A 288,358-nucleotide genomic window follows, 5' to 3' on the forward strand; every position below is an offset into this window, starting at 1 on the left:
TCACCTCTGTAGGGATCGACGTGTTCGGACCATGGACAGTCATCTCCCGCCGCACCAGAGGAGGGCTCGCGAACAGCAAACGTTGGGCAGTGCTGTTCACCTGTATGAGTACACGAGCAGTGCACATCGAAGTCATCGAGTCCATAGACTCTTCGAGCTTTATAAATGCACTCCGGAGATTCTGCGCCATCAGAGGGCCAGCCAAGCAACTCCGTTCTGATTGTGGAACCAATTTCATAGCAGCATGTAAAGAGCTTAAGATCAATACGGAGAATGTCGAAGATGAATCTGTCAGGAAATACCTTAGTGATCAAGGCTGCACATGGATCTTCAATCCTCCCCACTCTTCGCATATGGGTGGAGCCTGGGAACGCATGATCGGGATTGCTCGACGCATTCTCGACTCCATGCTATGTGATGTCGGGTCCACACGGCTCTCTCACGAGGTCTTGACCACTCTCATGGCCGAGGTCTCAGCCATAATTAACTCAAGACCCCTGATCCCTGTCTCAACCGACCCGGAGTCACCATTCATCTTGACTCCTGCTACACTTCTTACCCAGAAGACAGATGTGCTCACAGCACCTCCCGAGGAGGCCAGCACTGCAGACCTCTACAGACGTCAATGGAGACAAGTGCAGAGCTTCGCGAACACGTTCTGGCGTCGCTGGAAAAACGAGTACCTTACGACACTCCAAGTGCGCAACAAGTGGCAGTCTAACATACCAGACATCCAAGAAGGTGACCTCGTCCTACTGAAGGACAACCAAGCCAAACGGAATGAGTGGCCAATGGGCCGCATCCTCATGTCGATTCCAAGTGCCGATGGAAAAGTTTGAAAGGTCGAGGTTATGATTGCGAAGCAAGTTGTCGCAAGAACTTTCATCAGGCCCATAGTCGAGATAGTACTACTTCTCTCTCGCAAAAATATGGACAAATAAGTCGACCCGTTGAAGTTGTTATACACTTGTTTAAGAGATAGGAAATAAATGGTGGTATCTCCAAGATACCAGACGGGGAGTGTCTCGCCTCACGGCAGATGTGGAGCGTACGTTCACAGGAAGTTCCTGTTTTTTTATGCTAATTTTGATCACGTGACCAGGAAGTTACGATTTTAGATTTCCACTGTACCACGCGGGCGTCGGCCATTACACAGATAAGTCAAGATGGCGGCACGCATCGCATCTCAGTGAGACCACAGCCGCACTTGTCCATTGTGGGAGCTTAAGAAGCATTGTCTGTAAGTTGTTTATATTCCTATAATATTGACAATGCTGTTGTAATGTTGGAATGCCCGTTATAGTGATGTAAATGCCTTTATGGTGCCGTTAAGTTGTTGTAGTAAATACGAGGCCTAGTTAGTAACGATGCCTGCGACTTTCCTTATTGTGGATGTTACTTGTGATTTAGTAGGTCGAGTCAGACTTGTGCCTATGTTGCGATCCTGAGAGTAAAGATGACGAAGTATCTCATCCACAGTTTAGTGTTATGTGTAATACTGTACTTTTGGGGTACAGTGGGATGAATACACGATGTGCCTGTATGCAACGCACCAGCTTGTGCTTTTGTCTAGTTGTTCAGTGGTAATGTAGGGGCCTGGTCCGTCCATGATCTATTGTTATATAAGACAATGTTCTGATGCTGTGGTGTTTATTGTGTTGGTGTTTCCGGATTATAACAGATGCTGTATCTGTGTTTTCTCACCAGTTTTACCTTGTTACAATCAATAAATGACGATTGGAGTTGGACGTTCATCCTGGCTCCGAGGGTTTATTGAACACAAGGTTATCTACTCTACTAGCAGTGCAACGCAGCGCACAGCGAGGCCGAGATACAATATGTCCAAAATAGCGCACGGAGCGTTGCAAGAGGTGGCACTTTTTGGGTTTGAACTTGAGATTCGCTGAACGCATTCTGGCGAACACAGCCCGCAATCTCTGAAAGTGTTCCTCGAACGTACGACTGAACACAATGACGTCGTCTAAGTATATCAGGCACGCGTCCCATTGTAACCCGGTCAACACCAGTTCCATTAACCGCTGGAACGTGGCGGGAGCGGCATTCAGTCCCATGGGAAGACAGTTAAATTGGAACAGCCCCTGAGGCGTACGAAACGCCGTCTTTTCCCTCGACGACTCGAACCACGCTGCTGCTGGACAAACTTTCGATGAGTATCAGACGGAGGCTCATACACTTCAGCCATTTCGGCAAATGCCTCCCGTAGCGTCGCCTTCTTCTCAGCAAGAATGGAGCGGAACACCGCGAGAGAAACATCGTCAAGGAACGTAGGCAAGGCCTCTACCGCCTCCCCCTCCGTCCTCTGAATGGAGCAAAAAGCGGACTCAAAGCGCCACGCGAAAACTCTCCAGTCCCCTCCTGCGCTGAATTTTTTCAAGTTCGGAAGACGATGGCTGCACCCCGCGCCGCTGCCCCCATCAGGTCCAACCCCCCGCACTGGCGTTTCACGCGGTGCCATCAAAATGGCGGCTTCCCGCCGCGCACCCGCAGACCCGCCCAAGATGGCGTCGTCCTGCCGCATGGCCGCAATGGCGGGCAGCCCAGCAGAGGCCGCAATGGCGGCAGATTCCTGCCCGAGTGAATCTTCCCCACTCGGCAGCGCGCCATGCGGACGTCCCGGTGCTGTCGTTGGCGCGATGAGCGTCACCAAGTTGAGCAGTACGGCACGCAGCGAGTCGATTTGCTCCGCCACGTGCCGCCAGCCATCGTCAGCACCCGGGGAAGAAGTCGGCCCGGCCCCGGCGACCACCTCTTGCACCTTAGCAGAGCCGCCCGTAGCCGCCCCGTTCGGGCCCCCCGCTCCCGGGACCGCCAGGTCCTGCGTGAGCTCGTCGTCGTCGGAAGACGGCGTAGGCGGAATTTTTTTCTTGAGATGCTTGGACATCTCCACTTCTGACCCCAATTGTAATAATACGGGTCGACGACAAGCGACTGTGTTCCATCTCTTTTATTCTTCGTTATGGACAGCTCGCGTCCCGCTCTCCCGGTCACTCTGCGGCACGTGGCAGAACTGACGTCCCGCTCCTGCGCCGCTCTCACGCTTTCCTCCGCTCCCGCGCACCGCTGGCAGACGGCGTGCTGGGAGTCATCTCCGTGCCGCCATGTGGCCGATGGCTCGCGGAGACTCCCGACGTGGCCCAGCTTCCAGCTGCCACCAACTGACCCCGAGCCCCTTCCGGCTCCCCCTTATATCCCCTTTCCACATCACCCAGACTCCGCCCTTCGCCACACCCCTTAAGAACCTTCCAGATAATACCCCTCCCTTAACGCCCCAGGCTCCGCCCTTAGACCCTGCCCCCGATACTTCGTGGCACCTGATTGGCTTAGGGGCTGGGGCGGCGAACCCCCACATACGCTCACATTACACATGGAAAACACTACATCATGCTAGTTACATGGAACAATACGTGACATCCATAATAGAGGTTTTTGGGTTAGATCACGTAAATATATAAATGTGTCGTTAAAACCCGCCACCACCTGACACAGCCAACTAGTCAGGGTTGTCACGTAAACAGAACATGCCAATCCTTCACTAGTACAGCACACCGGTGTGTTGGAGAGCCAAGCCACAACATTTAAAAACTGAGTACGACCTTTCGCCAGTAATTAAAACTAGCTTCATCAGGCGCCAGATTTTTGGAGAAATCTTACACCCAGGAATGTCCTTAACGCTCGTGACGTCACTCAACATCGAACAGCCCCCCTCATTAATAATCATGAGCAGGTGACGTCCTACAAATGGACACCCCCCTTCATTATTATTATCCACTATAATGAGCCAAGAATGTCTGTGTGCACCGCTCGTGACGTCACTCCCCGTCGACAAGTCCCCCTCATTAATAATCATGAGCAGGGGACATAACTCCTTATCGAACAGCCCCCCTCATTAATAATCATTATAAGGTGACGTCCTCGAAATGGACACCCTCCCCATTCCTAATAATTAGCGGCTGACGTCACTCCACATGGGGGGCCGAAGCGCCTCCTGCCCTCTCCTCAGCGTCAACTTACAACCATCACGACAAAGGCAGAACCCTCACGACAAGCGATCACCGCAAAGCTATTTAGAGATATACAGTGAGGGAAAAAAGTATTTGATCCCCTGCTGATTTTGTACATTTGCCCACTGACAAAGAAATGATCAGTTTATAATTTTAATGGTAGGTTTATTTGAACAGTGAGAGACAGAATAACAACAACATCCAGAAAAACGCATGTCAAAAATGTTATAAATTTGTAATGCGGGCGTAAACGACCTTCCGGAAGTGACGTCATGGGGGGAGGAGTTACGTCACGTGGGGGAGAGGGTTCAGGTCTATAAGGGGAGAAACCGGAAGAGGAAAGGGAGGGATTGGAGACTGGGAAAGAGTGAGGCCACGCAGGGCGGAGAGTGAGTGAGTGGCGAGATCGCCACATACACAGAGAACGAGGTTCGGCACCGTCGGCCAACGGTGACCGACCCCGGAGCAGCAGGAGCAGCGAGGAGGCTGCAGGTAGCAGCGGGTCTGCAAGGGGAGTTCGGCAGCGGGAGTCTGCACGAAGAGTTCAGCAGCGGGTCTGCAAGGAGAGGAAGGAGGCTACGAGAGCGACAGCAGCCTGGGGCTGCAAGCAGAGGGTCTCTAGGGGAGTGCCGTGAGGGAAAAGAATAAGAACCCAAATAAGGGACACGGAGTCAGAGAGAAGCGTCCGAGTTCTTTATTACACTGGTGTCAGAAGTGTAATGGCATGGCAAAACAACTGAGAAAAAAGAATATTCCGTCTCCAGCATCTGCTTCATCTTCCGACGACGACGACCTTCCTCCAGCGGTGGACCTGACTCCGATGGAGGAGGAGATGCGTGCTGGGACAAGTGCGGGTCCGGGGGTCCAAGATGTCGCCGCGTCGGCGGACCCTTCTGCACCGAAGGACGCGGATTTAAGATGGAGTCAGATGGCGGAGCAACTTGAGGCACTGAAAAACGTACTGGCGCAGTTGTGCGAGCTCGTCACGCCGAAGACGGCGTCGGGAGGAGACGTTGGTGGGCTGCAGGACTCCGCTTTGCCTTCGCTGTCAATGCCATCAGCCACGCGGCACGAAGACGCCATCTTGGGCGTGGCAGGCGAAGAAAGGCGGGAAGCCGCCATTTTGCGCCCTCCGCGGCGAAACGCCGCCATCTTGTCTACACCACGTTGCGACGCCATGTTGAACATGCCATCAGAAGAGTCATCGGCTGGAGAGGGCGCGCCAAGAAGTCGCAGTCGTCACTTAACAACTGTTAAAGAATTCTCCATCGGGGGCGATTGGAGTGCGTTCGCCTGCAGATTTTTGGCGGCGGTGCGCTCGGCGAGGTGGACTGACGCGGATGCATTAGAAGTTCTGCCGACTCTTCTCGATGACGAGTCGGTTAGATTCTTTCGCTCTATAAAGGCTGCGAAGAAGAAAACATTGCGAGGTGTGTTCGACGAAATGGCAGACGCTTACGAGCCACCGGATGATGCCCATCGCCGGTTTGTTCAACGACAACGAGCACCCGAGGAGTCACCGGTGGCATATAGGGGCGCGGTACTGGAGCTGGCTATGGCCGCATACCCGGAGACGGAGCCTGACCTGCTGGAACCTCTCATCCTGGGGAAGATGCTGGAGTTGTCCCGGGATCTCGGCATTCCTACGCCGGTGTGTGGTCATGAGAAGCTCACATCCCGGGCTGCGGCTAAATGTCTGGACGCTCAGTTTAACCTTCGCCGTTGGAAACAAGTTACGGCGTGGATGGGTGGGCCCATTGTCGAAGGGGGAGCCTTAGGTTGGGACCCCAAGAAGGCAATGTACGTGCCTGACGAGAGGAGCCCGCAGGAGCTGTCAGCCGCCTCTGCTCCGTGGCCGGCCCGCGGTGGGCCGGGGCCACGGGCTGCGCCGCCGATACGGCCGCGTCGGGACGGGGTGCCCGCCGCGCGCCGCAACGACATCGACTGTTTCCGCTGTGGGCATAAGGGCCATTACGCCAGGGACTGCTGGGCCCGCGTCCCTGGTCCGCCCCAGCAGGAGGCCTCGACAGCGGATGCTCCAAGGAAGGATTCTCCAGCACAGGCAAGTCGGTGCGCACCAGACACCCGGCAAGGCATGACACCTCACTCATCACCGTTGTCATGCGATCCGGGTGTTGTTAATAACGGGAGGCTATTGACTGCGCCTTGTCGCTCGGTAACGCAGTGGCGTAAGTTGGCTCGGCGGGTTGTCGCGGCCGCTACCGGTTCGTCCACTGTACCTGGGTCAATACAAGGGGTGGACGTACGTATTTTGGTGGATTCCGGTGCGTCCGCGACCATTATTTCGGATGTAATATTCCATCTCTTGAACATCCCACCAGGGGCCGTGAGTCCGGCTTACGCTTCCTGCGTCGCTGCGAACGGGGGTAGCATGGGCATTGTGGGCCAGGTGGACGCTAACATATCTATCGGGGGAGTGTCGGCCTCGGGAATTGTGTTAATTTCGAGGTCCCTTGCGGTTCCTTGTTTGTTGGGAACTGATTTTCTGGCCAAAATGCCCATTCTAATTAGAATTAATGAAAACTGCATTGAATTACCGGAGGGCCGTAAAATTGCATTTCTACCGTCGCCCTGGGGGCGACCTGCTCCTGTCGCCCAGGTGCAGGCGCTGTCCGAAGTATCTGTTGATATTCCACCTGGCTCACAGATGCTCATTCCCTTACGATATCGGAAGCCTGTGCCTGGTCGCCGTCCGCCACTATCACGGGCGGATCGGCGCTAGTTGGGGCGCAAACTATTGTCCGGCCAGATCAGCAGCCGTTTTTGCAGGTGCTTAACGCGAGTACTGAAAGCGTGTGTGTGCCGGCCGGTACCGTTGTGGCACATGCCACTACTGCGTTTACAGCTCATGATGATCTGTCCAGCCGGGGTGTTGTTGGAGGTGTTTCAGACCCTGGAGCTGCAGATAATCGCTGGATCGCTGAATTGTGTGGGGAGAATTTTGCCCTTTCCGGCGAACAACGTTGTGCGATTCGTAAATTATTATTGAGTTATTCTGATGTGTTTAGCTCCGACGATTTGGACTTGGGACGCACCTCGTTGCTTTATCATCATATTGACACAGGGGACGCTGCCCCTATTCGGTTAAACTCGCATTGGATGAGTCCGGCTGAGCGAGAGCATGTTCGAGGGGCAGTGGATGACATGTTGGCTGCGGACATAATATCTTCGTCTAACAGCCCATGGTGCGCGCCTGTTGTTTTGGTTAAGAAGAAAGACGGCAATTTGCGATTTTGTGTAGATTTTCGTAAATTAAATAAAGTGTCGGTGGCAGATGCGTACCCCCTGCCGCGTATGGACGATTCTCTCGATGCCTTGTCGGGGGCGAAGTTCTTTTCAATGCTAGATCTCTCTTCGGGCTTTTGGCAGCTTCCCCTTTACGAGTCCTCACAGGAGAAGACTGCTTTCCGTACGCCGCAGGGGTTATTCCAATTTAACTGTCTTCCGATGGGGTTGAATGCGGCCCCTGCCACTTTTCAGAGGTTGATGGAGTTGGTATTAACGGGGTTGCAGTGGGAGACATGTCTGATATATTTAGACGATATTATCGTCTTCAGCCGCACATTTGACGAGCATTTACTGTGGTTAGAGGCTGTATTCACCAGGATGCGTTCTGCTAATTTGAAATTTAAGCCAAAAAAATGTCACCTACTGCAACACTCCATACGTTACTTGGGGCACATCGTTAGTGCGGACGGGGTGGCCACGGATCCGGACGAAACAGCGTGCGTCCGTGACTGGCCAACCCCGGCCACGGTGGGGGATGTGCGTCGGTTTTTGGGGTTCGCCTCATATTATCGGAGGTTTGTTCCAAATTTTGCTACGATCGCGAGGCCTTTGCATCTCCTTACGGGAAAAGGACACAAATTTGCTTGGGGACCGCCAGAGGAGGCGGCGTTTCGAAGCCTGCGCGATCTATTGGCTACGGCGCCGACGTTGGATTATCCGGATTTTGAACATCCCTTCATTCTGGATACGGATGCGAGTGACACGGGCATTGGGGCGGTGTTGTCTCAGTCAAAAGGTGGTGTGGAACGCGTGGTGGCGCATGGTAGTCGGGTTTTGTCTCCCGCTGAAACCCGCTACTGCGTCACTCGCAGGGAACTTTTGGCTATTGTTTTTTTTCTCCGCCAATTTCGACCGTATCTGTACGGTCGTTCGTTTATTGTTCGCACGGATCATGCGGCCTTGCAGTATGGTCTTAAGATGGACCAACCATCCGGCCAGTTGGCGCGGTGGTTGGACACGCTGCAAGAATTTTCCTTCCAAATTCACCATCGGAAGGGTGTGCGTCACGCTAATGCAGACGCGCTTTCCAGGTTGCCGCAGCGATCCCCTTGCGCGTGTGCGTCGGGGACGCATAGGTGTGGACCGATTCAGCACCCCCCTCAGCCTGTCGCGCTGGCAGTCGAAGTGCCTGAAGCTCCGCTTGAGCCGGGGCCGGCTGATGGGGGACCGGCTGATGGGATTTTGCATCTCCCGAGGTCTGTGTGGATTCGGGAACAAATGTTGGACGATTATTTGGTAACGTTACGTAAGCGACCTGTGCAGGAAAGTGGGGGACTCGGTGCGGGGGGTGTGCCGGAAACCGCTCTCCGTGATGGATTGCTGATGTGGAGGGAAGGGATACAGGAACGCTGGTGTCTTGTTGTACCGGCATCATTGCGGTACGAATTGATTAGGACTCTGCATTGCGACACGCTTTTACATCTGGGGGTGCAGAAGACCCTATTGATGCTGCAGCGAGATTACTATTGGCACGGCATGACGACAGATGTCGTCGGTCACGTTCACGCGTGTCCCGATTGTGCCCGCCGGAAGCCACCTAAACATCCATATGTGCCGCCGATACAATCTATTCAGGTATCTCGAGTTAATGAATTGGTGGCGTTAGATATTTTGGGACCCTTTCCGCCATCTGCTAGGGGAAATAAGTATTTGCTAGTAGGCGTGGAGTACCTCTCCTGCTGGCCGATGGCGTGGCCCTTGCCCGACCAGTCAGCGGCGTCCATTACAGACGCCTTTCTATTTGGGTACGTTATGGACAAGGGGGCGCCGGAGAGGCTCCTCACGGATCAGGGCCGAAATTTTTCTTCGAAATTGCTGGGGGAAGTGTGTGCGGCTCTCGGAACTAAGAAGATACGGACATCTCCCTACCACCCACAAACGGATGGTATGGTTGAACGGCTAAATCGGACCCTGTCCGCCATGCTGTGTCACACGGTCAGTGAAAAACAATCAGATTGGGATTTGCATATCCCTGGGGTGCTTTCGGCGTACCGGATGACGCCGCATGCGGCTACTGGATATTCGCCGTTTTTTCTTATGTACGGTCGTGAAAACGTGCCGCCAATGAATGTGCAGTTGGGAACCGGAGCGAGGGGACCTGCTAAGCCTCTTCCTGATTATATTCAGGACACCGTTCGCGGTGTCACTGAGGCGCGGGAAGGGGCCCGCATGGCTACAGCCAAAGCCCAGGCCCGGAACGAGCGGTGTGCTCGACGTTCAAAGGGGGAGTGCCCCTGGAAAACGGGGAACCTGGCCTGGCTCCATTGCCCACAGGTGCGGCCAGGTACCTCTCCTAAATTACATAAACCATGGCAAGGGCCGGTTCGCCTCATCGAGGTTCCCAACCCACAGTCGGCGCGTGTTCGGTTTGGATCTCGGCGTTGGTTCGTCCACACATCTCGGTTGAAACCATACGTGGCCCCTCGACCTGATGCGTCATCTCCTGATGTTGCCTTGCCGGGGTCTGTTGCTGCCGACTCGCCCTTGCCTGTGCCAGCTGACCTTGCAAGAGCGCCTGTCGTACCTTTTACAGACAAGCCGGCCGTGACGCCGCAGGAGGGAGGAGGCTCCGCTCGGGGGGTGCCTACCACGGCTGCGGAAACTTTGAGACCCGCAGCCCTTCCTACCCCTCCGCGGACGCGATTGCGGGACACCTCTGACGCTGGGCCTTCAGGAATACGGGACCGGGACGTTGGCAGGCCTCCAATAGCGACAGACGAACTCTATCCTGTCGCTCTTAAAACCCTGCCACGTTCTCGCTCGGCGGGAGGGCCGCCGACCGTCCGGGGCGGCCCGGCGACCCGCACTCGCTCGAAATCCCTCACATTTCGTTAACTTTTGTGTTGTGTTTTGTTTTCTGTATTATTGTTGTATGCTTCGTGTCCTTTTACGTACTTGTTGGAGTTGTTGTTCAGCCGAGGTCGGCTGGATTTTCTCTACGGGGGAGGGTGGTGTAATGCGGGCGTAAACGACCTTCCGGAAGTGACGTCATGGGGGGAGGAGTTACGTCACGTGGGGGAGAGGGTTCAGGTCTATAAGGGGAGAAACCGGAAGAGGAAAGGGAGGGATTGGAGACTGGGAAAGAGTGAGGCCACGCAGGGCGGAGAGTGAGTGAGTGGCGAGATCGCCACATACACAGAGAACGAGGTTCGGCACCGTCGGCCAACGGTGACCGACCCCGGAGCAGCAGGAGCAGCGAGGAGGCTGCAGGGAGCAGCGGGTCTGCAAGGGGAGTTCGGCAGCGGGAGTCTGCACGAAGAGTTCAGCAGCGGGTCTGCAAGGAGAGGAAGGAGGCTACGAGAGCGACAGCAGCCTGGGGCTGCAAGCAGAGGGTCTCTAGGGGAGTGCCGTGAGGGAAAAGCATAAGAACCCATATAAAGGACACGGAGTCAGAGAGAAGCGTCCGAGTTCTTTATTACAAATTGATTTGCATTTTAATGAGGGAAATAAGTATTTGACCCCTCTGCAAAACATGACTTAGTACTTGGTGGCAAAACCCTTGTTGGCAATAACAGAGGTCAGACGTTTCTTGTAGTTGGCCACCAGGTTTGCACACATCTCAGGAGGGATTTTGTCCCACTCCTCTTTGCAGATCTTCTCCAAGTCATTAAGGTTTCGAGGCTGACGTTTGGCAACTCGAACGTTCAGGTCTCTCCACAGATTTTCTATGGGATTAAGGTCTGGAGACTGGCTAGGCCACTCCAGGACCTTAATGTGCTTCTTCTTGAACCACTCCTTTGTTGCCTTGGCCGTGTTTTTTGGGTCATTGTCATGCTGGAATACCCATCCACGACCCATTTTCAATGCCCTGGCTGAGGGAAGGAGGTTCTCACCCAAGATTTCATGGTACATGGCCCCGTCCACCGTCCCTTTGATGCGGTGAAGTTGTCCCGTCCCCTTAGCAGAAAACCACCCTCAAAGCATAATGTTTCCACCTCCATGCTTGACGGTGGGGATGGTGTTCTTGGGGTCATAGGCAGCATTCCTCCTCCTCCAAACACGGCGAGTTGAGTTGATGCCAAAGAGCTTCATTTTGGTCTCATCTGACCACAACACTTTCACCCAGTTGTCCTCTGAATCATTCAGATGTTCATTGGCAAACTTCAGACGGGCATGTATATGTGCTTTCTTGAGCAGGGGGTCTTGCGGGCGCTGCAGGATTTCAGTCCTTCACGGCGTAGTGTGTTACCAATTGTTTTCTTGTAACAATGGTCCCAGCTGCCTTGAGATCATTGACAAGATCCTCCCATGTAGTTCTGGGCTGATTCCTCACCGTTCTCATGATCATTGCAACTCCACGAGGTGAGATTTTGCATGGAGCCCCAGGCCGAGGGAGATTGACAGTTCTTTTGTGTTGCTTCCCTTTGCAAATAATCGCACCAACTCTTGTCACCTTCTCATCAAGCTGCTTGGCGGTGGTCTTGTAGCCCATTCCAGCATTCTGTAGGTCTACAATCTTGTCCCTGACATCCTTGGAGAGCTCTTTGGTCTTGGCCATGTTGGAGAGTTTGGAATCTGATTGATTGATTGCTTCTGTGAACAGGTGTCTTTTATACAGGTGTAGTGGTGATACGCGCTGGGGTAGCGATCAGGTGCCAGCGCGTTGTGATTGGATGTGTGTGTGGTGACGCGCGCTGACGGTGAGGGATCAGGGGTCAGCGCGGGATTGTGAGTTGTGTGGTACTGATTGGCTGGGTGCCGGTGACGTGCTGGTGTGGGAGTGAGCGGGTGGCAGCGCGGCGTGATTGGTTGGTGAGTGGAAACACGCGTTGGGGAAAGAGGATCGTAGAGGTAGCGCGTTGTGATTGGTTCACTAACAAGCGATGCTCGCATCGAGGTCCGCATCCGCTCCGTCTCCCGGGAGGATGGACTATATAAGGGAATTTGCACAGGCGCACGGGGAGAGTGTAACCAGCGAAGACTGAAGACGGGAGGAAGAGAAGGTAGGGCCCTGCGGTACCTAGTCCCGCTGTCCTGTGAGGACCGGGACTCTGTGTAACCCAGAGGCGGAGTGTAGGGTGAGCATGCAGTGTCAGCATGCAGAGTGTGTAGCCGGGGCCTAGAGTCTACACGAGACGAGTGATGCGGGTGTAGCCAGAGGCGTAGGGTCTACACGAGACGAGTGATGTGTGTGTAGCCAGAGGTATAGGGTCTACACGAGAAGAGCCTACACGAGACGAGTCTACACGAGAAGAGTCTACACGAGACGAGTGATGTGTGTGTAGCCAGAGGTATAGGGTCTACACGAGAAGAGTCTACACTAGACGAGTCTACATGAGAAGAGTGATGTGTGTGTAGCCAGAGGCATAGGGTCTACACGAGGCGAGTCTACAAGAGACGAGCGAGGTGTGTGTAGCCAGAGGCCTGGAGCTTACACGAGTCCAGCACAGTGTGCTATAAGAAGAATAGAGGTTACGAGTTGTACTGGTGTCTGGTGACCGTACTCGGAAGAATAGAGACCACACGTTGTATCGAGATAACCGAAGATTTAATAAAAGAAGTGTGTTACCCGTCAAGGAGTTTCCTGCCGTCATTTCCAATACTTCACAGGTAACAAGCTGAGATTAGGAGCACTCCCTTTAGGAGTGTGCTCCTAATCTCAGCTCGTTAACTGTATAAAAGACACCTGGGAGCCAGATATCTTTCTGATTGAGAGGGGGTCAAATACTTATTTCCCTCATTAAAATGCAAATCCATTTATAACATTTTTACATGCATTTTTCTGGATATTGTTGTTATTCTGTCTCTCACTGTTCAAATAAACCTACCATTAAAATTATAGACTGATCATTTCTTTGTCAGTGGGCAAACGTACAAAATCAGCAGGGGATAAAATACTTTCTTCCCTCACTGTAGAAGTAAAAAATACGTCCTGATGAACACGGGATTATAACCTTAATATGAAATAGGTCTGTGTCACCGCGCTCTTACAAATTGTACACGAATGGATGCAATGAATATCATGTCACGGTCTGCTTTTCACTTGCAAGTTTCAGATTTACTGCAATACACTCGTCCTTGGACGGGAAAAAGGCTAGTTATAACAAATATATGGAACACAATACGTTACTTTATAATAGCTACCTGGAACACGATACGTTACATTATAATAATTATATTAAAACACAATACGCTACATTATAATAGTGTAGAGGAGTAAAATGGGGATGTGACATCATGTGTGCCATCCAGTGTGATGACGTCACGGAACGTGACATCATGCGGGCTGGGCGAGGCGATGACGTCATGTCTCCTCTAGTATTTATGGGGGACCCCGTGACGAAAGCGGGTTCACTGTGGGAACGCGTAAGAGTAGAAGGGTGAAGAGGGAACCAGGGGTAGGGAACCAGGGGGATCGAGGAGTGAGTCTGGAGAGAAGCCGGTGGTAGCCGTTAGAGGTGGTTCTCTCTCCGGTCGGTGGAGTTGGCAGAGTCCCCGATCCGACATGTGAGAGCGAGACCAGAGCTAGCCAGGCTGGGACCAGATAGAGTAGGGTCGTGTGGCAGGACCTAAACTAGGACCCCTAACCCCTGGGAGTTGTTACACCCTTGTGTCAATTGGATATATTTAATAAACCTTACGGCGAAAGCCCTTAACCTTCAAGCCGTCTCTGAGTCGTCGTCGACTAGGCCTCAACAACTGGTGTCAGAGAGCCTGCGCTGCCGCCACCATGTCACCATCGGGAGCGGTGCACAAGAACCCACCGACGGGACGAGGATGAAGACGGTGGGGAGGAGGCTTCGGCAGTGACCCCGGAGTCTGGGGCCCCGGTGACGGCCCCTGAGAAGAAGAATGGGACAGAGCGGGAGGAGAAGGCGTTTGGGGTTGCCAGCGCGCCGCCGCCAGGCGCGGGGAGCGCCTTCGCGGGGCAGCTGGAGCTGCTCACACGGGCGATGGCGCAGCTCTGCGCCAAACTCAACGAGGTGGAAGCGAGAATGCATGCACCCGGCACATATTTTGAGTACGAGCGGCGGATCCCCGCCACTTTCAAAATTGGCGCCATCTTCCCAGCAGTGGAACTGCTGAACCAGCGAGAGAGCTGTTACAACAAGATTATATATGTGGCGATGGGCAAGCAAGCGGGTCTGAGCTTGGAAAGGAATTCCATCCCCGGACGCAAGCACGTCAGTTGTGTTAATGGCGGAGTTTAGGGAGAGAGATTAGCATTAAATGAGCTTCATGTCGCATAAGAGTATGATTCCCGCATATGCGTACAACAGCAGTGTTAATGGGAGATTAGCACGATGTTGATAGGAGAGATTAGGCAGGGAGATTAGGGGGATTAGTAAGTTAATGTCATGTCTATGTGTAACACAAGTTGCGGCGCTGCCAACTGCGCTGTGAGGCAAGTGCGTCTACGCAAGAGAACCACCGCAACGGTGATCGCGCCAGTGAGACACAAAGCCCATCACACAGCAAGAACCATCGATACATCAAGGCTAAGGGAGCAGAGGTGGCCATGTTAGTGAGACCCCAGCCCGTTACTGCAGAGGCGCCTAACAGGGCAATGCAATTCATATTATAGGTTTTTGGGTCAGATCGCGTTATTTATAAATGTGTCATAACCCTCCACCACCCGACACGGCCAAACAGTAAAAAATGTGTCACGTTTTTCAAAGGACGAAATAATTCACTTCTTTAGCCCACCGGTGTGCTGAAGAGAGAATCAACAGCATTTAAAAATTTTAGTACGACATTTCGCTGATAATTACAATCAGCTTCATCGGGCAAGAATGGTGAAGCTCTCCTGTTCCGGTCTTAAATAGAGCAGCATCAGGGTGACGTCATCATTCAATTCAATCTGGTGCAGTGATTCGAGGCAAAGAGGGGGAGGGTATTGTAATTATATAGATTGGTAATCATTCAATTGTTATTCATTGGTATTTGTTTCCCTTATAAGGAATTGTAATTGTATTTATTTAATAATACGCTTCCAGGCCGCACTAAGCCTGTAGCTGTCAGAGCGATTGAAGTTATTTCTTTTTCTCTAAATTTCAATGGATTCTCTAATTAGTCTTGGCCAGTAATAATTCGTTTTACACAACACTTCAACGTTATCAAAATCAATTGAGTGTCCTTGTTGACAAGCATGCTCTGCCACTGCCGACAGTTGTGTTTGACATAATTTAATGTTTCTTTGGTGTTCTTTTAATCTTACGCTGATGTTACGTCCCGTCTGTCTAATATAGCATCTGCCACATTAACAATTAATCTGATGATAATTTAGGCAATTCGTCTTTAGTGCCAGATACCAGTTTTTGAATTTTGTGCATTGTACCAAATCTTACTTTAATGTTTTGCTTTTGCAAAACCCGGGCTAATTTGTCAGTTACTCCTGAGATGTATGGTATTTTGATTGTTTGAACATTCTTATCGCTTTCGGCAGTGTTGCTTTGCGTTCGTGATTTGGCCTTCAGTGCTCTTTTAATTTGAGCATTATTGTAGCCATTGTGTCTTGGTGCTTCTTTAACATGTTTCATCTCTCTCACTAGACTCTCACCATCTGACACTGTTTTAGTCCGATGTATGAGTGTTTTGATAAGAGACGATTTCTGAGCTGGGTGATGATGTGAATCTGCATTCAGATAGGCATCAGTGTGCGTTTGGTTTCGGTAAACGCTGTGTGTTATTTTGCCATTAAGACCATGCCCCAGAAAAATATCTAGGAACGGGAGTCTGTTATTTACCTCCATTTCCATGATGAACTTGATAATCAGGTTTTGTGCATTGAGATGATTTAGAAAATCATTAAGTACATTTAAACCATCCTTTTGGTTTAGATATGTTGATTGTCTGGCCACATGGTAAAGATGCACTTAATGATTTTCTAAATCATCTCAATGCACAAAACCCGGCTATCCAGTTCACCATGGAAATGGAGGTAAATAACAGACTCCCGTTCCTAGATATTTTGCTGGGACATGGTCTTAATGGCAAAATAACACGCAGCATTTACCGAAAGCAAACGCACACTGATGCCTATCTGAATGCAGATTCACATCATCACCCAGCTCAGAAATTGTCTCTTATCAAAACACTCATACATCGGGCTAAAACAGTGTCAGATGGTGAGAGTCTAGTGAGAGAGATGAAACATGTTAAAGAAGCACTAAGACAGAATGGCTACAATAATGCTCAAATTAAAAGAGCACTGAAGGCCAAATCATGAACGCTAAGCAACACTGCCGAATGCGATAAGAACGTTCAAACAATCAAAATACCATACATCTCAGGAGTAACTGACAAATTAGCCCGGGTTTTGCAAAAGCAAAACATTACAGTAAGATTTGGTAAGTGCACAAAATTCAAAAACTGGTATCTGGCACTAAAGACGAATTGCCTAAATTATCAACAGAAGGTGTATATCGGATTAATTATTTGTGGCAGATGCTATATTGGACAGACGGGGCATAACATAAGCGTAAGATTAAAAGAACACCAAAGAAACATTAAATTATCTCAAACACAACTGTCGGCAGTGGCAGAGCATGCTTGCCAACAAGCACACTCAATTGATTTTGATAACGTTGAAGTGTTGTGTAAAACTAATTATTACTGGCCAAGACTAATTAGAGAATCCATTGAAATTGAGAGAAACAGAAATAACTTCAATCACTCTGACAGCTACAAGCTTAGTGCGGCCTGGAAGCGTTTTATTAAATAAATATAATTACAATTCCTTATAAGGGAAACAAATACCAATGAATAACAATTGAATGATTACCAATCTATATAATTACAATACCCTCCCCCTCGTTGCCTCGAATCACTGCACCAGATTGAATTGAATTAAATGATAACGTCACCCTGATGCTGCTCTATTTAAGACCGGAAGCAACAGGAGAGCTTCACCATTCTTGCCCGATGAAGCTGATTGTAATTATCAGCGAAACGTCGTACTCAAATTTTAAAATGCTGTTGATTCTCTCTTCAGTACACTGGTGGGCTAAAGAAGTGAATTATTTTGTCCTTTGAAAAACGTGACACATTTTTTACTGTTTGGCCGTGTCGGGTGGTGGAGGGTTACGACACATTTATAAATAACGCGATCTGACCCAAAAACCTATAATATGAATAATACTGGTCGCGAAAGCCTACGTGTTAAAAAGGGCAATGCAACTCAGAGAGTCGGAGATAACATCCAATCGGCAGGGAAGAATGGAAGCACTAGAGCAAGTTACGACATTGCTTGGTTAATTACGTCCTTCCAATGATTGCTCAGCTTAAACCCATCATCTTGGTTGAAATTGTCTCCGTGTTAATAATCTCGATGGCTTCATGGACAAATTTTTTATGGTAGCCCGAAGGTTTGCAGAGTACCTTGGTCTGAGGAAAAACAATATCTGTGCGAGCCCACTGCGTTATAACAATGATCAGCCACGGCTGAGGTATTGGTTCTGCCGTGTTTCAAATCTGCCTTGCGTTAGCGAACACGGTCCGAGACATGTCGTTTCTTTTCCCCAATGTAACTGCTACCCCTAACACAACTTAGTTTGTAGACACCAGGATATTGCATGTCAGGAATGACATCCTTCACAGATTAGATCAAATCACGGATTTTGTGTACTGTATTAAATCAGACCTGGATCTTGTATTTGTTTAAGATTTTGAAAATATTTTTGGTAACACCTGCTATGTATGGCAAGGTGATTGTTTTGATTGGGTCCTCAGATGGTTATCTCCCCATGGTTGGGGCTACAGCTTTGCGGATTGTGCGGTCTGAGTATCCATTCATCTTGTGGGCTTGGTGTATGTGCTCCAGTTTCACTGGCTAGGTGGCGCTAGTCGGAGATGCAGCGGGCCCTATGGTTTAGTGGTTTGATGATAGAGTTCTTCTCGGACGGATGGTGGTGGGAGTCAGGCTCTAGTTAGGAATCTGTGTGGGTGGCTTTCCTGTAGAAGGAATGTCCCAACGAGCATCAGGCCTCTTCTCGATCAAAACATCCAGGAATGGTAGCTTGCCATCATTTTCCACTTCCATGGTGAATTTGATGGATTGGTGTATGGAATTGATGTGGTTGAAAAACTGGTTCAGTGCTGGCTGGCCATGTGGCCAGATGACGACAGCGTAATCTTCGTATGGCATCTGTTTTAAATTTCTCCATGAAAACATTAGCTACCTATGGTGATAAAGAGAACCCATAGGACATTCCGTCTACAGGAAAGCCACCCACACGCATTCCTATCTGAAGCCTGACTCCCACCACCGTCCGGCCAAGAAGAACTCCATCATCAATACACTACACCACAGGGCTAGCTGCATCTCCGACCAGCACCACCTAGCCAGTGAACTGGAGCACGTGGCCTTTTACCAGATACAGCCTAGGGTAGTGACCACCCAGCTAACTACACTATACACAGGAGTTACAGCTACGATGAACCGGACCCTCACTCGGATCCCGGCCACGTGTTGGTGCCTCTTCAGACGTAGACGTGGAGCTTCCAGCTTGTAGAACGAAGCGACCCTGGTCCCTCTCAGGGACCCACCTTATATCCTTCCGGGTCGGGGCCGGCTCCGCCCTCGGCCCCACCCACCTTCGCGAGCGTTCTTGCTCCCTCTCGAGAGCTCTCCCCAGACACGTGATCACCCCCTAGACCCCCCACCTGGGGGCCTCTCTGTGGACACTCCGGATCACGTGCATACGGGGTCAACCAGAATACCATGGCCCGGGGCAACCCTGTCCCTGGGCTGACACTCTCCCACTCACCAAGCCCCGCTAGGGTGTACGCGATGACAGTGCATCACACGCCGTGCTCTGCTAGAGCCGACCTCACTCAGCAACACACATGGTGCTGTCCGCGACGTAAGTACATCGCACGCCACGGCCCTCCCGGGCTGGCACCACACAGTGACATCCCTGATGTCACTACATATGTATGTTGAATTTCCTTCGCACCGTACGTAGCCAAATGTGCTAATCGGAGGTACGGTGAATGTAAGTTGAACTTCGCGCCGTACGTAGCCAACCATGCTCATCGGAGGTGCAGTGAAGGCCGGCACGGAACACCTGAGTCCGGCCGCCTTTGTCTTCCCAATGCGGATGGTTTTACACACCGCACTAAGTACTAATTTAAGGCCGAATCAAAACATACATACACACTCACACGTACATCCACTCATGTACACATTGGGGCAAGTACTGTTAGTGAACACCTATCAAGGGCACTATTTAAAATTGTTTTAAACTACTATTTATTTTACCAGGTAAAGGCCACTGAGCTAGATAGCTTTTTTTCAGAAGCGACGTGGCTTATCACATGAAAATATATTGCAGCTAAATTATCTAAACGCATGATTCTAAATGTGGAGGGAAAAAACGGAGCGTCCGAAGAAAACTTCATACGGACAACAGGGAGAGGGACATGCAAACGCCAAATATACAGCAGGCTTCAGGGTCGAGATTGAACCCATGACCTCATGTATACCAGGAGATGTAATTAACATCTCGCCACCGCGGCGCACATACCGACGCGCACACAGTACGATCACGGGCACTCTCACCCAGACACACCGAGATACTGACATGCTCACACACACCCACATGCGCTCACAAGGAGACAGCGATCTTTGAAACCCACATTCCCACACCCTCTCTCTCCCTCTCACTCACACTTGCAGATAGCTCTCGAGTGGATGGGTAGGAGTGATCCCTACTCCCAAACAAAGACAAAGATCCCCCTATAGCCTGAACAGACTTTTGGGGCAAGTTCTGTTTGGAAGCGCCAATGAAGGCCAGCAACGGCACACGAGGGGGTGGGTGGCCAGCACCACACCTGGCCACCTTTCTCTTCCAAGTGACGATTCTGACACACCGCACCAGGTACTAATTTGAGGCCGAGTCGAGTTAGGAGAGGCCTAGGACCGGTTCAGGTAAACGTCACTGGTATTAGCCTTTTGCGAAAAAGTGAACTCTGGTTGCCGAAGAGCTACAGTGAGGGAAAAAAGTATTTGATCCCCTGCTGATTTTGTACGTTTCCCACTGACAAAGAAATGATCAGTCTATAATTTTAATGGTAGGTTTATTTGAACAGTGAGAGACAGAATAACAACAACAAAATCCAGAAAAACGCATGTCAAAAATGTTATAAATTGATTTGCATGTTAATGAGGGAAATAACTATTTGACCCCCTCTCAATCAGAACGATTTCTGGCTCCCAGGTGTCTTTTATACAGGTAACCAGCTGAGATTAGGAGCACACTCTTAAAGGGAGTGCTCCTAATCTCAGCTTGTAACATGTTAAAAAAACAACCGTTCACAGAATCAATCAATCAATCAGATTCCAAACTCTTCAACCATGGCCAAGACCAAAGAGCTCTCCAAGGATGTCAGGGACAAGATTTTAGATCTACACAAGGCTGGAATGGGCTACAAGACCATCGCCAAGCAGCTTAGTGAGAAGGTGACAACAGTTGGTGCGATTATTCGCAAATGGAAGAAACACAAAAGAACTGTCAATCTCCCTCGGCCTGGGGCTACATGCAAGATCTCACCTCGTGGAGTTGCAATGATCATGAGAACGGTGAGGAATCAGCCCAGAACTACACGGGAGGATCTTGTCAATGATCTCAAGGCAGCTGGGACCATAGTTACCAAGAAAACAGTTGGTAACACACTACGCCGTGAAGGACTGAAATCCTGCAGCGCCCGCAAGGTCCCCCTGCTCAAGAAAGCACATATACATGTCCGTCTGAAGTTTGCCAATGAACATCTGAATGATTCAGAGGACAACTGGGTGAAAGTGTTGTGGTCAGATGAGACCAAAATGGAGCTCTTTGGCATGAACTCAACAAGTTGTGTTTGGAGGAGGAGGAATGCTGCCTATGACCCCAAGAACGCCATCCCCACCGTCAAACATGGAGTTGGAAACATTATGCTTTGGGGATGTTTTTCTGCTAAGGGGACAGGACAACTTCACCGCATCAAAGGGACGATGGACGGGGCCATGTACCGTCAAATCTTGGATGAGAACCTCCTTCCCTCAGAACCTCCTTCCCTCAACCAGGGCATTAAAAATGGGTCGTGGATGGGTATTCCAGCAACAAAGGAGAGGCTCAAGAAGAAGCACATTAAGATCCTGGAGTGGCCTAGCCAGTCTCCAGACCTTAATCCCATAGAAAATCTGTGGAGGGAGCTGAAGGTTCGATTTGCCAAACGTCAGCCTCGAAACCTTAATGACTTGGAGAAGATCTGCAAAGAGGAGTGGGACAAAATCCCTCCTGAGATGTGTGCAAACCTGGTGGCCAACTACAAGAAACGTCTGACCTCTGTGATTGCCAACAAGGGTTTTGCCACCAAGTACTAAGCCATGTTTTGCAGAGGGGTCAAATACTTATTTCCCTCATTAAAATGCAAATCAATTTATAACATTTTTGACATGCGTTTTTTTGGATTTTGTTGTTCTCTCACATTCAAATAAACCTACCATTAAATTTATAGACTGATCATTTCTTTGTCAGTGGGCAAACGTACATAATCAGCAGGGGATCAAACACTTTTTTCCCTCACTGTATATAGCTCAGTGGGCCTTATCTGGTACAATAAAAAATAGTTTAGTAGTTTAGTAGCGCAGCACGCTGACCCCTGCGCCACCGCTCCCCCCACACACACGCGCGCACACGCGCGCGCGCACACACACGCGCACACATCTACGATCGGCTCTCCACAGTCAATTGCTTACAGCTGATCTGCCTAAGGGGCCATCCATTTATTACGTACGCAAAAATCTGTCGAAACTTAACCCCTCCCCCCTCCCTGTACGCACGCGTACTTTTTACACCCCCCCACCTCCGTGCGTACGCTTGACGCACCCCCCGGAATCCTATAGAACGGCCGATATTTAATCCACGCAGAAACGATCAAGGATTAGTAATATTAACGTGTTTAAGCAAACAGATAGTCCACCGCCGGACTATCTAACTCATTTGAAGGCCAATGCAGACAAATTATTATCGAGGCTTCACCCCCCTCCCACCGTTTCCTATGCGTGCATACATTGTCAGTAGACCCCCCATATGCAAGCGTACGCATTTGGATTAACCTTCCCCCTACATGTCGCATGTTACAGGTCTAAGCAATCAATTAGTACAAATGGAACGTTGCCTAGTCAATTCAAGTCGGGAGTTATAATATAGTTAACGATTTCCATTTATAATAATCGTGGCATAATCCGCGAGGTTTTTTTTGTTGTTGTAAAGGAAGCATGGATAAGAAGTGATCGCGCGGGTCAGAGGGTCATGGAATCAGATTCAGAATGTTTATTTGTACTGGAAGAATTCGATGAGCTATAAAGCTCCTTTGTCACAAATTTCAAGTGGACACTGATCTGGCAACCGTTGCTGAGTCCGAGACCTCTTATTTTGTTCTTGTGTTTGTTGCTGTAACTTTGCCGACCCGCTCCTGCTGGACATCAGTGACAAAGAGCTTCACGGCACCTTCATCCAACAGTCAATGGTCTCAGTCGGTCAACGTTGGCTGCACACAACCACCTCCCGATGAGGAGCACGCTTGGCTACATACGGTGCGAAAGAAGTTCCACGTACATAGAGCACTTTCACACCTCACTCAGAAAGATACACTCATACGCGTGATGCCAACACAAAGGCAAGCGCAAAGATCCCCCGGTATAGCCTCGAACAACCTGGTGGGACAAGTGTTGTTCGCGATATTAAGTGCTGCGGCCATCATAAACGATTCTCTTGAAGCGCGGAACAGTGCGCAGCGCAGCTCCCGAAAAAAAGCTGCCTGCAACTTCTAACGTCGCAGGCGTGGAGTTTTTTTTCTTCAAGAATTTTTTACCGGTATGGCTCATGCAAGACAACGACGCATACGTTTGCAGACAGTTACCATGTGTGTCAGATGATGCATGGAGCGTTCTTCACCTTGGGAGCGCGAGCGAGCAGCAGAGATATATTTTTGGGGAGGGAGAGGAGAGGGGAGGGAGTTGGGTTACAGTGAGCTCTGAAATTTGTGCTGAAACACTTAAGGTTCGGCAAAAATAGTGCGCACACACACCGAGCAAAAAAAACATCAACGTGATGCCTGGGGAATAGAGGAATGTGTGGCTTTCGCGAATCTGGTGTTGGCACAAAGGGCGACTGTTAATGAGAAAGCGCCGCGTGGTGTGCGCCAGAGAGAGGTAGGGGAGGGCGGTGAGATCCTGGCTACTACGCGAGGCTGCAGCTCCCACTTTGTCTCTGATGGCTGCTAATCGAGGAATAGATCACCAAGATGGGAATAGGTCACCAAAGATGGGCCGCCACGATCAATGTTTCTTGTTGCCGAGTTGCAGGCGTGCGGTTGGCTAGCGAATCCGACTCTAACTCAACTATTTTCATTTTACCAGGTGAGACCCACTGAGCTATGTAGCTCTTTTTCAGAAGCGACCTGACCACAAAGGATAGCTCAAAGAAGTGGATTTTCATGTGGAATTGTATAGCTGCCAAATCCTCTAAACGCATGTCGATTCTAAATTAGGGATAAACCGGAAGTTCCGGAGAAAAATCCACGCGACCACGGAGAGAGAGAGGGAGATGCATCCTCCAATTATTCGGCAGGCATCAGGGTCGGAATCGAACCCACGATCTCTTGTATACTTGGCGAGGCAGATAACATCTCACAACCGGGGCGCACCCTTAAGCCCTCGCCTTACGCTATCCCCTCTCATTCCCGTAGTCCAGACAGAACATTTCACTCAGAGGAGGAGGCGTAATTGGCAGGAAAGGCGCTGATGGCTTCCAGCCGAGTCGTCGTCAGCGTTGTTGAGCACGGCGCGGGCCAAGGTGTTGGGTTACCCCCCGGGCGCGCGCGCGTAGGAGCGGAACTCCACTCCTCTCGGTCCCATTGCTAAAGGTCAGAGTTCATTGCGGATCCAGGTCGCGCTTCTCGGCAAGGAACGGTTTCCTTCATTGAAACGGACGAACTTCATCCCTCCTATTTAACACGTAGGAGGAGGAGGCTTTCGCGACGAATGTTATTCATAATAAAGGTTTTTGTTGGGTTTAAATCGAGTAGATATGAATGTGTCGTTAACCCGACACCACCCGACACAGCCAATGAGTAAGGGTTGTCACCTAAATAAAACTGTGCCAATTAGTTACTAGTTCAGCACTAACCGGTGTGTTGGAGAGTAAACCCAGACACCATTTACCATTTGAGTACTGTGACGTTTCGCTGGTGATTACAACAACCAGCTTCATCAGGCGATGTGGCAGAATTGTGGAGAAGTCTCCAAGTTTCGCTCCTTCTATTTTGGGCCACAGTGGAACTCTTAATGTCAGTTATTAAATCCGTGCTCCGTCTTCCACGGGTGCATTTTTTTTCCCGGAGCTGGAATTCTCTTCTCGGTTTTCGTTGCACTACGGGGTCGTTTCACTGTACACCGCGACGCGTTCCGGTCGGCGTTGCCGCGGGTAGCGGCAAGGGTGGGGGGGGGAGGAATGAGGATTGAGAGTGCCTTGAGTTGTCACGACTTGGCTTGAGCCAGGCGCACGGGCGGAAATAAATCATTATATATATTAATCATCGACGGTAGATTCAACCCAACGATGTTGGGCGAGGTTATGTGAACGCAAGAGCAAAATACAATGGCCACGTGCCAGTGACCGAATGTAGAAGTGAGACAAAGGTTGCACGGAGAAAAAGACGCTGATGATCGAACAGTAATGAGAAGGAAAATTTGCACTATTTGGACACATGTAGGATGGACAACAACAATAACAGAAAAAATATAAGTGTACTCTTTGGTTCTTTCGGTAAAGTCACGTAGGTATAAAATAAAATAAGGAAGTAATAAAATAATAAAAATAAAACATAATAAAATAATTCTCACGAAGTTTCGGCCACAACGCCAGCAGCCGTCCTCAGGTGAAGAACAGGTCTGTCGAGAAGACAGAGTCTGAATGACAACCCCAGGCTTGGAGCGTCTTTTTAAGCTGGGTTGGAGGGGGGGAAGAGCGTCTTGACAAAATAATTTGCATATAAAGAGGAATTTAGCATATATATAAGCTGGGTTGGAGGTGGAAGAAGAGCGCCTTGACAAAAGAATTTGCATATCAAGAGGAATTTAGCATATTTGTAATGCGGGCGTAAATGACCTTCCGGATGTGACGTCACGGGGGGAGGAGTTACGTCACGTGGGTTCAAGTCTTAAAGGGGAGAAACCGGAAGAGAAGGGGAAGTTGTTGGAGACTGGGATAGAGTAAGGCCACGCAGGGCGGAGGTTGGAGGGGTGGCGAGATCGCCACACACACGGAGTAAGGCTCGGCACCGTCGGCCAGTGGTGACCGACCCCGGAGAAGCGGGGAGCAGCGGTGAGGCTGCAGTGAGGGCAGCCGGGGGTCTGCACGAGGATATCAGCAGCGGGACTGCTACGGAACAGAGAGAGGCTACGGGAGCGACGGCAGCCTAGGGCTGCCAAGCGGAGAGTCACTGGAGGAGAGCCGTGTGGGAAAAGTATACGAACCCGAATAAAGGACACCAAGACAGACACAGTGGTTGAGTCCTTTATTACATATTTATGGGAAATGCGTTGGACGTGGGCTGGGGGGTTTCAAAGTCATATTATGCCCATGCATTATGCAAGATTAGCAGCATCAAAGGGAGGGGGTAGGGGTAGCATTAACAAAGGGAGGGAATGTTAATAGTATGTAGAAGCAGGAGACCCGCAGCGGAGCAAATAATGCATTCCCTGTGGAGAACACAAGATACACAGTCAATGCCAGTGAGTGGACTGCGGTCTGAAAGTCACCGTAAACGTGAACAACAATCAGTTAAGATCCGAAATGGTTTATTACGTCCTTCCAATGATTGCTGAGCCAGAATCCATCTTCTCGGTTGAAATTGTCTCTGTGTTTGTATATGTGGATCGCCTCATGAACGAATCTCTCATGGTAGCCAGATGGCTTGCTCGTGTAGCATCTATTCCTCCGGCTACACACACTTCACTTGACTCGTGTAGCATCTATTCCTCCAGCTACACACACTGCACTTGACTCGTGTAGCTTCTATTCATCCGGCTACACACACTGCACTTGACTCGTGTAGCTTCTATTCCTCCGGCTACACACACTGCACTTGACTCGTGTAGCTTCTATTCCTCCGGCTACACACACTGCACTTGACTCGTGTAGCTTCTATTCCTCCGGCTACACACACTGCACTTGACTCCGTAACGTACGTGAAGCCTACAGGCCCACCCCGGCTTGGGCGTGGGCCACAACCTCCGAGTCCCACGAGCCGGCTCTCTCATGGACGTTCGGCCCCGGGTCCCAGGGTTCCGCCTCTTCCTCCGTCTTCCGTCTTCGCTGATACTCTCTCCCCGTGCGCCTGTGCGCATCCCCTTATATAGTCCCCGCTCACGGGAGACGGAGTGTATGAGGACCTCGACGTGAGCATCGCTCCTTAGTTGACCAATCACGCCGCGCTGTTCCTACGATCCGTTTTCCCCAGCGCGTGTTACCACTACACAACCAATCACGCCGCGCTGCCACACGATCACTCCCTCTCAAGCGCGTCACCGGCACACACAGCCAATCACTACGCGCTGACACACGATCCCTACCTCAGCGCGTATCACCACTACATCACCCCCTCCCACATAGCTCGCAGCCGACCCGGCTGCTAAACAACAACACAACACAACGTCAACACAAGAAAAACCCCACCCCCCAGTGTGCCCCGTAACGCAACAACAACAACACAACAACAACAACAACTTATGTACAAATCGACAACCAACGCAATAAAAGTCAACAACAACACGCACAACACCTAGATAAGAAGCTATGTAAAGCCCGACGAACAACACAATAAAAGCGAATTCCAGAAAATGAACGCGTCCAGTGTCTCTGCGACTACATGCAGTGACGAGGCGCTCCGGCCGCCTCGACTCCTCAATCGGTAGATCATAACAAGTAGCGCGACCTAGCGCGAGTCCGCCTGGCCGGTCCGTCGTATGGGACGGGACGCTGACGACCGTCCGGTGGCTCCGGCTGCTCTGGACGGCGCGGATCGGGCCTGGAAGGACCGGTCGCGCCGCGAAGATCCGGCCGCCGGTGGTCGGCAGCTGTCAGTTCCGAGACACCTGGGAGCGGATCAGGGGGAGACACGTGAGGATCAGGCAGAGACATTTCCCCCCTTGGGTCGTCGGTCACGTCACATGCTCGGCCCTCACGACACAAAGGGAGGCCATATGGAGGCGAGAACGGTTTCAGTCGGGAGGGGTGGACGTACCAACGACGCTTTCCCCATTTTATTTGAACGCACTGGGGGCGTGCAACCCGCACGACCTCCACGGGTCCCCGCCATGGCTTCAACAATTTAGGCGACGTAGCCAAAGGTGCCTGAGGGCAATGCAGCCAGGCCCTATCATCAGGTTTCAAGTCATGCACGGACACCTTCCGTGCACGAAACCGCTCATTTGCAATTTGGCGAGCCCGCGAATTAAGCCGTGCGGCCTCCCTTGCCTCTGTCAGCTTATGGATATTAAATTGAATATGTTCTGCCAATTTCGAATTTGTTCGTGGTGCGAACAGGCCCAGCTGCGTTTCCATGGGCGGGTCGGCTTCCCGACCGTACATCAGATAGAATGGGGAAAATCCCGTTGCTGAATGGGGGGCCATTCTATACGCGGCGAGGACCCCCGGGACCTGCAGGTCCCAATCAACATGTGCCTCACACACCTGCTGGCACAGCATAGAAGTCAAAGTCCTGTGGAGTCTCTCCACCATCCCGTCCGTCTGTGGGTGGTACGGGGAGGTACGCACCTTCTTAGTACCCAATAGGTCGCACACCTCTTGCAGCAATTTACTTGAAAATTTTTTCCCTTGGTCGGTCAGCAAGCGTTCGGGAGCCCCCTTGTCCAGGACGTAGCCCTGGACAAAGGCGTCCATCACAGCCGCCGCCGACTGGTTGGCGAGTGGCCACGCCATAGGCCACCGGGTAAAATATTCGACACCCACCAACAGGTATCTATTACCCCTAGGCGTGACTGGAAAAGGCCCCAAAATATTGAACGCAACGAGCTCGTTAGTGCGCGAGACCTGAATAGATTGCAGCGGTGGATTAGATGCCACGGGCGGTGGTTTCCGTCTGGCGCAATCAACACATCCCTTTAGAATATTTACCACGTCACTCCCCATCCCCGGCCAATAATAGTCACGCTGAAGCAGAGCAAGCGTTTTGTTTACTCCCAAATGCAAGAGGCGTTCATGTGCGGCCAGGACAACTTTCCCCCTCACAGCGGAAGGCACCACAAGTGCGTGCCACCGGGACAAACTATCCCATCTCATTAATAGGCCTTGCTTAAGTACCCAGGAGCCAGTTCGCTCCCGGCCCTCCTCGGGACCCCCCACCCTGCGGCGCAATGCTAGCAGGGAGCTGTCTTCCATTTGGAGACGGCCCCACTCAATCAGCGACAGTGAGAGTAGCGAGTCCTCTCCCTCAGGGGTAGCGGGAACATCCCCGATTGGTGCACCCGCGGTCGCAGCCAACGCCCCCATACCTTCCCCAACTGTCGGTTTACAGCGCGCCAATCCCGATAAGCACGCACATTTGTGACAAGGCGACAATCGCGACAGGGCATCGGCGTTTGTGTGGCGCAACCCCTTACGGTATGTAGTCGTGAACTGATAGTCCTGGAGGACTTCCAACCACCGTGACAATTGGCCCGAGGGTTGGGCGACCCTCAATGAATACTGAAGCGCCGCGTGGTCCGTCCGGACCGTAAAGTGACGGCCATAGAGATACGGTCTAAACTGTTGTACAAAAAGAACAATAGCAAGCAGCTCGCGACGGGTGACGCAGTAGCGCTGCTCCGCCGGTGACAATACCCTGCTACCATAGGCGACCACCCTTTTGACTCCTCCAATGACTTGCGAGAGCACCCCCCCAATGCCCGTGTTGCTAGCATCCGTGTCTAGCAAGAAGGGACTCGCAAAGTCAGGATAACGCAAGGGTGGGGCACCCACCAAGGCATCCCGGAAGGAGCAGAACGCAGCCTCCTCCTCCGGTCCCCATCGGAACTTGATTCCTTTTGCCGTTAGAGCGTGCAAGGGTTTTGCAATGGTGGCGAAATGCTCAACGAATCGGCGGTAATAAGAAGCAAACCCGATGAAACTGCGCACGTCCGAAACTGACGTGGGCGTCGGCCATGAACTGACACAGTCCGTCTTCGCGGGATCGGTAGAGATCCCCGAAGAGTCGACAATGTGGCCCAAGTATCTAACGGATTTACGAAGAAGGTGGCATTTGGCCGGTTTAAACTTTAAATTAGCCGATCGCATTCTCAAGAACACCCCACTCAATCGCTGGAGGTGTTCCTCAAACGTCTTACTGAAAACAATGACATCGTCAAGGTAAATCAAGCACGTATCCCATTGCAAGCCCGACAAAACCAACTCCATAAGGCGCTGAAACATCGCGGGAGCGGAATGAAGTCCCATGGGTAACCGGTTAAACTGGAACAGGCCCCCTGGAGTCCGAAACGCTGTCTTAGGTTTAGACTCGTCGTCGAGTGGCAACTGCCAGAATCCCGATAATAAATCAAGAGTCGAAAAATATCGCGCACCAGACAATGCATCAAGGGACTCGTCCATTCTGGGGAGCGGATACGCGTCAGCCACAGAGATTTTATTCAGGCGACGGAAATCTACGCAAAATCGCAAGGACCCGTCCTGCTTTTTAACCAGCACAATAGGTGCTCCCCAAGGACTGGAAGAAGGCGAAATAATGTCGGCTTCCAGCATATCGTTGACGGCCGACTGAACGTGTTCCTTCTCAGTAGGACTCAGTCGGAAGGGATTTTGCCTGACCGGTGCCGCATCGCCCGTTTCAATATGGTGGCGTAACAGGTTCGTGCACCCAATGTCATACTTATGCTTACTAAACACATCAGCAATGCCCGCAGCGCACCCAACTGTACCGTTGACAAATCGTTCGAGTCCGCGCACAGCGAATCGACCCATACAAGGTCCTCCCTCGCTGTAATGTTCCGCGTGGGGCTCGGATCAACCTGCGCAACCAGCCGCTCTTCCGCAGGGATCCGTGCCACGTGAGCTAGCACGGTGCCCTGCTGAATAACGGCCGGCCGCGACCCAGCGTTTAAAACCATCACAAACGGGTCCTTGTCAGCCCGAACCAAAGTGTGAGCCACCGACAAATCGAGACCTCTGACAGCCCTATTTGAAGGACCCAACAGCATGCCTTGTTCCGAGGTCTCCCCCACCCACGGTTTCCGCAACCGGAGGGGAATTAACATCTGTGAACCCGGGGGCACGTGCACGGTCTGTGTCGCTAATGCTTGTATCGTAGCACACGCCGTCCGAATTTCAGTAGGGTTCGTCAAAAATGAAATACGGCGACCCGATGGTAGTTCAATTCAACGCTGATCGATGAGAATTTTAATGGGCATTTTAGCCAAAAAATCTGTGCCCAATAGACAAGGAACCGCCAAGGAAGAAGAAACGAAAACGGGTCCCGACAATTTTATATCTCCAATGCAAATGGACGCCCTAATCTGACCGATAATGCCCAACGATCCCCCATTAGCGGCGTGAAATGGCACGTCCACTGAGAGCAGCGGTCGACATTGGACGGGGAGAATGTTGTAAATGAGGTCCGATATAATAGTCGCCGACGCCCCCGTGTCCACTAACACCCTGACCTCGACCCCATCAATGAATCCCGTAACGACGGATGATCCCGCCGAGGCAGCCACTATTCTGTGCCCCAACTCCGACCATTTAATGTCCCCCCGGTCCCGGCCGAACCCCCCTCGCCGAACCGAATTCCCGAACCCTAACCGGCTCTCCTCCGCCGCAACGCGACGGCCCATGTGTGTCGTGCACGTAGGCCGAGCATGTGAGGTACCGCGACTTGCCGGGGTTAGTAGGGACGACTTGGGGCCTTGGTCGTCGTCCAGCCGAGGTCCCATGGCGCGCTGACGTGGAGCGCGGCAACCGGACGCCACGTGGCCCCGGAGGCCGCAGTTATAACACGTGATGAGGGTCGTCGGAGATCTCGGTTGCTCCAGCTTGCGGGCCGATCGCAGAGGCGAACGACCCCCCGACCTCCAGTCCCCCGGTCGTCCCGTGGTGAACGCCTCCTCTCGTGGGCTGACAACTTGGGGTTCGGTGACCACCGGGCCCGGAGCTGAGGCCACGGCAGCGTTGCAGACGACCCCCTGTTTACGTTGAAGGACCTCGTGCGCCTGTATACTTGTTGCGACCCGCAAAGAAGAAATATCGATCTCGTCGGCCGTGTTGATGGGGACCCCCAGGTCCTGCGCCAACTTGAGCAGTTGCTCCAAGACCATCGCGTCCTGGCCCTCCTCGTCCATACGAGGGAACGCGGCGTCGGCGAGAGCCAGCAACGCCGTCCGGTAGGCGAGCACGGTCTCCGTGTCCGCCTTCCGCCTTGCGTAAAAATGATGGCGACACGCCGAGGGAGGTCCGTAGACCTTGGCCATGAGACCCAACGCGGCCTTAAGCGTGGAGCGGTCCGACCTCCGTGCTGACGTGAAGGCCGCGAGCGCGTTGTCGTCCAACATGGCAGGCAGTGCCCGCAGCGCCGTAGCGTCGGACCAGGCGGACATTTCCTGATGCGCCAGAAATCTGCGCTGGAATTGGGCCCAGTCCCCGCCATCCGCCTTGAAGGCTGACAATGTTGGAAGGCGCTGTTGAAAGATGAAGGCGTCCTCTGCCTCGTGGTTCCTCTCTGCCGCTCCGTCAGTGTGCGAGATGGCGGCCCCAATGGCGGGTGTCTGATGGCGGTCCGCAGCGCGCGTTGATGACGTAAGCGGGCGCGCTTGGAGAACCGCCGCCACGTGGTGCTCGCCGTTCCCGCCAAAAGATGGCCGCGCAGTAGAAAGGGCGGGAATCCCCCAGTCATTTTGGTGGGAATCCGCGGGGCGACCCTGTTGAATGTCCGCCGACGTCCCCGCTCCTCCCGACGTGCTGATCTCCGCCAGGATGGACGCGGCGGCGAGCAGCAGCTCCGCCAGACGGGAGTGCGCCTCGTGGAGCACGGCTTCGGTCCCCAATCGCTCGTCCGGCGCCCTCGGCGGATCCTGCAGCGTCGGCATTTCTTCTTCCTCACCCCCCGATGCCAGCTGGCCCGAGTCGTCAAGGTTATCCTCGCAGTCAATCTCGTGAGTCCGACGGGTCTTCCTTGTATCCATGCTTGGAAGACTGTTTCACTTCTGACGCCAGTTGAAGTATTTGAATGACGGCAGGAAACTCCTTGACGGGTAACACACTTTTTATTAAATCTTGACTTGTCACTATACAACGAGTGGTCTCTATTCCTCGGACTACACACACTTCACTTGACTCGTGTAGCATCTATTCCTCCGGCTACACACTTCACTTGACTCGTGTAGCATCTATTCCTCCAGCTACACACACTGCACTTGACTCGTGTAGCTTCTATTCCTCCGGCTACACACACTGCACTTGACTCGTGTAGCTTCTATTCTTCCGGCTACACACACTGCACTTGACTCCGTAACGTCCGTGAAGCCTACAGGCCCACCCCGGCTTGGGCGTGGGCCACAACCTCCGAGTCCCACGAGCCGGCTCTCTCACGGACGTTCGGCCCCGGGTCCCAGGGTTCCGCCTCTTCCTCCGTCTTCCGTCTTCGCTGGTACTCTCTCCCCGTGCGCCTGTGCGCATCCCCTTATATAGTCCCCGCTCACGGGAGACGGAGTGTATGCGGACCTCGACGTGAGCATCGCTCCTTAGTTGACCAATCACGCCGCGCTGTTCCTACGATCCGTTTTCCCCAGCGCGTGTTACCACTACACAACCAATCACGCCGCGCTGCCACACGATCACTCCCTCTCAAGCGCGTCACCGGCACACACAGCCAATCACTACGCGCTGACACACGATCCCTACCCCAGCGCGTATCACCACTACACCTACGTGACTTTACTGAAAGAACCAAAGAGTATGGATTCCTGCAGTCGCGAAAGCTTAAAATCAAAATACTGTATAAGTGTGTTGTTGTTGTTGTTGTTCGAAAAAAAATGGAAGGAACCGGAAAGAGAGAAAGACCTAACCAGAGGCGTAGCTAGGATATTTTGCGCCCTGGGACGAACTATAAAATTGACGCCCCCCCCCCCTCCCCCCCGTTTAATCACATTTTCCTATTACGTTGTATATAAAGAAGCAAATATATAGAAATTATATTACATGGCTCACTCAGCCACTGTCGTAGACTGGTTGACATAGTCTACAAAAGATTTATTTTTCTTGATTTCACTGTCGCAAACTAGTCAATCACGTAATCAAAATCTGTTTTTTTCCAATGTTTCTCTTTCAACGCTAAGAAGAGCAAGATCACTGAGACGATCTTGTCCCATTGAAGCACGCAAATACGACAAAATAAGTTTCAATTTGCTGAACGACCGCTCACAGCTTGCAATTGAAACTGCTATTGTTAATCAAATTTGCAGTGAAATTCGCAAATTCAGATATATGTCGTCTCCATAAAACACAATAAAACCAAGAAGATCCAAAGGAGTTTCTGGTAGAACTTAATTCCGGTTATTGAGCAGCACTTTGCAACCTCCAATTTCTGTGAAAAGTTCGTGGCCATTGATGTCTGTGTCATAGAAATTTCCAAAATCTGTGCAATTTCGACGAATTGCATCGACATCTGTGTCGGATAGAAGAGTTTTGACGTCCAGCAGAAATCCAAATTTTGAGTTCAGGTCTTTTAGTCGTAAAAACCGTGTTGACATCTCCTGTTGAAGTCGATAAAATACGCTCTTCATAACGCGCACAATTTCTTCTTCTGCTGAAAGTTCTGCATCTCTTGCCAGTTCTCCTGGAATCTAATTCTTATGTGCACATCGATCCCCCAGGCTGTGCATCTTGTTTTGGCGTTTTCTACAGCAACTTGGCTCAAATCATCACGAAGCTTGACAAATTCATGCTCCAAAGATTCAAGATCAGTTGCTGCTTCCTTGAATTTTCATAGTAGGATCCTGTAAGCGCTTCTGAACACGATCAATTTTTCCAAGAATGACATTCCAGAAATGTATTAAAACTATGAAGTAAAAATGTAATACGCATGCCTGTAACTGTTCTGCATCGCTTCTGGTTTCAGGCGTCATAGTTACGTCCTCCGATAATTTGTCTAGCAGCCCTACTAGTTCATCCAGTCCTTCATAGATAGCTTTAACAGCTTCTGATCGTGCACTCCAGCGTGTTTCAGACTCCCGCTTTACTGTGATGGGCACAGCTTTTTTTAACTCTTCGCAACGAATTGTTGAACGAGAGAAAAACAAATATATACTCTGCGGTGGCTAGGATTGTTTTCATGAGAATTTGGTTTTTCTGGCTTTCTCCACTTGTTGAAACCGTTTGTTAACTCAAACGAAGCTCGTGAGTTTGAACTCGATGATGTAAATAATAGACAACAGAAACAGTAAGCAGCTTTATTGATTGATGAATATAATAGCCACGAACGATTCACTTCCTTTTCATTCGCTAGTCGGCGTTCATACCATGCGGATGTAATTGAACGTTCTCTGGATACTGATGATAGATTGTCTCTGTGCTGAAAAGGCAAGGATCCGAGAGTAAACATTTCATTGCGAAGAGGCTGTGATATTTTCGATAACTTTGTCGTTTTATCATATTCTAAGTAGCCAACATCGTGAAACCTTAGTACAGCAGGAACAGCATCATAATGAGTATTTTCAGCTTCTCTATCAGAAGATTCTTCTATCTCATCTTCCCCGTTACTGTCAACAAGTTCATCATCATGTCGTAGTTTCCACCACCAAAAAACAGGCCAGTGACTAAGGCTGAAAGACTGCGCCTGTCTGTTGTTTGGGACGTTCTTCCATGTAAGTTCTTAATAGGTGCGCGTACCAACATGTAATTACATGACATGTAGGCTGTGTGTGGCGGGATATTTAACTTTTAGGTTGAGGTGTAGATTTGTGCAGTAGTTTCAGGCTGCCGCGCCCGCCGCAATAAGTTATAATGTAACGTTGTAAGCCTCATTTTGGCGCCCCTTTACCTTGGCGCCCGGGGACATATGTACCCCCCTGCCCCCCCCCCCCTAGCTACGCCTCTGGACCTAACAGTGAATGGCTTGACGATGACATAAGAGAGTCCGGTGCCAGAAAAATGTGGCCACTACTTCTGTGTGTTGAACTTCTTTCGCACCGTACGTAGCCAATCATGCTAATTTGAGGTGCGTTGTATGTATGTTGAATTTCTTTCGCACCGTACGTAGCCAACCGTGCTAATTGGAGGTGCGGTGTATGTGTGTATGTTAAACTTCTTTCGCACCGTACGTAGTCAACCGTACCAATCGGAGGTGCGACATTCTGCACCCCGCTGTGGACTTCACATCGTGGCATTTCCTCCACACGCTGCCGTACGGCAGAATAGGGGGCAGGGGTGGAGGGGGGCGGGGGGTGGGGGGGGGATATTTGTCCATGCATCGTTTCTCAGTGAGACGTCTATGGCTCAATAAGTTCGCGCTGAGAAACCGCCCGCGGTCATTCGCCGCGCGTCTTTGAGTGGCAGTTTGTCACATAAAAGCCACTCGTAAACCCACAACCTCCATCCAAACGTACACGCGTTAGATTCTAAGTCCATTATTCTTCGCCAATTTTGCAGAGGGGGTGGTGGTGGGGGTTGGGTTTGTGACAGCAGCAGCCGTGCAAATCGTAGGAACAGGAGCTACAAACTAAACTATAAACTTTTTTTTTTACCAGGTAAGGCCCACTGAGCTGCTATATATGTGTTTTTTCAGAAGCGCCCTGGATATCACAAATGATAGCTCAACGAATTGACTTATCGTATGGAAATGTATAGCAGTCAAATACTCTAAACGCACGTGAATTATAATGTGGAGGGAAAACCCAGAGGAACCGGGGGAAACCCTAACGTAACTCCAAATATACAACAGGTGTCGAGATCGAACTCACAACGTGATCACGAGACAGTGGGCCCGGAGAACAGAGGTGGGCGAGGAGGAATAGGTGGGGGAGGAGGGGGAGGAGCGGAAAGAGGAGGGGTAGGAGGAAGAGCAAAAGGAGGTGGGGGAGGAGGAGGAGCGGGAGGAGGAAGATGAAGGGGACGAGGAAGAGGAGAAGATATTGGCGAGTGCTCCCCGCCACCTCCTCGCCCTGAGCCATCGTTGCTGCACTAAGCGCCAGAAGTGGCGAAGTCATGGGCCGCCTCAGGTGATGGTGCGGGACGCTTCACTGGCGAGGGGTCTTTCCCAACCGAGAGTTGTGGCGGTTATCGTTTAAAATTCGGGGGTGAAAAGTCTCCGAGCCACCACCAATAGCAGCAACAGCTGCGTGCCATCCCCACCAATGTTTTAACGATGAACGTCAAAGCGAGAGAACACGAGAGACCCTCGCTTGCCTCGTCCCGACGGGGAGAAGAGCCGAACACTGAAATGCGAAGAAGCAAATTGTCTGAATTCTCAACACACTTACCAAGAATCCAAGCACGCGATGACGGTTTCTCTTTGAGCTATGATCGGTGGGTATTTTGGTGTATCGTGGGTTGTGTTCGAGTGTACTAAAGCGGATGCAAAAGAGGCCCGTTGTTGTGTTTTGTTTCTCCGAGTGAATCTGAGAAGTAATTGTGATGGAAATGCACGTGCCAGACTCGAGTTGCCAAAGTAACGATGCATATGTAGTGACATCGCGGATGTCACGGTGTGGTGCCGGCCCTAGAGAGACACGACGTGCGATGTACTCACATCGCAGACATCACATATGTAGCGACATCATGAACGTCGCTGAGTAATACCGGCTCTAGCGAGGGACGGCGTGCGATGCATTGTCATTGCGGACACCCCGTAGATGGGTGTAGTACCAGCCCTAGAGGGGGCTCGGTGAGCGCTGGGATAGCGCTCAGTGGCACCACGTGTGGCGTGCAGTGCTGACTAATACAGGAGGGAGTGTGAGAGTGACAGCCATGGGAGGAGGTTACCCTCGGCCATGTCACTCTGGTTGACCCTGGGAGGCGCGTGACAAGTAAGATCTACACAGGGGCCCCAGGGGGCTAGGTGGTGGTCACGTGTTAGGATGAGATCCTACAGGAAGGGTCGAGAAACGACAAGAGGTTTCTGGATGGTGGCCGTGGCCAAGGGCAGGGCCAGCCACGACCCAGGAGCATATAAACCGGGTCCCCACAGGGACCGGGGTTCAGCGTTGCTGTTGTGTGAAGATCTACGATCTACATTCTACGTCCAAGAAGAAGAATAAGTCAATAACACGTGGACAAGGACCCAAGCCAGGGTCCTATCCGTTATAGCTACTCCCAGTAACTAGCGTAGTTAGCCTGGTGGTCAACCACCATAAGTTATCTGGTAAAGGGGCAGTAACCCCTTTGTGTTAATGTGGTGGTATTAATAAATATGTGATGCCTCCAAAGAGTATGTCTGTGATACAGTTGAATCCACTACAACTGGTGTCGGAAGTGGTCAAACGCTATTTTACTTAGCTAAGCTGTTAGACTTTGGCTATGCGCCGCAGACTACGTACCAGGACGTTGGACGATGAAGACGAAGATCTCATCCCGCAAACAGCCCCGGAGGATGGAGGTTAAGCGGTGCCGGCAGAGCAGAACACTGACCGGGCACGCGACTGCCCAACGTCGACGAGGAGGGTGTTCCAAACTGCAGACGGCTGCCTCGCAAAACTCCTCCGCGACGTGGCGCCCATCCTCATGGAGCTCCACATCGCGGAGCCAGCAGTGGAAGTGGGAGCAACGGAGCCATGTGGGAACGAAGTTCCCGCCACCATTTCCTGCCAAGCAGGAACCTCCATGGCGCAGCCCGCGCTTGCAAACGCTCTCTTCTCCAAAGAGCGGAGCGCGTGGAAACGAAACGACATATCTCGGACTGTGTTCGCGAGCACAAGTCAGATCTGAAACATGGCAGAACTAATACCTCCACCGTGGCTGACCATTGCTATAAGGCTGTGGGCTCTCATGATATTGTTTTTTTCTGAGACCAAGGTACTCTGCAAACTTCAACCGAGAAGATGGATACAAATTGAGCAATCATTAGAAGGATGTTATTAACCAGGTAAAACCTTAACTGCTTTATGGTGTTGCCTTCATATCCGCATCTCCAGTTTCTTCAGCCTCCCACTCTTAGCCCCGCTCACTTCCCCCCCCCCACCCTCCGGCATTTTGCCTTTTCTCTCCTTGCTTGCCCTACCCCACACCCCCCTCTCTATCTCTCCTCCCTGGCTCCTCCCCCCTCTAACTGGCAGCCTCGCACTCCCAGCCCCGCTCACCTCTCTCCTTGCTCGCTCTTCTCCACACCCCCCTCTCTATCTCTCCTCCCTAGCTCCTCCCCCCTCTCTTACCTATATAGCCTCTTGTCACAGCAGCCCATTTGCCCACTTCAGCAATTGTTTCTTGCTGTGGTTGTCCCACCTGATGACGGACGCTTGTGATTTAATTTATTTTATACCTGACACCTTTTTTGACTACTGCTATGCATGCTTTTTTGACTACTTGTGTTGTGGTTATTGCAAACATGATGCCTTGAATAAAGGTGTCAGTTTTGTACCAGTTTAAAAGGGTAAAAACCTACTACTATATTTTGCCACTGGTAAAAGAGATCTCATAGTGTTTGGTCGTACATGTTATGTATATCGTTTATTGTTAAATTTGAATCACAGTTCCTATGATCACTGTTACATTGTTTTTAAAGCTTTATTTTGTTGATTTCGAAAAAGTATGGTTTAGCCATGTTTGTTTGTTGAAGTACAGAGTTAGCCTGATATCTTTAATCGTAATTGTCTTATAGTTGTTATTGTTTGACTTGCATCCCACTGGGATTTTTGCACACAGCGTTGACAAACGGTGTTTTTTTCTGGAAGACTTTGCTCTTTTTTCCTGAATTTTTCTGTTGCACGTAGTCACTTTAAGATGTTCTATGTTCATGTTTTTGTTTGTTGCGATTGCACCTGAGTCAAGAGCCGCATGGCTCACAGGGCGATACCTAATACATGAAACTGAAACGTCGTGGGCTGCTTTTCATTTGCAAGTCTCACTTTAATACACGCGTCCTTGGACGGGCAAAAGGCTAGTTGTATACATAATAAGACAAATGAGCACCCAGTGTATTGTTATTGTCCAGAAACACAGTCATTTCCGTCCTGCTATGCATGCAAAAACCTCGTGTATTATCCATCAAGTAAACATTACAAATTTCAAGGCAGACTGATTGAATTCACTCAATTGTTGAATGTATCTGCTGGAACCCCGTGATTACATCATGTCCTTCCCCGATAATGGTGGGTGTGGGTCTCCCTGGAGCGAAGCGGATCACATTGTCGAGCGGCAGGTTCGCAGTGGTAAGACTCGTGCAACAAGGGTTCAAGCTTTCCGCGTGGAGTGTGTATGTGTTTCCCCGTGTTCTGCTGCGCGAGTGGACATCTGTGAAAAAGAGCTTCATAGGTCATCGGATTTCTCCTGTTTAAATACATATTCTGAGTTTGAATGAGAGAGAGTAAGTGTGTGTGTGGAGTTTGTTCTCGCCCTGTTCTGCATTCGTTTCCTGCGGAATTTCCAGTTTCCTCCCGTAGCTACAAAACACACAATGCAAATGGTATTGGTCACGCATCCCTTTGCAGAAAATGTACAGTACTTACAGATCACTCAATTAGCACTTTTGGCACTACCGATTAGCACGGTTGGCTACGTACGGTGTGAAAATGTTCAACATACAGGACATACACCGCACCTCCGATTAATTATCACGGTTGGCTACGTATGGTGCGAAGTTCAACATAGGCACATTTCATACATGCACAAGAACATAATTAATTTAACTTGTGTTGTTTGCTCTGGAGAGCGGAGCATCGTTGATCGGATGTTCATCCGCCACTTTTGATGGTGTTCGTCGTGATTCCTCACTCACTCAGCAGAGAAGGCCGCGTGAATCCTCCTGCTTCTGCTGCTGTCCATCTTCCACTCCACAAATTAAACTAACACAGAACGAACGCGTTTTAGGATTGTTTTTAAATGTCCCCTTACACAACATTGACCCACGAAGCCTCCCAAGTCACGCGGGGGCACTCTCCAGGGGGAGGGGAGGGGGCTCTGAGCCTGAAGTGGCCGATGGCCACAATCAGTGCACCCACACAAGTCTCCCAGACTGGGTGGGGAGAAATCCCCACTGGTCGCTGTGACAGAAGGCCCGGCTTGCCCTCAACGGGCAACGAGTACCCAACACACACCACTCGCTTGCTGCCCCCCCCCACCCATCAATCACAACCAAGGCTCTCGCTCTGTCTTTTGGTGGGGGCAAAACATTCGCCCTCGCTTCATTGTTACCGAATAGCATTTTTATTTATTTTCCAAACAACAAGACGCCTGGTCACAACTTTATTTATTACGCTTTTGATTACCCCCAGGAAAACCAACGGCGAGTCTCAACTCTTTTTTGTTTGTCTCTCACGAAGGTCCTGCCAAGGTTTTTTTCTCCGCAGTAAAGGGGAGGGGGCGATGTTTGTTTTTGCTCCTGCTGCTGTTTCTGCTTCGTGTGTGTGTGATATAATTTGTATGTGTGCGTGTATTGAACTTTTTTCGCACCGTGCATAGCCAACCGTGCTATGGCTAGTCCAAAGTTTGGGTTGCATGGCCACAATCGCATTGTGGCTTGTCTTTAATGTGTCTTTAGGTATTTCTGTGTTTCCATAAATCTCTGGGTTTACTGTGTGGTCCGTAGTTTTTGTTCCATGGCAACAATCGCACTGTGGTTTGTGTCTCTATGTTTGTTTTTTTATACGGGCCCATAGGTTTGGGATTCGTGGCCACATTTATGAAGGAGTAAAACGAGTCGTAGTTTTTTTGTTGCACGGAGATCGCTTCATTTTGTCTGACATTGCTGACTCCCTAACGCCGTTTTCAACAAAACACAGGCGAAACAAACCACGCACGCGCCCCTCTGTGACGAAGCAACCACTGGCTATCTGAGGCTCTCGGGGAAACGGAAGAACGAAACAGGAAAACAATCAGAGCGCACTTCACCCGTTACAACACGCACGTGCATGGGAAATTACAATGACACGGACAACTTTTTGCCATTTGCTTTGCAGCAACGTTGCCGGCCAGTTTAAATTGTTTCCATTGTTGTTGTTGCGTTATAGCGGCGGGTTTAGTTTGTCCTCCCTACTCCTACACGGGCCAAGAGGGAGCCGGGGGTGAGAGCTGCACTTCGATGGGAGGGTATATTCAGCTCATTACTCTTGCGCGCATGGCATTTTAATAGCGGTCCCTGTCTGAATCTCAATCTCTAACAGATGTGTGGTTAGCTTCAAAGTCGGCCTCACAATTGCACCGTAACACCCAGCGCAGGCCTCGGCTGCAAACTGTAATTGCGGAATTTCCTCCCCGGCAGATTCTCCTTGCCGTGCCGCTCTCCATGCACACACACTAAAAAAGACAAAGATCCCCCGTATAGCCTGTAACAGACTGTTGGGGAAAGTGCTGTTAGCGAGCACCTATGAGGTCCGGAAGGGTACACGAGTGGGTCTGGGTGGCCAGCACCACTCCCAGTCGCCTTTGTCTCCCTAAGTGACAATGTTTTTACACATCGCACTAGGTACTCATTTAAGGCTGGGACGACCTAGGCGAGGCCCATGCCCGGTTCATATTATCGTCAAATGTGTTGGTGGCCGTGAGCGGGAATCTAACTCTGGTCGCCGGGGTTCGTAGAGCAGCACGCTAAGCGTCTGCGCCACCACTCCCCCACACATCACACACAACACACATCACACACGCAACGAGACTCCGGGCGACGGTACCAGCGGAGTCGCTTTGCACTCATGGTAGAGCGTGGCTTGTAGCGAGGGGCGGCTCTCGTGTTCATTTCATCTGGAAACCTTTAAAAAATCTTGCATGACAAATATGCCAATTACTTTCTCGGGGCATGCTTTTGCAGCTCTGTAATGTAATATCTGTGTCTCCTGCGGCTGATGTACCCCTAAGTTTTAATTTGGCGTTGCACAACTGGCAGTTCTTGGAAGCAATGTAGTGGGGGAGGAAAACATAACACAAGGATACAAAAGCAAAATGACACAACTAGTGTTTCTGCTGCTGGATTAGTTACCCAAATTACTATTTTTCAGTCAACAGAACAAACCGCAGAGACATTGGAGCCAGTCTGTCAAGAAGCTGAACGCACCTACGATACGTTTGGGTATTGCGTTAATTCGCGAAAATTTTATTTCATATTATTGCTGTATGTCTGCACCGTGTGTTGAACTTCTTTCGCATCGTACGTAGTCAACCCGTGCTATTCGGAGGTGCGGGGGTAAGGATAACTCAACACAACAATCTTGACTTAAAGCTTTCGTGACTGCAGGAATTCATATTCTTTGGGTCTTTCGGTAAAGCCACGTAGATAGAAAAATATTAAAATATCACGACGTTTCGATCGCAACACAAGCAATCTTCATCAGGTGAAAAAATAGCAGGCGAGCTGCTGAGGCAGGATGTTATAAAGCTTTGAGATGGGTGTAGCCCAACGGTCATAAGCGAGGTGGGTGGGGCTAGTGATGCAATTTGCATGTAAATGTAAGTTCGGAGAGAGCTACCTCCAGGACGACGAGGCTGCGAAGGTGGCCATTGTATTGTGAGAGATTAGCATGTCAATGTAAGATCGCAAAGCCACCACCGCAATGAGGACGAATGCTTGAGTTGCGATCAAAACGTCGTGATATTTTATTACTTTTCTATCTACGTGGCTTTACCAAAAGACCCAAAGAATATAAACACAACAAGCAGTTCTAAAAAATATATTTTCAATCTGGATTATTAAAAAAATATGAGCCTCCCCTAGGTCGACTCATCCATAGCTAATTGCCTGGCACGGTGTGTAAACATCAACACTGGGGAGACAAAGGCTGCCGGACATGTATCATGCCAGCCATCATAGGTGCTGCTACTTGCTACCAGTCCTTGCCCCTACAATCTGTTTATGTATGTGTGTATGTTGAACTTCTTTCGTACCGTACGTAGTCAACCGTACTCATCAGAGGCGCGAGGGGAAGGACTACAAACTAAACACAAGTAGTTCTAAGGAAACGAATTTGTCAATCGAGATGATTTCAAAGTTTATAGCTCCAATGGGCTTCCTAAATGTCGGCAGGAAAGAGCTGTTCCAGACGGCCGCAGCAGCGCAATCTGAGAGCGCCGCGCAATGATGCGGTGACACCGTTTGCCAGCGCTCACGGCTCCACTCGAGCGCGCGTTTGCACGAACCTTTCCATATGGATTTTTGGTTCATGCGACTCGCAACGCTGGCTTTCTACGCTGCCTTTGCGATCGCTTGTGAAACGACGAAAAGCAGACCACACACACTTCCTCTTGTGGTGAGAGAAAACGTGGGGGTTGGAGGGAGTGCCCCCTTCCAACTCTTGGGCAGGCGGGGATGGTAAGAGATATGCCATGCCCTCTTGGAGGGGCTTCTTGATAGCTCTTGCGTGGGCCCTCCAAGCTTCAAATCGCTGCATCACCATCCTAACGCATCCACCACTGGCACCTCCGATTAGCGGGGTTGGCTATGTACTGTGCGACAGAAGTTCAACGTATGTACAACACGAAACACGCTACCACCACCACATGTTCCATAACCATTTCACTATCATAACTTGCCAACAAGACAAAAGACAATGATTCACCCGTGGTATAGTCTTAACAGGCTGTTGGGGAAAGTGTTGTTAGCAAGCACCTATGAAGGCTGGCACGGCAAACGATGGGGTGTGCGTGGCCAGCACCACGCCCAACAGTCTTTGAGTCGAATTAGTGGAGGCCCAGGACCGGTTCAGATAATCGTCACTGGTGTTGGTGGCCGTGAACGGGAATCGAACTCTGCCGGGGATCGTGGCGTGGACCAACCTTCACGCGATGCCCACCCTTTTCTTAATGTATGGAGCACAAACCTCTTGCTCGCGGATTGAATTTCGGGCTGCGGGTGTCAAGGGGGTGGGGGAGGGGGTCAGCGTCGAAATTATGCCCAGGGGCGGCCTGTCTCAGGAAAAGGGGTCACTTTGGCAGTGAGGTCACGGTGGCTAAATGTCGCTCCAAATAGCCCTGCGCGGGTGTGTTCACGGCCGCCCAGCAATGAAGGACAAAGTTTATCTGGCTAATCGACTGAAGGCTGCTTGCTCATTGTAACCAGGGGCTGCAGCTCCCTATTTCAACAGGGATGCAGGGGGGGGGGGGGCTATACAAGATATGACTGTGGGCCCCCCTCCGTTCTCTCGACTCACTTTGACTGAAATAGATACGGATGTGTTTTAACCCCTGTAGGCTATAACTCTATATTATTTTAGTTGTAACCGTGTATTGAGTTTAGAGGAAGACAGTCTCACAGTGACAGTATTAATACAAAAAAATATTGAAAGATACAATACGACTCGCAATTAAGTTATCGTGCGTCTTGCTTTCATGACGGCCCCACCGGTCTGGGATTTTCTCAAAGTAGGGTGGATAGCTCAACTGACTGGTGCTCTATTGATACGATAGCCAGATGCGATCATCGGGCTTGGTCCATGGTAAACCCGCAGGTATTTTTTTTATTACACAGTCTTTTTTCACGGGATTATCCGTCAATATTCCACGTAGCAATGTTTTTTACGTTTAATGTTTCGCTGTGGATAACCTTCAGCCAGGGATATCTTGAGCCGAGTCATCACTGGCACAGTAGCCAGCATCCATGAGTGACGCCCGGAGGGTATGTACGGAACAGAACTGAATAGTCCAGTAACGATTCTCCTAACCTCGTGATTTCTTGGATTGTCACGATTTAAGGTTGCATTCCAGTTGAAGAAATGAAGCTCCTTATTTTATGTCGTGCATTGTGGCTACAAGGATCACGTGAACTAATTACATACTCAACAAAACTATTTTACATTTTTACCAGGTAAGGCCCACTGAGATTTAGAGGTATTTTTCATAAGCGACCTGGCCACAAATGATATCACAATGAAGTGGCCTATCATATGGAAATTTATAGCAGCCAAAGACAAAACTCCAAATGCATGTGTATTCTGAATGTGGAGGGAAAAACCGGTAAACCCAGATAAAAACCCACGAGAACATGCAAACTCCAAATATACAGCAGGCCTCAGGGTCGGGATCGAACCCAGGCGAGGAACAGTGAGGGAAAAAAGTATTTGATCCCCTGCTTATTTTGTACGTTTGCCCACTGACAAAGAAATGATCATTGGTTTTTTACCCTTCTATCTGGCAACAAAACTGACACCTTTTTACAAGGAGTCATGTTTGCATAGACCGCAATACCTGCAGTCATAATACAAACAAAAGACATAACTCTGATAATGTGCACTGTCGTTGAAGTTGATTGGTCCACACCCGAGACAGCTTTCCTTAGAGCCTAGTCTCACATGGGTTGGACCGGATGACACCAAAAGGCGCACAACTCAAAGAAAATGCACCATCAGAGTATGAGAGCTCGGGGCAAGCATCTACACTATGGGAACCTCATTTGCCAGTAAAAATATGATAATTGTTTTTTTACCCTTCTATCTGGCAACAAAACTGACACCTTTTTACAAGGAGTCCTTGTAAAAAGGTGTCAGTTTTGTTGCCAGTAAAAATATGATAATTGGTTTTTTACCCTTCTATCTGGCAACAAAACTGACACCTTTTTACAAGGAGTCATGTTTGCATAGACCGCAATAGCTGCAGTCATAATACAAACAAAAGACATAACTCTGATAATGTGCACTGTCCTTGAAGTTGATTGGTCCACACCCGAGACAGCTTTCCTTAGAGCCTAGTCTCACATGGGTTGGACCAGATGACGCCAAAAGGCGCACAACTCAAAGACAATGTACCATCAGAGTATGAGAGCTCGGGGCAAGCATCTACACTATGGGAACCTCATTTGCCAGTAAAAATATGATAATTGGTTTTTTACCCTTCTATCTGGCAACAAAACTGACACCTTTTTACAAGGAGTCCTTGTAAAAAGGTGTCAGTTTTGTTGCCAGTAAAAATATGATGATTGTTTTTTTTCCCTTCTATCTGTAAAAAGGTGTCAGTTTTGTTGCCAGATAGAAGGATAAAAAACAATTATCATATTCTTACTGGCAAATGAGGTTCCCATAGTAAAGAAATGATCAGTCTATAATTTTAATGGTAGGTTTATTTGAACAGTGAGAGACAGAATAACAACAAAAAAATCCAGAAAAACGCATGTCAAAATTTTTATAAATTGATTTGCATTTTAATGAGGGAAATAAGTATTTGACCTCTCTGCAAAACATGACTTAGTACTGGTGGCAAAACTCTTGTTGGCAATCACAGAGGTCAGACGTTTCTTGTAGTTGGCCACCAGGTTTGCACACATCTCAGGAGGGATTTTGTCCCACTCCTCTTTGCAGATCTTCTCCAAGTCATTAAGGTTTCGAGGCTGACGTTTGGCAAATCGAACCTTCAGCTCCCTCCACAGATTTTCTATGGGATTAAGGTCTGGAGACTGGCTAGGCCACTCCAGGACCTTAATATGCTTCTTCTTGAGCCACTCCTTTGTTGCCTTGGCCGTGTGTTTTGGGTCATTGTCATGCTGGGATACCCATCCACGACCCATTTTTAATGCCCTGGCTGAGAGAAGGAGGTTCTCACCCAAGATTTGACGGTACATGGCCCCGTCCATCGTCCCTTTGATGCGGTGAACTTGTCCTGTCCCCTTAGCAGAAAAACACCCCCAAAGCATGTTTCCACCTCCATGTTTGACGGTGGGGATGGTGTTCTTGGGGTCATAGGCAGCATTCCTCCCCGCCAAACACGGCGAGTTGAGTTGATGCCAAAGAGCTCCATTTTGCTCTCATCTGACCACAACACTTTCACCCAGTTTTCCTCTGAATCATTCAGATGTTCATTGGCAAACTTCAGACGGGCATGTATATGTGCTTTCTTGAGCAGGAGGACCTTGCGGGTGCTGCAGGATTTCAATCCTTCACGGCTTAGTATGTTACCAACTGTTTTCTTGGTGACTATGGTCCCAGCTGCCTTGAGATTATTGACAAGATCCTCCCGTGTAGTTTTGGGCTGATTCCTCACCGTTCTCATGATCATTGCAACTCCACAAGGTGAGATCTTGCATGGAGCCCCAGGCCGAGGGAGATTGACAGTTATTTTGTGTTTCTTCCATTTGCGAATAATCGCACCAACTCTTGTCACCTTCTCACCAAGCTGCTTGGCGATGGTCTTGTAGCCCATTCCAGCCTTGTGTAGGTCTAAAATCTTGTCCCTGACATCCTTGGAGATCTCTTTGGTCTTGGCCATGGTTGAAGAGTTTGGAATCTGATTGATTGATTGATTCTGTGAACAGGTGTCTTTTATACAGGTAACAAACTGAGATTAGGAGCACTCCCTTTAAGAGTGTGCTCCTAATCTCAGCTCGTTACCTGTATAAAAGACACTTTGGGAGCCAGAAATATTTCTGATTGAGAGGGGGTCAAATACTTATTTCCCTCATTAAAATGCAAATAAATTTATAACATTTTTGACATGCGTTTTTCTGGATTTTGTTGTTGTTATTCTGCCTCTCACTGTTCAAATATACCTACCATTAAAATTATAAACTGATAATTTCTTTGTCAGTGGGCAAACGTACAAAATCAGCAGGGGATCAAATACTTTTTTCCCTCACTGTAGATAACATCTCACCATGGCACCCCAATACACATTAAGGTGCTATCGGCCAATCATTATTTACATGTGGGAAGAAACCAGAGCACCTGGAAAAATCCCACGTGCGAAAGGAGTCGAAACTTTATCCCATACAGATGGAACAGGTGGAGTCCACAGTTGCTATACCACTTTCTCTAAGCAAGCCAGGGTATGGCACCTTGCAGGGAGATCCAATACATGCGTGTGATCCACTAACCCTCGCCTCCAACATAATTACAGACATGCATAGCGACGACCCCACCATTCGACTATACTAAGTAAAGCAGAGCTGCCAGTCTGCATTCGTTTCGTAAGTCAATTGGTTTGCGCCACGGTGACGAGATGTTAACTACCTCGCCTGGTATACAGGAGGTTGTGGGTTCAATCCCAAATGCTGTATATTTCTAGTTTGCGTGTCTCTCTCTCCCCATGTTCTTGTGGATTTCTCTCCAGCTCCTTCGGTTTTTCCATCCACATTTAGAAACACGCGTTTAGAGTATTTGGCTGCTATACATTTCCACGTGATATTGCCCACTTCGTTGAGCTATCATTTGTGGTCAGATCGCTTCTGACAAAGAGCTATGTAGCTCAGTGGGGCCTTACTATAGAAAAAAAAATAGCTTATAGTTTTAAATAGTTTAGTTTAAGTCAAGCTGTGATGCAACTGAAAATATTCCAGAATCTAGTAAGACTCCCTCGCCCAAATAAACAACGACGGATAATTACCAATGTGTGTTTATGTATTAAACATTAAAATGTACAACAATAAACACTTAAACATTATGACAACAACAAACATGTCGTTAAATATGTAATTTTTAAAGTAAAAAAAACGATGGCAGTCTCCAAATAACAATTGAGTTGTGACGACCGTAACAGATGGACCACATCTCAAAGAGTTCAACGAGTAGAAGTGTACACTGAAGAACGCATTATAACCTACACTCTGCCCTTAGTCTGGGACCAGTGAATCAGAGTGGAGGTTGAGGGGCCCGGCTCTACGATGTAGTAAGGAAGAGATCCTCTCAGCCAGGTATTCTAATACTGCTCAACTGGAGTGAATCGTCTGGTTGTGACGAGCCATTAATCTTTTATTTTATTCCCATTGGGTTGCACGGTCCGATACGTTTATATTTACCGACAGTGTGCTTCATTACTACTGCGCTTGTTTTACCCAGAAATAAAATTCAACGAGTCTCGCGACACTTTTTTAGCAGGGTCCTGCCAATTTTTCATTGTGATGGTTGCTACGTACCATTCCAACCGGGTACGATGCAATAGAATATTTTTTTTATTTGAACTACGATGCCCGCACACGATAGCCTACTCTGGCGACACACTCTGCAGGATATATTTAAAGTCGACCGTGAAGAAGATGGCTTGCAAATTTGAATGTTAATACACCTACAGTATTAACCAGGGCGGCCCTGGAAATCGAACTGCAAACCTCTGCAACAAGCGGCAAACACGCTATCAAGTGGCTGGATGCGTCACGTGATGCCATTACATATAGCACGACACAGGCGCCTGATTTGGCGCATGGTGTCGCGAGTTTGGGGGCGCTGCGGTGATGATATGTTAACTACCTTGTCTTGTCTGGTATGCAGGAGGTCATGAGTTCTGATTCCGACCCTGACGCCTGCTGTATATTGGAAGTTTTTGTGTCTCTCTCCCCGTGGTTGTGTGGATTTTTCTCCAAGTCCTGCGTTTTTTCCCCTCCACATTTAAAAACATATATTTAGAATATTTGGCTATGATACATTTACATATAATTATCCCACTTCATTGGGCTATCATTTGTGGCCAGGTCGCTTCCATAAAAAGAACTATATACCTCAGTGGGCCTCACCTGGTAAAATAAAAAAAAGTTTTATTTTGAGGTGGAGCGGCGTGTTTCACACGCTTCTCCATTAGTCCAGCGACCTGGGTCTCACTCCCGCCCATGGATAATGTCAGCATCGTGCGCTAACGTGTACCAGTCCTGGGTTCCTAGCTGCACTGACCAGCGTGGTGAACAATGGCCATGACTGACATGGCATGTGGGGTGGGTGGGTGGGAGAGCCTTTTTCCAGTGGTGGATTGACAACGGTTTTAAACCGACCGCAATGATTCTCGTGAGCTTGAGAATATGATACGAATTGAATAGTGAATAGTGAGGAGTGTTAAAGGAGGAGATCACTCCTCAATTGTCCTGTAAATCATCTCCGGCACGAAGGAAGTGCAGAAGTGCAGGATGTCCTGGTGGCAATTGCTGAGGTGTATGTCGCGCTGCTCGTAGCCCGCGTGCAAGGAAAGGTCCGAAGGGAACACCGTGGGAGGCACTATCTGTAGGGCGGAAGTCCCTGCAACAACACAAAGGGCGTCTCTTAACACGACTGGGACACGGACCCAGTAACGGAGACTTTGCGTTCGCAGTGGTGCGCAGGGCACGACTCGCAAACACTCGCCGCATTGAGAAAAAAGTTTCCAGTGTGTTTGAAATCGGACCCTTAAAAATAATCTTTCTATGGCGTAACATACACTTGGCGTGCTTTCACACACGAGAGTTGCGGCGCATGGTAATCGTCGGTGTACAACTTGTTAGGTTAGAGAAATAAAAAAAAAATTCTACAATATTTTCTGAGTACGGCACGTACAACCCAAAGCAGCCAGTTATAATGTTATATTTATTATTTAATTAGTGTTGCTGTTGCGTGGGTGAGAGTGCTCTCTCCTGTCATTAAAGTAAAAAAAATATATGGCAGCAAATTGGCATGATTGCCAGCAGAGTTAAAGCGAGAATGGGGGTTCCCGCTGGAAGAAAGGCTGCGGTGGCGGTTGTTTGGGGGAACGTCCATAGTGGCGGGTTTGCTCAAGGAGCCGCCGAGAGGGCCGGTGGCAAAGTGCTCCTTGCACGCACGAGTGAAAATCATAATAATATTTCTTTAATAAGACTGGAAGAATCCAATGAGCTATAAAAGCTCTTTTTCACAGGTGTCCAGTATGGGCGGGTCTGCAAGTTACAACAACAAACAATACAAAAAACAGAATAGGAGTGCAAAATAGACAAAAAAAGCCACCAAATAGGAATTAATAATAAATAGATTAAATAGGTCCGATTTATCAATCTTGGGCAAGGCAGCAAAAACAACAAAACATTCCCAGACCACACCAAGATAACACCACACAGCAGTAGTCCCTCAATAACATGCCACATTAATATTTAAACTATCAATACATAGGTAATGATCATGAATGCTTGCTCTTACAGTGGAACCTCGGTATACAACCGCTTTGGAATACGTCGAATTTGGTATACGTCGTGTTTTTTCGAGAGAAAAAATGTCTTGGGATACGACGCGTTTGCTAGAACTTGTATGGGTCGGGATGAGTCACCGCGTACAGTACCCGCGTATACCCAGTTCACGACTGAGACAAAGCGAGAGGGGCGGGGTGGCGTGGGAGAGAGGGGTGGAGGGCGTGGGGGAGAGGGGCGGGGGACGTGGGGGGCTGCCCCCATGGAGGGTGGAGCCTCGGGTCGAGGCGCGCGCGACGTGCGTGGTTGAGGCACGCCACGTGACTAGCGCAGCTGGCAGCAGCTGGCAGCAACGTGGTCACGTGGCTTCTGTATGAATTTTAATAATTAGTGTCTAAATTATTTTATACAACCCCATTAATGTATAATATGCCACATAAAATATCATTTACTTTCCTCTGGAACGGATTATTTCCTCTCCCTTTATTTCTTATGGGAAAAATTCGTTTGGTATATGTCATTTTCGGTATAAGTCCTACCTTTTGGATCAAATAAACAACGTATACCGAGGTTCCACTGTATTATGATTATGATATGGACGTGCAATATTTTATTTTCTGCAGAACCTGAACGTCAAATCTGCCTGCGTCTTGTTTTTTTTGTTCAGCAAGGCCAAACGCAGCAGCAGCACCTGGTCACTTTACGCTGCGAGTGTCGAATTTGGATTGGAGACGACAGTGTGAACCCGCCACGAGACAGTTTCACCTTTAAACTAAATGATTAACTATTTTTATTTTAGCAGGTATAGCCCACTGAGCTGCAATATAGCTCTTTTTCAGAGTGACCTGGCTATCACAAATTATAGCCGAACAAAGTGGCTTATCACGTGGAAATTTATAGCAGCCAAGAACTCTAAACGAATGTTTATTTTAAATGTGGAGGGAAAAACCGGAGGAACCGGAGAAAAATCCACACAACCATGTGGAGAGAGACACGCAAACTCCAAATATACAGCAGGCGCCAGGGTTGGGATCGAATCCACAACTTCGTGTATACCAGGCGAGGAAGTTAACATCTCACCCCCGCGTCACCCATTTGTTTGGAAAAGTTCGGCAAATCCACGCCGACTGACGGTAGCAAAAGGGCTGGCTCACGTTACCGACGGGGCGCATTACCAAAGACGTGAGCGCAAAACGCGGGAGAGCCCCATTTACCGTGCCGCGAGGTGATGGAGATTTCGTAGAGCGCGATGGCGATCACCGCGTCCGCCTCCAAAGCCACACTCCGCAGACTCAGCCTGGCGTGCGCCCGCGCCACCGACATGCTGGAAAGAGAGAGGTGGTGGGGGGCATCGCGAAACGAATATTTTACGCCGCCTGATATCTACGGTAATGTGTGAAAAGAACAAAAAATAAACAAACGTGCGCTCGCGCGCTAAATGAGAAAAACCCGCTGGACCCACGAGGAACAAATTAAGCCTCACTCTCCTGAACAAAATGTGAGGGCCAAAGCACACACCTCCACTCGGGCTGGGTGCAGGGCATCGCAACCCACTCACCACTGTGTGGAAAACGAGCAATCGTCCAATTAGTTGCGCTAAATAGCACCGTTAGTGTCTAGTCGGGAATAACACAACCTGCCTGCCCTGTCTACATCTCTGGCAGGAAAAAGCCACTTTCAATTCATTCATCTATGCCTGCGCACAACTTGTAAATGTCAGTGTGGGATCTGTTTACTTGTGCACACTGTATACACAACATATGCTCATTGTTACACTTTTTCCATTTGCAGAGGGTGCCGTTTACGCAATTCTAACCATAAAAACGAAATGCAGAGTTCTCAAGGAAAGTAATCATTTAAGCACCGCTCAGTAAGCCGAGAACATTTTCCAGTAAGAGCGCAGTATTGGTTTAAAATTGCTTTCATTTCTAATTTATAAATAAATAATGCACGTTCCACTAAACTTGTCACCGTTTAAAATGTATTCCATTACACCTTGCAATGGTAACCTGCACCGTGTATTTTTATTATTGATTTTACACCCTTCTTTAATTAAGTGCAACTGAGATATAACATACTCTATGAGTCTTTCGGTAAAGCCACGTAGATAGAAAAATAAAAAAAATAAAAAAAAATACAAATAAAAAATATCACGACGTTTCGATTGCAACACAAGCAATCGTCATCAGGTGAAAAAATACAGCAGAACTGCTGAGGCAAGAAAAACATAGCAGGAGAGCTGCTGAAGCAAGCAGTTATATAGGTTTGAGATGGGTGCAACCCAAGGGTAAGTGGGCGGGGCTAGAGATTGAATTTGCATGTAAATATAAGATCGGAGAGCTGATATACCCCACGACTATGAAGGTGCGGAGGCAGCCATTGTATTGCGAGAGATTAGCATGACAATCTGTTAATGTGAGATTAGCATGTCAATGTAAGAAAACTTGGCGCCACCGAAGCTGTGGGGGTGTCCATTGTATTGTGAGAGATTATCATGCTAATGTAAGAAGGCCACCGCAGTGGCGGCTGTGTTAATGAGAAGACAAGCATGTCAATGTAAGAAAACCACCGTAACGGTGGCTGTGTTACTGAGACATTTAGTCTGTTAAAAAAAAAATGAGAGCTACCGCCACATCGAGGAAAAGGAGCAGCGGTGACTATGTTAGTGAGACATTTAGCCTGTTAATGTGAAGACATTTAGCATGGTAATGTAACTCAGAGAGTCGGAAATATCTGCTAACATCGGCAGGTAGGATGGAAACATCACAGCCAGTTATGACTGAAACTGTTTAGTAACGTCTGATCCCATCTGTGAAGGATGTGATCCCTGACATGCAATACCCCGGTGTCTACAAACTAAGCTGTGGCTGCGGCAGTAGTTACATTGTGGAAACCAAGCACCGTGTCTCTGACCATGTTCGTGAACAGAAGGCAGATCTGAAACATGGTAGGACCAATACCTCGGCCATGGCTGATCATTGTTTAAACGCTGTGGGCACACACGAAATAGATTTTTCCAAGATGAAGGTACTCTGCAAACCTACTGTCTATCAACAAAGATTCGTTCATGAAGCCATCCAGATATATAAACACTGACACAATTTCAATCGAGAAGATGGGTACAAACTGAGCAATCATTGGAAGGACGTTATTAATCAGTTTCAGTCATAACTGGCTGTGATGTTTCCATCCTACCTGCCGATGTTAGCAGATGTTTCCGACCCTCTGAGTTACATTACCATGTTAAATGTCTTTACATTAACAGGCTAAATGTCTCAATAACATAGTCACCACTGCTCCTTTTCCTCGATGTGGCGGTAGCTCTCGTTTGTTTTAACAGACTAAATTTATCAGTAACACAGCCACCGTTACTGTTGGTTTTCTTACATTGACATGCTAATCTTCTCATTAACACAGCCGCCGCTGCAGTTGCCTTCTTACATTGGCTGCTAATCTCACAATAACAGATTGACATGCTAATCTCTCGCAATACAATGGCCAACTCCGCAGCTTCGTAGTCGAGGGGTATATCAGCTCTCCGATCTCACATTTACATGCAAATTCAATCTCTAGCCCCGCCCACTTACTCTTGGGTTGCACCCATCTCAAACCTATATAACTGCTTGCTTCAGCAGCTCTCATGCTATATTTTTCCCACCTCAGCAGTTCTCCTGCTGTATTGTTTCACCTGATGACGATGGCTTTACCGAAAGACCCAAAGAGTATAAATTACTGCAGTCACAAAAGCTTTAAGTTGAGATATACCAATTTAAATTAATATTTAAAAAAATCACGTAACATTACAGTGAGAACATTTTCTCTGAAAAAATGTACGCTGGCCAACGATCATCCCTGTTTGAACGGCCTTTAGCAATTGCCCTAAATTCCACATTCCTATGGCAGAGGATAGTCACTCCATATAGTGACTCCCTATGGGATGGCTACAAGTGATGACAGTGATTTTAATGCTGACATACTTGTTGATCCTTGCTGTTGTGGTTGGAGCTTTGCGGACTGCAGGTGTAGTGGTGATACGTGCTGGGGTAGCGATCAGGTGCCAGCGCGTTGTGATTGGATGTGTGTGTGGTGACGCGCGCTGACGGTGAGGGATCAGGGGTCAGCGCGGGATCGTGGGTTGTGTGGTGCTGATTGGCTGGGTGCCGGTGACGTGCTGGTGTGGGAGTGATCGGGTGGCAGCGCGGCGTGATTGGTTGGTGAGTGGAAACACGCGTTGGGGAAAAGAGGATCGTAGAGATAGCGCGTTGTGATTGGTTCACTAACAAGCGATGCTCGCATCGAGGTCCGCATCCGCTCCGTCTCCCGGGAGGAGGGACTATATAAGGTGATGCGCACAGGCGCACAGGGAGAGTGTAACCAGCGAAGACTGAAGACGGGAGGAAGAGATAGGGCCCTGCGGTACCTAGTCCCGCTGTCCTGTGAGGACCGGGACTCTGTGTAACCCAGAGGCGGAGTGTAGGGTGAGCATGCAGTGTCAGCATGCAGAGTGTGTAGCCGGGGCCTAGAGTCTACACGAGACGAGTGATGTGGGTGTAGCCAGAGGCGTAGGGTCTACACGAGACGAGTCTACACGAGAAGAGTCCACACGAGACGAGTGATGTGTGTGTAGCCAGAGGCATAGGGTCTACACGAGAAGAGTCTACACGAGACGAGTGATGTGTGTGTAGCCAGAGGCATAGGGTCTACACGAGACGAGTCTACACGAGAAGAGTCCACACGAGACGAGTGATGTGTGTGTAGCCAGAGGCATAGGGTCTACACGAGGCGAGTCTACACGAGACGAGTGAGGTGTGTGTAGCCAGAGGCCTGGAGTCTACACAAGTCCAGTACAGTGTGTTATAAGAAGAATAGAGGTTACGAGTTGTACCGGTGTCTGGTGACCGTACTCGGAAGAATAGAGACCACACGTTGTATCGAGATAAGCGAAGATTTAATAAAAGAAGTGTGTTACCCGTCAAGGAGTTTCCTGCCGTCATTTCCAATACTTCAACTGGCGTCAGAAGTGAAACTGTCTTCCAAGCATGGATACGAGGAAGACCATTCGGACCCACGGGAGTGACCGCGAGGACAACCTTGACGACCCGGGCCAGCTGCTGTCGGGGGGTGAGGACGAAGAATGGCCCACGCTGCAGGATCCGCCGGCGGCGCCGGAGGAGCGGCGGGGGACCGAGGCCGTGCTCCGGGAGGCGCACTCTCATCTGGCGGAGCTGCTGCTCGCCGCCGCGTCCATCCTGGCGGAGATCAGCTCGTCGGCTGGAGCGGAGACGGCAGCGGACATTCTACAGGGTCGCCCCGCAGATTCCCGCCAAAATGACTTGGCGATTCCCGCCATTTCATCGGCGTCGACTTTTGGCGGGAACGGCGACCGCCACGTGGCGGCAGTTCTCCAAGCGCGCCATCTTACGTCATCGACGCGCGCTGCGGACCGCCATCAGTCGTCCGCCATTGGGGCCGCCATCTTACACACCGACGGGGCGGCGGGAAGGAACCACGACGCGGAGGACGACTTCATTTTTCAACAGCGCCTCCCCGCATTGTCAGCCTTCAAGGCGGAAGGCGGGGACTGGGGCCAGTTTCAGCGCAGGTTTTTGGCGCATCAGGAGATGTCTGCCTGGTCCGATGCTACGGCGCTGCGGGCACTGCCTGCCATGTTGGACGACAACGCGCTCGCGGCCTTCATGTCAGCTCGGAGGTCGGACGATCCACGCTTAAGGCAGCGCTGGGTCTCATGGTCAGGGTCTACGGACCTCCCTCGGCGTGCCGCCATCATTTTTATGCGAGGCGGAAGGCGGACACGGAGACCGCGCTCGCCTATCGCACGGCGTTGCTGGCTCTCGCCGATGCTGCATTCCCTCGGATGGACGAGGAGGGCCAGGATGCGATGGTTTTGGAGCAGCTGCTTAAGTTGGCGCAGGACCTGGGGGTCCCCATCAACACGGCCGACGAGATCGACATTTCTTCCTTACGGGTCGCTACGAGTATACAAGCGCACGAGGCCCTTCAACGCAAACAGGGGGTCGTCTGCAACGCTGCTGTGGCCTCAGCTCCGGGTCCGGTGATCACCGAACCCCAAGTCGTCAGTCCGCGAGAGGAGGCGTTCACCGCGGGACGACCGGGGGATTGGAGGTCGGGGGGTCGGTCGCCTCTGCGATCGGCCCGCAAGCTGGAGCAACCGAGATCACCGACGACCCTCATCACGTGCTACAACTGCGGCCTCCGGGGCCACGTGGCGTCCGGTTGCCGCGCTCCCCGTCAGCGCGCCATGGGATCTCGGCTGGACGACGACCAAGGCCCCAAGGCATCCCTACAAACCCCGGCAAGTCGCGGCACCTCACATGCTCGGCCCACACACTCGACACGCATGGGCCTTCGCGGAGCGACAGAAGAGGGCCGGTTAGGGTTCGGGGATTCGGTTCGGTGAGGGGGTTTCGGCCGGGACCGGAGAGACATTGAGTGGTCGGAGTTGGGGCATAGAATTGTGGCTGCTTCAGCGGGTTCATCCGTCGTTGCGGGTTCTATTGATGGGGTAGAGGTCAGGGTATTGGTGGACACGGGGGCGTCGGCGACTATTATATCTGACCTCATTTATAACATTCTCCCCGTCCAGTGCCGTCCGCTGCTCCCAGTGGATGTGCCGTTTTTCGCCGCAAATGGGGGATCGTTGGGCATTATCGGTCAGATTAGGGCGTCCATTTGCATTGGAGATATCAAATTGTCGGGACCCGTTTTCGTTTCGTCTTCTTTGGCGGTTCCTTGTCTATTGGGCACTGATTTTTTGGCTAAGATGCCCATTAAAATTCTAATCGATCAGCGTTGCATTGAACTACCTTCGGGTCGCCGTATTTCATTTTTGACGAGCCCTACTGAGATTCGGACGGCGTGCGCCACGATACAAGCATTGGCGACGCAGACCGTGCACGTGCCCTCGGGTTCACAGATGTTAATTCCCCTCCGGTTGCGGAAACCATGGGTGGAGGGGACTTCGGAACAAGGCATGCTTTTGGGTCCTTCTAACAGGGCTGTCGGAGGGGTCGATTTGTCGGTGGCTCACACTTTGGTTCGGGCGGACAAGGATCCGTTTGTGATGGTTTTAAACGCTGGATCGCGGCCAGCCGTCATTCAGCAGGGTACCGTGCTGGCTCACGCGGCGCGGGTTCCTGCGGAGGAGCGGCTGGTTGCGCACGTTGATCCGAGCCCCACGCAGAACATTGAACCGAGGGAGGACCTTGAATGGGTCCATTCGCTGTGCGCGGGCTCGGACGATTTGTCAGGGGTGCAGTTGGGTGCGCTGCGCGAGTTACTAATGGAATTTTCTGATGTGTTCAGTAAACATAAATATGACATTGGGTGTACGGATTTGGTACGCCACCACATTGACACGGGCGATGCGGCACCGGTCAGGTTAAATCCCTTCCGGCTGAGTCCTGCTGAAAAGGAACATGTTCAGTCGGCCGTTAACGATATGCTTGAAGCCGACATTATTTCGCCTTCCTCCAGTCCGTGGGGAGCACCTATTGTGCTGGTTAAGAAGCAAGACGGGTCCTTGCGATTTTGCGTAGATTTCCGTCGCCTGAATAAGATCTCTGTGGCTGACGCGTATCCGCTCCCCAGGATGGACGAGTCCCTCGATGCATTGTCTGGTGCGCGATATTTTTCGACTCTTGATTTGTTATCGGGATTCTGGCAGTTGCCACTCGACGAAGAGTCTAAACCTAAGACAGCATTCCGGACTCCAGGGGGCCTGTTCCAGTTTAACCGGTTACCCATGGGACTTCACTCCTCTCCAGCGACGTTTCAGCGCCTTATGGAGTTGGTTTTGTCGGGCTTGCAATGGGAGACGTGCTTGATTTACCTTGACGATGTCATTGTTTTCAGTAAAACATTTGAGGAACACCTCCAGCGATTGAGAGGGGTGTTCTTGCGAATGCGATCGGCTAAATTGAAATTTAAACCGGCCAAATGCCACCTTTTTCGTAAGTCCGTTAGATACTTGGGTCACATTGTCGACTCTTCGGGGATCTCTACCGATCCCGCAAAGACGGACTGTGTCAGTTCATGGCCGACACCCACGTCAGTTGCAGACGTGCGCAGTTTCATCGGGTTTGCTTCGTATTATCGCCGATTCGTTGAGCACTTCGCCACTATTGCAAAACCCTTGCACGCTCTTACGGCGAAGGGTGTGAAGTTCAAATGGGGACCGGAAGAGGAGGCCGCGTTCTGCGCCCTCCGGGACGCCTTGGTGGGTGCCCCACCCTTGCGTTATCCGGATTTTGCGAGTCCCTTCTTGCTAGACACGGATGCTAGCAACACGGGCATTGGGGGGGTACTGTCCCAGGTTGTTGGGGGAGTCGAAAGGGTGGTCGCTTATGGTAGCAGGGTGTTGTCTCCGGCGGAGCAGCGCTACTGCGTCACCCGTCGTGAACTGCTCGCCATTGTTTTTTTTGTACAACAGTTCAGACCGTATCTCTATGGGCGTCACTTTACGGTCCGGACGGACCACGCGGCGCTACAGTATTCATTGAGGGTCGCCCAACCCTCGGGCCAATTGTCACGGTGGTTGGAAGTCCTCCAAGACTATCAGTTCACGACCACATACCGTAAGGGGTTGCGACACACAAATGCCGATGCCCTGTCGCGATTGTTGCCGTGTCAGAAATGTGCGTGTCTATCGGGATCGGCGCGCTGTAAACCGCCGGTTGTGGAAGATAAGGGGGCATTGGCTGCGACTGCGGGCGCGCCAATCGGGGATGTCCCCGCTACCTCTCAGGATCGGGACTCGCTGCTCTCACTGTCGCTGGGGGAGTGGGGCCGCCTCCAAATGGCGGACAGCTCCTTGCTAGCATTGCGCCGCAGGGTTGGTGGTCCTAAAGAGGACCAGGAGCGAACTGGCTCCTATGTACTTAAACAGGGCATGTTGATGAGATGGGACAGTTTGTCCCGGCGGCATGCGCTGGTGGTGCCTTCTGCTGTAAGGGGGGAAGTTGTTTTGGCCGCACACGAACGCCTCTTGCATTTGGGAGTAAACAAAACGCTTGCCCTGCTTCAGCGGGACTATTATTGGCCAGGAATGGGGACTGACGTGGTAAATATTTTGAAGGGGTGCGTTGAGTGCGCCAGACGGAAACCACCGCCCGTGCCAGCTAATCCACCGCTGCAATCTATTCAGGTCTCGCGCACTAACGAGCTCGTTGCTCTCGATATTCCGGGGCCTTTTCCAGTCACGCCTAGAGGGAATAAATACCTGTTGGTGGGGGTCGAATATTTCACCCGGTGGCCTATGGCGTGGCCTCTCGCCAACCAGTCGGCAGCGGCTGTGACGGACGCCTTTGTCCAGGGCTATGTCCTGGACAAGGGGGCTCCCGAACGCTTGCTGACCGACCAAGGTAAACATTTTTCGAGTAAATTGTTGCAAGAGGTGTGCGATCTGTTGGGTACTAAAAAGGTGCGTACCTCCCCGTACCACCCGCAGACAGACGGGATGGTGGAAAGACTTCACAGGACTTTGACTTCTATGCTGTGCCAGCAGGTGTGTGAGGCACATGTAGATTGGGACCTGCAGGTCCCGGGGGTCCTTGCCGCGTACAGAATGGCCCCCCATGCAGCGACGGGGTTTTCACCATTATATTTGATGTACGGTCTGGAAGCCGACCCGCCCATGGAAACGCAGCTTGGCCTGTCCGCTCCACGAACCAATTCTAAATTGGCGGAACACATTAAATTCAATATTCACAAGCTAACAGAAGCAAGGGAGGCCGCACGGCTTAATTCGCGGGCTCGCCAAATTGCTAATGAACGGTTGCGGGCACGGAAGGTGTCCGTGCACGAATGGAAACCTGGTGACAGGGCCTGGCTGCATTGCCCTCAGGCGCCCTTGGCTACGTCGCCTAAATTGTTGAGGCCATGGCGGGGGCCCGTGGAGATCGTGCGCGTTGCACGGCCCCAGTGCGTTCAGATAAAATGGGGAAAACGACGGTGGTACGTCCACCCCTCCCGACTGAAACCGTTCTCGCCTCCATATGGCCTCCCATTGTGTCGTGAGGGCCGAGCATGTGACGTGACCGACGACCCTAAGGGGGAAATGTCTCTGCCTGATCCTCACATGTCTCCGCCTGATCTGCTCCCAGGTGTCTCGGAACTGACAGCTGCCGACCACCGGCGGCCGGATCTTCGCGGCGGGCCGGCCCTTTCAGGCCCGTTCCACGCCGTCTAGAGCAGCCGGAGCCGCCGGACGGTCGTCAATGTCCCGTCCCATATGACGGACCGGCCAGACGGACTCGCGCCAGGTCGCGCTACTTTGTTTGACCTGCCACGTGAGGAGTCGAGGCAGTGGGAGCGCCTCGTCACTTTGTTTAGTTGCAGAGACGCGGGGCGCGTTCATTTTCTAGAAATCGCTTTTATTATGTTGTTCGTCGGGCTGTATATAGTTTTTTTATAAGGTGTTGTGTGTGGTATTGTTAACTTTTCTTGTGTTAATTGTCAAATTGTACATAGGTTGCTGTTGTGTTGTTGTTGTTGTGTTACGGGGCACACTGGGGGGGGGGGTTTGTTGTGTTAACGATGTGGGAGGTTGTTGGTTAGCAGCCGGGACGGCTGCGAGCTATGTGGGGGGGGGATGATGTAGTGGTGATACGCGCTGGGGTAGCGATCAGGTGCCAGCGCGTTGTGATTGGATGTGTGTGTGGTGACGCGCGCTGACGGTGAGGGATCAGGGGTCAGCGCGGGATCGTGGGTTGTGTGGTGCTGATTGGCTGGGTGCCGGTGACGTGCTGGTGTGGGAGTGATCGGGTGGCAGCGCGGCGTGATTGGTTGGTGAGTGGAAACACGCGTTGGGGAAAAGAGGATCGTAGAGATAGCGCGTTGTGATTGGTTCACTAACAAGCGATGCTCGCATCGAGGTCCGCATCCGCTCCGTCTCCCGGGAGGAGGGACTATATAAGGTGATGCGCACAGGCGCACAGGGAGAGTGTAACCAGCGAAGACTGAAGACGGGAGGAAGAGATAGGGCCCTGCGGTACCTAGTCCCGCTGTCCTGTGAGGACCGGGACTCTGTGTAACCCAGAGGCGGAGTGTAGGGTGAGCATGCAGTGTCAGCATGCAGAGTGTGTAGCCGGGGCCTAGAGTCTACACGAGACGAGTGATGTGGGTGTAGCCAGAGGCGTAGGGTCTACACGAGACGAGTCTACACGAGAAGAGTCCACACGAGACGAGTGATGTGTGTATAGCCAGAGGCATAGGGTCTACACGAGAAGAGTCTACACGAGACGAGTGATGTGTGTGTAGCCAGAGGCATAGGGTCTACACGAGACGAGTCTACACGAGAAGAGTCCACACGAGACGAGTGATGTGTGTGTAGCCAGAGGCATAGGGTCTACACGAGGCGAGTCTACACGAGACGAGTGAGGTGTGTGTAGCCAGAGGCCTGGAGTCTACACGAGTCCAGTACAGTGTGTTATAAGAAGAATAGAGGTTACGAGTTGTACCGGTGTCTGGTGACCGTACTCGGAAGAATAGAGACCACACGTTCTATCGAGATAAGCGAAGATTTAATAAAAGAAGTGTGTTACCCGTCAAGGAGTTTCCTGCCGTCATTTCCAATACTTCACAGGTACCAATTTGGGTAACCAAAGCTATTGTGACTGATGGTCTTAGCCCTTTACAGAAACCCCTATGCGAAACGGGTATTTGCACTTTTCCCGGTGATACCCGGGAGCCTGAGCGTCTATGTCTGAGACAGCGGGGGACACAAAAAACAACACCACCAAAGAGAATGCCTTCTTGTCTCACAGGGTGCGGAGTGCGGTGGAGGGGAAGTTGGAGCCATGCGTGGAGGAGGCGCGCAGCCTCCGGCTGGACAGGTAGTATCCTTGAATGAGCTGCTCGGCGCTGGGGCACAGCTCACACGGCTGTGCTCTGGCAAACTCCACCAGCTGCAACAGAGATAGTATACACGGACACACACGGACCTTGACCCACATTTAATGCATATCAACTCTGCAGGAACTCATGCACATCTCCTGCATCTGCCATTCATCACATTCTGATTTGACGATTGCAACTCTCTCGTCTTCAAATGCCATATTATCCAAAACAGTGCTCTCAGACTTCTCACCTGTATGTGTAAACTAGAACACATCACCCCAATACTCCAATACTTCCACTAACTCACAATACAATCCCAAATAAATTTCAAGATCACATGAACAGTCTTCAAGACCCTCATTGAACTCACCCCTGCCTTCCTCTCCCCTCTCATCTCCCTAAAAACAAAGATAAAGATCCTCCGTATAGGCTTAACATACTTTTGGAGCAAGTGCTGTTAGTGAGCACCTATGAAAGCCGGCAGGGCACACGAGGGGGTGGGTGGCCAACACCACGTCCGGCCGCCTTTGTCTCCCCAGAGTGGTGATGTTTACACACCACACCAGATACTCATTTGAGACTGAGTCGATCTAGAGGAGGCTCGGGACCGGTTCAGATAATCGTCACTGGTGTTGGCCGTGAGCAGGAATGGAACTTGGATTGCCAAGTTCGTAGTCCAGCGTGCTAACCACTACACTACCGCATCTTTCTCTGCTCCCCTTCACACATGCTCCTACATCTCCACACTTATCTCCCACTGCTCCCGTCCACGCACGCTCCTACGTCTCCACACTTATCTCACTATGCTCCCCTCTGCACACTCTTCTACCTATTCCCTCTGCTCTCAATGAACTCCTCTCCATGCATTCTCTGTTTCAACTATGAAAGGTTCCCATCACAGCCTTCACTCAATGAGTGGGAGATCGCTTATTCACTTGTAGAACGCCATTCCTCCAGCCATCTGTGCTGTTGACGCCCCGCCTCTGTTCAAGTCCAGCCAGCCAATACAAGCGTATTATTTGATAACTCCACTCACTTGCTGAGGTTATCACGTAATTCACCGTTTATGGCCACACAAATTTTTTTTAACCGTTACTGTTATGCCACGTCAGGTGGTACCGACAAGAGAAATATCTGCTCTGGGCTCATGGACTACACAATGTCTTGAGATGCCGTCACAATTATAGACCATTTAAATCCAAACTGTACTGTTGTGAGTACCTATTAATGGCTGCAATAGTTCAACAGCAGTGGTGTGACCAGCGTGTACCCAAGATGCCTTTGCCGCTGCAGGGCTGGTGTTTTTGACCGCAATGTACGGAGGTATTATTTTTATGCTGTGTTAAATTGGAAAAAGCCAGAGCCAGATTCAAAACTCAATTGTTACCGCTGTGCCGTGCCAAAATTTGAACTCGGGTCGTGGGAATGAAGCGTTGCGCTCTAACGGCTAATGTACATGCATGGGTTGATACTGATATGAACGAGCAAGCATTAACTTACATATATACATTGACAAACAAAGACAAAGATCCCCCGAATTACCTAAACAGACTGTTGGGGCAAGTGCTATTAGCGAGCACTTATGAAAACCAGTATGGCACATGAGGGAATGGGTGCCCACCACCACGCCTGGCCACCTTTGTCTCCCTAATGGCAATGTTTACACACACCAGACCAGGTACTAATTTCAGGCTAAGTCGACCTAGGGCAGGTCCAGGACTGGTTCAGATAATCATCACTGGTGTTGGCCATGAATGGGAATCGAACTTGGGTCACCGGGTTCGTAGCGCAACATGCTAACCACTACACTACCGCTACTTTATACATACGCACACACATACATATCTATAAGCATGCAGAAACGTTTTAATACGAGCACACACATGTTACACATCCACAGCCTTCCGCATGCGTTGAGACCCATCTCTCTATAATATATGTATGTTGAACTTCTTTCGCATCGTACATAGCCAACCATGCTAATCAGAAGTGCGGTGTATGTATGTATATTGAACTTCTTTCGCACCGTACATAGCCAAGGACAACAAACTAAACATCAAAAAGCAGTTCCAAAGAAATTAGTTTTAAATTCAGGAAATTAGTTTTCAATTTACGTGTCACACGGGCGCGTACACGCACACACACACACCGCGTCACTCTCGCGTACGTGCAGCACGCACCTCTTCAAAATGCCGAGTCATGATCTGCTCCGGGATGGTATAAATGGGCTCGTTGGCAAGCATCGCCTTATTCAGCACGTGCTCGGCCAACAGCCTGCAAGCTCCGTTGCCGCTCGACTCATTGCCCTCGCAGAAGACGATGAGGCCAAAGGAGTCAGCAAGCGGCAGCGGGATGAGACCCAGCTCCTAGTTCGATGAGAAAACGAAAGGAGGCAAAACCAGTCAAGGACGGGCCATCAACTCGGTTGCATAAGTGCCGCAATGGCAACAATTGTGCCTCACAGCAAAATCCATTGCTTACTATGCTACAAAATATGCACACCTTGCAATCTGCACTAACCAGCGTGGTGAAGTATGACCAGATAAGTAAGTAACCTATGTGGCGCGGGGAGGCCCTTCATGCAGCAATCGACCAGAGGGCTGTATATGAATATATACATGTTGATTCATACTTAAGTTAGGCAATGTAATCAATGACCAAACCTATATCATTAAGAACCCTCCACCACCCGACACAGCCAAACAAAAGTAAATGTTTTGTTCCTATTGACACAAATCCGGTCAAATCATCATGTGGCGTCACCCAAAAAAACAATTACGAATCATTATATCGGCTGTGAACACCTACATATTAAATGTATGCATGTCATATATGCAATGGGTTCCTATGAACGATGCAGCCACTAGTGGCCGCTACAATGTAAAAAAAGTATAAAATCAACGTAAACTGAATCGTGATGATTAATCACATTACAAGAGGGTGGGAGTGGCAATACCCTGGTGCCCAGAGGGGCATCTTCCCACAGACCCCCCACCGTCTTCTTCAGCAGCGCTGCAGAATCTCCCCCCAGGGCCCACACGCTGCAGCTCATGGGCAGCTGAACCTCCTGGGCCACTTCTTCACCAAACTTCTTCTTGGGAATGGGAACGGACACCAGGCGGCTCTCCAGCGCTGAGTGGTGGCAAGGAGGCGCAGTCACGTCACATAAGACACATCCCGCACCATGGCGCCAAACAAGCAGGGCCATTACAGGCAGTTTGACTTATGAACACCCACACTTACGAACACCCACACTTACGAACCAGCTTCCATGATTTTTTTTTTACATTGACTTAAAACGCGTACTCTCACTTGCGAATGGAACCGGGGCACTATTTTGTTCAGCTGAGCGATCCTCTGTGAGATGTCATGAGTCAGCTTTGTGCTGGGAGTGAGTATTTGTGTGTCTTGACATTTGAATACAGTAGATTTCTGTGTTCCGACTTAGGAAACCGTTCGACTTATGAACAGGTCTCGGGAACTACAGTAGAACCTCGGAGATCAACGCCCCAGAACTCGAACAATTCGGTGATCGAACAAAATTTTCGACCATTTTTTGCCCCGGACATCGAATAAAAATTCGGAGGTCGAACAACTGGAAAGAACCTGTTTGGGCCGAGACACGTAGCCAGGGCGACCGAGACAAAGGCGAATGACCCAGTTTACGCGTAGCACTCGCCCAGTGCAGACCCGCAAAACATCGTTCCGTTAACTTTTTCGTTTATTTCATTTATTTTAGTGTTATTTTTTGTGTTTATCCATACACAATGGCTCCTAAAAAGGTTAGTAGCAGCGATAAGCCAAAAAGGAAGGTTTCGAGAACCTTCCACTCAAGCGATCCACTCTCCTTACTACAGGTAAAGTGAAGTTCAATGTTCATTTATTATTTTAATTATAACTGTGTTTCTTGTTTTTTGTATGCTTTTATGTACTGTACTGTATTTTAATATTGTAAACTTCGTGTAAAAATGGCCCATAATAGGAGCATCCTTGGGTGGGGAACCAATTCATGCTATTTCCATTCGTTCTTACGGGGAAAATTGATTCGGTGTTCGAACAAATCGGTGTTCGAACACGGTTTCGATCTCCGAGGTACCAGTGTAATTGTGTCCATAAGTCAAGGACTGTCCGTCTACCTATGAGACCTTTTCTTTTGCTAGTATTAAAATGAGGGTGGGGGGGGGGAATAAGAAAAGGCTTTATTACCCCTTCCGGAAATAACACAGGAGCTGTGTTAAAATGTTACATCTCACGCCAGATTGTAATCTAAGTCATATAGGATGTATTTGTCATAACTATGAGAGTGAGCATCATCTTTAATATCAACTATTCTCTGTCCCTTGCTGGATGATAACTACGATTCAGTTCTAGCATGAAATTCTGTCCGTGTGTAATCTATAAAAATTATCTTAGTTAAATTCAGTTCACAGATTGAACATCACATTATCCAGATATTTTTTCTGCTTCCAAAATAAGTTATTACCTGAGGATGAATTGTATTTTAAACAACATTCCATGAATACATTCACCCAGTAACATCACACATTTGAGCAGTTTTGAAAAAGTAGGTTATTCTTCATCAGTGACACTCTTCTAAACTGAAAATTTATTGCAACTAAATAACAAAAGAAAACCGATCAAATGTTCCTCCTTGAGCAGTTTTGCAGATCTCCCTTGGAAAGTGAACAATGTAAATAAAACCACCCTGACCTGCCTCATTAAGCAGGCAACATGCTTGTAATGGTTCCTTGAATGAAAATGGCTCTAACGCTCTCAAAATACACATCTAATTGTGCGCATGAAAATGGAGTATTTCATATTTGCACAAATTAATTTCACATGTTAAAAAGTAGACAAATAGATCAAATGAGACAGACGACCCAAACGGGACACTAAGAAATATATTATTGAACCAGGTCAGCACCCTGAATGGTGGAAATTCATCGTGGCCTGTAACTGCAAGTGCAGTCGAACAGCGAGTGCAGTGGAATAGCGGGTGCAGAGGAATGGCGAGCTACGACTGCTGACCATTCTGAAGCGCCTGCAGCTTCTCCTTCTTGTAAGAGGATGTCTCGCCGATGCAGCAGATGCCGCCCTTGGCCAGGAGAACATGTCCGGCATGGATGCTTGCCGTGGCCGTGCCATGCTCATCCCTCGACACAGAGGCCAGGAGCTCCCCGCTGGGCGGGCATTGGACGCCTCTCTCCACCAGCCCAGCCGCATAGCTCAGGAGCCTGCAACAAAAAAAGCGTCCGCTCCGATCGTGGTGGTGAGCCACCACTGCCAAAGACCAATGCGAATCTCATGGGTAAATACGTTACATGAGTTATTATGATACAACCGTTGGCAGAGGTGGCCAGGTGGCGCAGAGGGCTAATACCAGAACACAGTTATAACTCGGCACTGCTGGGATCTAGGGTTTGAATCTGGGTTAAACCCACTTGTGGTTAATCTTTAGTTCATGAGGGTAGCAAGTTTATGTGTGTATTTTTTACTTATTACGCACTGTACACAACCAACCATGCTAATTGATGGCCACAGCACAATTATCAATAGCTGTACAATAAAGGTAGCAGTGAGACAAATGCATAATTGTGTCACCCTCATAAGTACAGTAATCAATGTTAATGGGTCACCATAGTGTAAAGGCTAGCCCTCTTAATATATGAGGTTCTCAGAGGCAGATGGCAGCAGTGAACAACGATGACTATACTGCACTGATGAGTCCTAATAATGCAAAAACAGGTCCACAGTTGTGTCTTTGTCTCCACATTTTCTCAATTTATTTATAGTGGTTTAAGACAAAATGGCCACAATGCAGTTCTTCTGAACTGGTGGTTTAGCATAATAGTATATGCAATGCACATCTTCAGAATCATCTTTATTTTTCCTGGAGAAATCCAATTGGCTATGAATAAATTTTTTCACAGATGTCCAGTAGGGGCGGATCAAAAATATATATACACAGGCCTGCACTAATTTTCAAGTTGTGATGGGTTTTCCCGTCATTTACATATTTGAAGCATCTCTAGTGGCTGCGGGGGGGGGGGGGTCATGCAAACCAATTACATTCCAATAGGAGAGTAGCTGAATCTCCTGGGCATGTATGTGAGCATAATGACAGATTAGAATCAATGTATCCTTGCATGCCCACTAATCCCCACTGACCACCGCACTGTTGCTATCCCTTCTCACTCGCACTCATAATTAGTGCGCAAGTATTATAGATGGTTACCGCATCAAGTGCCTTGAGATGCGCTTCTGTGAACTTCTAGATTACTCCTCCTTCCGATATTAGGAAGCCATTAGAGCTGTGCACTTTTAAATCATCCAGATTGAAATCTATTTTCTTTAGAACTGGCTTTTTGTGTTTAGTTTCTTGTCCTTCACTCCGCACCTCCAATTATCACGGTTGGCTACGTATGGAGCGAAATAAGTTTCAACATACACACGGATATAAAAGTGGCCTTACCTGCCGATCACCAGGGTTTCTCTGCCAATAACCAGCAGGTCCAGGAAGTCCTTGCTTGTGCTTCCGTCCGCGCTTGTGTGCAGGAGGCTGAGCAGTAGCACCAGCTTCAGGGCGCTGTAGGTGCCGGGTGGCGTCGCTTCGGCGGCGAAAGCGTGAGCGAGGCACGCGGCAAACGCCCAGGGTGATACGCACATCCTGGCATGCAGGTTCTTCATCTCTGCTGGCAAGTCGCGTGGTCCTAGCACACAGAGGTGTACACAGTGAAACTCTCCCGCACCATGAACTCACATGGGGGGAGAGGTGGGTGGGGGGGCGCTCTTGGCAGATCCTATTATCCATGAAAATAACTCATGGATATCGTGGAAAATAGGATGAATTGCCTGCGAAACACCCATTAGCTATAGGATGGATTTAGTGCCCACACCAACCACTATTGGTTGTGCATATATATGCTCTATACTTATCTCCTGAAAAAATGTGCATTTTATATTCTGCCAAAACTATATTGCTCAGGAGAGATGTCACCGGCTTTTAATTTGTTCCAGTTGCAAAAAAAATCTCCAATTTGGCATCTTACTCTGGTGAGTGATGATGAGTCATGTGGCTATGCCATGAAAATATTCACTTTGTTAGTGAATTGTCACAGTTCGGGGTAGTGAATTCTTTACTGGCCTCATTATTACTGCCTCTTTGTGTTGTAACATGTTCTGTTTGTGAATTTCTGTTAACTTCAACAATCTAAACCACAAAATTATAATTTACTGTGCATTACATTTCACGTGCATGATTCAATGCAAGTGTCGCGAGCATAATAATATATTTTGTTAGGCGAATCGATGCATCGTTGCATTCCCGAGTAGGCCCAGCGCTGGTTGCATTTTCATACAGTGTCTCTTATGTGACACTGTAGGGGGGGTCCGGCCATCTCAAACTGGAGCGTGTAGCCACGGTCAGCCCACTACACTTACCTGCCGTGACGTGCATTTCCACATTACTCGCTTCCATGCAGAACATCGTATCTGTTCCCGTGCCGACATTCGCTGGAATGCCGCATATGATGTACCTGCCACCCATTTCTGCTTTGTTGGTCAGTTCATCTGTTGAAACAGAAACACAAAGTTGTCGCCATGTGCCACACAAACCAGAGACCAGCCTGTCGCATCTCCAATGCTGGAGGGTCAAAGCTTACGGAGCAGTGGCAAATTGGTTAGCGCACTGTGCCATGCACTCGGAGACCTGTGAGCAGGGCTATCATCAGTGGTGAATGATATGTGAACCAGTCCTGGCCCCCACCTTTCACCAACCTGCACTGACCAGTGTGGTGAAGTATGATCAAACCACCCTATGACTGACATAGCGTTTAGAGGCCTTCATCCAGCAGTGGTTGGAAAAGGGCTGTACATTATTACCATATTGTTATTAAAGCTTGCTCTCATATAAATGCATGTAACAAACAACAATGTCCCTTACCGCCGGAAGCCTGATTGAGTCTCAATACTATTTCTAAAAGTATCCTGCACTGGAATGTTTGGCCAAATTCCATAAATTAGTGTTTGGATTGTAGGAGCAAACCACAGTGCCCAGAGAAAATCCACACATACAAGTGGAATAAACATCACACTCTAAGCTCTGCGAAGATACTTTTAATGAATTTCTGTACCTCTGTAATAAAGGACACTGTGACAGGTTGTCACTCTCCGTTGTCCTTTATTGGGTTCTCTCTCACACCCGCTGGGCCTCGCTCCGACCTTCGCCGCGCGCCCCACGCACGCTCCGTGTGGCACCCTCTCCGTCCTTCTCCGTGCGCCCCGCGCACGCTCCGTGTGGCCCTCGCCGTGCCGTCACCTCCGGCCCCTCCTTGTGCTCTCTCCTCACCCTGCTCTTGCCACACCGTCCTTCGGGTCCCCCACACCCGCTCCGGCCCTCTTCTCCCTTCCGTGCCCCTCGCACGCTCCTATGCAACTTAGGGGAGGTCCCCACCGGAACCTGCGGGCAGTGCAGCCAGGCCATGTCCCCCACCCGCCAGGGGGACTCACCATGCGACCGTGGTGCACAACGTTCGTTCCGGGCCTGGGTCTTGGCAGTAGCCAATCGGGCCCCCTCCCGCGCCTCCGTCACGCGACGGACGGTGTCTCGAATATAATCGGGAAGAGGCCTAACAGGACCCTTCACCCCCGAGCCCAGCTGCACGTACACCGGTGGCACGTTCTCGCGGCCGTACATCAAAAAGAAAGGCGAGTACCCCGTCGACACATGCGGCATCATCCGGTACGTGGAGAGAACCCCAGGGATATGCAAATCCCAATCAGCCTGCTTTTCGCTAACCATATGACAGAGCATCGCCGACAGGGTCCGATTAAGACGTTCAACCATCCCATCCGTCTGCGGATGGTAGGGAGACGTCCGTACCTTCTTGGTCCCCAGTGCAGCACACACCTCAGCCAATAATTTAAAAGAAAAATTTCGACCTTGGTCCGTAAGCAAACTTTCCGGTGCCCCTTTGTCCATCACATATCCAAACAGGAATGCCTCCGTGATAGACGCCGCTGACTGATCGGGTAAGGGCCAGGCCATCGGCCAGTGGAAAAGATATTCCACTCTGACCAATAAAAATTTGTTACCCCGAGCGGATGGTGGAAAGGGCCCCAAAATATCCAACGCCACTAATTCATTAATCCGTGACACCTGTATGGACTGCACTGGCGGAACATATGGGTGTTTAGGCGGCTTCCGCCGGGCACAGTCGGAACACGCCCGAATGTGCCCGATGACATCAGTCGTCATGCCGTGCCAAAAGTAATCCCGCTGTAATGTCAACAATGTTTTCTGCACTCCGAGATGTAACAACTTCTCGGAATACAGAATCCGAATCAATTCATGTCGCAGCGACACTGGCACAACAAGCCGCCAGCGATCGTGCAAGCCTTCCCTCCACATGAGCAAGCCATCCCGGAGAGCAGCTCCCGGCGCCCCATCGGACAGCGGGCCACCCCTTACCTTCGCGGCCCGACTCTGCAAAGCCTCCAGCGAGTCGTCAAGCAATTGTTCGCGAACCCATACAGAACGTGACAAATTAAAAACCCCATCAGCCAGCTCTGGACACGCGGGAGCCTCAGGCACCTCCACCGCGGACATAACCGCCCGAGGTTCCCGCGGAACCCGCGTGCACCTATTCGTGCCCGAAGTACAAGCGCATGGGGGCCCCTGCGGCAATCTAGAAAGCGCGTACGCGTTCGCGTGATGCGATCCCTTCCGGTACTGAATTTTGAATGAAAACTCCTGCAAGGTTTCCAACCATCGTGCCAATTGGCCAGACGGTTGATCAACCCTCAGGGCATATTGCAGACCAGCATGATCCGTGCGCACAATAAACGTACGGCCGTATAGATACGGCCAGTATTGACGAAGAAAATGTACTATGGCCAAGAGTTCCCGACGAATAACGCAATAGCGGGTCTCCGCCGGAGACAGCACGCGGCTTCCATAAGCCACTACGCGTTCGACACCGTCCCTAGATTGGGACAGGACGGCCCCAATCCCCGTGTAACTCGCGTCGGTATCCAGGATAAATGGCCGAGTAAAATCCAGATAGTCCAGCGTCAGTGCCGATGCCAACCGATCACGCAGGCTCTGAAATGCCGCCTCCTCCTCCGGTCCCCAACTGAACCTCCGGCCCTTCGTCGTAAGGAGGTATAAGGGCCTCGCGATCGTGGCAAAGTCCGGCACGAACCTGCGGTAATAAAAAGCGAACCCAACGAACCGACGCACGTCCCCCACTGAGGCCGGAGTCGGCCAGTTCCGGACGCACGCCGTCTTCTCCGGGTCAGTGGCCACCCCGTCCGAGCTGACTATGTGGCCCAAATAGCATACGGATCGCTGCAGCAGGTGACACTTTTTAGGCTTAAATTTTAAATTAGCAGAACGCATCCTCGCGAACACCGCGTCCAATCTCCGCAAGATGTTCGTCAAACGTGCGGTTGAAGACGATAACATCGTCCAAATATATCAGACACGTTTCCCACTGCAGACCGGTCAACACGAGTTCCATCAATCGCTGGAACGTCGCCGGGGCGGCGTTCAAGCCCATGGGGAGATAATTAAATTGAAACAAGCCCTGCGGCGTACGGAAAGCCGTCTTTTCCCTCGAGGACTCGTCCAGGGGAAGTTGCCAAAATCCCGATGAAAGATCGAGAGTAGAAAAAAATTTGCCCCGGACAAGGCATAGAGGGAATCATCCATACGCGGCAGGGGGTACGCATCCGCAACCGAGACTTTATTCAACCTTCGAAAATCGACACAAAACCGCAATTTCCCATCCTTTTTCGTCACTAGTACCACCGGCGCGCCCCACGGACTGTTGGATGGGGAAATAATATCGGCGGCCAGCATATCCTCCACCGCGCCCCGTATATGATCCCGCTCCGATGGACTCAACCGATGCGGGTTCATCCGAATCGGAGCGGCATCCCCCGTATCAATATGGTGGGAGAGCAGAGAAGTGCGTCCCAAATCGAAATCGTCCGAACTAAAAACGTCGGAATACTTTCCCAACAGTGCGCGAAGCGCGGACCGTTGGTCGCCAGTTAAGGACGCATTTTCCCGGCACAATTCCGCAATCCAGCGGTCGTCCTGTGCCGTGGAGGTCGAGACCCCCCCTACGAGGCCCCGGGGGCCCCCCTCGACATGGGCCGTGAAGGCAGTCGTAGCATGAGCTAAAACCGTTCCGGCCGGCACACAAACATTATCTGCGGTCCCATTCAACACTTGTAAAATCGGGGGTTGACCCGGCCGAACAATCGTCTGCGCCCCGACCAGCGTCAAACCCCCCCATATAGCATTGGACGGCGACAACAACACACCTTCCGCCCCCTTGATTCCCAGCACCGGTTTCCGATAACGCAGCGGAATAAGCATTTGCGATCCAGGTGGAACATCAACCGATACGTCGGAGAGCGCCTGCACCTAGCGGTCAGGAACGGACTGGCCCCAAGGTGATGGCAAGAAGGCAATTTGGCGGCCCCCCGGTAATTGGATGCAATTCTGATCAACCCTAATCTGAATGGGCATTTTCGCCAGGAAATCCGTTCCCAACAAGCAGGGCACAGCGAGGGACCTAGAAATCAACACCGTCCCAGAGACCGACACACCCCCAACCGTAATGCTGGCGTCCACCTGACCCACAATGCCCATACTTCCCCCATTCGCCGCTACGCACAAGTCGTAAACCGGTCGCACCCGCTCTGGAGGAATGGACAGGAGGTGAAATATAACGTCCGAGATAATGGTCGCGGACACACCCGAGTCCACCAAAATACGCACGTCCACACCTTGGATGGAACCCGGCACAGTGGATGACCCGGTAGCGGCCGCAACCACCCTCCGTGCCAATTTACGCCACTGTGTCAACGAGCGACGCGGCCCTTCTAGCGTTCCCCCATTAGCAACATTATCCATACCCCACGGCGAAAGTGATGCATGAGGTGATAGGCCTTGCCGGGTGTCTGATGCGTACCGACTTGCCTGTCGTGGTTGTTCTTGACGCGGCGCCTCCTTGGCAGGGGCCTCCTGCTGGAGCGGCGGATGAGGGCGAGCCCAACATTCTCTGGCGAAGTGCCCCCGACGACCACAGCGGAAGCACAACAGGTCGGGCCGTCGTCCGGCGCCCCCCCCTGTCTTGTCCTGGCGATCTCGCAACGGTGGCCCCGGCCCCAACTCCGCACCCCCGCGAGTAGGCGTCTGGGTCGTGGCTGCCGTCAACTCCGCAGGCCACCTCTCGTCCGGCACGTACACGGCCTTGGACAGGTCCCATCCCGTGGCACCGCCCTCGATCTTGGGGCTCCCCATCCAGGCTGTGACTTGCTTCCACCGACGCAGGTTAAATTGCGCGTCCAGGCACTTCACCGCAATCCGGGAGGTCAGTTGTTCGTGGCCGCACACAGGCATGGGAATGCCCAAATCCCTGGACAACTCCAACATTTTTCCTAAAATCAAAGGCTCTAGCAAGTCAGGCTCCGTGTCCGGGTATCCGGCCATAGCCAATTCCAAGACGGCACCACGGTAAGCCATGGGAGATTCCTCCGGAGCCCGCTGCTGTTGAATAAACCTGCGATGAGCATCGTCGGGGGCTCATAAGCTTCCGGTCCCATTCAACACTTGTAAAATCGGGGGTTGACCCGGCCGAACAATCGTCTGCGCCCCGACCAGCGTCAAACCCCCCCATATAGCATTGGACGGCGACAACAACACACCTTCCGCCCCCTTGATTCCCAGCACCGGTTTCCGATAACGCAGCGGAATAAGCATTTGCGATCCAGGTGGAACATCAACCGATACGTCGGAGAGCGCCTGCACCTAGCGGTCAGGAACGGACTGGCCCCAAGGTGATGGCAAGAAGGCAATTTGGCGGCCCCCCGGTAATTGGATGCAATTCTGATCAACCCTAATCTGAATGGGCATTTTCGCCAGGAAATCCGTTCCCAACAAGCAGGGCACAGCGAGGGACCTAGAAATCAACACCGTCCCAGAGACCGACACACCCCCAACCGTAATGCTGGCGTCCACCTGACCCACAATGCCCATACTTCCCCCATTCGCCGCTACGCACGAGTCGTAAACCGGTCGCACCCGCTCTGGAGGAATGGACAGGAGGTGAAATATAACGTCCGAGATAATGGTCGCGGACACACCCGAGTCCACCAAAATACGCACGTCCACACCTTGGATGGAACCCGGCACAGTGGATGACCCGGTAGCGGCCGCAACCACCCTCCGTGCCAATTTACGCCACTGTGTCAACGAGCGACGCGGCCCTTCTAGCGTTCCCCCATTAGCAACATTATCCATACCCCACGGCGAAAGTGATGCATGAGGTGATAGGCCTTGCCGGGTGTCTGATGCGTACCGACTTGCCTGTCGTGGTTGTTCTTGACGCGGCGCCTCCTTGGCAGGGGCCTCCTGCTGGAGCGGCGGATGAGGGCGAGCCCAACATTCTCTGGCGAAGTGCCCCCGACGACCACAGCGGAAGCACAACAGGTCGGGCCGTCGTCCGGCGCCCCCCCCTGTCTTGTCCTGGCGATCTCGCAACGGTGGCCCCGGCCCCAACTCCGCACCCCCGCGAGTAGGCGTCTGGGTCGTGGCTGCCGTCAACTCCGCAGGCCACCTCTCGTCCGGCACGTACACGGCCTTGGACAGGTCCCATCCCGTGGCACCGCCCTCGATCTTGGGGCTCCCCATCCAGGCTGTGACTTGCTTCCACCGACGCAGGTTAAATTGCGCGTCCAGGCACTTCACCGCAATCCGGGAGGTCAGTTGTTCGTGGCCGCACACAGGCATGGGAATGCCCAAATCCCTGGACAACTCCAACATTTTTCCTAAAATCAAAGGCTCTAGCAAGTCAGGCTCCGTGTCCGGGTATCCGGCCATAGCCAATTCCAAGACGGCACCACGGTAAGCCATGGGAGATTCCTCCGGAGCCCGCTGCTGTTGAATAAACCTGCGATGAGCATCGTCGGGGGCTCATAAGCTTCCGCCATTTCTTCAAATACATCCTTCAGCGTATTCTTTCTTGCGGCTTTAATGGAACGGAAAAACCTGACCGATTCGTCATCCAGAAGCGTCGGAAGAACTTCTAGAGCCTCCGCATCCGTCCATTTTGCCGAGCGGACTGCGGCCTCAAAGCGGCAGGCGAACGCACTCCAGTCGCCGCCAATTGAAAATTCCTTGAGCGTCGTCAGCCGATGGCTGCGGGTCCCCGAGTCGCCATAATCCGCCGACGGTGTTTGACGCGGTGGCGACACGATAGCATCTTCCCGCATAGCCAAGATGGCGGCCTCCCGTGGAGACAAGATGGCGGCTTCCCGCGGTGACAAGATGGCGGCTTCCCGCGCTTCGGCCCCGGCCCCGCCCAAGATGGCGGCGTCCTGCCGCGTGGCGGAGAGGGCGGGAAGCGTCGCGTGGGCCCCAATGGCAGACTGCTCTCCGCTCGGGCGATGCGGCCTCACCGCCGTCGTCACCAGGGCGCACAGTTGTGTCAGCGTGGCCCGCAGCAACTCGAGTTGAGCCGTCACGTGCCGCCAACCTTCCTCAGCGCCCGCTGAAACAGACCCCGCCACGCCGATGATTTCTTGCACCCCCGGCGTGTCGCCCGTCCGTACTTCGCCCCCTCCTTCCATCGTCGGGAACGCCGCCTCAATCGGACGCTCGTCTTCGTCGTCCGAGGATGGTGCAGGTACGTTCTTCTTCTTAAGATGCTTAGACATCTTGGTTCACTTCTGACACCAGTGTAATAAAGGACACTGTGACAGCTTGTCGCTCTCCGTTGTCCGTTATTGGGTTCTCTCTCGCACCCGCTGGTCCTCGCTCCGACCTTCGCCGCGCGCCCCGCGCACGCTCCGTGTAGCACCCTCTCCGTCTTTCTCCGTGCGCACCGCGCACGCTCCGTGTGGCCCTCGCCGTGCCGTCACCTCCGGCCCCTCCTTGTGCTCTCTCCTCACCCTGCTCTTGCCACACCGTCCTTCGGGTCCCCCACACCCGCTCCGGCCCTCTTCTCCCTTCCGTGCCCCTCGCACGCTCCGTGCCTGCGCACGCTAGACTCCAGGGCCCCTCGGCCCCGACCACGTGGCAATGGCGCCACTTCTCCTGTTCCCACCAGCGTGGCTCCCCTCTGTGGTTCACTCTCTTCTCCCCCAGCTCCTCCTCCATCACTCTCTTATATCCCCCCCTCTCACGTGACCCAACTCCACCTCCTCCTCCTGCCCCTGTCTCCGCCCCCACTCACCCCGACGACCAGGCTCCGCCTCTCTAATACACCAGCCCGTGTGAGTGGTGCGGAGGCAGCGCCCACCCTGTCCTTGCTCGCATTACACCTCTATATCCTGAACATGGCGTGGCCCAAGCCTCCAACACCTAGTATTCATAGGCAGTCTCCCATAAAACCAGTCTCAACTTTGCATAGCTTCTAAAATGTAATAAGATCGGGTGCATTCAGGGTGATTGAGTCATAGGCGATATCACTGGGGCATTGTGACAAAACTAGGGAAACCACATAAATAAACGTGGCTACAGCCTATTTTCTAATTTTGGCGATGATATCATGACACAGTGATCTACTCTTGTGCGTTATGCACAGTGTTGTTTGTGTTATTTGTAAGCCCTCAGCATGTCGAGATGTATAGTCTCAAAAGAAATATTCTTGTTTCCACTATTCTAAGTTTCCAACAACAGGCAAACATGTGTAAAGGCACACACCCTTTGTGCATATTCAGCAACCATAAGTCATGCAAAGACCATCAGCAATAATGCTGATCTGGACTAACTTCATACCACCCATCCTTTCTCCCTCTCTCTGCCTGTGCCCATTACAGAAGCCCTCTCAAGTCTGCAGGGTCATGTTTTTGTGAAACCAACTAATCAGATGTTATTTGATCAGCTGGTGAAACACATCATTATAGTTGCTGAAGGTTTTTTGCATTGCTGATGCTTTTTTTTGCATAATGCACAAAAGGCTGAGCTTTTTACACAATGTGGGTGTGTGTGTTACTGTTGTTTTAAACGTAGGGTTTTCAGGCCTGCACTATTATTCTGTTTCAATGTGGGGTTTTTTTCCTCAGCACTTGCAGGTTTGATTAATATAAATGCAACCACTGTCTAACCATGCTCTTGAATGCCAACTTGGCTCTTGAACGATCATGAATTGTGCAAGCCTGGACAATGGCTCTATTGTCCACAAGAACTGAATATTTCCTCGGCGCGGCGCAGCTTGGATTCTGTTACATTATACCTGAGGGCGAAATGAAGTGGCGTGTGTGTATGCGTGCACGTGATTGTGATTTGGCTCGGCTGCAGAGCACCCCTGCCTCACCGCGCAGGAAGACGGTGAACGCTTGGTGTCGGACAGCACGGGCGCCTCGGGGAGCCCCGCGCAGCGTCGCCAGGGCTGCGGGATCTACCACCTCTACAAGCTGTTTGTCTGCCGGTTGACAAATCATGATCCACGATTCACTCGGACGCTGCCAACCGTTCTCCACATCACCGTGAAACGTCGTACTCAGTTTATAAATGTTCTGGCTTGGCTCTCCAACACACCAGTGTGCTGTACACTAGTGACGAATTGGCATGTTCTGTTTACGTGACAACCCTTACGAGTTGTCTGTGTTGGGTGGTGGCGGGATTTAACGACGCATTTATAAATTTACGCAATCTAACCCAAAAACCTCTATTATGGATGATATTGGTCGCGAAAGCCTACGTGTTAAACACATTTTTTTCCATATCATTTTTTCTCAACACTGAATTTGGCGAAATTACAGTTCTGAAAATTAAATATTTCGGTGCGATTGTCACACAACAGACGTGTCTCAAAGTAAGGTAAGCGAGAAGGTGTGCGTTGTCTAAAAATAATTTGAAGGGAGCTCAAAAATAGCGTCGTAAAAATCATGTTTCTGCAGGGCACACGGGTCTGCGTGGGCAGGACCGCCCAGAGGTTTCTGGATGCCCACGGCCTCTTTACTCATATGAGACAGCAGATAGTTGTGGGGTCATCTTTTGTGTGAAGTCTTTGGGCATATTGCCTCTTTTGCCCGCTGTCTGGGCAGTTCTTATTTGCAAAAGCTCTCAGCGGATTTCTTCACCTTGTGACGTAACACAAGGTGATAAAAATCCGAAATAATGGAACTCGATAAAAGGATAGCAACAGCACAGACCTCCTATGGTCCTGCACTTGACATCTTCGTCCATGCTGGCACCACACAGGGAGCACGTGAAGTTGCTTCGCATGGTTGAGGCTTCGTTGGCGCCATGGGAGTGGATGCGGATGTGACGATAGCCTTTGACAATTGGGTACAAGATAACTTTAACACCGTTTAATTACAGTAGCTTAGCAGAGGGCCTTAAGACCACAGTACTGAGCAGCCAGCAGCAAAAAGAGCTAAAGTATAACAGGTACGAGTTTATAATCTTATAGAATCAAGTAATTATATATCCGATTAGCACGTTTGGCTGCGTACAGTGCGAAAGAGGTTCAACATACATACATATAATGACATTAAACTGCATACATCGATGGTGTAATTGAGGTTCCCCTCTATGACTCTTGTTCTTTGGGTTCAAGAATAATAATAATAAAACGCACTTGAGGAAGCAAAGGGAGGGAACCTTAACCATCCTCCGCTCAGGGCTCATGAACCCAGCATTGAGTGTGGAGTAATAAGGTGAAGACGGGCTGAGATTGGATGGGATAAAGCTTAAACCATGAACCTGCTCTTGGGCAGGAAATTTGAGAAATTTAAGTTTTGATAACAGCAGTCAGAGTCAATATTTTAAAATATATCAGTTATTATTTATACTGACCACTGTAGTTAAACACCCCCTATGACTCACCTGGTATGGTTAGGCCTTCATCTAGCAGTAGATTGAAAAAAGGGCTTTGAACTATTATCGAACTCTAAAGGTTTGTTTCAGGAGGGCCTCATCTTGGATGCCTGCTTGAATCTCATTGTGCGAACGAGCCTCGGGCTGTTTGGGATTAACCATGATCTCCACTGAGCCACCCAACCTTGTACAGCCCTTCTGTCAGTCCACTGATGGATAAAGTTCCCCACACCACGCCATGCGGGGCATAGGGGGACATCTGACCATACAGAAACTATACTTGCCAGTGTGTGCTGGTGAAGGTGGGGAGCATAGACGTGTGTAGTTTGACCTTCCACCACCCGACATAGCCAAATAAATAAAATTGCCGTGTACAGTAAAAGTGTTTAACGGGCCAATTATTATTGGTTCCAATTCACCAGTAAGTTGAAATATTATTTTCAAAAACAAATTTAGCAATTTCTAGCCCAAACATCAACTATGAATCATAACATTAGCTGCAAATGGCTGCATGTTATTACAGCGCAATTTTACCCTTGCTACCAACAATGTAGCCCCACATCAGCATTTAACACCTGTATTCTGCATGGCCATCGGCCCTACAAGCACTATTCGGGCTCAAAACCTGCTTAGCTTCTCAGATCTGGCAAGACGGGGCAGTCTGGCTTGTTTGGTCATAGACCACCAGTAATGAGAGACTGCAAATGCGAGCGCAAGACGCCATCACCTGAGGCTGCTGGGCACATCCTCTCGGAGCACAGGAAGCGTGCACTCTGAGTGTACTGCGTGACGGTCGTGACGGAGACCACCACTCCCTCCACGGAGAAGAAGCGCGGAGGCAGGAGACCGCGGGGGAAAGTGGCGGCGCTGAGAGTGTATGCCGGCAGCTGGGGCACGTGGCTGAGCCTCTGCACAATCAGGATCTTCCACCAAGAAAAATGAGGCGAGACAAAGGGTTGAACAAACCCAGGCTCCACTCGGTGCTTGCCAAACGTCGGCAGCCTGACAGAAAAGCGTGGAACACGATTGGACTAGGAATGTCACTCACTGCTACCATACAACACGATAACCCAGTGTTAGCTGCGGTGGTGGAAGCATTGGTTCTGAGTAGGGGAGTTTAACAACTGGCTTTGTGGGGTGACAAAAGCATCGGTATCAACCCCCAACCCGCCGAGCCACCTTTCATCGCCTCTTGATAACATAAAGTAGGTGGCGGACAGGAATGTTTGCTCAAGCCATTTCAAAAATAACTCTACATCAATGGGCCTTGCATTAACTGTATTTCAAGTGGTTGTAATTATTCAAAAGTGCTTTTAAAAAGATCACATGAGGGAAACGCAGTTCATTCTTAACTTTTGTGAAAATGCAATGGGTGCCAGGCCGGTGAAATGATTGGCGGTGCAGTCCCACGTGTGAAGGAGGGCCACAATATTCTATAAAATCCCTACGAAATAGAAAGCTGTCTTGAGAACACATGTGCAGGTTCCACAAAGACTGCTCCCAGCTGCATACATAAGGGCAATGAGCTGTAAATAATTATATTTTGTTTTAAGAAGTCACATGCTACCATGCCTTCTTTATTTATCCCATGTTGACATTGCATTGCATCATTTCACATTGCAGCAAAAGTTATTTTAAACATGAGAAACCGTGACAGATATGAGTTTTGTGCTAAAACACGTGGAAGATATTAAGATCTAAGCATTGCTTTATGAAAAAAGTCTTAGGCATAACAATTGTATAAATCTTCAAAAAATGAATGTTATTACAAACCTGGCTTTCACATTCTATGGATTCCATCAAAGAGAGGGCTTTTATGGCTAAAAAGACGACCTGTGAGCACATGGAAAACATACGTAAAACCACGCATTACAGAAGTATGCTAAAACATTTCCGTCGTTTTCAGTCCCCCATGTGAATTTCTCTTGACTGGTACCCAAACAACATACAAAAGCAATATACCATAAAGAAACATACGTAAAGCAATACAAATGTTCCCAAAGCAGAAACATTATAATCATTCATACTCTTAGGTTTTTTTCGGTAAAGTCACGTAGGTAAAAAAATAATACAATTAAAATTAATAAAAGTTATAATAAAAATTACATAATACGGCGTGATTTATTATGTTATTTTTATTATTACTTTTATTAATTTTAATTTTATAAAAAAATTTACCTACGTGACTTTACCGGAAAAAAACCTAAGAGTATGAATCCTTGCAGTCACGAAAGCTTCAAATCTAGAATTATAATCATTGTTATTACCTGCAATATATATGAATCAGAAACATGGATATTGATTAAATAAAATGAAATATTTAACACTGAAAAGTGCCCAAACCATTGGAGAGACACATGCTTGGAATGACACTGAGAGAGGCAGAAAGAGGAACACACGGATTAGAGAACTACACAAGTTAGAGGCATCACATTGACTGGTAACAAGAGTAAACAGGACAGGTCGCTCAATGGAATGATGGCCGGTGATCGGGAACAATGATGTTGTGGCAGCCACAGAAATGGAGCGGTGAAATATACTCGTGTGCAGTTGCTAAATGCAATGTTGCATCGGTGGAACGTGAGACATGGCGACGGATTGGGGAGGCCTTCATCCAACAGTGGATTGATAATGGCTGATGATGATGGTGCCCACCTTCCGAAAAAGGTACATTGCTTGTATTGGCCGATTCAACACCATATTCCCAAGCCTTGCATCAAACTCTGTCAGGTGGCACGGGTTAATCTTCAAGACGAAGCGAAAGACTGCAGCAGACTGCACCGTCTCTGTTGTGCAAATGCAATGGAACACGCAGCGGCTACTTTAGACAGGATACAGAAGAGACAAGGAGCACACGCTGTCTACTTTCAACATTCATACAATCACTGTAGAGATGATCCCTTGACTACAACGTTGATAACATATGTGCAACATTGAAGAGTGAAACACTTCTGGAATGTATATTAGAACATGATTTTGTGTGCTAAAATGGTCTTCACCTGCCCTTGATTGTACTTCATACTTGAAAAACTTTGGACCCACATAGTGTAGGTATATCTCAGTTGCTGGAAAGACAGCGTTTGAGCTGTATTATCTTTGCCATTTCTAAGACACAGAATTCAAAACGTGGAATTTCCCATTGGAAACATGCAATTAGTTAAAATTTGAACAAAATTGTACTTAAGAAAGTGCATACAACTTGTAACTATGTGCATTTATTTTGAGCGGGTGTCATGTATTTAGAAGTCTAGTCATGTATTACAAATGTATACGTTTAGTGTTGAAGAAAATGTACATGTAACTTTTTTGCACCGTGAAATATATTTATCCATTTAATTTAGTCCCTAATACTGGTAGGAACGAAGTGGACCAGCCTACAATAGATTATTTCGTCCGTCCGTCCAATGTCCGATTACGTGTAGCAACATCGCCCCCTACTGAAAACACTTGGTATGACCCTACAAAAACCTTTAGACTCTGAGGCTTTCCTGGCTAAACAAGTGTAACATTCCCTTATAATTCCCTCAGATAGCTTTTAATTAAAACATTTAAATTAATGACGCTTTCCTGGCTAAACACGTGTAACATTCCCTTATAATTTCCTGAGATATCTTTTCATTAAAACTTTGAAATAAAATAAAAAACTCACAGCGCCCTAAAGCCTACAGCTAGGCCTAAAGCCTAGAACTAGGCCTCAAAGTCTCCCTTCGTATCGTACCCCCGCGTGTGTGAAAGGGAGTTAATGTTTAACAATGTTACATTCCCTGATGTTTTAAAATAGAAACATTTACATTTAAAGCTTTTACATTAATAATTAAAACATTTAAATTATACATTAATTAAAACATTGAAATTAAAAATTAACTCACAGCGCCCTAAAGCCTACAGCTAGGCCTAAAACCTAGAACTAGGCCTCAAAATCTCCCTTCGGATCGTCCGATTAGGTGTAGCAACATCGCCCCCTACTGCAAACACTTGGCAGGACCCTACAAAAACCTTTTACTCAGTGGGGCTTTCCTGGCTAAACAAGTGTAATAATACATTATGTTTATATTCTTTGGTTATTCGTTCCTACCAGCCCACCCCGCAGGGTCCTGTTATAACTTTAGTCGTTTAACTGTAAACATTTAATTTTAATAAGGTTGCTGAATAATTTGTAATCATATCTTATTTGGTCCTTGCAAATTTACTTTTTCACCATGTACACGTGTGTATGCTGCTTCCACCTCTGGAGTTAAATTATGCTGCACTATAAAACACAAAAATCTCACTGCCTCTTGGGAGTCTTTTAGGAGGGTCCTGTGTTGGGGTGTTTGGTCAATTCCATATTTATTGATTGGCACTCCTTAAATTATATAAACATTTTCCAGATCAGTGAAACTGAAATGAGACGTAACTTATGACTTGGAGACGGTATTGTGCACTCAGTGGACACAATCATTCCGTTTATAAGAGTGGCGCACTGAACCCCTTTCCAGCAGTGCCACCTATTGGTGAATTAACGACTGGCCCATGCATGAACAATGAGCCACACTATAGTTTATAGCATGCACACCCCCAAATATATAAACGAAAACGCCAATTGCCCGCACTTTTGTAACAACTAAGAGGAGTCACGCTGCAAATTAATCGGACATCTAATTGTCCGTGTTTATCTGCGGGTTTATCTGCGGGTTTGTTGCGTACAAAGTCGTGTTCTGGAAAAAGTGCTGAATATATTTTAAATGCGAGAATGTTTTCCCCTTGTTTCTGGCAACAAAACAGGTGTTAAGATGTTAAAATACCAAACTTAAACCTTTTAGAAGGAATCATGTCTGCATTAACCACAATACTTGTAAGTCAGAATGCAAACAAAAAACGTACTCTGATAATATATGCATTGTCTTTGAAACTGATTGGTCTACACCAGCTTTCTTTTGAGCCTAGTCTCAAAACGGTGTTAGACCAGAGGACGCTAGACCAGAGGACCTTTTGGCGTCCTCTGGTCTAGCATCGTTTTGATACTAGGCTCAAAAGAAAGCTGTCTCTGGTGTGGACCAATCAGTATCAAATACAATGCATATATTTTCAGAGTATGTTTTTTGTTTGCATTCTGACCACAGGTATTGTGGTTAATGCAGACATAAATCCTTGTAAAAGGTTTCAGTTTGGAGTTTTAACAACTTAACACCTGTTTTTTTGCCAGAAAAAAGGGGAAAACCTATTCTCATATTTTGGTACTGGCAAAGGTCCCATATTTTAAATGCTTATATTACCCAGATAAGAGGACTCACTCGGAACATTCCTTCATCCATGCTTAGCCACATTTCACAGATTAAGGTATTTTGTACCCCGCACCTCCGATTAGCACGGTTGGCTACGTGCGGTGCAAAATAAGTTAAAGATACATTGTACTAAGGTGAGTATAACATGACCTGCCAAGTGCCCCCCCCCAGTGGTAGAAATTCTACACTCCCATGGTTGGGACGTGCGCCACGGTGGCAAAATGTTAACTTCCTCGCCCGAGTGAGTCCGATCCCGACCATGACACCCTCCACGTTTAGAATCAACATGCATTCAGAGTAATTGGCTGCAATAAATTTCTACATAAACCAACTTCATTGGGCTCTAATTTGTGGCCAGGTAACTTAAGAAAAATAGCTATACAAGTATAGCACAGTGGGCCTTACCTGGTAAAAAAATAAAGTTAATATAAGGACAACAGCTTGACTGCCCATCAAGTGGTGCAGCCTCACCAGGCGCTACTCATTTCACCATCCATAGAGGGACCCTAGTGAACGAAGATTGTGGGGCTAAGCTAATCCTAGCCACGATTATAACACCGAGTGTGGTGGCGAACGCCTCAAAGCCCAGCAGCGCTTGGTTATAAGAGATCTGTGGACATTCCCACAGCAATTGGACTGTGCTATGTATAGCAGATGAAATACTGCTCAGCAAATGGGTTGTGAACGCAACCGTCGGACCTTTGAGTGTTACCTCAGGGTACAAATGTGCCCAATTGGCATTACACAAAGCAGGAGCAGTCATCGCCCCCTTTCTGCCAGACCAATGACCCAAGTTGCTCTTGCAAATTAGCTGAATCCAGGTCTCTTGAGCCCTCGCATGCGTGGAGAGCTGTCTCCAGGTACGGCTGCTTTGCTTACACATAACCCCTCATTCATGGGATTTGGCCAAACAACCTATTGCAGCAACCTTCCATTGCGGGATCCATTGAGCCTTGAGACTCAATGAGGGTTTTGCAGATTAATAAATGGCGTTAATCCATTGCAGCCATTGGGGTACTAAACATCAATAGCGTGATGAATATACATCGTAAGGCATGTTCGGTGTGCTACATTTACTAGACCGTTGATACATGGATTTCTTCGGTTAAACCAGGGGTCGGCAACCTACGGCTCCGGAGCCGCATGCGGCTCTTTACGGGCTGCTTCTTGACAATATGTACATGAGTACAGTATGTACTCCGATGCATTGCGGCTCTTGAAATACTGAATTTTGTACCGAATTGGAAAGAAATGGCTCTTCTTGTTATTTTGGTTGCCGACCCCTGGGTTAAACCATGAATCCATTAGAATCGCCTCGGCAACATTGCCACTGCTCAACACGCGCCTTCCTACATTCACTCTTGCAGCAATTCTCCTGAGGGATCCATGCAAACATCCAATGAACAATTCCCATTCCGGTAGAGTGTTAATCACGCAAGCTCCATGGCCACATTTGGTCAACCCACTGCACAGTGCGAGGTGGAGCGGGTGACTTGACCATACTTCACCACGCTGGTCAGTCCGGGGTTGGTGAATGTTGGGGAGCGGTAGTCGCTCGCTGCCCTGCAAACCTGGCGACCCGAGTTTGATTCCCGCTCACGGCCTACACCGGTGACGATTATCTGAATCGGTCCTGGACCTCCCCTAGGTCGACTCGGCCTCAAACAAGTACCTGGTGCGGTGTAAACATCGCCAATAGGGTGCTGGTCACCCACCAACCCCCCTCGTGTGTTGTGCCGGCCTTCACAGGTGCTGCTCGCTAACACCACTTGCCCCAACAGTCTGTGGAGGCTACACGGGGGATCTTTGGTGAATGCTGGGAGCCAACAGCAATGCAAGTGGTCACAGCACTGCCCCCCTCCCCTCTGCCGGTATTCACAGCGCGATGGCTGTGAATGGCTGTGAATGCCGCTTCGCGGTGCGGTGCGGGGCGATGCGGCAGCACCGCGGCGAGCGCGGCGGGAAGCGGCGATGAGGGACGCGAGGCCGCCGCCGCGGTCCAGGAATCCGAGCGCCGCCTCCCGCAGGGACCACTGCAGCTCCGCCTCCCCTGCCGCCATGGGAGCCGTGGTGACGTCACCGCGGCGTGCGCGATGACGTATTTCAAAACACTGGCTGTATCTACCAATGGGAAGCCGGCATCTTCCACCACTCGGCGCTCCACCAATGGGAGGCTTCCTGCATTTTACAAACGCCCACATGTGACCGTCACCGCGTATTGGTGAGTATAAGGGTTGTTATTCTTGTTTTTTTCGGTAAAGTCACGTAGAAGGGAAGTAATAAAACAATACAAATATAACAATACAATTCTCACGACGTTTCGATTGCAACACAAGCAATCACCATCAATCGAAACGTGAGAATTGTATTGTTTTATTTTATGATTTCCCTTCTACGTGACTTTACCGAAATAAACAATAATATGAATCCCTGCAGTCACGAAAGCTTTAAATCGAAATTTATTTGGGTTGTGTTGAGAGTGGCCAACAGAGTCGGGTCAGAGCCCACGCTGGAGAAACCAGGAAAGAGATAATAGTTTAGAGAAAGGGACTGAGCCAATGGGGAAGATTATCTCATCTGGAGGAAGAGCTGCCCTCTAAATTGTATATCCAGGTTTTCCTTGCTTTATGTGGATTCGGATTGTGCGACTTCACGTATATTCAGCAAATCTATTTCTATGCAAAATTCGAATTGAATTCACTCATGTGGCTATGTGGTCGGACGTGTGTCAACATTGTGTGTACTTTATGTGCTGCTAGACTGTCTCGTGCGGTGTCTTGTGCGGTGCAATATGGGTTGGGTGACTGCGGTCTATGCTGCATGATTCGCTTTGTGTGCCCTTTTTTAGAATGCATCTACTACCGTATAAAGCAAGGGAAACATGTATATACAGGGTGGCCAAAAAGTCAGGACAGAGGGTTATTATACAGTGGCCCAAACGTCAGGACACAAGGTTATTATAAAGAGTGGCGCAAAATATTTGATATTTTAGGCAATATTTTATCTATTATCACTTGACCTCTTGACCCAAGTAATCAGCACCCGACTGCTCTCCTAAGTCCATGTTTTCCTCTTCTGCCCCATACGAGATGCATCAGCCGTGTTTTATGGACGGCCGCTACATCTGCACCAGTCTTGCTACTACGTTGTCATCCTTGTGTAATAAACGACTGGACCACGATGTCTGGCTCAGTGTCCTTTATTATTCGGTTCGTGCTGTACACCCACACGGCTGTCTTTACTCTGTAGCTTCTCCACGGTGCTGACTCCAATGTCGGCCCGATCCACAACAGCAGCTCCGCTGCTGTTTCTCTCACACAGCCCCCCTTGGCTGTACTCTCTGCTGCTCTTCTCCCTCCGCAGCTCTCACAGCTTCTTGCTCTCTCTCTCTCTCTCCGCAGCTCCTCCTGGCAGCCACACCGCTGCCTCTAACAAGCAGCCCCCTCTCTCTCTCTCTCCGCAGCTCCTCCTGGCAGCCACACCGCTGCCTCTAACACGCAGCCCTCCTGGCTGTCTCCTCCCCAGCTGCACACCACTCCGCAGCTTCCTCTTATCTTCGGGGTTGGCTCCCGATGGCCGTCGGCGCCCCCCCTCTCCACACTTGCCCGCGTGGCCTCACTCTTTTCCGCTCACACCCCGACTGCCTTCCCCTTCCGGTTTACCCGCTTAAAGCCCCGAACCTTCCCCCCACGTCACATGACTCCACCCCCCGTGACGTCACCTCCGGAAGGTCGCTTACGCCCGCATTACACCACCCTCCCCCGTAGAAAAATCCCAGCCGACCTCGGCTGACTAATAGCAAATCGTAATGCGGCGAACCGAGCTTCCCCCCCTAAAGGACACTAAGCATATAATGTAACAACAAGAACAACAACAACGCAATTAACATCAACGAACGTACAAAAGCATGCAATAAATACAACTGTAAGAAAAAAATAACAAGACAGCAACAATCAACGAAACGTAAGCGATTTGGAACGTGTGCGGGTCGCCGGCCCGTCCCGGACGGTCGGCGGCCCACTCGCAGAACGGGAACGCGATGAAAGTCGAGGAATGACAGGGGGTAATCCCCCTGTCGTAGCCGGAAGTCCACCGACGTCCCGTGTCCCTAAAGAGTTAGTCTTGGGCTTGTCCTGTGACCGTGCCCGCAGCTGGGTCGGAAGAGCTGCAGGGCTCGAAGGTCCCGCAGACCTGGCAGGCGTCCTCCGAGCAGGGCCCCTCGTCCCCCGCAATGTCACGGCCGGCCTGTCTGGAACAGGTACGACAGGCGCTCTAGCGAGATCAATGGACGCAGGCAGGGGAGAGTCAGCAGCAACAGACCCCGGCAAGGCAACATTGGGGGATGACGCATCATGTAAGGGAGCAACATATGGTTTCAAGCGCGACGTATGCACAACCCAGCGACGAGACCCAATCTGGACGCGTGCTGACTGTGGGTTGGGAACCGCAATGAGGCGTACGGGACCATGCCAGGGTTTGTGCAATTTCGGCGAGGTCCCCGGACGTACCTGTGGACAATGAAGCCAGGCTAGGTCCCCAACCTTCCAAGGGCACTCCCCCTCAGACCGTCGCGCATATCGCTCGTTCCGGGCCTGGGCTTTGGCCGTAGCCACGCGGGCATTCTCCCGCGCCTCCGTGACTCGGCGAACCGTGTCCTGAATGTATTCAGGAAGTGGTTTACGAGGTCCCTTCACCCCAGTTCCCAATTGCACATCCACCGGCGGCACGTTTTCCCGACCATACATAAGGTAAAACGGCGAATATCCTGTAGCCGCATGAGGCGTCATCCTGTACGCCGAAAGCACCCCGGGGATGTGCAGATCCCAATCTGATTGTTGTTCACTCACGGTATGGCAAAGCATGGCAGACAACGTCCTGTTCAGCCGTTCAACCATACCATCCGTCTGCGGATGGTATGGGGATGTCCGTACTTTCTTAGTCCCAAGGCCCGCGCACACTTCCGCCAATAATTTAGAAGAGAAATTCCTGCCCTGGTCCGTGAGGAGTCTCTCAGGCGCCCCCTTATCCATAATATACCCAAACAAAAAGGCGTCGGTAATGGCCGCGGCCGACTGATCGGGCAACGGCCAGGCCATCGGCCAACGGGAGAGGTACTCAACCCCTACCAGCAAATATTTATTACCCCTCGCCGATGGTGGAAAAGGTCCCAATATGTCCAGCGCCACCAATTCATTGACTCGAGACACCTGAATCGACTGGAGAGGCGGCACGTAAGGATGTTTCGGCGGCTTACGTTGTGCACACGCAGGGCACGCGCGCACGTGCCCTACGACATCTGTCGCCATGCCGTGCCAAAAATAATGACGTTGCAACGTCAACAAGGTCTTCTGCACCCCTAAATGTAAGAGAGTGTCACAATGGAGGGTTCTAATCAACTCGAACCGCAAGGACGTTGGTACCACCAGGCGCCAACGTTCCTGGAACCCCTCCCGCTCATCCGATGCGAATTTAATCGAATAGGGGCAGCATCGCCCGTCTCAATGTGATGGTAAAGCAAGGAAGTGCGGCCCAAATCCAAATCATCGGAGCTGAACACATCGGAATATGTCAACAACAATTTACGCAGCGCACCACGTTGCTCGATGGACAGGGAAGAATTTTCGTCACATAAATGAGCAACCCAACGATCATCCGAACTCCTTGGCTCGGAAACCCCAGCAACAACTCCCCGGCTATGTGGACAATCATGGGTCGCAAACGCCGTAGTGGCATGTGCCACAACCGTACCGGCCGGGACACGGACGTTTTCTCCCCCCGCATTAAGCACCTGTAAAAACGGTAATTGATCCGGCCGGACGATGGTCTGTGCCCCCACTAACGCCAACCCGGTTGATATCGTGGCGGACGGTGACAACAAGACCCCTACTGCTCCTAGCCGATCAGGCAGGGGCTTCCGATACCGCAAGGGTATAAGCATCTGTGTACCAGGTGGGATGTCCACAGATGCGACGGACAGCGCCTGCACTTGTACGGCCGAAGCAGGTCGCCCCCAGGGCGACGGCAGGAACGAGATTTGACGGCCCCCCGGCAGTTCAATACAATTCTCATTGATTTTGATCAAAATGGGCATCTTAGCCAAAAAATCGGTGCCTAACAAACAAGGAACCGCCAAAGATCTCGATATCAACACAACACCCGAGGCCGACACATCCCCAATAGATATCTTAGCATCCACCTGACCCACGATACCCATGCTACCCCCGTTCGCAGCGACGCACGACCCATAAACCGGACGCACAGCCCCCGACGGAATGCCCAACAGATGGAAAATGACATCCGATATAATAGTCGCAGACGCCCCCGAGTCAACCAAAATGCGCACGTCCACACCTTGTATGGACCCCGGTACAGTGGACGAACCCGTAGCGGCCGCGACAACTCTCCGTGCCAATTTGCGCCACTGCGTAACTGAATGAAAAGGCCCCGTCGATGGCCTTTCTTTAACAACAACAATAGGATCGCGCAACACAGGTGGTGGGTGAGGTGGAAAGCCTTGCCGAGTGTCTGGTGCGTGCCGACATGCCTGTTTCGGAGGATCTTTAGCCGACTTGACCGGTGCCGAGGCCTCCTGCTGCGGCGGAGCCGGGAAGCGGGCCCAGCAGTCTCTGGCGTAGTGGCCCCTACGCCCGCAGCGGAAACATTCGGCCTCGTTGCGCCGAAGCGCAGGCCTCGCCTCCTGACGGCCCCGTTCTGGTAGCACCGCGCGCGGTCTCGGCCCGCCGCGTCCCGTCCATGGAGCGGAGGCGGCCGTCAGTTGTTGAGGGCCCCGGTCATCCGGAACATAGACGGCCTGCGCAGGGTTCCACCCCAACGCCTCCCCTTCTTTGACGGGCCCCCCCGTCCACGCCGTCACTTGTTTCCAGCGACGGAGGTTGAATTGCGCATCGAGACACTTAGCAGCCATCCGGGAAGTTAGCTTCTCATGCCCACACACAGGCATGGGGATCCCTAGATCCCGAGACAGCTCCAACATTTTCCCTAATATGAGAGGCTCAAGCAGGTCCTGTGGCGTCTCAGGATAAGCTGCCATGGCCAGCTCCAGCACCGCACCCCTGAACGCCACGGGCGACTCCTCTGGTGCTCGTTGTCGTTGAGCGAATCGCCGATGCGCATCATCTGGTGGCTCATAAGCATCGGCCATTTCTTGAAAAACACCACATAAAGTTGCCTTCTTATCGGTCGCTATGGAACGGAAGAATCGGACAGATTCGTCGTCCAGGAGAGTCGGCAACACCTCCAAAGCCTCCACATCGGTCCATCTTGCTGTGCGTACCGCCGCCAAGAAGCGGCAGGCGAACGCGCTCCAGTCCCCACCGACGGAAAATTCTTTAACTGTTGTAAGGTGGCGACTCCGACTCCTCTTCCCGCCGTCTTCCAATGGTGGTGGTTGTGATGGCAAATTCAAAATGGCGTCGGCCCGCGGCGTGGCCAAGATGGCGGTTTGGCGCCACGGAGCGCGCAAAATGGCGGCCTCTTGCCGCGTGGGCAATGGCGGCGGCAGGACAGGCAACGTGGCGGCCCGCGGAGCACCACTTGCATCATCCATCGTCCCTGGCGCGACGAGATGGCATAGATGCGCCAGGACGTCCTGAAGTGCCTCCAGTTGTACCGCCATCGCTTGCCATCGTTGATCCGCGTCTGATGATGTCGACGGACCCGCCACCGCGCCAACATCCTCCACTCCCGTTCCCGTGGTCGCCTCAGCCGGGCTCTCCTCCACCACCCCAACAGGATCCGCGGTTGGAGGGAGTTCGTCGTCGTCGGACGAAGAAGCCGATGCAGGCGCCGGATTAACTTTCTTCCTCACTTGTTTCGACATGCCGTTGCACTTCCGACACCAGTGTAATAAACGACTGGACCACGATGTCTGGCTCAGTGTCCTTTATTATTCGGTTCGTGCTGTACACCCACACGGCTGTCTTTACTCTGTAGCTTCTCCACGGTGCTGACTCCAATGTCGGCCCGATCCACAACAGCAGCTCCGCTGCTGTTTCTCTCACACAGCCCCCCTTGGCTGTACTCTCTGCTGCTCTTCTCCCTCCGCAGCTCTCACAGCTTCTTGCTCTCTCTCTCTCTCTCCGCAGCTCCTCCTGGCAGCCACACCGCTGCCTCTAACAAGCAGCCCCCTCTCTCTCTCTCTCCGCAGCTCCTCCTGGCAGCCACACCGCTGCCTCTAACACGCAGCCCTCCTGGCTGTCTCCTCCCCAGCTGCACACCACTCCGCAGCTTCCTCTTATCTTCGGGGTTGGCTCCCGATGGCCGTCGGCGCCCCCCCTCTCCACACTTGCCCGCGTGGCCTCACTCTTTTCCGCTCACACCCCGACTGCCTTCCCCTTCCGGTTTACCCGCTTAAAGCCCCGAACCTTCCCCCCACGTCACATGACTCCACCCCCCGTGACGTCACCTCCGGAAGGTCGCTTACGCCCGCATTACACCTGTACTGAAGCTGTGCAACGACCTCCAGCTGGATGTGGCCAAATCCCACCGGGTAATGTCCTTTTTAGGACATTTACATGGACGATAATGACATCAGAAAGCGACAGCTTTACACGCTAAAGCTCTCTTGCCTCATTTTCAGAGGTTAGTCATTTGCACACTTATTCAATCACTCATTCACTCACCTCTCATTGCTCCCTCACACTCTCTTACTTGCGTATTAACTTGCTTGATCACCCCCACGTGCATTATTATGTTCTCTCAAGCCCATTTACTTTATAAAGTCAACTTATCTCTAACTTGTGTTCATTCATGTGCTCCTATGTCTGCCCCACCATATCACTAGTCAGTTGCTTAACTTCTCCCAAATTAAATAATTTATTCATTTCTCTTTTAATCAGTCACTAATTCCACTCTTAAATCATTTCTCATTCTCACCCATCTTGTCATCCCTACCTCATGTCTCTCAATCTTTTGATTCACTCATTGTTTTTTTTCCTTCTATTTTTGGGTTCCGCTTCAATTTCCTGAAGTTACTCTCAGTTCTTTGGCTCTTTCGGTAAATTCACGTAGATAGGTTCAAAGACAATAACAAAAAACTTCAACGTTTTGATCACAACTCAAGCGATCGTCATCGGGAGGAAATAAACTCCTTAAAAAAAGTTGTTTTAAAAACAACGGTTTTATTCACAACTTTGTTTAACTCACCCTCGAGAAGTACGTCAATGATCCGGCGCCTGCTCCCACATCAACGCCTACTTGAATAAATTGATTACTTCCGTAACTCGTTCACACGGAGCAGGCATGCCTGAGACACGCGGCGCCTGCTTTTTGTGCGAGACGATTCGACAGTTTAGGGACCGCGGCGTTTTTGACCTACACAAAAATATAGAATTAATAAGGTGTCTATACTAAAATTGTAATTGCTTGAAATGAGCCAATTCATTGATAAATTCATGCCAATTCTGAGTACGTTTGCAAAATTTGAAATTGATTGGACAACAGGAAGTAGACAAACTTTTGATTACAATATTTGACCACGACAAACAGGAGTGAAGTTAAATAAAACTGTTGAAGATAAATTGCTTAAAGAAAGTTTTTTTTTTAAAACAACGGTTTTATTTTAAAGTGCACTAGAAAGTAAATAACTCAATTGGACAACGGGAAGTGAACGAGATCTTGATTACAAGAATTGACCACGACATACAAACAGAGTAATTAAGTTTAATAAGTCGATTGGACAACGGGAACTGGACGACATTTTGATTACAAGATTTTACCACGACATACAGAGGAATGAAGTTTAATAACTTTTTTTCACAACGTCGTTTAACTCGCTGTCGAGAAGTACGTCAATGATGCGGCATTTTTACCTACCCAAATACATATTTAATTAATAAGCCGCCCATAAATGGTTAATTGCTTTAAAAGAGCCAATTAATTGATAAATTGATGCCGATTTTGATACAGGCCTGCATTGTCACCGGATCTGAGTACTTGTGCAAAATTTGAAATTCATTGGACAACAGGAAGTAGACAAAAAATTGATTACAAGATTTGACCACGACAAACATGAATCAAGTTAAGTAAAACCGTTGAAAAGATGACGATCGATTGAGTTTTGATGGAAACGTCATAGTTTTTTGTTATTTACTGTTATTTTCTTTGAACCTATCTACGTGACTTTACCGAAAGACCCAAAGAATACGAATTCCTGCAGTCATGAAAGCTGTAAGTCAACATTTACTCTCAGTTTTTTGGGTTTCCCTAAATCTGAGGTAACCCTGTCAGTTTATTGCATTGTGTACATGTGTAGTGAGTTCAACTGAGTCACAGACGTACTCTTGGAGGCAACACATTTATTTAACACCAACACACGGAGTAACTGCCCCTTAGTGTAGTTACCACCTATGGTGGTAACTACACTAATTACAACGTAACTAGCTACAACAGACCAGACCACGTGTCGTGCCGACTCAGCTCATCCAGCAGTGGAGGGGCCTGCAGCTGCCGCTGAGCGAGAGAAACAGAGAGCCGTGTGTATGACACGCCCACACTCAAACACCCACAACTCATCGCCCAGCAGGGAACCAAGGCATAATCGGTACAAGAAACGCACCACCTCAGCGTCTGCTTAACACAAAGAGTTGAGCAAGGAGACAATCCACCCGCACACACATTACGCACATGTCGGGACTAATAAGAGTACTCCAAAATTTATCCTTGTGTTTTGAACGGGGCCATCCTGAGGTGGTGCGCGAAATCTTAGTTGATCGTGAAAAGCATTGCTACGCATTGAGTTACGTGGATATGGTCTTTAGAAGTATTTTAGTCATTCTTTTTAATTGCATAACTGTACCAATAAATTCATTGATGAAACTAAACATTTAGAAACATCAATTTTACGATTATACACATTCACAGGGAGACTATTGTGTTGAAATCTTTCTTTGATCATAGAATCTTGCCCGCGAATTTATTAAAGCCTTAGCCAATTGATAAGCATTCGCTAGACAAGCAGGCGCACTGCCACACACCATTTTTCCAAGACATTTAGTTAATTGTATAATCTTACCAATGAATTCATTGAGGTATACTTTTGCTTTCGGCACATGTTTCTTTATTACTGTTCGTATAAATATTCTTCTTGGTTCTTTCGGTAAAGTCACGAAGAAGGAAAATAATAAAATAAAATAAAAAACAATAAAATAATTCTCACGTTTCGGCCACAACGCAAGCAGCCGTCTTCAGGTGGAGAACAGGTCTGTCGAGAAGGTAGAGTCTGAATGGCACGCCCAAGGCTTGGAGCAACTATTTATGCTGGGATGGAGGGGCGAAGAGCGTCTTGACAAAATAATTTGCATATCGAGGAATTTAGCATATTTATGGGAAATGCAAATATGCGATTAGTACTACTTGTGAAATGCGTAGGAGGTTTGGCGAGAGGTTTAATGTCATTATGCCCATGCGATATGCAGGATTAGCAGTATCAAAGGGAGGGAGTAAGGTTAGAATTAATAAAGGGAAGGAATGTTAATAATATGGCGCCGCAGCAACTAATATGCTTATAGACTATACATTGTAATATTACACTATGTATTATTCTACCCAACCAACTGTATACCACACTGCTATATATTCACTAAAATTACGATACTATATATTTTCTTATACATTGTATTAAACATTACACTTTAATACTATTTATTATTATACAATATGCTATACACTATACCATTGACCGTCGCGTGAAAGGTACTAAGAGGAAGCAACGAAATATGTCAAGAAGGATCCTTTGAGGAGCCTTTCAAGACCATCACCTTAACCTACATTGCTGGGGTCACAAAAAAGATCTCCGAAATCCTGATAAAACACAAGATCCAGGTCCGATTCAACACAGTACATAAAATCCGTGATCTGGTCCCGTCTGTAAAATATGTGGTTCCAGACATACAGTACCCTGGCGTCTACAAACTAAGTTGCCTCTGTGGTAGCAGTTACATTGGAGAAACCAAACGACATGTCTCGGACCGCATCCGTGAACATAAAGCAGACTTGAAACACGGTAGGACAAACACATCAGCCGTGGCAGATCACTGTTACAATTCAGTGGGCTCACATGATATTGACTTCTCCAATACAGAGGTTCTCTGCAAGCCATCTGGCTACCATAAGTGATTCGTTCATGAGGCGATCCACATATACAAACACAGAGACAATTTCAACCGAGAAGATGGATTCTGGCTTAGCAATCATTGGAAGGACGTAATAAACCATTTCGGATCTTAACTGATTGTGTTCACGTTTACGGTGACTTTCAGACCGCGTTCCTCTCACTGGCATTGTATTCTTTTCAGGGAATGGATTCTTTGCTCCGCTGCAAGTTTCCAATCACTACTCTCCCATTGACATATTTCGTTGCTTCCTCTTAGTATCTTTCACACGACGGTCAATGGTACAGTGAATAATAACAAATAGTATAAAATGTATATGCTTAATACAATGTACAAAGTAATATATAGTATCGTAATTGTATAGTGCACATACAGCAGTGTGATATACATTAGGGTGGGTAGAATAATACATAGTGTAATATTACAATGTATAAGGTTTAGGGTGGTTTATAGCAATACAGTATATAATTTAATGTTGGGTTTGTCTATGGCAGTATATAGTACGGTGTAGACTCGTGTGATGTTAGAGAATGAAGTTTAGATGGAAGCATATAATATTTTTTTACGACGTAGAATTGTAATGTATTACTTACTGTTAGTAACTCAGCTTATTGTAGAGTATATTTAGTATACTGATGATACTATGTAGTTTTTACTTTAGTTGTTTACGTGGTGGTTTTAGTTACTGCAGCTACATACTATTAACACTCCTTCCCTTTATTAATGCTACCCCTATCCCCTCCCTTTGATGCTGCTAATCTTGCATAATGCACGGGCATAAGTAGTACTAATCACATACCTGCATTTCCCATATCCCCTCCCTTTGATGCTGCTAATCCTGCGTAATGCACGGGCATAAGTAGTACTAATCACATACCTGCATTTCCAATATCCCCTCCCTTTGATGCTGATAATCCTGCATAATGCACGGGCATAAGTAGTACTAATCACATACCTGCATTTCCCATAAATATTCTAAATTCCTCTTGATATGCAAATTCCTTTGTCAAGGCGCTCTTCCCCCTCCAACCCAGCTTAAATATACGCTGCCAAGCCTGGTGGTGTTCATTCAGACGCTGTCTTTCTGACAGACCTGTTCTTCACCTGGGGACGGCTGCTTGCGTTGTGGCCAAAACGTCGTGAGAATAATTTATGATTTTTATTATTTTATTATTTCCATTCTACGTGACTTTACCGAAAGAACCAAGAAGATGAATCCCTCCAGTCACGAAAGCTTTAAATCGAGACCCTGTCCGTGTTGCACCGACGACGTCGACCGAGACTACTGTCCAACCACGCGATGATTGGGTGAAGGCAGCGACGACAACAGCAACGACGAGACGAGTCCACTCCCAGAACCGGCAGCCCGGAGCTCTCGTTCTCCACTGCTTATATTCCACTCAGTGCGGCTTGGCTCGGTCCTAGCCACGCCTCCCTTCTTGAACCCACCAGAGGGTTCCAGTGGCTTCCCCACGAGGTCTACCATGACCTTTGCCCCAGTTCCTCCGCCCTGCCGGCACACCCGTGTATTTGCCCAACAGCGCGTGCGCTAAGTGTCCACCTGCAGTTGCAGATGCTGTACAACAGTCAGCGCTATGTCACTATACATGCAACACTCAAAACAAAAAGTGGCGGAGACTCGGCTGACACTCATAACTTGCTAAACTTTCAGTGGAAACCCGAACTCTCGCTGTCCCACGAGCTTCTCATTTGCGGCCTGCCTTCTGGCTGAATTCCCTTTTGGCGCTTCCCACGCTTAAACGTAACCTGCATGGGTGTGGGCATGCTGGCCTTCCTTTTGCTTGAGGCCATACCCAATTGAGCTTCCACAGGGTGTTCGTTCTCTCTCCCGTACATAAAATAAAATGGGGAGAATCCCGTCGAGGCATGTGGAGCTATCCTGTATGCGACCAGGACTCCGGAGATGCGTAAATCCCAGTCTGACTGCGTGTCGTTGACCACCTGGCACAGCATTGATGTTAGGGTCCTGTGCAGGCGTTCTACCATCCCGTCTTTCTGAGGATGATAGGGCGATGTCCTAATTTTCTTTGTGCCCCGGGAGTTGTACACCTCCCGTAATAAATTAGATGAAAAATTTCGCCCCTGATCTGTGAGAAGTTGTCCAGGAGCTCCCTTTATCCATCACATAACCATGCAAAAATGCATATGAAATGGATGCGGCTGACTGGTCCGGTAGAGGCCATGCCATTAGCCACTGGGAAAAATATTCCACTCCGACCAAGATACATTTATTTCCCCTCTGGGTGACCTGAAACGGCCCCAGAATGTCAAGCGCGACTAGCTCGTTAACACGAGACACCGTGATGGATTGTAACGCAGGCTAAGACTTCCTCGACGGTGATTTGCGGTGTGCACAGTCAGTACAACCTTTGACGAGGTGGTACACATCAAAGGTTTGTACACGAAGCCATCCAGATATACAAACACAGACATAACTTCAACCGTGATGATGGGTACAAACTGAGTAATCATTGCAAAGATGTTATTAACCATGTTAACAAGATTTAACTACACATATTTGTACCATCTTATTTGACAGATACTATTCTACTTTACCGAGTGTTGACATCCCCAGCGTTTAACAGTACTGCTTTCTTTTATGCTTGTTATCAGCTAACACCCACCACAACCCTGGGTCGATGTGCACCATTGTTCTCTTTTAGCCCCCCCCCCCCCACCGTGCCATTCCCTGGCTACCACATTCAGATAAGCCCCTTCCCCTTAACTTGTATTTAAGAGCTTGTCTCTTGGATTTTTCCTCACTTGATACAGTAAATTTAGCTGTGACGGTCCCACCTGATGACAGAGACTTGTGTTGCCTCCGAAACGTCGTGATTTATTATTTGATTTCTATTATTTCAAATTTTTATTTATTTAAATTTTTACCTACGTGACTTTACCGAAAAAACCTAAGAGTATGAATCCTTGCAGTCACGAAAGCTTCAAATCTAGAATTAAAGTGGTACACATCATCCGTCATACTTAGCCAATAGAAATCCCGCTTCAATGTTAACAACGTTTTGCGGACTCGGAGGTGCATTCGTTTTTCGTGCACCACCCATATGACTTTTCCCCGTAGGGCAGTGGGCACCACCATACAATAGCGCTGCAGCTCCTCATTCGAACCTCATTAAAAGACCTTCATTAAGAACTATAAGGGACACGCCCGCTGGGACAGTCTTGCTGCCTCTAGTCCCAACGCGGTGCCACAAATTTAATCATAAGACTTCCTCTGTCTGCAGCCGTCCCCACTCAGCATGTGTGAGGCCCAACGTACCGCCCCTATGTGCAGCCACCTGACTGGTGCTGTGTCGCCTGACCCCGCCACCACCTGTGGTGATCCAGCCACAGATGGCTTACACCTGCCAGCACCCTTTGAACACGCACACAGCTCGCTCGGTGGCAGGCGGGACAGCGCATCTGCGGTGCAGTGCCTCAAACCCTTCCTGTAGGTTACTGTAAAGGAATCCTCCTGCAGTATTTCCAGCCAGTGAGAAAGCTGGCCGGATGGCTGGTCAACATTCAAGGAGTATTGGAGGGCCACGTGGTCTGTGGGGGCAACAAAGTCACTCCCATAAAGATATGGCCTATACAGTTGGATAAAATGAACCATGGCCAACAGTTCTCTGCGTGTCACACAGTAGCGCTGTTCCGCGGGGGATAACATGTGGCTACCATTCGCAATAACTCTTTCCACGCCATGCACGACCTGGGACAGCACAGCTCCTATACCTATGTCGCTGGCATCCGTGTCCAGGATGAACTGTAGAGAGAAATCTGGGTAGCTGAGAGGAGGTGCATTAGCGAGGACGTCCAGCAATGCGACAAATGCAGCCTCCTCCCCTCACCGGCCTTTAGTGGTCAGCGCATGGAGTGGCTTGGCGATCGTGGCAACCCTCGGGACAAACCGGTAATAGTACGACGCGAACCCGACAAAGCTGCACACCTCACCCACTGACTTTAGGGTTGGCCATTTGCGCACACACGCCATTTTGTCAAGGTCTGTGGCTATCCCGGATGCACAAACAACATGGCCCAAATACAGCACAAATGTTTGCAAGAGGAGGCACTTTTGCGGTTTGAATTTAAGATTGGCTGCCCGCACTCTGACAAACGCTGACCATAATCTCAGCAAGTGCTCTTTGAAGGTGAGTCTGAACATAATAACATCGTCCAGATAAATGAGTCACGAATCTCATTTCAGACCTGCAAAGACCAATTCCATCACCTGTTGAAACGTGACTGGAGCTGAATACAGCCCCATAGGAAGACAGTTAAATTGGGGAAAAAAACCCTTGGGACGTCCAGAACGCAGTTTTAGGTTTTGATTCCTCGTCCAGGGGCAGCTGCCAGAACCCTAAGAAATCGAGGGTCGAGAAGAACTGGACACCAGACAGTGCATCCAGGGAGTGGATACAGTGAGGGGAAAAAAGTATTTGATCCCCTGCTGATTTTGTAGGTTTACCCACTGACAAAAAAATGATCAGTCTATAATTTTAATGGTAGGTTTATTTGAACAGTGAGAGACAGAATAACAACAACAAAATCCAGAAAAACGCATGTTAAAAATGTTATAAATTGATTTGCATTTTAATGAGGGAAATAAATATTTGACCCTTCTGCACAATATGACTTAGTACTTGGTGGCAAACCCTTTTTGGCAATCACAGAGGTCAGACGTTTCTTGTAGTTGGCCACCAGGTTTGCACACATCTCAGGGATTTTGTCCCACTCCTCTTTGCAGACCTTCTCCAAGTCATTAAGGTTTCGAGGCTGACGTTTGGCAACTCAAACCTTCAGCTCCCTCCACAGATTTTCTATGGGATGAAAGTCTGGATACTGGCTAGGCCACTCCAGGACCTTAATGTGCTTCTTCTTGAGCCACTCCTTTGTTGCCTTGGCCGTGTGTTTTGGGTCATTGTCATGCTGGAATACCCATCTACGACCCATTTTCAATGCCTTGGCTGAGGGAAGGAGGTTCTCACCCAAGATTTGACGGTACATGGCCCCGTCCATCGTCCCTTTGATGCGGTGAAGTTGTCCTGTCCCCTTAGCAGAAAACCACCCTCAAAGCATAATGTTTCCACCTCCATGTTTGACGGTGGGGATGGTGTTCTTGGGGTCATAGGCAGCATTCCTCCTCCTCCAAACACGGCGAGTTGAGTTGATGCCAAAGAGCTCCATTTTGGGCTCATCTGACCACAACACTTTCACCCAGTTATCCTCTGAATCATTCAGATGTTCATTGGCAAACTTCAGACGGGCATGTATATGTGCTTTCTTGAGCAGGGGGACCTTGCGGGCGCTGCAGGATTTCAGTCCTTCACGGCGTAGTGTGTTACCAACTGTTTTCTTGATGACTATGGTCCCAGCTGCCTTGAGATCATTGACAAGATCCTCCCGTGTAGTTCTGGGCTGATTCCTCACCGTTCTCATGATCATTGCAACTCCACGAGGTGAGATCTTGCATGGAGCCCCAGGCCGAGGGAGATTGACAGTTCTTTTGTGTTTCTTCCATTTGCGAATAATCGCACCAACTGTTGTCACCTTCTCATCAAGCTCCTTGGCGATGGTCTTGTAGCCAATTCCAGCCTTGTGTAGATCTACAATCTTGTCCCTGACATCCTTGGAGAGCTCTTTGGTCTTGGCCATGGTGGAAAGTTTGGAATCTGATTGATCGATTGCTTCTGTGAACAGGTGTCTTTTATACAGGTAACAAGCTGAGATTAGGAGCACTCCCTTTAAGAGTGTGCTCCTAATCTCAGCTCGTTACCTGTATAAAAGACACCTGGGAGCCAGAAATATTTCTGATTGAGAGGGGGTCAAATACTTATTTCCCTCATTAAAATGCAAATCAATTTATAAAATTTTTTACATGCGTTTTTCTGGATTGTGTTGTTGTTATTCTGTCTCTCACTGTTCAAATAAACCTACCATTAAAATTATAGACTAATAATTTCTTTGTCAGTGGGCAAACGTACAAAATCAGCAGGGGATCAAATACTTTTTTTCCCTTACTGTATGCGTCTTCCATGGAAATTGTATTCAATTTCCGAACATCTATGCAAAAGTGCAGGCTCCCGTCCCGTTTTTTAACCAATATAATGGGAGCCCCCCACGGACTGGTAGAGGGAGAGATAATGTCCACGGCCAACATCTCGTCAATTGCCTGCCGGACATTGTCCTTCTTGGGGCTCATCCTATGCGAATACTGTCTTATCGAGGCTGCGTCTCCTGTGTCAATGCAGTGCTGTAGTAATGAAGTGCAGCCAATGTCAAATTTTTCCTGACTAAAAACATCCGCAAACACCCGCAATAGGGCACACAACTCTTCCCGTTGTTCTTGGGTCAAATTTGAATTTTTGGAGCACAATTTGTGAATTCATGTCTCGTCCGACTCGCCTCCCCCTTCCACCGTGCCAATGACCTCCGCTGCAGCTATGTCGGTCTCCTCGCAACGTGCAACAGTTGCATGGGCCAAAACTGTGCCGGCCTGGGCCACAGCTGCCCCCAGTCCAACATTTAGCACCTGTAAAAAGGGCCTTTACTCTGCTTTGACGATAGTCTGAGGGCCCACCTTCATCAAGCTACAGCCAGATAACGTGGCCAGTCAAAATTAAGTGGCCAAAAAAATGTGGCCAAGAAAAAATGTGACCCATCAAAATTACGTGGCCAGTGAAAACAAAGTAGCCAATTAAGAAAAAAGTGGCCACTAAAAAACAGTGGCCTATTAAAATGTAAAGTGGCCAGTCAAGAAAATCTGATCGGGAAAAAATATATAAAGTGGCCTGTCACGCGGCCTGTTAAAATATGCACGTTCACTGCTGAATATGTTTCTGATGCGCTGATGGTGATAATGGATCCCAACATGGAGGATTGCCGACCTGGAGGACAACATCTACAACTGTCTGTGAGACAAGGTATATTATCTGTCTCACGTGACTTTACCGAAAGAACCAAAGAGTATGGATTCCTGCAGTCCCGAAAACTTCAAATCAAGATTGAACATACATACTCAGGTGAGCATAACATGACCTGCCAATAGTACCCCCAGTGGTAAAAATCCATCACTCCCATGGTTGGGACTGGGACGCTCACTAGCAACGTGAGTGGCTCACTGGAGGAATCCGATGAGCTATAAAGCTCTGTGTCCAGTAAAGTGTGAGGCTGCCAGGTCGGCCAGCTCGACTCAGAAGGTAGCGCCCCCCATCCCCCCCCCCCCCCCGCCTGTGATTGTGCCACCGCAGCGTCACCTAATCAAGTTTAATCTTGTTGGTATGATGTTGACGACAACAGTGGTGGTGGTGGTGGTATTGTCGCCAACACATCCACCCCACACACGGATATTTCCCTAACCTTGGGCAACATTGTGCAACTGCGGGACTGCGACAGAATGACGAATCATGCAAATATTAGCCAAGCAATAAAATTGTAATGGTAGGTTTTTACCCTTTTAACTGGTACAAAAGTTTTGTACCAGTTAGGGTAAAAACCTACCATTATATTTTGCCACTGGTAAAAGAGATCTCATAGTGTAAATGTTCACCCCGAACTCTCAATACTCTGATATTGCACTGTTTTTGAGTTGTACGCCTTCTGGTGTCATCTGGCCCTACACCAATGGGGACTAGGCTCTAAAGAAAGCCGTCTCGGGTGTGGGCCAATCAACTTCAAGGACAGTGCATATTATTATCCTTATCAGAGTTGCTTCTTTTTGTTTGCTTTATTGACTACTTGTGTTGTGGTCATTGCAAACATGATGCCTTGAATAAAGGTGTCAGTTTTGTACCAGTTAAAAGGGTAAAAACCTACCATTATATTTTGCCACTGGTAAAAGAGATCTCATAGAATAAAATTGTAGGCAGTTTACATGATGATATCACAGGATGTAGGTAGGTTCAGATAAAAACAGATGAGACATTACCGAAAGAACCAAAGAGTATGGATTCCTGCAGTCCCGAAAGCTTCAAATCAAGATTAAAAACAGACATTTAAAAATGGAAGTCGGATGGACTTTGAACATAATCAATATAATACAGGTTTCGCAAGACCATACATGGGCAGAGACACCTATTTCCTTCCATATGTGGCTTATCGATGATTTTGTTGGCTGTCCGATTTTATTGTAATGCAGCGCACAGTATTAGAGTGAAGTGCTTCAGTTGGTGGCTACGATAGATGATGCATGTAGTCCAGCACTGTGGAGGCAGCAGCTAGGATTGGTGAACACCAGTAGGGAGATATTAACTACCTCACCTGGTATGCAGGAGGTCATGGGTTCGATCCCGACCCCGATGCTTGCTGTATATTTGGAGTTTTCATGTCTCTCCCCTTGGTTGCGTGGATTTTTCTCCGGGGTTTCCCTCCACATTTATAATCAACGTGCTTTCAGAGTATTTTGGCTGCAATCAATTTCCACATGATACGCCACTAAGTTGAGCTATCATGTGTGGCCAGGTCGCTTCTGAAAAATATCGATATAGCTCACTTGGGCTAAACTAGTAAAATACGTGTGTAGAGGGTTTTATGGAAGGAAGGAGACAAATCTTCGGAGGCAACACTTTATTCCAATAAACGCTACAGTACAGCCACAGTTTTTCTCAAGGGCAACGACCCTTTATGACTACCGCCTGGGGAGTCACTGCCTCCGGGCTAGTGTCCCCTATCACGGGGCTACAGGCCCTGGGTCCTCCGGCTACGAGTGCCCTCGGGGAGCCTGCACTGACCCAACCCAACCAAGGTACGGGTCCCGACCACTGACCCACTCGGAACCGGCCCTTACAAGGACATCGGGCCGGGGGTTCCCAGGGTCTCACCACTGGCCCACAGTCCCGGCCCTTACAAGGGCAGCGGGGCTAAGGGTCCCAGGTACTAGCTAGCTGGTCTTCTAGCTTCTGTCTTGGACTGGCCCCGGACCCTTCCAGAGGTCCGGCTTTTATACATCGCCCCGGTGTCTCAGCCCCTGGCCCTGCCTACCTTCCAGAAAGTTCAAGGGGGGGGGTTTGGTGGATCCCAGGACGGACACCCCGCAGTCCCCTCCTGCTTTGGGGCTGGGAATATGGGCGACTGCACCTGCTGGACCGTGTCTGCCCCTGCAGATAAGTGTACACAGCCCATTTACAGCACTACACGTGTTTGGTTTCGTTTGTTGTCCTTACCCCGCACCTCCAATTAGCACGGTTGGCTATGTACGGTGCGAAAGAAGTTCAACATAAATCAGGTTAGGATGCCTTCTAATCGGGAGAGTAGGTTTCCAAGAAAAACAACACTGGTTGAAGACCAAGTTCAGTAAAGAGCCATGAGGTTCCCCCATTATACTGCACATTTTAGGATCCAAACTAACCTCCAATCAATGAGGAGGAAAGGTAGGATCCCAGGAGAATCAATTAAATGGGTGGACGAGTTCAGGGAGGGGCAATATGAGAAGCGCTCGTTAACAAACAACTGAAGAAGCTGGCCAATACATCGAGAGAGAAAGAAAGAGGAGAGAGACCACAGGCGGTCTCTGTTGGCGCCCTCTTAGAGCCGGCGACAGTCAGCAGAGAGAGAGAGAGCACGCAAGCGACAAGCGAGCAAGACTGCTGGAAGTGGCCATCCACAGCTCGCAGGTGCCCCGTAGAGTGGTGGTGGTTTGCGATGGGGGGGGGGGGCAAAATTGCCAAGGAGCCTTGGGTACAAATGGCGGAGTAGGCGTGAACACAATGGGGTCATAGCAATCGCGAGTTTACCAGATTTAAAAGGCGACACTGATATTGCAGTGTTTTGGTGAATTTAGGATGAGGTCGTGCCGGCCCGACTTGTTCTACAACTGCGTTGTCAATGTGGATAGTTTATAGTGTATTGTTTGCTATTCTTCCTCACGTGGGTTTGGTAAATATGTTTTTAATTCATATAGTGAGAAAAGCCGTATAGAGATTGTGGGCCCTGGATTATAATCACCATGCAGAATGCACGCTTAGTCAGTTAACTACAAAGAACTGATGTGCAGATCCAACCTGAAAAGGAGGATGCAACGCCTACACTAAGCCTGGTGATTACGAGTTGAACGCAAGCCGCGAGTCCAGCTAATGATTAACACTCCGCGATTATAAATTGCCATCGGCGAGGTTGGACCTTGGCCAATGTGGCTTAGGGCCAGATAAATGAATACTGTATACAATTATATATTGCATCGTCAATGCAAATGAATGACGATGACCATCTATGGAATTCTACCTATGACTGGTAGCTAAACACCTCCTTGGCCACCCATAACCTTAATGGGTTGCCACGGTGGCGTCATGTTATCTACCTTGCCCGGTATAGAGGAGGTTGTGAGTTTGATCCCGACCCTGAGGTCTGCTGTATATTTGGAGTTAGTTTGTCTTTTTCTCCCCGTGGTTGTGTGGATTTTTCCCCGTCCTCCGATTGTTCACTCTATATTTAGAATCAACATCACTCGTTTAGAGTATTTTGGCTGCTTTAAATTTCCACAGGATAAGCCATTTCGTTGAGCTTGTTGCATATATTGTGATAAAAATGAAGTCCATGAAATATGATGCAATAAAAAAAATTGGTGTTGTAAAATATGTTAATATATGTGTAGTGGTTTAACACGTGCCAAGGGGGGAAATTGCACACACGTTCGTGTGGGGTACAGTGGGGGTATATCGGGACACGCGGCTGTTACCAGGGGCCAAAGGGTGAGTCGAAGACGGGCCGCTGGGTAATTAGGGATGCGGGGCTGTAATTGGCTGGTTGTTGTTGTGTGTGGAATGGCGCCTTCAAGTCTGGGAAAGGAGACAGGTGGCAGCGGGGGCTGGGGGCGAGGGGCGTCGGGGGGAAGCCAACTAATTAATTGGGAATTCATAAGGGCGGGAATAAATAGAAGGGAGTTTTGGAGTTGTGGGGAGTTGGAGTGGAGTCAGGCCTGGGAGCGGATGCAGAGGGTCGGAGCTGAAGACAAGGAGTAACAGAAGAAGTTTAGAGTAGCAGTGGAGCAACAGAAGAAGTCTAGAGTAGCAGTGGAATAACAGAAGTATAGAGTAGCAGTGGAGTAACAGAAGAAGTATAGAGCAGTAGTGGAGTAACAGAAGAAGTATAGAGTAGCAGTGGAGTGAAGGAAGAAGTATTGTGTAGCGGCTAGAGTGAGGCGGAGAAGCCGCGAGAGAGAGCAGCTGGAGTGAGACGGAGAAGCCAAGAGAGCGGCTGGAGTGAGGCAGAGAGACCGCGAGAGAGCGGCGAGAGTGAGGCAGAGAGACCGCGAGAGAGCGGCGAGAGTGAGGCGGTGAGACCGCGAGAGAGCGGCGAGAGTGAGATGGTGAGACTGCGAGAGAGCGGCGAGAGTGAGGCAGAGAGACCGCGAGAGAGCGGCGAGAGTGAGACGGTGAGACCGCGAAAGAGCGGCGAGAGTGAGACGGTGAGACCGCGAGAGAGCGGCTGGAGTGAGGCAGAGAGACCGCGAGAGAGCAGCGAGAGTGAGGCAGAGAGACCGCGAGAGAGCGACGAGAGTGAGATGGAGAGACCGAAAGAGAGCGGCGAGAGTGAGACGGTGAGACTGCGAGAGAGCGGCGAGAGTGAGGTGGTGAGACCGCGAGAGAGCGGCGAGAGTGAGACGGTGAGACTGCGAGAGAGCGGCGAGAGTGAGGCGGTGAGACCGCGAGAGAGCGGCTGGAGTGAGGCAGAGAGACCGCGAGAGAGCGGCGAGAGTGAGGCAGAGAGACCGCGAGAGAGCGACGAGAGTGAGATGGAGAGACCGAAAGAGAGCGGCGAGAGTGAGACGGTGAGACTGCGAGAGAGCGGCGAGAGTGAGGTGGTGAGACCGCGAGAGAGCGGCGAGAGTGAGACGGTGAGACTGCGAGAGAGCGGCGAGAGTGAGGCGGTGAGACCGCGAGAGAGCGGCGAGAGTGAGACGGTGAGACCGCGATAGAGCGGCGAGAGTGAGGGTGTGGGGGGGGGGCAGAATGTTCTAAGGCCGACTGGGCGCTTCGACCGGGTAAGTGGCCGGAGTTGGCCCATAAAGTTGTTGCCGCAGCTGCAGGATCCTCTGTCATTATTGGATCCATCGAGGGCGTCGCTTTTTTAATGCTGGCCGACACAGGGGCATCTGCAACCATCATTTCGGAATGGTGTTTTGGCGGGAACCACGTCCTGACCGGCCGCCAAAATGGTGGCCCCGCACACAAAAAGCGTGCGGACACCAGCGGCGGCGTCCTCTCCCTGCAGCTCCGGCACTCTCTCTCTCGACAGCGGCGAAGCAACGGCGTGATGTTCGTCCCGCCACCCCGTCTGCAGCGCCACCTCTCTCCTCCACTGGGACTGCAGTCCCCGGGGCTGTCTGGAAGATGATTTTCCCACCGTCCCCATCATATGAAGGCATCCAGGTGAGTCATTGTCTTCGTGCGCACATTGTACTATACTAGGATAACACCGAGCAATTAATTTCCGCAACTTCTGACACCAAATGTAGTGGGTTCAATTCAGGCGCACACTGGAACCTTGGGAGGCAACACTATTTATTATTAACACAATGGGTAACTATTAGCATAGGTTGGTGACCACCGACATATCCTCGCTAACACTGATGCTCTGATACGACTAGCGTGGCCAAGCCAGGAGGGCTACTGGTTGGCCACGCTGACTTGAGGCTTGACTCTTCTTCTTCACGAGGCGTCTTCACGAGGCATCTTCATCCCGGACCCGAGCAGCCCCGCACCAGGTGCGGAGCCCGCTCATATCTGCTTCGGCATGCCCGGGCCATGCCCAGGCCACGCCCACCTTCTCGAATCCTCGAGAATGCTCAGCCCCTGGCCACGTGACCCCCAAGGTCCCCCTGGGGACCCCGGCCTCCACCTTTATCCGGTCACATGTCCGGCCGGGTTCAGACAGAGTGCCATGGACTGACACAACCCCCGTGGCACTGACGACAGCCTCCCGGCTCCCCGACCCGGCCATGACGTCATTCCAATATACCCCACGTAGTGACGTCATGTGTGTACAGGCTCACACAGTAGTGATGCTACGAGTCACTACATGCAGACTCTGGTATCTGGTGACAGGGATCCCTTCATCCAAATCTTGAATGCCGGGTTGTGAATGACCATCATACCGCAAGGAACCGTGCTGGTTCACGCAATGCCAGCACTTCGGTCACTCAGACCTCGATGAACGATGGTTGAACTCACTTTGCTCGGCAGCTGGCAACCTGTCTGATTCCCAGAGGGCTAAATTGCGTGCGCTATTATGGGAATTTTCTGATGTTTTTAGTAAAACAAAATTTGACATTGGATGTACTCAATTGCTGAACCATCATATTGACACGGGTGATGCCGCTCCCATCCAGCAGAACCCATTCCGCTTGAGCCCAGCTGAAAAAGAGCGTATCAGGTTGGCCGTCAATGACATGTTAGCTATGGACATCATTTCCCCATCCACCAGCCCTTGGGGGGTTCCAATTGTTCTCGTTAAAAAGCATGATGGCAGCTTAAGGTTTTGTGTCGACTTCCGTAAGCTCAATCAATTTTGGTGGCCGACGTGTATGCACTTCCTCGTATGGACAAGTCTCTGGATGCTTTAGCAGGGGCACGTTACTTTTCGACACTGGACCTTTTGTCCGGTTTTTGGCAGTTGCCCCTCGACGAGGCATCAATACCAAAGACCGCTTTCCGTACACCGCAGGGCCTTTTTTAATTTAACCGGCTGCCCATGGGTCTCCACTCGGCCCCATCGACATTCCAGCGGTTGATGAAACTGGTTCTTGCTGGGCTCCAGTGGGACTCATGCCTGATATATTTAGATGACGTTATTTTCTTCGAGGAACACTTGAAACGCTTGAGGGCCGTTTTTGTTAAAATGCAAGCAGCAAACCTTAAATTCAAACCACAAAAATGCCACCTCCTACGGGAATTGGTGCGTTACCTTAGGCACATTGTCAGCCAGTCGGGTATTGCCACTGACCTGGAGAAGACAAATTGTGTTACCACGTGGCCAACCCCCACATCAGTGGGGGAAGTGCGGCGTTTTATCGGATTCGCGTCTTACTATCGACGCTTTGTGGAGGGTTTTGCATCCATTGCCAAGCCCTTTCATGCGCTGACGGCCAAAGGGATGAAGTTCTATTGGGGAAAGGAGGAGGCTGCATTTAACTCGCTGCGCGACGCCTTGATGAATGCCCCTCTACTATGTTACCCCAACTTTTCCATGCCATTCATTCTCGACATGGATGCCAGCAACAATGGCATTATCGGGGTGTTATCACAGGTCATCAACGGGGTCGAATGCGTGATTGCATATGGCAGCAGGGTGTTGTCTCCGGCGGAGCAACGCTACTTCGTTACTCGCCGTGAGCTGTTGTCCATCGTCTTCTTTAACCAACAGTAACGGCCTTATCTGTATGGCAGGCATTTCCCCATACGCTCGAACCACACGGCACTGCAATAGGCGTTACGAGTTGACCAGCCATCCGGTGATCTCTTGGAGGTCCTCCAGGACTATGCATTTACGGTTACTTACCGTAAGGGCACTGAACACTCTAATGCCGATGCCTTGTCGCCTCTGCCAACAGGCGGAAAATGTGCATGTTTGCTTGGCTTGGGGCACTGCAGGCAGCCGGTTGATAGCTTGCCCCCGCCCCTTGCTGCAGCAGCCGAGGTGGTTCCCTCAGGGGTGAGTCCCTCAGGGGAACCTGACGGGACGGTCGCATGGGATGTGGTGCTCGGTGCTTGGCCTGAACTTCGATGATTGGGGATGCCTCCAAATGGAGGATGTTTCCTTTCTTAAGTTACGCCGTCGCACCGGACAGTTCGAGGGGGTTAAGAGTCGCGAAGGCTTCACGTCTTTCATCCTGCACGACGGCCTCTTAATGATGTGGGACGGCAGCTTGCACCGATACAAAATTGTTGTGCCCACTGCCCTGTGGGGCAAGGCTGTTTGGACTGCCCACAAGTGCCTCTTACACTTAGGGGTGCATAAAACCCTTGCTATGCTCCAGCTAGACTTCTTCTGGTCGGGCATGGTGAGGGATGTGGCTGACTTGCTGCAGGGCTGCACCCAATGCACACGGCGAAAGCCGCCAGCTAGGCCGTCGTGCCCACTCTTGCAGCCCATTCAAGTGTCCCGCATGAATGAGCTTGTAACGCTGGACATCCTAGGGCCCTTTTCTGTCACTCCGCGGGGTAACATGTACCTGCTGGCTGGGGTGCAGTATTTTACACGCTGGCCAATGGCCTGGCCGCTCCTCAACCAATCAGCGGCAACCATCGCTGAGGCCTTTCTCAAGGGCTATGTCCTGGACAAGGGTGCTCCCGAATGGCTGCTGACCGACCAGGATAAAAATGTTTCATCCACCTTGCAGCGGGACGTGTACAATATGCTGGGCATGCAGAAAATTAATACCTCACCATATCACCTGAAGACGGACGGTATGGTTGAGCGCCTGCATATAATGCTCACGTCCATGCTTTGCCATCAGGTGAGCGAATCGCAGCTTGATCCCCAGGGTCCTGGCCGCATACAGGATGGCACCTCATGCAGCAACCGGCTATTCGCCGTTTTACTTGATGTATGGCAGCGACGTTAACCCCCCCGTGGAGGTGCAGCTGTGCATCAAACCAGCCGCTTCGAAGTCTAAATAACAGACCACATGCGATTTAATATTCAGATGTTGACTGAAGCGCGGGAAGCCGCGAGGGAAAACTCTGGGTCACGGTAACTGGCCAACGAGCGGTTGCGGGGCCTTCGTGCGTCCGGACATGCATGGGTCAAAGGGGACAGGGCCTGGCTCCATTGTCCCCAGGTGCCTTTGGCGACGTTGCCAAAGCTGCTCAGGCCCTGGAGAGGCCCTGTCGAGGTGGTCTAGTATACTGTGCGAAACGCATGCGATCTTTCCCAATGATGTCGGGAACAAAACGAAAGTTCCGTTAAACTTATCCCCAAACGGCGCTGCAGGGAATTTTTCACACAATGAGGTGCGATGTTGCTACAAAAAGCTAACAACTTATTTATTCACCATGACAGCTTTTGTCTTTAGTCCTATTTTTACCCCAAGGTCATCACTTGTTTACTCAGGAAAGTCTCGCTGAGTCTGAAGACTGTTGTTTAGGAGAGGGTGTTTTGTTGCTACTGCTGTGTAATCCCAGTTCACTAATTTGCCAGATAAGCTTCCAGAACTGGGATGTTTAGCCAATAGCAGGAACATTGTATGTGGTTGGATGTTTTAGTCATGGGAGGAAACTGAAGAACTCGGAGGAAACCCGCGCAGAACACGGGGAGAGGGAACATACAAACTCCACGCAGACATGCTGAGTTCAGTTCATTTATTAGGTGTTGCACTGTGAGCCATGCGGCTCTTGACTCGGGTGCAACCGCAGCAAACAAAAACATGAACAAGAAACATCTGAAAGTGACGACACGCAACAAAAAAATCCAGGAATAAACAGCAAAGTCTTCCAGAAAAAGCACCGTATATCAATGCTGTGTGCAAAAATCCCAGTGGGATGCAAGTCAAACAATAACAACCATAAGACAATTTAGATTAAAGTTATCAGTCTAACTCTGTACTACAACAAACAAATTTGGCTAAACCAAAACGTTTTCGAAATCACCAAACTAAAGCTAAAAAAACAATGTAACAGTGATCATAGGAACTGTGATTAAAATTTTACAATAAACGATATACATAACACGAACGACCAAACTTGCAGCCATAGCTGGCAGCATGACACTCCCAGTGTATGATGTGTGAGTGAGTCAGTAGTAGTGTGAGTGAGTGTATGATGTGTAAGTCAGTCAGTGTATGATGTGAGTGTATGATGAGTGAATTTGTTATGATGAGTGAATGGGTCAGTGGTTGTGTGAGTGAGTGTATGATGTGTGAGTGAGTAAGCGGATGATGAGTGTCAGTGTATGATGTGTGAGTGAGTCAGTGTATGATGTGTAAGTCATAGGACTCGAGGACCTTGGCTGGTTCTAAGGGTCCTCCTAGCCGGAGGACCCTTAGTGGACAGCTCTCCCAGTGTGTAGGGCACGCTAGTGTGGAGGACATACCTCCCTAGGATATCGGGTGGAAGGGGCCGTAACCCCTTTGTGTTAAGCTGTAACTTTATTAAACGTGTTGCCTCCAGAGAAGTCTCCCTCCGTTTATACCCACTACAATTGTTAAATACAATCGTAATATCTTTTATTTAAAAAAAAATTGTAGCCACTATCAGTCAGCAAAAAAGCAGAATAAATGTCAATGCTAATTCAATGGTGAGATTGGGAGGCAATTTCCCCTACACCCCCAGAACCTTGCATCTGCAACAACCCTTGATCCTGTTTGTGGAGTGTGTTTGCTTTGTAGGCAAGTGCATAAACTGACGTTATTGGTCGTGGGCACGTATTGACTATTGACTCACCGTATTTTTTGTGGCCAGGGGTCTTTAAAACTTGCCCGTCAAGTTTCGACGCGTTACTCAATACGTGTGTGCGCTCGCTATAATTCAGCTCCTCTAGCCAACTGTCACTCGCTAAACGAAATGCGCGCGTGCATGTTCAATCCGCGTGCCTTCTGGACACCAAACTCGCAAGGTACGGTAGAAACTCATAGACCTCGTATCTAACCAGTACTTTGCTTTGTAAACCTGTAACAACCTCGCCTCGGTTATAAGAGAGAGAATAGGTTCTGCTGCTACCTAAAACAAATCCCATGTGGCCCTGGGTTTGGCCCATGGTGGGGCCGCTGAGCAGGAATCACGTTTGGGAGCCTCCTTTTCATGTCATACATTCCCAAGTGAGATTGCAGAAGATACGTTTAACACGTAGGCTTTTGCGACCAATATTATCCATAATAGAGGTTTTTTGGGGTTCGATTGGTGTGCTGAACTAGTAACGAATTGACAAACCTTCCTTACTGTCGGGTGGTGGCAGGTTTAACGACACATTTATGTTTACGTGATCTGACCCAAAAAAAACCTCTATTATGGACAGAAGATAAGTGGACGAGAGCTATAGATCTAGTGAGATGCATTCTAATTGTGAAATCGTTCACAGCGAGTGTTATACATTGCAGCATCTAAATCGTGAAATCGGAATTTTTAAAAAAAATTTGATGCTTTCTTTGAATGATGAAAATGCTTTATACTTTCTGGCGGATATACAGATGTTGAGATATTCAAGCATCGAATAGACACCACTATTTGTTTGCACAACTCAACAAATAGGCTTTGATAATACAGCAGACTCTCGATTATCCAAGCAAATGACAGGGAGGACGGTAATGGATAATTAAAAATTGAGAATGATCCAAAAATATACATTTCCGGCAGATTTCTATGCCAAAAACAATCATATAGGTATAACTTATTTTTAAGTTTCTCTGCCGTTGCACAGTTTCGCCAATTAAAACTCACTAAATAAATTATTGGATAAATGACTCAAAACGAAGCACAACTGATGATTTTGATTGCAATTCTTTCGATTTTGAACGAATACTAACGATCGATCGATGATGCGTGTGCTCAGTGATAACACTTTCCTGCTCCCGCACAAAATATTCGGCCCACGAAGTGGATGATAGCAGAGCCATGCCAATTAACATCAAACTCCACTCTCTGTTGTAAAGATATGTAACTACTGTACTTGGATTCGAATTAACCAGATCTCGGCTTTACCGAAGCACATATTTGTTTAATTCTCGCACGTAATTTGTAATACCTCTTCCAAGAATAATAATGTTTTACTGTTTCGAGATTACTAAATTGGATTTCAGGGAAAATCCACGAGTTATTAATTTACATCAAAATCTCAGGTGTGCAGTTAATCTGCAAATCGGATAAACCGCACGGATATAATCGAGAGTCTTCTGTATATGCACTGTCATCCTTGAAAGGCCGCCCAAAAGGCGCGCAGTACAAGGGAAATTGAAACGCCCAAGCACGTTTTATCCTTTCTGGCATACGTAGAAGGCTGTCTATGGTGCAAGCCAATCAGCTTCAAAGATGATAGTAGCATTTATTACCAAAGCATATTTTAGTGGGGTTTTTTTACACATGTACGGTTCTGTAGACATGATACCTTGCAATTGGTGTATATTTGGTGTTTGAACATCTAAACAACTGTATTTACTGGCAAAAAGGGTCCCATAGACATAACTGCTTAACTTGAGCAATGTTTTGCTTCGATGTTTGCATTGTCCTCGTTACTGTTCGTCTTACAGTAAGACGCAAGAGAGCCTACCTCTGGTGCAGGCTATTCAATCAGTTCAAGGCTGTGCATACATTATAAATATTATTGATAATATAAGCGCACAACTTTATCTATCTGTGATGAACTCTGTACTTTCCGTCGTTTACATGCAGGGGGTGCTGCAAACCTACGCGCCCCCTGCATGAACGACGGAGGCTTAGCGACAGATATTCGAGTACGTTGGAATTGATCTGCAGACGGCGGTCTTCTCACACGGCCAGCAGCTCTATGTCGCCTTATCTCGATCCCGCAATCCCAAACAGGTGAAAGTCCGCATCGAACCGAACCCCCAGCAAGGCCATCTACTTAATGACGAGAGAAAATTCACACGAAATGTCGTTTTCAATTAAGTCTTCTAGATGTAAAATTATATAAGCTATTAATGAAGAAATACAATTATCTAATTCAAAACATAATACAATTCAAAGATGTTTCATTTTTTTAAACTTAAAAGCGGAGCATCGGGTGCTTGCGTGAATGCGTCGTTCGTGTGAAATATTTTTTCGTGACTTTCCTGGCCGAAGGCCATAAATGGTTGTGAGGGGCGCCACAGGCACCCCCGAACAACCCCTAGTTATTGATAATTATCAAAGCGCATTTGCCTTTTTTACCACAAAGTGTGTGGTTGCGCGCAGACGCCCTGCAATTGATTTCTAACAACCTGTAGTTACGCTAGAAAGGGTTAAAGGCCTTTTAGTTGTTGTTATCATTCACCAATAGTGATACTGGCAAAATGGTCCAACAGTTACGTTCTCTCATTTTTGAAACCGAATTCGTTGCACAACGGCATTATAAAAAATTACATTATGCACGGGAATATGAATAAAATGTTTGCTCTCCATTTCCCTGTCACACTCGCTTGGCCTCACTGCTGTCACGCAGAGCCGTGGATGATTTATTATCCTGTAGGAGTGCAGCACTGCAGTGCGGATTGCGATCGTGCAACACAAACTGAGGATACGGTGAACATGTAAATTGTGTCCATGTCATTAAATCGCCGCAGCATCGCAGTGATAGAGCGTGAGATCTCTCCTGTAGCAGCATATATATTAGAATTATAATCGTTATTTAGCTTGGAGGAAATCCGATGACCTCTGAATCTCTTTTTCACAGATATCCAGTATGCAATATCATATTGGACATATTGGTATAAATTGAATTTCCACGTGCTCAGGATTGTTTTTATATACCGTGTGTTTGGTATGCTAGGTTAGTAAATGCCTGAACTGCAAGTGGGATTCGAATATGCAGTATCTCAATATATTTACATTGCTGAGATCACACAGTGCCCTCCATAATAAAGGTTTTTTTGGGATAGATCGCGTAAATATTAATGTATCGTTAAACCCGCTACCACCCGACACAGCCAATGAGTAAGATTTACCATGGAAATAAACATGGCAATTTGTTGTGTGTTGGAGAATATATTTACACTATCTAACCCAAAAATACCTCTATGATGGATAATATTGGTTCGCGAAAGCCTAAGTTTCGTTTCTGATCTTTAGAGATGCACCCAGGAGATGCATCAAGATGCGTCCCGATCCGAGATGCGTCATCGCTTTAGGATGTTTCCTGCTAAGAAACTAGCTCCTGGAGAAAAACCATAATGTTGGGGAAGTGTACTTGGGAGTAAGTTTTTGTTGGAACCTTTCAGGGATAATGTCGCCGCGAGATATATACGTCATTCCGCACTTGTGCTGCTGACTTTTATTTGAGGAACCCGACGCAAAATGTCCACCAGGACGTACGTCGTTACGACGCCATTTTCGACTCAATTCAGAAAAAGTGTAGAAAACGCACTGCAACTCGTGGTAAACGGCCCCCAGCATCCTGACTGCTGCTGTTGCTGCTTCTCATTCCCATCGTGCTCTATAAATCCACTCAAGGTCAGATCATGAAAATGATAGGTGCATTTAAAATCCTTTTATAAATGCTGGTTAAGATTTTGTGCTTTTATTCTTTTTTTTTACACTAGAGTTTTTGTTCTATTTTTAGTCAGTGCTTAAAATGTCCCACATCATTTTTCTATTAAAACAAGGAACACATTTAAAGTGTACAGGGCTCTTGACTTAAAGCTTTCGTGACTGCAGGAATTCATTTTCTTTGGGTCTTTCGGTAAAGTCATGTAGATAGGTTCAAAGAAAATAACAAAAAAAAGTACGACGTTTCGATCACAACACAAGCAATCGTCATCAGGAGGAAAAAAGGAGGGGGAAAGCTACTGAGGCAGACTGTTTAAAAGGTTTAAAATGAGTGTAGCCCAAGGGTCATAAACGAAGTGAGAAATTAGCATGTTAATATAAGATCAGAGAGCCGTCTCCACGACAAAGGAGGTGGGGAGGTGGCTATGTTAATGTGAAAGATTAGCATGTTAATAGAAGATCGCAGAGCAGCAACGTCTAGCTCGGCGAGCGATGTGGCTGTGTTAGTGTGGGAAATTTAACCTGTTCATGTAAAATCAGAGAGCCGAAAATAACAACTAACATCGGAAGGTGGTAGGATGGGAACATCACAGCCAGTTATGACTTAAACTGGTTGATAACGTCCTTCCAATGATTGCTCAGTTTATTCCCATCTTCTCGATTGAAGTTGTGTCTGTGTCTATATATGTGGATGGCTTCATGAACGAATCTTTGTTGATAGCCAGTGGGTTTGCAAAGTACTTTCGTCTTAAAGAAATATATTTCATGTGAGCCCACCACATTAAAACAATGATCAGCTACGGCCGACGTATTGGTCCTACCGTGTTTCAGATCTGCCTTATGTTCACGAACACGGTTTGAGACATGTCGCTTAGTTTCTCCAATGTAACTACTGCCGCAAACACAGCTTAGTTTGTAGACGCCGGGGTATTGCATGTCAGGGATCACATCCTACACAGATGGGATCAGATCACGAATTTTACGTACTGTGTTATATCGAAACTAGATCTTGGGTTTGCTCATCATTTTGGAGATCTTTTTGGTGACCCCTGCTATGTATGGCAAGGTGATGGTTTTGATTGGGTCCTCAGATGGTTCTTTCTTAACGGTTGGGTGATAGCTTTACGGATTGTGTAGTCTAAATATCCATTCATCTTGAGAGCTTGGTGTACGTGTTTCAGTTAACTGGCTAGGTGATGATGGTCATAAAAACATCGAGCTCTATGTGTAGAGTTTTGATGAGGGAATTCTTCTGGGAAGGATGGTGGTGGGAGTCAGGTTTTAGATATGCATCTGTATGGGTGGCTTTCCTGTGTCCCATTGAGCCATCTGGTCTCCTTTCGATTAAAACATACAATAATGGTAGCTTTCCATCCTTTTCCACCTCCATGGTGAATTTGATGGCTGGGTGTATGGAATTGATGTGGATGAGGAATTGGTTAAGAGCTGGTCGGCCAGATGACGAACGTGTCATTTCTGTACTTCTTCCACCAGGACGGACATAGAGTGGATGCCTGGATGGCATCTGTCTCAACATTTTCCATGAAAACATTGCCTAAAACTGGAGATAAGGGAGAACCCATTGGGATACCTAAACTTGTTTGTAGAAAGTTCGATTCCAGGTGAAGTAAGTGTTGGTGAGGCAGTGTTTCACTAGGGCCGGTACATCAGCATTCAGTTCTTGTTGGACCAAGTCTTCAATGATTGCACTGGAATCAGGCACAGGAACTTTGGTAAACAAAGAGACTACATCGAAACTAACAAGCAAATCATCTGGAGATAGTGAGATGTCCCTAATTAACGATACCAAGTGAGCTGAGTTAAGTACAGCTGAGGTGGTCTTTCCAGTGAATGGTTGTAAAGTCTCAGACAGAAATCGGGCCAGTTTGTAGGTAGGTGAGTCAATGGTGGAGACAATAGGACGAAGGGGTTTACCCTCTTTATGGATTTTGGTAAACCATACAATCTGGGTGGTCTAGCAGCAGAGGGTTTTGAGGAAAACTGCTTGGTTGGCTCGATTAACGATGTCGAATCGGTGATGATATTGTTGGTTTTTGTAACGAGGCTGTTGGTGGGATCTCTTTAATTTTTTGTATAGCTACCATCATTAAGTAGTTCCTGAAGTTTATTATTGTACGTGGTTTTGTCCATAATGACTGTGGCATTGCGCTTATTGGCTGAGAGAATGACGATGTCATCTCTCTTTTTTAATTGGGAAAGCTCAAAGTGCTTATCCTTAGGGCCAAGTCTTCAATGATGTCAATGGTGTCCGGAAAGTTACCATTCTTGGATGTTTTAATCGAAAAGAGACCACATGGCTCAATGAAAGCCACCCATACGGATGCATATCTAAAACCTGACTCCCACCACCATCCATCCCAGAAGAATTCCCTCATCAAACTCTACACCATAGAGCTCGATGTATTTCCGACCATAATCACCTAGTCAGTGAACTGGAACATGTACACCAAGCTCTCAAGATGAATGGATATTCAGACTACACAATCCGTAAAACTATCACCCCAACCGTTAAGAAAGAAACATCTGAGGACCCAATCAAAACCATCACCTTGCCATACATAGCAGGGGTCACCAAAAAGATCTTCACAATCATGAGCAATCACAAGATCCAGGTTCGATTTAACACAGTACAAAAAAATTCGATTCCATCTGTGAAGGATGTGATCCCTGACATGCAGTACCCCGGCATCTACAAACTAAGCTGTGTCTGCAGCAGTAGTTACATTGGGGAAACTAAGCGACATGTCTCGGACCGTGTTCTTGAACATGAGACAGATCTGAAACACGGTAGGACCAATACCTCAGCCGTGGCTGATTAAGTTTTAATGCGGTGGGCTCACACAAAATACATTTTCTAAGACGAAGGTACTTTGCAAACCCACTGGCGATCAACAAAGATTTCTTCATGAAGCCATCCACATATACAGACACAGACACAATCATTGGAAGGACGTTATCAACCAGTTTAAGTAATAACTGGCTGTGCTGTTCCCATCATACCACCTTCCGATGTTAATTGTTATTTTCGGCTCTCTGATTTTACATGAACAGGTTAACATTTGAAGTACTGCAAATGTAGTTTACTCAGTAAATATAAACATATATCTGAAAGTGACCTTAGCAAAAAAACTAATACAAAAGCAGTAAGGTAGTAGCAATACACCACACTTTTATAAACATAAACTTCAGTGCAAGCTACACGCGAAGTCAGGATACCGCCGTATGTGTGAATTGAATGTATGTTGAACTTCTTTCGCACCGTAGGTAGCCAACCGTGCTAATAGGTGCGGAAGGACAATAAACTAAACACAGAAAGCAGTTCTAAAAAATATTAGAAATTATTTTCGTAGCACACACACACACGTGTGTAATCACGCGCACACACGTGTGTAGTCACGTGCACACACGTGTGTACGGAGGGGGGCATGAAAGCAGGGAGGGGGGTCTTTATAGTGACTACGTGGGTCACAGAGCGCTCAGGGTACAAAGGTCGGGGCTGCTTTACTGACCACCCCACCGCTGTGTCCCCCCCGTGTTGCAGGTCGCGTCCGTCGTCGCGACGTGTGCACAAGGCATCTCTCGCGAGCAACCTCGTCCCACAAGCGTGCGCGTCCCTCCCCAGCCAGGGTGGCTTCAAGATGGCCGGGAGAAGCCGCAGATCCATGTACCTGCGCCAAGTCGAAATCCCGCGCGCAGAGATTGAGATCGATATCGATGGGGCGGCAATTGGCCAGGGAGGGTTCGGCATAGTGTTGCTCGGGCAGTACAAGGGCGCCAAGGTGGCCGTCAAACAAGTGTCAGCGGGCTCCATGGACCTCTCTTTGTGAGTGCTTCCCTAGAACGAGGTCGTTGATTTATGGAACAGGGCTAACGTCCGAAACGTCATCGCACTGTTGTATACAGATAGTCCCCGAGTAATGATGGTCCGACTTACGATATTTTGATCTTACGATGGCAATAGCGATACGACAAAATTGTAAAATATTTAAAATTTCGCGCGGCAGGCAAACGCAGCAGCGTATGAGGTACGAATCTTGGTTAGTACAGTACAATATGTACGTTACGATACGTTCAATGCATGTATGATACGTAGCTTTAGCGATTTCATGTTAGGGTTACGATACGTTATAGCAGATAGGATTGTTTCCTGAAAAAACTTTCTATTAAATTGCAGTTCATATAGGTAGGCTAAGAATTTACCTTTTTTATTTTACATTTTGCTGTACAGTATTGTAATTAATACATACATACAGTATATAGTTTATACAGTACGGTACTGTAAATTGCTCTGTTTTGCTAAATTATCACCATTCTTTAAGACTTCTGGGTAGGCTAGGCCATCTTCGACTTACGATATTTTTGACTTACGATGGGGTCGTCGTAACGCATCTCCATCGTAAGTAGAGGACTACCTGTATATTTTGATACAAATATATGTTTAATGAAATATTAAAAAAATAATGTAAAAATAATGAAATTAATTGATTGCAAACAAATGTTAACATCGAATTAAGTATAATTAACCAAAGTGTGTGTTTAGTGTAATTAAGGGTGTGTGTGTTAAAAATGTTAATTAATGTGACAGACACACATATTCACAAATTTCCCTTTAATATATATAGATGTCAGTTCTCGGGATTCAGGTCTCACCGCAGGATACAGTTCTCGTAATTAAAACAATGATGCACGAGTTTTGGAAAGCAATCGGAAACCTGTTTTTAATCTAAGCAACTTTAATATCGACCTACTCTAATATCCAGAACTCTCATCAGCAGAAAATAATAACAACGACAGTACCCATGCCAATATACGTACTCATCGATCTATATTGAATGACAACAACACAAAAGTATTGGCTCATATTCACGATAATGTGATGGAAAAAAACCAATCGGCAAAACCTAAAAATATCAATATTCGTACGGAATGCGTGCCCATAAAATGCGTATCAAATGGTAGCATCAACGATCGGAACTCACGATCACGTGATCAAAGAATACTCACAAGAATACTCACAAGCTAACCCTTAACAGTATCAATGTCAGCATACGTGTTCAAAAATAATCCTTATCAAATGTTTAGCTAGCATCAGTGATCAGATTTGCCACAGTATGCGATTAAAATAAAATATACAGCTAATATCAAAAGTTATAGTGTTCATGCAGGCATATGGGTTCATAAAATAAATGCTTATCAAATGGTTAGAAGAACATCAACGATCGAATTAGCAAGATCATGCGATTTAAAGAAAAACAGCTCATATCTCAATGAGGGTGGCAATCATGATACATGGTCCATCAGTTATGATGTATAGTGCGATGTGAGTTCGTTCACGTGCGATCCTTGTGTAGGGGTGTCAGGGGAAGGATTCCCACCAATAGGAGGGTTAGTGGGAGGGGTAATCGAGGAGATATAAGGGGAGAACGAGCGGGAAGAAGGGATCTTTGGCGGGAACAAGATTGGGACGGCTGGGGACAGGTGTGGATGGGAGAAAATGATTAAAAGACGAACCCCCTGCAATCTTGTGTCAGCTCTCCTTTACATCTGGTGGCAGCGGTGGGATCTACAATGGCTACGAAGAAGAATCTCCGCGGAAAAAAGCCAAGGGAAGAGGAAGCAGGGGCCGGGGATCCTTCCCATCCCAGGCAACAAGGGGGCCTGCTACCAGAAGCAGCAGCAGGGGGCCCGGATCGCCTGGAGGACCCCATGGAGGACCGCATGGCCCGCGTGGAGAAGGCACTCCAGGAGCTACTGCAGAGGCTCCCTATGGGGGGCCCGCCAGCACTGGGACCCCCACCCCCACGCGTATCACGGGAGGAGAGGCCACGGGACCCGGAGGCCGACCAGCCTGCCGGGCAGGAGCCGCAACCAACCTCGTCACGCGAGCCGCCGCCGCTCCCGCCAAAACCCCCAGGGCTAAACACCCAACACGGAGAGCAGGAGGCAGGACGGGCGCGTCAGCTGGGGCCCGTCGACAAGTTCGTGGCCGAGGGAGGCTATTGGGAGGCATTTGTCCGCCGATTCGAGGCTGCCTTCCACGCTCTCGAGTGGTCAGATGAAGAGGCACTACAAGCTTTGCCATCCGTTCTGGACGACGATGCGCTCTCCTCTTACACCTCCCTTCCCTCGCACAGCAAGACCACGCTACAGGCGGCCTACGAGGCTTTGGGGGAGATCTACTGCCCAGCTGAAGGAGCCTTTAAACGGTTCCAGGACCGCCAGCGAGGGGCTAGAGAATCCCCTTTAACCTACAGGGGTGCACTGCTCGTGTTGGCGAGGAGGGCTTTCCCTCGCCTGGCTGAAAAAGCGCTCGAGGACCTCGTGGTCGAGCACCTCATTGCCTACGCTTGCCGCGCTGGCGTTGTAATTTCCGTGGTAACGCCGGGGGAACGCACCTCGCTGTGGGCTGCCCGGACCATCCAAGCCCATGAACAGGTCATGGGCCGGGCGCCACCCGTGGGCCAGGTGGCTGGCACGGCGGGGGGGAACAGCCGAGCCGTTGCCGCGGCGCTACTGGGTCCAGCGACACCAACCGCCGAACCTGCACCATCTCCGCAGGCTGCCTGTGGGGCAGCTGGGAACGGACCCCCGACGTCTGAGCCAGAGCCATCGCTGCGGGAGGTGTATGCGGCGATCTGGGGGCTGGCGGAGCAGAGGGACCAGGGGTGCGACCAGCCGCCGCATCGCTGGTAGCCGCCTCTACAACACCGCGCCGAGCCACCCCGACAGAACGCCCCGTGGGTCTGCCACCATTGTGGTCGAGAGGGGCATGTGGTGAGGGGGTGCCGCACGGAGCCGGAGGCCGCTAACGCCACCTGAAACCCGCCGACAGGATCCAGGCGAGTGACGCCGTCCCGCCCGGCCTTTCCGTCGGGCTAAAAAATGACACCCCCGACGCCGCGACCTCACCAGGAGCCTCCTCGGGGTGGGCGCCGTCGGTGTCGGGCCCCGGTCCCCACTGTCCTGGTCGGGGGAAGGGGATCGCGCCGGGGCCGGGGATCACGTCGGGGGTCGCGCCGGGCCCGGGGATCGCGCCGGGGACCGTGCCGGGGACCGCGCCGGGGGTCGCCACTTCCGGTCGCGACGCAATCGCAGTCCGGAAGTGACGTCGCGGCCGGAAGTGGTGTCGCGGACCGTGCCGGGAATCGTGCCGGAGCCGGGAACCACACCGAGAATCACGCCGAGGATCGCGCTGAGGTCGGGGACCGCGCCGGGGCCGGAAGTGACGTCGCGGCCGGACGTCCCGTTGTGGCCGGACGGAAGTGGCGTCGCGGACAGGTGTGATTTCGCTGGCGGACGTGACGTCGCGACTGGAAGTGAGGTCACTAGTTACCTGCGACGCCGGCGAGTTGTCAGGGGCAATGCCCCCTGGGTTGAGACAGCATACACAATTGCCGTAGCGCCCTGGAGCAGTTCCACGCCCCGCCTCACCATTGCTTTACGGCGGAGCGAGACAGGACCAGGGGGACCACACCATGAAGGGGGCCCACGCCCCCGTGACAAAGGAAGGGGAGGGAAGAAGTGATAGGCGGGAAGGCCCACCCCCAATCCCCACCGGAACGAAATTGGGACGGCTGGGGACAGGTGTGGATGGGAGAAAAGGATTAAAAGACGAACTCCTGCAATCTTGTGTCGGCTCTGCTTTACACTTGCATGAGGTGGTCACGTGATGGGTGCGTGTAGGAGCCCGTCTTCTCTGTATCCGAAATTACCTGAAGTCCCACCAGGGAGTGTTGATTAGTAGGCTCAATCCGCTGCTGCAATGTGCTGTCCACTCAGAGCTGTCCACCCTTCAGGCTTGGTGCACAACTGCAGTGTGCTCGCGACTGTCGAGCAGCACGCTCGAGTGCCGACGTGTGCAGCCGGATTCACTGAGTAACTGGAACGTGCTGACAGTCGCCTCTCACGTCGAGATCCACAGAAAATTCAACAACAACCGCCATTTGCCACTAAGTGGCGGTGACGTCACCACGACGCTTGTGCCAGGCTATGTGCACCTTGAGGCCACGTGAAGTGTCGAACGCCCGCTGGCAGGAGGTCACGGGGCAGACCCAGGTGTCACGGGTCGACTGACTGAGATGACTGGCTGATGCACCACCTGTGCCCCCTACTGTGCCAACTTGCTGTGCTTTAGCCACCCGGTGCTCCGCTCGTTGTGAGCATCGCTCCTCCGCCCTTCGTTGTTGTTGGAGGGCGACTGCCTCCAACTGCCCAGCAGCGTCTTTCACGAGCCTCCTCTACAGAGGCCGATCTTGACACTGCTGGTACCTGTCATCGGCAAGTCCACTCAGCTCCACATCCTCTTGTACCACATCACTCCATCTCTTATCTAGCCCGTGCTGCGCCCATTTAGCCCCCTCTATCTGGCCGAACAAAAGCTGTTTAGGCATGCGGTGACTGGGCAGCCTTGCCTGCCAGAGGAGCTCACTGATGGGACTTTGCCCAGATCTTTAAAGGATTTGTGAGCTCACACAATCCAGCCTGGTTAAACCCAGGATGGATCGTAGGCCGGCCAGCCTTAATGTTTCAACCGGCGAAGATGCTCCATTAAGGTGGTCCACGTTTCGCAAGCGTAGAGAAGGGAGGGAATGACTGTGGCCGAGAAGACCTGAAGCTTCGTGCGGAGCGACAGACCAGGTAACTTCCAAACAGCGTTACGCAACCGATGAAAAGATTATTCCGATCGACTGATTCTGAGTGACACCTCTGCTATCAAACCAGAGCCGGTCATGAGCACACTGCCCAGGTATCGAAACTCTCCACTCTCTCCACAACTGCCCAATCACCGATTGGGAGTTGTGGGGGTGGAGTGCCCGATGGTACAAAATACCCAGGCAGGTGCTTAGTTTTGGTGGGGCTGATGGTAAGGCCCCACCTCTTTGTGGCATGCTCCAGGTTCAGCAGCAGCACCTCCAACTCCTCCTCAGCATACATAACGTGGTTGACCAATAGGGAACCATCCCTTGACCGCACCCGGGCATCGACCAGCCTCCCATTGCATCTGTACCAGATGAAAATTTCTCTGGTACAGCCATCAAAGCTTCACGAATTGAAGAAGATGTTAAATAATGTGGGAGCCAGAGGACATCCCTGCCGCACCCCAAGGTGAACAGGGAATGGCTTCGACTCCCGGCCACGTAGCTTTACACGGGCCCACTCACCATCATGAAGGTCCTTAATGATCGTGAGCAGAGGGTCAGGGACTCGGAAAGCACAAAGAACAACCCAGAGCCCAGGCCTACGGATGGTATCATAGGCCTTCACCAGGTCAATAAAGCAGAGATGTAGGTCTTGTTGGAATTCCCTAAACCATTGCTGTAGCAAACAAACAAAAAAACATGGCTTCTGTGCAGGAGAGCCCTTTCCTGAAACCGCATTGGGGCTCCGCAAGCCACTCCTCAGCATGCCTGGCAAGGCGATGTTGAATAATCCTTGCCAGGACGTTTCCCGGCACACTGAGGAGTGAGATGCCCCTGTACTTGTTACAGTCTGTGCGGTCCCCCTTCTTAAAGAGGGGGACCACCAGGGCATCCTTCCAATCCTGCGGAACCTGTCCAGTGATCCAGACTGTTTTTATGATGTCATGTACGGCAGTCTGTGCACAAACACCACCCTCCCTCAGCATTTCCCTTGGGAGATCATCTCTGCCCTTTCCTGGTCTCAGACTCTGGATGGCCTTTAGTACTTCCTTAACAGATGGCGCCTGAGCCAGCCACTCACAGGGGGTGACTTCTTCCAAAATGAGGCACCGCAGCCTCAGCAGGGTCATCCCCACTTTGTCCCACGATGTTGTCCATATCGAGGGATTTCCCCTCCCCCAGAACTTCACAAAAATGCTCAGCAAATCTGCAAACCTGTTCCTGGGGGTCGGAGATTGGATCACCGTTTTTTCCCCTAATGATGGTAATAAGTATGGCGCTGCAGGTTACTTTTTTGATGGAGTTAAATAGTGATATGTGATCGCGGGCCATTGAGGCAGACTCCATCACCGCAGCAACCCGCGACCACCACCCATCCTTGCAGCGCCTCATGGCTCTCCGAACCTCCAAGTAAAGGCCTGTCGCTTTTTCTCAGCCATCCTGAACACCTCCTCTGTCAGCCAGCGTCTCTGGGGAGGTCTGGACCATGTACCCAAAGCAGCCGTTGCAGTTGCGTGAGTCACAGTCCTAAACCTCGCCCATTTACTCTCGACATCTGGAGGAGTGGGGGACGATGCCAACCCCAGCCACAAGCGATGATGAAATTCTCGCTTGTAACTTCGTCAGCTAGCTGAGACCAGGCCACCTTATGTTTGAATGGGGTCCTGGGTGTACACCCACCACTGGAGTGGAAAAGTGGCAGGCACATATTACAGATGACAAGTCGATGGTCAGAGGGCAGATCAGCTTCACGGTAGGTCCTGGTGTCAAGGACATGGGCCCACATCCATTGTTCCATCACTACGTAGTTCAGCAAATGTTCCCTGCTTGGACCCGGCATGCATCCCTGATGTTGTGTGGATGCACCGATGCCGGAACAGCGTGTTGGTATTTACAAGCCCATGGTCTGCACAACAATCTAGCAGCCTCCTACCGTTATTATTGAGCTGATCTGGCCCATGCCTTCCAATCACTCCACACCAGGTGCCAGCATCATGACCAACTCGGGCATTGAAATCACCCAACAAGATGACTCTATCCCGAGGGGCCACTTTAGCCAGCACCTGTGACAGGAGGTCATAGAAAGCATCTGACTCATCGGCCTTGCCTGCATCCCTCCACAGATGTTCGTCTTCGGTGGGGGCATAAGTAACCACGACCATCACTCCTCGCCTCCAGTTGATGGGAAGGCGAGCCCAAAGTAGCCTGGGGCTTACAGCTTCCCACACCTCACCGCCACGCTCCCACGTCCCCTTCATTATTTTGTTCAAAAAAAGAGCCACACCCTGTTGTTTGGCAGTCTCCTGCCCCGAGTAGAGGACTGTCCACCCCTCATGGTGGCAGGCGCCAGAGCCGGTCCACCGGACCTCCTGAATGCCACAGAGATCTAGGCGGTACCGGTCCAGCTCCCGACAGAGGAGTGGCAGCCTCTCCTCCGCAGTGAGCGTTCGAACATTCTACGTGGCCATCCGAAGTGGCTTTTCGTTGTTTCTGGAGGAGCCCCAAGGGTAAAGATTCAATCTCCTGGCTCCGCCAAATGGAGTTTGGCCAGGAGACATCATAGACGCTTGTTCCCCTGGGGCCTCCGGCACATGCGTGTGAATCCACAGGGATTAATGCCCACAGACTCGCACAGAGTCCCACGAGGTCACACATTAGACTTAGAGACTCAATTCTAGACCCACTGGGAAACTGTGGCTTCTCACGTAGTGACCCATGAAGACCCAACACCAATACCCACCATTCACCGCTAAGTGATGGTGATGTCACCACGTCGCCTGTACCACGTGAAGGGTTGAAGGCTCTCTGACAGGTCTCGGGAAAGACCCAGGTGCCATGGGTTGGCTGAATGAGATGACTGGTAAATGTTTAGTGAGTCCAACTGAGTCGCAGATGTTTTCTTGGGAGCAACACTTTATTATACAACAGCACGCAACATAACACGACCTACACTCGGGTCTCGAATGCCCATCTAACCATGCTATGGCAAAACTAGACACTGTTTGCTATCTTGGTCCGGACCACAAGCTGGGTCCCGGACCACGTGGCTAGAGGCTTCTTCTCCCCGACGTGGATCTTCGTAACACCAGCACACTAAGAACCTTGAGCTCCTCACGGGGCCCTTGTTATATGCCCCCGGGCTGGGGCTGGCACCACCCTTCACCCAGTTCACCTTCCAGGTCTCTCGAGCTCTTTCTTGAAGGTTCCCGAGAGCTCTTTTGGACCACGTGACTGCCCCGCGGCAACCGTTCACCGGTGCCCCCCCCTCCAATATCATCCGGTCACGTGTCAGCAGGTCAACCAACGTATCATGCCCCAATGTAACCCTGGCTGGCTGACGTTCCCTCTCGCTCCCTCACCGTTAGCCTGCACCAAACACTGCTCGCGGTGCCTCCGCGCTAACCAGCGCTCACCCAAGTCCTGCTAGGGGCTGGTACTACACCCCATAACTCGGGCTTTCCCATAATGACAACACATTTTCCGCCGTTGCTTCGTAAGCCCCGGCACCATACAATGACAACCACAGTCACTGCATCACACCCCCCCCCCCTCCGTAGCTTCCAGCCACCCTGGCTGCCAACTCCCCCCCAAGTAAGCAACCGACGTATAGTCAAACAGAACATAACAACAAGCGTACTCCAACAACATACCAAAGCAATACATTACCAAACCCAACTCTACAATCTAGACACGGGAAAAAAAATGAACGGTTGAACCAATAATCGCACCGCCCGAGATCCCCACAATCAACATCTCTCACCCACAACCTGTAACAATGCCCGTGAGCTCGATGGTGAGCAGGATCAGCCAAATACTCGCCATGACTCACGCAAGCGCGACAGCCCATGACGGTGTGGGAGTGTGCGCGGGGATCACGCAATTCGAGTCTTTGTACGAAACCGTGATGCCGGTCCTCCAGATGGGTTGGGCTCGACTGCCTTGGGAGGGCTGGGGGGGCAAGAAAACGACCCGATGAAGCCGGCTCCTCACTAAGAGCAGTAGGCCGGGTTGTCGGGTCCTTAGCATCCCGAGCACGCGAGGCCGACACGAGCGGCCGCGTGCGAGGCATAAATTGCGCGGCGCCTAGGGGCGGAGCAGAAACACTCTCCTGAGGACCCGCATCGGCAGACGCACGTCCCAGCTTGTCGGGCACACCCGTTGGCCAGCCGACTGGCCCGAGAGTTAACACTGGCGGCTTCCCGCGCCTCGGAAAGTTTCCCCATCGTGAACCGAATCAAGTCAGAAATTTTGGACACCTTCGGGACGGGCGCGGCCTGCAATTGGACATCAATGGGAGGATCATACTCTCTCCGAAACATCAAAAAGAAGGGAGAGTAACCGATGGACGTTTGAAGGGTCATCCTATAAGCGGCAAGAACTACAGGGATATGCAAATTCCAATCGACCTGTGACTCGCTGACCAAGTGACTCAACATGGAGGTCAGAGTCCGGTGTAGGCATTCGACCATGCCATCCGTTTGCGGGTGGTACGGCGACGTGCGTACCTTTTTCGTTCACAGCAGATCGCAAACTTCACGCAGCAGCTTAGAGGATTTTTTTTTCCCTGATCCGTTAAGAGGCGCTCAAGGGCACCCTTATACAGAACATAGCTATTAAGGAATGCCTCGGTAATAGCCACAGCCAATTAATTTGGGAGCAGCCAAGCCATAGGATAGCGTGAGAAATACTAAACGCCCACGAATAAGTATTTGTTGCCATGCGCAGACGCGGGAAACGGCCCGAGAATATCGAGGGCAACAATTTAATTTACCCGTGACACCTGGATGGATTGCAGCGGAGGACAACACCATACAGTGACAACCACAGTCACTACAAATGCACCAGCTGTACCCCCAACTGTGCCAACTTGTTGTATTTTATCCGCCCGGTGCTCCTCTTGTTATTGTGAGTGTCACTTCAATGCCCTCCATCGTTGCTGAAGGCCAACTGCCTCCAATTGTCTAGTAGCGTCCTTCACGAAGATCCTCCATAGAGGCCAATCTTGACACCACTTATACCAGTCCACTCAGTTCCACGTCATCCCGTACTGCATCAGTCCATCCCTTTTCCAGCCCATGTCATGCCAATTTAGCCCCCTCTATGCAGCCAAACAGAAGCTGCTTAAGCATGCAGTCGCTGGGCATGCGGGCTACATGATCCAGCCAACGCAGCCTTGCCTGCCGGAGGAGGTCCTCACACAATCCAGCTTGGTTAAACCCAGGATGGATCGTAGGCAGGCCAGCCTGAGTGTTTCTAACTGGCACAGATGTTCCATTAGAGGAGCGACAGACCAGGTAGCTTCCACACAGCATCACACAGCCAGTGAAAATTAATGGTACCCAACTGATTAGAAGTGAGACCTCTATTATTAAAACGGAGCTGGTCATAAGCACACTGCCCAGGTATGGGAAACTCTCCACTCTCAACTACTCGTCTATCACCAATTGGGAGCTGAGGGGGTGTAGAATTTTGGTTGCACAAAATACCCAGACAGATGCTTAGTTTTGGCGGGGCTGATGTTTTGTGATTCTTTGGTAGCCCATAATTTAACTCGCAAAACACATGTATCTTGCTCACCATGGAAGTGAAAGTTGACAGAACTCTCTCATTTGGATATTCTGCTCAGCCGAGGCCGAAATGGTAAAATAACACAAAGTCACACCATCACCCCGCACATAAATCGTCTCTCATCAAGACGCTCATACATCTGGCTAAGAAAGTGTCAGATGGTGATAGTCTGAGAAGTGAAATTAAACATGTTAAAGCAGTGCTGCAATTGAATGGTTACATTGATGCACAAATCAACAGGGCATTGAATGTCAAAACCAAATCAAATAACACGAGAGTTGAAACTGACCAAGTAATTAATACTATTAAAATACTCTACATTGCGGGAGTAACTGATAAACTGGTCAGATTTTTGGAAACACAATACATCCGAGTCAGATTTGGCATGGTACAAAAAATACAGAAACTAATATCTGGAACTAAAGATGTATTACCAAAGCTATCTACAGAAGGTGTGTACCGGATTAATTGCACGTGTTGGGCAAACAGGACGGAATGATCAGCACGAGACTAAAAGAACACCAAAGGAAAATGAAACATTCCCAAATAATACTGTCGGCAGTGGCAGACAAGGACACTGAAATCATTTTGATAATGTTGAAGCTTTGTGCAAAACTAGTTACTACTGGCCAAGACTAATTAGAGAATCTATCGAAATTGACAAAAATAGAAACAAGTTTAACCGTTAGGATAGCTACAGGCTTAGTGCTGCTTGGAAGCGAATAATCAAATAATACATTGTTTAAATGCATGCCTATACAGGTCACCATACATCAATGGGGATTACCTGTACGCAGACATTAACAGTACACACAAATGACAGTAGGTACAAGAACAATGTGCATGCATAATGTGCATGCATAATGTTCGTTGATTACCATATAAATAAATTAATCCTCCCCCCTTCGTATGTGAAGGGCTCACAAGTGACGTCATCACATCTATCCCTCTTTAAGGAACGAAACAGGAGGATTTCTCCACTAATCTGGCTGTCCGCGTGATGATGCTCGTTGTAATTACTGACGATACGCCGTACTCACATTTTAAATGTTGTGGATTTGCTCTTCAACACACCGGTGTGCTGTACTAGTAACGAATTGGCACGTTCTGTTTATGTGACAAACCTTACTAATTGGCTGTGTCGGGTGGTTGCGGGTTTAACGACATTTGTATTTACACGATCTAACCCAAAAAACCTATATTATGGACACATCCATAGATTCACACAAAGACCCCATGGGCTTACACGGATACCCATAGATTCACAAAGAGACTCATAGACTCACAAAAAGACCCATAGACTCACAAAGAGACCCATAGACTGAAATAGGGACCCACTAATAAACTGGAATGTGCTGACAGTGGCTGCATCATCAGCGCTTTCTGCAGCAGTCGAGCGCTAGCAGCTTCCCAGAGGAACCGGTGCAGCCCAGCACTGGTTCAGCATCACCACCACCATCATAATCACCATATTCACCACGACCATCATCACCATCATCATCATCACCACCATCACCATTATCACCATTATCAACATCACCACCATCACCATAATCATCATCACCATAATAACTATCATCACAATTACCATCATCATCACCATCATCATCACCGCTGCTTTAGAAAGACAGAGATCCCCCGTGTAGCCTTAACAGACTGTTGGGGCAAGTGCTGCAAGTGAGCATCTATGAAACTGACACACACGCGTGCACACGCGCGCGCATCCACGGTCCCCGTGTCCACAGGAGCTGCTTGCGAGACGAGGCGAAGATCCTGGTGAAGCTGCGGAGCAAGTTCATCGTTTCCCTCCTCGGGGTGGTGCTGGAGGGCGGCTGCTCGCTCGTGCTCGAATACATGGCCCAGGGGAACTTGCTGAAATTCCTTCAGAAGGTGCGAGGGCACATTCGCCATGGCAGTTTCCGCCAGTCCACATGCTACGATTTTAGAAACCGATTTTTGTTTTCACAATGGGAGGGGGGGGGGGGTTAGGTGACGGGGTAACGATCGGGGCAAAATTTGTTTCGTGAAAAATCCTCCACCACCCAACAAGAGCCAAACAAACTTTTAGTTAATGTAGTAAATGGATTCTTAAAATGTATGTTTTCAAATCTAATTACTTTATGCTGAATGTCTGCTGCTGTATCCTGTACAGCACTTTTAGATCCTTGATGAAAAGCAATATATAGATGGAATTATTATTATTAGCGATTGTCGTTGTTTTGGCTCAACTCACCAGTGAGTCAGAGAATGATTTTCACTACCAGATCTAGCAATCTCAACTCACCAGCGAGTCAAAGAATGATTCTCACCACCAGATCAAGCAATCTCAACTCAACAGTGAGTCAGAGAATGACTCTGACCACCAGATCTAGCAATATCAACTCACCGATGAGTCGGATTGATTCTCACCACCAGATCTAGCAATCTGAACTACCCGGTGAATGAAGTTCACGATCGCCGACTTCTTGAGAAAGGACGTGGCTCAACGAGAGAGAGACAGCGAGAGAGAACAGGAGCTCTCGAGATTATTGCATTGTGAGACCCTGAGAGATGGAGACAGATTTTGGAAGCCTTAATCCAGCAGTTGATAGACCATGACTGATGATGATGATTACGACCATAATTATGATAGTGCCTGCGACTTTGAAACTGCCTACGTAAAGTGTGGACTTCACAAACATAAAAAAAATATTCGGCGGGAATATTTACTGTTGTCCACCGAAACTGCCCGGAGGGGCACCTATTGGAGCGTCAGCGCAGGTATGACACCGTGCCGACAGACATGCGGCAGCGCCTCCTGACGTGCGGCGCCACCTCCTGATGTGCGGCGTCTTCACTCAAGGCAAAACATTGGTGACGTGATATAATGGTTTAGATGGCCGGGGGCGTGCTATTGGGCATTGAGGGATGAGTGACTGCAGCGATAGAGGGGGTACTTAGGGATCATGAAAGGGCTATAGGGGAGGGACGGGAAGGATTGGAGGGGCAAGGGGAGGGAAGGGAATGGGCAATGGAGAAGAGGTGGTGAGGCTTTAAGGGAGGAACAGAAGGATGGAGGTGACGGAGCGAGACTGTTTGATGTTCCGCGCTGGCCGGGTGTCGAGGAAGAGGCGGCCATTTTACCCACACTTAAACCCTATAACACGTAGGCTTTCGCGACCAATATTATTCATAATATAGGTTTTTGGATTAGATCGCGTTATTTATAAATATGTCGTAACCCTCCACCACCCGAAACGGCCAAACAGTTAATTGTTCAAACAATTAAAATACCATATTTCTCAGGAGTAACTGACAAATTAGCCCGTGTTTGCAAAAGCAAAACATTAAAGTATGATTTGGTACAATACACAACATTCAAAAACTGGTATCTAGCACTAAAGATGAATTGCCTAAATTATCAACAGAAGGTGTATATCGGATTAATTGTTTATGTGGCAGATGCTATATTGGACAGACGGGACGTAACATCAGCGTAAGACTAAAAGAACACCAAAGAAATATTAAATTATCTCAAACACAACTGTCAGCAGTGGCAGAGCATGTTTGTCACAAAAGACACTCAATTGATTTTGATAACGTTGAAGCGTTGTGTAAAACGGATTATTATTGGGCAAGACTAATTAGAGAAATACAAATAACTTTAATCGCTCTGACAGCTACAGGCTTAGTGCGGCCTGGAAGCGTATTATTAAATAAATAAAATATATAATACCATTACAATTCCTTATAAGGAAAACAAATACCAATGAATAACAATTGAATGATTACCAATCTATATAATTACAATACCCTCCCCCTCTCCCCCTCGAATCACTGCACCAGAATGAATTAAATAATGACGTCACCCTGCTGCTGCTCTATTTAAGACCGAGACCAAGAAGAGAGCCGCACCGTTCTTGCCCGATGAAGCTGGATGTAATTACCAGCGAAACGTCGTACTACTCAAATTTTAAATGATGTTGATTCTCTCTTCAACACACCGGTGGGCTAAAGAAGTGAATTATTTTGTCCTTTGTAAACGTGACACATTTTTTACTGTTTGGCCGTTTCGGGTGGTGGAGGGTTACAACACATTTATAAATAACGCGATCTAACCCAAAAACCTATATTATGAACTTCATCCCTATCAATGGGGAAGTTGATTCGCTCTGTGTTAGCCATCAAACAAAGACGGGTCACCACGGGCTCACCGCTTTCTGTGTCTCTCAGTGGCAGACCGCCATCGGCTGGTCCCTCAGGGGAAGGCTCGTCCTGCAGGTGCTCAAAGGCATGAGCTACCTCCACGCCCACAACATCGTCCACCAAGACCTTAAGCCCGAGAACGTCCTCCTGGACAATGGACTCAACGCCAAGGTAAGCTCGTAGCGAGGGTGGGAGCGGGATGGAGGATTGCGGAAAGTGTGGGAAAAGGGGATGTGGGGGGCCGCGCGTCGTGACGCAAGGCTGTAAAGGGGGCACAGTCGCATGGAGGCCCGCGGTTGAGTTTCGAGATATTTGGTGAAGAGTGACAATCGATCAGCCCCGCTGCTGCTGGCCTCTCCGAGCCTCTCTGGCTTTCCTCTGCCGGGCGCAGCACGTGAGAGTTCGAGGTTTGTGTGTTCGCCCTTCAGCCGTCGCCGGAAACTGCCAAAAATCGCCTCGATAGCTAGGCAGTGGTGGTGGCTATATTACTGCCTGTAAGTCAGTGCTGTGTAGAGGCAGTGGCGAGGGGTTGGTGGATCGCCGCATATATGGACATTGCGAAACTCCCCTTTTCGTGGCGCATTGAGGAGATGCCATCACCCTGGCTCGCCACGGGAAGGCAGTACATCTTTGTGGGGATAGAGTGTTGCACCCTCGCGCAAGGCATTGGTTTTCTCTGGGTGCTCTGGTTTCCTCTCACTTGGTATAATGTATGTACTGTATATTGAACTTCTTTCGCTCCGGACATAGCCAACCGTCCTAATCGGAGGTGCGGGGAAAAATACATATAACTCTCTATTATTTGGCTTATAAAAGCCCAACGCATCAGGACACTTTCTGAAAATGAGTCCTACCACTCGGCGTTGCTCTCCTGTGGACCAGCAGGTAAATTATCATCATCACAATCGATGGCATAACTTTGCCGCTGGAGGAAGCCCACACCGATCGTTGTCGAGTGTTTGGCTGCTGTACATTTCAGACAATGATGAAGAAATTCGCTGGGCCAGACAGTGTACACGGCTCAGCGGGCCCCTTACCTGGTAACGGTAAAAAAAACTTTTATATATATAATAACTACAAAAAATTCAAACAGTAAAAATGTATCACGTTACCCATGTCGAAACTGCGAGCAGCTATCGGACTTCGGCACGTCGGTGTGCAAGACGTGGACGCAGCTCACTCGTATGGAGACCCAGCAGAGGGAGACGGCGAAGCGCAAGCTGGGCATGGGCACCCTCGCCTACATGGCGCCCGAGCGGCTGGGCAGCCTGAATCGCAAGGTCGACGAGAAGATGGACGTCTACAGCTTTGCAATCCTGACATGGGTCATTTTGACCAACAAGGAGCCATACGAAAGTAAATGCACATGCCGTAACTCACGGTGGGGACCGGGTGCACGTGTGTATGTATGTTGAACTTCTTTCACACCATACGTTACCAACCTTGCTAATCGAAGGTGCGGTGTATGTCTGTTGAACGTCTTTCACACCGGATGTAGCCAACCGTGCTAATCGGAGGTGCAGTTCTAAAGAAATTAGTTTTTTCAATCCAGATTTAAAAGTGTATAGCTCCAGTGGCTTCCTAATATCAGAAGATAAAGCATTCGAGGCGGCTGCAGAAGTGCATGTGACTGTCTTTGTTCAATGGCATGCACAGAGCGAATCAACTTCTCCTTTGGTGGCGGTGAAATGTCGTTAAAATGGCCGCCTCTTCTTTGACACCTAGCCAGCATGGAACATCAAACAGTCACGCTCCATAACCTACGTCCTTCCATTCCTCCCTCAAAGCCTCACGTCTTCTCCATTGTCCTTCCCTCCCCTCGCCCCTCCACTTCTTCCCGTCCCTCCCCTACAGCACTCTTTACCCCGAGTTACCCCTCTATCACTGCTGTCATTCATTCCTCAATCCTCGCAGCACGCCCCTGCCATCAAAATCCATTCCATTCTGTGTCACGGTTTTTTTTATTTGAAACTACGTCGAGCGCCTTGTGTGAAAGCACTAATCTCATCAAGAAGTAATAAACCATCAACACGCAAACTCGGGTTATCCTCGCAGAAGCTGCATCGACATTTATCTGGCCATCGAACAAAGACGAGTTACCGTATCATGCACTTTCAGATGTGCTTCTGCGACCGTCTGGAATGCTCTTCCTTCCGATATTAGGATCTACGCGACCATGGTGAGAGAGAGACATCCTGCATACCAGGCGAGGTCATTAACATCTCATAGCCACGTGCCTAATGAGGGGGCAACAATCGCCATCTCCTGGCCGCACCTCGCAGCACCCCCACGCCTGCAATACCTATCAAGCCCTGGCAGTCATCCCCTTGTGAGCACCCCGTCCAGGATAGTCCCCCCACCTACCCCCTGAGACCCGACATGAGGTGGTGGGTGGTGGGGGGGGTGACCTCCCGGCGAGCCTCTGACACTCGTGCCCCTTCGCTTTTGCAGACGTCATCGGATTGATCGCGTACCCGGAGCTCATTGCGATGCTTGTCACGGAGAACCAGAGGCCAGACCTCAAAGAGATCTCCAAGGACTGTCCCTGGGTATTCACCTGCCTGATGACAAAATGCTGGTGCAACAATCCCTGTGAGCGGCCGAGTTTCAAAGGTAAGGCTAAATGGTCACGACGCCCTTGCTTGTGAAAGCCCGGAGCGACTCCCTCCCCTCCCTTCCCCCCTTTCCCTCCACTTTCCCCAAACAGTCTGTGGAAGGCTATACGGGGGATCTTTTTCTTTGTTATGCGACAAGAGAGCGCTCCGTGTAGTGGCTATGGTATACACCATCCACTACCTTGTAACTGGAAAGGAACCACAAATCGGCACTTCTTTTTGCACAGTACGTAGCCAAACCGTGCTAATCGGAGGTTCGATATACGTATATTATCTTAAAGGAATGTATTAAGTGTCTTACCCAAGGAGCTTTACACAGAAATAACAGTAGTACATATCGGTGTAATGGTGGATTAAATAGATGAGAAGAAACGATGGGCAAATCCGTGATAAGTAAATTCGGTGAAGGTGAAATTTATGACAATAAATGATTAATGGATTGAATGAATGGGGTGAATGAGTGAAAGCCGTGTATTGAGAATATGAACAGGGAACAGTAACGATGGTAGTGGTTATGAGGGGAGATTGAGGGGTTCGTGGGGTGAGCGAGGGAAGAATAAGCGAGTTTTGAGTGTGGAGCGGAAACTAGTGAGCGAAGATTACTGCTTAATGTGGAGGGAAAAAATGTTCGTACGTTGAACTTATTTCACACTGTATGTAACCATCTGCTAATTGGAGGTGTAGTGTATGCATATTTAACTTCTTTCCCAGCGTACATAGCCAACCATGCTAATCGGACATGCGGTGTACGCATTCTAAACTTCCTTCGCACCGTACGTAGGCAACCGTGCTAATCGGAGGTGCGAATGCACACACTTCTCCCATCAGTGTTGAGCCTTTGCGGTTGTCTTTCATTACATTTCATTGCAACCTTATTTGTCTTTCGTAACAGATTGCGAAATCAACTATGAGCCCACATACGAGGATCAGTTCAAAAACGGCGTTGCCCAGGAGGTCAGACGAATTCAGCGAGAGTTGGTAAGTTGAGCTATTATTACTTTTCCCATCCTCATCACTGCCCTCATCAATCAGCCGTGATTTTGTGTTTCACTTGGCCCAGGAAGCGCGTCCGCCAGTTGACAATGAAAGTGGCAAGTAAACTAAACTATCTTTGTTCACGAAACTATTGTTGGAAGGTCAACACACTGAGCTATACAGCTATTTCTCAGAGGTGACCTGGCTATCACTCATGATAGCTCAACGAAGTGGCTTATGTGGACATCTACTGGACATCAGTAAAAAAAGAGCTTCATAGCTCATCGGATTTTTCCAGGATAAATCAAGACTCTGATTCTGATGTGGAAATTTATAGCAGAAGCCAAATGACTATACACGCATGACATTGATTCTAAATTTGGATGGAAAACCCGGAGTACCCAAAGAAAAATCCACGCAACTACAGGGAGACAGAGATACACAAAGTCCACATATACAGCAGGCAGTGTCAGGGTCGGGATCGAATCCATGACCTCCTGCATACCAGGTGAGGGAGTTAACATCTCGCCACCACTTGTCGTGTTCATCCCTTGAGGGCCTCCACGTGGAGCCGGAGGCAGCCGCCGATGAAGGGGCAGTCACGAAGAGCGGAACGGAGAGTGGCACAGAGAGCAGTGACGGTGGTGGTGGCGATGGTGGTGGTGATGGCGATCCACCCGGCGACGCTTCCTCGCCAGATCATTCCCGTGGGTTGCGTCCGCGCGGTTTATTTACACCGTAGTGCCAGGGTCACCCAAATCTCTGTCGTGGTGAATGTTCCTGTGCGTATGTATGTTGAACTTCTTCACACCGTACATAACCAACCATGCTAATCGGAGGTGCGGGGGGAAGCACAACAAACTAAAATCGAAAGCAGTTTTAACAAAATGAGTTTGTCAATCTATATGATTTACTATTGGGCGCAGACAGGGTGGTGCCAGCGGCAACGTTTGTAACCTCGGAGCAAGATGGGCCTGGGTTGGAAGTTCAACACACACACGTACTTATGGAAACTGAAACACATCGGAGTGCTGGACAGCGGGCAGCAGCAGCACCACAACCCGCGAGGAAAAAAAACCCCACGCGACTGCCTCATAAGACCAATTGTGGACACGATATTTTCCCTCGGCAGTAAAACTACGAGCTTGTTGCCCTTAATTTATCTGGTGAAATATCCCGGTGAGTCTCAAGACTCTCCTTGGGGGGGTCCCCACCCACTGTTGGAACGTTTGTCTGAATCCACGAACGAGCGGTTTTATTTAACTGTTGGGCTCAAGTGTAAAAGGAGGGGATCGTCGCACCTCACTGGGTGAACAACGCGCCCATGCTGGTGGAGTTTTGAGGACCGTGGCACGATATTGTCACGTGCCTTGTTTGCTGCCTTTTTTTGTTTGAAATGCAGAGGCGAAACCGATGGAACCATCGGTGCCGGTGAACGCTGCGGCCATGGCTCCAGAGGGAACATCGCACGCACCGTCTGTGCCTTCCTTATTGTTAACGAACCCAGGTACTAGAGTACTGACAAACAAAAACCCCACATCATCCACACGCCACCCATAAGGAACCATCCACAGCACTTGTGCCAGGCTATGTGCACGTTGAGGCCCAGTCAAGTGTCGAACGTCCGCTGGCAGGAGGTCACGGAACAGGCGCCATGAGTCGGCTGACTCAGATGACTGGTCGATGCACCACCTGTTCCCCCTACTGTGCCAACTTGCTGTGTTTTAGCTGCCTGGCGCTTCACTCGTTGTGAGCATCGCTCCTCTGCCCTCCGTTGTTGTTAGAGGGCGACTGCCTCCAACTGCCCAGTAGCGTCCTTCACGAGCCGCCTCCGCAGAGGCCGATCTTGACACCGCTGATACCAGTCATTGGCAAGTCCACTCGGCTCTACATTCTCTTGTACCACATCACTGCATCTCTTCTCTAGTCCGTGCTACGCCCGTCTAGCCCCCTCTATCCGGCTGACCAAAAGCTGTTTAGGCATGTGGTAACTGGGCATGCGGGCTACATGACCCAGCCAACGCAGCCTTGCCTGCCGGACGAACTCACCGATGAGACTTTGTCCAGATCTTTTGAGGATTTGTGAGCTCCTCACATAATCCAGCCTGGTAAAACCCAGGATAGATCGTAGGCAAGCCAGCTTAAATGTTTCGAACCAGCAAAGATGTTCCATTTGGGGGGTCCACATTTCGCAAGCGTCGAGAAGGGAGGGAATGACTGTGGCCGAGAAGACCTGAAGCTTCGTACGGAGTGACAGACCAGGTAGCTTGCACGCAGCGTTTTGCTTCACCACCCATAAGAGACCATTCACACACCACCTATAAGGAACATGCACACATCACCTATTAGGGATTATCCACACACCACCCAGAAGGGATCATCCACACACCACCCATAAGGGAAAATTCACACACCACCCGCCTCTTAAGACCAATCGCGGACACGATATTTTCCCTCGGCATTAAAACTCCGAGCTTGTTGCCCTTAATTTGTGCGGTGAAATATCCAGGCGATTCTCAAGACTCTCCTTGGGGAGGGGTCCCCACCCACTCTTGGGACGTTTGTCTGAATCCACGAACGAACGGTTTTATTTAACTTTTGGGCTCAAGTCTGAAATGAGGGGATCGTCGCACCTCACTGGGTGAACAACGAGCCCATGCTGGTGGAGTTTTGAGGACCGTGGCACAATATTTTCACGTGCCTTGTTTGCTGCCTTTTTTGTTTGAGCCGCAGAGGAGAAACCGATGGAACCATCAGTGCCGGTGAACGCTGCGGCCCTGGCTCCAGAGGGAACATCGCACGCACCGTCTGTGCCTTCCTTATTGTTAACGAACCCAGGTACTAGAGTACTGACAAACACCCCACATCATCCATACACCACCCATAAGGGACCATCCACATGCCACGCATAAACAACCGCCATTCGTCGATAAGTGGCGGTGATGCCACCACAGCGCTTGTGCCAGGCTATGTACACGTTGAGGACAAGTGAAGTGTCGAATGTCTGCTGGAAGGAGGTCACGGGGCAGGTGCCATAGGTCGGCTGACTCAGATGACTGGTCGATGCACCAATTGTTCCCCCTACTGTGCCAACTTGCTGTGTTTTTGCCGCCCGGCGCTCCACTCGTTGTTGTGAGCATCGCAACTCCGCCCTCCGTTGTTGTTGGTGGGCGACTGCCTCCAACTGCCCAGTAGCGTCCTTCACGAACCGCCTCCGCAGAGGCCGATCTTGACACTGCTGATACCAGTCATCGGCAAGTCCACTCAGCTCTACATCCTCCTGTACCACATCACTGCATCTCTTCTCTAGCCCGTGCTGCGCCCGTCTATCCCTCTCTATCCGGCTGAAAAAAAGCTGTTTAGGCAAGCGGTAACTGGGCAATGCGGGCTATATGACTAGCCAACGCACCCTTGCCTGCCGGAAGAACTCACCGATGAGACTTTGTCCAGATCTTTTCAAGGATTTGTGAGCTCCTCACACAATCCAGCCTGGTCTAACCCAGGATAGATCGTAGGCAGGCCAGCTGAAATGTTTCGAACCAGCGAAGATGTTCCATTAGGGGGAGTCCACATTTAGCAAGCGTAGAGAAGGGAGGGAATTACTGTGGCCGAGAAGACCTGAAGCTTGGTGTGGAGTGACAGACCAGGTAGCTTCCACACAGCATTATGCTTCACCACCCATAAGAGACCATTCACACACCACTCATAAGGGAGTATCCACACACCACCTATTAGGGACCATCCACACCCCACTCATAAGAGATCATCCACCCACCACCCATAAGGGACCATCCAAACACCATCTATAAGCGAAAATCCACACACCATTCACACACCACCCATAAGGGATCATCCACACACCGCTCTTACCTCTCTCTCCCCTCTCTCTTCTCCCCGCGCTGTTGAATCCCCTTGTCCCCTTTTTACATCCAACATCACAGCCTTCATCTCCTCTTCCCATATCGGAGACCGTTGATTCACTCTGAAATTACAGTGCGTACAGACGCACAAAAACACTGAGACAAAGATCCCCCCGTATAGCCATAACAGACTGTTGGGACATGTACCCTTAGTGAGTAGCACCTATTAAGGCCAGCACGGGACGCAAGGGGGCGGGTTGCCAACACCACGCCCGACCGCCTTTGTCTCCCCAGTGACGATGTTTACACACCAAACTAGATACTCATTTGAGGCTCAGTCGACCTAGGGGAGGACCAGTTCAGATAATCGTCACTGGTGTTGGCCATGAGCGGGAATCGAACTCGTGTCATCAGGTTCGTAGCGCAGTACGCTAACCACTACACCACCGCTCCCCAGTCGCACACACACGCATGTCTCTATATGCCCTCTATGTTACTCTGTTGATCTCTCTGTAACTCTGTGGAGCTCTGTGTAATGATATAGATCTCTATGTAACTTTATAGATCTATGTACTGTTGCTCTGTGGATCTCTATGGATCTCTTTATAACTGTATATATCTCTATTGATCTCTATGTAAAGCTACGGCTCTCTGTAACTCTGAATCTCTATATAACTCTATTGATCTGTGTAACTCTATGAGTCTCTGTGCAACTCTATGGGTCTCTGTAACTCTATGGATCTCTATGTATCTCTGTTTCTCTGTGTAACTCTATGGATCTCTTGTAGAACAGCTGCCTCACCCAATGGGGCCTTGCCAACAGAAATAATATCCGAGTCTAAAATGTCAACACGTAGGACTTTGTAGAAAATTGTTTACAGCTTTAAAAACGTTATCTAACCTATTAATATCATACTGGTAGAAACCTCCTGGTTACACCAGCCCACAGGGGATTATTGTTATCGTCCGTCCGTCGTGCATCCAAAAATGGGAGGGGTGGGGCTGGGTGGAGAGGGGAGAGTGGGGAGGGGCTGGGTGGATTTATTACGTCCTTCCAGACAGACCTGGTTTTCACCTGAGGACGGCTGCTTGCGTTGTGGCCGAAACGTCATGAGAATTATTTTATTATGTTTTATTTTTATTATTTTATTACTTCCCTTCTACGTGACTTTACCGAAAGAACCAAAAAGTGGAAGGAGTTGTCTGTCAAACATACAGGGAAGCTTGCAATCGTCGTGGAATTCTTGATGATCAGCATCTTGATAAAGCTATGACAGAAGCTTCTGTTAGGCAGTCCCCTTCTAAACTGAGATTGCTCTTCTGCATAATTCTTGAAGTTTGCAGCCCATCTATCCCCATGAATGGGACTCTGGCAAAAATACAAAGAAGGCATGATTGAGGACATCCTCCACAGAGCTCAACGAGAAAATCCATACTCGACGTCACCTTTTCTGGTGTCATCTTTAACCAGGCCCTCATTCTCCTTAAGGACAAACTTCATTCCATTGGTGGAAAAGACATCACGTCTATTGGACTACCAACACCCTACATGGACAACCTGCATGCCCTTGCTCAAGAGATCCTACGTGAAATATCCTATGATGGTTTAGAGCTTCACTTTATTGAGGAAAATTAACCAAAGCTGATGGATGCACAAAGAATCTTAGAAGACCTTGAGACTAAAAAGAGGCATATTTTTCCTTGATGCACCTGCTGGTACTGGAAATACCCTTGTTCTCAACCTGCTCCTCGCTAAGGTTCGCCAGAGGGAGAAAATTGCTCTAACTGAAGGTTCACCGCACGAATTTTGAGAAAGACAGCATGCAGACAGAGCAAATGGTTGTCAAAAGTGTGGCTGAAGACAAATACGTCATCGAGATATATCAAGCACGAGTCCCATTGGAGACCCACCAGGACCAGTTCCATCAAATGTTGGAACGTAGCCGGCGTGAAATGGAGTCCTATAGGAAGCCGGTTAAATTCGACCAATCCCTGGGGCATACGAAAGGCCGTCTTAGGTCTCGAGAAATCGTCAAGTGGCAACTGCCGGAACCCGGATAAAAGATCCAGGGTGGAGAAGAAACTTGCTCCCGCTAACCCATCCAGCGAATCATCCATGTGTAGCAAGGGATACGCATCCGCAACAGAGACCTTTTTAAGCTTTCTAAAATTGATGCAAAATCGTAAGCTACCATCGTGCTTCTTCACAAACACAATCGGAGCTCCCCAGGGATGAGTGGATGGTGAGATGTCTGCGGCCAACATTCTATCAACCGCCAGCCGAACATGGTCCTTCTCCACTGGGCTCAGCCTGGAGGGATTCTGCCGGATAGGGGCCACATCACCTGTATCAATATCGTGACTCAGGAGCGACGTACGTCCAATATCAAATTTACTATTACTAAAAATATCCGACAATTCACGCAAGAGCATCCTGCAGCTTCCCTATCTGGTCCGCGGACAAGGTACCACTTTCAGGGCACAGTTTGTCAATCCAACTTTCATCCACATCACGGGATTTTCACGTGTAAGGCTCAGCAACCCACATTCCCGATGACGCTCCCTTCTGGGCGTGCCTGCATCGCATGAGCCAACACCGTATCCTCCTGGATGACCGTGGTGTCCAACCCAGCTAACCAACAAAGTCAGTCACTTTATCATCAGCGATGTACACCTTGGCCGTTATCTGACCGATAATACCCAATGAGCCGCAGTTAGCGGCGAAACACGGTGCATCAACAGGGTCTGAAATCTAATAATTGGGCAAAATATTGTAATCTTCTTGGTTATTTCGGTAAAGTCACGTAGAATGGAAATAATAAAATAATAAAAGTAAAACATTTATTATATTATTTTATTATGTTTTATTTGTATTATTTTATTATTTCCATTCTACGTGACTTTACCGGAAGAACCAAGAAGATGAATCCCTGCAGTCACGAAAGCTTTAAAGCGAAAAATATTCTAAATCAACTCCGAGATGATAGTTGCTGACGCACCTGTGTCGACAAGCATCCTAATTTCCACACCCTCAATAAACCCAAGCACAACAGATGAACCCGCGGCCGCTGCTACCACTCAATGGGCCAGCTCCGACCACTGATCCCGGTCGGAGCTGACAAACTTCACGATTTCTCATAGGACTCCCCTATACCGAAGCGCGACCGGGTGAGATGAGGCCAGGGGTCGAGTGTGGAGTGCGTCGTGACTCGCCTTAGGGTGTAGGGAAGCGTAGGATGGCGGTGATGCTGGGGGATGCCGTTGTGGTATGTGGCAGCCAGATGACACGTGCCCCGGCAGGCCGCAATTATAGCAGGTGACATGGCCGCCTCTGAAACGAGACGATCTTGGCCGCTGCTGCTCGTCCGTCCATCGCGTGCCAACGTCACCCCGGCCACCACCACCCCGAGTCGACGCGCATGCCGACAGGGGCTCCCCTCCATCCGGCGGCCCTGGCTCCGTGCGGGACACGGCACATGTCACCAGCGCCCTGTCCCGTTGTAGAAGTTGCTGGGCTTGGATGCACTTAGCGATTTTAAGAGACAAGACGTCATCATCTTCAGCTGGAAGGATGGTGTGAAGGATTTTCGCGAAGGCCAGCAGTCTCTCGAGGACCAATGCGTCGATTCCATCGTAGTCCATTTTAGGAAAAACGACTTGCACTAAAAGCGCGCTACGGAAGGCGAGGGCCGACTCGTTCTCCCCCTTCCGTCGCGTGGAGAATTTGTGGCACGTATTCGCCGGAGGCTCGTAAATAGACGCCATCTGGTCGAATGCCTGTGTGAGGATGGACCTTTCTGGTGGTGGGATGGCAATAAATGCTGCAAGGGCATCGTCAAGGGCGGCAGGCAATGCCCACAGCGTCTTCGCCTCCATCCATCTCGCCAAGTTGGCATTCGTGAGGAAATGTAAAATGGCGGCGGAGTCGCCGTCAACAAGCGGCATCGCCGCTCCCTCCATCACCGGCGAGACCGCTGGGCTTATCTCCGCGAGGAGCGAAGCCGCAGCAAAGAGGAGCTCTGCGAGGCGACCGTGCGCCTCCAGGAGGGACGCTTCTGCCGACGACGAAGCGTCGAGCGGCCGGCTGGTGCCCTGCTCTGCTGGCAGCGTCTCCACCGCATCCTCCTTATATCCTCCCCGGGTCAGGGCCGCTCCGCCCTTGGCCCCACATGCCTGCTCTCGCCTTCTAGCTCCCTCTCAATCCCTCTCGAGAGCTCTCACTGGACACGTGATCACCCCCTTATTCCCCCACCTGGGGCCCTCTCTGTGGACACTCCAGATCACATGTCTATGGGATCAACCAGAGTGCCATGGCCCGGGGCAACGCTGCCCCTGGGCTGACACTCTCCCACTCCCCCTTGTGGGAGCCCCCACTGCACGCTATGCGTGGTGCCTAGACCTTGGCAAGGTAAGGTAATTTACCCTTTTTACCGGGTAAAAGGGTAAAGGTAAAGGGTAAAGGTGTTGACATGCCAAGGGGTAAGGTAAAGGGTAGGGTAAAGGTAGCTCGGAAGAATTACCCGGTAGGGTAAAGGTAGCGTGAAGTATTACCCGGTAAATACGGTACCTTGTTTACCGCTAAAAGCTCAGTGGCACAGTCCGTGGCCTCCATATAACAAGTAATATTTAAAAGAAACTTTTTTAAAAACACGCTTTTATTAGATGTACTCGTAATGGCAGAACTCCACGACTCCAGGAAGTGGCCCCGAAGCTTGTCATGACGTAAGGGGCCGTGGCGATTTACAGCCAACGTCAGTTTGAGCGTGGACAATTTAGGCCCAAGCCGAAACATAACATCTAAAAAAAATGTTTAAAAACATATTTTTAATGATATAATATAGTGCTGTCATCAGTATGACATAAGAATACCAATTTTGCAGTCGATACCACATTGGGAAGTGGGTTACAATTGAGTTACAAGATTTGAGGATACAACAACAACAGCGACAACAACAAGCGTGTAAAATTGGAATAATCGAGAGTATTCTATATGAATAAAGCGCTCTACCCAGCATTTACCGTTATAAACCTTTTTCATGTGTAGTAGTACCCCAGTAATTACCCTGTAATCGGGTAATTTGTATGGGGTAAGGGTAAAAGGTAGGGTAAAGGTAGGCTCGTTGTTTTCTACCTTTTACCTTTTACCTTACCTGCTGAAGGGTAAAAGGTAGGGTAGAGTGATTGTATTGTGGTAAGGTAAAAGGTAAGGTAAAGGTAGGCTTGTTTTTTTTACATTTTAACTTTTATATCTTACCTTGCCGAGGCCTAGTGGTGCTCGCGCTATCCCATCACTTATCAAGCCCCACTAGGGACGGTACTACACCCGCCCACGGGGTGTACTAGGCCTCGGCAAGGTAAGGTAATTTACCCTTTTTACCGGGTAAAAGGGTAAAGGTAAAAGGTAAAGGTGTTGACATTCCAAGGGATAAAGTCAAGGGTAGGGTAAGGGTAGCGCGAAGTATTACCCGGTAAATACCTTGTCTACCACTCGCTAAAAAATCTGTAGCGCAGTCCGTGGCCTCCATTTAAAATTGAAATCATTGAGTATTCTATACTAGCTTTACCCAGCATTGCCCGAGACTTGGATTCTTGTCTTGGATTAATACACGGCCTACGCGGAGGGTTGGGGGGGGGCGTAACGCTGCCGCATATGGGTGACATCACAGATGTGACGTCACCGCTCACTTGCAGTGCAAAATATATCCATTATTGCGCCCCCCCCCCCCAAAATACAAAAGTCTATTTTTATACTTTTTGCATTGTGTACAGTCTGGAAGCTGCCCACATGCCAAATTTCAAGTTTGTTGCATGTGAAGTACCGGTGAAGACGCTGGACACCCAGGTTGAGGCACACGTATATTTATTTTCAGCTTATCGGTACAGGACAACACTAGAGGGGGTAGCGGCCCCCTCACCCGGATAACTGGGGATACCCCCTAGCTAATCTCACCTATCCCCAAGTCCTCCTCTAACGAGCTAGGGGAGGCTAACTGGCCCGACACTGGTGAGTCGGGCTACGGTCTCCGGAGTCCCAGGGTCTAACCCTGGTTCACGGATCCACGCCTCTGGCTCGCTCCTCTGCAGCCCTGACAAGGGCGGCGTCGAGGGGAGTCCAGGGCTCTAGCTAGAGGATCTTCACTCTTCCTCCTTTGTTCCCAGACTGAGCCCCGAGCTCTCTTTGTCCTCCCCCTTTATACCCCCCATCAGGATCACAACCCCCCAGGCTGCCTGATGCGGACGTCGCTGCGGGCACCCCCCCCGTGTACTCCCGTAACTCCGCCCACTGTGTTTGTTACCCATTGGATCGTATGCACTTACAGCCCTCCCGTAACAGCCCTACATCACCCCCCCCATTACAGCTCGCAGCCGTCCCGGCTGCAACAATTCCAAATAAAGGAACAATTACCCCTCGACCCCGTGTGTGCCTCATTTTTTTCAACAAAATGCAAATAGCAGAACAACAACAAGAACAACAACCAAACCCCCGAAGGGAATGTCCGACGCACCCCCCCCCCCGCATAAATACGAAATCCGTAAGCACGTATGTACAACTAGCCAGGAACTCCCCCATCACACACAGCACACCCACGACACACAACGCACCCACAACACACACACCGCGCCCACACAACACAACACACTCAGTGTGCAAGGAGCACACCACCGACGCAGCATACAGTAACCATGACACGTGAAGGAAAATAAATAAGAAAAGTTTTTTTTTTCTTTTTCTTCCTGCTGTATATTATAAGAGTCTGCGCATTTTAGCGCGCGTCCTTGCCGCAGGCCCGTCACACGGGGCAACCCCGGACGGCGGACCATCCGGTGGCGGCTGTCCCATTCGAGGTGAGGTCGCGATTGGAGTCGCGCGACTGTCGGCATCACCTGTGGGGGTTCCAGGGCGTGAGCCCGTCATTCCCGGTACACCTGTGGGTGGGACAGCCGGCAACACATCAGGCGAGAGCAGCGACGGACCCTCCGAGTCGGTCGACCCCCCACATGCTTGGCCTCGCGTGCGTGGCGTGGGCCCCCGCACCGCAACAAACGGCTTCAGCCTAGAGGGGTGTACAAACCACCGGCGCCTCCCCCATTGGATTCGAACGCACTGAGGCCTCAAAACCTCAACAACCTCGACGGGGCCCCGCCACGGGCGTACGAGTTTAGAGGAGGTCGCGAGTGGTACCTGGGGACAGTGCAGCCATGCCCTGTCCCCCGGCTTCCACTGCAGCACGTGCGCGCGAGCCAGTCTGAGGCGCTCGTTCGCCTTCTGACGCCTGTCAGAATTTAGCCTCGCCGCATCCCGCGCCTCAGTCAGTTTGTCAAGATTAAATTTAACGTGATCGTCCAATTTAGATTTGCCCAGCGGCACGGGGATCTGCAACTGTGCCCGAACAGGTGGGTCGGGTTCGCGGCCATACATAAGAAAGAAAGGTGAAAACCCCGTCGCAGCATGGGGAGCCAATCTGTATGCCGCTAGAACCCCTTGAATATGTAAGTCCCAATCAGCCTGTGAGTCCGAAACTTGCTGCGACAACATAGACGTGATGGTGCGATGCAGACGCTCGACCATCCCGTCCGTTTGCGGGTGATAGGGGGAGGTTCGAATTTTTTTCGTTCCCAGGAGATCACAGACTTGTTTTAGGAGTTTCCCCGAAAAATTTCTACCCTGGTCGGTCAACAACCGCTCCGGGGCACCTTTGTCCATGACATAACCTTGGACAAAGGCGTCGACGATGGCTGCTGCCGACTGATTCGCCAGGGGCCAGGCCATAGGCCAGCGCGTAAAATATTCGACCCCAGTAAGCAAATATTTATTTCCCCTGGAGGTGGCGGGGAATGGCCCCAGAATATCCAGTGCGACCAGTTCATTTATTCTGGAGACCTGGATGGATTGCAAGGGCGGGTTCGACTCCCGTGCCGGTGGTTTGCGCTGCGCACACTGAGGGCATGCCGCCAACAGATCAGTGACATCCTTTGTCATACCCGGCCAAAAAAAATTCAGCTGGAGCAAGGCGAGTGTTTTCTGGGTACCTAGGTGGAGGAGGCGCTCATGAGCAGCCCACACCACCTTACCTCGTAGGCCAGAAGGGACCACCAGCCGGTGACGCTGGGATTTCCCGTCCCAATGCATAAGCAAGCCCGCATGGGTTTCCCATGCGTCGGCATGACCCGTCACACGCCCCCTCTCCCCGGCGCGACGACGCAACGCGAGGAGGGAGGCATCCTCCAACTGGAGGCGCCCCCATTCATCAACGGGCAATCCAAGCAGGGAATCTCTCCCCTGTTCGGCGATATCAATGGGGACTACCGTTTCATCGTCGGCGGCCGCCGCCAGGACCGGAACCATCATGTCCCCTACTGGCTTGCAACGCCCCGACCCCAGGAGACATGCGCATTCGGAGGCGGTTGGCATCCGTGACAGAGCGTCAGCGTTGGTGTGGCGAACGCCCTTACGATAAGTGGTTTCAAAACTGAAATCCTGGAGGACCTCCAGCCATCGGGACAATTGTCCCGATGGCTGTTGAACCTTCAGGGCGTACTGCAGTGCCGCATGATCTGTGCGGACGGTGAAATGCCGACCGTACAGATATGGGCGATACTGTTGGATGAAATAGACAATTGCCAACAGTTCCCTACGGGTGACACAATATCTTTGCTCCGTTGGAGACAACACCCGACTGCCGTACGCGACCACCCGTTCCACGCCGTCAACCACCTGGGAAAGCACGCCTCCAATACCCGTGTTGCTCGCGTCGGTGTCGAGCAAAAACGGCCTCGAAAAATCTGGGTAAATCAAGGGAGGAGCCTTCACCAGCGCGTCCCGAAGGGAGCAGAAAGCAGCTTCCTCATCCTGACCCCAGTGGAACCGAACCCCTTTAGATGTTAACGCGTGTAGGGGTTTGGCAATCGTTGCAAAATTAGCGACGAAGCGTCGGTAATATGATGCGAAGCCAATAAAACTCCTGACCTCTCCCACCGAGGTGGGAGTCGGCCAGGAGCTGACACACTGCGTTTTGGCGGGATCGGTAGCAATACCCGAGCGCCCTACGATGTGCCCCAAATAACGCACCGACTCGCGTAACAAATGGCATTTTTGGGGCTTAAATTTCAAATTAGCAGCCCGCATCTTTAGGAAAACCGCCCGCAACCTCTGGAGATGTTCATCAAAAGTTTTACCAAAGACAATAACGTCATCCAAATAAATCAGGCACGATTCCCATTGCAATCCAGCCAAAACCAATTCCATCAATCGCTGGAAAGTTGCCGGCGCTGAGTGTAAGCCCATCGGCAACCGGTTGAATTGGAACAGGCCGTGCGGTGTACGGAAAGCAGTTTTAGGCTTAGAATCATCGTCCAGAGGAAGCTGCCAGAATCCCGAAAGTAAATCTAGTGTGGAGAAGAATCGCGCTCCCGCCAAAGCGTCCAGCGATTCGTCCATCCGTGGGAGCGGGTATGCGTCGGCAACCGAAATTTTATTAAGGCGCCGAAAATCAACGCAAAACCGCAACGAGCCGTCCTGCTTTTTAACCAGGACGATCGGCGCTCCCCACGGGCTGGTGGAGGGAGAAATGATGTCGGCGGCTAACATGTCATCAACAGCCGATTTGACATGGTCCTTTTCGGCGGGACTTAACCGAAACGGATTTTGGCGAATTGGCGCGCTGTCACCCGTGTCAATATGGTGACGCAGCAGGTGAGTGCAACCCAAATCATATTTATCACGACTGAAAACGTCGGAAAATTCCCTCAGTAGCGTTCTAAGCTGTTGGCGCTCTGAATTTGTCAGGTCCGTCGATCCCGCACAAAGCGCGTCGATCCACCCTTCATCGCTGTCCGAATGTGGGAGCATCCGGGAAGCAGTGCCAACGTGGTTCGCGACAGGTTCCTCGCAGGGCACTGGCGTCGCGTGAGCGAGCACCGTCCCTTGAGGAACCACCACCGTCTGCGATCCCACATTGAGGACCGCGATGAAAGGGTCCCCGTCCCCTCTTACGACGGTCTGGGCCGGAATCAAATGAGGCCCATTAACCCCGGCCCTAGACGGTCCCAGCAAAACACCCTGATCCCCTATGCCCTTAGCGAAGGGCCTACGAAGTTTCAGAGGCACTAGCATTTGAGCTCCCGGCGGCACACGAACAGTTTTAACGACGAACGCCGGTACCGTCGCGAACGCCGACCGAGCTGCCGCAGGGGATGGCAGGAACGCCATGCGCCGCCCCGATGGAAGCTCAATGCATCCTTGGTCGATCAAAATACGAATGGGCATTTTACCTAAGAAATCCGTCCCCAGCAGGCACGGAACCGCCAGCGAGGAGGAAACGAAAATCGGCCCCGACAATTTGATGTCCCCAATAGAAATTTGCGCTCGAATCTGTCCCATGATGCCGAGAGAGCCCCCGTTAGCGGCATAGAATGGGACGTTAACCGGCAGTAAAGGCCGGCTTTGTACGGGCAGAATATTGTAAATTAATTCCGAAATGATTGTCGCCGATGCCCCCGTATCGACCAAGATGCGTACTTCTACCCCGTCAATGTGTCCGACTACGGCCGACGACCCTGACGACGCGGCTACCACGCGATGGGCCAACACGGACCACTGTTTGGGCTCGATTTGAGTCCCCGCAGTGATCCGCGTTAGCCCCTCGCAACGCGACATCGGCCCCCCGTTTGTTGTGGTGCGAGAGCGTGCAACGGGTAGGTGCTTTGGCCAAACATGTGTGGTGCCGCGACTCGCCGGGTCATGTTGCTGGAGCTTGGGAGGAGGAGGCCCGGCGTCCCGTCGAGCCGTCGTCCCGCGCTGTCGAGGAGAGCGGCACCCCGAGGCGACGTGGCCCCGGACGCCGCAGTTGAAACACCGCGGGAGCCCCGGTGGAGACGACGGGCGGTTGAAACGGCTTGACCCGTCCCGGGCCGACCGTACTTCTTGCGCCTGTTGCCGTCGATGGTCGACGGCGAAGAGCTCCTCCGTCGGAAGGGTGGCTGCAGCCACCGCACGCCCTGCCGATGCCCTGCTGGCTTTCCGCCGCAGGGACAGAAGGTTGGCGTGAAGGAGGCGCGCCGCCTGAAGAGAGGTCATCTCGGCGTCCTCCTGTGCGACGACAGCGATGTCCAGGTCGTCTGCCAGGAGGAGTATTTTCTCCGTGACCATCGCGTCCACGCCATCGTCGTCCATACGGGGAAAAGCCGTCTTAGCCAGCGCTAGGAGGCTCGTCCTGTATGCCAGGGGCGACTCCTTCTCACCCCGCTTGCGCTCGTAGAACCGCTCTCTGCATTCCGCTGAAGGTCCATAGACCCCGGCCAGCAGCTGTAGTGCCTTCGGCAGAGTAGACCGCTTCTCTTTCGGCGCCGATGTGAGGGCGGCGAGCGCGTCTGCGTCGAGGAGCGCCGGCAGCGCGCAGAGGGCTTCATCGTCGGACCACCTTGCCATTTCTTGGTGGGCGATGAAGCGTCGCTGGAAGCCGCCCCAGTCGCCCTCTGCACCAACAAATTCTTTAAGCGGAGGCAGCCGTTGTTGTAGCGCAGCGTTCGCCTTGGACGTCTGTAGGCTGCTATCCCCGGGACTCGGCTGTGCGTCGGCGCGAATGGCAGATGGAATCGCCTGTCGCGGATGTGATGACGCTCCCTCCGCAGGAGATGACGCAGCTGTCCCAGCGAGAGCGGTGTCGGACCCAAGGTTGAGCCCGGCCACGCCCTCCGCAGCTGCCGTGACGATGGCGGGAAATTCAAAGCTTGAGTTTTCAGAAATGGCGGGAAGGCGCTCAGGTTGACGGCTCCCCTCGCCCCGTGGTGGACCACCAGCCCCCAGCCGCGTGATGTTTTCCAGCGTGGCGGCAGCGGCGTACAGTAGCTCCGCCAGTCTCTCGTGAGCCAGCCGTAGCGCGTCTGGCTGCGGCCCCTCTTCCTGCCGATGCCCCGGTAGGAACGCGTCGGCCCCCGGCTGCGCCATGTCTTGGTGAGCCGCCTCGGGCTCAACGACTTCAGCAGTGTCCTCCTCCGGTACTCTGGCTCGAGCTGTCTGACGTGTTTCCATGTCCGTAGTACTTCTGACACCAGATGAAGTACCGGTGAAGACGCTGGACACCCAGGTTGAGGCACACGTATATTTATTTTCAGCTTATCGGTACAGGACAACACTAGAGGGGGTAGCGGCCCCCTCACCCGGATAACTGGGGATACCCCCTAGCTAATCTCACCTATCCCCAAGTCCTCCTCTAACGAGCTAGGGGAGGCTAACTGGCCCGACACTGGTGAGTCGGGCTACGGTCTCCGGAGTCCCAGGGTCTAACCCTGGTTCACGGAACCACGCCTCTGGCTCGCTCCTCTGCAGCCCTGACAAGGGCGGCGTCGAGGGGAGTCCAGGGCTCTAGCTAGAGGATCTTCACTCTTCCTCCTTTGTTCCCAGACTGAGCCCCGAGCTCTCTTTGTCCTCCCCCTTTATACCCCCCATCAGGATCACAACCCCCCAGGCTGCCTGATGCGGACGTCGCTGCGGGCACCCCCCCCGTGTACTCCCGTAACTCCGCCCACTGTGTTTGTTACCCATTGGATCGTATGCACTTACAGCCCTCCCGTAACAGCCCTACACATGTTGGGAAGTATGCTAAACATTTTGAACAGACATACATATTCACTAATTTCCCTTTAATATATATGTAAAGGAGAGCCGACACGAGATTGCAGGGGTTTCGTCCTTTAATCCTTTTCTTCCATCCACACCTGTCCCCAGCCGTCCCAATATTGTTCCCGCAAAAGTCCCCCTTTTCCCGCCCGTTCTCTCCTTATATCTCCTTGATCACCCCTCCCACTAACCCACCTATTGGTGGGAATCCTTCCCCTGACACCCCTACATATATATGAATAAAGCGCTCTACCTATAACATTTACCGTTATAAACCTTTTTCATGTGTAGTACCCCAGTAATTACCCTGTAATCGGGTAATTTATATGGGGTAAGGGTAAAACATAGGGTAAAGGTATGCTCGTTGCTTTTGACCTGTTACCTTTTACCTTACCTTGCTAAAGGGTAAAAGGTAAGGGTAGAGTGATTGTATTGTGGTAAGGTAAAAGGTAGGATGAAGGCAGGCTCGTTGTTTTTACCTTTTACCCTAACCTTGCCGAGGCCTAGGGTGTTCGCGATGGCGGTGCAACGCATGCCGTGCTATGGTAAAGCAGGCATCATACAGTGACATCCCCGATGTCGCTATGGATCTATCCCAACAAGAAAACCCTATTTGCAATATTTCAAAGAGGACTGCCCTTGAACAAGTCCTGCTTAATTGTGAATCAATAGTGTGGGATGAATTCACCATGTCCCACAAGGGAGCATTTGAGGCTGTCAACACAACTTTGCAGGACCTCTGACAATTCCAGCATTATGGGTGGTGTAACTTTTCTCATGGCTGGTGACTTCTGACAAACCTTACCTGTTGTACTTCGAGGAACCAAAGCTGATGAGTTAAATGCCTGCATCAAGTCATCATTCCTCTGGAGGCACGTGATGAAACTGAGACTAAATACAAACATGAGTGTATATCTCCATGGAGACCAAGAGGCAGGCCACTTTGCTGAAGCTCTTTTTGACATTGGAAATGGCAGTATTCTTGCTGATGGCACAGATGGACTTATCACTATGTCTAAAGGAATCCTTTCCACTTCGGAACAGGAACTGGAGGAAAAAGTGTACCCAAACATACAACAACACTTTCAAGTGGTTATCTGGCTACAGGAGGGCCGTTTTTGCTCCAGGAAATTATGCTCTTCACATAATCAATTCCATGTTGTTGCACAAATTACCTGGAGAGTCCAAGTGTATTGACTCAGTGTTGGACCATGATCAAATTGTTCACTATCCAGTTGAATTCTCTGCAGCTCCCGGGTGTTCCACCACACTACTACTAAAAATTCTGGCACCTGTCTTGGTATTGAGAAACTTGGACCCACCGAGACTATGCAATGGCACAAGGTTAATTGTCAAAGAATTACATTCAAAAGGCTTTCGAAGCTACAACCATTACAGGCAGTTCTAAAGGTGAAGACGTATTTCTCCCTCGAATAACTATAATCCCAAATGACATAGTCTTTGAATTTGGGAGGCTTCAATTCCCCATCCAGCTCAGCTTTGCGATGTCCATTAACAAGGCGCAAGAACAATCTTGAAAAGTGGTGGGACTGAATTTGTCAACTCCGTGCTTTTTTCATGGCCAACTTATGTTGGATGCTCTCGTGTAGGCAATGACAAACATTTAAATTAGCAGCAGGCAAGACCAGAAACATTGTTTACAAAGAGGCTCTTTGATAGCGGGGTGCGTCTCAGCAATAAGTGGCAGTTAAAATATTTTGGAGAGGCCCTATTTGGTGTATCATTACTTAGGAGAGGCTCTTGCTTTGGTTGGGGGCGCGACTCCCTTCCCAAGTGTGCTACTTTACCCCATGCCTGCTGGGGGGCAGTTTGGCTGTCGGCGGGTGCTCGCTGAGCCGCGCCCAAACCTCGCTGCCCTGTGCGGGCCTTCACATCGCTTCCTTCCCGGGTCTCCTGCTTGCACCCGTGCCTGCCGGCCACCATTAAGGCAGCCTAGCTGCCAGCGATTCTTGGTGATGGCGCTCATGCAGCGCGGTTTCCTCGCCGTCCCACATCTTATCGCTCCATCCCCAAGTCTCCTGCCTGCCTCCCTCCATGCCTGTCAAGTGTCCTGTCGGCGGTCTGGCTGCCAGCGGTTGTTTGCGGCACCGCCCACGTGCTGTTCTTATTTCGCCACGACCATTACCTGCCCTACCTCCCTTTTCCCCATTTACCCCATTTATTACAAATTATAGACCGTCTGTGCTTCCTCAAGCGCCTTACTACAGATTCCAAGAACACAGGATGAGATGTTACTATCCTTTGTGCAAGCACTTCCAAGAGCTCATGAACAGTGAGCCTGGTGAAATTTGGGGAGCGCATCGTCAGTAGTGTACCTTTGGTTCCTAGGGTGTTTCGGCCTTTCACACTATACACCCTCCCCAAAGGCGGCCAGCGACAGGGTGATCAATCCTACGCTTGCGTCCCATTCCCAATTAGTCATAGGAGTTGCCTTGTTGTTAATAGCCAACATCCCATGGGACTATGCATGGCAGGGGCGTCCTCCCTGAGTCAAGCATTGTTGACCGCATACCTCCTGGCCCTCTCACTTCGGGGCCCAGCTGGGGTCTTTCCTCTTCATCCAGAGCCACTGACTGCTGCCTTCTGCCGCCTCTGATACAGCTCTGATTGCCGAATGCTGGCTCTGGCCATTAATTCCCAGGTCTCTAAGCAGTTTGGTTGTAGATGTTGCCACAAAACCTCTGCAGCCCACCTCCACTGGTCGGACTTGTGTGTTCCAGCCATGATGCCGTGCTTCGGCAGCTAGATCGGCATAGCGCAGATGTTTTCGCTCATAAGCCTCATCTACTGAGTCCTCCCAGGGTACTGTGAGCTCAATGATGAATACCTTCTTGAGCGAACGGGACCAGAGCACCATGTCAGGTCTTAGGGTGGTGGTTGCGATCTCCGGAGGAAACACAAGTTGCCGGCCAATGTCAGCTAGCATTTTCCAATCGCGGGCCAAGCACAGCTGGTCTCGCTCTAATGGTGTAGAGCCGCTCTTCGGTGGTTTAGCCCCTTCGCGGACAAAGGTCGTCCGTAAGTGGTGTGATGCTGCTGGGGGTGGTAGGGAGTTGGTGACAGCTCGCTTGTCCTCCAGGGCGGACGCAAGGTTTTTAAGGACTTGGTTGTGACGCCAAGTGTAGCGTCCTTGGGTGAGGCTTGTTTTACACCCTGTGAGATTATTATAAACAACAGTAATAAAGACTACAGTACAAATACTTACGTCTTTTTATACCATAAACCATTTACTTATGACTCATAGCATTCTATGCAAGACAAAGGCATATCATACAAGTTAAGTATGACCTTCACCTTTAAATATGTAGTGGATTAACGCGCGACAAGGGGGGAAATTGTAAACACGCGTGGGTTATGGACAGTGGGGTCGTATCAGGACAAGCAGGTGTTGCTGGGGGACAACGGCCGGAGAGAGACGGCTCGTTAGGTAATTATGGGATGCAGGGCAGTGATTGGCCGGTTGTTGTCAGGGACAAGGTGGCGCCAGTAAGTCTGGGGATGGGAGCAGGTGGCGGCGGGGGCTGCGGGCGCGGGGCGTCGGGGGGACGCCGGTTAATTAATTGGAAATTAATGAGGACGGGGATAAATATGGGAGCGTGAGAGTGAGACAGAGAGTTGTGCTGGGAGCTGGACGGAGACGGTCGGAGCAGAAGAAGAAGAAGAATAGGTTAGCAGGAGAGACGGAGAAGACGAAGATATGAGAGATATAATAGGGTAGCAGCGGAGCAGGAGAAGAATAGATGAGACGAAGGATAGGCTAGCTGTGGAACGGGAACAGAGAGAGAGACAGTCGGAGTGAGATGGAGAAGCCGAGAGAGAGCTACAGTTGGAATGAGACGGAGACGAGAGGGAGAGGCAGTCGGAGTGAGACAGAGGAGCCGAGGGAGAGCGAGACGGTCGAAGACGAGATGGGCGAAGCAGAGAGGAGAGTCGGGGGAGAAAGAGACGGAGAGAGAGAGGGAGGGAATGGAGCGAGCGAGGCCAGCGGAGCGCGGCGAGCGAGCAGAGAGCGCGCTGAGGCCGTGGTTGTGGACTGTGCTGAGTTTGATGAAAATAAAGTGATGACGGAAAAAGAAGTTGTCCGCGTAAAGTTTAGCACTACAAATACAGTGTGCTGATCCTCAAAGGTGCATTAACAATTGTTTGCATTTTCACTCTTCATTGTATCTTTACCTAACATTGCATACATAGAAAACTAATCTTAACAAACTGAGTTAGTAAATTGAAAAGTTCAAATGTGTGTGTGTAAGTGGATGGGTGTGTGTAATCTGCCACTCGGCCGTGGCAGATCACTGTTATAATTCAGTGGGCTCACATGACATTGATTTCTCCAAGACAGAGGTTCTTTGCAAGCCATCTGGCTACCATGAGAGGTTTGTTCATGAGGCTATTCACATATACAAACACAGAGACAATTTCAACCGAGAAGATGGATTCTGGCTTAGCAATCATTGGAAGGATTTGATAAACCATTTCGGGTCTTAATTGATTGTGTTCACGCTTACGGTGACTTTCAGACCGCATTCCATTTTCTGCTCCCCCTCCTCTTTTCCGAACATAGATGGACTCGTCCATCTGGCCAACTGCCAAATCGCTGTCCGTGGTGCTGACGTCAGGAAAAACCGCCACTTTTTTAAAATGTTCTTGCTGTGGATTTCACACCTGATGATGATTGCTTGTTTTTTTAACACATAGGCTTTCGCGACCAATATTATTCATGCTTGTGTTGCAGTCGAAACGTCGTGAGAATTTTTATTGTTTTATATTTATATTATTTTTATTATTTCCCTTCTACGTGACTTTACCGAAAGAACCAAAAATATGAATCACTGCAGTCACGAAAGCTTTAAATCAAAATGGGTGTGTGTAAGTTGATGTTTGTGTGAGTCCATGTGTGTGTGTGCGTCGATGTCTGTGTGTGTCCAAGTCGTTGTGTGTGTGTGTGTCTTTTTCGCCCGGGCAACGCCAGGTACTTCCCGCTAGTAATGTAATAATTGTGTTACTTTAATGTTCCATGGTTGTTTAAGTGGTGTTTTTTCCGTTTGTTTCAGGGTCACCCGGCTTGATGTTCTCTACATTTTGGACTGAATTGGATATTTATGTTGTTTCTATTTTTTTAACGAGGCACATATTGGTATTGTCTCCACGATTGTCGACATCACACACGTAGCAATATCTGTGGGACCTTTTGTTGCCAGTATCAAAGTATGAAAAACAAGAATAGGTTTACCCTTTCTGGCAATACAACAGGAGGTGTTAAGATGTTCAAACACTAAATAGAAACCTTTTGCAAGAAATCAAGTCCGTATTAACTGCACACAGTATTTGTGGTGAACATGCAAACAAACATGCTCTGATAATATTGTTACTTTGGCCTACACCAGAGACAGCCTTCTTTATGGCCTCGTCTCACCAGTGTCAGACCAGAGAATGCCAAAAGTGAACAGTACAAAGACAATGGACGTAGCAGAGTATTTACAGCTTGGGGTGAACAGCTATTTCATGAGATACCTTTTTTGCCAGTATAAAATTATGAATAGTAAGAATAGGTTTTACCCTTTCGGGCAATAAAACATTAGTTGTGTTAAGATTTACCCTTGCCTGAAAGGGTAAAGCCTATTCGTAATTTTCATACAAGTACAAATATCCCATCGATATTTGTACTTGTGGGTCGTGTGGGTTATTCCTTACAATACTTCACCGCCCTGGTCACTGTGGGGTTGGTGAAGGCGGGAAGTGTAATAGAAGTACAATACAGCAATTAATTTTGATAGTGCCCTCTGCTGCCTGCAACACCGCCGCACAGCCACAACCGGATTAAGGTTTTTTAAGGCCCTAGGCACTTCTGTATTGTAGGCCTTCAGTGATAACTTTTACAGTTGGTTCTGCTGCTGTCCATGTTACTGCTACCGCCACTGTCATTCTGCTTGTTTCACGCAGTACTTCGTCCAGCCGCTACAGTACCACTTCACACGCAGCACTGCCTCTGCACTGTGGTGGCCCCCTTGAGGCCACCACACATACATACACACAAAAAACATGGTCACACTTTTTTTCATAGGCACTAGGCACAGTGCCTATTGTGGCCTATTGATACTATGGCCCTGGTGGGTGGGTGAGTGGGTGAGTAGGCCCTAGGCACAGTTGTCTACGTTGCCTATTGGATAATACGGCCCTGCACGCAGCAGCATAAACCATCACGCGAACTCATCCTCGCAGCAGCGGAAGCTTTTGGCTGGCTATCGAACAAAGAAAGCCACCGCATCAACCGGTGCTTTCAGACGTGTTTCTGCGGCCGTCTGGAACACTCTTCCTTCCGGTATTAGGAAGCCACTGGGAGCTATGTACTTTTAAATCCTCTATATTGAAAAATAATTTCTTTTGAACTGCTTTTGTGTTTAGATTGTCCTATTAATACTTTGATATTTGCATTGCCTTTAAACTGTTTGCCTCATGGCATTCTATGGTCCAACACTGGTGAGACAGGGTCATAAAGAAAGCTGTATCTGGTGTAGGTCAATCAGTATAAAAAAACACAATGCATATATATCATCAGAGCGTATTCTTATTTTTCCATTTTGATACTGGCAAAAAAAAGATCCCTTCGAATCAACATACGGTATGTACGTACGTACTGCCTACAGCACCGGGTTGCGCATGATGGTTGCCCATCCAAACGACTCGCCGGGCTCACCGCTGCTTAGTTTCCGAGACGAGACGAGATCGGGTCAAATGGCGGCCGATTGGTGCTCGAGAGCATCGCGTTACTGCTGACACGAGAGCCAAGTCGCCGTGGCGGCGGCGCCAGCAGTGGTGGTGGTGATGGTGTGGTGTGTACCGGCACGACCAAGGTGGCGCCACGGTGTCGAGATGTTAATTACCTCGCCTGGTATTTAGGATGCGTGGGTTCGAACCCGACCCTGCTGTATATTTGGAGTTTGCGTGCCTTTCTCTCCCCATGATCGCATGGCTTATTCTCTGGTTTACTCTCCACATTTAAAGTATTTGGCTGCTACAAATTTCCACGTGATAATCCACTTCATTGAGCTATCACTTGTGGGCAGGTCGCTTCTGAAAAATAGCACATAGCTCAGTGGTCCTTTTTAATTTAGACCTGGAGTTCAGAAAGATCCGGGTGAGACCCCCCATCCCCGCCCACTCTGTGTGGTGGAATAGACCCGCGCTAGCGCCTGTGCAGTGGAACGAACCCGCACTAGTGCCTGTTGATTCCAGCTACTTTGTCCTGGAGTTGACACCCAGTGAGTGCTGCTGTCCTATCTGCTGCGAGTAAGAATTACTTGAGTTACTTGATCGCACTGACGGAACATTTCCTTCGCCTTTTTGCAGACAATCACAAGCTTGGAAGTATAATACACACTTCGTCTGTGCCTGAAATAGCTTTGCACACCAACAACATGATCAAGCATGGCAAAGGTAAGCCGACAGATTGCGTGCAGGCCTCCTCGTGCCGTTGAAAGTTCTCCGTATGACGCGCGTTTGCTGAGTAGCAGTCTGTAAAACTATCAAGGCCGTAGCCATGGAGTCAACATTGGGGGGGACCAAATCTTCCAAAGGGTCTGGGAGTCCCCCCCCCCCCCCAGATAAAAATGTAAATTTAAAAACGAATTTCCTGCCTAAAATATTGAAAAAATTCACTAACACATTGGATAGATTTCTTTTTTACAATAATGTCTAATAGTGTATTTTATTACATTGCTCTGTTTTTTTACCTTTTCTTGTTTCATTGTATGTGTAGGACTCGTACAAGGGTTGTCTTTCTCTCCTCTTTATCTTCTTAGGTTTTTTCGGTAAAGTCACGTAGAAAGTAAAATAAAATAAAAACAAAAATCACGACGTTTCGGAGGCAACACAAGTCTCCGTCATCAGGTGGGACCGTCACAGCCAGACCAGCCGTATCAAGTGAGGCAATGATTCAAGATGTAATCCCTTAAAAGCGAGTTGAGGGGGGAGGGAGAGGGAGGGGGGAGCTCATCAGACTATGGTAGCCAATGAAAGGAACGTATCGGGAGGGAGGGGGGGCGAGGCCAAAAGGGTGGGCGATGGACGTGGAAGCGCTTGTGCGCAAGCGGCCAATTACTGCACACGCCAACACAATGGAGCGATTGTGCGCAAGCGGCCAGCCACTGCACCCGCCAACACAATGGGCAGAGAGGAGGAGGGGAGGTCTAATACACATGATAGACAAAAGAACGAAAATGATGATGGGTACAAACTTAGGGGGAGCTCATCAGACTATGGTAGCCAATGAATGGAACGTATCGGGAGGGAGGGGGGGGCGGGGGGGGGCGAGGCCAAAAGGGTGGGCGACGGACGTGGAAGCGCTTGTGCGCAAGCGGCCAATTACTGCACACGCCAACACAATGGAGAGAGAGGGGGGAGGGGGGTCTGATACACATGATAGACAAAAGAACGAAAATGCCCATGTTTATACCAATGCTGGCTGAACAATGAAGAGAGTACTGTTAAAATAACTGGGGATGTTAACACTCGGTAAAGTACAGTAAAATAGTGCCTGTCAGATAAAATGGTCCAAAAAATTTGTGATTAAGTCTTTTTTGCGTGGTTGATAACATCTTTCCAATGATTACTAAGTTTGTACCCATCATCACGGTTGAAATTATGTCTGTGTTTGTATATTTGTATGGCTTCGTGTACAAACCTTTGATGGTAGCCGGGAGGTTTGCAGAGAACCTTGGTCTCGGAAAAGACAATTTCATGAGAGCCCACCGAGTTGTAGCAATGATCGGCCACGGCAGAAGAATCAGTTCTGCCGTGTTTCAGATCTGACTTGTGCTCGCGGACACGATCAGAAACATGACGTTTCGTTTCTCCAATGTAGCAATCACCACAAATGCAACTCAATTTGTAGACTCCAGGATACTGTAAGTCAAGAACGACATCCTTCACAGATGGAATCAGATCACGGATTTTATGCACTGTACTGAATCGGACTTGGATCTTATGTTTGTTTAGAATTTTGGAGATCTTTTTGGTCACGCCAGCTATGTATGGTAACGTGATGGTTTTGGTCGGAGTATCATGTGGCTGTTTCTGTGTGGTGGGAGAGACAGCTTGGCGGATAGTACGGTCAGAGTATCCGTTCATCCTGAGGGCCCGATGTACATGTCTTAATTCACCGGTCAGGTGGTGCTTGTCAGAAATGCCATGTGCTCTGTGGTATAGCGTTTTGATGAGAGAGTTCTTTTGAGATGGGTGGTGGTGGGAATCCGGTTTCAAGTAGGAGTCTGTGTGGGTGGCTTTTCTGTAGACAGAATGTCCCAAGGAACCGTCAGGACTCCTCTCAAACAGAATATCCAAGAATGGTAGTTTACCGTCTTTCTCCACTTCCATGGTGAATCTGATGGATGGGTGTCTAGAATTGATGTGGTCCAAGAAGTGGTTCAATGCTGGGAGGCCATGTGGCCAGATGACGAAAGTGTCATCCACATATCTCTTCCACAGGGAAGGACGCAGGGTGGATGTCTGGATGGCGTCTGATTCAAACTTTTCCATGAATATGTTGGCTATAACTGGTGACAAAGGGGAGCCCATAGGGGTACCCTCATTCTGTTTGTAGAAGGTGCCATTCCAGGTAAAATAGGTGTTGGTGAGGCAATGCCTAACCAGCGCAGGTGCATCAGAATTCAATCCATGTTGGACTAAGTCCTCAATTATTGTTAGGGTGTCCGGTACTGGGACTTTGGTAAACAAAGATACTACATCAAAGCTGACGAGGATGTCATCAGGAGATAGTACCATGTCCTTAACCATAGAGACTAATTGGGTTGAGTTGAGTACTGCTGAAGAGGTCTTGCCTGTGAAAGGGAGCAGAGTATCTGATAAAAAAACGGGCTAGTTTGTACGTAGGAGAGTTTATCGTCGACACAATGGGTCGTAGCGGGGTGCCTTCCTTATGGATTTTGGGAAGACCATAGAGTCTGGGAGGTCTTGCCGCCGATGGTTTCTCTCCTCTTTATTTTCCTCTTAGAGTCCACCTTCGCCGCGCCACCGCTCCGCGTCTCTCCTTGCCCTCTACCTCACTATCGCTACACTTGTCGTCTCTACGGTTTCTCCTACTCTGCATCCTTCCAATGCATGGCTACCCTGGTTGCTCACTGCCTTCTCGCTACCACTGTCTCTCCGTGCTTTACTCTACTAACACTGTCTCTCTACGCTTTACTCTACTATCACTTGCTCTGCGACTCTCCGGGCACCGTTACTGCAGCTCCATCCACGACGCCGACTCGTACAGGACTCCCTTCTTTCCGTTGCGCTCTGGCTTATATCCCCACACCAATTAATCTCCCTAATTATCTCTACCCCCCGCTTATCGCTCGCCCCCTGGCTCCCCGTGTCACGTGGCCTTGTTTTCGCCGCCGGAGCTACGCCAGCTAATGCCCAATTACCTTTCCAGCCAATCACTGGTCTGTGTCCTCCCGGCTACCCTGACACCTGTTTCAACCCTTAACGACCCACTTCGCCTAAAGTCACAACAACAACCATTACCTCACATCACCCAACTGTACTGTGCTTGCTTGCATAGCAACAGAGGCGGGGGATGCGTGGCGCGCTATACTCAAGCCCTACATATGTAATGGCAGAGATTAGGGATCAATAAAGCACAACCATAACCACAATCATATTAACAGAAATATTTTAATAGCAATATATTGGGGGGGGGACATTTTGAGCATATTTGAATATATTGGGGGGGGGGTGTCCCCCCCCCCCCCAATATATTATAATTATGGCCTTGAAAACTATAAACTTTATTTTACCAGGTAAGGCCCACTTGAGCTATATAGCATATTTTTCAGAAGCAACCTGGCTATCACAAATGATGAGTGCTCTTATTATGTGGAGAACATGCAAACTCCAAATATAAAGATGTCAGTGTCGGGATGGAACCCACAACCTCCGTTATACATGGTGAGGTAGTTAACATCTTGCCACCATGGCGCCCCTCCCCGAAGGCAGTCCCAAGATCAAGGTGATGAAACGGAGGAGAGGCCGAAACAGGAGTGGTTTGGGCAGCGAATTTTAAGAAAAAAAACTTAACTCGATAACGAAATGCAACGTACTGATGTGATGATGCTGAGCAGCAATAGCGGTTGTGGCTGCGCTGCTGGACGTGGCTGCCTAAAGCCCAGCAGCAGCAGCGAGGGGTTGGCGGATCCCCAAAATGTTACAATAACTCCCTTCACCATGGGGCTCCTTCACCATGGGGCGTCCAAGAAAAGCCGTACACCTGTCTGGCCAGGTGTATGGCGGTACAGCAGCAAGGTGGATTCCACCGCCATCGCACGCACGGGTTGTCTCTGGGTACTTCCGTTTTCTTCCCACATATAAACGCTCATTATCCACGATAAAGGTTTTGTTGGGTTAGATCGCGTAATTATAAATGCGTCGTTAAAACCGCCAGTACCTGACACACCCATTTGGTAAGGTTTGTCACGTCAACAAAACGTGCCAATTCGTTACTAGTTCAGCGCACCGGTTGTGTGTTGCAGAGTAAATCCGCTACAACATTTACAATTCGAGTACCGTGACGTTTCGCCGGTTATTACAGCCGGCATCATCAGGTGACAGCCAGAGTTGTGGAGAAATCCTCCTCCTATTTCGGTCTTAAATTGAGGAGGGGTAAGTGTGATGTCGTCACTTGTGAGCCAATCAGGTGCAAAGACCAGAGGGAGGGGTTAATGCATTCATATAAATTACAATGGATATCTATTATAGGTTGGGTTATTCACAGGAAATAAAAATAGATAATGTGCATGCATAATGTGCATCCCCAATACACATACACTATGCATGCACACCATGCATGCACATCTTGCGATTTTTGGGTGAAAAAATAGCAATACCTGTTATTGGTATCGCTAGTTAATTGGCCAATAACACCCTTAATATATATGGACGTAAATAATATAATAACTCCACCTGTTCTGTCTGTATGGGCTCGAGCGTTGCCCCCCTGCACTCGTGGGTTTATTCCACGTGCTCTCGTTTTCTCCCCCATGTAAAACTACTAATTCATTGGCCGACAACACCTTAACATCTCGCTACGGTTGCTAAGATATGTTAACTACCCACGCCCGGTAAACAGGAGGTCGTGGGTTCGATCCCGATACTTGACAATTGTTGTAAAGATGGAGTTTGCGTGTCTCTCCCTATGGTCGCGTGAATTTTCCTCCGGGTCCTCCGGTTTTTTTCTCCACATTTAGAAACAACGTGTGTCTAGAGTATGTGGCTGTTATACATTCCCACGTGATGATGATGATGATAAGTCACTCCATTGAGCAATAATTTGTGATGGCCAGGTAGCTTCTGAAAAAGAACTACAGTGAGGGAAAAAAGTATTTATTCCCTGCTGATTTTGTACGTTTGCCCACTGACAAAGAAATTATCAGTCTATAATTCTAATGGTAGGTTTATTTGAACAGTGAGAGACAGAATAACAACAACAAAATCCAGAAAAACGCATGTCAAAAATGTTATAAATTGATTTGATGAGGGAAATAAGTATTTGACCCCCTCTCAATCAGAAAGATTTCTGGCTCCCAGGTGTCTTTTATACAGGTAACGAGCTGAGATTAGGAGCACACTCTTAAAGGGAATGCTCCTAATCTCCGCTTGTTACCTGTATAAAAGACACCTGTTCACAGAAGCAATCAATCAATCAGATTCCAAATTCTCCACCATGGCCAAGACCAAAGAGCTCTCCAAGGATGTCAGGGACAAGATTGTAGACCTACACAAGGCTGGAATGGGCTACAAGACCATCGCCAATCAGCTTGGTGAGAAGGTTACAACAGTTGGTGCGATTATTCGCAAATGGAAGAAACACAAAAGAACTGTCAATCTCCCTCGGCCTGGGGCTCCATGTGTAGTGGGTTCCGGAGACACTTGTAGAGGTAACTTCTTTATTACAATACAACACTCCAACAGTCCTGATACTCTGTTACAGCCTAGGTACACAGCCTAGGTACACAGCCTAGATACACTACTCTGGCTACGCTCTGGGGTCCTCCGGCTACAATTACCCTAGGGGAGGCTATCTGACCCGACCCAGCCAAGGTGCGGGTCTAGACTCTGGCTTCCTCGGAACTCGCCCTTACAAGGACGTAGAGCCGGGAGTCCCAGAGTCCCACCACGGGCCCTCACAGCATCCCGGCTCTTACAAGGACAAGCGGGACGAGGGGGTCCAGGGTCCTAAGCTGGCTGGCCGGCGGGTCTTGGGTCTTGAGCTGCGACTGGCCCCGATCGGCCAGGGAGCTGCCCTTTTATGCCTCGTCCCCAACGAGGGGTGGGGTTGTGTGCGCCCCAGATATTCCACAGAGCACACACAGCCCCCCCGTTGGTGGCGCCAAGGGGCTTGAGCGTCTGGGTTGCCTGGGATCCTAGTGCCTGGCGCCGAGGCTTATCTGTCTAGGATCCCAAAGCCCCCAGCAGCCCCTCCCCTCTTGGGCTGGCACAGTGGCCCCTCTTATGGCACTACACATGCAAGATCTCACCTCGTGGAGTTGCAATGATCATGAGAACGGTGAGGAATCAGCCCAGAACTACACGGGAGGATCTTGTCAATGATCTCAAGGCAGCTGGGACCATAGTCACCAAGAAAACAGTTGGTAAAACACTACGCCATGAAGGACTGAAATGCTGCAGCGCCCGCAAGGTCCCCCTGCTCAAGAAAGCACATATACATGCCCGTCTGAAGTTTACCAATGAACATCTGAATGATTCAGAGGACAACTGGGTGAAAGTGTTGTGGTCAGATGAGACCAAAATGGAGCTCTTTGGCATCAACTCAACTCGCCGTGTTTGGAGGAGGAGGAGGAATGCTGCCTATGACCCCAAGAACACCATCCCAACCGTCAAACATGGAGGTGGAAACATTATGCTTTGGGGATGTTTTTCTGCTAAGGGGACAGGACAACTTCACCGCATCAAAGGGACGATGGACGGGGCCATGTACCGTCAAATATTGGGTGAGAACCTCCTTCCCTCAGCCAGGGCATTGAAAATGGGTCGTGGATGAGTATTCCAGCATGACACTGACCCAAAACACACGGCCAAGGCAACAAAGGAGTGGCTCAAGAAGAAGCACATTAAGGTCCTGGAGTGGCCTAGCCAGTCTCCAGACCTTAATCCCATAGAAAATCTGTGGAGGGAGTTGAAGGTTCGAGTTGCCAAACGTCAGCCTCGAAACATTAATGACTTGGAGAAGATCTGCAAAGAGGAGTGGGACAAAATCCCTCCTGAGATGTGTGCAAACCTGGTGGCCAACTACAAGAAACGTCTGACCTCTGTGATTGCCAACAAGGGTTTTGCCACCAAGTACTAAGTCATGTTTTGCAGAGGGGTCAAAACTTATTTCACTCATTAAAATGCAAATCAATTTATAACATTTTTGACATGCGTTTGTCTGTACTTGAGTTACTTGATCGCACTGACGAAACATTTCCTTCGCCTTTTTGCAGACAATCACAAGCTTGGAAGTATAATACACACTTCGTCTGTGCCTGACATAGCTTTGCACACGAACAACATGATCAAGCATGGCAAAGGTAAGCCGACAGATTGCGTGTAGGCCTCCTCGTGCCGTTGAAAGTTATCCGTATGACGCGCGTTTGCTGAGTAGCAGTCTGTAAAACTATCAAGGCCGTAGCCATGGAGTCAACATTGGGGGGGACCAAATCTTCCAAAGGGTCTGGGAGTCCCCCCCCCCCCAGATAAAAATGTAAATTTGAAAACGAATTTCCTGCCTAAAATATTTTAAAAATTCACTAACACATCGGATGGATTTTTTTTTACAATAATGTCTAATAGTGTATTTTATTACATTGCTCTGTTTTTTTACCTTTTCTTGTTGCATTGTATGTAATGGCAGAGATTAGGGATTAATAAAGCACAACCATAACCACAATCATATAAACAGAAATATTTTTAATAGCAATATATTGGGGGGGGGGGGGACATTTTGAGCATATTTGAATATGGGGGGGGGGGTGTGTGTCCCCCAATATATTATAATTATGGCCTTGAAAACTATGAACTTTATTTTACCAGGTAAGGCCCACTGAGCTATATAGCATATTTTTCAGAAGCAACCTGGCTATCACAAATGATGAGTGCTCAACTAAGTGGTCTTATTATGTGGAGAACATGCAAACTCCAAATATAAAGATGTCAGTGTCGGGATCAAACCCACAACCTCCGTTATACATGGTGAGGTAGTTAACATCTCGCCACCATGGCGCCCCTCCCCGAAGACAGTCCCAAGATCAAGGTGATGAAACGGAGGAGAGGCCGAAACAGGAGTGGTTTGGGCAGCGAGTTTTGAAAAAAAAACTTAACTCGATAACGAAATGCAACGTACTGATGTGGTGGTGCTGAGCAGCAATAGCGGTTGTGGCTGCGCTGCTGCACGTGGCTGCCTATAGCCCAGCAGCAGCGAGGTGTTGGCGGATCCCCAAAATGTTACAAGAACTCCCTTCACCATGGGGCGTCCAAGAAAAGCCGTACACCTATCTGGCCAGGTGTATGGCGGTACAGCAGCAAGGTGGATTCCACCGCCATCGCACGCACGGGTTGTCTCCGGGTACTTCCGTTCTTTTCCCACATATAAACGCTCATTATCCACGATAAAGGTTTTGTTGGGTTAGATCGCGTAATTATAAATGTGTCGTTAAAACCGCCAGTACCTGACACACCCATTTGGTAAGGTTTGTCACGTCAACAAAACGTGCCAATTCGTTACTAGTTCAGCGCACCGGTTGTGTGTTGCAGAGTAAATCCGCTACAACATTTACAATTCGAGTACCGTGACGTTTCGCCGGTTATTACAGCCAGCATCGTCAGGTGACAGCCAGAGTTGTGGAGAAATCCTCCTCCTGTTTCGGTCTTAAATTGAGGAGGGGTAAGTGTGATGTCGTCACTTGTGAGCCAATCAGGTGAAAAGACCAGAGGGAGGGAGGGGTTAATGCATTTATAAATTACAATGGATATCTATTATTGGTTGGGTTATTCACAGGAAATAAAAATAGATAATGTGCATGCATAATGTGCATCCCCAATACACATACACTATGCATGCACACCATGCATGCACATCCTGCGATTTTTGGGTGAAAAAATAGCAATACCTGTTATTGGTATCGCTCGTTAATTGGCCAATAACACCCTTAATATATATGGACGTAAAAGATATATTAACTCCACCTGTTTTGTCTGTATGGGATCGAGCGTTGGCCCCCCTGCACTCGTGGGTTTATTCCACATGTAAAACTACTAATTCATTGGCCGACAACACCTTAACATCTCGCTACGGTTGCTAAGATATGTTAACTACCCACGCCCGGTAAACAGGAGGTCGTGGGTTCGATCCCGATACCTGACAACTGTTGTAAATGTAATAATCCTTCTTGAGACGGCTTCGGAATCAGTCCTCTTTATTTCCACTCCACAATACACTTTACTCACTCACTCTCCGTTGCTGGCAGACAACGGAGAGAGGACAGACTTCGCACTAAGTCCCCACCGCGCACGTGGCACCCAGAGCCCCCGTTCGCGCGTGACCCTGCTCTTGTCAGTTTCCAGTCTGCTCTCGATCGTTCTCTCTCACTCTCTCTTAATCCCTTCGTCACGTGGTCCCCCCAGCCAATCGTTCATGGACAGCTTCGACCATTCTCGATGGTTCCCTGTCAATCCCGGGACCACGCCCCTCATCCGGCTCCCCATTAGCTGGAGCCCCGAATGGCTAGGCCAATCACTCCTGATGACATGCCGTGATCACGCCTGGGCCATGGTCCCTATCTCAACCCTTATTGGCTACAAGCAGGACCGGCAAGCCAATCCCCACGTGAACCCTCTATGGCTGTTATTACATAAAGATGGAGTTTGCGTCTCTCCCTATGGTCGCGTGAATTTTCCTCCGGGTCCTCCGGTTTTTCCCTCCACATTTAGAAACAACGTGTGTCTAGAGTATGTGGCTGTTATACATTCCCACGTGATGATGATGATGATGATAAGTCACACCATTGAGCTATAATTTGTGATGGCCAGGTAGCTTCTGAAAAAGAACTATACAGCTCAGTGGACCTTACCTGGTAAAATTAAAACAAATAAATAAAGCACTTCATGTTTTGTCTGTCGCTCAATATCTACCCATAGCTAACTGTTCATATGCCAATTTAAGAAAGTTCATCTGGAAATAGTTTTTTGTTTTCCCCTCGCCCCATGGTGTACAGTGCAGCCTACAACATTATCCACTCAATATCTCCCTCTGGCATCTCTATATGCTATGAAGGGCCATTGCCCGAAACGTCACCTATGATTTTATCTTAAGGCCACAGAGTGTTTTATATATATACAAAACCAATTGTTTAGTTTAAAATAGTTTAGACTTTAGAAAAGCGAGTGGGCCCCCGGGCAAGATGCGTCCTTGCTGGGAGGGACGACAGCCATTGGTCGAGATGAATGACGGGGAGGGGCACCCCAACAGAGGCATCGCGAGAGCACCGCTACCTTGGAGACGGAGCGTGATAAAGCGAGTGCACGTGCGAGCGAATGCGAGTGAGTGCTTGCATTCGTGCGTGAGTGGGGAGTGGTGGTACGGTTGACTAGCGCGCCGCGCTACGAACTCAGCGAGCCGAGTTTGATTCCTGATCACAACCAATTACCTGAACCGTTCCTGGGTCTCCCCTAGGACGACTCGGCCTCAAGTGAGCATCTGGTGCGGTGTGCAAACATCGTCACTCGGGAGACAAAGGCGGCTGGGCGTGGTACTGGCCACCGACCCACCTCGTGTGCTAACTTTCATAGATGCTGCTCATGAACAGCACTCGCCTCGACAGTCTGTGAAGGCTATCCAGGGGAAGGGATTCTTTGTGTCTTGTAACCGTGCTCTCTTTTGTCTGTTTCTCGTTGAGCAGCGACGAATCATCCCGAAAAATGTTACAAAGTGATCCATAACTTCAGCTCCACCTCCAGCTCCAATCAGCTCAGCCCCTCCAAGTCAGCTAATGATATTGGTGAGTGTTTTGGTTGATCATTGTATGTGTAGTGCTCAACTTTACGCAGACATTTTCTTCTTTTTCCGTCGTCACTTTTTATTACAAAACTCTTCACATTCCACAACTGAGACTTCAGCGCATTCTCCGCTCGCTCGCCGCGCTCCGTTGGCCTCACTCGCTTCGTTCCCTCCCTCTCTCTCTGTCTCTCTCTCCCCGACTCTCCTCTTTGCTTCGCCTGTCTTCGCTTCGACTGTCTCGCTCTCTCTCGGCTTCTCCGTCTCACTCCGACTGTCTCTCTCCCTCTCGTCTCCGTCTCACTCCAACTGTCACTCTCTCTCGGCTTCTCCGTCTCACTCAGACTGTCTCTCGCTCTCGTCTCCGTCTCACTCCAACTCTCGCTCTTTCTCGACTTCTCCGTCTCACTCCGACTGTCTCTCTCCCTCTCTCGTATCTTCTCTGTTCCTGTTCCACTGCTAGCTTATCCATTCTCTCATATCTTCTTCTTCTCCGAATCCACTGCTAACCTATTCTTTCTCTTCTCACCCACTGTCTCCGTCCAGCTCCCAGCAACAACTCCTAGTCTATCTCTTGCACTCCCGTATTTATCCCGTTTTCATTAATTACCCATTAATTAACCGGCGTTCCCACCGACGCCCCGTGCCCACGGCGCCCGCCGCCACCTGCTCCCATCCCCAGACTTGCTGGCGCCACCTTGTCCCTGACAACAACAACCGGCCAATCACTGCCCTGCATCCCATAACCACCTAACGAGCCGTCTCTCTCCGGCCATTATCCTTCAGCAACACCTGCTTGCCCTGATGCGACCCCACTGTCCATAACCCATATGTGTTTCCAATTTCCCCTCTTGGCACACGTTAATCCACTACATCACCCCCCCCCCCCCCCCTGTGATAAAGAATTAGCCATCCCGGCTACGCACAAGCAACCGAACGCGCGACCAGTGGACGGGTGAACAACCTGCAACAATCAACAACACAATTAACAAGAGTCCCACCAACAACAATTTCAGTATAGTAGCACTTCAGTCGAATCTTCAATGGAAAGTCCTTCCTCGAGAGCGGGTTCCAGCAGCTGGTCCATCACCCCTGAATGGGTAGACAGGGGACAAGTGTGGGGAACGTTCCCTCGTCGACACGGGGCTGCGTTCCACCCTATATGCGTGCCCACCCTCGTGACAGCGATCAGCAGCTGGCATGATCGCATCCCGTTTCTATGTGCCCCGGGGCGGCTCCCGAGGTTGCGGCTGGCCAACCGGCACATGGCCAGAGAGCCTGCCAGAAAGCCTCTCCTGAGTCAATAGCGGCGATCCTGCAGGCACACGGGGGGCAGACTGCTGAGGTGCGTTCACATGCAGCCGTACCACAGGTTCGTTGGACACATCCAATACAGGCCGTTCCGGGATGGGAGATTACGCATCATATGGAGGCACAAATTTCTTAAGATGCGACGGGTGAACATGCCATAGGCGCCGGCCGCAGCGAATTCATACACTCTGGTCCCGACGAATTTCCACAATCTCAACAGGACCCTGCCAGGGTCGATGGAACTTTGGAGATGTGCCCACTGGCACCATAGGGCAGTGCAGCCAAGCCCTGTCCCCCACACGCCAGGGCTCTCGCGGAGACTGTGTGCCCTGCAGGCGTTCATTGGCAGCCTGCTGTCTCGCAGTGTTACCCAACGAGACCTCTCTAGGCTCCTTCATACGTTCTAATGCCACCTGCATGGGGGCAGGTACCACCGACGACTTCCCCCGCACTCACACGCCCAACCTTACCAGGGCTGGGGCCTCTGGTTCCCGACCGTACATTAAATAGAATGGCGACTACCCCGTTGAGGTGTGCGGGGCCAACCTGTAAGCGGCTAGGGCCGCCGGAATGTATAGGTCCCAATCATTCTGCGCTGAATTAACCTGTTGGCACAACATAGACATTAGCGTCCTATGTAGGCGCTCGACCATCCCGTCGGTTTGCGGGTGGTGCGGGGACGTCCCAATCTCTTTCGTTCCCAGTGAGTCACACACTTCCTTAAGTAGACGGGAGGAAAAATGTTTGCCCTGATCGGTGAGCAGGTGCTCTGGGGCGCCTTTATCAAGGACGTATCCCTGCAGGAAAGCCTCGGCGATCGACCCCGCAGATTGGTCCACCAGTGGCCATGCCATAGGCCACTGAGTGAGGTACTCGACTCCTACTAGTAAATATTTGTGACCCCGCGGGGTGACGGGGAATGGGCCCAAAATATCCAGGGCAACAATTTCGTTAACATGGGAGACTTGTATCGATTGTAACGGTACCCGATATGGTTGCGCAGGTGCCTTCCGCCGCGTGCACTCGTGGCAGGACTTAATGAATACCTGAACGTCGTTTTGCATGCCCAGCCAATAAAAATCTTTGCACAAGGTCAGCGCAGTTTTCTTCTCCCCCAAATGCATCAGCTTCTCGTGCGTGTCACGAATGAGCTTGCCCCTCAAACACAATGGAATAACGATACAGAATTTTTGCAGTACAACATCCCACCGCACGAGGAGATCGTCGACAAGTCGAAGGAAGGGGCGATCCTCCGACCCTCTAGAGCGGGAGGCCCGAAGCCTCATTCTGGACAAGGAGGAATCGTCCACCTGTAGGCGCGTCCAACGAGCCAGTGACAACTCCAGTAAGCCGGACCCCTCGGCAGGAACCGCATCAGCTGGGACCGAATCGGCTGCGGCGGCCATAGCTGGAACGCCCTGCAGTGGTGGACCGCAATGCAACGAACCCTCAGTACAACTGCTTGAGCCTGACAACTGAGGCAATCGCGATAAAGCATCCGCGTTGACATGACGCGTCCCCTTCTTGTGCTGGACCGTAAAGGAGTATCCCTGCAGGATTTCGAGTCAACGGGCCATCTGGCCCGAGAGCTGGTCAACCCGCAAGGAGTATAGCAGCACCGCATGGTCAGTGCGGACCAAGAAATCCCTGCCTTACAAGTACGGTCAGTACAGCTGAACGAAGTGTACAATGGCCAACAGCTCCCTGCACGTCACACAATATTTCTGCTCTGCCGGGGACAACATGCGGCTGCCGTACGCCACAACCCTTTCAACCCCGTCGATATTTTGCGACAGGACAGCGCCTATGCCAGTGTCACTGGCGTCTGTGTCGAGAATAAACATCTTGGTGAAATCCGGATATCCGAGCGGCGGCGCGTCTGATAAAGCGTCCCAAAGTGTCTCAAATGAACGCTGTTGCTTGTCACCCCAGAGGAACTTCTTACCATTGGCGGTCAATGTATGCAGTGACCTCGCAATTGTGGCAAAATCTTTGACAAATCGGTGGTAGTACGATGCAAAACCCACGAAGCTACGCACCTCCGACACCGTTTTCGGCACTGGCCACGTACGTACACTGCTCGTTTTGTCCAGATCAGTGGCGACTCCTGATGCGCTAATAACGTGGCCCAAATATTTAACAGACGTCCTTAGCAAATGGCACTTTTGGGGCTTAAATTTCAAATTGGCGTCCCGCACCCGGCCAAACACAGCACGCAATCGCTGCAAATGCCCGTCAAAATCTTTACTGAAAACAATGACGTCGTCAAGATATATCAAACACGACTCCCACTGCAATCCAGACAATAGGAGTTCCATTAGCCGCTGGAAGGTGGCCGGCGTGGAGTGTAGCCCCATCGGGAGCACATTAAAATGGAACAATCCCTGTGGTGGTCAGAAAGCAGTTTTCGGCTTAGATTCTTCATCCAGGGGCAATTGCCAAAAGCCCAACAAGAGGTCGAGGGTCAAGAAATATTTCGCGCCGGACAGGGCGTCCAATGAGTTATCAATGCGCGTAAGCGGGTACGCATCTGCAACCGAAATCTTATTGAGTTTGCAATACCATCATTGGAACCTCATGTGCCAGTAGAAAAATATGATATTGGTTTTTTACCCTTTTATCTAGCAACAAAACTGACACCTTTTTTACAAGGAGTCATGTTTGAATAGACCACAATACCTGCAGTCGTAATGCAAACAAAAAACATAACTCTGATAATGTATGCACTGTCCTTGAAGTTGATTGCTCCACACCCGAGACAGCTTTCCTTAGAGCCTAGTCTCACATGGTGTTGGACCAAATGCCACCAAAAGGCACACAACTCAAAGACAATGCACCATCAGAGTATGAGAGCTCGGGGTAAGCATTTACACCATTGGAACCTCATTTGTCAGTAGAAAAACACCATGTGAGACTAGGCTCGTGCCCCATATTGACAATCTGTATGAACGGGTCGCAATTTGCCGGCACCATTGTAAAAGCCCCGACTAAGGAGGGTGTCCGTGACACAGCGTTCGAAGGTGTTAGCAATATTCCCTCCAGCAGGTTTTCCCAAAGGCAGGCCCTTTCTCAAGCGCAACGGCACGAGCATCTGCGTTGCAGGCGGAATACACACCGTGCGACTAACCACAGCCTGCACCACGGCGTTTGCTGCTGTGAATTTAGACGGAGTTCTCAAAAATTTAAGACATTTCTCAGACGGCAATTCCAAACATCTTTTCTCTATGGAGATTTTGAGCGGTATTCTCTACAAAAAATACGTGCCTAACAAACACGGTACAGCCAGGGCAGTGGAAACCAAAATGTATCCTGTCACGCACACCTCTCCGATCTGAATTGTTGCGAGCATGCGGCCCAAATTTCCCAGGCTACCCCCATTTGCCGCTATACATGGCCCATCAACTGGTTCCAAGGCCTGGGGCGAGGTTGGCAATGAGTCGCCGAAGCCCCTGTATCGACAATGACCCTGACCTCCACCCCTTGAACAAGCGCCATCACATCCGACGAACCCGGCGCGGCACCCAAAACACGATGTACTAACACGCCCAATACAACATTGCTGTGCAATCCGCACAAATGAGTGGTTACAAGGTGAGGCGGCACGGATGGGTGATGTGGAGGAAACGGCCGTGAATTGAATGTATCGCGACTTGCCTGTGGACCTCGGAACGGGGGAAATCCGCGGTTGTAGTCGCCCGGCGCCCTTGAAAAAGCGCCCTTGCATCACCAGCAGTCACGGGCGAAATGTCCTCGCCGCCCGCACTCGTAGCACGCCCGCTGCACGCCACCTCCGTACATCTCGGAGCGATGGGGCAGGCTCGCGAGCGGCAATCTGGCTGCTGCTGCAAGCGACCCCTGCTCCTCTAGCTCCGCCGGGCACCCAGCCGCACCGGCGCACACCACCAGAGGCTGCGCCACCGCCACCGTCGGTTCATCGCGGAGATCTAGGTTGGTTTGGATGTTCCTGGCTATCTGCAAAGACGACATGTCGTCGTCGCTGTTGCTGGGAAGCGAAAGGACGACCCGCAGCTCCTTCGCCATCAGCAGCAGCTTCTCCTGGGTCAAGAGCGGCTTGGTCCATTGCCGAGTAAGCCGCCTGGCCGAGGGCCAACAGTGCGCTACGGTAAGGGTGGGGAGACTCCGTGTCTACCCACTTCCTTAACTAAAATTTTCGCTTGGCAACTGACCGTGGCTCATATATGTCCTGCATTGTCGCGAATACCCCCGCCAGCGATGAGTGGTCATTACTAGGGATGCCGTAGAATGCCGCCAGCGCGTCTTCGTCCAGGGCCATTGGCAGGGTCTGTAGTGTGTCGCTCTCCGCCCAGTCGAGCGATTGATACGCTGCTCGGAAGTGCCGTGTGAATGCCGTCTAGTCGCCAACTTTTGCCTCGAAGCACTCCACATGTAGCCGGCGCAGTAAACCCGGGGGTGGCGACCCCGGCGCCTCAGCGGCGTCCGGCTCCGTTCGAGGCGTGGTGCGAGTGGTGGCCGCGTCATCGGTCACCACCGGTGGCGCAGGAGCGGGTGGGGACTGGCCCGACACCGTCGGCGACGCTCATTTTGTCACTGTAAAGCGGTCGAATGCCGCCGCAAGCGTCGCCAGCTTGGCCTCCCACTGGGCCATGACGGCCCTCCATTCTTGAGCCGGGCTCGGGGTCTCGGCATCGCCTGGTTCGCCCTCCTGCCCCAGAGGCACCCGATCGTCCAGGTCCGCCGGGGGAGCAGTAACCTCTTGCCCCGACAGGGGCACCACGTCCGCATCGCTGCTGTTGTCCGAGTCTGCCGGCACGTTTCTTCGTTTACCCGATTTCTTCGACACCAAATGTAGTGCTCAGCTTTACGCAGACAACTTCTTCTTTTTCCGTCGTCACTTTTTATTACAAAACTCTTCACATTCCACAACCGAGACTTCAGCGCGTTCTCCGCTCGCTCGCCGCGCTCCGCTGGCCTCGCTCGCTCCGTTCCCTCCCTCTCTCTCTCCATCTCTCTCTCCCCGACTCTCCTCTCTGCTTCGCCTGTCTCCGCTTCGACTGTCTTGCTCTCTCTCGGTTTCTCCGTCTCACTCCAACTGTCACTCTCTCTCGGCTTCTGCATCTCACTACGACTGTCTCTCTCCCTCTCTCGTATCTTCTCTGTTCCTGTTCCACTGCTAGCCTATCCTATATCTCATATCTTCTTCTCTGTCTGCACTGCTAACCTACTCTATCTCTCATATCTTCTTCTTCTCCGACTCCACTGCTAACCTATTCTTCTTCTTCTCCCCGACTGTCTCCGTCCAGCTCCCAGCAACAACTCCTCGTCTCTCTCTCGCACTCCCGTTTTTATCCCCGTCCTCATTAATTACCAATTAATTAACCGGCGTCCCCACCGATGCCCCGCGCCCGCAGACCCCGCAGCTACCTGCTCCCATCCCCAGACCAGCGGGCGCCACCTTGTCCCTGACAACAACAACCAGCCAATCACTGCCCTGCATCCCATAACCACCTAACGAGCTGTCTCTCTCCGGCCGTTGTGCCCCAGCAACTCCTGCTTGCCCTGATGCGACCCCAGTGTCCATAACCGACACGCCTTTCCAATTTACAGTCTTGGCGAGCGTTAATCCACTACATATGCAATACAAATGTCTCGTTATTTTTACTAGTCGTACCACTGGTATTATGCTTATTTGTCCAGGAAAGCCTGATTCTTTTTCAGGAGGATCCTGCCATGTGTTTTTTCTTGCAGTAGGAGGCAATGTTTATGCAGTGTCTGGTCAGAGTGAAGTGTCATTCGAGCACCACAAGTAGCACAAGCTTAAGCGATGCTCACACAACGAGTGGCATTGGTGGCCAGGAGATGTTACCTACCTCGCCTGGTAAACAGGAGATTGCGGGTTCGATTGCGGGTTCGATTGCGACCCTGACGTCTGCTGTGTATTTGGAGTTTGCATGTTTTCTTTCTCTCCCCGTAGTCGCGTGCATTTTTTCCGTGAGTCCTCCGGTTTTTCCCTCTACACGTAGAATCAACGTCACGCGTTTAGAGTATTTGGCTGCTATTCATTTTCCACGATACACCATTTCGTTGAGCTATCATTTGTGACCAGGTCGCTTCTGAGAAAGAACTATATAGCTCAATGGGCCTTACCTCATAAGATAAAAAATAGTTTGTAGATTTTTTGTGAATGCTCACTGGAGTTACCTATTGGCTGATTGGCCAATTAGAATATTTCTTTGATTAAATAATCATCGTGCTACTCTTGATGTATGAAAGATTTGTTCTTAATTAGAATCATTATCTTTCTACCATTGATTTACTGAAATGTATTTGTCATCATCATCATCGGTGTCACCATCGCTATTGATGCCCCGTGCCCCCCCCCCCGGGCCCCCCGTGGTGGTGGTAAGGCAGCACTGCATCCTCCACCGAGGCTCGCAGTCACACGGGTGCACTGGGCACTAGAAAACCGAGCAAAATGTTTAGGAACCCAAATCGGCTCGAGCATAAATTCAGATCCTAATGAACATAATAAGCCTGGCTTGGTTGGGAAATTCGGACTGTGGTCTCCGATGTGTAAGTAGGCCGAATGGACTCATTTCTTTGTCGTGCCATTTCGTACTTTTGTTTACTCTTTTATGATTTTGCTTGGTAGTAGTAGGATTTTTATTTACTTTGTACCCGTGTGTGTGTGTGTGCGTTGGGCTTCTTTCGCATCGTACTCAGCCAACCACGTTCATGGGATTTGGTCCTCGTATATAATGAATGTGCAGCATTGTGGGATGCTGTTGGGATGAATGACGCCATATACATTGAAAGTATTATTTTGAATGAATCTCTCCAAGCTCTTTCTTGTATGCAGCTGCCACCTGTAGTCTCGCCACGTCTATACATCTCTTGCATGTATCTCGCTCTCGTTTCACTCCAACCTCCGTCTTGTTTGTATCTCCCTTCTCTCGTTTCACTGCACCATCTCCATTGCCAACGGCTCTTTCATTTCACCATGAATCCCTCCTTGTCTGGAACTCTCTGTCTCATGGTATCACCACATATCTCATCTCACTGCGTCTCCATCTCGTCGACATCTTTTACGTCATCTCACCAGGAGTCTATCTTCACATATCGAACACTCTCATCGCCAATACGGAGAGGCGGGTAAAGGGTTTCAGCCATATTATTCTACCTCCTTGTTCTTCACTAATTTTCAGAGGAAGAGGGACACTTTGCCAATTAGACATCATCAGTGCTACAGATTTGAAACCATTGGGGGTTTGAGAGCAGCACGATGATGATGGGAGGTGTTTTCACTCTGTGTATTGTCGAGGGTCTTACGTCAGGGGCCGCACTAAAAGCCACCAGGAGCCGCCAGTGGCCCTCAGGCCTTGCTAAGATGAACACTGGTCTACCTTCTCCACCACGCACAGCTCCCTTCATCCACAGCTCTCTCTCTCTCCATATCACTGCTCTTAACCCCACATTCCCCTCTCCCATTCCCTCCTCCCCTCATCCCTGTCTCCTCATCTCCAGCTACAAATTCCTCTTCTTCACACCTCAGACCGTGTCTCCTCATCTCCAGCTACAAATTCCCATTCTTCACACCTCAGACCGTGTCTCATCTCCAGCCACCAATCCAATTGCGTCACACCACACGGTTACTCCCGGTTGAGTAGGTGCAGGGATTGACATCAGCATGTAGGGGGTGGTTAATGCCGATATTATGGGGACTGTTATGGAAGACCGTTACAAAGGGTGCCACGGTGGTGAGATGTTAAATACCTCGCCTGGTATACAGGAGGTCGTTGTGTTGATCCCGACCCTGATGCCTTCTGTATATTTGGAGTTTGCATGTCTCTTTCTCCCCGTGGTCGCGTGGATTTTTCTCTGAGTTCTCCGGTTTTTCCCTTCACATTTAGAAACAACGTATGTCTAGAGCAGCGGTCGGGAACCTATGGCTCGCGAGCCATATATGGCTCTTCCGGTGACGGCATATGGCTCCCAAACAATTTTGAGTTGAAAAAAATAATAATAAAAAATAAAAAATAGAAAAATTCAGTTTGGAACTGATTTTAAAATACGTGTGATATTGCTTAATAATACTGTGTAATTTTAAAGTAGACAGAAATTAGTTTTGAAGATAAATTTCACGGGTCACGGATCCCGTGACCCGTGGGTCGGGTCGGGAACCAATGGCTCGCGAGCATGTCACGGGTCATTGTAAAGGTGAAGAAATCCATTTGATCAGATAGCCAACTAGTTTATCCGCTTCAACCCTTGTAACGGAAAAGATGGCGAAAAGAAAAAAAGACGATGATTATCGTGCATTCCAGGCTGCGTGGACAGAGGAATTTGCATTTGTGGAGAGAGCAGGATCTGCGGTATGTCTAATATGCAATGATAAAATTGCATCGATGAAACGGTCAAATATAAAGCGGCACTTCGATACGCACCATGCTTCATTTGCATCGAAATATCCAGCGGGGGACAGCAGGAAAAAGGCATGCGAAGAGCTACAGCGGAGAGTGCAGACGAGTCAGCAGCAACTACGTGTGTGGACCAAGCAAGGTGACGGGAATTCTGCTAGCTTTGCGGGTGCTTTGGCAATAGTAAGGAATGGAAAGCCATTCACAGATGGCGAGTATGCCAAAACATTCATGCTTGATGTGGCCAATGAACTGTTTGATGACTTCCCAAATAAAGACAAGATAATCAAACGAATAAAAGACATGCCTCTGTCAGCAAGAACTGTTCACGATCGTAGCATCATGATGGCAAATCAAGTCGAGGAAACACAAATTAAGGACATAAACGCCGGGACATACTTTTGTCTCGCGTTAGATGAGTCAAAAGACGTTAGCCATCTATCTCAGTTCAGTATAATTGCCAGGTATGCTGCAGGTGACACACTGCGTGAGGAAAGCTTGGCTGTTTTTCCAATGTAAGGGACAACAAGAGGAGAGGATTTATTCACGTCTTTCATGGAGTTTGCTAAAGAAAAAAAACTACCGATGGATAAACTTATTTCTGTCTGTACTGATGGTGCACCCTGTATGTTGGGGAAGAACAAAGGATTTGTAGCGCTTCTCCGTGAACATGAAAAGAGAGCCATCCTAAGTTTTCATTGCATCTTGCACCAGGAGGCGCTTTGCGCTCAGACATGTGGCCAGGAGCTTGTTGAGGTGATGTCGCTGGTCATTCGAGTGGTCAACTTTATTGTTGCCCGAGCTTTAAATGATCGCCAGTTTAAAGCTCTGTTAGAAGAATTTGGGAATCATTATCCCGGTCAGCTTTTACACAGCAACGTGCATTGGTTGTCAAGGGGGAAGGTGCTCAGCCGTTTTGCAGCTTGTCTGAGTGAAATCCGGACTTTTCTTGAAATGAAAGGCGTCAAGCATCCTGAACTAGACAACACTGACTGGCTCCTGCAGTTTCACTATCTCGTGGACATAACTGGCCATCTGAACCAGCTCAATGTGAAAATGTAAGGTATTGGAAATACAATCTCATCCCTTCAACAAGCAGTGTTTGCATTTGAAAGCAAGCTGGAAGTCTTTCTCAGGGACATTGAAACAGGTCGTCTTCTGCACTTTGAAAGACTTCGACAATTTAGAGATGCATGCTTAGCAAGTGACTCCACTCAACATCTGGATCTCCAGCAGCTAGCTGGCTTTACGTCCAATCTCCTGCAGTCATTCAAAGCACGTTTTGGAGAATTTCGTGCGCGCACTGGTCTTTTCAAGTTCATCATTCATCCACATGAGTGTGCAGTGGACAAAGTCGACCTGACATGCATCCCCGGGGTCTCTATCGGAGACTTTGAGCTGGAAGTTGCTGACCTGAAGGCATCAGACATGTGGATGAGTAAGTTCAAGTCACTTAATCGAGAGTTGTAAAGTCTTGCGCGACAGCGAGCAGAGCTGGCGAGGGAACACAAGTGGACAGAAATGAAAAATCTTCAACCTGAAGACCAGCTGATACTTAAAACTTGGAACGAGCTTCCTGTGACATACCACACAATGCAGCGTGTGAGTATTGCCGTATTGACCATGGTTGGCTCTACATATGCATGTGAGCAGTCATTCTCGCATATGAGGAACATTAAGACCAAACTACGCTCACGTTTAACTGATGGAAGCCTCAACGCCTGCATGAAGCTCAACCTCACCACATATGAACCAGACTACAAGGCCATCAGCAAAACCATGCAGCACCAGAAGTCGCATTAAAAGTAAGACATATTTAATTTATTATACGTTAAAAATACTATATGGCTCTCAATGAAATATATTTAGAAATATTTGGCTTTTATGGCTCTCCCAGTCAAAAAGGTTCCCGACCCCTGGTCTAGACATATGTGGCTGCTATATATCCCCACGTGATGATGATGATAAGTCACTCCATTGAGCTATAATTTGTGATGGCCAGGTAGCTTCTGAAAAAGAAACAATACAGCTCAGTGGGCCTTACCTGGTAAAATTAAAACAAATACATAAAGCACTCTTCGTTGCTTTGTCTGTCGCTCAATATCTACCCATTGCTAACTGTTCATATGGCAATTTAAGAAAGTTCATCTGGAAATAGTGTTTTGTTTTCCCCTCGCCCCATGGTGTACAGTGCAGTCTACAACTAGTATCCACTCAATATCTCTCTGGCATCTCTATAAGCTATGAACGGCCATTGCCCGAAACGTCGCCTATTATTTTATCTTAAGGCCACAGAGTGTTTTATATATCTACAAAAACAATTGTTTAGTTTAAAAGAGTTTAGATTTTAGAAAAGCGAGTGGGCCCCCGGGCAAGATGCGTCCTTGCTGGGAGGGACGACAGCCATTGGCCGAGATGAATGACGGGGATGGGCACCCCAACGGAGGCATCGCGAGAGCACCGCTACCTTGGAGACGGAGCGCGAGTAAGCGAGTACACGTGCGAGGGAATGCGAGTGAGTGCTTGCGTGCGGGCGTGAGTGGGGAGTGGTGGCACGGTGGACTAGCGCCCCGCGCGACGAACTCAGCGAGCCGAGTTTGATTCCTGATCACAGCCAATTATCTGAACCGTTCCTGGGTCTCCCCTAGGACGACTCGGCCTCAAGTGAGTATCTGGTGCGGTGTGCAAACATCGTCACTCGGGAGACAAAGGCGGCTGGGCGTGGTACTGGCCACCGACCCACCTCGTGTGCTAACCTTCATAGATGCTGCTCATGAACAGCACTTGCCCCGACAGTCTGTGAAGGCTATCCGGGGGGGGGGGGGGTCTTTGTGTAGTTTGTAACCGTGCTCTCTGGTGTCTGTTTCTCGTTGAGCAGCGACGAATCACCCCGAAAGAAATTACCAAGTGGTCCATAAATACACCTCCAGCTCCAATAAGCTCAGCCCCTCCAAGTCAGCTAATGCTATTGGTGAGTGTTTTGGTTGATCATTGTATGCAATGCAAATGTCTCTTAATTTTTATTAGTCGTACCATTGGTATTGTGCTTATTTGTCCAGGAAAGCCTGATTCTTTTTCAGGAGGATCCTGCCATGTGTTTGTTCTTGCAGTAAGAGGAAATGTTGATGTAGTGTCTGGTCAGAGTGAAGTGTAACTCGAGCACCACAAGTAGCACAAGCTTACGCGATGCTCACACAACGAGTGGCATTGGTGGCTAAGAGATGTTAACTACCTCGCCTGGTAAGCAGGAGATTGCGGGTTCGATTGCGACCCTGACGTCTGCTGTGTATTTGGAGTTTGCATGTTTTCTCTCTCTCTCTCCGTAGTCGCGTGTATCTTTTTCCGTGAGTCCTCCGGTTTTTTCCTCCACACTTAGAATCAACGTCACGCGTTTAGAGTATGTGTCTGCTATTCATTTGGTGTATTTCCACGATACACCATGTCGTTGAGCTATCATTTGTGACCCGATCGCTTCTGAGAAAGAGCTATATAGCTCAATGGGCCTTACCTCATAAAATAAAATAAATAGTTTGTAGTTTCTTTGTGAATGCTCGCTGGAGCTTCCTATTGGCTGATTGGCCAATTAGAATATATTTTTTTATTTAAATAACGCTACTCTTGATGTATGAAAGATTTGTTCTTAATTAGAATCATTATCATTCTACCATTGATTTATTGAAATGTGTTTGTCACCATCATCATCATCGGTGTCACCATCGCTATTGATGCCCCCCTGGGAGATGTTGATCAGCTATTCCTGAGCCTCGGGCGTATTCTTGTGATCCCCCTGCCCCTCCCCCCGGCCGCCCCCCCCGTGCCCCCCCCCCCACCGCCGGGCCTCCCGTGGTGCTGGTAAGACCCTCCACCGATGCTCGCAGTCATACGGGTGCACTAGGTACTAGAAAACCGAGCAAAATGTTTAGGAACCTCAATTGGTTCGAGCATAAATTCTGATCCTAATGAACATAACTGGCCAAGTTGGGAACATGGGACTGTGGTCTCCGATGTGTAAGGAGGCCGAATGGACTCATTTCTTTGTCGCGCTAACTTGTTAAGTTGTTCTGTGCTAACTTTTGTTTTGGTGCCATTCAGTAGATTTGTTTACTCATTTATGATTTTGCTTGGTAGTAGCAGGATTTGTATTTACTTTGTACCCGTGTGTTGGGCTTCTTTCGCATCCTACTTAGCCAACCACGTTCATGGGATTTGGTCCTCGTAAATAATGAATGTGCAGCATTGTGGGATACTGTCGGCATGAATGACGCCATATACATTGAAAGTATTATTTTGAATGGATCTCTCCAAGCTCTCTCTTGTATGCAGCTGCCACCTGTAGTCTCGCCACGTCTATACATCTCTTGCATGTATCTCGCTCTCGTTTCACTCCAACCTCCATCTTGTTTGTATCTCCCTTCTCTCGTCTCGCTGCACCATCTCGATTGCCAACGGCTTTCTCATTTCACCATGAATCCCTCCTTGTCTGGAACTCTCTGATCATGGTATCACCACATATCTCATCTCACTGCGTCTCCATCTCGTCGACATCTTTTATGTCATCTCACCAGGAGTTTATCTTCACATATCGAACACTCTCATCGCCAATACGGAGAGGCGGGTAAGGGTTTCAGCCATATTATTCTACCTCATTGTTCTTCACTAATTTTCAGAGGAAGAGGGACACTTTGCCAATTAGACATCATCAGTGCTACAGATTTGAAACCATTGGGGATTTGAGAGCAGCACGATGATGATGGGAGGTGTTTTCACTCTGTGTATTGTCGAGGGTCTTACGTCAGGGGCCGCACTAAAAGCCACCAGGAGCCGCCAGTGGCCCTCAGGCCTTGCTAAGATGAACACTGGTCTACCTTCTCCACCACGCACAGCTCCCTTCATCCACAGCTCTCTCTCTCTCCATATCACTGCTCTTAACCCCACATTCCCCTCTCCCATTCCCTCCTCCCCTCATCCCTGTCTCCTCATCTCCAGCTACAAATTCCTCTTCTTCACACCTCAGACCGTGTCTCCTCATCTCCAGCTACAAATTCCCATTTTTCACACCTCAGACCGTGTCTCATCTCCAGCCACCAATCCAATTGCGTCACACCACACGGTTACTCCCGGTTGAGTAGGTGCAGGGATTGACATCAGCATGTAGGGGGTGGTTAATGCCGATATTATGGGGACTGTTATGGAAGACCGTTACAAAGGGTGCCACGGTGGTGAGATGTTAAATACCTCGCCTGGTATACAGGAGGTCGTTGTGTTGATCCCGACCCTGATGCCTTCTGTATATTTGGAGTTTGCGTGTCTCTTTCTCCCCGTGGTCGCGTGGATTTTTCTCTGAGTTCTCCGGTTTTTCCCTCCACATTTAGAAACAACGTATGTCTAGAGCAGCGGTCGGGAACCTATGGCTCGCGAGCCATATATGGCTCTTCCGGTGACGGCATATGGCTCCCAAACAATTTTGAGTTGAAAAAAATAATAATAAAAAATAAAAAATAGAAAAATTCAGTTTGGAACTGATTTTAAAATACGTGTGATATTGCTTAATAATACTGTGTAATTTTAAAGTAGACAGAAATTAGTTTTGAAGATAAATTTCACGGGTCACGGATCCCGTGACCCGTGGGTCGGGTCGGGAACCAATGGCTCGCGAGCATGTCACGGGTCATTGTAAAGGTGAAGAAATCCATTTGATCAGATAGCCAACTAGTTTATCCGCTTCAACCCTTGTAACGGAAAAGATGGCGAAAAGAAAAAAAGACGATGATTATCGTGCATTCCAGGCTGCGTGGACAGAGGAATTTGCATTTGTGGAGAGAGCAGGATCTGCGGTATGTCTAATATGCAATGATAAAATTGCATCGATGAAACGGTCAAATATAAAGCGGCACTTCGATACGCACCATGCTTCATTTGCATCGAAATATCCAGCGGGGGACAGCAGGAAAAAGGCATGCGAAGAGCTACAGCGGAGAGTGCAGACGAGTCAGCAGCAACTACGTGTGTGGACCAAGCAAGGTGACGGGAATTCTGCTAGCTTTGCGGGTGCTTTGGCAATAGTAAGGAATGGAAAGCCATTCACAGATGGCGAGTATGCCAAAACATTCATGCTTGATGTGGCCAATGAACTGTTTGATGACTTCCCAAATAAAGATAAGATAATCAAACGAATAAAAGACATGCCTCTGTCAGCAAGAACTGTTCACGATCGTAGCATCATGATGGCAAATCAAGTCGAGGAAACACAAATTAAGGACATAAACGCCGGGACATACTTTTGTCTCGCGTTAGATGAGTCAAAAGACGTTAGCCATCTATCTCAGTTCAGTATAATTGCCAGGTATGCTGCAGGTGACACACTGCGTGAGGAAAGCTTGGCTGTTTTTCCAATGAAAGGGACAACAAGAGGAGAGGATTTATTCACGTCTTTCATGGAGTTTGCTAAGGAAAAAAAACTACCGATGGATAAACTTATTTCTGTCTGTACTGATGGTGCACCCTGTATGTTGGGGAAGAACAAAGGATTTGTAGCGCTTCTCCGTGAACATGAAAAGAGAGCCATCCTAAGTTTTCATTGCATCTTGCACCAGGAGGCGCTTTGCGCTCAGACATGTGGCCAGGAGCTTGTTGAGGTGATGTCGCTGGTCATTCGAGTGGTCAACTTTATTGTTGCCCGAGCTTTAAATGATCGCCAGTTTAAAGCTCTGTTAGAAGAATTTGGGAATCATTATCCCGGTCAGCTTTTACACAGCAACGTGCATTGGTTGTCAAGGGGGAAGGTGCTCAGCCGTTTTGCAGCTTGCCTGAGTGAAATCCGGACTTTTCTTGAAATGAAAGGCGTCAAGCATCCTGAACTAGACAACACTGACTGGCTCCTGCAGTTTCACTATCTCGTGGACATAACTGGCCATCTGAACCAGCTCAATGTGAAAATGTAAGGTATTGGAAATACAATCTCATCCCTTCAACAAGCAGTGTTTGCATTTGAAAGCAAGCTGGAAGTCCTTCTCAGGGACATTGAAACAGGTCGTCTTCTGCACTTTGAAAGACTTCGACAATTTAGAGATGCATGCTTAGCAAGTGACTCCACTCAACATCTGGATCTCCAGCAGCTAGCTGGCTTTACGTCCAATCTCCTGCAGTCATTCAAAGCACGTTTTGGAGAATTTCGTGCGCGCACTGGTCTTTTCAAGTTCATCATTCATCCACATGAGTGTGCAGTGGACAAAGTCGACCTGACATGCATCCCCGGGGTCTCTATCGGAGACTTTGAGCTGGAAGTTGCTGACCTGAAGGCATCAGACATGTGGATGAGTAAGTTCAAGTCACTTAATCGAGAGTTGTAAAGTCTTGCGCGACAGCGAGCAGAGCTGGCGAGGGAACACAAGTGGACAGAAATGAAAAATCTTCAACCTGAAGACCAGCTGATACTTAAAACTTGGAACGAGCTTCCTGTGACATACCACACAATGCAGCGTGTGAGTATTGCCGTATTGACCATGGTTGGCTCTACATATGCATGTGAGCAGTCATTCTCGCATATGAGGAACATTAAGACCAAACTACGCTCACGTTTAACTGATGGAAGCCTCAACGCCTGCATGAAGCTCAACCTCACCACATATGAACCAGACTACAAGGCCATCAGCAAAACCATGCAGCACCAGAAGTCGCATTAAAAGTAAGACATATTTAATTTATTATACGTTAAAAATACTATATGGCTCTCAATGAAATATATTTAGAAATATTTGGCTTTTATGGCTCTCCCAGTCAAAAAGGTTCCCGACCCCTGGTCTAGACATATGTGGCTGCTATATATCCCCACGTGATGATGATGATAAGTCACTCCATTGAGCTATAATTTGTGATGGCCAGGTAGCGTCTGAAAAAGAAACAATACAGCTCAGTGGGCCTTACCTGGTAAAATTAAAACAAATACATAAAGCACTCTTCGTTGCTTTGTCTGTCGCTCAATATCTACCCATTGCTAACTGTTCATATGGCAATTTAAGAAAGTTCATCTGGAAATAGTGTTTTGTTTTCCCCTCTCCCCATGGTGTACAGTGCAGTCTACAACTAGTATCCACTCAATATCTCTCTGGCATCTCTATAAGCTATGAACGGCCATTGCCCGAAACGTCGCCTATTATTTTATCTTAAGGCCACAGAGTGTTTTATATATCTACAAAAACAATTGTTTAGTTTAAAAGAGTTTAGATTTTAGAAAAGCGAGTGGGCCCCCGGGCAAGATGCGTCCTTGCTGGGAGGGACGACAGCCATTGGCCGAGATGAATGACGGGGATGGGCACCCCAACGGAGGCATCGCGAGAGCACCGCTACCTTGGAGACGGAGCGCGAGTAAGCGATTACACGTGCGAGGGAATGCGAGTGAGTGCTTGCGTGCGGGCGTGAGTGGGGAGTGGTGGCACGGTGGACTAGCGCCCCGCGCGACGAACTCAGCGAGCCGAGTTTGATTCCTGATCACAGCCAATTATCTGAACCGTTCCTGGGTCTCCCTTAGGACGACTCGGCCTCAAGTGAGTATCTGGTGCGGTGTGCAAACATCGTCACTCGGGAGACAAAGGCGGCTGGGCGTGGTACTGGCCACCGACCCACCTCGTGTGCTAACCTTCATAGATGCTGCTCATGAACAGCACTTGCCCCGACAGTCTGTGAAGGCTATCCGGGGGGGGGGGGGGTCTTTGTGTGGTTTGTAACCGTGCTCTCTGGTGTCTGTTTCTCGTTGAGCAGCGACGAATCACCCCGAAAGAAATTACCAAGTGGTCCATGAATACACCTCCAGCTCCAACAAGCTCAGCCCCTCCAAGTCAGCTAATGCTACTGGTGAGTGTTTTGGTTGATCATTGTATGCAATGCAAATGTCTCTTAATTTTTATTAGTCGTACCATTGGTATTGTGCTTATTTGTCCAGGAAAGCCTGATTCTTTTTCAGGAGGATCCTGCCATGTGTTTGTTCTTGCAGTAGGAGGAAATGTTGATGTAGTGTCTGGTCAGAGTGAAGTGTAACTCGAGCACCACAAGTAGCACAAGCTTACGCGATGCTCACACAACGAGTGGCATTGGTGGCTAAGAGATGTTAACTACCTCGCCTGGTAAACAGGAGATTGCGGATTCGATTGCGACCCTGACGTCTGCTGTGTATTTGGAGTTTGCATGTTTTCTCTCTCTCTCTCCGTAGTCGCGTGTATCTTTTTCCGTGAGTCCTCCGGTTTTTTCCTCCACACTTAGAATCAACGTCACGCGTTTAGAGTATGTGTCTGCTATTCATTTGGTGTATTTCCACGATACACCATGTCGTTGAGCTATCATTTGTGACCCGATCGCTTCTGAGAAAGAGCTATATAGCTCAATGGGCCTTACCTCATAAAATAAAAGAAATAGTTTGTAGTTTCTTTGTGAATGCTCGCTGGAGCTTCCTATTGGCTGATTGGCCAATTGGAATATCTTTTTTTATTTAAATAATGCTACTCTTGATGTATGAAAGATTTGTTCTTAATTAGAATCATTATCATTCTACCATTGATTTATTGAAATGTGTTTGTCACTATCATCATCATCATCATCGGTGTCACCATCGCTATTGATGCCCCCCTGGGAGATGTTGATCAGCTATTCCGGAGCCTCGGGCGTATTCTTGTGATCTCCCTGCCCCTCCCCCCGGCCGCCCCCCCGTGCCCCCCCCCCCCCCGGGCCTCCCGTGCTGGTGGTAAGACAACACTGCACCTTCCACCGATGCTCACAGTCATACGGGTGCACTAGGCACTAGAAAACCGAGCAAAATGTTTAGAAACCCCAATTGGTTCGAGCATAAATTCTGATCCTAATGAACATAACAGGCCAAGTTGGTAACATGGGACTGTGGTCTCCGATGTGTAAGGAGGCCGAATGGACTCATTTCTTTGTCGCGCTAACTTTTTAAGTTGTTCCGTGCTAACTTTTGTTTTGGTGCCATTCCGTAGATTTGTTTACTCATTTATGATTTTGCTTGGTAGTAGCAGGATTTTTATTTACTTTGTACCCGTGTGTTGGGCTTCTTTCGCATCGTACTTAGCCAACCACGTTCATGGGATTTGGTCCTCGTAAATAATGAATGTGCAGCATTGTGGGATACTGTCGGCATGAATGACGCCATATACATTGAAAGTATTATTTTGAATGAATCTCTCCAAGCTCTCTCTTGTATGCAGCTGCCACCTGTAGTCTCGCCACGTCTATACATCTCTTGCATGTATCTCGCTCTCGTTTCACTCCAACCTCCATCTTGTTTGTATCTCCCTTCTCTCGTCTCGCTGCACCATCTCGATTGCCAACGGCTTTCTCATTTCACCATGAATCCCTCCTTGTCTGGAACTCTCTGATCATGGTATCACCACATATTTCATCTCACTGCGTCTCCATCTCGTCGACATCTTTTATGTCATCTCACCAGGAGTTTATCTTCACATATCGAACACTCTCATCGCCAATACGGAGAGGCGGGTAAGGGTTTCAGCCATATTATTCTACCTCATTGTTCTTCACTAATTTTCAGAGGAAGAGGGACACTTTGCCAATTAGACATCATCAGTGCTACAGATTTGAAACCATTGGGGGTTTGAGAGCAGCACGATGATGATGGGAGGTGTTTTCACTCTGTGTATTGTCGAGGGTCTTACGTCAGGGGCCGCACTAAAAGCCACCAGGAGCCGCCAGTGGCCCTCAGGCCTTGCTAAGATGAACACTGGTCTACCTTCTCCACCACGCACAGCTCCCTTCATCCACAGCTCTCTCTCTCTCTCTCCATATCACTGCTCTTAACCCAACATTCCCCTCTCATATTCTCTCCTCCTCCCCTCATCCCTGTCTCCTCATCTCCAGCTACAAATTCCTCTTCTTCACACCTCAGACCGTGTCTCCTCATCTCCAGCTACAAATTCCCATTCTTCACACCTCAGACCGTGTCTCATCTCCAGCCACCAATCCAATTGCGTCACACCACACGGTTACTCCCGGTCGAGTAGGTGCAGGGATTGACATCAGCATGTAGGGGGTGGTTAATGCCGATGTTATGGGGACTGTTATGGAAGACCGTTACAAAGGTTGCCACGGTGGTGAGATGTTAAATACCTCGCCTGGTATACAGGAGGTCGTTGTTTGATCCCGACCCTGATGCCTTCTGTATATTTGGAGTTTGCGTCTCTTTCACCCCGTGGTCGCATGGATTTTTCTCTGAGTTCTCCGGTTTTTCCCTCCACATTTAGAAACAACGTATGTCTAGAGTATGTGGCTGCTATACATTCCCACGTGATGATGATAAGTCACTCCATTGAGCTATAATTTGTGGTGGCCAGGTAGCTTCTGAAAAAGAAACAATACAGCTCAATGGGCCTTACCTGGTAAAATTAAAACAAATACATAAAGCACTGTTCGTTGTTTTGTCTGTCGCTCAATATCTACCCATTGCTAACTGATCATATGGCAATTTAAGAAAGTTCATCTGGAAATAGTGTTTTGTTTTCCCCTCGCCCCATGGTGTACAGTGCAGTCTACAACTAGTATCCACTCAATATCTCTCTGGCATCTCTATAAGCTATGGACGGCCATTGCCCGAAACGTCGCCTATTATTTTATCTTAAGGCCACATAGTGTTTTATATATCTACAAAAACAATTGTTTAGTTTAAAATAGTTTAGACTTTAGAAAAGCGAGTGGGCCCTCGGGCAGGATGCGTCCTTGATGGGAGGGACGACAGCCATTGGCCGAGATGAATGACGGGGAGGGGCACCCCAACGGAGGCATCGCGAGAGCACCACTACCTTGGAGACGGAGCGCGAGTAAGCGAGTACACGTGCGAGGGAATGCGAGTGAGTGATTGCGTGCGGGCGTGAGTGGGGAGTGGTGGCACGGTGGACTAGCGCGCCGCGCTACGAACTCAGCGAGCCAAGTTTGATTCCTGATCACAACCAATTATCTGAACCGTTCCTGGGTCTCCCCGAGGACGACTCGGTCTCAAGTGAGCATCTGGTGCGGTGTGCAAACATCGTCACTCGGGAGACAAAGGCGGTTGGGCGTGGTACTAGCCACCGACCCACCTTCATAGATGCTGCTCATGAACAGCACTTGCCCCGACAGTCTGTGAAGGCTATCCGGGGGGGATCTTTGTGTGGTTTGTAACCGTGCTCTCTGGTGTCTGTTTCTCGTTGAGCAGCGACGAATCACCCCGAAAGAAATTACCAAGTGATCCATAAATACACCTCCAGCTCCAATCAGCTCAGCCCCTCCAAGTCAGCTAATGATATTGGTGAGTGTTTTGGTTGATCATTGTATGCAATGCCAATGTCTCTTTATTTTTATTAGTCGTACCATTGGTATTGTGCTTATTTGTCCAGGAAAGCCTGATTCTTTTTCAGGAGGATCCTGCCATGTATTTGTTCTTGCAGTAGGAGGCAATGTTGATGTAGTGTCTGGTCAGAGTGAAGTGTAACTCGAGCACCACAAGTAGCACAAGCTTAAGCGATGCTCACACAACGAGTGGAATTGGTGGCTAAGAGATGTTAACTACCTCGCCTGGTAAACTGGAGATTGCGGGTTCGATTGCGACCCTGACGTCTGCTGTGCATTTTTTCTGTGAGTCCTCCGGTTTTTCCCTCCACACTTAGAATCAACGTCACGTGTTTAGAGTATTTGGCTGCTATTCATTTTCCACGATACACCATTTCGTTGAGCTATCATTTGTGACCAGGTCGCTTCTGAGAAAGAGCTATATAGCTCAATGGGCCTCATCTCATAAAATAAAATAAATAGTTTCAAGTTTATACATCATTAGACCTCCTTTGCCAGTACCAAAATATAATAATAGGGTTTTTCCCCTTTTTTTCTGTCAACAAAACTGAAACCTTTTTTTACAAGGAATCATGTGTGCATTAACCACAATACTTGTGGTCAAAATGCAAACAAAAAACACACTCTGATAATATATGCATTGTCCTTGGAACTGATTGGTCCACACCAGAGACGGCTTTCTTTTGAGCATCGTCTCAATTGGTGCTAGACCACAGGACGCCAAAAGGCGCCTATAGGGTTCATATTCTTAGATTTTTTCGGTAAAGTCACGTAGGTAAACATTAAAATTAATAAAAGTAAAATAAAATAAAAATCACGACGTTTCGGAGGCAACACAAGCTTCCGTCTTCAGGTGGAACCGTCACAGCCACGACAGCTGTATCAAGTAAATGAGAGATTGCAGGAGCTACCACTCCGTTTATATAATGGTTGGAGAGGGGGGAAGGGCCAAGTACAGCACACTTTTTATTCATATGGTAAGGTGAGGCTTAAGAGGGTGAGCCTTTGTTATTGAGAGGTGCGGTTTGTGACTCAACCTGTGACAAGGAGAAAACAACTGAACATGGTAAACCTGTAATAGTTGTCTGTCAAATAAGATTGGCCAAATAAGTGTAGTTAAACCGTGATGATGGTTCCAAACTGAGTAATCATTGGAAAGATGTGATTAACCATGCAAAAAAGATTTAACTACACTTATTTGGCCAATCTTATTTGACAGACAACTATTACAGGTTTACCATGTTCAGTTGTTTTCTCCTTGTCACAGGTTGAGTCACAAACCGTACCTCTCCATAACAAAGGCTCACCCTCTTAAGCCTCACCTTACCATATGAATAAAAAGTGTGCTGTACTTGGCCCTTCCCCCCTCTCCAACCATTATATAAACGGAGTGGTAGCTCCTGCAATCTCTCATTTACTTGATACAGCTGTCGTGGCTGTGACGGTTCCACCTGAAGACGGAAGCCTGTGTTGCTTCCGAAACGTCGTGATTTTTATTTTGTTTTACTTTTATTGATTTTAATGTTTTACCTACGTGACTTTACCGAAAAAACCTAAGAATATGAATCCTTGCAGTCACGAAAGCTTCAAATCTAGCGCCTATAGGGGGTGGTTAATGCCGGTTTTATGGACACTGTTATGGAAGACCGTTACAAAGGGTGACACGGTGGCGAGATGTTAAATACCTCGCCTGGTATACAGGAGATCGTTGGTTTGATCCTGACCCTGATGCCTTCTGTATATTTGTAGTTTGCGTGTCTCTTTCTCCCCGTGGTCGCATGGATTTTTCTCTGAGTCCTCCGGTTGTTCTCTCCACATTTAGAATCAACGTGCGTTCAGCGTTTTTGGCTGGTATAAATTTCGACTTCGTTGGGCTATCATTGGTGATCGCCAGGTCACTTCTGAAAAAGAGCTATATAGTAGCCTTACCCTGGTAAAATAAAAAATAGTTTAGTTTTATAGTTTTAATCACTTCTGTTCAGGGCCTCCAATGGTCCAGGATCAATAACCTCCATCTCCCCTGCTGGTGAGTACTCGTCCCCCTGTGTGAATGCAGAGCGCTTGAGACCAACGGCGGTGCCCTACCCGTTTTTTTGTCGCTCACAGACAAAATCACGTCCAACTTGACAAGCCTGTTCCCCCGCGGCGTGCCCTCCCAAGCAGGGCGTGTGTCTCCCGTGCCCTCTCGACTCGGTCCCTTTTGGGGACCCTAAAGGGTCTGAGGAAAGACGAAGACCACGCAGGAGACAGCTTACACCACAAGTCTTCGACCGGCGTGGGACAACAACACCCACGCCTCATGCCACACCAACCCGCATTTTGTTTTTGGATGTTTAGACCACGTGGTGGTTTTTTTATGCCAAAGTTATTGTCATTAACCCCTCCCGACTGGGGCGCCGCGGTGGCGAGATGTTAATTACCTTGCCTGGTATACAGGAAGTTGTAGGTTTGATCCTGACCTGAACACCTGTCTTTTTAGAGTTTGTGTCTCTCTCCCAGTCGTCGTGTGGATTTTTCTCTGGGTCTTCTGGTTTTTCCCCCTCCACATTTAGAATCAACATGCATTTGGATTATTTGGCTGCTGTAAATTTCCACGTGATAAGCCACTTCATTAAGCTATAAATTGTGGTCAGGTCCTTTCTTAAAGAGAGCTATGTAACTCAGTGGACTTTACCTGGTAAAATAAAACATAGTTTGGAAGTTTTTTTAATGGTTTAGATTACACGTGGCCCATGCATCTGTAATGACAGGGTGACATCTGTTGACCAGGAGGGGTAATCACGAGTATATATAATAACCAACTAGAAGGGGGGCGTGTCTGGGTTAAAGGTAAAATGCGGGGTCAGTCGGGAAGCTCGGGGAACCTAATCGAAGGTTCTAGAAGGGGGCGTGGCCAGACGCGGGGCCTGGTCACGCCAGGAAGTATATGAACCTTATGGCAGGACCCCGGGGTCCCATAAGCCCCCGGCTCTCGCCTAAATATATTATTACGTAAACAAAAATTTTGCTCTTTTTCACCAATGGGTTTGAAGGATGGTGGCAAGTGTTGCCTTGTTAATCTATGCCTTTAAAACTGAAAACTGCTTACCTGCAGTACCTCTATTTAAATACAATATCTAACAAAATATTTACACCCCTCTGTCAATCATCGTGTTTCACAGTGTGGATTTGTGAACACACTTTGTAAACAGTACATGAAATAGTCCACGTTTTCAATGCGCTGTTCATATTGTAACAAGCGTTTATACCAATGTTACTTTATAGAGTAGTGGGTCGCCACTCCTCTTATTCGCATTGATGGGAGCGGTATGTGGGAACTATGGCTTAACCGCAAAAAAAACCTATCTGCACAGATGCATACAGACAAGAGAAGTATTATCAAACAGCAGGAATTAACAGTGCAACGCATTTCATCTGTTAAATATTTGCAGGTAATATGATTACTCTTTGGTTTTTTTGGTAAAGTCACGTGGAAAGAAAATAAAGTAAATGCTAATAGAATACGACGTTGCGATTGCAACACAAGCAACCATCATCAGGTACGAATGAATGAGAAAACAAACATAGCAAACTTAGAAATATAATGCAATACAACTCAGAGAGTCAGCTAACACAACAGTCAACATCCTACCTGGTTGATTAACGTTCTTCCAAAGAATGCAAAATTTGAGAGAAAAACAAAACACAGACACGGAGACACAGACAGACACACAAGTAGAGAGAACACACACAGAGAGGGACACATACACAGGAAGACAACACCTCTGTGTCGTGGCCTTAAATAGAGAGAGGGGGATGGGGCAGAAGGGGGGGGGGGTAGAAAACAATGAGAGAGTTGTGTGGAATTCCTGCCTATAACGGGCGGAGGAGCCACAATAGACATACAAACAAGTACGGAGAAAGCAAGTTTAGTAAAATTAGGAAGTGTAATGCAATGCAACCCAGAGAGTCGGTTAACACACAGTTAACGCATAGCCTGGTTGATTACGTTATTTCAAAGATTGCTAAATTAGAAGTTAAGTGTCAAACAAACACGGCAAATCCTCCCCGTAGAGGTGGTTCAAACTAATAGGATTGTCATCGATTGATCCTGGCTGCAGACATTGGTAGGTCACAAACAATAATGAAGATAAGAGCAGTTTCACTGTATTATGCATACCGTTATGACAAATAAAGGACTTAAGTCGTGTAGGCAGTTTAAGCAGCTTTGGATAAGACGTATGATCCTGCCTATACCCAAGCATGAAGTGCATTCGCTTGTTCAGCTCTTCTGCGTATTCGTCCTCACTACTGTGCTTGGACGACATGACAACAGAACGATTCGTGGCAGGTGGGTCGCGGTGTTTATGTGCGCGGTGGGACAGAGTCGCCAAAAATACATAAATTAATTACGATTTTGACTTCCGTTAATTCGGGACCCTGGAGTCCCACCATAAGGTTCATATAAGAGGTACGTGACCGAAGGTTCGGGGCTGTCGTGGGGTCCGGATCCTGGCTGCCGTCGCTGTCTTCGCCATCATCTCTCTTCATCGTCCGGCCGCATGGCCGATCCTCTGCACAGCTCCCATCCTCTGCACGGCTCCTATCGTCGTCGTCGCTATATTAGTCAGCCAGCTATATAGTTAGACGCCGACGATGGGGCTGTGTAGATGGGTCAGCTATGCGTAGCCGTGTATATATGTCGCCCAGTGATTGTGCCTAAAGTGTGAGAAATAAGAAGCCCTCTACACGTTGTGTCTCGGAAGTCGCTCACTACACAGACATCATTCTAACTGATAGGGCTCGTCCTTCTGCACCGGTGCCTCGAGGATTATCGCTACTGAATTCAGCATCAATGTAGGACGGTGGCGGCGTATCATCGCTCAACCCACTTCATGCTTCATCCGGGTAGAGCAGGGGTGTCCAAACTTTTTGCAAAGAGGGCCAAATTTGATGAAGTGAAGATGCACGGGGGCCAATAGTTCCTTCTGAAATTTGTTTAACCACAAAAGTTACGTGAAAATATACACTGTTATTAAAAAAAAATCATTGTCACAATTACCTATATTTTTCAAATGACAATGTAACCAAATATAAGCCACTCAGGAAGACGTGAACAACTCTAAAAACGCAATTCTGCCTTTCATTCAGTCAGATAACATTGAACAAACTGTATAGAATACCTTAAATTTCCATGAGTTAAATATCTTTGCCTCATGAACTTTTAAACAGGAGTTTTAAGTAATGCAAAGTGGTCTGTTACCATTAAACTTTAAAACAAGTGAATTTTGCCCTTGTCTTTTACAAGATCTTTCAGAAAGCAATAGTTTGTGTCACATCTACAGGTACATAACATCAACAGTTATAACCAAATCTTATTCAAGAGTTTAATAAAACAAGTGCCATAAGTCCAAGTGCATTAGTGTGCTTTAGGCTTTTCACTGTTAATAGTGACAGATGATACCGTTCAAAACACTCAATTTCAGATTGATCAAGGAACAGCCACCTCACATCGTTGTGATATATTACGTCACCGTAGAAATGATTCGAGAAGGGTTCGCGGCACGGATGCAGAGCCAGATAGCATTAGAATGATGCTGCCACCGTGTGGTGAAAGGAGGAATTACATCTTTAAAGTTTTATGATGTATTTATTCTGACAGGGCTAGCGAGCCATAAATAACACATTATAAGACCGAAGCTGCGGGCCGTAAGAAATCTGACCGCGGGCCGTGATTGGCCCGTGGGCCGGACTTTGGACATGCCTGGGGTAGAGCGTGCTCGGGAATCGAGTCGGGCCCATTCGGCCAACTGCGAATTTAACCCTCCCGTTATGAGACGTCTATAAGTTGCAGGGTAGGTGTCACATTCACCGCTGAATCTCGGGACGGGCAAGGGGTTGGCGTTAATTTTATTTAGACCTGTAGCGCCATTTTAAAAGACGTATTCACCGCAAAGAACCGTAACAACACTACCACACTCTATAGTAGCGGACGCCAAACTGCCACATGCCCCTCCCGCATGGCCTTGTGGGAGCCTCGGTACCGATAGTTATTTTATTTTAGTTTTACTTTCGGTTTCATTTTGATGTACATACATGCACGTCATTGGAACAAGAAAGGGTTCAAGTACGCGCCGTGACATCACCAACTGTTCCAAAGAGTGGCCGCCGGGTTTATATGTGAGTCACTTCCACTTATTTGCAATTGGCGCCTTGGCACGTTCAAACCGTTGGTTATTTCAAACAAACTATAAAAAAAAAATCTTTTATTTTAACAGGTAAGGCCCACTTAGCTATGCAGCTCTTTTTCAAAAGCGACCTGGCTATCAAATTGTAGCTCAACAAAGTGGCTTATCGTGTGGATATTTGTAGCAGCCAAATGCTTTAAACACATGTTTCTAGATGTGGAGGCAAAAAGCAGAGGACCCGGAGAAAAAATCAACATCTCGCCAAAAGTGGCGTCCAAATACTTCCAACGCGACGGCCTTCATTTGGAACGGATCCGCGCGGTCTGAGTGGACAGTTTGCAATGGCTGTCGGAGGTGAATGCTGGGATTTGGGTGAAGGCTGTACTTTTAACATCACCAGCTTCTAGCATCACCAGAATTACATTAGATAGATAGATAGATCGTTTATTGTCATTGTCACCAGTACAACGAAATTTAAAATGCTCACCAGTCAGGGCATAATTCATACATTTAAATTAAATAAAACAAGAAAATAAAAATAAAATTAAATGAAAGATAATCAATTTATACTATATATAAAAACAGCCCAAGTATACCCACATACCCACATAAGGTTACATTTTGTCATTGCACATATCTATTTCACATTCAATTGTAAACACTATTACTTAATAATTTATTAGCATTATTGAGTGTGGTGATCGCTGTAGGATAAAAGCTCTGTTTGAATCTGTTTGTCCTTGTTTTGACTGATCTGAATCGTCTGCCTGATGGCAACAGCTCAAACAGTGAGTGTCCAGGGTGTGAAGAGTCCTTTAGAATGATCTGTGCTTTTTTGATGCAACGTGAACTGTGTAGTTCTTCCAGTGTGGGGAGATGGCAGCCGGCGATCTTTTGGGCTGTGTTGATGACCCTCTGGAGCGCTTTCCTCTGAGCCACTGTGCAGCTGGTGTACCATACACAGATGCAGTATGTAAGAATGCTCTCGATGGAGGCTCGGTAGAAGGACACCAGCAGTTTCTGTGTGATGTTATTATTCCTGAGGATTCTCAGGAAGTAAAGTCTCTGCTGAGCCTTTTTCAGAAGCTCAGTGCTGTTGGCGCTCCAGGTCAGGCCCTCCCCAATGTGGACTCCCAGGAAGCAGAAATCTGCCACCCTCTCCACACAGTCCCCGCTGATGATTAGCCTGCAAGGATGCCCGGAGTTTGCGTGATGATGGTTTATGCTCCTTGACGAGATTAGCGATGTATTGTGGTTCAAATGTGGCAAGCACTTTGTGTGTAATGAGTGCGACCATATAACAACGTATTCCTTCGGTAACTGGAAGCTAATGCAGTTTGGCGAGCATTGTGCGGACACGGTCAGATCTTGCAGTACCCGTCACGACACGTGCCAGAGAGTTTTGTACATGCTGTACCTTGGTAAATATTAATTTAAATTGCAGGTCAACCAACCAAATGAGCCAGCCAGATTTGGGAACAGTTCCCCTACCATCCACAACACTTATTATTATCAATCAGACTCTGGGAAAGAAAATACGTAGAGATATTAAATACATGACACCTCTAGCATTTGTAGACTACTGAGAGGTATTTCACTCGATGGAAATTCATGGAATCGTTCACACGACTCCTTGGTGTTTCAAATGTTTTTCAATATCACAAGCAAAATAACTTTTTCAAATTTTGAGAGACTGCCTTAGCAGTGGAGACAAACCCCGCTCACAACGCTCGTGTCAACAGCACTTTCCTTACTACGGCAACATCTCTTAGCACAGACGTTTTGGGCAATGGCCCTGCTTCAGAAACACAGCAGGGGAGGGGGGCAACGAGAGCAAACGAGAGATTGGGTGACCTGTATCTTCTGATGATTGTCCGAGACCCTGGTTCTCTGACAAATTAGGCGATGTCATTAAAGTGTTTAACATGTACTGTGGTAAGATTTACTAAAGTGTTTAACACGTAGTAGTAAGATGTACTAAAGTGTTTAACACGTAGTAGGAGTAGTAAATTTTACCAAAGTGTTTAACGCATAGTCGTAAGATTTGTTTCTGCCTGTCCCAAGCCAGGATAAAAGGAAGAGGGTTGGCGTCTGGTGGCAACCGGCCTTAAAAACCCTAAAGCCAAAACATGTGTAGTGACAGGGTGCCATCTGTTGACCATGAGGGAAAACTACGGGCATGGGTGCGCTATATAATAGCCAACCATAAGGGGGGTGTAACTGGGCCAAGGGTCAGAGGCGGGGATCAGTCGGGAAGCTCCTGGAACCTGCATTAAAGTTCTAGAAGGGGGGCATGGCCAGAGGTGGAACTTGGCCACGCTGAGGAGTATATAAGGGGGAGGTAACCGGAGATTATGGGCTGTCGCTGTCTTCGCCATCATCTCTTCATCATCGTCCGGCCATATAGCCAATTTGCTGTACGGTCCCCATCGTCGTCATTGCTGTATAGTCAGCCAGCTATATAGTTAGACGTCCGCGATGTGTCTGTATGAGTGGGTCAGCTATACGTAGCCCAGTATATATGTTATTCAGAAATAAACAAAGAGCCCTCTACAAGTCGTATCTCGGAAGTCGCTCATTACACACGGAAAGTCCTTGCAAACAAATGGCCCTCAGTCCCCCGCAGCCCTTTAGTGGGCAGAGGGTGTAAAGATTCTCGGGACCCAATGACTCTGCTGCTGCAGGGAGTGCAGACCCGGGCGGTGGTAGTATGTTGTCTGCACATATCGAGATGGAGAAACAAAATGGAAAGAGCAGAAGGTTTATCGGGAGGAATATAAGGTTGGCCACATTGAATATTGGAACAAAGACAGGAAAAGGTCAGGAATTAGCGGACTGCTTGAGGAGGAAAATCGACATCGCATGCATACAGGAAACAATGAAAAGTCAGCAGAGGAAAATAGATTGGCTGTGGTTTTTAATTATTATACCATGGAACAACAGCACGTCAAAATGAGGCTGGAGTTGGGCTGAGTGAGGAGATGAAGATTAAGGTGGTGGGAGTCAGAAGAGTGAATGACAGACTGATGATAGACTAGTACCGGAGAGTGGGGTTGTAAATGTGGTGTGTGCATATGCCCCGCAGATGCGTTGCAGTGGGCAAGAGAAGGATGCATTTTGGGAGAGCTTAGACAAGGAGTTTCAGAGCTTACCGGGAGATGAAGCAGTGGTGATTGGCGCAGACTTAAATGGAAGAGTGGGAAGAGGTAAGGACGGATATGAAAGGAACCATGAATTAAGCGGATATGACAGTAGGAATGGGGGAGGAGAGGACATTCTTCGAATGACCCAGGCAAATGATATTGCAGTGATGAATACCTACTTTCAGAAGCAGGAGGGACATTTGATGACCTACCCGAGTGGAGAGGTGAAGAGCCAGATATATGTTATTTTGGTGAGGAGGAAGCACCTGAAAGAAGTGAAAAACTGCAAAGTGATCCCTGGAGAGTGTGTGACTGGACAACATAGACTAATTGTGGCAGTTTGCGTAGTGTAAGGAGTTAGAAAGAGGAAGGTGAGACCAAATAACTATAGTAGGGTGAAGTAGTGGAGACTAAACAATGAAAAATACAACTTCTGCAGGCAAGCTATGGAGAACTTAAAAAGTGTAAAGCCTAGGGGGAGCATGAATGAAATATGGGAACACCTTGCGAGTGGAATACTAAAAGCAGGTAGTAGAGTGTGAGTGAGCAAAAGAAGACAGATGCAACAGAAGGTAACGTGGTGGTGGAGTGATGAAGTGTCAAAAGGCAACAAGAGAGAAAAAGGCCAAGTTTAAGAAGTGGCAGAACACGAGAGAGAAGGACCATCTGTATGAATACCTGGCAACAAAAAGAGAGGCAAAGCGAATGGTAGCAATGGAAAAAACAACAGCATTTGCACAACTCTACCAGAAGCTTGACAGCAAATAAGGCGAGAAGATGGTATACCGTTTGGCAAGAGCCAGAGAGAGAAAGACCAGAGACATCGACCATGTGAATCTCGTTAAGAACAGTGAAGGACGAACAATCTTGGATGAGATAAAGGTTAGAGAGAGATGGAAAGAGCACCTTGAGAAGTTGCTGAATGTGGAAAACCCAAGACGCGAAATTGTTAAGGAACATCAAAGAGTAGAAGTAGTTGCAGAGACTACAGCCAGATACTATAGCCAGATACTATAGCCAGATACTATAACCAGATACTATAACCAGATACTATAGACAGATACTATAACCAGATACTATAACCAGATACTATAGCCAGAGAAGAGGTGGTGGAGGCTCTGGGGAGCATGAAACATCAAAGAGTAGAAGTAGTTGTAGATACTCTAGCCAGAGAATAGGTGGTTGAGGCTCTACGGAGCATGAAACACCACAAACGGAGTGGGGCCAGATGAGATTCCAATTTATGTGTTTAAATTAATGGGAGAAAGGGGTGTTTAAATACTGATGGGCTGTTTGGAAATCTGGATGGAGAAGAAGATGCCGGATGCGTGGAGAGAGAATACATTGGTTCCCATCTTTAAAGGGAAAGGTGATGTACAAGAGTGTGGTAATTACAGATGAATAGCATTGATGAGTCACACCATGAAACTCTGGGAAAGGATCATGGGAAAGAGACTGAGGAAGCTGGTGGATATTGGCGAGAGACAGTTTGGATTCAGACAGGGAAGGTCAACAATGGATGGAATCTTTGCACTGAGAGTATTGATGGAGAAGTTCAGAGAGAAGAAACGGGACCTGCATATGGTGTTTATTTATATAGAGGTGTACGACAGGGTGCCTAGAGAGCTCATATTTTGTGGTATATAAGAAGAAGAGGTATTCCTGAGGTATATGTCCAGCTGATCCAGGATATGTATGAAGTGTATGAAATGTATGTGCGAGGCAGCTGTGGGGTGTCGGAGAGATTTCAGGTCAAAGCGGAGTGAAGCAAGGTTCTGCACGGAGTCTCTTCCTGTTGATCCTGGTGCTGGAAACACAAACGAGAGATATGCATGGTGGATGCTTTGCCGACGACTTTGTGCTATGCGATGAAAGCAGAGGGGCAATGGAAGATTATTTGAAGATCTGGATGCCAAAGATTGAAGGGAATGGGTTGAGGATCCGTCGGACAAAGACTGAGTATATGGTGGCAAATGTCAGTGTATAACACATTCCTGCAGAGGGAGCTGGTAGTAACGTTGGGTTGCTCAGTTAATGACCAGGGTCAACGGCGGCATGGTGTATTCCGCAAATATGCCCGATTGTGAGGGCGGGCACAAGCCGGCGTGATTAGGTTAAACGTTGATACAGGTAGGAACAACAGGTTCCACACTGCCCACCAGGGATTATTTGTCTGTCATGCATCGGAATGCAGCCCACCCATGCACCCCCCCCACCGACCACCGAGCAGGGCCACGATTAGTTGAGGATGTCGGGGAGGGTGGGGGGAAGGTAAACACGCCCAATCATCCAACTTCCCCCCCCCCCCCAAACGCCGAGCGGGGCCGCCATTGGTAGAGGTGGGGTGTAAACACGCCCACTCCTGCAATCCCCTCCCCACCGAACACCGAGCAACGCCGCGATTGGTTGACGATGTCGGGGAGGGTGGGGGGGAAGGGAAAACATGCCCACTCATCCAACTGCCCCCCCCCCTTAACGCCGCACTGAGTGTGTGTAGGCCTCGGCAAGGTAAGGTAAAAGTTAAAATGTAAAAAAACATGCCTACCTTTACCCTACCTTTTACCTTACCACAATACAATCACTCTACCCTACCTTTTACCCTTTAGCAGGTAAGGTAAAAGGTGAAAAACAACGCGCTTATCTTTACCCTACCTTTTACCCTTACCCCATACAAATTACCCGATTACAGGGTAATTACTGGGGTACTACACATGAAAAAGGTTTATAACGGTAAATGTTATAGGTAGAGCGCTTTATTCATATAGAATACTCTCGATGATTCCAATGTTACACGCTCGTCGTTGTTGTTGTTGTCGTTGTCTTTGAACTCACTCTGTCTGTTGTAGTTGTATCCTCAAATCTTGTAACTCAATTTTAACCCACTTCCCAATGTGGTATCGACTGCAAACTTGGTATACTCATGTCATACTGATGACAACACTATATTCTATCATTAACAATATCTATTTTTAAACATTATTATTTATATGTTATGTTTCGGCTTGGATCTAATTGTCCACGCTCAACTCACGTTGGCTGTAAATCACCACGGCCCCCTTACGCTATGGCAAGCTTCGGGGCCATTCCTGGAGTCGTGGAGTTCTTACATTACTAGTACATTTCATAAAAGTGTGTTTAAAAAAAGTTCATTTAAATATTACTTATTAAATGGAAGCCACGGACTGCGCCACAGAGCTTTTAGCGGTAAACAAGGTACCGTATATACCGGGTAATACTTCGTGCTACCTTTACCCTACCGGGTAATTCTTCCGAGCTACCTTTACCCTACCCTTTACCTTTCCCCTTGGCATGTCGACACCTTTACCCTTTACCTTTACCCTTTTACCCGGTAAAAAGGGTAAATTACCTTACCTTGCCGAGGCCTAGGTGTGTGTGTGAGAATCTGAGAGTGAGAGTGTGAGTCTGAGATTGTGAGAGTGAGTGTATGTGTGTGTGAGTCTGTGAGTGAGTGAGTGTGTGAGTCTGAGAGTGAGTGTGTGAGTCTGAGAGTGTGAGCGTGTGTGTCTGAGAGTGTGAGAGTGTGTGTGTGAGTCTGAGAGTGTGAGAGTGTGTGTGTGAGTCTGAGAGTGTGAGATTGAGTGTATGTGAGTCTTAGTTACCTAGTGTGTTATACAGGTAGGAACAACAGGTTCCACACCGCCCACCAGGGATTATTTGTCTGTCTGTCGTACATATCCGGAATTCTGCCCACCCATGCACCTCCCCACCGAACACCGAGCTACGCCGCGATTGGTTGACGATGTCGGGGAGGGTGGGGGGGAATGGTAAACATGCCCACTCATCCAACTGCCCCCCCCCCCGAACGCCGCGCTGCCAACCAAGTTCCTACCTGCCCACTCCGAAGGAACATGTTCAGGGCACCACGGGGTGAGCAGCCCCTCCCCACCCAGCCCCACCCCTCCCACCCTCCACCCAGCCCCACCCTCCCCACCCAGCCCCTCCCCATCCTCCCCACTCAGCCCCTCCCCACCCTCCCCTCCCCACCAAGCCCCTCCCCACCCTCCGCACGCAGCCCCTCCCCACCAAGCCCCTCCCTCCGCACTCAGCCCCTCCCTCCACACCCAGCTCCTCCCTCCAAACCCAGCTCCTCCCTGCACGACGGACGGACACTATAATTCCCTGTGGGCTGGTGTAACCAGGAGGTTACTACCAGTATAATGCAGAAATAGGATTGCAAATTGGAAGTGACCAGTTAATGAAGACGAACGAGTTTAAGTACCTGGGTGCAACGATGTGTGCTGATGGATCACTAGAACGAGAGATTAGACCAATAGCAAGAGCCTAGACTCACTCTATACGCTGTTACGAAATATTCTACTGAAATTCAATCTTGATTTCTCGCCCACAATTCTTATTTTTGGATATAGGAGGAACGAGGGTACCAAGGATATAGAGAGGCTGACGAACGTCATCGTGAGCAACGCCAAACTGGCTATCTATAGGGATAGAAAATGCGCAATTGAAGGAAGCGGCTTCCCCAGCCACTGCCGCATCTTCAAGGCTCTGGTTTCTGCCAGGATTGGGCTGGAATTTCGGTACGCTCAGTTGACGGGGGGTGTCGCATCTTTCTCGACGCGTTGGGCTACCGAGGGTGCTTTGTGTCATGTGACGAAAGCAGGGGATCTGGTGATGGATTTTTGAGGGTTATTTATTCTTGTTGGTGTCTATGAACACAGGAGCACACAATGGGATTCATGTTACACGGGAAACCCGCGTTTTATCTTTGATTTTAAAAAGAAGGCACATAAGCAAACCAAAAAGAAAAAAAAACAGCGATGAACGAAGCAAAGTGCCGAAAGACCGAGCATCTTTGTTTTTTTTATCGTAAAGAAAAAAAAGGAGGGAGGGGAGCCAGGCAGGGAGGGGGAGCCACGGAGGGAGGGGAGCCAGGGAGGGAGAGAGACGCGTTCACCCAGGGCTCCTGCTTTTACCTCTAAAAACTTTATTTTTCTCATCCTTTTTTAGGGATTTCTTTTCACCAACAGTAAGTGTCTTGCTTTATACACATTTGTGATCAGTTTGTTTGTTAATTTAGACGTCCTTTCTCTTTCTTTCTTTGTTCTTTTGTGTTGTTTTCACTGTTTAGTGTGCGGCTGCGCTCACTGCAGTGGAAAGGTGTGTTTGTTTTTTTCCGCACAATCCCCCAATTTTATTTTGATAGTTGATTTCATAATCACGCTTTTCTTTGCTTTCTTTTCGATCTTGAGTTCCTTTAGTAATCTTTGAGTTTTGTGATTCTTTTCGTGTTTTTCGTGTCTTTTTTCGTTCCTTTGTCTGGTGTGCTCCCACGTGTTTCACACCCGTGTTCGCACTGTACCACACCGGCCGGTGTGGGAGCAGGGCAGACATCCCCTTTAGAATCCCCTCTTGTTTATTGCTGCGAGCGTGTTTACATTATTTTATTTTTATTGGTGTGCTTTTTTTCCTACGTTTTCGTTTTTTTCCTCCTTGTAAAAAAAAAAACCAAGGACTTAAAATAATTGTACTCTCTCCAGGGGAGCTCTGGGTGGGCAGCAGTAATAATAATTAGCAGAAGGTGGTCATAACATAGATTTGACCATCTTTATATAAAAACATTTTTACGTTTCTTGTTTTTTTTGGTAATTTTTTCCTGACTTTAGAAAGTAGAGAGGTTTGCTTTCGTAGTTGTGTGTGACATCTCACACACGTGAAGATGTCCACCCGACCCGCAACAACGTACGCAAAAGCTACCGCACCTACGCAAGGCCCGTCTCTGGGGTCTGCAAGGTGCCTGCAGCAGCACCCAGAGCCTCCACGGGAGGCTAGGATCCGCTGCCCGGCTTCTCACGATGTTCCGATTGAAGTTTACATGGATGCGCTGCGCGCCATCGTGCCAGGGGGCTCGATAAGGTACGCCTCCAAGGTGAGCGGAAGAGTGGTTTTCTTCATGGAGTCTGAAAAGGTGGCAAATGCCGCCATGGAGAAGGGGCTGACGGTTGGCGATTGGCACCTTACCTTGGAGCCAATGTCATCACCATCGGTACGCGTGATCGTATCCAACGTCCCCCCCTACATTCCCGATAAAGACATCCAAGATCACCTGGCTAAGTTGGGCACGCTGACTTCCAACTTTCTGCGTGTGCCTCTGGGCCTCAAAAATCCTGCCTTGAGGCATGTCTTGTCTTTTAGAAGGCAGGTCTACATGTTGGTGCCCAATGGGCAGCTTGAAGAGGGCTCCGTTGTGGTCATGAATAGAGGAAGGGCCCACAGGCTGTTTTACCGCAAGGACGTGCTAAAATGCAACCTTTGCAAAGCAGAGGGGCATGTTAAAAAACACTGCCCGATGACAGCAAATGCCCAATCTACCAGCGAGACAACGGTGGAAAAGGGTGATAAAGATGCACACCCAACAAGTGACTCAGGAGAAGGTCCCACACCACGGAGATCACACAAGGTGGCGGTAGACCCTGCTCCAACCCCAGCTACTGCCATGGAGACTGAGGCTCAGCCAGCCACCCAGCCATCATCGACAGCCGGACCTCTGAAGAGGAAATTTACGGAAGACTCGGCTTCATTATCTCCAGAGACCAGTGGGGATGAGGTCAGTCCCTTTAAAGATCTCCCAGAGTTGGAGTCGGACATCGCACCGACGCCTGGGGGAGATGCGGAGAGCACTGGTGGCAAGGACGGGGTCTTCGCCATCCCAGATGCCCCTAGAAGTGGGACACGCAGAGGGAAGAAGCCCCGTGCAAGAACCAAGCTCAAGCGCAAGACGCCTGAAGAAAATCTGGAGCCTGAGATGGAAGCGGGGGAAACCGCAATCTGCGAAGTGGCGAAGGACACAAGTGAAGAGGGTCGCACTTCAGACCTCGACAACGCGCCCAGCGAGGGGGCCGAGGGCTCCCAGGAAACGCGAGCAGCCAAGAGCACGGAGGAGCCCACACAGGACCCCACTGACCAAACAGTGGGTGACCGAGACAAGGACGAAGGAAGGCCGTCAATTGAGGGGCAAGCGGCATCGCCCGATAAAACATTGATGGAGGATACCACGGCGACTGAAAATCCTCAAAGCCTGGGGGCTGAAGGGGGAAGCCAAGAAGAGGAGTTGGAAGAAACCCTCAGCACAGGAAGTGGGGTGAGCCTGACATCGGCAGAACTGACCGAAGGGGTACCAATATTTTCGCAGTCAGAGCTATGGGACTTTCTAGATGAAGTACGTGGCACAGACGAAAGGGTGGCTGCAGCGCTATCAAGGTGGCGAAATGTGGAGGCAATAATAACCTCCCTACTCCATGCTGATCGGGGCTTCAAAAGACAGGGAAAACCGTCAGATGGAAAGGAAAGGAAAAGGATCAGGTATTTCCTGGGCCAAATAAATACGTGGAAACAAAACACACCTGACGACAACTCCACTAACATGTAATGCTGCGGATAGCGGAACATTGTAACCATAAATGCCTTAATAGTGGAGTATTTTATATCACAGTGGCCAATATAATCTGAGTAGACCTAATGTACAACAACCAGATCCTATGTAATTTGTGTGTATATGCGCCGAATTTTGAGAATGTTTGTTGATTTTAATTTTATGCTGTGTACCTGCTTGTGGAAAGGAGAGAGCAGTACTTTCCGCAGGTTTTTTTTTGTAAGAGGTTTTTTTTTGCCTGTTTGGCCATCCTTAGCAGTCTGGTGTATCTTACTGGGCGTTGGGTTGGCTCCCCATGAGGGTGTGCTCATTGCCATTGCTTACCTAGGTACTACATGTTTTGGGTACCAACCATCCCCGTGTGCTGGTTGTTTACTCAGTGCTGTGTTTGGTCACCTGATATGCCAAGGTCTGCAGTAAGTAGTTACTGTGTATTGCAGCTGATGTTCTTTTTAATTATTGTAATGTTCAAGCTTGCTGAGGGATTTAGAAGAAATTTAATAAAAGAATGGTAAATAAAAAAGGGAGGGGAGGGGAGGGAGGGGAGGGGAGGGAGGTCAGGCAGGTCCCTTCGCCGCTATGGTGCTGGTAGCGCAGCAGCAGGGGATCTGGTGATGGGTTTTTGAGGGTGATTTGTTTTCTTATTGGTGTCTATGAACACAGTGACACACAATGGGACTAATGTTACACGGGAAACTCGCATTAAATCCTTGATTAAAAGAAAAATACAAACAAACGACATGATGAACGAAGTAAAGTGCCGAAAGACTGAGCATCTTTCTCGTCTGAGCGTTTAAAAAAAGGAGGGAGGGGAGCTAGCAAGGACGGGAGACAGGGAGGGACAAAGAGCCAGGGGGAGAGAGGGGAGTCAGGGAGGGGAGGGACGAGAGGGAGGGGAGGGACGGGAGCCAGGAAGGGAGGGGAGCGCGGATGGAGGGGGGAAGCCAGGGAGGGAGGGGGAGCCAGAGAGGGAGGGGGAGCCAGGGAGGGAGGGGGAGCAAGGGAGGGAGGGGGAGCCAGTGAGGGAGGGGGAGCCAGTGAGGGAGGGGGAGCCAGGGAGGGAGGGGGAGCCAGAGAGGGAGGGGGAGCCAGGGAGGGAGGGGGGGGCGAGGGACGGGAGCCAGGGAGGGAGGGGCTCTTGTGACGCCACCGGGGAGGAACCCGGGCTCAGGGCGCGGTCACTTCTCCTCGCCGCGGTGAAACTCCGCGTAGAAGCAACAACAACAGCAGCACTGCGGGTGGCCGTGACCGAGCCAAAGCTTCACCCACGCTGTCAAGTGCCGAGCAACTTCGCTGTTTGCTGCTGCTGGTTCTGCTGTTGGTCGTGCTATGTGCTGGTGCTGCTGGTAAACTTTCCCACTGTGACTTTGAGAGAGGAAGAGGGAGAGGGGTTCTGTGGTGGCGGCGGCAGCGGCGACGGTTGTCAATCCGGATGAATTGCACGCGAAGAAGCGCAACACGTGCCACCGATTGAGCAAGCGAAGCCTGAGACCGCACTCACAACGCGGAGTGCGTTTCGCGGTTCAATCGGCTCACGGCCGGGCGATGGAGTCGCTCGTCTTGCCGAGCACCTCGGAGCTGAGCACCCTGAGAGTCCTCGAGTCCCTGGACAGACTCCTGGGCGAAGTGGAGCTCCTGCAGCGGAGCCAGCGCGACTCGGGCCGGCGGCAGACGGAGACGATCGCCGCCTGCCATGCGATCGGGACCGACGTGAGGCGTCTGGCCCGGCTCGAGGAGAAGGGGCACGCGGCAACCCGCGAGCTTCTGGGCAGGGTCGCCGAGACGGGAGGGCAGATCCGGGTTGCCCGGGCTCACCTGCTGGTCCAGGGCCACAGCTTAAGCGCCGTGGCTCAGCACGCGCGGCTGCTTGGGCAGCGCAAGGCGCCGAGGATCCTCGTGGTGAAGGTGGGCGCCAATACCCCGCCCCAGGTGAGATCTTTGACGGGGGGCGGTGGGGGGGTTCGCTGGCTGGCGCTGTGTGGGATGTGGGGGGCACCTTGCGCCTCGCATCGAGAAGGACCCCGGGGCTCGATGCAGTTTTCCTCCCATAGATAAAAAGAAAAAATCCTCTTTGGCCGTAGCCAAACATCGCAATGCTGAAACGTAAAACTGCAAATGTTGACCCCTTTCCCGTTTGGGATGACAGCGAAAGCAGAAGCGTCGCCCTCTCTACTGCGAACGCTTGGTGGGGGAACCCTTGAGACTCGGTGAGGCTCCCCTGGATAAACACGGGGTGGTCATAATGATGATAATAAATTATAATCAATCAATAAAAATACCCATTAAATTAAATATGAACACAGATGGATCAGTGCGTAGAAACGCAATGGACTCAGGGAGCTGGGTAGTTTTAGAATCGCGCGTATGTCAGTATTTGTCTGCTGCTATACATTTCCACGCGATGATGATGATGATAAGCCCACTTCGTTGAGCGATCACTTATGATGGCCAGGTCGCTTCTGAAAACGAGTTACACAGCTCAGCGGGGCCTTACCTGGTCAAATAACTAAATAATGCGCCGTGTGTTGTCTATCGCTCTATCCATTATTCACTCCCATCTCTCAGGCCCTTCTTTGTGCTACGAAGGGTCATTGCTCGAAACGTCGCCTATTCTGTTTTCTCCAGGCCACATTTTTAGTTCACAGCGCCGAGATCATCCTGGGCTTCGATCCGGGTTTTAGCCGGCTGTGACTCAGCCGAGTTCTAGGTCACGGTTTGCGAGACGAAAACAAAAAATAAAACGTCGTTGAGGATTAGAAACGACAACAACAAAAAGATAGACTTGACTGCAATGCAATCGTTTGACTCGTGGGGTTTAACGAGTGCGGTTTAACTAGCGTGGTTTAAAAAAAAAACGAAATGTGCGATGCTGCTGTGTTGACAGTTGTGCGCAACCCCTGAACACAATTCAATGAATTTGTCGAGAACACTGTGCCCCTACCATTAGCATAGCTCCTGTTAAAGCCACTGTGTTATTGCTGAATGTGTCGAAGGGATCTAGAAGTAGTTCTGTGGCGTCTCCTTCCGCGGGGTCCTCTAGCACATACTGCAAGAGGTGCGATTTGCGATGAATTTTAAAAGAGAAAAAAACATTTTGGTCCATCAACCCACGAGGCTTCTGGAGCAATGATTTCCAGAAACATTTGATTCAGCAATTGTTTAAGCCTGCAATGCAGGTACAAAGACAAAGATCACCCCGGTATAGCCTTCACAGACTGTTGGGGTAAGTGCTGTTAGCGAGTATCATCTATGAAAGTCGGCACCACGCCCGGCCGCCTTTGTCTCCCGAGTGGTGATGTTTATATACCGCACCAGATACTCATTTCAGGCTGAGTTGACCTAGAGGAGGCCTAGGACCGGTTCAGATAATAGTCACTTGTGTTAGCCGCGAGCGGGAATCGAACCCGGGTCGCCTGGTTCGTAGTGGAGCACACGCACACGCGCGCGCACATTCTGAAGACGTGCAATGTCTTACCGGTCCTGTGTACACGTTTCCGACAGAATAAGCAGAGAAACCGGATGAATGCGGTCTCTCACCGGTGCTTATCGCATTGACGCTGTGAAGCGTTACGTTGTTGCGAATCACATTGGGCTTGGCTTCGACGAAATCACTCAGCGGCGCTTCGTGTTGCCGGCAAGTCCGTACCGGCCCGTTGCAGGAGAGCGGGGGGGGGGCGCAGCGCTCTGGCCGTCAATTCCTGGGCTGAATGGAATTGCTGCGCACAGGTGCAGAGGCAGCGCCGCGCGTCTTCCTCGAGCGCCAGTGAGCTCATGGGTTTATTGCGCCCTCCCGCGGGGAGGTATCCCCTTCCCTGTGAGGCGGCCGCTCTTGTGAGATACGCGGCGGCGCCGCGGCGGCGCCACGGTGGCTAGGAGATGTTAACTCCCTCACCTGGTATGCAGAAGGTCGTGGGTTTGATCCAGACCCTGACGCCTGCTGTATATTTGGAGTTTGCTTGTCTCTTTCTCTCCATATTTAGTCAACTTGCGTTTAGAGAATTTGTCTGCGATACATTTCTTCGTGATAATCCATTTCGAATGTATGTTGAACTTCTTTCACACCGTACGTAGCCAACCGTGCTAATCGGAGGTACGACAAATAAGCTATCATTTGTGGCCAGGTCGCTTGTGAAAAAGAGCTATCTAGCTCAGTGGGCCTTACCTGATAAAATACAAATAGTTTTAAATAGTTTAATCCTTTCCCCGTGAACCGGCTGCTCTGATGGGATATCCTCGCCCTGTGAACCGCCCGCTGGGTGGAGGGTTCCCGTTGACCTGCGATGCTCGCTGTCGTTTCCACATCACACGGCAACATTCTCATTGCCGTTACGATCAATACGAAACAAATTACGTTGGCGACGCCGCCCCTGCTTTGCCAGTGGTGCACAATCACAACTAATAGTAATATTTTTAAACCTTGACACGTTCCTCAATAACAGTGTTTGTGTCCTTAAAAGGAAAAAAGTTAATGCTAGGCGACGTTTCTTGGCAGTGGCCCTTCCGAGGCCTCGCACGTCGTGTTTTGCAAGGAACCCATTGACTTTTTCATCAAAACAACAAACAGCAAGACTCTCCCCTGTGGGCTGATATACTGCACAGCGGCCTCTGTCTTAGTGTCCCCAGAGTTCGGTGGCGAGATGTTAACTATCTCACCTGGTATACAGGAGGTCGTGGGTTCGATCCCGACCCTGACGCCTGTATATTTGGAGTTTGCATGTTCTCTCCGTGGTCGCGTGGACTTTCCTCCGGGTCCTTCAGCTTTACCCTCCACGTTTAGAATCAACGTGCTTTAAGAGTATTTGGCTCCTATAAATTTGCACTTGATAAGCCACTTCGTTGAGCTATCATTTGTGACCAGGTTGTTTATGAAAAAAAGCGGGCCTTACCTGGTAAAATAAAAAAATATATAGTTTAGTTTGGTGCCACGCTGCATTGCCCGCAGGGCATTACGAAAGCAACGTGCCTTGTGCCGGCAAGTAAACATGGAAGACCGTGTGACATCATCCTCTTCATTGGCAGCAGCGGCGGTAGCAGCTGCGGCCCGTTGTGCGTCAGCGCCGCAGTCCAAAATGTCACCTTTGCGATCAATATTTTTTTCACGAGTGACGTTATTGACTAAGTTCGCATGACAGTGCCACAGGGCTCCCAAGGGGGAAGCCGATCCCAAAGGGGCTGGTCAAATAGCGGACCGGGGACAGCCCCCTCCTCCACCCCATTCTATATTTTTGAGCTCGGACTGAATCGGCTGGCATTCTGAGGCCCCTCCGTGACTGGTAATAGTGAACTTGGGAAATGACCGAGGCGAGCCACAGCGAGACAGGTGGCGGTCATAAATCAGCTGCTGCATTTCTACAAGACAAATTACTTTCAGGGGCTGCTGCTATTATTATTTGTAAATTATAGCCTGGTCATGACTGCGGCAAAGGCCACGAACAATTGCCGACCTAATAGGGATCTGCATTGTTTTTGTACTGTCCGCCTTTTGACGTTCTCTGGTCTGACACTGGTGAGACAAAGCCAGAAGGAAGGCAGTCTCTGGTGTAGATCAATCAGTTTCAAAGACAATGCATCATGATCAGAGTTTGTTTGTTTGCATGTTCGTCACAAGTACGTGTGGTTAATGCAGACTTGAGTCCTTGAAAAAGTTATATATTTGGTGTTTGAATATCTCAATACCTCCTGTTTTATTATTGCCAGAAAGGGTAAAACCAATTCTTATTTTTCATACTTTGATACTGGCAAAAAGGTCCCATAATACGTGAGGGAAACGTTGCATTGTAGCTGCTTCATAACCAGCCAGCCGTCCGGCCGGCTACGATACAAATTCTTGAAAGATGTCAAAGGTTGAGGACCGAGATGGACGCTGTTCATCGCTGGGTTTCGAAATTATTCCACAACGAGCCCCTAGTGCTCCCCCTCGCTCGATCAACTACTGCAGACTATTCTGTTTGAACTGCAGGATGTGTTGTTTTGTACTTTCCGTCACAAGAATCAGAAGCTGTATTCATCCTGGAAGAATCTGATGGGTCTACGAAGTTTTTTTCTTTATTTTAGTTTTGGTCACGGATGTGCAAGGATTTAACGGCAGCGCACACCCCTGCGATCTGGTTTCAACAGAGGCAATTCGGTGGCGTCGATCGGCCGACAATAAAAGAGGCACCAGCGCTCGATGGTCTAAATGAGTGGGGCATGGCTACGAATGTGGCATACAAAATCATCGTCGAGGAACCCAAGCGTGAAAGTGCCGGATTCTCGCTCTCTCTCTGTCGCACGATGGCTCTGGACCAAGCCGAGCCGTGCTAGGACGCGGCACGGTAGACGTCACGATATCGTTACTCGTTGTGACGTAGTTACACGTTGTGACGCAGTTATATGCCGCAGCGCCGTTGCATTGTAAGTTAATCTCTGATGTTAATTTCTCTCACCTTATAATTTTAAAAAAACATTAACATGACTCTGCCTTTTTGTAGAAACACTGTGCCTATCCTTGCGATATAATATATTTATTCAAGAAGATATCTTGGTTATATTTTTTATCATACATACAAAAATAACATGATCACATTTTTTTCGTAGGCCCTAGGCACAGTGCCTACTCTGCTGATTGGCCAGGTCACTTGTGAAAAAAATAACTATGTAGCTCAGTGGGCCTTACCTGGTAAAATTTGAATAGTTTGTTGGGATATCCTCGCCCTTTGAACCGGCCACTTGGTGGAGGGTTCCCCTTGGCCAGAGATGCTCGCTGTCGTTTCCACATCACTCGGCAACATTCGCATTGCCATGACAATCAATACGAAACAAATTAAGTTGGCGATGCCGCCCCTGCGTTGCCAGTGGTGCACAATCACAATTAATAGTAATATTTTTTTTAAACCTTGACACGTTCCTCAATAACAGTGTTTGTGTCCTTCAAAGGAAAAAAGCTAATGATAGGCGACGTTTTGGGGCAGCGGCCCTTCCGAGGCCTCGCACGTCGTGTTTTTCAAGGAACCCGTTGACTTTTTCATCAAAACAACAAACAGCAAGACTCTCCCCTGTGGGCTGATATACTGTGCAGTGGCCAGCACAGTGGCCTCTGTCTTAGTGTCCCCAGAGTTCAGTGGCTAGCAGATGTTAACTACCTCAGCTGGTATACAGGAGGTCATGGGTTCGATCCCGACCCTGACGCCAGCTGTATATTTGGAGTTTGCATGTTCTCCCCATGGCCGCGTGGATTTTCCTCCGGGTTCTCCGGTTTTTCCCTCCACATTTATAATCAAGATCACGCGTTTAGAGTATTTGTTTGATATAAATTTACACTTGATAAGCCCCTTTGTTGAGCTGTCATTTGAAGCCAGGTCGCTTCTGAAAAATAAGTTCATAGCTCAGTGGGCTTTACCTGGTAAAATACAAATAGTTACTTTTTTATTGTTATTTGCTTACCTTTCAGATACTTTGCACTGCTACCGTGTTGTTGCACTGTTTGTTGTATGAACGTTCTGACCTCGTGCACCTCCTAGATATATGTGAAAAAAGAACTTCATAGCTCATCGGATTCTTCCAGTATATTCTGATTCACATCCCTAACTTTTGCTATTAAAATCATGGGAAAGAGCAATTTCTATTCATGAAAACGTTGTTTTACACTCATTTTTTGAAGGAGGCATCCCTTTGGTGAATCCAGAGACACCTGTACATTAAAAGGGGGGCGGGGGGGCACTATATATAATGGATGCTTAGGGCCCCCCCCCCCCACCCAATGGGCCAGCACCACCATTGCCACCCGGCTGCCTGAGCGGCTGTTGGCATGCCACGTGGCAGCGGCGAAGGACTTCACCGCAGAGTCAAACCACCGTGGCTCCACATCTGCCTGCGGTAGCGGCAGTGGGGTGATCATCAGATCTTGTTTGTGCCAACGCGAGAGTGTGTATGATTATTTTGTTTTAATCGCCTGCCACCGCGGTCAGAATGTGCCCCGTGGCTGCCGTGGTCTGGGTTGTGTTTCGCAAAGTCTATCCTGGGTGAGGCACCCCCCTCCCCCCCCGTGGGAGACCCACGTATACGGGACGGTACGTGTGTGCGCGCTTTGTGTGCCTGTGTGCGCGCACGTTCGTGCGAGCGCCGGCGCCGGAGGAGGTAACGAGAAGCAGAGTGGCGGCGGCGCCAGCTCCCCGCTCGTGTTTCCCATGACCTTCGGACGCGGAGCGTTGCGAACCGTTGCGACAGATTTCTGTTGACGTTTCCACATAAAATTAAGCAAACTAACTCTTTTTATTTTACCAGGTAAGGGCCCACTGAGCCCTGTATCTCTTTTTTCAGAAGCGACCTGGCTATCACAAATAGCAAAGTGGCTTATCGCGTGGAAATTTATAGCAGCTGCCAAATCCTCTAAATGCGTGATGTTGATTCAAAATGTGGAGGGAATTAACCGGAGGACACGAAGAAAAATCCACGCGACCACGACCTCCTGCAAATCAGGCGAGGTAGTTAACATCTCGCCACCGTGGGGCAGATGCACACGCACAGCCACTCTGTCAGTCTGCTGCTGGATCACAGCTAAGCCCAGTGCAGCAACAGATTTTTTCCAGCAACTGATTTTTGATGACGACGTTTGTCCCGCAGCTGCAACCCATCGCACCTGTGTCATGCACCGTGGTCGTCACCCATCCATCCAATCTTCGTGCAGGCTCAGTCCTGCTGAGATGAAGCATAATAACTGGATATCTACTCCACTGTGAGGCACGCAATGAGTGGATGCTCGTTTCAGTCACGGGTTGTTGTGCAGAATCGAGCCAGGCAGGACTCGCTCTGACCAGAAGGAACCAGGCACCCACCGCACCGATGGTGAACGATGCACGGCCTTTACTACCCCTATGGGGGGCATAATGAGTGGGGGGGGGGGGCGCGGAGGTGCAACCAGATTCTTGTGGGAGAGGAGACTTCGACCGTGAGAGTTGGGCAGCGATCGTCGCGGCGTTCGAGGCATTGGGGGGCCCCGTGTTCACGGGTGCCCCCCGTCGAGTAGTAAACCCCTCGTGTCTCACCAGGGGTTGTAGCACCACAAAGACAGCACCCCCTCCCGCGGCGCACCACTGAGAGGGGGGCCTCTGCCCCCTCGATCCAGCCCTGTTGGGGCCAGGTGAAAATTGAAAGAGACCAAGGATGAGTCTCATTTGTTTGAGTGACCCGGGGCATCATTCTGCCAGTAGAGGGCGATGATTGCTGCTGCTGTGTGAGCAATTTGCGGATATGTAATGTTGAGAATTTTCCAAACTTGGTCCCTGGTGCCGACACGCAATGGCCTCCTCTTGCGAGTGACGTCAGGGGATATTTAACGTTCACTCGCATTGTTACTCCTCCGGTGGTAATTGCACACGGTGGTAATGATCATGATGATAATCATATAACTGCGGGTGTGTTTATAATTTTTTATTCACTTTCTTTTTCTTTTTCTATCTACATGACTTTACCGAAAGAACCAAAGAATATAATATATATGCTTTGGAAGCCAAAGTGCTAGGCTTGGTCAATTTAAATAACAGGCGAAATTCCACGATTGTTCGTTGGTGGCTGAGGAGGGCCCGGTTCTCCCACGAGCTGTGGACATCCAAGCTCATTTCAAGTGACTGGTGGCTTGTGGACGAGCCAGTAAACTAAACTATTTTTGTTTATTTTACCAGATGTAAGGCCCACAGCCGTGTGGCTCTTTTTCAGAAGCGACCTGGTCATCACAAATGACAGCTCAACCAAGTGGTTTGTCGCGTGGAGATGCATAGCAGCCAAATACTCTAAAGGCGTGACGTTGTTGATTCTAAATGTGGAGGGGACTCTGAGAACAATCAACACGACCACGGGGAGAGATGGAGAGAGGCACGCAAACTCCAAATATACAAGTGTCGGATTTGGAATCGAACCCACAACCTCCTCCACATCAGGCGAGGTAGTTAACATCTCGCCACCATGGCGCCCCAATAACACGCCAGGGACAGAGAAAACACGGGTTGGAAATAATATAACACGAAAGAATCATTCGCGTCTTTGTGGAGAATATAAATATCAAAGTACTGTATCACAATCAGAATAATAATTTTATTATCCGAGTAAATCACACATTGAGCTACGCAGTTCTTTTGCAAGGGTGACTCGGCAAGTCGACAGACACGGCAGCGAGAGCTCATAAACAAGATGTAAAATATTAAAAATATAAAGTGAATAAAAGCAAATAATCTCAGGAAACAATTACAGTACTTAAATTCGCATTAGAAAAATAGATAAGCAGACGATACAGACTCATTCACATATCCCTTCCCTCGCCGTAAAAAAAAGTACAGCGACACCCCAATGTACGTCTCTCCCCTTTTACGTATTTTCGCAAATGCGTCATCGCTTTAGTATCGCCTCAACCACCCCACACGCTCTGAATGTCGCTGACAGCATCGTCCCCTCCTTTCTCGTTATCCGTCGCCTCTCAGCCTTCACCACCACCTACCACTACCCCTGTTAAAACCGCTTCGATTGACATCGTTACGATATTCGTCGTCGCACATTTCAGGAACGCATCCCCCCCCCCCCCCCGCGTAAACCGGGGAGGGAGAGATATCTCTGCTTTTACTGATAGGAACGAAGTGAACCAGCCTACAATAGATTATATCGTCCGTCCGTCCGTCCGTGTAGCAACATCGCCCCCTACTGCAAACACTTGGCAGGACCCTACAAAAACCTTTAGACTCAGTGGGGCTTTCCTGGCTAAACAAGTGTAATAATACATTATGTTTATATTCTTTGGTTATTCGTTCCTACCAGCCCACCCCGCAGGGTCCTGTTATTAACGCAACCAATCGGTCCCAGGGCCTGATCTCAACCAGCTTGACTGCCGACGAAGCACTGCACGTCGAAACCGGTCCAGGGTTTTGCTTGCACTCAATGTCAACGCTGCTGAAGTGATGTGCTCCCAGAAGGCCGTGGCACCGATGATGGATTGGCAAAGGATCCTTTTATTTTATTTGTTGTATGTGGAGAGACGGAGACCGGAGTGGGCTTGGGCTAGAGCACCTCGCTCCAGGGGAGGATCTCGGATGCACGAGACGAAGACCAGAGTCGTCGCACTTATTACACCCACACAGTGCTGGGCCACAAGTGGACCACGATGCGTTGGCTGATCTCGTCAAAGAGCACAAACCACCATCACGCAAACTCCGGTCGTCCTCACAGCAACAGCGGCTTCCTGGCTGGCCATCGAACAAAAATGGTTACCGCATCACGCAGCGCTTTCAGATGAGCTTCTGCGGCCGTCTGGAACACTCTCCTTTCCGATATTAGGAAGACAATTGGAAACGCTGCGCTTTTTTTATCATCTAGGTTGAGAACTAATTTCTTTGAAGCTGCCTTTTGTATTTAGTTTGTCCTTTCACCGCATCTCTGATTAACACGGTTCTCTACGTATGGTGCGAAAGAAGTTAGATGGATATATACGTACAAAAGAGGAACGCATCCGAGAGCAGCAGAGATAGAGCGATAGAATCGCCTCGTGTGCAGGTGCTGTCTGGACGTGTGCATCACGGGACTGAGAGATCAGAATTGGAATCTTTATTTATCCTGGAGCAATCCGATGAGCTATGAAGCTCTTTCTCGCAGATGCTTAGTAGGGGCAGGAGTCAGAACGTTACAACAACAACGAACAAGATAAAAAGACGACTGGAGTGCAACGTGTAGGAAAGGAAAGCAGCAAATCACGAAAAATAAATACGTCAAATAGATGGCGGCTGGTGGTGGTGGGTAGTGGTGGTGATTTCTTTCAAGGATCCAGCTGGTTCTGGCTCCGTGTCCTGACATTGGCATTCACCCCCAAAGTCACAATCTCCTCCAAATGTTTGCAGTATGGATATATAGACAATATATATTACCATTTGACCCACAATTGCACACTGTCTCAAATTGCAGTTTTTAATTGATGGCAATTCACACAATCTGTGAGTAATAAAAAAAACATTATTTTTCCACAAAGCGTATATTCATTCGTGTTTTCAGTAGGTCGGGAATTCTAGCCGCTTGCACAACAGTGAGGGAGGGGGGGAGAGGCGTTATGAGGAGAGCGTGGAGGAGGGTGTTATTAGTGGGGAGAGGGGGGCGTTATTAGTGGGGGGAGGGGGCGTTATTAGTGGGGGGGGGGTAGTTATTCTTGGGGAAAGGGGGAGCTTTATTCGTGAGGGGAGATGGGTTATTCTTGGGGGAGGGGTACTCGGCACGTAGCCCCCCCTCCCTGCAGTACCCTCTTTAAATAACCACCACGTGGCATCCGAAACCACGCGGCAAGCCCCTGGCGTGCCGCCCCTGGCTGGGACCCGCCGCCCACGGCCCCCCTCCTCCTCTTTGCTAAATTGTTTCAACGAATCTCCTCCGGGATGCCGCGATCGCGTTTCGGGTTTTGTGCGCGAGCGTCGCGTGCCGTTGTAACAGCTACCCCGCAGGAGGAGTAGATTCCTCTCTGTCTCTCTGTATCTTAAAACAATAAATAAGAGGCGAAGCCAACGTAAACACATAACAACTCTTGTGTTTGTGCTTATTTTAAACAAGTATGAAAAATATATATATACCAAAAAAAAGATACATTTCCACATTGTGTTGTTTTGTAAGCACAAAGGATATGAATCGGTTGGAAAAGCAGCAGCAAAAAGGGCGTACGGACGGGACGACTGCGAGTCAAATATTCCGGCCGGGGTCAACTCAGTTCAGTAACAGCAGCATCATCAGAATCAGCAGCTTCCTCGGCAAAAGTAGTAACAGTATCAGCTTCTCCATACCGTTTGGTTCTTTCGGTAAAGTCACGTAGGTAGAAAAATAAAATAAAACAAAAAATAATATATCACGACGTTTCGATCGCAACACAAGCTGTCATCCTCAGGCAGAAAAAATCATCCAGCAGTGGAACTGCTGGTTCATCAGTTCCACTGTCGTCGTGATTTATTATTTTTTGTTTTATTTTATTTTATGTTTCTACCTACGTGACTTTACCGAAAGAACCAAAGAGTATGGATTCCTGCAGTCACGAAAGCTTCAAATCAAGATTGAGCTTCTCCATAATAGAGGTTTTTGGGTTAGATTAAGTAAATATGAATGTGTCGTTAAATCCGCCACCACCCGATACAGCCAATTAGTACAAGTTTGTCACGTAAACAAAACGTGCCAATTCGTTGCTGGTACAGCACACCGGTGTGTTGGAGAGTAAACCCACAACATTTACAATTCGAGTGTTAAACTGAGTATTAGCTTCATCATCAATCTTATCATAATCGTCATTAACATCATGATAACGACCATCACCATCAGCAGCATCATTAGACGCATCAGCATAAGCTCATCTTCAAACATCATCATCACCACCATCATCACTCAGAGGCCGGTAAAATCGGCACACCTAGGTAAGGCTGCTGCGTCACTTGGTGGGACAACAGTTGTGTCCTTTGGATGGACTGGTTCCCTTCCACAGGAATGTGGAAATGTCACCACTGACTCGGGATGTCCCACGGAGATTGTGCTGAGTGCTCCGATGAACTCCTCCGCAACTCGACAAAAGTTGTTTATATAATTTATTTGCAAACATTTGCAAAACGCGTCATTTTGAGGAGCGGGGGCTTTGCTTTGCTTGCGATCCACCGCAGTGGAAGCCCCGCCGGGTGCCGCTATTCACGGAGCCTGCCCTGGGAACTCGCGTGGCGTCCAGGTCCGGCGCAAACATTCCCCAAATTCCCTTGGCAGAATTCTCCCGATTCGTAATCTCACGCTCGCTGACGATCCCCAGCATCGATGGTGGCAGGGCGGGTCACGGGAGAAGTCGGCGCTCGCAGGAGCTTTAAAACAAAACAAACACTTATTTTTTTAAATATTTTTTCCCCCACGATTTTGTGCAATTTAATAAATGAAAGAGAATATTATTGTTTCTTGAAGGTGTTTGTAACGACCGCACGAGCCAGGTCACTGTGCATGCAGTGAGCGCCGTGCGGATAAATTGAGTGGCGCTTTGGCGCATACCCGCGGACGCTCATGGTTTCTCTTGAGATGATCGCGGTGTAGATCCTGCCGCGTGTTTTTGACACCCCGAGGACAGCCGGTGGACTCCACAGCCGCCGCGGTGCCACCTTCATCGCTTTCCCAACGAAGGGTGAAAGCGTCCCCCCATATGCGTCAGCCCTATTGTCCGTCCATAGCGGGGTGGAGGGGCACAAGGTAACGCTCGTATGAAGATGATTCAATCAAACATATCAATTAAAAACTGTCATTACTATACTCTTTGGTAGAAAAAATATTATTTAATATATTATTATTTATTTTTCTACCTATGTGACTTTACCGAAAGAACCAAAGAGTATGGATTCCTGCAGTCACGAAAGCTTCAAATCAAGATTGTCTCATTACTTTTCATTTATTTACTTTTCTTTACGACTTACCTTTCTTACATGGTTCGTTGCGCACGGTCGCACTTATAATTTGCACGCAGTGGCGATTTACTTTGCTCGGTCGGTGTTCGCCCACGCGGTGGCGATTTACTTTGCTCGGTCGGTGTTCGCCGCTGAGGTTGTGACGGGTTTCTATCTTCATTCCTGTTACTGCTCCGTGCTCGCTGCACCGTTCCCGTTCTGCTGTAATGTGCACTCATGCCATGCAAGCCAAACGACTGACCACGCAGTAAGCCACTGTAGTCTGCACTCCTTCAATGGAGGAAGAGGAGGGCGACAAGCAGACCTCGTTTAACGCAGAAGTAGATGCATTGCTGAAAAGTGCCGTGGTAATCGAAAAAAACGATTTCCCCATAAATAATGCAACGGTAAAGTTTGGCGAGAGACGATGTACTACTACCCACACACCGCGAGATTGCTGGAGGGCAACACACCGTGTTACTGTATCATTCCACATACTGTATCACTGTACCGCTGAGCTACGCAGCTGAAGAAAGTAGTCCATCGTTGACCGGTCAGAAGCCGCATTGTAATGGCGCGCGTCCCGTGGTACAACGGGGTGGGAGCATTCCGCCTCATAACGACGCGCGTTCTAAATCATAACAGCACGCGTTCCGCGTTATATCGGCACGCGCGTTCCACGGTATAACGGTGTCCCTAATGAAAGGAATCGAGCGTTACAGCGAAAACGCATTCCAGTGTGAACACCGCAACGCATGAAGCGAGGACTTGCCGCACACAAACTCTCTCTCTCCGGAAGCCCCACTCATCGTGGCGGTCAGGATTCGACATTGGCATCCAGCTCCTGAGCACACTGCCAAACACAAGAATAGAAACAGCAAAGAATTTGCAAACGTTATCCAACACTTGCCTGCACCGGTTGGAAGGGCTTGACCCTTAATTCTTCACGGCCATCTGTCTATCCATCACAAAAAGGCTGCTTAGGGCGTTGGTGGGGGCAACGAAAACCTCGGAATCGCCCAAACTGAACCCTGCATTTAGGTTGACAGTGAAGGCCTGGGCTGTACTTTGGCCACTGGCTGGAGAGACAAAAGTGTATTTCCAGATGCATGGAAAACATGCGCGTGTTGAGCCTGTGTGGTAAATGTGTAGCGGTTAGCGACGCTGCACGACGAACCTGGCCACCCGACGAACCTGGCCACCCGAGTTTCATTTCAGCTCACGGCCACCAACACCAATGACGATTATTTGAAGCAGTTGTAGGCCTCCCCTAGGTCGACTCAAAAAGAGCATCAGGCGAGATGTGTAAATGTTGCCACTGGGGAGACAAAGGCGGTCCGGGCATGATGTTTGCCACCCACCCCCTCGTGTGCTGCATAGGCCTTAAGAGGTGCTCGCTAACAGCACTTGTCCCAACAGTCTGTTAAGGCTACACGGGGGATCTTTGTATTTTGTTGCTTGTGCACAGTATTTATTTGACCGACGCACTGCAATCGATGTCCTCTCTACAGGCCGCACGCACGGCGCCGGGGGTGGCGATCGGAGGCGGATCCGACCGGTGCTCCGTCCGGAACGAGCACGTGGACCTCAACGGTGCAGCCTGGCTTTCCCGGCACGAGCGGCCGGCGCCAGGAGCCCCGGGGCCTCCTCGAGGGCCGCCGAGCGAGAGCTACACTCCCGACGAGCGCACAATGCATCCTGCAGCACTAGCGGTGGGGGAGTCAGCCCGGCCGAGCCCCGTCCGCGGTGCCGGCCGGGTCAGGCGGCTGGACAGCATCAGCGAGGAGGAGCGCGCAGATGTCGGTACCTCGCCGAGTGGGGCTGCAACGAAACGGGAATTGGGGGATCCTGGTTTGGCTGCCCGTGAGCCCAGCGTGAACTGGGCCGTGGGAGAAGAGGAGGAGCGTTCCATGGGTATGGCTGCCACAGCTGTAATGTCTGGAGGGGGTGCGTCGGTACCACCCGACAGTCCGCGAGGCGGTGCGATGGTGACGATCGGCACGACGGGCCTCTCTCGGTTCAGCAAGGACATCGCGAGGGCTGTGACAGAGCAGGGCACGGCCGTCGCTCACTCCCTACTCAACGCCCGCTGTCCCCCAGCCACTGCCGCCATGGAATATTCCCACGGCGGGAACAAAGCCGGCGGCCACGACGGCGTCGATGACGGGATTAGCCGGGCTGGCGGCGTGATGGAGGAGGAGGTGACAGAGGTGGTGGTGGAGCGAGCACGGCCGCCCGAGAAGAGCGCCGGGCCAAGGGGCACACGCTCCAAACGACGCCGCAGGACGGCGCCGCCCGCCACCGCCGCCGAGCCCCCCACTAGCCCCGCAGGGTTCCGGATCGCCCAGATGGCGCCGTGCGTGTGCGCCGAAGCAGAGCTGCACCTCAAGGCCGGGCACGAAATCGCGAGCGCCTGCGAGGAGATCTCGCGGGCAATGGAGCGGTGCTCGCGGCCCACGGCCCCCGCGGCCTCCACCCCGCCAGGAGACGATCGCCCCCCGCCGCTTGAAATGCCCAGGCGGCGGGAACGAGGCCTCGGCGAGGTTGAGGCGGCACCAGAAGAAAAAGCAACAGTGCCCGGGTGTGACGGGAGCCCGGTAAGATCGCGGACCGAAGTCGAAGCCTGGCGGGACGCGGACGGCGATGGTGCCGTGGGGGCCCCTGCTTGGGCGAAAGATTCGGGAGGCGCCGGGAGTTTGCGAGGGCAAGAAGGCGGCTCGAAGGAGCGGACGAGCGAGGGGCAAGGTGAGGAAAAGGCAGCGGCAGCGTGGTGCGGGAGTGGAGGAACCCCTCGGGAGGATGAGCTAGGATGCGTAGAGCAGACGGCCCTCGCGGTTCGCTCAACGCCTCGAACGGCAATGACTGCCGTCCACCCGGGGGAGAACGGGAGCCCCGTGCTGCTGGGTGGGCCGAGCGGTCACGGGGAGCCATCGACGCAGGCCGCAGGGACGCACGGTGGGGCGCAGCGGGCGGCGCATGAGGCAATCTCGAGGGCGGCCCGCCTCTCCGGCCTGTGCGGCGACATCGCAAAGCAGCTGCAGCACCAGCAGCAGAACCAACAGCAGCACCAGCAGCAGAACCAACAGCAGCAGCACCAGCAGCACCAGCTGAACCAGCAGCACCAGCTGAACCAGCTGCTGAACCAACAGCAGGAACACCAGCAACAACAGCAGCAGCAGCAGAGAAATGCTCCTGAATGTGCCGCCCGTGCCACGTCCGATTCTGCGGAGGGCCCAGGCGGTTCAGCCCGCGCTCCGGATGCTGCTGCCGGGCGGAAACGTGGCACGGACGGAGTGGCGGGAGCAGCGAACCGGCCAGGAGAGCGCAAGGGGAAGGTTTTGAATGCAGGTGCGATTTCTGAAGTTGGCCAAATAGAGGACAACGACGGGCGAGTGGATGCGAAGGAGAACTACAGGAAGGGCTCGGCGTGGACGGGCGGCGGAGATGGGGGCACGCCGCATGGGAGTGAGGGCGGGCGGAGGTTGGCGAGGGAAGGCGCGATGCCGAAGCGGCAGTACGTGCACGCCGGTGGTGGCAGAGGGGCAGAGGAGGGGAGGCTGGACACCAGGCCGGCCGTTAAGAAGACCAGGAATGTGGAAACGAAGATCCGTGGAGAGTCGGAGGGCCTCACGCCGAGACAGAAACGGGGGCAAGGTTTTAGAGGAAGAGTCGGCCCACTGCACATTGATGACGAGCTGTAGTTTCGAGTTGACGTTGTTGAGCCCGGTGAGGTCTTGAGATTTTGTTGAGCTCGGTGACATCTCGAGATATTCTTGAGCCCCGGTAAGATCTCGAGATTTTGTTGAGCCCGATGAGATCTTGAGATTTTGTTGAGCCCGATGAGATCTTGAGATTTTGTTGAGCCCGATGAGATCTTGAGATTTTGTTGAGCCTGGTGAGATCTCGAGATTTTGTTGAGCCCGGTGAGATCTCAAGAGACCAGGATAGGAGTCTCACTCGCAAGAGTGCGGCCAGTAGGAGGCAAAGATTTCCATGCAGTGTCCCAATTGAGTAATTTTGGATGTGAAATTTTGACCCACACACACCGGCACTCTTGAGAATAACATTGGCGGGATCTTTAACGTCCATTCGGAAGCAGATGGCGGCATGTAGCATTGTTGTGGTTAACACGCATTACAGTATTAGCCAGGGTGGCCACTGGATTCTAACCGTGACACCTCTGCAACAACAAAAGGCAAATGCGCTACCGCAGGGGGTACTTTTAGATAATTCCAGTAATTGTAATACAATGATGTTTATCTTTCGCCCAGCCAATCAAACTCCTGTAGCCATGATCATGCCATTAAATTAATGGCAGTGCATACAATCTGACGATGGTGATTCATGACTAATCAACGTGTGGTGGCCTCTCAGAGGAGCAGTGATTTATGAACGATGCAGTAAAAGAGGTTTTTCTGCTTTCGTGTTATCTTCAAAACTCCCATTGGTCACGAGGCTTCTTATTTTGCAAACAAGTTTTAAAATAGCGGCTTCTCCATCAGTTCACTCTGCTTCCTGACGGTCGTCTTTAGCTACTGAACGACATTCCTGGTCGGAATATTCGATACTCATAACCGTGGGCCATGGTTCTTCCGTGCCCCACGTCCACGCAAAGCGACGGTGGAGATCGTTGTCTAAGGGTGATGATTTGAGTTCGCTCATCGCGCTGGCGTCAGGTACTGTGTGGCAAAGCACTTCTGCGCCACCGCAGGGGTGGTGCAGAAACGACGCCAATGGAGGGCAGCGCCAAGGGCAGAAAGGGGAAACCGTTGGGAGGAGAGATTAAACAAATGAATTACAAAGTGACGAGTTGCTCAGAAACTTAAACGGAGGCGACGAACAAAATGCCATGCAAAAGTCTCTCTCCCCGTGGTCACGTGGATTTTTCTCCGGGTCCTCCGGTTTTTCCCTCCACATTTAGAATCGATGTGCGTTTTCGAGTATTTGGCTGATATAAATTTCCACGCGATAAGCCATTTCGTTGAGTTATCATTTTTGGCCAGGTCGTTGAGTAGATTTAGTTTTGTCAGTGTATAAGGCGCATGCAAGCCTGTCTCCAGGCGGTTCGCGTCAATCGGGGAGAAAACGAGGGAGCAAGTAGGGATGGGAGGGAGGTAAGTGAGGAAGGAGGGAGGGGAGATGGGAAAAGAGTGTGAGGGGAGAGCGAGGGAGAGAGGGAGGAGAGATGGGAAGGGAGGACGAGGGGAGAGTCAGAGATAGAGGGAGGCAAGTGAAGAGGGAGGGGGGAGGTGTTAAAGGAGTGCAAGGGGAGAGCGAGAGAGGCGAGGGAGAGAGGTGATGGAGAGAGGTGATGGAGAGAGGTGAGGGAAAGAGGGAGGAGAGATGGGGAGGATGATGGGAGATGGAAATGGAGGACGAGGGGAGAGTGAGCCAACATCTTCAGGGGCTGGTCAACGTGCTCGTCGGCTACGCCAAGCTCGCCATGTACAGGGCGAGGAAGGTGGCCATGGAGGGGAAACGTCCGGCCAGCAGCCTGGGCATCTTCCGCGCTCTGGTCGGGGCCAGGGTGTGTGGGCTGGGGTTCCGGCATGCGCGGCTGACCCACGCCGTGCCGGCCTTCAAGGAGCAGTGGGCGCTGGAGGAGGCCGTGTGCTCGGTGGCAGAAGATTGAGAGCTCTGCATGCAGTTATGAGCTACCGTCGGAGGCCATAGGACTGCGAGAAGGGCTGGGTGCAGATGCAGCACTTGTCGTAAAAATATTACATAGAAAACATAGGGGGTTATAGACATCGAGGAGGGAGAGGGGGGTGTAGAGAGAGAGTGGGTACAGAGAGGGAAGGCGTAAGAAGGAGGAGAGCAGAGCGTAAAATCTTTTGTGAAATCTTTCATTTGAAAAGGGGGGGGGGGGGCACATAAAGCAAAGCATTGAAAAAAAACGAAATTATGAACGAAGCAAAGTGCCGACTACACTGAGCATCTTCTTGTTTCCTCTGATCGTAAAAAAAAAGGAGGCGAGGGAGAGAGGAGGGAGAGGAGATCGGAAGGGAGTGCAGGGGGAGAGCGAGCGAGGGAGGGAGGAAGGGGTGACACCGTGGCACGGCGCGGGCCCGGCGAGGCCACGTGCAGGGGGACGATGGGGCCCACGAGGGGCGGCACCGATGAGTCCCGAACAGATAAAGCCTGGAGGGCCGACGGAGTCCAATTTGGAGAAAGCCCCGATTTTACTTGTACGAAATCAATCAATCTTCCATGTACGCGCCAATATCGCCCTCAACAAAGTAGTGCATCGGTGAAGATTAAAGCAGAACGGAAACGGTGCCGGGGGGGCGGGGCACGAAGCAGCAACAGGGATGAAGAAAGGAACCCCCGTCACGACCTCAGCGGCTAGCGCCGACCGAGCAAAGCGAAATGGCAACCGCTCGCAATAATAATGTATGACCTTGCGCAGAGAATAGCGTGAGAAAAGTAGTAAATAAAGTTTAAAAAAGTAAAGCAACCGTTTATTTATTTTAGATTTTATGGGAAGGCGAGTCTGAGATGAGCGGAAAGTCCCCACCACCCACTCGGCCCAGCTCGCCACGACACCCGCAGTGGGGTGAAGCGTGGGTGGGCACCCTCGCTCGTTCCCAGCGGCACACCGCGTGGACGTCGAGGCAGAGCTGTTTCTCAAACTTGCTTTGGGCCCCACTCAGCCGATTGAAACTTTTCCGTGGACCACCCCAGCTCCCACACCCGCCACCCCTGGTGACAAAATGCATTCACTTCTCTCTCTCTCTCTAAATACCACTCGAACAACAGCGTGATTCATTTTATTAGAACATTAAAAAATATGTAACAACGCTACTATAAGGTTTTTTTTAGGGGGGGGGCATTTATATATTACATTCAGAGTCGTTTAATCAGGGCAGTTTACCTAATTTCAATGAAAATTAAATATCATCAATTAACGTCCGAAACAAAAGGCGTAATGAACGTCATTATTCTCCGGGTCAACCGGCGTTTGCGTCGCAGCCATCGCGCATCCACCCTGGAGGACGGTCGCTGGTGGTCTTGGCTCCCACCGGTGGTACCCAGGGCTCCCACCGGTGGTACCCCGGGGTTCCCCACCACACTTTGAGAAGTGCTCGCACACTTGCGACGGCGCTCCAACTCGCAGCGCCAGCGAGAGAAGCAACGGCGCCTGCAGGAAGTCGAACAGCAACGTGGGGATCGTCGATAGCGCCTTGAGCCAATCGCCGAGAGAGAGAGCGAGAGAGAAGCTTGTCCCGTGTTTAAAAAGGTCTACATTTAGTTACAGTTACCAAAATTACCATTACGGAATATAATTTTTTTAAACAATATATTTGATATAGATGTACGTACATCACTTGAGCGACAACGATTATGCATCGGTAAAAACAATGATGATTAATATTGTATTTTAGATGACTGTTTCAGCCAAATTATGTTTCTATTTGCACGTGTGACACAAATTCCCAGCGACAACTAACGACGCTGTCCGTCAATTCTAACGATCTCTCTGCAACAAGTGATATTGTATTCCCTGAACATTAAAATCCACGATACAAATGAAAACTGTCCGTGGCTTCGTGTGAGAACGCCATTGTTTTACTGGGCAGTGATTGTGTACACACTACAACAATTTACACTGGATTGTATGATTGTGTTCCTTACGAAAGTATGTATGTATGTCAAACCGAGAAAAACATTCGGTCTTGGTCACACACGGGGCAGCATTGGAGACTGGTGGAGGAACAACTGGGGAACGCAAACATCATCCTGAACATACCCCTCGTCGCACATCTCATCACCAACCTGGCCAGCAGGCGGCTCAATGCCCTGCAAGCAGTGGGGGTACCTATGGGTCTCTGTGTGAGTCTCTACGTGAATCTGTGAGTCTCTGTGTGAGTCTATGGGTCTATGTTTGTGTCTGTGGGCATCTGTGTGAGTCTTTGGGTCTCTGTATGAGTATGTGGGTCTGCGTGAGTCTGTGGGTTTCTGTGTGAGTCTGTGGGTTTGTGTGAGTCTATGGGTGAGTATGTGGGTCTATGTTTAAGAGTCTGTGGGTCTGCGTGAGTCTGGGTTCATGTGTGAGTCTATGGGTGAGTATGTGGGTCTATGTTTGAGAGTCTGTTTCTGTCTGAGTCTATGGGTCTGTGTGAGTATGTGGGTCTATGTGTGAGTATGTGGGTTTATGTGAGGTCGTGTCCACTGCGAGCGCGTGAGTGGATGTTCCCTGATGCCAGCAGCTGGAATTACGACCGAGACATCCATTTACCGATGCTACTCTCATCATATCCAGATGAAAGAGGAATCGGTTTTACCTTCCACGGTTCCCACCATAGGAAAGTGTACCTCTTACCACGTGACGACGAGTACTATCCAACATTGGTGAGAGTGTCAAGACACCTTTGAGAAGAGATTTAGAGACCTAGAATCGGAACCAGGGCACAGACCGACTTCCTTCGTACAAAGGCAAAGTTCCCCCGTATAGCCTGAACAGACTTTGGGGAAATTCTGGGTGTCTAGCACCACGCCCTGCCGCATTTTTTCTCCCGAGTGGCGATGTTTACACACCGCACCAGATACTCATTTGAGGATAAGTCGACCTCGGGGAGGTGCAGGACAGGTTTAGATAATCTCCACTGGTGTTGCCCGTGAGTGTGAATCGAACTCTGTTTGCTGGGTTCGGAGCGCAGCGCGATAACTGCTACGACATTACCGCTTCCTTTGTACACACACACACACGTCATGTTAGCTATGCGAGCAAATCCAGTGCAAACAAAAACCTATGACTAATGTCCTGTATTAGTTTATCTGCCAACAAAGTACATTTAGTATAAACAGTACAAGTTTTCTTACAATTTGCTATCTTCGCAGAGGAAACAAACCAGCAAAGCATTTACGATGATTCAGACTTTTTTTTGGAAATAAAAAAAACTATCTTGTCTCTCGAAGATGTAACCAAATATGGAATGCTGTGGTTGTTTAATCACGAAGCTTTCATGCACAAAACCAAATCTTGTTTTGTTTACGGGATGGTTTATAAAGGCAGAGCTACACACCACGTGGACCAATCTGGATCCACTTCCCCACCACGTGCACCGATCTGGATCCACTTTACCACCACGTGCATCGATCTGGATCCACTTTACCACCACGAGGACCGATCTGGATCCACTTTGCCACCACGTGCACCGATCTGGACCAACCCATGTGAGACTAGGCTCTAAGGAAAGCTGTCTCGGGTGTGGACCAATCAACTTTAAGGTCAGTGCATACATTATCAGAGTTATGTTTTTTGTTTGCATTATGACTGCAGGTATTGTGGTCTATGCAAACATGACTCCTTGTAAAAAATGTGTCAGTTTTGTTGCCAGATAGAAGGGCAAAAAAACAATTATGATATTTCTTACTGGCAAATGAGGTTCCAATGGTATAAATGCTTACCCCGAGCTCTCATACTCTGATGGTGCATTGTCTTTGAGTTGTGCGCCTTTTGGCGTCATCTGGTCCAACCCATGTAAGACTAGGCTCTAAGGAAAGCTGTCTCGGGTGTGGACCAATCAACTTTAAGGACAGTGCATACATTATCAGAGTTATGTTTTTTGTTTGCATTATGACTGCAGGTATTGTGGTCTATGCAAACATGACTCCTTGTAAAAAATGTGTCAGTTTTGTTGCCAGATAGAAGGGCAAAAAAACAATTATCATATAATTGTGTCGTTAAACCCACCACCACCCCACAAAGCCAATTAGTAAGGTTTGTCACATAAACAAAACATGACGATTTGTTACGACCGCACACACTGGTGTGTTGGAGAGTAAACCCACGACATTTATAATTCGAGTACGACGTTTCATTGGTGATTGCAATCAGCTTCGTCAGACGATTATCCAAAAAATAAAACACCTTTTTTATGAACTAGCTTGACTACCCAGCTTCACCTGGGAATTGGATACACCACGCCCGGCCGCCTTTGTCCCATCAGTGGCGATGTTCACACACCACACCAGTTACTCGTTTGAGGCTGAGTCGACCTAGGGGAGGTCCAGGACCGGGACCGGTTCAAATAATCGTCACCGGTGGTGGCCGTGAGCAGGAATCGAACTCGGGTCGCCGGGTTCGTAGCGCAGCGCGCTAACCACGACACTACCGCTCACCCCACACACAAACGTGCGCGCGTCCATAGGTACACATACACGTGCTTGCTGCAGATACCCACAACTTTCAGGGTGCGTACGGCAGTAAACGACTCAAATAATAAACCAATGCTGCGCGAAGAACGCCTGAGTCCTGCAACACATTTGTATGGCGCTTTACTCTCGGAGGGTTGGGGGAGGGATGCATGACATCAGCAGGCACACTGCGTAACGCTTCCGCATGCGGGTGATATCACAGATGTGACGTCACAGCTCACTTGCTGTGCAAAATATATCCATTATTGCGCCCCCCCCCCCCCCCAAAATACAAAAGTCTATTTTATAATGTTTGCATGGTGTACAGTCTAGAAAGTGCCCACATGGCAAATTTCAAGTTTGTTGCATGTCGGGAAGTATACTAAACATTTTGAACAGACATATATTCACAAATGTCCCTTTTATATATATAACATTGGTCGTGAACATTGGTCGCGAAAGCCTACTACGTGTTTAACATGTATTGCCTTTTTTTGCTTTAAAGCTTTCGTGACTGTAGGGATTCATATACCGAAAGAACCAAGAATATGTATTGTCTTATTTTACCGGTTCCCAGTGTTTCGTTTGACGAGTGATGCTCCCACGCAGCTGCCGTGTCTTTGTGCAGCGTTTTGAAACCCTCGATGAAAGCCGCTTTATAAGTAAAATAAGTATTACTACTCCGATTCTACACTTGCGAGGAGAGTTTTCTTCTGAGTGAGAACCCTGGATTTGAACACAAACACAATCAGGCTCACCTGACCCAGTGCGTGAACCCAGGTGTAGAATCATTCCACTGTGATCCAGAACTCGGTAGAAGAGAGGTGATCGCGAGATCTGTGAAGTTCCCAACGCCACTGGGATGCGATGGCGCCGGGCAGATGGCAGTACCAAGACAACTGGATTCTTGAACCCATCTGAGCAGAGCTTTCGAGTGTTAACCTCTTACATGCTTGGGTTTTCGCCAGGTAAGTCCGTTTACTTCCACGTGCCAATCACTCCCTCCCCTTCATGGTACTGGTGAAACACCACACACGCATGGCCGTTATTAAAAGCCATCGAACAAAGGCGGCCATCGCGTCGCGCGCGTTCAGATGCGCTTCTGCGACCGTCTGGAACGCTCTTCCTTCCGATATTAGGAAGCTACTGGGGCTATGCACTTTTAAATCTGAATTGAAAACTGTTTGTTCCTGTTTAGAACTGCTTTTTCTGTTTAGTGTGTTGTCCTTCCCCCGCACCTCCGATTTTCATTGTTGGCTATGACGGTGCGAAAGAAGTTCAATATACTGTACATATGTAATGTTGTAAAGATTTACGAATAAACTTCTTTATGAGGCATACGTTGTTTATTGTCTTTTACTACACGGTCCCTAGCATGAAGGGTAGATCGGTCCCTTCACCTGCTTCCTCGGGAGCTATGGCCTCCGAACTATACGGGACCTACACTGGTAACCCGTTCCCTATCGTCTTCCGGCTGGGACCTAGGGGAGGCTAACTGACCCTGACCTCCTGGTCCGTACAAATACGTGTAGTTAAATCTTTTTTAAGATTGTGTGATGATTGGTACAAACTGAGTAATCATTGGAAAGATGTTATTAATCATGTAAAAAATATTTAACTACACATATTTGTACCATCTTATTTGACAGGTAATATTCTACTTTACCGAGTGTTGACATCCCCCCAGCGTTTACCAGTACTTTTATGCTTACTATCAGCTAACACCGGCCACAACCCTGAGCCGATGTGCTCATTTGTTCCCTTTTAGCCCCGCCACCCCCCGCCACTCCCCGGCAACCACATTCAGATAAGCCCCTCCCCTCCCCCTTAACTTGTATTTAAGGGCTTGTCTCTTGGATTTTTCCTCACTTGATACAGTAAATTTAGCTGTGACGGTCCCACCTGATGACGGAGACTTGTGTTGCCTCCGAAACGTCGTGATTTTGTTTTCTATTATTATTTCTATTATTTTATTATTTATTTTTCTTTTTTACCTACTTGACTTTACCCAAAAAACCTAAGTGTATGAATCCTTGCAGTCACGAAAGCTTCAAATCTAGAAATACATAGCACTAATGGGTCAACGTATGTAAGTGCCGTATGCAGAACTTCTTTTGCACCGTACGTAGCCAACCGTGCTAATCGGAGATGCGGGAGGGCTACATGTGTGCTCCTTGGAGGAAGCTACATTTGTGTGTTTTACCATGAGCATGTGTGGTGGTTGCACAGACTCGATGCCTTGTATGTGATTGGTGTCCATTTGGTGTTTGAACATCTAAACACCACGTGCATTTACGCGAGAAATGTGAAAGCTTTTTGCTTGATATCAATCGACATCCTCATTGTTATTATTATGATCGTGCATATTTTAGAAGACTCGATCGATATATATGAAGAGACACGACGCTGTTTCCGGACCGTGTCTATGCACTCGATAAAGCGGCAATAACGCATCAATTCCGCGACTTGTTTGTGAGCCCGTGGGCTCGAGGCGCCCTCTGGTGTCGCAATGGCCCGGCCTTGGGGAGAGCAAAAGTGCAAGTCGTAAAAGTCAACCGGGACGTTGTGGGTCCACACGTAAAATAATAAATGATACATTGCAGAGGACTGTTGGCAAGTCGGTGGCACAAGCACTCATCAATAACTCTCACACCACGTGAGTCATTATCATCAACACGGCCTCACGAAGGAACACGTATTGCAGGGTGCTTAATTTTTTTTGTAACTCTATCGTTTTAATGGCAAAAGGGATAATACAGTGTAACATGATAACAAATGTAATGTTAATAGCTTCAAAAAGTCAAAGAGTCTCCCACTCGTTGTCACCGCGTGCCTGGAATCTTCTCCAGGTGGTCTCCAGAAACCGGAGGCAGCACATTTCTCGTAGCATTGTTGCAAATTCTCGGAAGTGTTCACATCGTTTTGAAGCACCCTGTAGATGGTGACAAGTCATGAACTGCATCTATGTTATTCTTTGGGTCTTTCGGTAAAGTCACGTAAATAGGTTAAAAGAAAATAACAAAAAACTACGTTTCGATCACAACACGAGCGATCGTCATCAGGAGGAAAAAAAGCTTTCTCTCTCCTGATATCTACGTGACTTGACCGAAAAACCCAAGGAATATGAATTCCTGCAGTCACGAAAGTTTAAAATTAAGATTTGCACCTCCCTTGTAGCGCTGCCGTACATTATTCTACAGAGGCAGAGGGCAAGGGGGTATTTGGCTGAGTTCATAAGACTGACTGCTGATCAGACCCAAAAGGTCGAAAGCGGCAAAGGGTTTGCACACCTTAAAACACTGTTGGGTCATTTGGATCCGGAAAGTCCAGAGGCTGTGAACCTTTTAGATCAATTATTAATGTTTCTATGAAATGTAGATCTACTTAGTTATCCATAATAAAACTAGTTTAAACTAAACTATGTTTTATCTTACCAGGTAAGTGACCTGGCGACAAATGATGGCTCAGCAAAGTGGTGTACCGTGTGGAAATATATAGCAGCCAAATACTCTAAACTCGTTTTTTGTAAATATGGAGGGAAAAAACCGAGGGACCCGGAGAGAAATCCACGCGACCACAGGGAGAGAGACACACGCACACTCCAAATATACAGCAGCAGGCGTCAGGGTCGGGATCAAACCCACGACCTCTTGTATATAAGGCGAGGTCGTTAACATCTCCCAGCCACCGTGATGATGATGAGAGAGAGACACACGCATACTCCAAATATACAGCAGCAGGCGTCAGGGTCGGGATATCAACCCCACGACCTCTTGTATACAAGGCGAGGTGGTTAACATCTCCGAGCCACCGGGGCGTCCTTAACATTCCCCAACAACGAATACAAAACGTTGGGGGGGGGTTGTCGCTCTTGATTTTTACGCCTCCATCTCACTGGAATGCTGAAGCCAGAACCCGAAACCCAGAACCTGAAACCCAGAACCTGAAACCCAGACCCAGGCCGTCTCTCGCAGCTGTTGTTGCCCTGGGCTCCATGACCCCGGACAGCCGCGGTCACTCACGGAAGGCGAGCGGCGGCCACTCGGGCGGGATGATTTCTTACAGCGCAGCACGGGCGAGTTCCTCATGATTCGAGCGGCGCGTTAATGGGTAACGAGCAGCAGCAGAGGCGGCGGGCAGAGGAATGCGCCAGATCTCAAGCCAGTGTGTGGTTGCGTCACAAAGACAAAGATCCCCCGTATAGCCGTGACAGACGATTGGGGCAAGTGCTGTTAGCAAGTAGCACCTATGTAAGGCCGACACGGCACACGAGGGGGTGGGTGGCCAGAACCACGCGCGGCCGCCGTTGTCTCTCCAGTGGCGATGTTTACACACCGAACCAAGTACTAATTTGAGGCCGAGTCGACCTAGGAGAGGCCAAGGAACCGGTTCAGATAATCGTCACTGGTGTTGGCCGTGAGCGGAAATCGAACCCGGTTGGCTGGGTTCGTAGCGCAGCGCGCTGACCACGGCACTACCGCTCCCCTCGTGGCTGCGTCACACACACGCGTTAGTGTGTGTGTGTTACTCTGTGTGTGTTACAATCCCCTACCTCCTCGCGGTGCTGGACGGGCAACGCTGTCGTGGGCAGTGCCGTGGGGGAAGGGCCAATTCCGATTGGCCTCTCCCTTCATGGCGTCTCTGACCACCACAGTGGCTAAATGGGGGCTCTGGACAGGTGCGAGGGGCTGGTAATCCCTCCACCTTCAATAAATTACCACTAAACCACGAATGAAATATGTAACTAATAAGCTTGTGCCGGAGGCCCCGGGGGGACAGGCATCTATGACGTCTCCTGGCCAAACCCCATTTGGCGGAGCCAGGAGATTGAATCTTTACCCTCGGGGCTCCTCCAGAAACAACGAAAAGCCACTTCGGATGGCCACGTGAAATGTTCGAATGCTCACTGCGGAGGAGAGGCTGCCACTCCTCTGTCGGGAGCTGGACCAGTACCGCCTAGATCTCTGTGGCATTCAGGAGGTCCGGTGGACCGGCTCTGGCTCCTGCCACCATGAGGGGTGAACAGTCCTATACTCGGGGCAGGAGACTGCCAAACAACAGGGTGTGGCTCTTCTTCTGAACAAAAGAATGAAGGGGGCGTGGGAGCGTGGCGGTGAGGTGTGGGAAGCTGTAAGCCCCAGGCTACTTTGGGCTCGCCTTCCCATCAACCGGAGGCGAGGAGTGGTGGTCGTGGTTACTTATGCCCCCACCGACGACGAACATCCGTGGAAGGATGCAGGCAAGGCCGATGAGTCAGATGCTTTATATGACCTCCTGTCACAGGTGCTGGCTAAAGTGGCCCCTCGGGATAGAGTCATCGTGTTGGGTGATTTCAATGCCCAAGTTGGTCATGATGCTGGCACCTGGTGTGGAGTGATTGGAAGGCATGGGCCAGATCAGCTCAATAATAACGGTAGGAGGCTGCTAGATTTTTGTGCAGCCCATGGGCTTGTAATTACCAACACGCTGTTCCGGCATCGGCGCATCCACACAACATCATGGATGCATGCCGGGTCCAAGCAAGAACATCTGCTGGACTACGTAGTAACGGACCAGCGGATGCGAGCCCATGTCCTTAACACCAGGACCTACCGTGGAGCTGATCTGCCCTCTGACCATCGACTTGTCATCTGTAAGATGCGCCTGCCATTCTTCCACTCCGGTGGTGGGTGTACACCCAGGACCCCATTCCAACCTAAGGTGGCCTGGTCTCAGCTAGCTGATGGAAGTTGCAAGCGAGAATTTCATCATCGCTTGCAGCTGGGGTTGGCATCGTCCCCCACTCCTCCTGATGTTGAGGGTAAATGGGCGAGGTTTAGGACTGTGACTCATGCAGCTGCAATGGCTGCTTTGGGTACGTGGTCCAGACCTCCCCAGAGACCCTGGCTGACAGAGGAGGTGTTCAGGATGGTTGAGAAAAAGCGACAGGCCCACTCTAATCGTCTACAGCATCCCACGTCAGAAAATGAGGAGGCTTACCGCAGCCTTCGCTCGGAGGTTCGGAGAGCCGTGAGGCGCTGCAAGGATGGGTGGTGGTCGCGGGTTGCTGAGGAGATGAAGTCTGCCTCAGTGGCCCGCGATCACAAATCCCTTTTTACTCCATCAAAAAAGTAGCCTGCAGCGCCACACCTATTACCATCATTCGGGGAAAAAACGGTGATCCAATCTCCGACCCCCAGGAACAGGTATGCAGATTTGCTGAGCATTTCTGTGAGGTCCTGGGGGAAGGGAAATCCCTCAGCCAGGAAAACATCGTGGTACAAAGTGAGGATGACCCTGTTGAGGCTGCGGTGCCTCAAATATTGGAAGAAGTCACCCCCTGTGAGTGGCTGGCTGAGGTGCCATCTGTTGAGGAAGTACTGAAGGCGATCCAGAGTCTGAGACCAGGAAAGGTACCAGGAAGAGATGATCTCCCAAGCGAAATGCTGAGGGAGGGTGGCGTTTGTGCACAGACTGCCCTACATGACATCATAACAACAGTCTGGACCACTGGACGGGTTCCACAGGATTGGAAGGACGCCCTGGTGGTCCCCCTTTTTAAGAAGGAGGACCGCACAGACTGTAACAACTACAGGGGCATCTCACTCCTCAGTGTGCCGGGAAAGGTCCTGGCAAGGATTATTCAACATTTCCTTGCTTGGCACACTGAGGAGAGGCTTGCAGGGCCCCAATGTGGTTTCAGGAAAGGGCGGTCCTGTACAGATGCCATATTTTCTGTCCGTCTGCTACAGCAGAGGTATAAGGAATTCCAACAAGACCTACATCTCTGCTTTATTGACCTGGTCAAGGCCTATGATACCATCAGTAGGCCTGGGCTCTGGGTTGTTCTTCGTGCTTTCGGAGTCCCTGACCCTCTGCTCACGATCATTAAGGACCTTCATGATGGTGAACGGGCCCGGGTAAAACGACGTGGTCGGGAGTCAGAGCCATTCCCCGTACACCTTGGGGTGCGACAGGGATGTCCTCTGGCTCCCACATTATTTAACATCTATTTTGACCACGTAGTTCGTGAAGCCTTCAATAGCTGTACCGGGGGAATTTCCATTTGGTACAGATATAATGGGAGGCTGAGCGATGCCCGGGTGCGATCAAGGGATGGCTCCCTATTGGTCAACCACGTTATGTATGCCGATGATTTGGTAATAGCTGCTCATTCAGAAGAGGAGTTGGAGACGCTGCTGCTGAGACCGGAGCTTGCCACTAAGAGGTGGGGCCTTACCATCAGCCCCACCAAAACTAAGCACCTGCCTGGGTATTTTGTACTATCGGACACTCCACCCCCACAACTCCCAATCGGTGATGGGGCAGTAGTGGAGAGAGTGGAGAGTTTCCCATACCTGGGCAGTGTGCTTATGACCGGCTCCAGTTTAACAGCAGAGGTCTCACTCCGAATCAGTCGAGCAGCAATATCTTTTCATCGGTTGTGTAACGCTGTGTGGAACCTACCTGGTCTGTCGCTCCGCACGAAGCTTCAGGTCTTCTCGGCCCCAGTCATTCCCCCCCTTCTCTACGCTTGTGAAACGTGGACCCCCCTAATGGAGCATATTCGCCGGTTGGAAACATTTAGGCTGGCCTGCCTACGATCCATCCTGGGTTTAACCAGGCTGGATTGTGTGAGGAGCTCACAAATCCTTGAAAGATCTGGGCAAAGTCCCATCGGTGAGCTCCTCCGGCAGGCAAGGCTGCGTTGGCTGGGTCATGTAGCCCGCATGCCCAGCCACCGCATGCCTAAACAGCTTTTATTCGGCCGGATCGAGGGGGCTAAACGGGCGCGGCACGGGCTAGAGAAGAGATGGAGTGATGTGGTACAGGAGGACGTGGAGCTGAGTGGACTTGCCGATGACTGGTACCAGCGGTGTCAAGATCGGCCTCTGTGGAGGAGGCTCGTGAAGGACGCTACTGGGCAGTTGGAGGCAGTCACCCTCCAACAACAACGGAGGGCGGAGGAGCGACGCTCACAACAGCGAGCGGAGCGCCAGGTGGCTAAAGCACAGCAAGTTGGCACAGTAAGGGGCACAGGTGGTGCATCAGCCAGTCATCTCGGTCATCTCGGTCAGTCGACCCGTGGCACCTGGGTCTGCCCCGTGACCTCCTGCCAGCGGGCGTTCGACACTTCACGTGGCCTCAAGGTGCACATGGCCTGGCACAAGCGTCGTGGTGACGTCACCGCCACTTAGTGGCGAATGGCGGTTGTTGTGTTACTGTGTGTGTTACTGTGTGTGTGTTACTGTATGTTACTGTGTTACTGTGTATGTGTGTTACTGTGTGTGTGTTACTGTGTGTGCGGTCCTGGGGAGCGGTAGTGTAGCGGTGAGCGCGCCGCGCTACGAACCCGGCGACGCGAGTTCAATTCCCACTCACGGCCAACGTCAGTGGCGATTATCTAGGTCAGTCCTGGGTCTCCCCTAGGTCGACTCAGACTCAAATGCGTACCTGGTGCCGTGTGTAAAAACATCGCCACTGGGGACACAAAGGCGGCCGGGCGTGGTTCTGGCCACCCCCACCCCCTCGTGTACCGTTCCGGCCTTCGTAGGTACTCGCCAACAGCACTTGCCACAACAGCACTTGCCCCAACGCAGGCTACACGGGGGATCTTAGTCTTTGTGTGTGGACGTGATGGAGGCGGAGTTCGTTCGCTCGCTTTGTCTGAAAATTTCGCAGCCTCAGCGTTCGTGACCCCCCTTCTCCCCCTCCCCTACTGTCATCATCCCCACCACCCCTTCTCTCCCCCCCCCTCTTCTCTCACCATCTCACCCCTTTCACCCCCCCCCTCTTCTCTCACCATCCCCACCCCCTTCTCTCACCACCCCCCCCCTCTTCTCTCACCATCCCCCCCCTCTTCTCTCACCATCCCCCCCCTTCTCTCACCATCCCCCCCCTCTTCTCTCACCCCCCCCCCCTTATCTCACCCCCCCCTTCTTCTCTCACCATCCCCCCCCCCCTCTTCTTTCGCCATCCCCCCTCCTTCTCTCACAATCCCCACTCCCTTCTCTCACCCCCCCCCTCTTCTCTCACCATCCCCCACCCTCTTCTCTCACCCCTCCCTCTTCTCTCACCATCCCCCCCCCTCCCTTCTCTCACCCCCCCCCCCCCCTTATCTCACCATTTCCCCCTTCTCTCACCACCCCCCCCCCTCTTCTTTCACCATCCCCCCCCCTTCTCTCACCATCCCCACTCCCTTCTCTCACCATCCCCACTCCCTTCTCTCACCATCCCCACCCTCTTCTCTCCCCCCCCCCTCTTCTCTCACCATCCCCCCCCCCTCTTCTCTCTCCATCCCCACCCCCCCTAGTGGCGACTTGGAACGAACCGATCAGAGTGGCGGTCGGCCCCACGACGATTGGCAACAGCGGGGTGGTAAGGTGGTAGTCGTAGTTGTGGTGTTGGTGGGTGGTGTAGTTGGTAGTGGTGTTGGTGGTGGGCCATCGTGAACAGCGTACGGGCTTGGGCTGTTGAGTGCGCGACGCGGACTGCCGCTGTCGCGACTGGGTCAGTCCCGGAGGGGGGGGAGACGGCGACCACTGCCGTGATGCGACCGACAATTCATTGCCTTCGCCGAGCCGTGCCGGGCAGCTGTTTACTCTGACAGCAGCTGCTGGGGCCATCCATCTATCGCGTAGTGAGTGGACGATCAGTCCGCCCTGTTGTTGGACGAGACGAGGGGGAGGAGAGAGGGAGGAGACGGCGAGGTGCTGCCGTTGCTGCTGCCGCTGCTGCTGCCATGGCGGGCGTGGGAGACACTGCGGGCAGGGCTGCCCAGGCCCCCGGCGTGCCCTCGCCACGACCCCGCGACGAACCGGGGCCTCGGAGCTCGCAGGAGGAGGAGGAGCGGCTTGGGGATGGACAGCGCGACCCCAGCGGTGGCCACCGGGAGGAGGAGGACGAGGGCGTGGACCCGCGCGTGCAGGTGATCACAAAGACAAAGATACAACACCACCACCACCCGTGTAGCCTTGACAGATTGTCGGGGCAAGGGCTGTTCGCGAGCCGGTGAAAGCCGGTACGGCACACGAGAGGGATGGGTGGCCAGCACCACGCCCGGCCGCCTTTGTCTCCCCAGTGGCAATGTTTACACTCCGCACCAGGTACTCATTTGAGGCTGAGTCGACCTACAAATGTATGAACACACGCGTGCGATGCTGTGTAGACTAAGCATTTATGTCCGTCGGCCGTTCGGGTTTATCACCCAATATTTTACGCAAGCATGATGGATAAACAGGAAACTATGGACAGGTTTCCACTTCTCTGAGTCTCATCAACAAGCGCGTGGTTCGTTCAGTTCTACTTTGCTGCGTGGTGTTTCAGGACAGATGCCTCCCACAAACATCGCCCATTTGGTGGAAATTCCACATTCCCATGGCAGCGGGCTCATTCCTTCATTAGAACGGCCACTGTTGACTTATCCGCAAACCAATACTGTACAATACTTTTTCGACCTCAAAGCAGGTGATGGGCCGATTCTAGAACAAACCGGGTTTCTATACAGAGAGCATATGTATTGTACAGCAATCAGACGTGCACTATGCACATTCATTACCCATAGCATTGTGGACGCATAGTGAGTGAGCACTGTTGTGGTGTCCTTTTGCCCACTTCAGCAATTGTTTATTGCTGTGGTTGTCCCACCTGATGACGGACGCTTGTGTTGCGCCCGAAACGTCGTGATTTAATGTATTACATTTTCTACCTACGTGACTTTACCGAAAGAACCAAAAAGTATGGGTCCCTGCAGTCACGAAAACTTCAAATCAAGATTGGTGTCTATAATTATAGAGTACAATGCGTACTGTTCCAACCCACATTTTAATTCGTGCAATGCACGTGTACGGGTGTCCGGAAACGAGCATACCAAAACGAGTGTTGGATAGTTGTATTGTTATTCATTTAATATGAATAAATGTTATGTACTTTTAAGTTTTAGTTCATTTAAAGTGTTATGCTATTAATTCGATATTCTAGAATTGTGGTTAAACTTTGACGTGGCCCATGATTCCCTAACGATCTTATTCGGCGTTCAAACTTCAGAAAACATTTTCCCAACATAGCTGTGGAAATCATCGACGATACGACCTTTGCGTTCCTCAAGGCCCCCTTGGTTTTCTCGTTGAGACTTTACTTTAAACAAAAACCCAGAAATGAAAATCTTACGGTGTTAAGTCGGGTGAACGGGCGGAATTGTCATGATATCAGGAAGTGGCGGTTCTCAAGTACCAATCAACATTCACAACAAGCTAAATCGTGTAAGTCGAATGCATATATTCACGTAAAATCCATGTTCGTATCTCGAATGACAATAAAACTGTTCGTTTTGGTACACTCGCCTTCTGACACCCTCTATTTACGCCCGAGACATTTTAACTTATTCCGTCAAACTGTAGCATCATAGCATCGGAGTAATTCCACAGAAATGTGTTGTTGCTATTCAATTGTGATCATACACAATTGAATTGTTGATCCACGCGGTGTTCGTGGTGTGTGTCCTCCAGCGAGTGATGGTGGGTGCATGTGGGGAGCGGTAGTGTGGGGGTTAGCACGCTGCACTACGAACTCGGCGACCCCGCTCACGGCCAACACCAGTGACGATTATCTGAGTCAGTCCTGGGGCCTTGCTCTAGGTAGACTCCGCTTAAAATGAGTACCTGGTGCGGTGTCTCAACATCGCCGATCGGGACACAAAGGCGGCCGGGCGTGGTGCTGGCCGCCCACCCCCTCGTGTGCCGTGCCGGCCTTCATATGCGCTAACATCACTTGCCCCAACAGTCTGGTAAGGCGACACGGGGGATCTTTGTCTTTGGTGGGTGTATGGTTTGGGTTCACTGCATCCGTTTCAAAAAAACATTTTTCTCGGTGTGGGTTACTTCCAATGGCACTGTACACAGAATGAGTAATAGTGACATTTTGTATTTAATGCGATGTATTTTACGTGTAACACGAGCAGTGTGCATGTGTGGTGTGTAGCAACAAGCAGATTCGCTCACGATCTATCTTTTCGCTTTTTAAAATCCTCTACTTTGCCGTTATGTTTACAGCCAAGCCAGTAAACAGGCGACGTCGAGCCAACGTCAGAACCATTGGGCCAATGTTGGCCGAACCTTGTCCCAACGTCTCCCCCGACTTTCCATGTCTATTGGGTGTATTAATAATCTACTCACTGATGTTTGCTCTGGAAACATTTGCTGTGGCGAGTAAATTAATGGCTTATGAAACAGCTATTTTAACACAAACCACAAAAACGACGATTAGAACAACAACACGAAGCCACTGTGAAGACAGTTCCACTTATTCAACACCTCCCAGAAGTTACTTACGCCTGCAAGGAGAGCGGTGGTGTAGTGGTTAGCGCACACCTCCGCTTAGCACGGTTGGCTATGTATGATGCGAAAGAAATTCAATGTACATACTGCCTGTGTGGCGTGAGGACTCGGTGTCCTGTATTATTGGATGCTGTGCCACGTTTCCGCAGCTGTATTTCACATACACGTATACTGACTGACTCGTGGGGCTTTTTGCCGTTCCCCGCTGCTCGCAGATCGAGTTGGAAAAACTGAACCAGTCGACTGACGCCATCAACCGCCTCGAAACGGAACTCGAGGTAACAACGGTTCCGCTGGGCTTGGTGACATCGTTTCGGGCCCCTGGCCAATCGCATCAGACCCCTCAAGGGAACTCATCTCTCCCGTCAGTGACAATGATTGTTGTAAAGTAGTTTCTTTATGAAACTGGCCCCTGGCAGGAGAGAGAAATAAATAAACTCAACACATTGAATCAATTACATTCTTGCTACGATGGTAAGTGATGTGTTCAGGGGCTAGTTGGCAATGTCGAGGTCTGATAGCCATGACGAGAGGGCTTCAGCAGCAGAGAGAGAGAGAGTTCCTGTCGTTTTGCTCTTCCTCATCCATTGAAGGAGTGCAGAGCACAGTGGGTTTACGATACGGTCCATAGTTTGGGTTGCAATGGCCTTCATCGCAGCTTCGGCTTGTCTGATATTGGCGCACATTCGTCAATATCTCACTGTGGCCTTAACATAAAAAAGTATAGAACAGGTGATGCTTTGGGCAATTGACCTTCTTCACAGCAAATGAAGAAGCCCAAGAGGTAGAGTCATGGCGGTTACAAGTTACAACCGAAACACTAACCTTGGACCAGCACTCCAGCAGATGAGGTTTTGGTCTCCCTGGAAATTACCCCTCTTGATTTTGACACTGAGTAAAAAGCATTTTTATGAGAGGTAAAAATACCACATCAACATGTAGTAATGATTCATTTCTACAAGCGCTGTATAATCCAGAATGCTAACTTGTGGTGTGTGCATTAACTCGAGCCTGACATTTGAACGGCAATCTTACTTTGAGCCACCGCACTGTAATTAACAGAACTTGTTAATCCCGTACACAAAAAAAAAACTTGGGCCAGGTCTAGCAAACCCAAACAAGTTTTTCAAATTAAAATCTTTCAAAAATATGTTTTGTTAATTTAACAGAAACATATTTTTGCTTTCATCAAAAATATAACAACACGTAATTTGTGTTAAATTATTATTTTTTTACTCCAAAGGAAACGAAAGCCACCACTCACTGTAGTTGAGCGGTCACGCCGGAGCAGTCGTTGTGTGTCGACTTGCGGTGACGCTTTTCCTGCCATTAGGCCCTCCTGGCTCTGCAGGGTTTTTTTCCGGATAGGAAGTCCCCTTTGCTTCTTGGAAATTAATTGGTGATAACATCTCAAAAGAGCATTCTTGTCTTGCACGCCCCAGGGTTTCTCTGGGCAAACCAAAGACTCCACAAAATTGTAATTTGTTCAACTTCGCTTGCAGAATCCCCTTTAAATATCCCCGAGATCTAGGTTTTGTGCAAAAGAGCTCTCGATCACTGACAGCAAGGTTTTGTAGCATCGCGTCGATTCGTGTTAATATCTACAGTGAGGGGAAAAAGTATTTGATCCCCTGCTGATTTTGTACGTTTGCCCACTGACAAAGAAATGATCAGTCTATAATTTTAATGGTAGGTTTGTTTGAACAGTGAGAGACAGAATAACAACAACAAAATCCAGATAAACGCATGTCAAAAATGTTATAAATTGATTTGCATTTTAATGAGGGAAATAAGTATTTAACCCCTCTGCAAAACATGACTTAGTACTTGGTGGCAAAACCCTTGTTGGCAATCACAGAGGTCAGACGTTTCTTGTAGCTGGCCACCAGGTTTGCACACATCTCAGGAGGGATTTTGTCCCACTCCTCTTTGCAGATCTTCTCCAAGTCATTAAGGTTTCGAGGCTGACGTTTGGCAACTCGAACCTTCAGCTCCCTCCACAGATTTTCTATGGTATTAAGGTCTGGAGACTGGCTAGGCCACTCCAGGACCTTAATGTGCTTCTTCTTGAACCACTCCTTTGTTGCCTTGGCCGTGTGTTTTTGGCATGCTGGAATACCCATCCACGACCTATTTTCAATGCTCTGGCTGAGGGAAGGAGGTTCTCACCCAAGATTTGACGATACATGGCCCCGTCCATCGTCCCTTTGATGCGGTGAAGTTGTCCTGTCCCCTTAGCAGAAAAACACCCCCAAAGCATAATGTTTCCACCTCCATGTTTGACGGTGGTGTTCTTGGGGTCATAGGCAGCATTCCTCCTCCTCCAAACACGGCGAGTTGAGTTGATGCCAAAGAGCTCCATTTTGGTCTCATTTGACCACAACACTTTCACTCAGTTGTCCTCTGAATCATTCAAATGTTCATTGGCAAACTTCAGACGGGCATGTATATGTGCTTTCTTGAGCAGGGGGACCTTGCGGGCGCTGCAGGATTTCAGTCCTTCACGGCGTAGTGTGTTAGCAACTGTTTTCTTGGTGACTATGGTCCCAGCTGCCTTGAGATCATTGACAAGATCCTCCCGTGTAGTTCTGGGCTGATTCCTCACCATTCTCATGATCATTGCAACTCCACGAGGTGAGATCTTGCATAGAGCCCCAGGCCGAGGGAGATTGACAGTTCTTTTGTGTTTCTTCCATTTGCGAATAATCTCACCAACTGTTGTCACCTTCTCACCAAGCTGCTTGGCGATGGTCTTGTAGCCCATTCCAGCCTTGTGTAGGTCTACAATCTTGTCCCCGACATCCTTGGTGAGCTCTTTGGTCTTGGCCATGGTGGAGAGTTTGGAATCTGATTGATTGATTGCTTCTGTGAACAGGTGTCTTTTATACAGGTAACAAGCTGAGATTAGGAGCACTCCCTTTAAGAGTGTGCTCCTAATCTCAGCTCGTTACCTGTATAAAGGACACCTGGGAGCCAGAAATCTTTCTGATTGAGAAGGGGTCAAATACTTATTTCCCTCATTAAAATGCAAATCAATTTATAACATTTTTGACATGCGTTTTTCTGGATTTTGTTGTTGTTATTCTATCTCTCACTGTTCAAATAAACCTACCATTAAAATTATAGACTGATCATTTCTTTGTCAGTGGGCAAACGTACAAAATCAGCAGGGGATCAAATTCTTTTTTCCCTCACTGTATCCTCGGGCTCAATCTATCCTCAGGGGCGCCGCCGGTGGCGAGATGTTAATTCCCTCGCCTGGTATGGAGGAGGTAGTGGGTTCGATCCTGACCCTGATGCATTGCTGTATATTTCGAGTTTGCATATTCTCCCTTGAGGCCAGGTTCGTGTAACTTTATTGACACTGCTCGGGCACAGAGGGACAGGGCGCAGAGACGCGCGTCCCAATGTGTGGAGTGCCGTGGAGCACGGCCACTCGCACGTGTATGCTGGGGCGTGGCTTTCACAGGAGGCTCGCAGCCGGTTCCGGGTGGTGTTGGCGGAGGCGACGGCCAAGCTGGACGAGTTTCTCAAGAAGCTCGGGAAGTCTGTGGAGGAGTCCAAGCCGTACTGGGAGGCGAGGCGAGCGGCGCGGCAGGTAGGAGCCGACCCGGCAACGTCTCCCCATCTCTGTACCATAACGACGCAGCCCGGCGATGGTGGTACGCTCCCTCGCTCTATTCCCGCTTCTTGCAGTGGTGTCACTATTCACTTCCGGCGGCCACCCTGGTTATTACTGTGGTTGTTTCATGACCATGATGATGCCCCGCGCTCTCTGCGTTCACCCCTGGTGGACGGTAAAGATCACCTCGCGTCGTTCGGCTCAGTCAGGCGTCAGGACTACATTTGTGAAATCCTAAATATATCCACAAATTGCTCAATTGGGATTCTACAATTCGCACCTCTGATTAGCACAGTTGGCTACGTATGGTGCGAAAGAAGTTCAACATACTTACAAATACCGCACCTCTGATTATCACGGTTGGCTATGTACAGTGCGAAAGAAGTTAAACTTACATACAAATACCGCACCTCTGATTATCACGGTTGGCTATGTACAGTGCGAAAGAAGTTAAACTTACTTACAAATACCGCACCTCTGATTATCACGGTTGGCTATGTACAGTGCGAAAGAACATCAACATACATCACCAAACATCGCCCCTCCCCCCAACACCACTGGCAGCAGACTCATACCTCAGGTCACTCTTGCAAATGAGACTTATCCTGGTCTCTTGAGTTCTCACCTTGTTAAACAAATCCAACTTTTGAACCTAACTGCATTTACTGTCTTTAATCGCAGGAGTAACTTTCGGCTGCAGTGGAATATTGAATCACTGGGTGGCAACCATTTCACGGATTGAATCACTGATTTTTCGAATGCGACTTTACACTTTCGCAGAGGGACTGCATTTTGGTTGAACTGAAAAATGGCAGCGGACACAAGGGGCCCAGCGCAGTCGTTTGTTGCTAATCTGTGTTCGGATTTCTTCTGACAAATTTCTGATCCGTGTTTATTTTTGGAGGTTAGGCCACTTGGCTGCACTCTAGTGTCAAATGTATTTACATTAAGCCCTCCACCACCCAATAAGATTGTCACATTCCGCACCTCCAGTTGGCACGGTTGGCTACCTACGGTGCGAAAGAAGTTAAACACACATACAAGGATATCATTATTATTATTTACACGTGTGTTGAGATTACATTCATGAACGATACAGCTTCTAGTGCTTCGAAATCAGAATCTTTATTGAGACTGGAGGAGAGGAATCTGATGAGCTATAAAGCTCTTGTTCACAGATGTCCAGTATAGGCACATTAGCAAGTTACAACAACAAAGAGTACCAACAACATGATAGGAGTGCAAAGTATAGAAAAGGTAAACAAGTCAAATTTTTATTTTACCAGGCAAGGATGAGCTATTATCTTATTTTTCAGAAGCCACCTGGCCATCACAAATGATAGCTCATCATCATCACGTGGACATTTATAACGGCCAAATGAACATCATCAGAAACGAGAGAGCATGAACAGGATGCTCGTCGCAGAGACGTGAGTTAGCACGTTCAAGATTACGTCGAGTGAGAAAAAGATCGATGGTGAGTGGGAGAGGGGGAACGTGGATTTTTCTCCGGGTTCTCAGGTTTTTCCCTCCACACTTAGAATCGACGTCACGCGTTGCGAGTATTTGGCTGCAATCTATTTCCACACAAGGGGGAAGGACAAACTAAAGACAGGAAGCAGTAAAGGCACTATTTGTGGTGACCAGCTTGCTTCTTTAAAGAGCATTATAGCTCAGTGAGCCTTACCTGGTAAAATAACAAGTTTAGTTTAGATCAAGTCTGATCGACGGACCGACTAACACCGGAATTTATTTCTCCGGGGGAAATCTCCTTTCAAGGCACAAGTTTCGGCGCAGAAGGCAACTCAGGATTTCCAGCGTGCGAGCGAGGTCCTGCGAGCGGCCAAGGAGACGATCGCGCTGGCAGAGGAGCGGCTGCTGGAGCAGGAAGATCGTCACTTCGACTCAGCCTGGCAGGAAATGCTGAACCACGCCACTCTCAAGGTAGCAGCGGGGGTGGAAAAGGAAACGGCGGAACAGATGCGGCGGAACAGATGTGTCAAATGTTTTGTTTTATCGTCAAGGGAACTATATTTTTTTACTATTGTTTTAATGTTACCAGGGTAAGGCCCCACTGAGCTACGTAGCTCTATTTCAGAAGTGATCTGGCCATTGCAGCTTATTATCACGTGGAAAGTTAGAGCAGCAGCCAAATACTGTAAGCGCACGCTAATTCTAAGTATGGGGGGAAAAACCGGAGGTCCTGGAGAAAAATCCACGCGACCTCGGGGACAGAGACACGCAAACCCCAAATATACAGGCGTAGGGGTCGAGATCGAACCCACAACCTCAACTAGATTCCTGGCTACGGTACTGCAAAAGGCCTCTCGCTCTGTAAATAAATAAAACACACGATTTCAGTTGACATTCCATACACGTACGTCCGTGACAATGGTCCCACTTGCACTTTTACGTGAGCGTAGGAAGTCGATTGGCAGGTCTCGTACCGTGGGGCAAAGTGCGGCTGCTGCAATCTCTCCAAGGTGTTTGGCTGGCGTTTAAGAGTAGGCCCCAATTACTTCGAGTGGGGGGGGCTCCAGAATGGCCTCGCTAGAGCTCCCTCTGGCGAAGGCCCGTCCGTCAGCAGCGGGCGTGAGCGAGAGGTTTTTGTGCAGGGCCGCGCCTTTAACCGGTGACCTCTTTTTTCATTTTTAGTTTTATTCGTTCGCACGGCCGTGTGTTATATGTGTAGGGGTGTTAGAGAGAGAGCCGTTATGCATGGCAGCTTATGGGAAACAAACACAGTGGGCGGGGCTACGTGAGTGCACGGGGGGGGTGCTCTCAACGACGTCCGCACCAGGCAGCCCGGGGCCCCACCCCTCAGCGGGGGTGGAGTATAAAGGGGGATGTGTCAGAGGGCTCGGGGCAGAATGTTAAAGCTAAACCAGTGAAGACCGAAGATCGTCTAGCTAGAGCCCTGGACTCCCCTGGGACGCCGCCCTTGTCAGGGCCGCGCAGGACCGAGCCAGCGGCGTGGTCCCGAGAACCAGAGCTAGTGCTCTGGGACTCCGGGTACCGTAGCCCGACTTACCAGTGTCGGGCCAGACAGCCTCCCCTAGCCCGTTAGTGGAGGACTAGGAGGTAGGTCAGAGATAGCTAGCAGTGTATTCCCAGCTAGCCGGGTGAGGGGGCCGATACCCCCTCTAGTATTGTATGTCCACAGTTGTGACTACTTGTACGGAATAAATACGCGTGCCTCACCAACGGTGTCCAAGAGTCATCAACGGTACTTCATCTGGTGTCAGAACAACTACGAACATGGACACGCGCCTAAAGCTTGCAAAACGCCACGGTGCTTTGGGACGCATGACCTCGGGCTAGAACCCTCGTGTGTCGCAGCGGCCACGCTCGCACGCACGAGTGGTGTGCTCCATGGGCTGTCAGTGTCGAGGGATAAAAATGAGTTCAGGACAAATACAGTCAATATTTCTCGCGAGTCTTTTTTCTCCGATTATCCATCCATCAGCGGTCCTGTTTGCTTTATCAAAGATAAAAAGCGTGCATTTCTCATTTCATAGGCGAATGCAACTTCTGTTTTACGGAACTCAACGCTTCATAGGCTGGCTCTGTTAAATGACCTTGCCAAAGGTGGGTGATATATTTATTTAATTGCTATGCACATTTTAATCCACTGTTTGAGCAAAACACATTTTTTGCATTCCCGACCCGCGTGGCCCCAAACACTGTTGCCGCTGTTTGAAACACGGAAGGGGGGTGCTTGTTTTTGGACTTGCACGCTCCCTGCTCGAATAAATATTTTGGCACCGACAAAAAAAAACACATTTGGCAAACATTACTCCGCTGGCAGGGCAGCTGGCGGCGGCTCTGTGGCAACGCAGTGGTTCGTGCTCTCTCTGCCTCACACAGCAAGAACTGCCTGGGTTCAATTAGGTAGTGTAGCGGTTAGCACGCTGCGCTACGAACACGTCGACCCCAGTTCGATTCCCGCTCACGGCCAACACCGATGACGGTTATCTGAACCGGTCCTGTGCCCCCCCTAGGTCGACTCAGCCTCAAATGAATACCTGGTGCGATGTGTAAACATCGCCACTGGGGAGACAAAGGTGGTCGGGCGTGGTGCTGTGTACCCACCCCCTCGTGTACCCACCCCCTCGTGTACCATGCAGGCCTTCGTAAGTGCTCACTAACAGCATTTGCCCCAACAGTCTGTTCAGGCTACAGGGGGGACTTTGTCTTTTTTAATGTGTTCTCCCTCCCCTGTTCTGCGTGGATTTCCTCTGGGCTGCCCCGGTTTCCTCCTACAGCAGTCGTAGTGGACTCGACTCGTAAGAGAAATGCACGAAAACAAAGGGTTCAGACTTGATTACAAATTAAATCAATTACGTCACTTGTACGGGCCAAACGTCCCAATGCAAAATAAATACTTTGAAGGTCGTGGGTTCGATGCCGATCCTGATGCCTATATATTTGGAGTTCGCATGTTCTACCCGTGGTTGCATGGATTTCTCTCCGGGACCTCCGGTTTTTACCATTACATTTTGAATCAACGTGCATTTAGAGCAGTTGTTCTTAACCTATACTGCAGCATTGCACCCCTTTGGTTCTCGATCATAAAAAACATATGTTAATAAATAAATAGGGTTTGATGAAACAAAGTATTTGTACTTACGCGCCCGTGCTTAACTTGTGTTTTCGATGATTTACCTTCGAAAAAATCCGGCCATGTGTCGCATCCCCAGAAAGGGCATCTCGCACCCCCAGGTTAAGAACCACTGGTTTAGAGTATTTGGCTGCTCTGAATTTCCACGTGATAAGCCACTTCGTTGAGGTATCATTCGTGATCACCAGGTCACTTCTGAAAAAAGAGCTATAGAACTCAGTGGGCCTTACCTGGTAAAATAAAAAAATAGTAGTTCGTATCGCCGCCCTCCCTCCTGCACAGACTTGACAGGACCCTCCCGAAAAGAGTCTCGGGTGAGAAGAGGGCGCTAGAGTGAGGCATTCCTGAGTAACCAAGCGTAAAATAACAAACAGTAATGACTTAATGCTGTCATGCAAGACGTACGATAGAATGTTACCATGTGCACGGCACGTGTGGAGAATGTCCCGGGATTTGGTCCTGCTTTGCCGTCTGCTGGGGTGACTCACCCTTGAATGAGAACGTCGTGTGGTCCGGTCAACGGCGATCGCCGGGGAGACCGCCGGCAAAGTGGAGATGGGGCCACGCCACTTTCCCGTGTGCCGCACCAACAACCTCAGTAGGCACTCGCCATACTAAACTTCAGGGTACAATTTAAAGTATTGCTGCTCACGTAGAATTGCCTTGAACCGGCCTCACACCATTTTGCATTCAAATGAACGATATACCAGCACACACCGTCGCGGCCTCTCTCCGATCCGTCGGTTTTACATCCACTCCGTGTGCCGGCAACTCGTCTCTGCACCTTGGGTGACTGAGCCTTTAGGTGCCCTGCGCCAAGACTATGGTGGAATGCCCTTTGGGTGCCCTGCACCAAGACTAGAAAGGAATGTCCTTTGGGTGCCCTGCACCAAGACTAGAGTGGAATGCCCTTTGGGTGCCCTGCGCCAAGACTGCGATGGAATGCCCTTTGGGTGCCCTGTGCCAAGACTAGACTGGAATGCCCTTTGGGTGCCCTGCACAAAGACTAGAGTGGAATGCCCTTTGGGTGCCCTGCACCAAGACTAGAGTGGAATGCCCTTTGGGTGCGCTGCACCAAGACTGCGATGGAATGCCCTTTGGGTGCCCTGCACCAAGACTGCGATGGAATGCTATCCCCACCAACGGTTAGGCAGGCGAGCTCAACTCACCTCGTGTCGGTCTTCTCTAAAGACTCACCTGTTTGGCCTGACCTACACGTCCCACAGTGGAATCTGGAGGACTTTGTCATATTTATATTTCCTAACTTCGTGCATGGGGCACTGAGGTGCCAGGTTATAACGGTGAACTCCTTGTCACGGTGGCTGCGGACGGGGGGGGGGGTTAGAGGGAGGACAGTTTGCGCTGGCAGGCGTGAGTGCGAGTGGATGCCGTTTTCTCCGGCAGGATGTGTGCGGGACCGTGACGTCGGTGCTGGCGATGCCATTTGTGCTATTTGCTCAGAGGGAAGCGAGTGCCTTTCCTTTTGAAGCAGATTTAGGGTTTTTTGTTGTTTTAATGCTGCCAGTGTGAGTTCATGTGCTGCCAGTGTGGGTCCAGTCAAAATTATTCATTACTCGTCCCTGTACGATGGACTTTACTCAAGTGCGGTGACGGTTGGACGGACGGACAGGTGGATGTGTACTGTGTAAGGGGTGTGAGGCGTGCCGCGATGGCCCGGAGATGTTGACTATCTCACCTGCTATGCAGGAGGCCGTGGGTTCGATCCCGACCCTGACACCTGCCGACATGAGACCTGAACCACCGGCCCCAGCAGCTAGCGGAGGGACGCTCAACATTGTGAATAACTGCGAGCCTCAAGGGTTAACCCGTGAGACTTGACGAGTATGAAGGCCCAGCACGTGAGCATCATAATATTTTTTTGTTTGCTGTAAACGGTTAATAAGTCTCATCTGTTTTTTTATTTTATCAGTTAAAGACCTCCTGAAATATATAGCTCTTTTTAAGAAGTGACCTGGCCACAAATGATAGCTCAACAAAGTGGCTTATCACGTGGAAATTATATACTCTAGACAGCATGTTGATTATAATTTATATCAGCCAAAAACTCGAAAACGCACATTGATTCTAAATGTGGAGGGGAAAACCGGAAGACCCGGAGAAAAATCCACGTGATCACGGGGAGAGAGACATGCAAACTCCTATTCTATAGGTTGGAGTTGGGATTGAACCTACGGCCTCCTATATACTAGGCGAGGTAATTAACATCTCGCCACCGTGGCGAATATTCCAACGCGTATGATATTCCATCCAGTTTGCAGCACGAGCACTCATCTGTCAGTGAACTCTATTGGTGCAGTTGGGAAATTATCATAGTAGTGCTGAAGATATCTTTATAAAGCATGGAGCATGCAAGTTGAGAACCTTACGATCCCTAGAGTGGATTGCCAAAACCGGTTGCACGTGTCCTGTACATGGGATGAGCCTGGTGAGTGCGCCAGAGTGTAACGGATGCGTGCGTGCCTGTGCGGTGGTGCGGTGTGTGCTTGGTGCGGGGCTGATGCACTCCGGATGTCAGTGGCACGGTGCCATGTTGCATCTGTCCCGGTGGTCGGCTCAAGCTGGAGAGAGAGAGCGGAAAAATACGGCGAGAGCCGGGGGCCCCGCATGACCGAGCAACGGCAGCACCCCATTGCGCCAGCCGTACGCGAGAAACTAATCTAAAATGGATTATTGTTAAAATTATTTCCATACTGGAAAAAAGATCCCATCGATATAACTGCTCAACCAGAACTATTAATACGTTGATACTTGCATTGCCTTTGCAGTGTTCCCCTTTTGCCGTTCTCCGGCCTAACACTGGTGGTGAGACTATGCCATAAATGAAGGGATTGAACCTACGGCCTCCTATATAGTGTAGGCCAATCAGTTTCAAAGACAATGCATGTTTTGCCACAAGTATGTGTGATTAACGCAGATTTAATGTCTTGCAAACGGTATCTTATTTTGTTGTTTGAACATCTTAACTCGTTCTGTTTTATTGCCAAAAAGGGTTAAACCTGTTCTTATTTTTTCATCATCATTATTATTATTAATCAGGTGAAGCCCACTGATCTATTAGCCCTGTCTTAGAGGCAACCTGGCCACACGTGATGATATAGCTCATCATCAAAGTGGCTTATCATCATCACACGTGGGAATTCATATCAGCCAAATAATCTAAGCGCACGTTTCTAAATGTGGAGGGAAAAACCGGAGGAGACCCGCAGAAAAATACACGCGAGAAAGAACACGCAAACTCCAAATATATACACCATATCCAGGATCAGAACTCGCGATCTCCGGCGCATCAGGAGAGGGAGGGAAACATCTCCTCGGCGAGGTGGCGGCATGCGTGCGAGCGCCCTGAGGACCGTCTGCACCTCGGTACTTGGACCGAGACGTTGCAGAATGTCGTCGCCTTTTAATACATTGACGCGAGGATTAAACATGCCTTAGGAGCTCAGCGCCGATCAGATTTCAGCCGGGCTCTCTGCTGAGTGCGAAGTTCACGCCGACGTTCTCAACGTCGGGTTGCTGTTGTTCCCCCAGCGCTATTTTGAATGCTCACCCCGGTCTGCCACTTCCGGGGATCCGCGGCAAGAGAGAGCCCAGGTGGTGATGCTAGCAAGTGGAGTTCGGACTGCCGGGGGAGTCGAGCCGTTCGTTATCGGGTGCGGTTTCGGCTGCTCAAACCAGTTACGGTTCCAACATTTTGTTTTTAGTTTCGATGCTGGTTGAATGTTTTTGGTGTAAAAATAAACTGGTTTAGACCGGTTCAAATTTGCATATTTACGGAAATGTATCGAAATGAAGGCATTCCGCGTGACCAACGTTGCAGAGGTCGTCATCCCTTCGTGCAAGCGACATGTTTTTGCCCTAACCCAATTAATTTGTATTAATGGTGAATAAAACCGTCAAGACATTTGGAGCAGCAGCAACCTGATTGAAAATGAAACATGAGCCACAGCAGTGCGACTGTGGCCATGCCAGACTACGGACCGCACAGTAAACCCGCTGTGGTCAACACAGGAGGTGGAGGAACGACAAAACGACACAAACTCTCTCTGCTGAAGCCCTCCCGTCGTGGCCAGCAGCAGACCCATCGAGCTCCTGAACCATATTTCCCTGCGTAGAAGACAGACTTGCATGCCTCATGACTCATAGATATACAGAGACTTGTAGAGACCCACAGAGATACATTATAGACACGCCACAGGAGTGTGACTGTGGCCATGCAACCCAAGTTACGGACCGCACAGTAAACCCACTTTGGCCTGTGCTCCTTCAACGCAGGAGGAGGAGGAATGGCAAAACGACTCAAACTCTCTCTTTCTGCTGAAGCCCTCTCGTTGTGGCCAACAACAGCAGAAGACATCCACATTGGGGCCGTCTAGCTCCTGAGATAGACTTCCAGTTGCAAGAAGAATCGAGAGAGAGAGAGAGGGATAGAGGTCCATAGAGATGCGATGAAGACTGTTGCCACACAACCCAAACGGTGGACCAAGATAATAAACCACTCTGTCCTGAAGCCCTCTCGTCATAGCAGCAGCAGGACGTCAACATTGCAATCGAGCTCCTGAACGATATCCCTGCCACGGTCACGTACACAAGAATATAACGGCTCCTCTTCAGAGTGGAGTTTGCAATGTCGCTGTCAATGTGTTAGGCAGTGCTCAACACCACAGCTGGTTCCGAGCCAGTATTAGCGACTGCGCGTTAGCACGGTTGGGGCTAACCCCACCGTTGCATGGCATCAGCTGCTGCCTTCGTGCCAAGTGGCCCCCTCCTTGCCAGGTGGCACTTAGCCCCTTCACACTGGCGCTGGCGCCCGCACTCTCTCTCCGGTTGATAGCTCCAACACGAGTGATTTTTCTCCGGCAACACTCTGCACTTGGCCAGTTGGCACGATTACGCGTTTTTTCCGAGTGCAGTTGGCATGTGGCACCAATTAGGGGGGGGAATCCATTTTAAGGTACAAAATGTTATTTCCATCGTGACTGAAGTCACGTGGCTCTCAGTACCACCCCGAGTCAGGTTTGAACTCGTGCTCACGGTAGACGATGTGGTTTGAGTGACCGCTGTTGCTCGTGGCGGTTGCAGTGGTTAACTGGGCCAGTAGGGGACCCGGGCTATGGTGGGCTGCGCCGGTGGGGGACCTGGGTTGTGGTTGGCTGCGCCGGTGGGGGACCTGGGTTGTGGTTGACTGGGCCAGTGAGGGACCCGGGCTGTGGTTGGCTGGGCCGGTGGGGGACATGGGCTGTGGTTGTTTGGGCCGGTGGGGGACCTGGGTGGTGGTTGACTGGGTCGGTGTGGGACCTGGGCTGTGGTTGGCTGGGCCGGTGGGGGTATGCAGGAGGTCATGGGATTGAACCCATGAATTCCTGCATACCAGGCGAGGCAGTTAATATCTGCGCATGGTATGTTTAAATCCCTGGGATCGTGCTGTCCCGCCACTGCCTACTCACAGCGGCGTTCCAACCCTCTCGCTGCTGCGGGAAGGGAAATGAGGGAGAATGTGACCGCAGCTGAGGTTGGACCATGCTGGCGCCCACCACGGATGGCACTCGTTGTCTCAGTGGGTCTCTTAACATGGTCTCGCAGTTTGTGCACCGGTGATGACGACGACGACGATCTTGGCAATTGTAACAATGGTGATAACATTGACGGCAAGCGAAGACAATAACAATGGTGGAGATGACAGTGATGACGATGGTGATCACGATGGTGATGCTGATGATGACAATGTTGATGACGACATTGATGATGATGATGGTGGTGGCGATGATGGTGGTGGTAACAATGGTGATGACAAAGATGATAAAGATGATAATGGCGATGATGATGGTCATGACGATGCTGATGCTGACGATGATGATGGTGGTGATGACGATGATGTGCCTGCAGGTGATGAAGGCCGAGCAAGACAAAGGCAGGAGCGAGCTGGTGCACAAGCAGACTGCGGAGCGCTACAGTGTGACCATGGTGCACATGAATCAGCTGGAGCGGAAGCTGAAGCGTACCATCAAAAAGTCCAGGTGGGCATGGTGGCCCCGCGGGAGCTCTACCAGGCCCGTGTCAAAGCCACTGAGCCGGCATTGCTGATGAGATCCTGGTTTTTTTTTTTTTCCCCTGCTACCTTGAGAGTGGCGTAGTTCATCATTTCCTGCCACCAGGCCGAGTTGAAGTCACAATCTTCCTCCTCCAGCAGCCGCTCCTCTGCCAGTGCGATTGTCTCCTTCGGCCGCTCGCAGAACCTCGCTCGCGTACCCAGAAATCTTGCCGAAACTTGGGCCTTGAATGAAGATTTCCCCGGAAGAATAAATTCCGGCGTTAGTCGGTCTATTGATCAGACTCGATCTAAACTAAACTAAATTTGTTATTTTACCAGGTAGGGCCCACTCAGCTCTATGGAAACAGATGGCGATTAGTGTCCACTTGGTGTACCGCCTTCTCCTGGCGAGCCAGGGCTACGGCACCTCCACGACGCCCACTGTGAAGGGAGTCTCGCATCATCTAATGTGTGCGGTGATCGACCAATCCATCGCTGCTGCCTCTGCAATGCTGGATCACAGGCAGCAGCATAGCCGCCACTACCACTCGCTGTACCCTTTTTCTTAGCCTTTGTTTGTTTTGATTATACTTGTATTTATTTGTTTAGATTTGTTTTCTTCAATAATTTTCCATACTGTGATTGCTGCCTTCGTCTTGTTATGCGGCTTGGGATGCAGTACTACGACTACTATTTTATTTTACCAGGTAAGGCCCACTCAGCTATATAGTTATTTTTCAGAAGCAACCTGGCAAAAAATGAAAAAATGGGAAAACCTATCCTTTCTAAACAGTTCGCCTTTAGAAGCAAACCCCCTTTTCCTGATGACGACCACTTGTGTTGCAATCGAAACGTCGTAGTTTTTTTGTTATTTTATTTGAACCTATCTACGTGACTTTACCGAAAGACCCAAAGAATATTAATTCCTGCTGTCACGAAAGTTTAAAGTTAAGATTTGCACCTCCGTTGTAGCGCTGCCGTACATTATTCTACAGAGGCAGAGGGGAAGGGGGGTATTTGGCTGACTTAATAAGCCTGACTGCTGATCAGACCCTAAAGGCCGAAAGCGGTAAAAGATTTGCACACCTTAAAACACTGTTGGGTCATTTTGATCCAGAAAGTCCAGAGGTTGTGACCCTTTTAGATCAATGATGAACGTTTCTATGAAATGTCGATCTACTTCGTTATCATAATTAAACTAGTTTAAACTAAACTATGTTTTATCTTACCAGGTAAGCAAATGATGGCTCAACGAAGTGGCGTATCGTGTGGAAATATATAGCAGCCAAATACTATAAACTCGTGTTTTGTAAATGTGGAGGGAAAAAAACGAGGGAACCGGAGAGAGATCCACGCGACCACAGGGAGAGAGACACGCACACTCCAAATATACAGCAGGCGTCAGGGTCGGGATCAAACCTACGACCTGCTGTATACAAGGCGAGGTCGTTAACATCTCCAAGCCACCGTGGCGTCCTTAACACTCCCCAACAACGTGGAAAATTCTAGCAGCCAAATACTTTAGACAACATAATGATTCTAAATATGGAGGGAAAATCTGGAGGACCCAGAGAGAGATTGATGCGATCACGGGTAGAAGGTGCAAACTCCAAATATACAACAGGTGTCAAGGTCAGCATCGAACCCACGACCTGTATACCAGGCGAGGTAGTTAACATCTCATAGCCACCGGATTTAAATTCCAGCTTCACAGCCAAGGGAGCCGGGTGGCACGGAGGTCGCAGCGCTGAGCTGGCGCCGCTGAGATCTTGGGGCCGAATCCAAGCAGCCTCCTGGTGATTAAACTGAGTTCTCAAGGGCAATAAGTGGATGGTCTCAGCCCGCATTGTACCAAAAAACTGTCTGCTTAAAATTGTTTCTCAGCTCAATTAGAAAAATACTTGCTTTGATGGTCACGTGATGAAAAGTAATCGGCTTCAGGACAATTGGCAAAGTGCTGCCCCCTCCTGGATGGATCGAGGCATCACTTAAAAGGCTCCCAGTGGTAGCTCTGTGGTAACCACTTCCACAGACTGCAGTTCCTCGACCGTAATGCGCAATCCGGATAAAATTGTAGAAAAATACAAAATATATCTTTAAATCAATTACAGCTTGACTCCCAACTTTGAGGCAGATTCACAGATGCAAAAATTTCGTTGGTTTCTGTTATGTCACTAAGAATCTATTTCACACCTCTGATTAGCATGGTGGGCTACGTATGTTGCAACAGAAATTCAACATACATACATTTGGTGGTGAATGGTAGCACCTTTAGTGGCTGCAGGGACGATGCAAACCCATTAAACAAACGAGTTGAAACAAAATGAACGATCGCACGCACAAATTGATTTTGAGTTTAAGAATCGATGTTATCGAATGGCATGACATGTCCTTCCGGCCATAGAGAAATCCTCCAGGAGTGATATGAATGTTGGGACCCGACCCAGTTGCCATTTGTAATGTCCCTCGCTTTGTGTGTCTCATTGTGCAGACCGTACTACGAGCTGAAGGCCAAGTACTACCTCGAACTGGAGGTAGGTGTCACATTGTCACGGTGGCCAGGAGATGTTGACTACCTCGCCTGGTATGCAGGCAGTCGTGGGTTCGATGCCTATCCTGACGATGCTTGCTGCTGTATATTTGGAGTTTGCGTGTCTCTCTCACCGTGGTCGCGTGGAGTTTTCTCCGAGTCCCTCCGGCTTTTTCCTCCACATTTAAAATCAACATCACGCATTTAGAGTATTTTGCTGCTATAAATTTGCACGTGATGATAAGCCAATTCGTTGAGCTATCATTTGGAACAGCCAGGTCGCTTCTCACAAAGAGCTACATAGCTCCATGAGCCTTACACCTGGTAAAATTATTATTATTGTTGCCCCAGCCTCTTTACCCCAGTTGCACGATATCGGTTGTACATTGCACAAGTTGCTTGTGCAACAACCCATTACAAGTTGCAATGAGCAGAGTCGCACACGTGCAACTTTACGCTGCGGCACACGTGAGATGGCACGACGCGCTGTATGCACATTGCGTCAATTTCACGCTGTTGCAGGAAAATAATGGTTCTGTTTTAACGTTTGAGGTTTATACTTCGTCGAGTCTCATCAGAACCGGCTTCACGATCCAGCGCCAGTGGGGTACGATCACGCTGTGGCCAGGCACGACGTGGATTTCCCGCCGGTTGTCCTTTGGAGAGACCGTTTCCTGCCGTAATCAGCGTAGACATTTCTGCACGATCTCTACGGGTGTTTAATCCCTTTCCCATTCTGAGACATCTGCAAGTTGCAGGGTGTGTGTGTCCCATTCACCGCCGAATCTCGGAAGGCGCAAGCAGTTCAGCGTTAACTTTATTTGGAGAGGCGTAGTAGTGTCGTTGTTTTTAAATACAGTGTACACATGCCGCAGAGAACCATAACGACACGACCGCCGCCACTTTACGATGGCTGGCGCCAAACTTCGCCACGCGCCCTGCCACACGGCATAGTCATCGGAACGTAACCAGAAGAAAAACTTAAATAAAATAACTGTATCGTTACCGAGGCTCCTACAAGGCCATGCGGGAGGGCGTGTGGCATGTGTAAGTCATCGCAACGGAACCGAAAGAAAAAGAAACGGGGACGTATGCGGCACGTCACGCGCTACGTCACCAGAACGCGACAAAGGGGGTTTAACCCCGACTATCATTAACGCCGGGGGGGTGGTTGGCGTGGTCACGGCAGCACCAGAAGCAGCGTGTGGAGGGCCTGCAGGAGGCCGTGGCCGCCACCAAGGGGCAGTACCGTGCGGCGCTCGACAGCCTCGAGCGAATCTCTGACGAGATCCACGCACGGCGCAAGGCGAGCGCCGTTGAGGAGCCCCGGGGTCGCGGGGTCGGCGCAGAGACCACCGGCGCCTTCAGCATGGAGCTGGGGTTCTTCTCCATGGACGGCGACAGCTTCTCCGGTAAACGCTTGCCCGCTCGTCGATTTAGTTTTACTTTTCCCCCTGATGTATGTTGAACTCCTTTCACACCGTACGTAGCCAACCGTGATAACCGGAGGTGCGGTGTATGTATGTTGAACTTTTTTCACACCATACGTAACCAACCGTGCTAATCGTAAGTGTGGTATATATATATGTTGAACTTATTTTGCACCGTACGTAGCCAACCGCGCTAACTGTAAGTGCGGGGGAAGGAAATAGACTAAACACAAAAAGCAGTTCTAAAGAAATGAGTTTTTAATCTAGATCATAATTTAAACGTGCACAGCTTCCAGTGCCTTCCTAATATCGCAAAAAAGAATGTTCCAGATGGCCACAGAAGCGTATCCGAAAGCGAAGCATGCGACGCAATGACCGTCTTTGTTCGATGATTAGCCAAAAGCCGACGCTGCTGCGAGAATGACTGGAGTTCGTGTGATGATGGTTTATGCTCCTTGACGAAATCAGCACTCTGCGGTGGCAGGGAGGGGGCGGAGGCGGGAAACCACGCCACACCAGTTAGCGCAATACGCCGATTGGTTCATTAGTCAGCTGATTAATTGAGTCAGTCATTGTTTTGTTAACCAGTTAGTTGACTGATTGGCTGACTGCTGTTGCGTTCTGCACTGCCGCCGCTGCCTGCCTGCCTGCCGACCGCAGTGGCGTCGGACACGTGCGAGTCGGACGCCTGCAGCCTCATGGCATCCAAGGACGACAACTATTTGGAGTCGTGCAGCCCATTCGCCGGTGGTGCTGCGCCGCCCACTCCTCTGCCCACGCGCCCGCCCGCCCTGCAGCTCTCAGCTTCCCAACCCGGCTCCGGCTCCATGTCCGGGTCCAGCTCTGGCTCTGGATCCAGGTCCAGCTCCGGGTCGGGCGCTGACCCTGACAGCGGCTTCTTCAGCCCCGTGCAGGACGAGCGGCTGGGTCCTCGCAGTGACTGCAGCGGAGCGTCATCCCCCGAGTGCGAAGGCCTGCCGCCCTTAACAGGTGCGAGTGCGAGTTCGTGAATGTGTGTGTGTGGGAGAGTGTGTGTGGGGGGGTTCAGAGAGTCGTGAAGCGCTGCAAGGATGGGTAGTGGTAGCGGGTTGATGAGGAGATGGAGTCTGCCACAATGGCCCGCGATCACAAATCGCTCTTTAACTCCATTAAAAAAGTAACATGCAGCGCCACACCAATTACCATCGTGCTTTCGGAGTCTCTGACCCTCTGCTCACGATAATTAAGGACCTTCATGATGGTGAGCGGGCCCGGGTAAAACGACGTGGCTGGGAGTCGGAGCCATTCCCTATTCACCTTGGGGTGCGACAGGGATGTCCTCTGGCTCCCACATTATTTAACATATATTTCGACCACGTAGTTAGTGAAGTCTTCAAAAGCTGTACTGGAGGAATTTCCATCTGGTACAGATACAATGGGAGGCTGATTGATGCCCGGGTGCGTCCAGGGATGGCTCCCTATTGCTTAACCATATTATGTATGCCGATGATCTGGTAATTGCTGCTCACTCAGAGTTGGAGGCGCTGCTGCTGAACCTGGAGCTTGCCACTAAGAGGTGGGCCTTCTCATTTGCCCCACCAAAACTAAGCACCTGCCTGGGTATTTTGTACCATCAGACACTCTACTCCCACAACTCCCAATTGGTGATATGGCAGTTGTGGAGAGAGTGGAAAGTTTCCCATACCTGGGAAGTGTGCTCATGACCGGCTCCGGTTTAACAGCAGAGGTCTCACTCCGAATCATTCGAGCGGCATTATCTTTTCATCGGTTGCGTAACGCTGTGTGGAAGCTACCTGGTCTGTCGCTCGAAGCTTCAGGTCTTCTCGGCGACGGTCATTCCCTCCCTTCTCTATGCTTGCGAAACGTGGACCCCCCTAATGGGACATCTTCGCCGGTTAGAAACATTTAGGCTGGCCTGCCTGTGATCCATCCTGGGTTTAACCATGCTAGATTGTTTGAGGAGCTCACAAATCCTTGAAAGATCCAGACAAGTTCCATCGTTGAGCTCCTACGGCAGGCAAGGCTGCGTTGGCTGGGTCATGTAGCCTGCATGCCCAGCCACCGAATGCCTAAACAGCTTTTGTTTGGCTGGATCGAGGGGGCTAAATAGGCGCGGCACGGGCTATAGAAGAGATGGAGTGATGTGGTACAGGAGAATGTGGAGCTGAGTGGACTTGCCGATGACTGGTACCAGCAGTGTCAAGATCAGCCTCTGTGGAGGAGGATCGTGAAGGACGCTACTGGGCAGTTGGAGGAAGTTGCCCTCCAACAACAACGGAGGGCGGAGGAGCGACGCTCACAACAACGAGCGGAGTGCCGGGTGGCTAAAGCACAGCAAGTTGGCACAGTAGGGGGCACAGGTGGTGCATCAGCCACTCATTTCAGCAGTCGGCCCGTGGCACCTGGATCTGCCCCGTGACCTCCTGCCAGCGAGCGTTCGACACTTCACGTGGCCTTACCGTGCACATAGCCTGGCACAAGCGTCCTGGTGACGTCACCGCCACTTAGTGTGGAATGGCGGTTGTTGTTGTGTGGGGGTGCTGTGGGGAGTGGTAGTGTAGTGGTTAGCGCGCTGCGTTACAAACCCGACGACCCAAGTTCGATTCCCGCTCACGGTCAACACAAGTGACGATGATCTGAAGCGGTCCTGGGCTTTCCTAGGTCGACTTAGCCTCAGATGAATACCTGGTACTGTGTGTAAACATCGCTGGTCAGGAGGCGGCTAGGAAAGGGTGCTGGCCACCCATCCCCTCGTGTGCCGTGCCAGCCTTAGGTGCTCTCTCACATCACTTGCCCTAAACAGCCTGTTAGAGGCTGTACGGGGGATCTTTGTCTTTGTACAGGTGGATTTACGGCATTGCCTATGTTTTATGTTGGCATTCACCGTGTGTGTACCTTGCTACGGCCAAATGAAACGAATTGTCCCGTAATAAATTCCAACATTGTTCAACGCTTATGTAAAACTGGAAAAAGACAAGGTTAAGCATGGATGATTATGATGATGCCGATAATTATGAAAATTATGTTGGTGATGACAATGATGATGTTGGTGATGATGATGACGGCGATGACACTGATGACGATGACAATGCCGATATCCTTTTTGGTCAGGTGCGGATTCGTCCCTCCCACCGAGCGAGGCAGAGGCCGAACCCGCAGAGAAAAGTCGAGCGGCGGAGACGGGAAGGGAGGGGTTCTGCGTTGACAACGTGACGCCCAGAGGAGAGGAGGAGGAGGACGGCAGCGACGCAGCGGCAAGCGGGGCATCGGGGACGCACACCGCCATCGCCGCCGGCGGTGTCGGGGGTGGGGAGAGAGAGCGAGAGATGCGAGCAGCGGAGAGGAGAGAGCAGGAGGAAGAGGAGGACGGCGCAGACAGCGGAGAGGCCACGGCGAAGGAGAGTGGCGATGGGCAGGGGGCAGAGGGCGAAGGGCGGAGCGTCCCCGGTACCGATGGCGGCGCAGCCATGCGCGAAACGTCTCCCGAGGAAGAGCCGGCGGCTGCGTGGGCAGTCAGAGCGGAGGATTTGAGCGTCGGTGGAGTCAGGCTTGAGCCGGAGGATGAGGAGGTGGAGGACGAGGGGGTGGAGGTCGAGAAGGTGGAGGTCGAGGAGGTGGAGGAGGACGAGGAGGTGGACCTGCAGGGCGATATTGGAGACCGTGGCGGGGAAGGTGTGGCTGGCACGGGCTCGACAGCAGGCGCCCTGGCAGCGAGCGTGAGGGACGTGGCACTCTAAACAAACCCCACGCGGCGCGTGTTGGCCCCTGATGGCCGCTCGACAAGGAAGCAAAAACGTCCATTTGTACGGAGCCGTAGGTTTCGAGGAGGGTCGGGGGGGGTTGACGTCGTGACACTTTTTTAATTGTCCCGACCAGCGACTCGTCGAGTGAGGTGTGAACGCAGCGATTCGCTGTTGCGTTTTAGAAACGAGAACTATGTTGTTTGCCGACTTCATGCCGATGGGGATGTTCCTTTGTTGCCACTTTCTCTTAATAGTTTGCATCGTTATCTCGCGAGAATGTGGAGTTCATGCACAGTGCTCTTCAATTGCGTTCAAAGACGTTCGCGCTATCAATTATGCCATCATCGTCGTCATCAGTGGTGTATTAATGACTTTGAAGCAAAAATTGTGGCCATTTGTTCGTGCGTAGTTTTAATTAGATGGCTTTTGAAACCAAAACTTTTGTAGTCGATGCGATCCAGACACTAACAAGAAAAATATATTTTTCGTTATGGCACTTCTCATTACTTTTTAGAAAAGCACACGATCGTCCCGCACCTCTGATTAGCACGGTTGGCTACATACGGTGCGAAAGACGTTCAACATACACACATACACAGGAGTTTATAAACAACTGCAATTTCGAATTCTTTGATTGGTGGCTTCACTGCACAAACTTGGCTGCGATGATTTGCCCCTCACGATCAAATGAACCGTTTGCAATTCTAGAATGGAATTTTTTTTTTCTTAAACCCCATCGCCTAGTTCCTGCATTGCAGCGTCTTTTATATGACCTACTGGATGGCGGTAGGACAATGCATTGAATATACTCAATGCATTAGAGGCAAAGACGCCGAGATGTTTTCAGTTCTATGAAAAGAAATAGGATGCAGCGATACCCCGATGTATGTCTCTCCCCCTTGACGTTGTTTTGCAAATGTGTCGTCGCGTTATTATTAACACCGTTACCGGATTAGTGTCGCCTCAACCTCCACATGCTCTTAACGTCGCTGACAGCATCGTCGCCACATCCTTTCTCGTTATTTGTTGCCTCTCAGCCTTCGCCTCCACCACGACCCACTCGTACTACCCTTGAAAATCGCTTCCATTGACATCGTTTCGATATTCGTCGTCGCGCCTTTCAGGAACGCATCCCCCCCCCCCCCCCCCGAACGGAGAGTAACGTCACAAAGAGGTGGCCGGGTGGCTCAGAGGTCAGAGAATCGCTAAGCTGGCACCGCTGAGATCCTGGCTTGAAATCCAGGCAAGCGCTTGTGATTAAACCAACATCTCAGGTGTAGTGTAGTTGATGGTCTCGGACCAGTCGCCACAAAAAAGCCCATATTAAATTTGGTTCCGGGCACAATTTCCCTAATTTCCAGCTCTTGAGAATGAAAGCCATTGGGTTGACTGTCGTGGGTTCATACTCATATGGCAGAGTGAGTGGGAAATGCCCTCTCCTGTGTGTGGACCAGTGCCACTTGAAGAAGAGATCTTGGAGGTAGTTCTGTGGTGTCCACTTCCGTGGGCCGATCTCTAACAAGAATGGTTGTAGCTATGTATGTTGAACTTCTTTCGCACCACCGTACGTAGCCAACTGTGATAAACACAAAAGGCAGTTCTAAAGAAATGGTCGCACTGTCCTGCGAGATTTACAAATCCATTGTTAGTCTCATTACTGGACAACAATTTGGGGAAATGCTAAAAATATAGATACAAATCCCGTGGATTGAGGTCACGGGCCCAGTTCTATTCGTAGCAACATGTTTCACATTCTCATGCTACAAGAACCACACTTACATCACCATGTAAGTGATCCCAATGTGGTCTGGGAAATATAAGGCCACCAAATGTAATTTTTTGGTGCCGTGTGCATGCAGTAACAGCACCATCCAAGTGTTGAAAGTAACTTTTGAATAGATGTTTTATTTTAAGGTCATAGGTAGCTTTATTTGCTAATGCCAATGATTTACCCAGGAAAATCTCAAAAGAGTGACGAGACTATTTCAGGATTGTCCTGAGTTGGGATGTTTGGCCCGATTCCGTCACCATGATGAGTGGCACGCGGGATGGAGACGGTGAGCCCGGATAAAACCCTCACATGCGAGAGGTGATGGAACGTGATCAAATCACCCTCTGGCCCACACCTTTGCAGCCGAGCACATCTGAACACATGGCAAGCACTGGTGGTCACCCATCCGAGTACTGGACATTTGAGACAAAGAGCTTTGTAGCTTATCAGATTATTCCAGTCTATATTTCTTTTTAGCAGGTAAGGCCCACTGAGCTATGTAGCTCTTTTTCAGAAGTGACCTGGCCATCACAAATGACAGCTGAAGCAAGTGGATTATCACGTGGAAATGTATAGCCACCAAATACTCTAAACAGCCACAGGGAGAGAGACACGCAAATTCCATATATACAACAGGCGTCAGGGTTGGAATCAAACCCACGACCTGTATAGGAAGTGAGGTAGTTAACATCTCGCCACCGTGGCACCCCTTCGGATCAATATCAAGATTTTGATAACCAGGCCTATCTTGGCTCGGCTTCAGAAATCGTGCGTGTTTTTACGGTAATTTATCCATTTGCGTAGAAATGTAGTGACAGTATATGAGTGTGGGGTATAAACGGTGGAAGTGCTGCGACGGAATCGTTGCCCCATAACAAGTGCGTATGGGACGATGAGGCACAATGTGCTGCTTCTCAGAGAAGTCCACACCGCTCTGTACTTGGATGTTCATTGATTCATGACCACCCAACGTGCTGCCGCGTTTTTGCCGTGAATATTTGTCACGGTGAAATGTCTCTCTGTTAAAGAGTGGCACGTCTCTACGGGAACTTATTTGGCTTCGGCGAACGTTGCATGTGCGAGTGATGTGATCGTCTGAATTGAAGTTGTTTGTAGCCCTTTGCAACTCATCAGACTTTATGAGGCTTTGTCCTGGCAGCTAAACTGACTCAACATTGCTCAGGCTAGCTGGCTTTGGCAGGGGTGCAAAGTGATGGGCTATTATGGTTGAGTATTCGTGCACTAACCAGAATTAATGTCGGTATTTGTTCTGTGTTTATGGCTGTGGTTCGGCATGTAGTATTTGGACTTTAACCGAACACGCGGTTTTTGTTCTATTTTCCTTAAAGTAATACGGAGCGTTCAGCGGTGGACAAAAAATTGCCATTGACTACGATAATGCCATCGTGTCAAGTTGCACAAGGTGACTGAGGATGACGCAGTGCATGTGAATAACTAATGCTTGTAGCATTGACGAATGATGAACAGGAATTATTTTAGCAATAAAGCATCTCGAACGGCGGTTTTAAATCTGGTTAAAATGACAGTATTACATATCGGTGTCTTGGCCTTGCATAATTTTATTGCCGAGCATTTTCCGAGACGCCTTGTGTTCGGAGAGTCGTTCAAGGTTGCTCCGAGCCAGCGGCAGGTGTGAACGTGACAGGTTATCTTCGCTATGGCAATGGCATTTTACATTCCGCGCTTGTCGTGTGGTAATGTATACATGGTATAGACTATCGCGACGGGTCAGTAACGTATATTGGGAGCGTTATCGACGAGCCTTTGAACTGAAATCCGAGCGCAAGTCGGGTCCCTTTTGCCCTGTCTTGGTACAATCGTTGCACGCAAATCTGGAGGTATTTTCTGTCGTGACTATAAAAGAAAAAAACTGTTTTGCGATTACCCAGCGGCAATGGTTTAGCGTTGGTGACCGTCACCCTTGAGTTGTCTTTGAGAGCGGTCCACCCAAGCACGCACACCTATCAGTGTTTGTTTTATAGATGTGAACCAGCGGTGTGTTTTTTTTATTTTACAAAACGTGGAGTGGGTTTTTTTAAAGCGGCGGATTGGTGTCGCGCAGGTTTTTTTTAAACGGCTGCGGTGACCGACGGTTCTCAGCACATGCGCCTCTGCGGCAGCCGCAAGTAGTCCACGCGTTGTCCGCGTGTTATCCGTGCGTTATCCGCACGCATCGCCCATCGCGTGTGGTGGACATCGCAATCCCAGCATGACGGTGGAAGAAGTTTCAATAAACTTGTACCATCTCTAGAATCCCATTGGGTTTTTCTATCATTATTTTTTCATTGTTTCCAGGCGGTGATTGTAAAGCCGGGTGGCAGTGGCGGTGGCTACCGCTGCTGTACTTGGCTGCCCTGTAACCCAGCACTGCGCAGCTAGTCGCGGGGGGTTGGTGGATCACCGCACACACAGATGTTGCAAGACTCCCTTCACCGTGGGCATCGAGGTGCCTCACCCTGGCTGGGCAGCAGTAGGCAGCAGAACAAGAGGACTAATCGGCATCTATAATAAAGTTTTTTTTGGGTTAGATCGCATAAAAATTAATTTGTCATTAGGCCCACCACCACCCCACACGACCAATTCATGTTTGTGACTTTAACAAAACATGGCAATTTGTTTACATGTACTTGAATTGTAAATGTTGTAGATTTACTCTCCAACACACCAGTTAGTGCTGAACTAGTAAGTGGAATATTTTGTTAACATGACAAACCTTACGTATTGCCTGTGTCGGGTGGTGGCGGGTGCAAAGCCATATATATTTACGCGATCTAACCCAAAAAAACGCGAGTAGTGTGCGGTGCCGGCTCCCTGTGAGGGAGCGAGAGCGAACTTCAGCCAGCCAGGGTTATCCTGGGGCATGATACTCTGGCTGACCTGTTGTCACGTGACCGGACGATACTGGAGGGGGGCCACCGGTGGACGGGGGTGAGGTGCGGTCACGTGGTCCCGGAGAGCTCTCGGGAACATTCGAGAAGGGGCCCGAGGAGCCTGGAAGGTGGGCGGGGCTAAGGGCGAGCCAGCCCCATCCCGGGAGCATATAACGAGAGCTCCGTGAGGAGCTCGGGGTTCTTCAAGTGTTGGTGTTCGAAGATCCACGTCGGGGAGAAGAATCCTCTAGCCACTCGGTCCGGGACCCAGATTGTGGTCCGGACCGGGATAGCGAACTGTGCCTAGTTCTGCCGTAGCGTGGTTAGATGGGCATGAGCGTAGGTTGTGTTATGTTACGTATTGTATGTGAATAAACAGTGTTGCTCCCAAGATAACGTCTGTGACTCAGTTGGACTCACTACAACTGGTGTCGGAAGTGGCCAACTTGCTTGACTATAGTTAGCGGTAGACGGAAGATGTCTACACGTCACAGAGTTCGTGTGCGAGTGTCAGACGACAACGACGAGCTGATTCCGCCCACGGCCGCCGAGGACGGAGCGGAGATGCTGCCCGCAGAGTAGGGTGCAGCCGGGGCGCGAGACGCCTTGCCTTCAGTTGAGGAGTTCGTCAGGGATGCGCATGGCCGTCTCGCTGACCTCCAAGCGTCATCCTCCATCCTCATCAAGATGCGGTCCTTCCCCTCGACGGCGAATGAAGGGGCGGCAGAGCTGTCCGGGTGAGGCGACTTGGCAGCCATTTCACAAAGGGCGGGAACGCCATCGCCGCTGCCCGCGCTCGCGGGCACCATTTTGCCGCCGGCGGGGAGCGTGGAGCCCGCCAAACTTGAAGCGGGGACGTCCTCGTCATTCGACGTCCAGTCGCTCCACCATCGGCTGCCCTTCATTAAATCATTTGTTGCCACCAGCGGAGATTGGATGGCGTTTAAGAGAAGATTCCTCACGAATGCCGACGTGGTGGGGTGGTCGGAGGCGGACGCGCTGAAGGCACTTCCCGCCACCCTCGATGACGATGCTTTAGCGGCGTTTCTCGCCATCCCACCGTCCGAGAGGTCGACCCTCACGCAGGCGTTTGACCAGATGGCCGCCATAAGTTCGCAGTGTGGCGGAGAGGTGATGCTGAATCGGCCCTCGCGTACAGGAGTGCACTTTTGGCACTGGCGAAGGCCGCGTATCCGCTCATGGGTCACGATGGCCATGACGCACTGGTGCTTGAGAAGATGTTGGAGCCCGCCAAGGAACTTCGCACTGTGCTTCCCGCCAACAGCGGGGACGTGTCTTCGCTCAAGATCGCCAGATGTATCCAGCCGCAGCAGACCCTGCAGCATGACAGGGTGTTGGTGGCGTGCTCCGCGTCTTCCGCGGAGCCCGAGGGTCACACGGTCGAAGAGGCTGTGCCCGCGTGGTCGCTGCATCAGCGGGGCGGCGATCGACGGGGTGACGGTGATCGGTGGCGGGACGACTGGTGGTGGGTGAGTTCTGCTTCGTCCATTCCAGCGACGAACGGGTCACTTGCTACAACTGCGGCCTGCCGGGGTATGTCCAGTCGGGCTGCCGGGTTCCTCAACGGCAGGCCTTGGGACGTCTGCCTTCCTACGACTACATCCCCCCTAAGGCGTGTCACGGTGCACCTCACACTTGGCCCCGAAGTTCCCTTCATTCATTGAGCAGGTCCGGTGTGCGTCGGGGTCGCGCGCGTGTTCCGGGGGAGTCGGGTCGTGTTCGCGACGCGTGGCCGCTCCGACACGCAGTGGTCGGAGCTGGCAGGTTGTGTGGTGGCGGCAACCACAGGGTCGTCGGCCGTGCTCGGGTTTGTTGAGGGGGTTGAAGTGCGCATGCTTGTGGATACTGGTGCATCTTCGACCATTATATCCGAGTTGATTTATAACATTTTGCCACGCCGGTGTCGCGTTTTGGAGCCGGTAGATGCTCCGTGTGTCGCCGCTAATGGCGGGTCGTTGGGGATAATAGGCCGGATCTCTGTTGTGTTGCGCATCGCCGATGTCCAATTATCGGGCCACGTGTTGGTTTCCACGACCCTGGCTGTCCCGTACCTACTGGGGACTGACTTTCTCGGCAAGATGCCCCTGAAAATTCGCAGCGATCAGGGATGTTTGGAGTTGCCATCGGGACGGCGTATGGCTTTTCTTCCATCCCCGACTCGCATTAATGTTGCTAATGCTATGGTACAGGCACTTGCATGCCGCACGGTGCGGATCCCCCCCGGCGCGCAAATGCTCATGCCTCTTCGTTTGCGAAAACCGCTCGATGCGCGTGCCGTGAGTGACGGCATTGTGCTTGGTCCTTCGAATAAAATCAGTCGAGCGATGTCGCTGGTTGCGGCACAGACGCTGGTCTCCCAGGACCAGTCGCCGTTTATACAGGTCCTTAACACCGGGTCTGACACCACGATTATTCAAGAGGGTTCTGTGATCGCTCACGCGTTCCCGGCATGCCGAAACCACATGTTGTGGGAAACGTCTGGGTCGGCGTTCGATCTCACGGACCTCCAGTGGTCAATGAGGCATGGATCGACAAACTATGTTCGAAATGCGGTGATTTGTCCGCGGGCCAAACGCAGACGTTAAGGGCGCTCCTGCGGGAATTTTCCGACATTTTTAGTAAGTCGAAATTCGATATCGATCGGACATCTCTATTGAGCCACCATATTGACACTGGTAATGCTGCCTAAATTCGCCAGAATCCTGACTGCCTGAGTCCGGCTGAGAAGGACCATGTTCGTGTGGCGGTTAATGAAATTTTGGCCGCGGATATTATTTTTGCCGTCCACCAGTCCATGGGGGGCTCCGATTTTCCTTGTTAAGAAACACGACGGCAGTCTGCGGTTTTGCGTCAATTTCAGGTATTTTTCGACCCTCGATCTTTTGTCTGCGTTTTGGCAATTGCCGCTTGACGAGGCCTCGAGACCCAAGATGGCTTTTCGGACGCCCCAAGGGCTGTTCGAGTTCAACCGACTTCTGATGGGGCTCCATTCTGCACTTTTCAGAGGCTGATGAAATTGGTTTTGGCGGGCCTCCAGTGTGATTCGTGCCTGATATATTTAGATGATGTCATCGTTTTCGGCCGCACGTTTGATGAACATTTGGATCGCCTGCGGGCTCTTTTTGTTAAGATGCGCACCGCCGACTTGAAGCTCAAGCCCCAAAAATGTAATCTCCAAAAATCTGTCCGTTACTTGGGCCACATAGTCAGCGAATCGGGCATTGCGACGGACCCCGAGAAAACTGCTTGTGTTCGGACGTGGCCGACACCCACCTCGGCTACCGAGGTGCGCAGTTTTTCTGGCTTTGCCTCTTATTATTGCCAGTTTGTTGCGGGGTTCGCGTCCATTGCTAAACCTCGCCCTGACGGCCAAGGGCCAGAAATTTCATTGGGGGGAGGCTGAGGAGGCTGCGTTCCGCTCCATTCGTGATGGTCTTGTTAACACTCCTCCCCTACGTTATCCCGACTTTTTGCTGCCGTTTATCTTGGTAACAGATGCCAGTAATACCGGCATTGGTGCCGTGTTATCTCAGATCATTAATGGCGTGGAGCACGTGGTTGCGTATGGCAGCAGGGTGCTGTCTTTGGCGGACCACGCGGCGCTCCAGTATGCGTTGCGTGTGGACCAGCCCTTAGGCCAATTGTTGCGTTGGCTTGAAATCCTGCAGCATTTTTCGTTCAATGTCACATATCATAAGGGTACTCACCATTCGAACGTCGATGCCCTCTCGCAATTGTCAGCGCATGGGGAGTGCGCATGTTTTTCCAGTTCGGGTCGCTGTCGGCCATGCGGCTCGACCTCCCCCTCCCCTCTCGTTGCGTCTGCCATGAACGCCGTTGAGGGGACGGGCGACGTCCCCGTCGCGCGTGATGCTACCTTGGGTCTTGATTATGAGGTATGGGGACGTCAACAGGCGGAGGATTTGTCCCTCCTTAAGCTGCGCCGGCGTGTCAGGGTTACCGCCGATGGTGAGACACCACGGGATGTGAACTCGTTTGTGCTGCGGGGAGGATTGCTCATGTATTGGGATGGAGGATTGCGCTGTTATGCTATTGTTGTCCCTACTGCCCTGCGGGGCAAGGTTGTGTGGGCTGTCCATAAACGGCTGTTGCACCTCAGAGTGCAGAAGACGCTGGCCGCGCTCAAATTGGATTTTTATTGGCCAGCCATGGCCTCTGACGTTGAGGATCTACTTAAAGGCTGCGTGGAATGTGCCTGGTGCAAGCCGCCCGCGAGATCCTGTTGTCCTCCGCTGCAATTCAACCAGGTGTCACGGGTGAATGAAATTGTTGCCCTCGATATTCTCGGGCCGTTTCCCATTTCGGCGTGCGGAAACAAATATTTATTTGTGGGCGTCAAGTATTTCTCGTGCTGGCCTATGGCTTGGCCGATCTCAAATCAGTCGGCTGTTGCTATCACCGACGCGTTCCTGAATGGCTATGTCCTGGATAAGGGGCTCCTGAGCACCTTTTGACGGACCAAGGTAAAACATTTTCTTCCACTCTGCGGCGTGAGATTTGCGACCTGCTGGGTACAAAGAAAGTACGCACGTCCCCGTACCACCAGCAAACTGATGGCATGGTCGAGCGCTTACACCGGACTCTGACCACCATGTTGAGTCACTTGGCCAGCGAGTCGCAGGTCGATTGGGATTTGCATATGCCTGCGGTTCTTGCCGCTTACAGGATGACCCCGCGCATGTCCACCAGCTCCTCTCCCTTCTTTTTGATGTATGGTACAGAGTATGACCCTCCCATTGATGTACAGTTGCAGGCCGCGCCAGCCCCGAAGGTATCCAACATTTCTGACTCGATTCGATTCACAATGGGCAAACTTTTTGAGGTGCAGGAATCCGCCAGCGTTAACTCCCGGGCCAGGCAGCTGGCCAACGAGCGGCTCAAGGGTGGCCGCGTTTCCCTGCACGATCGGTCGCCGGGTGACAGGGCCTGGTTGCATTGTCTGCAGGTGCCAGTGGGCATGTCATCTAAATTGCTGCAACCTTGGAGAGGGCCGATTGATGTCGTTCGAGTCGTGAGGCCCCAGTGTGACCAGGTTCGGTTTGGTAAGCGGAGCTGGCTTGAGCACCCCTCTCACCTGAAACCATTCATCACGCCGTGCGAGTTTGTTTCATCTCTATATCGAAGGCACCGAGTGTCGGGTGTGCCCGATGAGCTGGGGCGTGTGTCTGCCGATGCGGGTCCTCAGGAGATTGTTTCTGTTCCGCCCCCAGGGCGCTACGCGACTGATGCCTTGCACGCGGCCGCTCGTGTCGGCCGTGCGTGCTCGGAAGGCCAAGGACCCGACGACCCGGCCTACTGCTCTGCGAGAGTAGCCGGCTTCGTTGGGTCGATTTCTTGCTCCCCCCGGCCCTCCCAAGGCGGTCGAGCCCAACCCGTCTGGAGGACCGGTGTCACGGACTCGTTCAAAGACTCCATTTGCATGATCCCGCACATTGCACACTCCCACACCATCATGGGCTGTCGCGCTCACGTGAGTAATGGGCTGTATTTGGCTGATCCTGCTCACCATCGAGCTCATGACCGTTGTTACATGTTGAGGGTGAGAAATGTTGATTGTGGGGATTCTGTGCGCCGTGGTTGTCGGGCTGACCGGTTGTTTTTTTGGTCTTGTTGTCATGTGTATATATTGTACAGTTAGATTGGGTTATTTATTGTTGCCTTGTTATGTTGTTGGAGCACATGTGATGCCGCCGCCACGAAGCCGTTCGGCAGGCGTCCCATCCCCGACCTCGCCACCACCAAGCAACAGAGCCAACCCCTCGTCCCCCTCACCTCACCTCACATGAACACACCCGCACGCATTCCCACCCCCCCCCCCCCCCCATAGAGCTGGAAGGGGAGGACACCTGATCGACCAGTTTTTATCCGAGAAACCCTTATCGGGATTAACTCTCACGGTTTCCGGCGATCAGGGAATTGGATGACCTCCCCCGACGCTACGTTGCACCGCGGCGCTGCGACCGGCCTTAATATGGTGTGGCCGCGGCGAAGGGCATTCGGCCACCACGGTTGAAACGCATCCCCCACACACACCCCACCCCCCCACGCGTCGACGAGGCCAGCAGGGGAAGGACGGGACAGCATGAGTAGCAGGACCGCAGGGGCTCTTGCGCATAGTCACGGAAGGTTGGGATAGTTGCGCTTGAGCGCGCAGGCACAATTGTTGGGGTGGGTAAATGATTGAGCTGAAGGTATGAATAGATCGGGAGAGGGGAGGTGCGCGGGGAGCCCGTGCACAGATTCCCACGGCGAGCCTTTGTGACGGACGCCGCCGCATGAACTGCAATAATGGGGAGGCCTGCGTGAGAAAGGGATTGATTGGAATTTGCGCCGCGCAGGTCGCTCATTGATTAGCATGTTAAAGGCGCCCGGAACCGCCGTGCGCGTGCAAGCTGGCGCGAGCCCATTGTTAGGGAAGAGCTGAGGGACGCCATCCCGCTCGGAGCCGCATCCCTTTGATGTAGGGAGGATAAAAAGGGGGCACAAACGAGAAATCGCTCTCTTTTCTCCAGGCCAGAGGACCAGCCGCAGCTCCAGCCAGCGACCCGGACGTCCATGCGACGCATCGAGGTGCGCTGTTAGCACAGGGAGCAGCGAACCACCGTGGGCACCAAACAGTGAGTGGGGAGGTGAAGTAGCGTATCGTAAGCCGATAAATAGGGAATAGGTCCAGGGGAAGTAGGATAGGCCAGCCTCGTCGGCTCATACTGACTTAGCATCAATTCGCGAGTAGCAGATAATAAATCATTAATAGCGAAGCGTGGTTTCGCGTGATCTTGTTGAGCAGTGTGTCGCGTGGGGAGCTGCGTGTGTGTGCGTGCGTCCACCCCGTGTGCGATACAGGTGCGCGATCATAACGCGAGTAGTCAGGGGTGAGTGTAGTGCTGCGGCTCGCCTCGGGGGAGCGCTGCGCGGAGCGGCGCGAGAGTGGGTGTCGCGTGTGTTCACTCCGTGTGTGATACAGGTGCGCGATCATAACGTGAGTTGAGTTGGAGTGCGCGGAGCGGCGTGTGTGTGTGTGGGCGTGCGTACGTTCGCTCCGTGTGGGTTGCAGGCGCGCGATTAGGAAAGGGAGGTATCGTAGTAGGGAGGGGCAGAATACTACTCGGTAATTAACCATGCCTATTACGCGGACCCGCGGTGGAGGGGAATCCTCGAGCGACGGCTCCCACACCATGGGTGAGGAACTCAGCAGCGGTTCGCATAGCAGCGGGGGGGGCGAGTGACGATGTTAGCCCGGCTGTTAGCATTGTCGAGGGAGGGATCTCGGGGGCCAGCGACCCCCACACACACTTATTTGTTGTTATGTTAGATTACGTCGGTTGCTTGCTTTGGGGGGAGTTAGCAGCCGGGGCGGCTGGAAGCTACGTAGGAGGGGGGGGGGTGATATAGAGACTATACTTGTCACTGTGTGGTGCCGGAACTTGCGAAGTCATGGCCGGTTATGTTGTCATTGCGGGAAGCCCGGGTTGCGGGCTGCAGTACCAACACTAGCGGTGGTTGGATGGGCGCTGGTTAGCGCGGAGGCACCACGAGCAGTGTGCGGTGCCGGCTCCCAGTGAGGGAGCGAGAGCAAGCGTCAGTCAGCCAGGATTACCCTGGGGCTGACCTGTTGTCACGTGACTGGACGATACTGGAGGGGGGCCACCGGTGGACAGTGGCTGAGGTGCGGTCACGTGGTCCCGAAGAGCTCTCGGGACCATTCGAGAAGGAGCTTGAGAAGCCTGGAAGGTGGGCGGGGCTAAGGGCGGAGCCAGCCCCAGCCCAGGGGCATATAATGAGAGCTCCGTGAGGAGCTCGGGGTTCTTCAAGTGTTGGTGTTCGAAGATCCACGTTGGGGAGAAGAAGCCTCTAGCCACGAGGTCCGGAAAGGAGCTTGTGGTTCGGACCGGGATAGCGAACCGTGTCTAGTTCTGTCATAGCGTGGCTAGATGAACATTCGAGACCCAAGTGTAGGTTGTGTTATGTTATGTATTGTATGTGAATAAATAGTGTTGCTCCCAAGATAACGTCTGAGACTCAGTTGGACCCACTACACGTGTGCTCCACCGGCAGCGTCTCGATTGTTACGGGGCAACGATGCCGTCACTGTCGCAGCACTTCCACCGTTTATACCCACACTCATATATTGCCACTACATTTATATGCAAATGGATAAATTGCCATTAAAATACACACGATTTCTGAAGCCGAGCCAACATAGGCCTGGTTATGAAATATTTTATCGCCTGTTGTATATTTGGAATGTGGCCGTGTGGATTTTTCTCCGGGTCCTCCGGTTTATCCCTCCACATTTAGAATCAACGTCACACGTTTCGAGGGTATTTGGCTACTATAAATGTCCACGTGATAAGCCCACTTCGTTGAGGTATCGTTCGTGATAGACGGGTCGCTTCTGAAAAACAGCTCCATGGCTCTGTGGACCTTTCCTGGAAGAATTAAACATAGTGTAGGGGTGTTACGGAGGGGCTGTATACATAGGATCACACGGGAAACAAACACAGTGGGCGGGGCTTCGTGAGTGCACGGGGAGGTGCTCTCAACGACGTCCGCACAGGGCAGCCTGCGGGGGCTGGCCCCACCCCTCAGCGAGGGGTTTTGGTATAAAAGGGGATGAGCCGGAGAGCTCGGGGTAGAATGTTAAAGCTAAACCAGTGAAGACCGAAGATCGTCTAGCTAGAGCCCTGGACTCCCCTGGGTCGCCGCCCTTGTCAGGGCCGCGCAGGACCGAGCCAGCGGCGTGGTCCCGAGAACCAGAGCTAGTGCTCTGGGACTCCGGGTACCGTAGCCCGACTTACCAGTGTCGGGCCAGACAGCCTCCCCTAGCCCGTTAGTGGAGGACTAGGAGGTAGGTCAGAGATAGCTAGCAGTGTATTCCCAGCTAGCGGGTGAGGGGGCCGATACCCCCTCCAGTGTTGTATGTCCGCGGTTGTGACAACTGTTGCGGAATAAATACGTGTGCCTCAACCCCGGCGTCCACGAGTACTCAACGATATTACATCTGGTGACAGAAGTGAACGACCACGAACATGGACACGCGCCGGACAGCTCGAGCCGGGGTACCGGAGGCGGAGGACACCGCTGAAATTGTGGAGCCCGAGACGGCTGAAGAAGGCATCGAGCAGCCGGGCCCGGACGCATCCTTACCGCAGCATCGGGATGAAGGGGAGCCGTCAACAGACGGACTGAGGCTGTCTCACGCCAGACTGGCGGAGCTGCTGTACGCTGCTGCCGCCACGCTCGAACACATCACACGGCTGGGGGCTGGTGGACCGCCACGGGGCGAGGACAGCCGACGACCGGGGCGCCTTCCCGCCATTTCAACGGAGCACAACTTTGAATCTCCCGCCATCGCCGCAGCAGCTGCTGAGGGCGTGGCCGGCCTGAACCTCGGGTCCGACATCAGCCTCACAGGTGCTGCCGCGTCATCACCAGCGGACAGAGCGTCACCACTGGTGCGACCGGCGATGCCATCCGTCGTTTGCGCCGAAGCCCAGCCGAGTAACGGGGACAGCGGAGTGCGAGCTTCCACGGCGGCCGCTGCGCTGCACCAACGCCTACCTCCACTCAAAGAGTTTGTGGGCGAGGAGGGCGACTGGGGCGGCTTCCAGCGGCGCTTCCTCGCGCACCAGGAAATGGCGCAGTGGTCGGATGCCGAGGCCCTCTGCGCGCTGCCGGCGCTCCTCGACAGCGACGCCCTCGCCGCTCTTACATCGGCGCCGAAGGACAAACGCTCCACGCTACAGATGGCGCTGCAGTTGCTGGCTGGGGTCTACGGACCATCGTCGGAATGCAGGCAGCTCTTTTATGATCGCCAGCGGCGTGCAAAGGAGTCGCCCCTGGCGTACCGTACGAGTCTCCTGGCGCTGGCGAAGACGGCCTTCCCACGAATGGACGACGAAGGCGTGGACGCTATGGTAACGGAAAAGATCCTCCTGCTGGCGGACGACCTGGACAT

General features: G+C 49.9%; 4 protein-coding genes across 15 annotated transcripts; 3 read left to right on the top strand and 1 right to left on the bottom strand.

Moving 5' to 3' along the window:
- Positions 1-48,754: 48,754 nt before the first annotated feature.
- Positions 48,755-107,297, bottom strand: MCMDC2 (minichromosome maintenance domain containing 2). Of its 6 annotated transcripts, none has more exons than XM_078619322.1 (14): positions 106,661-107,297; positions 83,644-83,774; positions 82,762-82,821; positions 81,716-81,911; positions 80,322-80,444; positions 79,481-79,588; positions 70,590-70,718; positions 69,622-69,859; positions 68,178-68,383; positions 66,106-66,281; positions 65,330-65,515; positions 63,075-63,217; positions 52,487-52,596; positions 48,755-50,379 (listed from the first exon to the last, which is right to left on the bottom strand). In XM_078619322.1, exons 1-14 carry the CDS (start codon positions 106,773-106,775, stop codon positions 50,213-50,215), a joined length of 2,088 nt encoding a protein of 695 aa, XP_078475448.1. In that variant the 5' UTR covers positions 106,776-107,297; the 3' UTR covers positions 48,755-50,212. The 6 variants fall into 6 exon arrangements, with proteins under 6 accessions (XP_078475448.1, XP_078475450.1, XP_078475446.1 ...); XM_078619324.1 differs by lacking the exon at positions 106,661-107,297 and adding an exon at positions 95,418-96,583; XM_078619320.1 differs by lacking the exon at positions 106,661-107,297 and adding an exon at positions 88,198-94,635.
- Positions 107,298-109,270: 1,973 nt separating this feature from the next.
- On the top strand, positions 109,271-203,397 carry LOC144736678 (uncharacterized). 7 transcript variants are annotated; one of them, XM_078619265.1, is made up of 17 exons: positions 109,275-110,766; positions 123,092-123,373; positions 135,503-135,647; positions 137,970-138,113; positions 139,076-139,298; positions 140,394-140,555; positions 141,450-141,535; positions 142,089-142,239; positions 142,935-143,039; positions 144,260-144,370; positions 165,380-165,466; positions 172,534-172,620; positions 175,987-176,085; positions 188,667-188,759; positions 194,546-194,638; positions 198,003-198,095; positions 200,243-203,397. In XM_078619265.1, the coding sequence occupies exons 1-17, from the start codon at positions 110,753-110,755 to the stop codon at positions 200,347-200,349; spliced, it is 2,082 nt and encodes a 693-aa protein (XP_078475391.1). In that variant the 5' UTR covers positions 109,275-110,752; the 3' UTR covers positions 200,350-203,397. The 7 variants fall into 7 exon arrangements, with proteins under 7 accessions (XP_078475394.1, XP_078475393.1, XP_078475391.1 ...); XM_078619266.1 differs by having other exon boundaries at positions 144,266-144,370; XM_078619269.1 differs by lacking the exon at positions 109,275-110,766 and adding an exon at positions 115,770-115,948.
- A 12,609-nt stretch (positions 203,398-216,006) lies between these two features.
- Positions 216,007-236,786, top strand: LOC144736620 (uncharacterized). The gene is made up of 2 exons (XM_078619183.1): positions 216,007-216,783; positions 230,759-236,786. The coding sequence occupies exons 1-2, from the start codon at positions 216,400-216,402 to the stop codon at positions 232,946-232,948; spliced, it is 2,574 nt and encodes an 857-aa protein (XP_078475309.1). The 5' UTR covers positions 216,007-216,399; the 3' UTR covers positions 232,949-236,786.
- Positions 236,787-248,686: 11,900 nt separating this feature from the next.
- Positions 248,687-277,746, top strand: SH3BP5 (SH3 domain binding protein 5). Its single transcript, XM_078619351.1, has 9 exons — positions 248,687-249,294; positions 251,917-251,979; positions 255,171-255,299; positions 257,103-257,267; positions 265,849-265,979; positions 268,485-268,527; positions 269,713-269,935; positions 270,614-270,943; positions 273,065-277,746. The coding sequence occupies exons 1-9, from the start codon at positions 249,109-249,111 to the stop codon at positions 273,688-273,690; spliced, it is 1,896 nt and encodes a 631-aa protein (XP_078475477.1). The 5' UTR covers positions 248,687-249,108; the 3' UTR covers positions 273,691-277,746.
- The last annotated feature ends 10,612 nt before the right edge of the window (positions 277,747-288,358 follow it).

Source organism: Lampetra planeri, chromosome 62 (genome assembly GCF_965212315.1).
Source record: "Lampetra planeri chromosome 62, kcLamPlan1.2.h2, whole genome shotgun sequence".
Taxonomy (NCBI): Eukaryota; Metazoa; Chordata; class Hyperoartia; order Petromyzontiformes; family Petromyzontidae; genus Lampetra; species Lampetra planeri.

Excerpts from the sequence above, each read along its gene's own strand:
- SH3BP5 (XM_078619351.1), top strand. The coding sequence starts at position 249,109 with ATGGCGGGCGTGGGAGACACTGCGGGCAGGGCTGCCCAGGCCCCCGGC. Across the intron at positions 268,528-269,712 it reads AGTACTACCTCGAACTGGAG|CACCAGAAGCAGCGTGTGGA; the intron begins GTAGGTGTCACA and ends TGGTCACGGCAG. Across the intron at positions 270,944-273,064 it reads AGGCCTGCCGCCCTTAACAG|GTGCGGATTCGTCCCTCCCA; the intron begins GTGCGAGTGCGA and ends CTTTTTGGTCAG.
- LOC144736678 (XM_078619265.1), top strand. Across the intron at positions 123,374-135,502 it reads GGCTCCATGGACCTCTCTTT|GAGCTGCTTGCGAGACGAGG; the intron begins GTGAGTGCTTCC and ends CCGTGTCCACAG. Across the intron at positions 135,648-137,969 it reads TGCTGAAATTCCTTCAGAAG|TGGCAGACCGCCATCGGCTG; the intron begins GTGCGAGGGCAC and ends TGTGTCTCTCAG.
- MCMDC2 (XM_078619320.1), bottom strand. The coding sequence starts at position 88,453 with ATGTGGGCGTTTGTAAAATGCAGGAAGCCTCCCATTGGTGGAGCGCCG. Across the intron at positions 83,775-88,197 it reads TTCCCGCCGCGCTCGCCGCG|AGACGGTGCAGTCTGCTGCA; the intron begins GTGCTGCCGCAT and ends TTTGCACAACAG. Across the intron at positions 81,912-82,761 it reads CCATAGAATGTGAAAGCCAG|ATCCTGATTGTGCAGAGGCT; the intron begins GTTTGTAATAAC and ends TCTTGGTGGAAG.
- LOC144736620 (XM_078619183.1), top strand. The coding sequence starts at position 216,400 with ATGGAGTCGCTCGTCTTGCCGAGCACCTCGGAGCTGAGCACCCTGAGA. Across the intron at positions 216,784-230,758 it reads GCGCCAATACCCCGCCCCAG|GCCGCACGCACGGCGCCGGG; the intron begins GTGAGATCTTTG and ends TCCTCTCTACAG.